This window comes from Ursus americanus, chromosome 8, assembly GCF_024610735.1.
Source record: "Ursus americanus isolate L20-20 chromosome 8, mUrsAme1.1.p, whole genome shotgun sequence".
Classification (NCBI taxonomy): Eukaryota; Metazoa; Chordata; class Mammalia; order Carnivora; family Ursidae; genus Ursus; species Ursus americanus.
The window spans coordinates 25,870,010-26,158,367 of NC_142134.1; the positions used below are offsets into that span (position 1 = coordinate 25,870,010).

At 42.3% G+C, this 288,358-nt stretch overlaps 1 protein-coding gene and 1 pseudogene across 1 annotated transcript; one reads left to right on the forward strand and one right to left on the reverse strand.

The window, feature by feature from the left end:
• Nucleotides 1-111,224: 111,224 nt before the first annotated feature.
• PARM1 (prostate androgen-regulated mucin-like protein 1) lies at nt 111,225-214,866 on the reverse strand. Its single transcript, XM_045789630.2, has 4 exons — nt 214,557-214,866; nt 147,814-148,530; nt 127,064-127,142; nt 111,225-115,135 (listed from the first exon to the last, which is right to left on the reverse strand). The coding sequence occupies exons 1-4, from the start codon at nt 214,597-214,599 to the stop codon at nt 115,051-115,053; spliced, it is 924 nt and encodes a 307-aa protein (XP_045645586.2). The 5' UTR covers nt 214,600-214,866; the 3' UTR covers nt 111,225-115,050.
• Nucleotides 214,867-260,484: 45,618 nt separating this feature from the next.
• LOC123789424 (NADH dehydrogenase [ubiquinone] flavoprotein 2, mitochondrial pseudogene) lies at nt 260,485-261,127 on the forward strand (annotated as a pseudogene).
• Nucleotides 261,128-288,358: the final 27,231 nt, after the last annotated feature.

Here is a 288,358-nt window from a genome sequence, read left to right on the forward strand (position 1 = left end):
AAAGATCTTTTAGAAATTCTTCCAGAAAATCAATCTCTCTCTCTTTTTTTTTTTTTCCTGTTCTATTTTGCCTGCAAATGAAGCTACAGTTCTCTTGGGCTGACATCACAGCCTTTTCCCCACCCTGGTTGTAAAGGTCTCCAAGAGGAAATTATATGAGTTTATGTGTATATCAGGCAGCAGGAACAGATCAACTATTTAGATTTAAAAAGGCTGTTTCCGTGCAAATGATAAAAGACAGACAAGGGGAACATTTCTGTGATCCAAAAGCATGTTGTAAAAGACAGTTTTCTTTTCACATTTCAACGGGGTTCTTCAGAGTTAGAACAAGAGTCCCTAGTGCCCACCACTCACCTCTTGAGGCACTTTGAACACTATCTGCCTGATGGCTGTTGTGCCTGTCTTTTATTCTGTAAGGGTTCTTAGGAAAAGTGACTGTTGGCTTTGTCCTACATGATATTTACTTTTACTTATATTGTCCTGGGTTTGACTTTTTGAATAAGGATTTCCCCATCTATCTCTTCCTAAAATATTCCCAGTTCACCCTTGCAATAAATAAATGATAAGAAACTCACCTTTTCTTCCAAACAGCTCTTTCAGTCTCTCTGTGTCCTTAAATCTTAGAGCCTCCTTTTCTTCAGAAGAATCAATCCCTCAAATTTCAGGTATAAGTGCAGGCTCTGGAGTCAGATTGGTAGGGATCAAACCCTGCTCAAACCTGTGAATCTGTGTGATCCCCTGAACTCTAAGCCACAGTTTCCTCATTTGTTTAAAAAGGATATTGTGAGGATCAAATAAAGGGACTCTTGGAAGTTCTTAATGCAGAGCTGGCACATGGTATGTGCTAAATATGGTAATTTTGTCATTATCTTTATTTTTATTTACCATACCGGTCTAAAACCATCCTCCTTAGAGGACTGGGATTCTGATCATGTAGCAGCTTGAGCTAGTGTTAACTGAGCTTTTTCTGAGCTCCCATAGCATCTTCTGGAGACCTCTGCCTCATGCGGTATTGTAGGCAGGCCTAGTCTCTAGCCAGCATGCCATGTGCACTGGCCAACATCCCTTCTGACTGGTTGGTATCCATAGTATGAGAGTAGTTATATGTTTTGAATATCTCCATGATTATAAATGTTACATTTCTGCCTTCCCTGTTGGATTGAGAATTCCCAAGGAAAAGGATTGTATTTTATTGATAACCAGTGCCTAAGACCATGTTTGGCAGATGGTAGACTCTCTATAAGTCTTTGATGAACCAAAATAAATTGTGGGCTCTTGAGGAGTTACACAAAAGCTGGTCACCTTTTGGCTGGAACTATCCAAGCAAGTGATACCGAGGAGCTTTGTCCAGGGAAGAAGGTGGGTGTAAGCCTCTGTCTCAAGTAAGACCCACATAAGCACCTCCAACTATATTGTACTCAAGCCTCTAGCAGTTTTCCCATCAGCATCTAGCCACAATTAGGACATTCACTCTCAGACTATGGAGGTTTGCTTTGGGAGGCATTTATTACTTAGCTCCTTTCAAGTGTTTCGCAATGCAGACAGGTCATCAGCTGCTGCTTAGTGACATATAAGCTGTCACATGTTCCCTTCTTCTATTCCCCACTTCCCCTGCCTCCCAGCCATCTCCAACATATGATTATTTAAGAGTGGCAGATAGCATGTGGGCTCTTTATCTTCCATAACTCCAGTATCACTGAGGGCTAGTAGAAATTCCAAGATGGTTTTCAAAACATAATTGAGGAAGGCATACAAAATCCCAACTTGTTCAACTTGTTGAAAATCCTATGTTTACACTAAGAAGGCTTCCATGTATAATAAAACATCATTTCAATTCTAGGGCTTGTGGTGAGGGTGGGGATAGGTATTTTCTAGGCCAGAAACTTCTCAGAGCTGTGGCTTTCATTTTGGGGCTGTGGAGGTAGGGCCTAAATCAAAACCCAGTAGATGTATGAGAAGCGTGATTGTAAGCAATACCAAAGGTATAGTAAAAGTGAATTCATGTCAGAAATGAAGGTGTAGAGGCTGCTGGATCGTAAAAATTAAAAATAGTGTGAGTGCCAGGGTGAGCTTCTTGAGATACCTCTGAATCTCAGCACCTACTTTAAAAACCATTATCACAATCATAAGGAGACCATTTAAGTTGACATGAATGGGGTTAAAACCAGCTAGGGGCAAGTTGTACCCTGGAACAAGTCCAGATTCTTGCAAACCAAGACAAATGCGCGTGTGTGCATGTGTGTAAAAGAAATAGTGAAATGGAGAGAGGTTAACAGAGAAAAACAGAAATATATTTCCTGAAGGCAGTTTTTTTTTCTTTCTGGAGAAGGAGACTGAATGAATGGAAAGAACTTTGGACCAGGAATTAAGAGACTTGGGTTTGGGCGTGGAGCTTGGTCTCCCTGAGCCCATGGCTCACAGAACAGAACCTTGGCTCCATTACCTGTGAATGACCTCATGTGTTATTGTGAGGTGATAACAGAGGTACAACCACCTTGAAAGTAGAGTTGATAAATACTGCAAGCTATTATTGCTATTATTACAGAAGTGAAATACTACAATTAATAACTAAAAGTTTAATATCAAGGACCTATGCACTCCATCTTAGCCAGGACTGTATATACAAAGCCGTATCTATCGTGACTGAAGCATATGCCAAGTCTTGGGGTTGCTGGATCATAACAAAAAGTATAATTATGTTGCTAAGATTATACACCAGCAATTATCCCTTGGAGGGAGATTGATAAGAGAATTAACTCAGCATGCCAAGAACAACCTGAGAATGTTTTAGAAAACAAACATTATAAGATGCCCTGTGATAAAAATTTAATGATGAAAGTTATATTTTCTACTTCCTGCCTGCCTTCTTTCCTTCCTTCTTTCCTCCCTGCCTGTCTGCCTGCTTGCCATTTCATTTCACACTCTTTAACTCACTTCTTCAAAGAATAATTGAGCACTATCTCCATAAAATATTGTGCTGGGCTCTGGGAAGCCTACCAAATAAGTAGGGCATGATCCCTGCCCTTGAGGAGTACCCTGTCTACTCTGGGAAGCATGGGGGTAGAGCAACGCGTCTTCATGAATCACTTGTTCCACTGCAGTGGATTGGTAAAATTGGCTCAGAGCCAACCACAATATATAATCGTGCCTTTGACTATGATTCTTTCTACCATAAATGCCATCCCTTTTCCTCATTAGATGGCGAATCCCTATAGATCAGGTTAAGCCATTGCTCTGCTGAAATGCCTTCATGGCTAGCCCAGACAGAGTTAGCAACCCCTTTTTCTTTATTTCCACAGTACTTGGCACAACACAGATCTGCGTTCAGATCTGGACTCTGCCCCTCACCAGCTATTTACTGTTGATGTAGGTTAGTTACTTGATCTCTCTGATCACGGGTTACGTTGTCTGTAGTATGAGGCTGATAATGCGCCCCTTGAAGTGGTGGTGTGGTGAAGATTAAACGAGATAATGTAGTTGCCTAGGACAGCTGGTGATCCTCAAAACATGGGTTCAATGAATGAATAATAATATTTATAATTCTCTATTAAAAGTATTTGTGAAACTTGACTCCTACCCTAGACAGTGCTCCTTAAGTGCAAGGACCATGCTTCCCACTTGCATCTTTGAGGCTTTGCCCACAGAAAGTGTTCCATAAATATTTGCTTTATGAAGAAATGAAAGAATGGATGAAAAGTGGTAGGAGTGGGCAAGTAAAAGAGATGGCAGAGCTAATTTACCAATATGTTTGTGATTAAATTATAATTTTGTGAACTCATTAACAAAGTGGGAGTGTAGTGGAAGCAAGTAATTGATTTTATTAGAAAAATTTTTAAAAAGGTTTATTTATTTATTTATATATTTAGAGTACACACAGTGGGGGAGGAGCAGAGGGAGAGGGAGAGAGAAACCCAAGCAGACTCCCCGCTGAGCGAGGAGCCTGATGCAGGGCTCAGTTACAACCCATGAGATCACCACCTCAGCCAAAACCAAGAGTTGGATGCCTAACCGACTGTGCCACACCGGTGCCCCTGATTTTGTTAGAAAACTTAAAGAAAAATCTACAACCCAGCGAGGCTGCTAGTAAAGCTGACATCTGGAGTGAATTAACTTCTCCTTGGATATCTCATGGGCCTTAGGAGCTGCCAGAATATTTGGGTGAAGAAGATAGTTTTTAAAAAACATGGCACACTGTCGTGTCACCAGGTTGTTTTCTTTCCTAATAACAGAATATTTTAATGTTTTGGGTAGAATACTCCTCTTGCTATAATGAATTTATAATAGATTAAGATGAGTTATGCAAATGTGATCATCATAATTACAGTGACTTTGGGTTTATGATCTCCTCTATTAATTATTCTTCAGTGGTTTAGCAGTACAAGAGTTCAAGATATCAAAAATCACTCTGGTTCACCCCCTCTTTTTACTTCCTAGGAATAAATGTTTATTAAATGGATATATATCAAGGTGAAAATGTCCTCATCTTAAAAACTAGCATCATAATTTCTCATAGGGAGAGAACAAATTTTGATTAGGAAAATATGTTCATAAATTACTTGGGGGCGAAGTGAGATCCTGTGAATACGGGATGGCAGGAACTAACAAAACAAAAGAGCCAGCAGAAATGGCCAGGAGTTTGAGGAAGGGGGGGTAGAGATAGAAACAACAGAGGGGTGGGAAGATAGAGACGGGAGGGCTGAGGAAGAAGGCAGAGGCTAGGGCCCAAGGTGTAGAAACTGCCTTGGAATTTGTGGAAACAATTATTTCAAACTAAATTTCAAGTTGTTTCCACTACTGGACTGTAAGCTCTATTTCTGGAAACCTTCAAAAAAATGTTTGATTGGAAGTTATGGGCAGACTGAACCCATTTCTGGGTTGATAGACCCCCAAACAGGAAAGTCATGAGTGGAAGAGGAGAGCCAGAGGGAAACTGGAGTAGAGAAGTGCCCTTCACACCCCATGCCCCATCCCACCCCAGGAGTTTGAACTTTTCCACAATCTCAAGAACAATTAAAGAAGTGGCTAAGAGTGTGAATTCAAATGTCTGTTACTACCCCATTATTATCTGGGGCAAGTTACTTAGCTTTTATAAGTCTCATCTGTAAAATGAGGTAAATCATACTTTTAGGGAGGATTAAATTAGATAAAGCTAGTGAAGTGCTTAGAACAGTGCCTGGCACATACCAAGCATTTCATAAATGTTAGGAAGTCATATTACTATTGTATATGTAAAAACAATCTATTTCTATTGTGTTTCTGGTCAAAATTATATTTTTGCATAGGAGATTCAGGCTGTGAATCCTGCCAGGACTTACACCTTCCAAAGCAATGATGAGGGCAAGTCTCAGTTCTTAGTGGAGACTTGTTACTTACTGTCTTCTCAGGTGGCAACACACATGCCTTACATGGAGAAATATCTTCCTTCCTTAGGTCGGTAGCTTTGCCTATGGCTTACCAACCTATAGTTCCAACTTTTTGACGGTGGTGATACAGTTTTGGAAATGTGCCTGGGTCATCATACTAATGGTGCCTTCTATTTATGTAACCTTTTGGAGTTTACAAAGGGCTATGCACACCAGCCTTGTAAATAAAGGTGCCCTTATACTCATTTTGCAAATGTGAAACTGTGGCTTGGAAAGCCTGGTTATCCACAGCAGCGGGTCCACGGTGGCTGTAAATTAGAACCCAGGCTTTTGGACTCCCTTTTCATTGAGAAGGGAATTTTGGGAATATGAAGGGATGTTCTTTATCATCCAAAGTAACTTAGAATCTGCAAGCCTCTGCCCAGAGAGAAAGAAGCAGAGATAGATAGTTTTGATCCGTTTTGCATATCAAAGGAATTAGTTCTCCCTCTTTAAGATCAGAAGTTTATCTGCACAAATCAAATGCAGATGTCTAGTGCTAATCTCATATATTTCCTTTTTTAAAAAAATCTTTCTTGGAATTTGTGTTTTGCTTTAGACAGTCAACTAATTTAATGAAAAGAAACCCATGGACTTTATCTTTGGAAGAATTCTAGCAGGGTCTCCTTTATGGACCCAAAGTCTCTCTTCCCCTGAACTTTCCATCTCCCCTCTTCTCATAGCTCAGATATTGCCCTGACTGTACCAGAGTGCATGATCTTTCTGATTAAAAGTGGAATGGAGTGGCTGCTTCAGTTACTTTAAATCTTTGGCCTCCTATTTATGTCTTGCTTATGTGATCGTGAGATAACAAAGCTATGATCCATAAAGCCTGAGAAGACAATATTTGGGGAGAAGGGCTGGTGTGTGCTGGAAAAGAAGAGTAGACAAGGGAGAAAAGAGACCACAGTGAGGAAGCCTGACAGGAGGAGAAGCCAGGAACTTGCTTTGTAAAATCTTACTGTACATATCTGTTAAGGAAGCTGGGCCTGAAGCTTAAAAGCTCAAATAGAGCTAAAAACCCTGGACTAGGATAAATATGCCCTGGAATTACTGTTCAACACTGGGAATGAAGAGTGAGGATGCCATACCAGGGAGAATGGCTGATTTGTAATTGTAACACCTTCACCCTGGTGATCTGCACAGGTTAGGACAACTCTGAACAGGTGCACACACTGGAGAGTCTTAAAGACCTAAAGGTTGTGGTGTATGTGTGAGTCTGTGTCCGGGGACTGGTTTACACTGAAAGAGAGAGTGGAGGTGGGAAAGAAGAGTCCAAGAGACCTTGTCAAGGGTGGAGTTCAGGAAACAAATCCCAGAGAACAGTTCACTTCTATAAAGGACAGGTTACTTTAAAAAAAATACATGTATAAATTCACTTTGTGTTCTTATTTAACACCTTCTCAGGGTTTCTCCCTTGAAGGATGTGTTAATATGTAGAGAATGAGAAACCGGACACTAACAGGTAGGGTTTTGTTTTGTTGCTCTTTGTTATGTAGCTACAAGAAGAGTATCTTCTAACTGGCATTGCAGACTGATTTGCATGACCCTGCTTTACTGTCCCCAGTGAGGGAGAGAGGAAAGGAGAATGACTCCAGAACAGAATGTTGTCCTGGCATCTCCTGGTTTCAGCAGTACAGAAATGGTTTAATACATTGGGATTCTCAGAGTAAATTGAATCTATTCCTACTGCTCTGATATGTAATTAATGACTGCAAAGTCTTTCGAACAAAGAAAGATGGCAGTACCTGGCAGTGTCAATTAACAAAGTCTAGGTTTGAAAGATGTTCTTGTGAGGCTTTGAAATCAAATGCCAAATGATGCTGAGGGTCTTCAAGAGCAATTAGGGTAAAGAAACATATGAAGTTGACCTTCATCATCTTCACTAATTAATATTTATTGGGTGCCTACACATCTTGCTTGGTGTGGAAAAAGGAAAAGAATTTGGAATTTTTTGATAGTTGATGAAATACTTGTAAGTTCAGTGACATGGTAGAAAAGGGAATAAATGAACCGTTTGAGCATAATATGAACTATTGGAAGAATTTTGAAATTTATTGAGGAGATCTCATTAGCAGGATCCTGAATATATCTTCTCAGAACTAATAGGTTATGCTTCTGAAGTAACCATTTATTCCTTTAAGAAGAAATATAGATAAACTATGGCAGAATCTTTGGCTAGTATTTGAATGTCAGCAACCACCCCTCTCTCTGCTCTCTATAATTCAATTCAGTTTAATTCACCTTTGTTATATGTATCATGTACCAAAGTCCAGTGCTAGACTTTTGTTGGGAAGATAGAAATTAATAAAATAAGGTCATTTGCTCAAAGAAAAGACCTAGTGGTTAAGAGACTCAGGTCTTGAGGAGCCTGGCTCTTGGCCAAAAAAAAAAAAAAGTGTGATTTTTCATGAGCCTAACCATGTGCAATTACAAAGTCTCTGAAGGGAAAGGCAGTCAAGGACTCAGGTTCCTCTGGCTGGTCATGCTCTTTGCATATTTTCCTTTCTGGGTCAGGCACTTCCATCCCTAGGTCTCTTTAACTGGGGACTGAGGTGTTCTTCAAATGCCTCTGTCAAGGCCTCCTTATGGGTGGAGGCAGGAGGTAAGGGAAACTTAGAAGACACTTTTCCCTACTCTGCCTCGGTATTCAGTATTTTCATATTCCTAGCTCTCCCCACTTCCCCCCAGGGTCCCTACGGTCCATAAAATGGCAGGAGTCTCTTGTATGGGATCTCTCAACAGTGAGGCAACCCCTACATTGCACTGATTCACCTGACTCCTGATGGGTGTGGCATTTCATGGGGGGGAAATGGAATGCGGGAAGTTGGTGCTTTTTCTGACTTTAGCCTTTTAAACTATCAAAGTAAGTGATTAAAGACTTCCCCATTTTTACTTTCATTTTGGCTCGTTGGTTTAATTGGCTACTTTGACACCTGATGGCTCAGCTGAGCTCCTGACAGGTACTAATAATCCAGGTTCCAACACTTCTTAGCTAAGTAAGATTGGGCGAGTTTATGAACTTCTTTCCCAACTTTCAGTTTTCCTACTGTAAAATAAATATAATACTGTAATAGTATCAATTCCAGAGGACTGTTGGGTAGATTACATAAGATGATGAATATGGCCTGCATACAGTGAAGGTTTTAATAAATATTATTATGATATGAACAATTAGGTAAGTATAATAGTATTGATGGAAATCTCAGAGCCTTCTGGGGAGATTGAGCCGTGAACAATCATTCATTCAATATGCCTTCTCTATCTACTCTGTATCAGGCCCTGGCTCTAGAGTGATAATATGCATGTGTCCTCTTGACTCTTAAAGAGGCTTGAAGCCTAGCGGGAAGACAGATGAGCAGCCAACCACAGCTGAAAAGGAGGCATGTAAAAGATGATACAAGAGCTTTTGGGGGTAAAGGCAGGTCATCGATGAGGGTTTTTGGCTGAAATAAATCAAAACCCAATTCAAGTTGTCTTAAATAATCTCAAAATTTATTATTGCACATTACTGGTGTTGAGAAGGTCTGCTGCCCAGTGATGGCATCAAGGACCCAGATTCCTTCCATCTCTCTGATTTAACAGTGTTGCCTTCATTCTAAGACTGTTAGTAAGGAGGCACATTCAAAATATCCAAGCACATTCAAAAATGATCATGTATAGAAGAAAACATTTCATTATTTATCTCTTTTTATGAGTGAAGAAACTTTTTTCCTGGAAGTCCGCTAGCCAACTTGTCTCATCTCGTTGTCTGGACATATGTGCCCATCCTGTACAAACTGCTGCCAAGAAGAATGAGATTGCCCTTAGAATCTGGAGTAGGGATGACATTAGCCTTTCTCAAAGTTCATGGATGTATGGGGAAGGGTGGAGACTTGAATCAAATGAAGGCTATGTTAGAAGTGAGGACAGGATGACTGTTTGGCAGGAGCCAGCCATGTTCACTGTAGGCACCCAGATGTGCATGAGAGAGTCAAGAAAGACTTACATATGAGTTAGTGCCCTGAATTGAGATATGACAGATGTACACTTTGACAGGTAGATAATAAGGAGAGGATTGTTTTGGGGAGTAAAGTGTATACTAAACAGGGAAGAACAAGTGCAAAGGCAAGGAAACATGAAGTAGTAACAGGAACTAGATTTACTTTCCCACCAAGAACAACCAATAAAACCAGAAAAAATATATAAAACAGCAGTTTTCAAGACACTGAACATCGGGCAACAAAGGATAGTGATTCCTGAGAAATGGGAAACTAACAAGGTCACTGACACGATTGTTCCAGTTCACTGTTTTGAGAGAGTTTACAAGTCATGGCACAGGGAGGACGTGGGATTTCAGAGACAGTATTTTCATGTTTCTGCACAGTTAGGGATTTCTGAACAGATTTTGTTGAACCTTGGAATCTGACCCTAGAGCAAGTCTTAGGGGTTAATTTGTAACTGTATAGAGAGCAAGAACTCCTGGGAGATTTACCTAATGCCAGAGACATGTATTTATGTTTCAAGAGACAATTAAACCTAGAATTTGGAATCATCTCTGAATTGTAAATCTGGAGACACTGGATTATTTTTTCTCTAAAGTGATTTATTTACATTCTAAAAGGTTAGAGCAAGACATTTCCAAGGAGACTCTCAGATGTGGAAGGGGAGACAGTTGACTTTCTCCTGTATAAAAACATCGGAAATTAACTTTTCACCCTCACCTATGCTGTGAGCTTGCCACTCATACAGGACAAATTTTCGTATCTGGTTCTCATCATGTTGCTCTGGAGAGATGGGGAAGTGATGCAATGTTACTCTGACTATTGATCTTGCTGTGAGTATAATAAGAAATACGTTTCTGACCCAAAAACCTCAGTGTGTATTAAGGACAACATTAATAAAGATGGATATTTCAAACATAACAGAGAAGGAACCCTAGCAGAATTTGGCAGGCTTCCTAAATTGAGGAGATGGAATTGAGAGTCTAGGGAGAACAAGGTGGCTAGAGTTTGCAAAAACAGTTACAAAGAGGAAATAGCTACACAGAGGGAGAACCCTGGAGATTCACAGAAGTTTCTCTTTGAATAGGCAGCAGATACTTATCAGTGCGTGGGTGAGAAAACTACTCAAGGAGGTTGGAGGGGGAAGCAATTCAAAAGGATTAGAAAACAGTGCCTGGCACACAGTTCTAGGAATGTTGTATATTCTCACAAACCAGACTGGAGAAATTCATAGTTTATGGGGACATTGTGTTGAACACTCATAGTGGGGAATAATTTGCCCTACCTGGGAGTACTACTTGGGACCTGCATAGCAAATCATAAAAGCAAGACCCAATAAGATCAAACGGATTTTGGTAACTAAACTGTATCCTAGACACAGTTCATGAATATTTATATGAGTACAAAAATACCCAGCTCCCAGCGAGTTAAAATTCACAATGTCTGTCACTAAAACAAAGATTACTAGGCATACAAAGAAGCAGGAAAACATGATCTATGATGCAGAAAATAATTAATCAAAACCAACCTGGAACTAGCAAAAAAATTTGAACAATTATAACTGTATTACATATGTTCAAAAAGTTAAGTAGAGAAATGGAAGATTCTTATTAAGAAAGATCCAAATTGAATTTCTAGAAATGAAAACTGTAAGACTTGAGATAAAACAACAACAACAACAGTGTATTTATTGGTAGATTATACATGAGAAAAAAAGATAAATAAACTTGAAGACTCAGAAATTAAAACTATCCAAAATGAAACCAGAGAGAAAAAATTGTTTTGTTTTAATTGAAAAGAGCATCAGTGAACCATGAGAGAACTTCAAGTGGCTAATATACATGGATTGGAGTCCCATAGGAAAGAAGAGGTTAGGGAACAAAAAATATTTGAAGAAATAATTGCTGAAACATTTTCAAAGTTAATAAAAAAACTATAAACAAAATCAAAGCACAAGAAATATGCAGAAAGCTCCATGAAGGTACATAATCAAATTGCTTGAAACCAATGATAAAATCAAAATCTTAAAAGCAGACAGAGAAAAAAGACATGTTAAATATAGAGAAACAAAGATAAGAGTGCGGCATATTGCTTATCAGAAACAATGAAAGAATACAATGTTATGTTTAAGGAATTATAAGCACTTGGTATGGGTAACACTTAAGGCACAGGGTAAGGCATGAAGAGATGGACAGGGGGCTGTGGCAGAAGATATGTCTGCATAGGTTGGTTGGCATCAGATAATAAAAAGTGTTTGGTGCCCTATCGCAGGTGCTAGAATTTATCCTGGAGGTTATAAGGAGCCATTAAAGAATTTTGGGCAGGAAAATGCCATCAGATTTGGATGTTAGAAAGATTGTTCCAATGACATTGATTACATGAATGTATTGATAAATGGATGAATGAACTAATGAGTGAATGAATGGAAGAAGATGGTTTGGAAAGTTGGGAAACTGGAGGAATGGAGCGCAACCACAGGGAAGCTATTGTATTCATTTCATTTCATTTTATTCATTCATTTGTTCAACATGTGTTTGTTATGTCCTCCCATATACCAGACTTTAAGCTAGCTCCTTGAGATACTATGTTGAGCAAAGTAACTATAAAAAAGGCATACAACTCTGTAAGTGTGTTGTAGACATCTTTCCATGTCAATATGAGTAGATATTTTATTCTTTATAATAGCTGCATAGTATTCATTCATTAATTCATTCACTCATTCATTCATCTATTCATTCATCTATTCATTCAGCAAACATTTATTGAATGTATTTTATGTGCTTGGCTTTGGCCTAGGCACCAAAGATACAGCAATGACTAGAAAGACTCCTGTATTCATGAAGCTTATACCCTAATTGAGGGTGAGAATAGACATTATTATAAGTACATAAATGCAAATATATATTTAGGGGTATACCTTGTGTACAGCCAAGATCTATTCTTCACCTTGGACTTCATCTTCAAGGCCAGATTGCCGGAGGTCTGCTTCAATGTCATTCGTGGCATCTTTGAACTTTGTGTGATCCATAACCTGATGCTCGTATATGTTACTATCAAGTAGTTAGGAAAACTAAGTTAGTAATTCAAGGAGATTTGAATTTCAGATTTATTGTTAACATATAACATCACTAGCAAATATCAGCAAGCATTTTTTTGAAGCGAAAATTTCACTATGTGTTTATATGCTAAAATTGTATCAGTTGATTGAAGTATAAATGCACATTTATTAAAAGAGTAAAATGATTAATGTTGGTCAAAGTTATTAATTTTATGTGAAAAATAAACATTAGGTATTTTCAAATGGTTTAATAAGGAAATAAATTGATAGTTAATACAAATGATGAGAGTATATTATCTACATAATTTTAGGAAGAATATTATATATATTTGTGCTAATGTTTGTAAAAATACAAATGGCAGTAATATTATTATTATACTACTCATAGCAGTAAGAGTAGTAGTAATAATGATGAGGATGATTAGGTTATATCATTATTCTAATCATTATAGATTGTATGCTAGTATTGATAATATCAAACAAAATAATTTTTAAGAACTGTATTCAAGTTTCAGTTATTTAATTCTGTTAGGCCGAGTGTTTTGTAAAAATGGCCTATTTGGGATTCTTCACATCTTGTGAGGATGGATTAAAAGCACAATGTTAACTTTGGCACCTCAGAATTTCACAGAGTTGAAAGGCTCTCTAATCATGCTTTACAACATCTATGACAAATCGTCTTCAATTAAGACATAATAAAGAATATGAAGAAAATAACATCTTAGAGAAAAATGAGGTACCTAAACATATTTTGTTTATATATCTAGTCTAGAAACATACTCTGTTACGATCCTTTCAGAAAATGATTATAGTTATGAGGCTGTGAAGGCTAAAGACTTAAATAAAAGAATTGTTAAAATGATTGTTATAGCCTGTTTATAATTTTCAATAGTTAAATGTGAAGAATTTTTGAGGTATGCACATAAATCTTAGATATAAGTTCCTTCTAGAAAGCATACTAATGAAAATCTCTTTTTCTGAATTATAGTATCTGCTTTGAACACAAAGGCGATAACACCATTGAATGTACTACTTTCGTAAATCATTTATCAGACATTTGGGCATTCAGAGACAACGAGATGTCTTTTAAAGTTTGACAGTCTGGTGAATTAATGATAAATTCAACTTCGTTTGTTTGTATTGGCTTGCCAAAAGATGTCAGGTCTCTCACAGCCCATAACGTAGTAAATAATGATTGAAGAAATATTTTTCTTTTGAGAAACAGAAGATTGCAAAGAAATACTTTGGATTGGGGGAAATGGTGGATGCAACAGTGGGTTCTGAACATGTTAAGTTTGGGACTTTTAACTGCCTTCTCAGCATCTCTGCTTGACCATCTTGACATCTCCAATCAACATGCCCCAAATGGAATCACTCATCTTCTCCTTAAACTTGCCTTACTGGATATCTTCCCATATCAGTTGATGGCAACTTCATCTTTTCAGTAGTTCAGACCACAAACCTTAGAGTCAACCCTGAGTTTTTCTCTCTCTCCCTCTATCTTCTAAGTCTCTCCCTTTATCCTTTTCTCTCTTCTCCCCCCTTCCTTCCTCCCTTCCTCTGTCCCCTGCCTCCCTCCCTCTCTCCCTTCCTCCCTCCCATTTTTCCTCCCTCCCTTCCTTCTTCCCTCCCAGCCTCCCTCCCTCTCTTCTTTCCTTCCTTCCTTCCTTCCTTCCTTCCTTCCTTCCTTCCTTCCTTCCTTCCTGATACACGTCTAATCTCTCAAGAAATCTTGTGGCCTCTACATTTAGAATTAAATCCATAATTTGGTCAATTTTCGTCACCTCAGTTGCCAAAACCCTGCTTCCTGGCCACCAGCATTCCTCTCCAGAATGTTACAGTGGACTCCTTACTTGTTTCCTTGCTTTACCTTCCTCCTCTGCAGCCTATTTTTAACATGGCTGGTAGAACTATATTATTAAACCATAAATCAACCAGATATATCATTCATGTGCTTAAAATCCTCTAAGGTCTTCCTAAGTTTCCTCAGAGTAAACTAGAAATCCTATGTCTACAAGGCCCTACATAATCTGGCTACTCTGTACCCACTGTCCCTACTTCTCTCACTTCATTTCCTACTTCTTTCCCACTCCTCTAATGTTCTGGGCTCCTCTATATATGACCAGGCTCACTCTTCCACCTCTCCTAAGTCTTTATTAAGATGTCACTTTCTCAGGGAGGTCTACCCTGACTGTCCTGTGCAAAAAGCAAACTTTCACGCATACTCTTGCCTGCCACACACCTCATCTTCCTTACTCTATTCTAGTCTTACAATTGTAGCACTTTTCTTCTTTTTAACATACTTTGTAATTTATTTTAACATATTTTGTGTCTCCTTCCATCCAGCTGTAGTGTAACTCCCAAGGACAAGGATTTTTGTCTGTTTCTTCACTGGTGTGTTCCAGGTACTTGGAACAGTAACTGGCATGCAGTAGATGTTCTATAAATACTTACTGGATATTGAACATTGAGCTTGCCTCTCTCCCTAAACACTAGTGTCTTTAATCAGGGTGATACCAAGACATGTGAGCAGTCCAGGCTGACTGTTAATTTGGTTCCCCTTCAAATGGATATTTAAAAACAATTTTATTCTGTGTTTAGAAGGGAAGCTGAGTTCTGTATGTGGGAAGGACAAAAAACAGGAGTGGGGCTCAAACTTTCCTTTCTTACTCCAGGCAATTCAGCTCTGGCTCTGAATGTATCCAGACAATTAAAAAACAAAGCTCTGGAGTTACATCCACCTTCCTTAGCACATATCTTCCACTCAGGCATACCCTTTGGTGTTCTTACTGAGCCCACTCCAAATAGGAGGATTTCCAGTACCCTTCCTAAGAGGCCATCTGGCAGGTAGAGATTTTTCCATTTTGGAATATTCTCAGGGGAGTTTTAATGCCCCTTGGAAATTCGTGGTCCAGGCAGCCAGCCGTGTTTCCGAACTTAATCACATACCTAATCTTTCAGGGTAGCCTGTCGGTTCAATCACTTGAAAAGCCCTCATTTGCTTTTCCCCAACATCCTGTTGTTCTGAGATCTCCTGCTTTGTTTCTCTATAGGTCTCAGCAGAAAATAATAACAGCTGGGAAAGGTGTCACTGTGCTTGAGAAGGAAAGACACTCCCTACACCCTAGGTTTTCCTCAGTGGCAGAATGTTCCTGTCAGTTTAACTCATCTTTTTGGAAATATATATTCTGATTTCTCCTCTCCCACAGGTGCTCAAGCTGGGAACTCCTTTTAAACTATTTTACTATTTATCAAATCTGCTTTACTTCTTCTACTTTACTTGTTGCTCCTAGAAAGGTGTGAGATAGAATCTAATGTTAACTGGAGTGGTTTCTGTATTAATTCTTTTTCCTTGTAAAAATGGAGCATTGTGAATAAAATGAACTTTTGAACAGTGAAACTGTTTTCATGATAGGCAGGTGACACATTTTCTCCGTGTGTAAAAGGAGGGTGAAACCTTATTCCCTACAGAATCATTCTGAAGCTCACATGAGATGAAATAGCAAATGGGTTTAATGATCATCTTTTCTATTTTGTAGTGGAGATTCTCTGCTGACCTGGAAGGAAATCAGTAAAGAGAATGGAAATATTTATTCTAAAAAGCACTTGAGGAGGGGAAGAGGTGTGGTTTTATCTCCTTTGTTCCTGGGGAAACTAACTGCCCACTTTTTTTCTTTTCATTGAAGGTGAAACAGGAGGGGGGTGTGGGATAGGGGATATGTGTGAGATAGGGGTGGGAGGGGGTCACTTGGATACCACGGGAAAAGGACCCCCATGGAGACCTGCCCTACCACCCCCTGTCACCTGCCCACTCCTGCCCCTCCTTCAGGCTCAGAAAGAGGGAAGCTGGTTGGGGAGACCAAGAAGGGAAACTCACAGGTTCTTTAGGACTGAAAATCATTGTTATCAGTAGGAGAAAAGAGATTCCTAACCCCTACTTCTTTCCTCTCACACCCCTCATAGATCTCCAACTTCCCTTATTTCTCATCAACATTATACCCCGTATAGCTCTTGCTAGCCCTTTTCTCCTCATGAATCTTGAGTCACACACAGTAAATTGAAAGTAGAAAAAGCTTGGGGCTACTTTAAATGTTTCCAGGTACTTGTCTCTCAGGAGGTGCCCTCCAGGGAAAATTCCAGTAAACTCCTATTACTATCACTATTTTCTATGAATAATCACCCCACCTCCAATCATTAGATTCTTTTTAGAATCCACATTTCACTGACTCTGGCTTCCAACTGTTAATGCAGGTTGTCAACCCCTGTGAATTATAAAAGGAGCATAATATGCCCTTTTGAACAAATTCTAATCAGCTACAGCCCATTGTCTGCTGTTTCTTTCTTTTTTTTCCTTTTTTTTTTTTTTTTTGGCACTGTAGAGTTTAAGAATCCTATCCTTAAGGGTTCACTTAGAGGACAGAGTCTAGAATACCCTGTTTGGACAGGAACCATAGTTCTCCTATGAAGAGAACCTGAGAGGAAGCCAGGACATGAGTCAGGGGAAAGAGAAAATTATTTTGTCTCTGGAGTCACTAGGAGTAAGGTTTAGGATATGGGGTAGGGTGTGTGTGTGTGTGTGTGTGTTTGAAATATATCTCATCCCACTGGACGTAAGAAGGTATAAGAGGACAAAAAAATAGAGTAGACCCAGTCCACCCTCTCTCCTACTCACTTAGGGTGGGTAGCCTGTGAAAAGGCAACAGTAGGAACAGGGAAACTTTCTCTAGAACTCCACCTGGGCCTGCTTTGGGAAAACAAAGACGATGTATCTTTCTTTTCCATGTTTTGGAGTTGCTGGGTAATAGGCAGTGGGCTTCTGTTTTCTCTACCCCCTACCCGCCCAAGTTAGGGGGTAAAGATAACAAAAGAGCTGAGGATGTTGTACTGAACCCAAGGTTTGGCTTTGAAAGTTTATTATCCATTTTCTTATTTTACTTTAAATTGAGATAATCAGCTTGTGTCTCCTTCTACCCAAAATGAATCACGAGGGTTTCTTTCTGAGTTCAGACCAATGGACAGAAAATTAAACTTCCTAATTCACCCCAAGTACAAAGCAATTAAGAGCTAAAAAAGGATTAGAATTTTGAAACTCACAGGAGCCCAATCTGACTCTTGCTCTTAGCTAAAAACTTTTGAAATAGCTCCTTTCATCCTGAAAGCAGTTTGTAGGAATGTTTTGCCTCAGGTTAATTGGATGTCTTACGGTCTTTTTTCTTTTAGGGATTCTCCTAAGAGCATGGTTTACAGTATTTTGCAAAGGGTTTTTGTCACCAGTTTTGGTATTTTTAAAGGTACTGTGGTTTAGACTTCTGTCTGCTCCCTGTTTCTCTTGTACTGAGGCTGTTAAGGGAGGAAGTGATTGCACTGAAGGGAGGAGACTAGATTTGCTGCGCCGGGACCTCTGTCTAAGCTGTACCTAGACCTGAAGTCAGGCCGTTGACACAGAGGGCTGAGATTTCTAAAGGAATGAAAGTATGAAAGTTCTTGAAATTGGACTTCTGGTTCTAGTCTAGCATCCAGCATGGAAGGAGCTTGGAATTGTCACTCCTATCTTTATAACACCAAAAAAGTGTGCAACAAACCGAAAAAGCAGAACAAAACAAAAACACCTCTTCTTAGATCCCTCAGAGAATTTTGGTGACAGGGCAAACTGCTGCCTCCAGATTGGAGAGTCAGACAGGTGGATATAGAGAATTATAGTTAACCAGAGCAGAACCCACAAGCAGAAACCTCTGCAAGAAGTAATTCCAGGGTAGAAAACTGAAAGTATAATTAGTGAATTTTTGGAGGCTCAGTGAGGACAATTTTGAGAGTTAAAACTCCAGATCTAGGCTTAGGGGTTTCCCACACTTTTGTGATTTTTTCTTCCAGGAGCTTAGACGCATTCTCACAGTCAAGATAGGAGAAATTCTCTCATACTTCAGTAGGGAGGAATAGCCATTTCGAAATATGCCTAGAGCATTATGTTCTTAAAAAGGCCTGCATCATGGGAAACTATTTCACCAGAGCCTAACGGACTGGGGCAAAAGAAATAGCAAATTCTAGCCCTTTGTAACCTTGCTGTCTCACCTTAAGGAGGAAGAAAACAAAACTTAGAAGCATTGTCCCTAGGGGGACAGGCTCACTGAATAAAAGGGTAAGACCTAATCATAGGACTATAGAATTCTAGCTTTCTCTCCCCCCATAATTTACCACCATTTCAATAGGACTCCTGTATAATAACAGGGAATTTCAATGCGGTGTCCTGCAATGTCAGACCTTATTTAAGAAGAAATATCTAAGGAAACCCAAAGACAACAGGGGCTTACAAAAACAAGGATACCAGAGAAAATTTTAGCTTCTGACACCTACAGCTCTAACAAACACTAATTCTTAGCCAGATAAACAAAACATCACATGGAAAGCCTATTTACTACAATTCCTTTTACCCTGCACATTGTGTCTAGCTTTCAACAAAAAATTACAAGGTATACTACCAGACAAGAAACCAAAACAACACAGAGTTTGAAGAGACACAGTAAGCATCAGAATAAGTCTCAGACATGGCAGAGATTTTGGAATGATCAAACCTAGAATTTAAAACAACTATGATTAATATGCTAAGGGCTCTAATGGAGAAAAGTGGACAACATGCAAGAACAGATGGCTAATAATAATATCCAGGACTTTTAGTGATATTAGAGGAAGGGACGGGAAAAAGTATATGTGTTCCATCTTTGAAGTGGAAGACTTAACTGTAACTTAAAAAAAAATTTTTTTTTTTGTTTCTCTTCATTGTTTATTTTCTCTGAGTTTCTGTGTATTTATTTCTATTTCTTTCTTTAATTTTAAAGACTTGTCTCAGAGGTATGGTGATCCCTGGCTGTCTATGCTTTTTAAGATGAGGTAGTATAAAATTTGAAGTTACGTCAGGGAGAGAGGTGGGACCGGCCACTCATTGCAAGATTATTGGGCAAGGATCTAGCCATTCTTGAGAGGTGGTGTAAATTTATTGAATGCCAATTTCTGAGGATCTTTTCTCTTAGGATTGTCTCCCCCCCCCCCCCGAGAGGCATACTCAGATATATTGCCTGGCACTAAACCTGGCATCGTAGTACCTGAAGGAGAAAGAGAACTGAACATTCTGTATTCAGACTTTACTTCCTCTCTCTGCTTTTAGTATAGCTACTCACCCTGCTTTCCTCTCTCCAGGGTTAAGCTATAGTTCCCATGTCCAGTGAAGGGCGAAGGTAGGGGACTCTTTTCTGGGCCTTGATCATCAGACCACGTAGGTCACAGCTGAGACACCCATTGTTCCTGGCTACACAGTGTTGGGAGACAATTCTCCACCAATCATGCTTTTTTTTTTTTTTTTTTTTTTTTTTTTTGGTATTGTATGTATTCTACTGACTTGTGAGCAGAGGCATTAACAACTTTTTTTGTGAATGATCTTTTCAAGGATGTACATATAGCAAGCAGCCTTGGAAGATAGAGATAGTATCTCTTCCTGGAGCAGAAAGATTTATTTGCCGCACAGTATAATAAAGGTAACATCATCTTCCAGGATAAAGGTTTGGGCAGGTTTTCTTGTAGTCTCTTTAACATATCGGTGTTTATTAAAATTCAGAATCCTCAGCTGTGATTCACACCCACTGCGTGTGCAGCATTCACTTGTGCTGTTTTGTGTAGTCCCTGTGGGACCCGAAGGGCAAGGTAAAAACAGTGTGAATGTGAAGGTCATGCTGTCTGCTATGCTGGGAACAGTGACATCATTTGCCTCTGACCCAGGAGGCTTCTGTTTTCTGCCGGCATGAGTGGAGCTGTGAACATTTAATTGTCAGCTTGCAAGGAGAGTAGAATCTCAGGTGCTCAATTCTGTGAGTTTCCAGTGCTCCAATACCACGTATGGAACTCGGGAATCTTTATGAGCCTGCCTCTGATTCTGTCTTCCTCAATACCTCATGCAGCTGTTCTAATTCTGGTCTTAGTGCCTTCTCAGTGTATAACTAGAAGACTGGGTTGGATGCTGCTACTCTGGGACCCACAATCTCTCTATTTTCCTTCCCCAGCTTGGGAATACTCTTTTAAATAGGAGAAAAAATCCTGCTCCCTTCATGTCTTCAAGCTGCTCCTTCTACTTCCATAAATATTCTAAAGATTAGGTCTTGCAAAACAAAAGCCAAAATGTCTTCTAGTACTTTTCTGCTCCCAACCCTACCACTCAGCTCTTCTTGAGAGAAGTATAAAACAAGAAGGGGGAAATACAGGGAGAAAAAGGCTCGCAGGAATTACCATCTGAAAATATTCAGTCTGTGTCATTTATTCTGTGTTGGACAAGTGTCTCTCGTTCTCACTGAACACTCTTTATCACATTGCCAGAATCCAAGGTACCCACCCACCCTCCTGCCAACTTTTCCATAGGGGTTTGGTAATTCTGTAATTACTTTCTAAAGCCTGTATAGGGAAAGAAACAGAAACAGTGCTTAGCACTTTGCCACCCTCCCGGATTTCCACAGCCACTCACTTTCTACTTTATTCCCATCAATGTTGGTGCCAAGGGATGGATGTGAATTCTCTAGAGGCCCACACAGGGCCCAAGCTTGATATATCCTGGAATGGTTAGAACCATCAAGTCTCTTCCAGGGAGAGTTGAGTCCTCCGAGAATAAGACCAAGTGAGGAGCAGGAAGCGGGCAAAGGGCACTGTTTTTCTGGGAAGACAAAGAATGGAATGAGGCATGGATGATAGACTGATGGTTAGGTTCCTTGGGCAAACTGAGGAGGGGGAAGGATGGCGATGGTATCCACTGGGTTTGAGCAGTGTGGGATGAGGAAAGTTAAGGAGAAGAATTACTAGTCTCTCATTTGCTTCTTGGGGAAGTGACCTTTGACCCCAATCCAGGAAGAAGATAGCAGTATGGAGGCCATACCTATAAGTCAGCTAAAGCTGGAAAAACAAATGTGTAAATAAGAGTTGGGAGGAGTATGTTAAAGGGCTTATAATTATGTCATTTTTATATCTCCCAACTGGTCCCGTGACTTCCTTGAAGGAATTATCCTGTTTGACATTAAGCTTCAAAAAATAAGCTAATGTTTTCCCTGTTATACTTCAAATGGAGACATTTAGTAAACTCACTAAATTTAGACATGTAGTGAATAATTTTTTTGGTCTACGTTTTGAGAAAAGTTATCATTTCAATATTTTGACAGTTAAAACAAACACTTAATTCATCCTGAGCTATTTAACCTGAGTCTCAGTTTCTAAATTGTCTTGTGGCTGTTGGAAGATCATTTTCCCTGCATGGGAATGCCTGCATATGGAGTGATCAGATTTCACTATCTTTAGATATATCCGCCTCTGACCTCCAACCCATGGGCGGAAAATTGGCCTCCTTAATTGACCTTGCCTATAGAGAAAGGAAAGGGCTAATACTGATTTATGATTAAGAAGGTAAAATAAAAATTCTTCATCACTCTAATCTAAATGCCTCCTTTTGACTAAAATATTTGATTGCTTCTCATCTTTTTGATAGATTATGGGAATATTTTCCAGATTTGATTGATCTCTAGTCTTTTCTCAATATGATCCATTGAGCAGAAAGAAGATATAATTAAAATCATAATTTGATTTTGGTTCTTTTCATTAACATAACTCTTCCTAGTGGTCCCAAGCTTCTTGCTTTCTACCCTTCTTCTCTGAGCGCTGAGTCTCCTGCTTTGTCCATATCTGGTTCCTATTTCTGTTGTAGCATAATTCTCATGCATTTTTATGGCAACAAAATATTTCCCTTCATGCTGTCTTAACAAATCCTGCTCCGCAGTAGGAATGCAGAAGGGAAGAAAGGAAGCAGGTAATTGGGGAAGAAAAATCCCGTTTTGCCTCTCTAGAATATCTGGATTTTGTATATTTCCTCTTGAGTCATATCCAGACAAACCTAATAGAAAACCAAGTGCTGGCAGGCAGGAGAGGCTGTGGCAGGGACAGAAACAAGAGGAAAGGGATTTGGTTCTTAGTGCCTGTATCAGTCCTCTAGGGCTGCCACAACAAAAATGCCACAGACTAGGAGGCTTAAACCGTGGAAATTTATTTTTTCACAGTTCTGGAGGCCGGAAGTCCAAGATCAAGGTGTCAGCAGGGTTGATTTCATTCTGGGGCCTCTCTCCTTGGCTAGTAGATGGCTATCTTCTTCCTCTGTCTTCATGTGTTCCTTTCTCAGTGCACCCACATTTTCTCTTTCTGTGCCCTAAATCTCTCCTCTTATAAGGATACCAGTTATGTCAGATTAGGTCCCACCATGTGACCTCATTTTGTCTCATTTACCTATTAAAAGGCTCTCTGTCCAAATATAGTCAATATTTAGAGGGTCTGAGAGTTAGGACTTCAATAGGTAATTTTGAGGAATACAATTCAATGCATAACAGAGGCCTGGGTTGGCAGAGGATGCAGAGCTGGGAAAATCATGCAGCTTCCTTGGTTGCTTGGTTGGAGACCTGTCTGGGGCCGGGGATGTTTTGTAATCCTAAATTTTATAGTCTCAACCCTTCTACCAGTACAGTTTAAGAGCTTCGGTTATACATATATTACATATACTTTAAAAAATATTTGTGAAAGAAAAGTGGGGAGAAGTAAGTATATATCCATCAGAATGGCACCTCCTTAGAAGGAAAAGGGCTGAGCTGATAGATCAGGTAGGATGATTTGGGGTGAATTTTTTTTCTTACAGTGCTAAAAAGATATTTATCTTTTTCTCTACTGTCCTTTAAAATAGAGATTACTGGAGAGCACAGTGACTTATATCTTGGAGGTGAAGAGAATTGATATTTCAATTTTTTTTAAAAAGATTTTCTTTCTTTTAGAGAGAGGGAAAGAGAGAGAGAGAACGTGAGTGGGGGGAGGGGCAAAGGGAGAGGGAAAGACTCAAGCAGACTCTGTCCTGTGCAGGGTTCGATCTCATGACCCTGAGATCATGACCTGAACCTAAATCAAAAGTCCAATGCTCAACTGACTGAGCCACCCAGCGACCTTGATATTTCAATTGTTTTAAAGTAGTTCTTCCTACCTATAGAGATTCTTGGTTAATTTCTCTGGGAACCCCTGGCATTGGTATTTAAAAAAATATCCCCTGGTGATTCTAATGTGTAACTAGAGTGGAGGACCAACAAATTATAGCACCTTTGATTCTCTCATCTCAGTTAGAAGCATGAAGACTTCTAGAATCTGGAATGGTAGAAAAATCCCTCCACTAGAACTCCTAGACCCATTTATATACCAAGAGAAATTCTATTCTTTCTTTTCTTTGTGATATACCCAAGACCCACCTTGGACTCCAGGGACAAAAATTTGGTCTTCCTCAGGTTGGGTGACCAAAAAATAAAGATGAGAATAATTGAGATTTATAAACATAAAGCATGTTTTCTGTAGTTCCTATTAAACATGTAAAATGGCCCCTTTCCCACTTAGTGCAGGTTTATAGACATATTTCTGAGGTTATTTTGCTCATCCTCTAGAAGTGGCCATTCTCTCCTATTTCATGTCTTCAGGCTGACCCTGCCCTGAAGGAGGGATGGGTGTGAGCACCACTCCAGTGGTGAAGGAAGATGAGAGGAAGCTCTTGCTCCGCAAGTATCATCTCTGTTTCTAGCTGGGGTGCATATTGTATACCTTCCTCCCAAGGTCCATACAGAAGCTGGAGATGTCCTGGGCCACCTCGTTGCACTGAAACATTGAAGAAACCAGATCCATGAGGGCAGTGAAGTTTGTGACAAGAGCAGAAAGGGGCTGGGAGAATTTTAATTGGGGAAGAACAGACTTGGTTTCAACAGAGGGCTCTACGATTTCTCTGCTGACAGCAGCACATGGACCTTTAGTTTTAAGAGCTAGCAGGGTTCAGGTGCCTTCCTTGGAGAAGTGAGCCAGGACCACAGCCCCAAATCTAAGACAAAGGACATGTTGCAATCAGATATCAATTCTGAAGGAATATAACATGTTCTGTTCTTATTATAAATAGGTAGAACAAGATACTCACTGATATTTGTGTTGGGTGAGATGGGATGAAAGACACCTGATGATGTTTTCCTTCACCCTTTCTTTAGAATAGGAACTAACTTAAATGCGGAGGGCCAAATAAGCTTCTTTTTGGATTTTTTTGTTTTTGTTTTTGTTTTGCTTTTCCTCCCATTTTCTTTCCTCCCTAGTGTGTTTCAAGACTGATATGTCCTTTAAAATTTGTTTAGTTTGGAAGGTAGTTGTTTATAATTCCAGGAATAAATTTGCACTTTGAAATTAAAAGGCCTGGTGTGTTGGTCATGACATATCCCTGATGATTTCCACCTGAGGTTCTGCAGAGCTTATCACAGCACAGCCTGGAGCAGGAGAAACCTCTCATTCAGCAAAGAAGGGAGTTTTGCACCAGGGGGCCCCTGTTCATGAGATGTCCCCTTTTGGAGGGACAGAGAATTAAAGAATTGGGATCCTTGAGAGAGTTTGAGTGTGAAATGGTGATTACATGTATGTAACTTTGAAATTTTAAAACATTCTGTAAGAATCCAACTCCCATTTAAAATGTTTGAAATGGTCCCTTTATCTCTGAATGTGGACGTTGGGATGTTTTCCAGGTAAATTTATTGCTTATTTTGGGTTTGCAGTTATCTCCTATTCCTGTTATCTCTGCCTGAAATGTTCTTGGAGGCTCAGGTTACCTGGTAGGGGCCTGGATAGTAATATTTCCCTCTTTCACGGACCAGCCCAGAGATTTTTCCTCCAGGCTTACGGGTAGGGAAAATGCACTGAAGTGTACTGATGCTGCCTGTCCTCTGAATCTATTTTTTATGTGGCCATTATGAAAAAGCTGTCATAACCCTTGGGACATTTTAATTTGGCCTAAGGCCAAACCATTTTTTTAAGACATCGTTCACCCTTTCCCTCTATCCTATCCAAACCCTAGGCCATTATCCTTTCCTTCCTGCTATTTTCTATCACCTCCATGGGTTATCATGAAGAAAAGTTTGTGTGTAGTACCGGTTAATTTAAAAAAAAGAAGTGTTTTGACATTTTGACTTGGCTAGTTGGGTAGTACCAAATTATCTGCATTAAATATTTTGTTTCCATACTTGCTACAAACTTCGGTCCCCAGGGTTTGTGCAGGGGTACCACCAAGCCTTCCCTAAGGACTGTCACCAGAGTTGGAGTCTGTGGGAGATGGTTGGCAACAGTTGGATCAACATAGCTGGGCCCAGAGCTCTTAGAGCAGAGAAATGTCAGGAGCAAGAAGTAGATGGGGGAAATCTCAATTTTGTAGAGACCAAGAATGGCATTTGTCAGTGATGGTGGTGGGAGGATGGGGTGATGATAAGAGGAGTTTGGACTATTTCTTTTCTTCCTCCTCATCATTCCTATGGATTTTGGTACAAATGATGCATCATACAGGAAAGAAAGCATCTCCTACTTCCTCCTTAGAGAATCACTTCTGATCTTGGACAGAAAAGAGTCCACAAGAAGTAGACCATTCATAGACTGCATTTGTGTTCTGGATCTGTTTTTGAAAGACATGCATAGTATTGTAAACCTTCTCTTGATGTTTCTGGGAAGAAGCCAGAAGGAAAAGTGGAAGGGGATCTCCCTTTGCTCTAATTGGTAGAAGGTCCTAAAAGAGTGGAGGGTAGGCTGCTGAGTAGTTTGACCTAAAAAATTTAGGGCTTTTTCCCCCCTTGTCTGTTTTTCAAGTTAGAACAGTATATGAGTAAAGACAGGTAAGCAAAAGTGCCTTGGGTTTTTACTAGGAAGAAATTTGTTACTTCAAATGTTCTGTAATGAAAAGCCCAAGTTAACTCTCCTTATACTATTTGTCCTGATTCTCCTCTTTCCAGACTTCCAGAATAAAGAGTATAGTTTTAAACCTTTCACCACTAGCTATGGAAGAGAATCCTCCCTCAGGGACATCATTCCTGTGGGAAGGAAAATGAGTGACAGACAAAAACTTCTGAGCCCAGATGTAAATCCCATCTGTGACATATCCAAGACTAACCTCTGACCTTTGGGTAGAAAAATGGGCTTTTAATAGAGCCCACACACAGAATAATGAAAAGACTAATGTAAGTTCAAGATTAATGAAAGAAAGTAAAAATCTAGCAGGAGCCAACCTAAGTTCTTCCCATTGCCCAGAACATTTGAAATGAGCTTTTCCTCGTCTTGAAGATTAGAAGGAATACAACACCTTGTCTTTATGGATCACAGACAAGAGCTCTCAGATTATAAAACAGTAATTTGCAGTCAGTATTTACCTTAATATATTTGTCTATGATGTATCTATCTTTTACCTTTCTCCTTCCTACCCATCCCAAAAATGAGAGCAGCAAGACTCCCCCCATCCTCGTAGGGATTCCAGCTTGGGTGTGGCTTAATCTTAGACCAGTGGTGTATGCACAAAGGGACATCAAGGCCAAGAATCAAGCGTGCTGTAGTCCCTTATTCTGAATTCTCATAGCGAGACATTATCTTTTCTTTAAAACACTTATGTCTTATAAAATTAAAGAACTAAAACATGCTCAACAACAATGATAACAACAACAACAAGACCATTTGAAAGATAGAGGGCTCAAAGAAAAACTCTGTCCAGGGAAATCTTCCTAAGAGCTCATCCTGGATCTAGGACTGTGTTACAACTCCAGGTGTCTACAGCAGATATAGAGGAAAGTGTGGAGGCAGAAGCAGCAGCGGAAGGGAGGCATACTGGGATGTGTAGGAGAGGCCCTAGGGTTTTTCTTGTGTTGGAGTAGAGAACATGGAATTTCATTTCCATGGTCTAGGAAGAGTTGTGGCTTAGGAAAGAAAAGGGAATATATTCTATGTCTCACTTTACTTCTGTCTTGGCAGAATAGCAAGGATTTTAGCCTGACCAAAGGTCAGCAGCACACCAGGTTCGTTCGCTCTTTCTTTCTTTCTTTCTTTCTTTCTTTCTTTCTTTCTTTCTTTCTTTCTTTCTTTCCTTTCTTTCTTTCTTTCTTTCTTTCTTTCTTTCTTTCTTTCTTTCTTTCTTTCTTTCAAGATTTATTTATTTATTTGAGAGAGAGGGGGTGGGGGAATGGCAGAAGGAGAGGGAGATTCCCAAGCAGATTTCCTGCTGAGCATGAAGCACAGTGTAAGCCTCAATCTCACGACTCCAAGATCATGACCTGAGCTGAAGTCAAGAGTCCAATGCCCAAATGATTGAGCCGTCCAGGCACCCCAGCAGCACACCAGGTTTCTGGAGGTGAAATTCATGTGGAATATTGGGCTGGACTCCGTTCTGGACAACCAATAAGTATATAAATCCCTTGAGGATATAGACTTATTTCTGAAATTATTATGTATATGAGTAATATTTAATATAAAAGATATTTTAACCTAAAAGTGCAATATATACATTTGTTTCTTTCCATTATCTTTCTAAAGTGAAAGGCTTTTGTGTGTGTGTATGTGTGTGTGTGTGTAAATCCATCCATAAATAGGAGAAAGGTTTTACCAATGAGATATTTAGTAATGTCCAAGTTAACTCTTCATGTACTTTTCCTTGTAACTTTCCTTTGGTTTCTCTATTCCAGATCTGTGGGATACCTCATGGTTACATAGAAGTTCTTTCACTATAATTCCTGCTTCCCATCCTCAGTTTGATTCCCTGAAGGCTTTCTCCATAATGGACCAAGCCTAACCTCTGACCCGTGAACAGAAAATTATACTCCTTGATGTAATCTCTGCATACATTATTCATTGGGCAACCCTAAACCTTAAATATTCTCTGTGTAAGAGCCCCACTTATATCCCTTCTTATGTCTAGTATATTTTAAATAGTTTCTTAACCTTCATTGTATTTTGTTTTCTATTGTATTGTCCATTTTACTTTGTTTTCTTTTGCAATTACACCATCCTAAGTGATCTGACTCTAATGGTCTCAAGCCTTAAGTCTTACAATCCTCAGGGTCTGATGAGTTGGTCTTTAATTTCCCAGTTCCCTGGGATATGCATAATGAATTTTAGGGATAGAGAAGAAGAGAAAGTGTTGATGTTAGTTCTTTTTTCTTTAGTCTCAAACTCCAGAATCTATAAAAAGAGCCCAAGAAGCAAGTTCTATGCAGAGTCACTTCTAAGAACACCAGGATTAAAAGGAAGGTGAAAGAAATTTGTATGAAGAAGGGGATGAATGAGAGGAGGAAGTATTAAGGAGAATTTCAAAGCAGGGAAGGAGCAATATATTCCAGTTTGGGGAGAGGGTGGGGAAATGGGAATCTTCTCCAATGTACCTTGCTTTTGGGGTGAGGATAAATGACTCATCCCAGGTGGGAATGGTCCTTAGGAAGCCCAGTGACTGAGAACAACCCTGGAATATTCCAGTTGGACAGGTTGATCTGAAGGAAACCCAGCTATAGCTGTGTGGGTGGAGCCAATTGGTATGAGACTGCTGGGTGATGAACTTGTAAACTACCCAAAGGCATCTGTCAGCTGAAATAGCTGTTGTTAGGAAAAGGTTTCCAAGAATACCTCCCTAGCAATGAGCACCTGCAGAACTCTGGTCTTGGCTTCTAAATATCATTCTTTCACAGGACTCCTTGGAGAAGTAGCTGTCCAGGTGCAGGGCAGGAAAAGTACAAGGTGAACTTGGAGCATTTCTTGTACTGGAAAAGAAAGGAAGTGCTCAAAGAAGCAGGGAGATTGTATAAAGAACACAGAAGCCAGCTTGAAGGGGTTTCCACTGACCGAATCTGGAACAATTTGGGTATCATATGGCCTTTCATAGTAATGGAGTATAGCCCAAAGAATAAAATAAAAATCCTTGAGTCTGTACTCATATAAGTAAATGAATAAGTAAATAAATCAGGGGGAGAAGAGAATGTTTTTATTTACAGTAGAATTCCAGTTAATAAAGACAGAAAGACTGGTGGAGCTGGAAAATCAGCTTTTGGCAGCCACTATAGTAATAATTATTTCAGGCAGAAATCACCAATGACTTCTAAAACCAGAGGGTGAAAGTATGATGAAAAATGATATACTTACATTATCTCAAAGTATCACCCCACAATACACTTATTAATTTCAAGGAAAAAAATAGTATTTTTACAGTGGAGAAAACTGCCAGAAATCATTTTTACCATGTGATAAAGTTAACATCATCAGTAATGGGACACATAAACGTTATGTGCCTCCCGAGAAGGACATAAGAGTATTTATATAACATTCCTGACAACAAAGCATTCCTGAATCTGATCATGAGGGAATATCAGACAAACCTAAATTAAGGGACAGTCTACAGAGTAACCAGTTTGAACTCTTCAAGCCATCAAAGTTACGAAAGACAAAAAAGAATAAAGAATGATTACAGATTAAAGAAGATTAGTACATCTGAAACCAATGATGTAACATTGTGTGTCAGCCATACTCCAATTAAAAAAAAAAAAAAGAAGACCAGAAAGATAAGACAACTAGCTGTAATCTGTCCTCTGTGACCGTGGGTTTACTTCCTGGACCATTTAAAGCAGAGTAGTGGACAGCTGGCAAACTTTGCATATGACCTGTCCATAAATTAGGTAATGGTATTGGAATTAGTAATGGTATTGCATCAGTGTTAATTTCCTGATTTTGGCAACTGCAGTGTGATAATGAATAAGAATGTTGTTATTTTAGGAAATACAGTGGAAGCATTTAAAGGTAAGGGGATATTCTGTCTAAAACTTCCAAATGTTTCAGCAAATAAATTATATGATAAATTATATGATAAAGCAAATGGGATAAAATGATATATTTGAGAAATCTTGGTGGTGTATGTGAGAATTCTTTGTGTTATTTTTAAAACTTTCCTGGAAGTCTGAAATTATTTCAAAATTAAGATACCCTATAAAGGCTGTGTGGGGAGGCAGTTTTAAATATGACTCAGCTCTGGAGCCAGAGTCCATGTAGCTTTGCATGAGGTTGGGCAGGAGATTCCATGGAGAGCAGATGATTTTAGGCTTTAAAGACAGGTTGCTCTGCCTACTGGGGAATAGTACATTGCTTTTATAATAAAAACCCAAATGATTTTTAAAAAATAGGATAACATTTACTCTGCAAGTTTAACAACAAAAATACCAGTTTTAACAATGTGAATTGTGGACGAAAATGATTTGAAAAATGTAAAAGCAGTTTGCAGGCATGTATTGTTATCAGTGGGCTCTAACTAATAATGTCCAGATGTACCTCTCTCCTTATTATCACTAGTACAATGTCTGGGGCCTGTCAAGTCAGACAGAAATGAGAAATATGAGGATTCAATCAGGTGTTATTTAAATATCTATAGATTTGTAGTGGGAGCCCATGGCAAAATATGAAAAATTATTCAGAATGGAACCCGGCAGTAAATGGATTAGCTAAATCTAATTAAGTGCTGAAACAATTTTGGTGGGGATTTATAGACTCAAATCAGATTGAAGAAATAGAAAATATGTAACGTAAATTCATGGGGCTGTAAAACTGACCTATTTGGAGGGCACAGGCTTGGATTCTCTCTTGGCAGTATGGCTGTATAAAAGGGTCACTCTTGTCCATTAGTGGCCTGTGGAAAGTCAATCCTGGCCAAAACCTTTGGAGAATGAGCAACCTCGCTATGCCAAGATCATCATTCCAATTCACTTGAGATGACAAATTCCAACTTGCTTCCTTTAGTATACAAAATTAATTTCACCCAAGGGAAACATGGATTAATCTTAGAGATAATGATTTAAGTCAAACCCATAATATTAATAATTTTCTGTTAATTTAACTAGAATAGGTACACACTTGGATTTGAAAAAAATGGAATATATTATAAACAGGAGCTTTGTGATTTCAATTTAAGATACGTAATTCAGCAACTGATTTAGACTTATGATTTTTAAGTTGAAATGCATAAAATATTTTACTAAGTTTGAAAATAGTATTCAGTATTTAGGAGAGCTTAGAATTCATTGTATTTTAAATATAATATATTGAATTCAGTTAATTTTTAAGTGCCTGGATGAGTTTTCCTGATAGTGGCATTTAAAAGATGATTTTATATATACGATTATATTAAATATGTGAATGTAGCAAAATAATGTTTAGGAGAGATCTTTTTTTTAAAGATTTTATTTATTTATTTGAGAGAGAGAGAGAGAGACCATGAGTGGGGTGGGTGGAGGGGCAGAGGGAGAAGGAGAAGCAGAGCCCCCACTGAGTAGGAAGCCCCATGTGGGGCTTGATCCCAGCATCCTGGGATCATGACCCGAGCAGAAGGTAGATGCTTAACAGACTGAGCCACCCAGGTGCCCCTAGGAGAGATCTTAAGTTTATAAAAGAACCAAACAAATTGCGTTGATCAAAGATTAATCAAATATTTGATTTGACTTTTTAAGAGTAATTCTTAAAATTAATCATTTTATTTTATTTTTTCCCAGTTTTATTAAGATTAATTGACATAAAACATTATATTAATTTAAGATGCACTATATAATGATTTGATATATACTTATAAATGATTACCACAACTAATAAATAGAATAAAGCTTGTAAATTGAAATTAAAAGCTTAGGAAAAACTTTTTGACTTGGTAATGTTAATAAACTGAATATTAATTAGGAAAAAAAACACCCTGAATTGAAGTAGCAACTCAAAAAACCACACTGATACCTACAATAAATTTCATATAGGTAAATTTGAGGAAGTTTATCTTTGAAATGAAAAGTGAAATTATAAATAAAGCATTAACAATAAAGAAATATTGAAATACCCACAAAGATATTTAAAGATGTATAGCATATGCCAAATGCTCAAATGAAATTTTTTTATTGGTGAAACAAGATATACAACACATGAAAAGTGTACATAAATTTATCTTTGCTTCACCAAACCTAAGTTTTATCCCTAAGTAGTCATATCATTGAAAATAATAAAGGAAAAAATGAGATTATAACACAGACATAATACGCATCATTATCATTCAGAAATGTGGAATTCTGACATAGATAAAGTATATGGAAATCAAGAAAATGGATGCTGGGTAAGTCTAAAGTCCTGCATCAAATTAATACAGAACATCTGGGGAGAAAACTATTTTTTGGCAGTGAAGTCACTACTTTTACATGAAATAACAAAACACAGACTTAAGATGAAATTTATATACTATTGAGCATGCACCTTAAAAGGGAAAACAGAAAGGATTAGAATCAAGGAAATATAGCAACTTTTACAGAAGGCTAAATCTAAAGTCAGGACAGAAGTAAATTCCTTTAAAAGGAATACAAAATGCATGAGTGTATTAGTTAGGAGGTAGATTAAACTGTGTATTAAAAAGACCCCAAATTACAGTGGTTGAGACTTATATTATGTCTAACTGATGTACACTCCCAAGGTAGGTGACCAGGGCTGGTACAGTAGTTCTCTTCTACTCTATTAGCTTCTCCAGGGACCCAGGCTCCTTCTATTTGTTGCTTCACTGTCTCTGGATATTGCTGTCATCCACATGGCCCACATTATCTTGCTACCAAATGCACATTCTAAGCAGTAAGTCAGAGGAGGGCAGAAAAGAGATGCCCCTCCCCCCTTTAAGAATACAATCTAGAAGTGGTGTGGAGATACATCACCTTGTACTCATATCCAATTGGCCAGAACTTAGCTGTATGGCTACACCAACCTGAACAAAAGGCTGGGAAATGTAATCTTTATTCCAGTGGCCATGAGCCCAGCAAAAATTCTATTGCGGTGGAAGAAGGGAAGAATGAATATAGGGAATCATTAGCAGTGTCTGTGTTAGTGAGCAATCTGAGGTTGAAAAAGGAAGATGCCATCAAGAGCAGTGGACTTGGAGGTCCATGTTGCCAGATTTCCCAGAATAGTGCCCCAAATTGGGGGTGTAGATGAAGAGAGGATTTCTGATGATTTTGGTCATATTCAGGCTCTTAGAGGCAGTATTGGCCTGTGATTCTGCTAAGAAGTGACATCTATTCTGAGGGTTATAAAATTAGAACCATTTCTGTGTATAGGGAAGCCTGACATTTTGAAAGAAAGACCAGTACATCCACAGCCTGCATATGGGACTAAGATCGGGTCTAACAGCTTTGAGTGCGGTTCTGAGGAAGGGAGGAGAGGAAGAAGTAGTAGATGATTGATTTTATTTGATTAGAACCTTCTAAATGAGACTGAGAGGAAATAAGAATGTGTCAGCATAAAAGAGTCATTTCTCTGAGACTGATGAAAGAAGGTTGTTTGAAATAGTAAAAACGCAAATATTTAGTATGTTTTAGAAATTGTTTAGAGACTAGCCGGAACTCATTTAATTTTCACAGTAATTATGAATTAGGTACCATTATTATTTTCATTTTGTAGATGGGGTAAACAGGGCACTGAGTTATTAATTAATTTGCTCAAGGTCACACACGGTTGAAGCTGGGATTTGAACATGGGCATTTTGACTGCAGTTATCAGTGCGTGTAAGTGCCACACTGTGCTATCTCAGCAGCCGTTTCTTAAGAAGGGAGGTTATCTCATGTGAATCCCAGACCAGTATGTGCATAATTCAATGTTGGGAAACGTGGTGGTTGCACATAGAGCATGCACTAGAGTAAGAACTTGATTATGGGTTCACTGGGGGAGTGCGAGAGTGAAGTTCCGGAGAAACAATTACACATTGAAGGCTGTAAACTGTCCGCCCTGTAGCAAGGAGTATCAAGTTCAGAGAGCCTGAGCAGCATGACCAGATGTTTCAGTCATTTCCTATTTCACTAACTCAAGCAGTGCACTTAGAACATTTCAGTTTTGTTATTTCTCTGTGCCTCAGTCTTTGCATCTCTAGAGATAAATACCTCTTTTCCCCACAGGTGTATTTTAAGAGGAATAAAAGCTTGAAAGTCTTTGGAGATTTTAATTATAGCATTTAAAGCAATTACTCTGAGAACCCTAATTCCTCCTTATCTGAGATTTTGCTTTGCTTTCCCCAGTTTATTATCTGTGGTCAACAGAGATCCAGAAGCAGATGATTGTCCTTCTGAAGAATCATCAGAAGATCAGTAGTAGCCTAACTATGTCACAAAGCCTCTATCATTCATCTCCACTTCATCACATCACATAGGCATTTTATCATCTCACATCATCACAAGAGGGGTGGTATAGTACACTAAGATACTTGAAGAGAGAGCACACATTCATGTAACTTATATTACAGCGTACTAATTGTTCTATTTTATTATTAGTTGTTGCTCATCTCTTACTGTTTATAGATTGAACTTTATCATGGGTTTGTATAGATAGGTAAAAATATAGTATATATGAAGTTCAGTACTCTCTGTGGTTTCAGGCATTTGCTGGGGGTCTTGGAATGTATTCCCTGCAAACAGGGAAGACTACTGTAGTTACATTAGCTAGTGGTAAGGAAGGGATTGCCCAAATAAACACATCTGCGTTTGATAAATTCCAGAAGACCAGGCAAAAGCATGCCACAATGAAGAGATGAGTAGATAATGTTGAAAGGTCTACTTCTTACTACTACAGGGCCTGCTAGTTGGTTAGTGCTTGGTTGATGAGGCTTGGAACATGAGCACAGCCTGGCTTCAAACTTTCTAAGCACATAATCAAGGTTGTTGATAACTTGTTGGTCTTCATACTTAAGATAACAAACAGGAAGTTACCATAACCCCTACCCAGGAGGGATCTGAGTGTGACAGTGCCAAACTCTCTGGTTTTTCTTGAAACCGTTGGCACTGAAACACTTGGGAGGTGGTTGGCTTGGGGTTGAGGCCGTTATGCATGATTTAGAGCAGTCTTCCTCTGTGCGTGGATATTTAGCTGTGTGGGAGGTGGCATTGCCAGGTGGTGAGCCTGGAGATCTGGGATCCTTCAGCTTGACCTTGATTTCTGGTCCCTCCCATCAGCCAGGTGACCTTGAATAAATGACTCTTCCTCTTTAAACTTTAGTTTCTCTGTCTGTGAAATGAAGATAAGAGGCCCTACTTCTTAATATGGTTGGGAGGATTAGAGGAGCATGTGAAGTGCTTAACTCATAATAAATGCTCAGATCATGCTAGCTATTATTTTTAACATTCATTTTTATTATTTACTATTTTAAATACTAATATTTAATTACTCTTAGGGGACCAAGGGCCAATTTCATTGGCATTAGATTCTAATGAACTGTATTATCACGTTGGAAATAAGACTAATCAACATGTTGAAGAGAATGGCCCAAGATTTTTGCCTGCCTCCTGTCCACTCAGTAAGGGGCTACAGTGAGCTTGTGGTAATAGTAGCTATGCATGTGTCTTCCATGAGCATTTGCAAAAGTATGATAAATTACCCAAACTGTGGCAAAGTCTCTGTACCTACTGCAAGATCTAAGGGTAGGAATGTGAGTTAGCTAAAGCAATCCATAACAATTTTGAAGTTACTGGCACATGTTGAGAAATAAGAGTATCTTGATCCTTCTGAGAAAAGTTTGCAAATGTTCTGCTCTAATTGTATGTAAATCTGGGACTTGGCACCAGCATATTTCCGTTTAGCAAATGTGTCTAAATAAATTGATCCGCCTTGTCTAAGACAGAAAGGGTATCTCCAACCATTAGTATTCTGCCTCTGGGTTGGTGTTTTTCCAGCCTGGTGTAATTCCAGGCAGCACGCCATTGTCCCAAATGCATTTCTGATTGATTTTCTGCCTAACAACTGACAACTTGAGTTTTCAGCAGGAGGTCTGAGCTCAGGCCTCCTTTTTAATGCTTCAGAGTGTAATATGATCCTGATGGATGGTTCTGAAGAACAACTGGCTTTTGTGATGGAAAAGAAAGTGTAGGACTTGGTTCCCAAACACACAGGGATTTCTTCCATATGGATTACATTACTGTAAATTAGAGAAGGGTAGGGGCGAGGAAGAGGGTGGTTGCTTTTATGGGAAAGGTCAGGATTTAGTTCTATTATTGTCTTCTTGCTTCTAATTTGAAGAATTCTGCTCCCATTTGACTTTGCTGATTTAAGAAAGTGCTTGGTGAAAGTGGTGGCATAATCTACCGGATTCCTTATATAAATGCCTTACAAAAGGCATTTAAAATCCCATTTTAAAACCTGATTCTAACCAGCTATCAAGAGTCATAATTTGCTAGTCTGTATTTTGTTTCAAATAGATCTGATTCTAGAGATTTGATTCTAATTAAGCAGGCTACTATGGGCTCCTGAGAGTTTCTCCAACAATCATTTGTGTTTGGTATTTGCATCCGAGTCATTTGTGAAGGAATGATGGAAACTTCTTGGACAAACCTCCAAGTCAATCAAAAGGATTACCAGGATATTAATCCCAAATATTAAATCCCCAGCTGTTAGTAAAAATGTATGAGCTATGGTTCTAAATGACCACAGTTGAGTGACACTTTGATTTTCACACAACCTCCTTTTAAGTGGCAGATGGTATTCCAGTTCGTTTGACTATTTATAAGTTCACCAGAGTCTGGGTTCTACTTGGCTGGCAAACCTAGGAGGATCTATATAATGGGAAACTCACATTAATTGGTATCAATAGATATGCATAGCGAAGTCTAATGTTCCATTTCTGTGGCCTTCTTTATGCTGCTTCCCAGTCGGGACAGGTTTTCCTCATTCTCTTTCCGTTTCGGAATCCTTCCAAGTCCACCTCATAATCTATGTGAGGTCTTCCTGGTTACTTTGGCCCCAATGACCTCTATTTCTTACCTCCCAATGCATTTGTGGTACGTACTATCCAACTCAGTTTATAATTATATTATGTTTCATGTATTTCTCTTATTATTAATATGTGTACATTGGCTCTTCCTTTTTTTTAAACTCCAGTTCCTTGAGAGTAGAGACATTATTTTATACCATCTTTATAATTTCCTTCTCTCCTTGATAGTGTCCAGCTCAGTGCCAAACATCCAGAAATCAACTAAACATTTACATATGACTTAAAACATAACTTTAGAAAGCTTTTGAACAATATCAAAAACTTGAGAGTTTACATTTTAAGCCATTACCAGCTGACATCTTACTTGGAAATGAACACTTTCACCGGATAACTTGTATATTCATGTGAGAGTACAGTGCAGATAGGGCTATGGAAAAGGACTGAGATTGGATTTCACTTACTTACTGTCCTGGTTTTCCAAATCTTTTGGAGCAGACATAGTGGATGAAATCAGAGAAAACAGACACCTCACTAGGTATTTCAACAGAGAGAATTTAGCATAAGAACTGGTTAAATGATTGTTGGAAAAGGGAAAGAACAGAAAAGGGACCCTAGATATTGCAGAGATAGTAACTGCAAGGAGCAATCCCACCCTAGCACTGGGTGAATCAAGGGAAGAACCAAGGGAAGAGATTGGGGTGATGAGAACCTGGAAGCCGAGAGGAGAGGTCCCACCGAACTGCACTCAGATCTTGGAGGAGGGCAAGGTGAGATGGTCTGAGGATGCCAAAAAAGACAATGGAGACTGGGGCCAGTTGTCATGCCAGGGCAAAAAGCCATTGCTGAGAGATGCTGACTGAAACAGCAAGCAAACGGGAAGACTAAAACCTTTCCTCTAGTCTCCCAGACTCCATCAAGTGCCCCCTGTTGGTAAGAACCTATCAGGAACAGCTGGCAAAAGAAGAACATAGTTTTCAGAATCCCAGCCACAGCACCAAAGTAGAGCAGAGCGACATGGATTTGGAAGTGAGAGTTAACAGCTTCATAACTACACACATGATGATAGTATATGTTGCCTTCCTACCTCATGAGACGGTGAGGAGGATGATAAGGATAATAGAAACACACCTGAAGCACAGGCTCTTCAGTGTTTGCCAGAACCCAAAGGCAAGGATGTGGGGGCAGCAGTTACATGGCCTTTTGCTGAAGGCCCAGCCTGGCCATACCAGTCATCATCAGAGGGACCTCTGAGCTCCTTTCTTTCTGTCTCCTTTTTCCCCTCTAATAAAAATGTCCTTCCATGGCTAGGAGCTTTCCTTAGGTTTAAAGCATGCATGCTCTGCCACTTCACTAGCCTCCAGTGTTTGTGGCGCCTCTGCTACTTTCCTTGGAGAGAATGTGGTGGAAATGCAGAGGTGACACTTTTGGCATGTTACACTAATCTGGACAAGCTCTGGCTGATTAAATCAAATGTTAGCATTCCCTGAAATTCAACTATTAGAGAGTCCTATTAATAGGTACTCAGGATTGGCTCCAACAGGGAAACACACTCTGAGAAGTGTGATTATTCCTTCATTATGATTTACCAACTTCATATAAAATGTGATACCTTTATTAGAGGAAGGAACTCATTTTACATTAAAATAAGTCCACATTAGAGAAAACATCTACTGTGAGTATATAAATAAATAAGTTCAAACACACCACATAAGTTTCTGGGTAGAACTCTCCAGACAGTGAGGAGTTGGGAGCTGTGATACTCTGGTAGGGTCTTGCACACAGTGGGCACAAAAATTAACGCATATTTGTGGATGATCTGTGCCTACGCCGAGCACACTGCTGCCGCTGCAGGCACTCTTCCAGTCAACAAACCATAAATTGCTTCAGTTTCTGAAGGAATCTTAGGGGGAATTCCTTAATAATGGAAGTGTACTCCTCCACTGTGAAAAGTCACGCTGTATTTATGTTTTCTAGGGTTGAAACTTTAGTATAATGGTCTTGTATTCAATCAAATGGTTGCCATGTATAAAGCACTGTTTTAAATTCCTTCATGGATTAGGTCATTTAATTCTCACAACTTTAAGAAAAAATTTTTTTTAAAATTAATCTCCATTTTGTAACTAAGAAAACTTAAGCAGAGAATAATTAAACAATATTTCCAAGGTGGCAGAGTCAGGATTCTAACCCAGGCCATGTGGCCTGAAAGCCCACAGCCTTATACACTGTGCCACACTGCCTCACAGGATTGCCAAGTTCATGTTGTTAGCAAGGAGACTGCTACACTAAAAGACAAAGTTGTACTGGAAAAAATTACCAGTTACTCCTGGAAGAATGTCCAGTGTGTTCAGGGTTCAGAACACACTGGTACTTTTTTCTTTTTTTAAGATTTATTTATTTATTTTAGAGAGAGAGTTGCGGGGAGAGGCAGAGGGAGAGGGAGAGAGAGACCTCTATATGGGACTTGATCTCAAGACCCTGAGATCATAACCTGAGCTGAAATCAAGAGTCGGACACTTAACTGACTGAGCCACCCAGGCACACCCATGCTGGTACTCTTGAAGGTTATTCTTCTATCTAGGAAGGAAGAGGAAGAAGGAGTAATGGAACAATTGAGCACCCACTGTATAAACAAGTCTGTGTTGAGCATTTCACATATCCTATAAGTTGGATATTATCAGACCCATTTTTCAGATAAGAGACGTGGAGGCTCAGAGACAGTAGTAACTTGGCCAAATTATTGAATTAATAAGTGACAGAGCTGATATTTGATACTATTGATCTTGAATACTTATGTTCTATCCACTGTTAGTTTCTTTTAGAAACTAAAAGAATTTTTGATCATTAAACCAGCCCTGCAAGAAATATTAAGGAGGGTCCTGTAAGTGAAGAGAGAGCCCAAAAGTAACATAGACCAGAAAGGAACAGAGACAGTCTACGGAAGCAGGGACTTTACAGGTAATACAATGGCACTAAAATCATATCTTTCAGTAGTTACTCAATGTAAATGGTCTAAATGCTCTAAGCAAAAGACATGGGGTATCAGATTAGATAAAAAAGCCATCCATATGCTGTCTATAAGAGACTCATTTTAGACCAAAAGACACCTCCAGATTGAAAAAGGGATGAAGAACAATTAATCATGCTAGTGGACATCAAAAGAAAGCTGGGGTAGCAATCCTCATATCAGACAAATTAGATTTTAAACCAAAGACTGTAGTAAGGAATGAAGAGGGACATTATATCATACTTAAAGTGTCTATCCAACAAGAAGATCTAACAATTATAAATATTTATGTTCCTAACTTGGGAGCAGCCAATTTTATCAACCAATTAATAACCAAATTAAAGAAACACATTGATAATAATACAATAATAGTAGGGGACTTCAACACCCCACTCACAGCAATGGAAAGATCATCTAAGCAGAAGATCAACAAGGAAACAAGGGCTTTGAATGACACACTGGACCAGATGGACTTCACAGATATGTACAGAGCATTCCATCCTAGAGCAACAGAATACACATTCTTCTCAAGTGCACATGGAACATTCTCCAGAATAGACCGCATACTGGGTCACAAATCAGGTTTCAACCAGTACCAAAAGATTGGAATTATTCCCTACATATTTTCAGACCAGAATGCTTTGAAACTTGAACTCAATCACAAGAGGAAATTTGGAAGGAACTCAAACACTTGGAGGTTAAAGAGCATCCTATTACAGAATGAATGGGTCATCAGGAAATTAAAGAAGAATTTAAAAAATTCATGGAAACAAATGAAAATGAAAACATAACTGTTCAAAACCTTTGAGATATAATAAAGGGGGTCCTAAGAGAGAAGTACATAGCAATACAAGCCTTTCTCAAAAAATTAGAAAAGTCTCAAATACACAAGCTAACCTGACATCTAAAGGAGCTGGAGAAAAAACAGCAAATAAAGCCGAAACCCAGCAGGAGAAGAGAAATAATAAAGATTAGAACAGAAATCAATGACATAGAAACCAAAAGAGCAACAGAACAGATCAATGAAACTAGAAGCTGTTTCTTTTAAAGAATTAATAAGATCGATAAACCCTTAGCCAGACTTATCAAAAAGAAGAGAGGACCCAAATTTTTAAGAAGATATTATGAGCAACTATATGCCAACAAATTAGGCAATCTGGAAGACATGGAAGCATTTCTGGAAACTTTTAAACTACCAAAACTGAAACAGGAAGACATAGAAAAACCTGAACAGACCCATATCAAGCAAGGAAATTGAAGCAGTAATCAAACATTTCCTAAAGAACAAGGGTCCAGAGCCAGATGGCTTCTCAGGGGAATTCTACCAAACATTTAAAGAATTAATACCTATTCTTCTGAAGCTGTTTCAAAAAATGGAAATGGAAGGAAAACTTCCAAACTCGTTCTGTGAGGCCAACATTACTTTGATTCCCAAAACCAGACAAACTCCCCACAAAAAAGAATTACAGACCAATATCCCTGATGAACATGGATGCCAAAATTCTCGCCAAGATACTAGTGGGATCTAACAGTACATTAAAAGGATTATTCACCACGACGAAGTGGAATTATTCCTGGGATGCAAGCGTGGTTCAACATTCACAAATCAATCAACATGATACATCACATTGATAAAAGAAAGGACAGTCCTCTCTATTGATGCAGAAAAAGCATTTGACAAAATGCAGCATCCATTCTTGATTAAAACTCTACACAGTGTAGGGATAGAGGGAATATACCTCAATATTTTAAATACCATTTACAAAAAGCCCACAGTGAATATCATTTTCAATGGGGAAAAACAGAGCTTTTTCCCTTAAGGTCAGGAACATGACAGGGATACCCACTTTCACCACTATTGTTCATGTAGTACTAGAATTTCGAGCTTCAGCAATCAGACAACAAAAAGAAATAAAAGGCATTCAAATCGGCAAAGAAGAAGTCAAACTCTCACTCTTTGTGGATAACATGATACTTGATGTGAAAAACCCAAAAGACTCCACCCCAAAATTGCTAGAACTCGTACAGGAATTCAGCAGTGTGGCAGGATATAAAATCAATGCACAGAAATGAGTTGCATTTCTATACACTAAAAATGAGACAGAAGAAAGAGAAATTAAGGAATTGATCCCATTTACAATTGCACCAAAAACCATAAGATACCTAGGAATAAACCTAACCAAAGAGGTAAAGGATCTGTATCTAAAAACTACAGAACACTTTTGAAAGAAACTGAGGAAGACACAAAGAAATGGAAAAACATTCCATGCTTATGGATTGGAAGAATGAACATTGTTAAGATGTCTGTGCTACCCAGAGCAATCTACACATTCGATGCAATCCCTATCAAAACACCATCGACATTTTTCACAGAGCTGGAACAAAGAATCCTAAAATGTGTATGAAACCAGAAAAGACCCTGAAGAGCCAGAGGGATGTGGAAAAAGAAAACCAAAGCTGGTGGCATCACAATTCTGGACTTCATGCTATATTACAAAGCCGTAATCATCAAGACAGTATGCTATTGGTACAAAAACAGACACATAGATCAATGGAACAGAATAGAAGGCCCAGAAATGGACCCTCAACTCTATGGTCAACTAATCTTCAACAAAGCAGGAAAGAATATCCAATGGAAAAAGGACAGTCTCTTCAATAAATGGTGCTGGGAAAACTGGACAGCCACATGCAGAAGAATGAAACTGGACCATTCTCTTATGCCATACACAAAGATAAACTCAAAATGGATGAAAGACCTCAATGTGAGACAAGGATCCATCCAAATCCTAGAGGAGAACACAAGCAGTAACCTCTTTAACCTTGTCTGCAGCAACTTCTTGCTCTAGACACATTTCCAAAGGCAAGGGAAACAAAAACAAAAGTGAACTATTGGGACTTCATCAAGATAAAAAGCATCTGCACAGCAAAGGAAAGGGTCAACAAAACTAAAAGGCAACCTGTGGAATGGGAGAAGGTATTTGCAAATGACAGATAAAGGGCTGGTATTCAAGATCGTTAAAGCACTTATCAAACTCAACTCCCAAAAAAACAAAGAACCCAATCAAGAAATGTGCCAAATATATGAACAGACATTTCTCCAAAGAAGACATGCAGATGGCCAGCAGACACATGAAAAAATGCTCAACATCACTTGGCATCAGGAAAATACAAATCAAAACCACAATGAAATACCACCTCACACCAGTCATAATGGCTGAAATTAACAAGACAGGAAACAATAAATGTTGGTGAGGATGTGGAGAAGGGGGAATCTTCTTATACTGATGGTGGGAATGCACGCTGGTACTGCCACTCTACAAAACGGTATGGTGGTTACTTGAGAAGTTAAAAATAGAACTACCCTATGACCCAGCAATCACACTACTAGGTATTTACCACAAAGATACAGATGTACTTGAAAAGAAGGGGCACCTGCACCCCGATGTTCATAGCAGCAATGTCCACAATAGCCAAACTGGAGAAAGAGCTGTGATGTCCATTCACAGATGAATGGATAAAGAAGATGTGGTATATATAGAAGGATAAAGAAGATGTGGTATATATATACAATGGAATATTACTCAGCCATCAGAAAGGATGAATACATCAATGTGGATGGAACTAGGTGGTATTATGCTGAGCGAAAAAAGTGAATCAGAGAAAGACAATTATACGGTTTCACTCAAATGTGAAATATAAGAAACAGTGTAGAGGACTGTAGGGGAAGGAAGGGAAGACTGAATGGGAAGTCATCAGAGAGGGAGAAAAACTATGAGAGACTCTTAACTGTAGGAAACAAACTGAGGGTTGCTGGAGGGGAGGTGGATGTGGAAATGGGGTAATTGGATGATGGGCATTAAGGAGGGCACGTGATGTGATTAGCACTGGGTGTTATATGCAACTGATGAATTATTGAATACTACATCTGAAACTAATGATGTACTATATGTTAACTAATTGGATCTAAACAAAAAAAAAATAAAATAAACCTTTGACAATACTTAAACTTCAGATAATAAAGATCTTAGAGAGTGAGAGAGGAATAGTTTGCTTCTCTGCAGCTTTTAATTTTGTTTCTTATTCATGACAAAAGCCTTAATGACCACTTATGACTATAGCCTGAGTCCCCATCTGTCCTCCTTGATATGTTTATTCTAATTGGAATCCACAGAGGTCATTCTTTTGCTGTACCTATTAACTGAGCTTTCATTTACAGCATTGCCCTATTAGAATTGCGGAGATTATTAAGTTGGATTTTTCAAATCAGATTTCCTGCAACTCTGCTCAAGGCAACCTTATTTTCCCAGTAGAACAATCATGTATTTTCAGTGAGTGGTCATAAATATTGAAGAGTTGGTTCCTAGCTAATTTAAAAGAATAAGGGATAGAACATCCTTCACATTTCATTCTGATCTAATTTTGGTTGAGTAAGCTGTTTGCAAAGGTCAATCTGAAAACAATGTCATAAAGAGCTCCAAGGGGAGTATTTACAGGTCTGGCTGTGTGTGTGCGCACGTGTATGTGTGCATGTGTGGGCGCATTTCTATGTTTGTAAAAGAAATGATACATTAAAGGATGAAGGCATTAAAACAACCAGAGAGAATCAAGTGCCCACTTCTTTTATCATAGTACTGTATGATGGTCTTTGATATTCCCGACAGTCATCCGAAGTTCTGCAAGCTTCGGAGGGTCTCTGAATTACTGAGAAAGGAATGCATTCCTCTCCATTTGGTTTTCTGGTCACCTGTGTTTTCTTATGGTCACAAGCTCTGCAAGTTAGAGATTATACAGATTTATAGATTCCGTAATGTTATTAATAAGGATATTTTAAAACCTAGATGACCCCATCTCACAACTTTTTTGAATTAAATGAAGTTTATTAAACCATGAATGACATAATGTCATCTATCTTATATTTTAATATTCTAATTTATATATCTTTACCATATTGCTGTGGGGTAGGTGTTATTAATGCCAATTTGAATGTTTTTCCCACTTAACTTTGCCCCATTCCACTGCTATTTACCTAGTACAAACACTTCTTTGTGTGTGTATATTTGTGTGTGTGTTTTAATTGAAAAGCGGCTTCTTGCTGGTACGTGCAATTCCTTTGCTGGAATTAGAAAAATGCGCCCCCTCTGGGTGGACAAATTAGGAAAAGTTCTCTTTCCTCCACTTCCTCTCTCAGTGGAGTCCTTTTCTATAAATCCTGTGCAATTGTATGCATTTGCTTATAAGTTGTAAAATATTTATAAGTCCTTAAAATATGTGTGAATTAGTCAGTGACCTCACAGGCCTCCTTGTTTTCAGCCTTTCACCATTATGATATGTTTCATATATGCTTCGTTGCCCTTCGTCTTCGAACAGCTTTTGCCATTTCATCTCCTTATATAATGCTGTCGGTGTCTCCTTATGGCTGGAGGTTGAAGTGCCAGCCCTCACCTGATGTTCAGAACCCTCTAGAAACCTCCTTTTTCACCTTTAACTACTCCTCCTCAGTGTGGACCCTACACTCTTGTCAGACTAGTTTAGTTAGCATTTACCAACCATTCCTCTCGTCATTCCTACCCCGAAGATACCATTCCTCTCATCTGGAACACTCCCCTCCATTTGCTGTGTCTAGCTAATTTAAAAGAATAAAGGATGGGGCATCCTTCAGACTTAAGCAGTGCCATGCATTTTGGCACCAGGTTTTTGTCAATGTAAAAAATTAATTTTTGTTACAACTAAACATATATGAGATTTTGACAATGTGAAAAATTTTGCTGAAGCACAGTACATCCATATTAAAGCACATATTATTAATAAATCCATATTAAGGAAAGGACAGATTTAGCAAATGTTCAAGAACTTTGCCTCATGAGAACATGGTCAGGACAGTAAACAAATCTCTTCTGGGAGGGATACCTGCTGAGGGGTGAATGAGGAGTAAGGTGGCAATTGCGGAAGGATTTTTTATTTACTAAAATGCGCTTTAAATAGAAAATGGTGTTTACTTTTAAAGACCTTCAGGTATGTTGGTGAAAAATTCTAGTATAGAAGGGAACTATGAACACACAAGAGGTTCTACTTCTAATCTGTCTCAGACCTTTGACCCCTGAAAGGACCAGGTGAAAGGTTGCCTTGTTTTCCTTTGCCCTTGACAATGTCTTCCTCCCCTAAGCACCAGTAGCACGGATCTTCTGCATCTGCATGCTGGAACAACACCTCTGCCCACATCCCTGCACCTAGCCCAGAAGTCACCTCTCTTACACGTGGATGGCTTCCTGCAGCTCCCTGCCTGATGGTGTTCTCTCATCCGAGTGCATCTTTGGTTTAGGCAGAGCATGGGTCAGAGGTGTCGGGGAATTAACATCCCGTGAGCTACCCTCAAATAGGAGAATAGAAGTTGACAAATACTGCATTTGCTCAGCTTGCATTGGGATAATCCTCAAGCATGTTCCACACAGTCAGAGGCTCTCCGGTAGAATTGAGCCCCAGTTAACCACAGTGATCAGCTCCTCAATCATATACCTCTACTGGTTTTCCTTCCCCATATTGCTACCCTATTCCCTCCCAGCACTTCCTGGAGCCATCTTCTAAGTAAGTTCTGTGTACCCAGATTCCTGGTCCTGATACCTTCCTTCATTAGTATTATGTCTCATTTTCTTCTTTCTTTCCTTCTTACATGTTTTGTCTTCTTGAGGATTAATCCACTCCCAACTCCACAACATATACCTTAATACACCAGGGTCATAGTAACCGGGGAAGATGTATTTGTTGTTCAAATCAACACTGTGGACAGTAAATCGAGTCCTGGTGGGCTTTTCTGGGAATTGATTCCAATGGGATTTTGAACATAAAGGAATTTGATTTCTAAAGTACAGGATTTTCTCTTATACTACTTTCTAAGAAAGGTTTTTAAATATCAAATGATTTGATAGATTCTTTTTTTCCATGGCTGAGTGCAACCTCTGCAGCTTGTTACCCATATCGTTTTGATTCAAGTGCTGTTATTAACTCTCTTACTGTATATATATGTCATCCTGCCTCCTGCCTCAGCCAGAAGTCGACAGTCAGAGTTAATGGGGCCAGGGCGTGTGGGGGACTCAAGGTGTCCTCGGTTCTAGTGGCGATGCACTAACAGCCTGGAGAGCCCTCGGACAGTGAATGGGCACTTCTTTCCTTGTAGAACAGCGTTACGCACATTATACCACCACAGTTTCCTGGCAGCAACTTGAAAATCTGATTAGAAACACATCCGAGGCAGGTATCTTTCCACTGCATTTCAAGTCCGTCCCTTTTGTCACGGCGGAGATTTGACCAGAAGAGGGGCAGAGAGGACAAGTTGGTCAATTGCCATTTAGAGTGCAGAAGAGCACAGTATTGAGGAAGATAAAAGACTGCCTTGGAGCTGTTTCTCAGTTTGTTCTCTTCTGACTATTAAGACTTCAGGGTGATTTTAAAGTTTGCTTTTGTTTACCTTGTGTTCCTGTCATGAGCCCTGTTAAGGGGTGAAATACAGAGGATTTGTTATTACTCCTTGGCTGGGGCCATGTCAATTAGTCCCAGTCTCTCTGAGGCAATCTAATGGCGAATGTTTAGTTTCAAATCTTGGATTTTAGTCTTGGGTACATTACAGTGCCATGTGGTCATTGGCCATTTTTAGTGGGCCAAGTGATCAGAATTCTCCAATGTGACATACACAGAATAGTGCTCACCTGAATGTGGATTTTCCTTTTTCCTCCTCTGTTCTCTCCTTCTTTGTCTTTCCTTCCCCTGCCATTTTTTAAAGCTTCCTTAAAGATCAGCTGCTTTTACATGAGGGTGGGTAAATGACTCCTAGGAGTAAAATTTGAACTGTTTCTCATCATTTTTGGTTAGATTCCTTCAACTAATTAGCACGATGGTATCTTGCACATAATAGGCTCTCAACAAATGCCTGATGAATAAATTGATCACATGAAGACGGGCACTTGGCAACCAAGTGTAAGATAAGTAAATACCTATGTTTACATAACTGTCCACTTACCTTTTGGAGCCTATAATGCTGCAATTGCATTTACTCACAAAGATTGAGATGGTTACCTTTGAATTTAGAAGTCTGAGACTTCATATCTGAGTTTTTGATCAGATAGGAAGAATCTAGAGCAACTATTTGCTTTCAGATATGCCCTAAGGAAAAAAAAATGTGCATTAGATAGAGTCAAGAAACTGTGTTCTAGTCCTGTTTCTGTTATTAAAAATCTATAACTGCTTTTGCTTCGGGGACCTCATTTATAAAATGAGATTAACATCAACCACCTGTACTGTCTTCTGTCAAAGAATCGATGACTTTATAACCTTCTGTAATGAGCAAGAAGAGACAGGCTTTTAAAATTCTTCTTCATGAAAAATATCCAGTCTGCTGTAAACAAAAAGGAAGTTCCTGACACACTGTAACCAGGACAGTCCTGAGTTGTTCCTCCACTTAACACGTGGGTCTCTCCAGTCACCTGCAGTAAAGGAATGTGATTTCTACCCTTGCACTGTTTGCAAAGTACATTGAAAAGCTGGGAGGGAGAGAAAAGCAGAAATGCCATGTCTTGCAACATTTCTTAAGGGGAAAGACAAAATGAACTTGTTGCGGTGTTTTATTGTCAGGAAAGCATTTACTCAGTCCCCTCACTACACACCCCGATTCCTCTTATTCTTTTTCGGCTCCATAGTTCTGCTCACTCAGGTGGAATTTCCAGATGGTTGCCCTAAGGTATAGATGCTTCTTTCCATAAGCAATCTTTTCCCTCCTTCCCTCCCACATACAATATGTTTCCTACGTACTTGGCCTTTACATTTTTTTCTTTTAAGTTTTAAAAATAGTCGCTGATGGTTTTGATTTGTTCTTTAACTGATACCTGGCACTTGTGAGGGGTGTTATTTCTTTACCCAAGTGTAGCCACCTTCTCAGGAGAAATCTGCTGTAGAGGTTGGTAGGGAATACTTCTGTCAGTCAATGCTAGGGCTGATAAACCCACCACACTTGTCCTTAATTTTGATTTGGTCAGGACTCCCCAGCATCCCTTAGTCCGTCCCTTCAATAGAACCTGGGTTAGAGAGAGAAGAGACTCCAAGCCACAAAACAGGCCCATGTCACTCCACTGACTGATGTTGCCCACACTTCTGAAGCCAGCATATTTCATCTTTTCTTAAAGGATTAAGAGAAGGGATTTGCTGAATATGGCAGCTGATATTTATTGCAGTCCTTCAAAGAACATCTGCCACTGACATGAAGGTAGGAAAATGAAGCTAAGCATAACTGGCCTTGCTCTGTGAGTCAGTTCCCCAGCAAGATTTATGGTCTCAGACCCTGATTTTCAGGCCCATTCACCCTTCTGTAGACCCGCAGTCCAACACAATCACAACCTCTGCCACTACCAGGACCAGAACTTACACCATTCCTAGCCTGACAACCATTACCTTTGGCCACGGCATCATTACCATCCTTTCTTCACCTTACAATCCGGATATCACTTTAAGTCAATTTTTTTCAGAGCATCATGACCAAAATGTTATGATGAACTGTCTGGAATAATAATAATATCTATTCAGTGCTTATCCATAGTGTTTTATAAATGTTAACTCATTTAAAGATTTTATTTATTTATTTGACACAGAGAGAGAGAGAGAGAGAGCACAAGCAGGGGAAACAGCAGAGGGAGAGGGAGAGCGGTCACCCCACTGAGCAGGGAGCTGGATGTGGGGCTTGATCCCAGGATCCTGAGATCATGACCCGAGCTGAAGGTAGATGCTTAACCAGCTGAGCCACCCAGGTGCCTCTAAATGTTAACTCATTTCATCTTCACAGCTATGAGCTAAGTAATATTATTAAGTACATTTTGTAGATGTAGAAATTGAGGCTTGTGGTGTTAAGTAAGCTGCCCAAAGTAGGTGGCTGGATTCTAACCCAGGCTCAGAATCAGAATTTTTAGCCATATACTAAACAAAGATTTTTTTTTTCACTGATAATACTTGGATTTGAAGTTTGAAAGAGTATGCCACACACAAACACATAAATCACTACCTTGGGCAGTAACTAGTAAACTTAGAAAATTTATTTCCGTTTGAATTTGTCAAATTAGGGTAAACCATGTATCAGGAAGAAATGAACCCTGAGCTATCAGTGGCCAAGATAAGTAAATACCTACGTTTTGTGGTGAAGGTTTGTTCCTTCTTCATGTAAAGTCCAGTGCGGATTGCCTGACTTTCCTGGGCACTGCACCTGGCTGCAGCAGCTGGGGAATCCCAGCTCTCTGCAGGGTTGCTGATGCAAGGGGAGGGAGTATGGAAAACTCACCTTCTTGTCAGTGGCTCATATGGAGAGTGACATACTTCATATCTGTTCACAGCCGTTACACAGAGCCAGACACAGGGTCCCAGGCTAGCCACAAGAAGGCTGGGAAGTGTAGGGAAGGAAAGCATGTGGAATATTTAAGAGCACTACCATCTCTGTGTATTGCTGGAAAAACATAATCTATTCAAGTAAAGAATTAGTATCTATAATTGGAAGGCCAGGAGACTTTGAACAATCCTGCATCAGGAATCCAAGTATCTTATTGACTTGTGACAATCTTTTTTTTTCATCTAAAATATGTATGGACTTAATAAGCCCTCATGGGATATTATAGTCCCCCAAGGCTTGGGCTTCTGCATTCCAAGTGATCTTTTATATAATTAACAATAAGGGGGAGGAAAGAAGGCATGAAATCTTTGAAATTTTTCTATCTCACTTCGTGTCATATCACTTGCTACTCCTTGATATTTCTAGTTATTAGAGGGTAGAGAAAGTCTCACTTCTCAGAGCTCCCTATGTGAAAAGAAGAACTATAGTTGGATCTCAATACTGTCATTTGTGTTTGGTATAAAAGAGGAAGACATGTCATTTAGCCTATAGGGAAGAAGAAACCAGGTTATATCTATAGAGCTTGCTGAAGGACAAGCCGCTCTTTGTCCAACATTCCTGATTTGATGGAATCAGATTCAAGCTTTGGAAGTAGCTCAGGGAAAGAAATTTTACCAGCAGAGGGCTGAAAAACTAGAATTGGAGATATTTGATCATTATTTAATATGATTTTGAGTAAAGGGTAAAAAGCACTGTGTTGTAAACTTCTCTATTACCTGTTTTCTAGAGTTCTTCTATTTACTGCCTCAAACTAGAGCCTGGCAAAAAAAGAAAGGATTTGATTCTAATTGTTGGTAAATAAAGGGCACTGAAATTTCTCAAGGCGTATTCCCATTCTTTGTGGACGGTATCATGGAGGGCAGAGCTACTGTGCTTAGACTCTAGCTGTCCCAGGGTCAGGCTGCATGGATTACTGGCCTGGCTCTCTAAGGAATCTTCCATGTTCTTATGTCCTCCACCTGGGTTGTGAGAACTCTGCTAGATGAAGAATAAAGAAGGCATGTGCCTCCGAGTTTTGCTAGGGTTATTGGTTCCAATGTAGCAACTTTAAATCCTGGCATCCCTCCAAAGAAGATATAGTATAATCTAGACTAAATGTGCCCCACCCCTGCCTCCTAAACTGAAAAGTTCCTGGTTTCGTGGCTTGTAGATTTTCAGCTATAATTGCCTAATGTTTCTTTCCTAGAGTTGGAGATTGTGCGGATGTGCAATTCCTCTTTAATACTGTCTCTGTGATCATTCCCATTTGGTTTGCTGGCTAGACCACAAAACTACGTTCTGTACTGTGAAAACATCTCACGATACAAACTATTTCCAGAAAGGTAAGTTACTTGTGCATGATAATGTACTTATACCAGCTTGCTATCTTTATCTTAAGGCTCTTCCCTCTAGCCATCACACTTACTTTGTAGTGCCTTTTCCAGTTATTCGATCATAGCTTTATTTTTTTCTTTCACCATCAGTCCCTTATTCCAAAATTACATAAGAGGATCTCCAGTCCTTGGTCTTGTGTATTCCTGGCCATTCAAGTCAGGTTTATTCTCAAGAGAAGTGCCCTGACCATGTCACATTCTTCTCACAGTACCTCTCTCTCTCTCTCTCTCTCTCTCTCTCTCTCTCTCTCACACACACACACACACACACACACACATTTACAATATAAATTGCTAAATAATAGACTTATTTCACCAGTCTTTGTTATGACTCAGTCTTAGGTTGTATCTGTACCACTTGAATGCTTTAAACACTGTTAAAGAAATCAAGAGACTAGAAACAGGCTATGTATCAAGGAAGGAGGAGACCCCTGCTAATAGGAAGCTGGATAAATATTATTACGTAGAGTTGAATGGCCTAAGCTGTAAAGTAAGGCCCAGGAACAAAAATAGGCAAGGAAACATCCTTCCTTAATGTCCAGTGAAGCTGGAAGAGAAATCTTTTTTTATCCCTACAGCTTTATTGAGGTATAATTCACAAATAAAATTGTGAGATAAAGTGTACAACATGATAATTTGATATTAAAGTCGTAAAAACAGAGAGTAGAAAAGTGGTTGCCAGGGGCTGGGGAGTGGGGGAAATAGGGAGAGGTTGGCAAGGATACAAACTTTCAGTTATAGGATGAATAAGGTCTCAGGATCTAGTGTATAACATTAGACTATAGTTGGGCATTGTATTATGTAATAGAAATAAATTTAATTCAGTTTCAGAATAGCGTGGGAAGGACTGGAGATGGAAATTTGGAATATCTAAGGATCTGAGCTAAAAAAATACAAGTTTAATTAAGACTGCAAAATAAAATAATAAATGAGTAGATGTTAATATAAATGTTTAGCTGTGCCCAGCTAGTTTAAGCAACAAGACTGGATACTCAACAGTAGTATTTTTTCTGAGTGAAGATTTTTATTCTGTCACTGTAGTTGCCATTTCTGTTATTCAGAATTTTCCTAATCTGAAGCCCAAGGATCAAATTAAAAACTTTATAGCGGTCATTATAAACCTGAAAGTGGTCATAAGGAGAAGCATTGAGCTCGTCTCTTACACATAGCGAGGGCCTACCAGGGCCAGACAAGAGTCACGGCACACTCAGCTTGTGAACCAGCCACTCTATGGTGTGACTGAGGCCACATCCATACTGGGTCTTAGCCAGTAACAAAGCCAAATAGTTATACAGTACTGGTCAGTTTGTGAGAAAGTCCCAGCTGGAGGAATTGTTTAGCGAGTGACCACTTTGCCACTGTGTATGGAAATACAGTGTAAGTCCTGTCAAATATGGTTATTTCCTTAACATCCCTCTTGTGTTTATGGTGGACCTTCTTACTGGATTTGGTTTTACATTCTTGTTGGTTAAGGGGTAGCTCTAAGCTTCAAAAATTATTCTTAAGAAGAAGAGATTTCACTCTTTCCCTTTGTCATTTCATTTCCCTAAAATTGAGATCTCTTAGTTTACCAACGATGGATTCTTTTTCTGCAACAGGAAGATTAGTTAACTGACTCAGTCATATTTTCCCATAAATGGCAACATGAGCTGTCCTGAGATATATTTTTAGATACTGGATTAGTCTTAGAATGTGAATTCTGCACTGTGGGAAAGAATGACATGACCCCACTAAGATTTGAACTCTGCTTTCTGTCACCATGGTTACCATTTGATCATCTTAACTTGCATTCTTGGAATCCAAAGAAACAAATCTAAATAATATCCTCTATAGAAGACAGGATTCAAAATATAAAATATGTTGTCCTTTATGTGGACAAATACAAACCGTTCATGGGCTGCAGGACAAAAGGGAGTAGGGATATGTTTTGCCAGAAGAGGCACAATTTTGATTGGTTTTTATAATTTACTATTTAGGAAACATAAGTTGCAGAACTGCTTAAAAGCAAAATATGATGATAAATGTTGCAGTCCAAGAGTTTCATTGAGTGGGCTACGTGGAGCATATTTTGCCTGTATCTTGTATTTTAAATCTTCTATAGCACCTAGCCCAGTATCTCCTTATCTGAGTGACTGCACTGGTTTCCTGTTTCCTTAGCATTCCTTATTAAAAACATCGGCCTGAAAAATAGAGTAAAAACAGACTTTATTAAAAGCTATAAACCTGATCTTAAAATATGCTAATTCTAAAACATCTGAAGTATGGCCACCATTTCCAAAACGTTCATCCATTCCTCACCTTTTGTGAGCTTGAATCTATGCCATCAAGAATTCTTAGTCTCTCAAAACTACTCTTCTGTGATTACATTTCAGGAAAAGGAAAAGAAGTCACTTAATACAACCCCCTGGCCCCCAGTAAATAACTACTTACAAAGAAGCAGTCAAATTCATACCAACAGAATTGTTAATGTTGAAGGCTCCCTGGCAATCATCACCTACCATTCTTATTTTATAGAGCAGACCTTACCTGTTAGGGGTAATCATAAAAAAGTTGCATGTTTGAATATATTTTACAGTTTAAGTTCTTTAAATCTAGTATTCACTAGGCAAGAAGACATGTTGAGGGTACAATTTCTGCTTTCCTGAAAAGTCAAACTTCTCAATTTTCCTACATTTCAGGAATTATGGAAGTTCTAGTCAGCAAATAGGTTGTGTAGACCGGCCCTATTCTGCGTCATTTGCTGACCATGGCATTAATATGTATTCATGCATATGAGGCTGTGGCTCACTCTGGAGTTTAGATGAATAAGGGCCTCGGTTTCTCTTGAAGGGAGGGGTTCAGTTCTAGAACACATGTTGGAGGCTGAGCCAAGATTTCCTTTCTCTGGGTTTAACAGCTTTCATTCAGGCAGCAGTGGTGCTGGACAGTTCCCTCCCACACAAGTAATGAGTGGCCAGGAGCAGGTCCAGGACTTGGGGGTCAGAATAATAAAAAAGGTGATATTATTGTAATCTTGTACAATAACTTGTTCCTTTGCTTCATTATCCATTTCAAGTTGATATTTTTTTTCCTTTTTATCTGACCCTTGTCTATTTTTACAACCTTCTTGAATAATAAAAAAATTTGAATTTTGGCACGAGGAGTTTTGGAACAATGCCAGTAACCTCTGGAGTGGTCAGGAAATGAGATTTCTCAATCTATGCTCAGGTTGCCCTAAGTACAGGACATTCAACACACATACCCTGCTGGCCTTCTCTAGGGCCTGTGATTCCACCATTCCTTTGGGTTTAGCATAGTTGCTCCAGGACGTGTGTGTGTATGTGTCTAGAAATCTGAATTTTAACAAGCATATCAGGTGTTTTCAATGTAGGCAGTAAGGCATCTAAAGAGAGAGTTTCTATCTTGCATTATTAGTCTGTTCTATCCAGGAGATTATTCCAGTTACTATTGCTGTGCAACAAACTGCTCCAAAATGTAGTGGCATAAAAGAGCCATTTGGTTATGATTATGGATTTTCTGTGTTCCGTGGTGTCTGGGACCTCAGGTAGTGAGATTTGAAGGCTGAAGGTGACTCTACTGCTTTGAGCTGGAATCATTTGGAGGTTTCTTCATTCACATGAAGTTGATGAAGTCTGGTGGCTATGACCTCAACTGAGCTTCTGGCTGTAATACCCTCATATGGCCTCTCCAAATGTCTGTTTGCATGGGCTAGTTTGGGCTTCCTCATACCAATGCCGCTGGATACCACGAGTGAATGTATCAAAAGAGCAGGGTGGGAGCATGTGTTATTTTTTCTAACCTACCTTGGAAGTCATATAATATCATTTCTATCATACACCATCAGGTTGAGAGAGTTACAAAGGTATGTCCAGGTTCATGGGCTGTCAAGGTGACATTGTGAGAAAAGCATGTGAGATGGGAGTACGGTGGCTATCTTTGGAAGATAAAATCTGCCATTGAGACCATTCATTTAATTGAAAACTATAAAAAAATTAGTAAGGACAATTAGAAGGCCAGTATAGTTGAAAACATTATAATAGAACATTTTTCTTGCTGTGAGTTAAAATCTCTTCACCCAGATGAATTACATCTCACAGTACTAAGAAAACCCACAAATCATATTACTGAGGCATTTCACCAATCTTAAATAAATGTGAAAAACAGGAGACATTGGTACATTGGAAAATTGGTATATATTATTCTGTCCACAGGAGGAAAAAGATGGACCTTATAAGTGGCAGGTCAGATATGATTCTAGAGTCTAGTAAATTAAGGGCTAGATTTTCATAGTCCAAGGATGAAATAAATATGTTACAAGTGTGCTACCACTTTCTTACCTTGTATATCCATGGATGATATTGCTAAATAATCGGATAATAGCATTCTTTTTTTTTTAAGATTTATTTATTTATTTGAGAGAGGGGTGGGGAGGGGCAGAGGAAGAGGGAGAGAGAGTCTCAAGCCGACTCTGCTGCTGAATATGGAGCTGGAGCAGGCTTGACCCCACGACCGTGAGATCACGACCCAAGCCAAAACCAAGAGTCAGATGCTTAACTGACTGTGCCACCCTGGTGCTCCACTCTTGATTAGTAATGTTTGGATAGGACCTAGAATCAATGTTAAAATTATGCTGTAGGCAGCCACTACTGATTAGTTGTTGTGGGCACTTAAGTTAAAACCTACTTCTTATTTAGGAACAAAAACCCCTAGAACATTTGTGACAGTGGTTCATAAAATTCTAGTGTGTATAGGTATCATATGAGGAACTTTGATAAAAATGCAGATTTTCAGGCCCAGATATCCCGAGTCAGCAGGTCTTGAGTAATTTTCTTTGAAATACTTCAGCATAGACTGTGTTACATGAACATGTGCGTCTGTGTTACTGTTAATTTATATCCCCGTCATGGTTAGTTGCCTTAATATACACTTTAAGCTAGCACCTAAGTTAGCTAGGATTTAATCAAAAGAGCACAAACCAGAGGAATTCAATTGTATTCATCTCTAATGAATACCAGAAATTTTGGTATTTGACTAATGAGTATCCAACTGGGTATTTCTTGATGAAATTATCAGTTTTCATAATATGTGGATTTTCTGGAAATGTCATAGAGACCCTCACTGCCCTTACCTATACAGGGTGTAAAAATACAGGGGACCCAGCAGTCTATATCCTCAGGAATGGCACCCAGATTCCTCAGTTGCCTGTTTTAACTGCTAATTTGGAGAGGTCTTGGTCTCCTAACTTTGACTAGGTAATCAGCTGAATCCTGCTGCAAAAATGTTGCTTCCTTTGCCTCCAGTGAACTGTTCAAGGAAGGTTCTGTTGGAGCGGTTGGAGGAATTGAGAGCTGAAACTCCGCTGGATTTTGCTGAAGTTGCGGCATGATTGTCGCGTGTTTGCTGAGAAATGCTGGTGTGTGTGCGCCACGATTCAGTATGAGACTTACTTTCAGGGGAGTTGCAGAGAGGAAACTCATAACCTTCACCTACGACTCCCTGTTGGAGGTGCCTGATGTTTACTGAAAATCCCCTGAAAATTGTACATAACCAAGTTGCAGTAGGTTGGAATCTGACTTATGAGAAGCGCCTTAGGTGATTCTGATTTGAGACACACTGAATTAACTTACATATCTCGTTTCCTGTTTCAGTGGAGGACTAATGGACATTTGGCAGTAGGATGTGGGTGTTTAAAGCATTGAATGAGTAGCCAGATCGTCCTTAAAAAAAAAAAAAGTCCTTTATGATCTTGGGATTTTATCAATTAAAAAAAGATTTAAAACTAATATAATGTCAATTATACCTCAATAAATGAAAAAACTGAAGAAGAGATTTAATTAAAAGTATTTGTTCTGGTTAATAAAACAGAAAAAAGCTTTGTGATTCTTAGCATCTGCCTAAAGCTCCACAGCCAGATAAAGTTTTCTGTAAGTGCTTCAAAATCAACCACTGCAGAGAGCCCCCATCTACGATCTAATGATCTTTGCAAATCATAGTAAGTTCACAAGCAAACACAATTTTTTTTTTTTGGTGAAAAATTACTTTCCTATCTTAAAGTGATATCAGGAAGCTAGAGATATCTGGTGGAAAATAATGGGTTTCATTAAAATGCTGTGCTTATAATTCTATTATTATTGTTTGTGCCTGAAATTATAAGTATGACTCTTCAAGGCTAGTATAGAAAAAACTCATGCCTAACATTATTTTTGCAAAATTTCTCATGATGAAAAAGCATTGGAATGCTTTTTGGAATAAATCTTATAGGAATAGATAAACATCAGTTCTTGAAATATTTAAGCCTATTCCTTCATACTCAGACAGTAATGCAGTGGAAATAATGTGCCTCACGCATTATGGGAACTATATAAATGTTTGTTGACCAACTTTTTGATTGATACAGAACAAGTAAAGGAAGTACTTATATGTGGCAAGAAGTTGAATATGTACATAGCAGTGACATTATAAAACTAGTGTGTGAAACTTCCAAATATAAAAGAATATAGAAGCTTCTGAATCTTGAGAAATTAATGACACTGAAGATTTTAGTGTAGAAGACAAAATCATTAAGGAAAATACACCTTCAGCCTCAGCTGGAAAAATGACAGTTGCTGAAAGACAAGGAAGCCATTTTCTGCCCAGGGAATTTGTATTGGAGAGAGAAATGGAATCATTAAATTGATAGCAGGGAGTTTTCAAAATTTTAAAGTGGCTTTGTTTTTCACAGGATCACAACAGGTTCCATAGAATCTATCAAAACCATTTGCATCCCAGCACTGTTCAATAGCAAATGAGGCTATGTCTATCCTTGTCTGAGACAGCACAAAATTTTATGGTGGTTACTAAGTCATCAAAAGGGGTAAATTAGATTGTGCATAGTTTCTTTTTTCCTGCTTAATAAACTTTTATTGAGGTGTTCCATATATGAAAAGGCTCCTTGAGGGGCGCCTGAGTGGCTTAGTTAGTTAAGTGTCTGCTTTCAGCTCAGGTCATGATCTCAGGGCCCTGGGATTGAGCCCCGCATCAGCCTCCCTGCTCAGCAAGGAGCAAGAAGCTCCCTGCTTCTCTCCCTCCTTCCCACTTTTGCTCTCTCACTATCTCTGTCTCTCTCAAATAAATAAATAAAATATTAAAAAAAAAAAGAAAAGAAAAAAAGAAAAGGCTCCTTGAGGGATATGTCCCAACAGAGTCCCAACTGCTGGTACCCTTTCTGAGAGTTGTCTCAATAAAGATGCAGTCTCCCCATGCACTTCCTAAAGTTCTCACTGTACTGAAGGGATGCTTCACACAGAGGTGTGGAGAAGGCCCTGCCTCCCAACTTTGTGCCATACTTTGTCACCCAAAACATCAGTGCCTTACTGAGCAGGTCACCATGTCTCATGGTGTTCTTTTGAAAGCATTTCCTTTGGCTTCTACCTGCAGCCCCCTCTTCACTGGGCTCAGAGAGAGGGTTGGGAGTAATATCTGAAATAGGCGCCATGATGTCTCTTCTACTTTGGTGTCCTACTTCTCTCCTCTCTAAAAATTTTCATAGAAGTGAAATTTTGGTTATGAGAGAGAAAAAGAATTACATATTTGGTACTTAGCAAATCCGTTTAGAATGTTTGAACAGTGGGCAAAATCAACTCAAAGCCTTAGGGGTGTGTTTTGCCTGAGAAATTATTATGCATGGTTTTAATAGATGTAATGATAATATATTTGAGTTATTTGGATATCACAATCCACAAGGAACTGATTTCTGTCATGATTAGTGAAGCTAAACACCCCCTCGACTTCTCAGATACTGCAGATGATGATGACTACATAGTATTTTGTTACTGTTCCCTCTTTTTTTTTTTAAAAAAGATTTTATTTATTTATTTGACAGAGAGAGACAGCTAGCGAGAGAGGGAACACAAGCAGGGGGAGTGGGAGAGGAAGAAGCAGGCTCCCAGCAGAGGAGCCTGACGTGGGGCTCGATCCCATAACTCCGGGATCACGCCCTGAGCCCAAGGCAGACGCTCAACGACTGTGCCACCCAGGCGCCCCTGTTCCCTCTTTATTTTTAAACCATTCCTTCTATGTCCCTTTCTTTCATAATATTTACTACTCCTAGAACAAATGTACATTGAGAAAGACCTCTTTTTTTCCCAGAAAATAGTAAAAGGCTGTTAATTTGATATAATGGACTATCCAGTTAGTTGATATCTTAACACCGATAATGCATCTATTGTTAAATAAACTATTTAATTTATCTGATGAATAAAAGCATGCTGGTAATTGGTGACATGAAAATCAAACAATAATTTGACCAAAATTTTCATTTCTTAATCAGTTGCTTGGGTTTTTCCCTTCTAAAATTGTAAGCTATGTTAGAGAACTTCCTGTTTTGCGTGTTAATGGGTCCCCAGAGAATAGAGCATTAAGAACAAGAATAGTTTAACAATGAAAAGAGACCAGGAAATGAGGGGTGATGTGGGTGTACTATGTCAAGAAAATGGCAGAAATGCTGGTTAGCTTTCTTGGTTTGTAGTAAACAAGATACAGTGCTTAATCACACTATTCTATAGAATATTACTTTTTTTAACCAGTAATGACTTTAATGATGAGAATAGTATTCACTTTTTTTTTCTTTTTCAAATTACTTCTTTGTTCTTGTCATTGCATGTTATGTTTAATAGAAGCTGGGTTTGTGTTTTTTGAAGTGGCATTTATAGAGACTATTTATGTAAACTCTGCACTCTGCCATGGTAGCCTGATTCTTCAGATGGCCCCTGCTGCTTTAAAGGCTGTTGTGGACCAAGAGAAGTTCTGGAATTACTCAGCTGTTGAACTCATAGGGACTTTGGAGATGATCTTGTCCAATGCCATTTCACAGATGATGAATCTGAGGGTGGAAGAGGTTGAGTGACTTGGCTTGTGCTTGCTATTGGCAGACCCTGAGCTGGAGTATGGTTTTGTCAGTCCCAATCCAATGATTTCTTTTTTTTTTTTAATTAAATTTTGATTTTGAGATCGTTGTATATTCACACACAGTTCTAAGAAATAATACAGAGGGGCACCTGAGTGGCTCGTTGGTTAAGCGTCCACCTTCAGCTCAGGTCATGATCCCAGGGTCCTGGGATCGAGTCTCGCATCCAGCTCCCTGCTCAGTGGGAAGCCTACATCTCCCCCTCCCTCTGCCTGCCACTCCCCCTGCTTGTGTTCTCTCTCTGTGTGTCAAGTTAAAAAAGAAAAAAAGAAAGAAAGAATACAGAGATCCTTTGTACCCTTTACCCAGTTTTCTGCCGTGGTAACGTCTTGCGAAACTATAGCACAGTATCACAACCAGGATATTGACCTTGACGCCATCAAGATACAGAAAAGTTCCCTCACCACAAGGATTCCTCATGCTGCTCTTTTACAGCTACACCCACTTTTCACCCAACACACTCTTAAATCATTGGCAACCACTGTGATCTCTTCTCCATTTTTATAATTTTGTCATTTCTTGAATGCTATATAAATGGAAACATGCAGTGTATAATCTTTTGAGATTCGTTTTTTTTTTTTTTTTTTCACTCAGTGTCATGTTCAGCAGATCCATCTGGATAGTGGTGTGTATCACTTTGTCTCTTCTTATTGCTCAGTAAGCAGGGATATATCAGTGCATTTTTTCACAGACTATTTCCGTTCCACTTTTGGGAAATCTCAGCCATTTTCCACTTTCAAGGTTAGTAAATGTACTTATGAAGAAATAGTTTGATTTTGACGATCTTCCTTTTATGTTTGGGGACTTAGGAAATGTAATCGTAAAGAGAGCAGAGACCCTTGTAGTATAAAGGGTGTTTTGGCGGTGGCCCAGCTTCCTTTCTTTTGTGATGAGAGTGAGCGGGACTTTGGGGAGGACCTCCGTAGTTCAGAAGACGATTCCTGAGAGGTATGGTTAGAAGGAGGGTTTACCAAACATCATGTCTACATGAGGCAGCCTCCGAACAGCGTCTCAGCTATTAAATGGGGCAAAACAATTGCCGATCTCATCTCTGTGTCACAAAAGGGATTTGCAGGTGCCAGTTGTCATTACTGAAAGTGGAGTGTGGCCAGAGACATGATTTAGCACCTGTCTACTCTCTAAAAATGTGCTGTGGGTTTTAATGACCTGAAATAGTTGAGATTTGGCTCTTGCCTTATACCATAAAGATAGATTCATTAGGAAGACAAAATGCTTGTAAGTGAGAACTGTGCTTTAATTCTTAGATTAAATTTTAGTTCAGATCACAATGGGCTGCATGGCATTTGTGCTGTGGACATTTGTAAGTATACTCAGGGATCAGAAAAAGTTCCAGAATTTCAGAACTGTCAATTAGGAGATAGGAGGTCACAAAGCCATTCCTGCCTCCCTCTGTGTACTTATGTGTTCTAACCGTTTGAAGATGACTTAAGAGACAGTGGTGGAGGGAGGAAAAAATGGCCTTGAGAATTAAAGAATGGGGTTGGGGGAGCACACTTATTTGAAGAACTATTAGATGAAGAGAAAGGAATTTTGGAAACATTAATCAAGAGAAAGGGGGAATATGATATGGCTTATTAAGTCTGATGGACAATCTTTAAGAAGTGTTCCTTAATGTAAAGTGAGGTTCAGATGCTGTGTGATCCCTAGGATGGAGTGAGAGTGTGAGGATGTGAGGGTATGGACAGGGGCTTGTGCAGGAGCACGAGGGGCTCTTTAGGCTATGTTGGCTAGATCTCAGGCACTAGAAAGTACTAGAAGGAACTAGAAGGAAAGTACTGATTCATTTGGATTTTTATTTTTGCATCAGCAGTTTTAATTTGAAGTTGCCTGTCAGAGACTCAGTGATTTAATGTCTTTTTAATGCCGATAGATTTTCCTGCCAGTGCTGTGAAATCCGTTGTGAAGCTGAACGGGGGTAATCAGCCTGGTATTAAAAATGAACAGTTTGCAGAGTCATTTCTGTAACTTCTGAGGTCAGAAATAATTTATCATTCTTCAGAAAGCCAGGCTGCTGGTATCTCTGCCTGTTCTGATTTTAGCCAGCCATCCCTGTGGTGAGGGTTGGCTTTGAATTTTGCCCAGAGACACTTAGACGTGATTTTTATGTAACGTGTTTTTATCTCTAGTGTCCCTCACTCCAAGAGGCCTGTTCTCATAAAGGTAACTCTGGTCTTTCTGGAGTACAAAGTTATAACATCAGAGAAGTCACCAAAACATAGGGGCCGCTAGTCGGTTGGGGCAGCCAGGTATGAAGTTTCAGGTGAGATTATTACCAACTCCCTAGCACTGCCCACACTGTACTGTAAGTGGGAAGGTTTGATCTGATTCCCTCTGGGGGTTGTACCCAAATGGCTCTATGCTGTACCCTCCCCGGCCACCCAAGTGCAGTGGGCCACTTCGGGGCCACCCAGCCAGCCAGGGTGGAATTGCTGCTGAGTATTTACACGATTCCTCTCTACAGGCTTCAGGCTTCAGATTTAACAACAGAACTTGCTGACTTTGTTAGAGCACCCCAGAGAGATTGGTGTTCTCCAGGTATGCTTCTGTGGTCAGGTAGGGTAGGTAAATCTTCCAGTGAAAGGAGATGAGGCAGAGAGCGGAGTGAAATGAACAACTTCTTGGGGGCCACCTCTAGCATAGTCTCTGCCATTGCAGGCGCAGAGAGGAGTCAGTGCTAGTTTCCCAAACACATCTGTACTTACCCAGGTAGGGAGAGAAGCTGACAGCTAAAGGAGGTTTTGAATCAATGGGTGCTATCTGTTGAGAGGATAGCCCCTCTCCCACCCCTTCTAGCACTGATTTTTCACTTTTTCTTGCCCTCAGTGTCTTTTCATAGGAAAGAAGGGGCTTAAAAGGAGCAGCATAGAATAGAGAGTAAGAACATGCACTCTAATAAACTAGATTGTTTGGTCTTAAAACCAAGCTTTGCAACTTAACTCCGGCACATTATTTAGGCATTCAGTGACCTGGTTTTTCCTCATCTGTAGAGTAGGGATAATAATACCTATTTTGCTGGGTTTTTATATAGACTAAATAAGTTTATAAATGTGTTTCCATGATCTATTACTGTATTACTTTAAACTTAGTGAGTTAAAACAACAATAATCATTTTACTATTATTGCTTATGGCTCTGGTGGTTGATTGGGTTCACTTGGGCCATTCCTATTTAGGGTCTCTTATGCAGTTGCAGTCAGATGGTGGCTGGGGCTAGAGTCATCTTGACCTCAGCTGGGGCTGTTGGTTGGAACACTTTCGTCTAGGCTCTCCATGTGGTTTGGGCTTCCTCAAAGCACGGAGACTGGATTTCAAGAGCAAATGTTCCAACAGAACTAGATGAAAGGTATATTACTTTTCATGAACTAGTCTCAAAAGTCACATGGCATCACTTCTTCCACATGCTGTTGGATAAAGGAGTCATAAACTTCCATTCTGGTTCAAGGGGAAAGGTCCCACATCCTACCAGTCAGTAGGAAGAGTAGCAACATTACTGTGTAAGAAGAGTATATGGGATGGGTAAATTTTGGTATCCATCTCTAGAAAAACTAATGTGCCACAGAGTGTAGTCCACTTAGAACAGTATCTGGTTCATGAATGCTCAGTAAGTATTAGTTATCATCATTTATTGGATTCCAAGCCTGCTCACCTCAAAATGGGGTATCCCATTACTTCTTTTTTTTAATAATATTTTTTTATTATATTATGTTAGTCACCATACAGTACATCCCTAGTTTTTGATGTAAAGTTCCATGATTCATTACTTGCGTATAACACCCAGTGCACCATGCAATACGTGCCCTCCTTAATACCCATCACCAGCCTATCCCCTTCCCCCACCCCCCTCCCTTCTGAAGCCCTCAGTTTGTTTCCCAGAGTCCATAGTCTCTCATGGTTCATTCCCCCTTCTGTTTACCCCCCCTTTCTTCTTCCCTTTCTTCTCCTACCGATCTTCCTACTTCTTATGTTCCATAAATGAGTGAAACCATATGATAATTGTCTTTCTCTGCTTGACTTATTTCGCTTAGCATTATCTCCTCCAGTCCTGTCCATGTTGCAGCAAATGTTGAGAACTCGTTCTTTCTGATAGCTGAGTAATATTCCATTGTATATATGGACCACATCTTCTTAATCCAGTTATCTGTTGAAGGGCATCTCGGCTTCTTCCACGATTTAGCTATTGTGGACAATGCTGCTATGAACACTGGGGTGCATATGGCCCTTCTCTTCACTACATCTGTATCTTTGGGGTAAATACCCAGTAGTGCAATTGCTGGATCATAGGGTAGCTCAATTTTTAACTTTTTAAGGGACCTCCACACTGTTTTCCAAAGCAGCTGTACCAACTTGCATTCCCACCAACAATGTAGGAGGGATCCCCTTTCTCCACATCCTCTCCAACATTTGTTGTTTCCTGCCTTGTCAATTTTTGCCATTCTAACTGGCGTAAGGTGGTATCTCAATGTAGTTTTGATTTGAATTTCCCTGATGGCTAATGATTTTGAACATTTTTTTCATGTGTCTGTTAGCCATTTGTATGTCATCATTGGAAAAGTGTCTCTTCATATCTTCTGCCCATTTTTTGATTTGTTTATTTGTTTCTCTTGTATTGAGTTTGAGAAGTTCTTTGTAGATCTTGGATACCAGTCTTTTATCTGTAGTGTCATTTGTAAATATTTTCTCCCATTCCGTGGGCTGCCTCTTAGTTTTTTTGACTGTTTCCTTGGTTGTGCAGAAGTTTTTTTTTCATGATACATCTCCAAAGGCAAGAGAAACAAAAGAAAAAATGAACTTGTGGGACTTCATCAAGATATCCCATTACTTCTTATTCCAGCCTCATTTCTGAAGAAAGTCTGGGGGAAAGTTACTCTTAGCCCTGTGGTTTTAATGATGTTACTACATACATGAGTCTAAGGCTCTGTAAGGAAGAATTCCTGGATCTGAGGCTGTTGCATCCTTTGGAAGTGAACATTGAGGGGAAAGATAGGAAGAAATTCAAGCCATCCTGGAAAATGTACATGGGTCATTTGGTCATAGCATGGCCACAACGATGTTGGAAACCAAGTACACTTCACTCCAGCACACTTCACCCATACACTCTTCAAGTGACCCAGCATAATTAATATCCAGAAGGAGCTGACTACACTGTCACCCTCATATTCATTGAGGCTTGTAAGCTGAGGATAAAATTGAATAAAATTTTTCTTGGCACTGGACAGGGTCCCTCTTAGGTTGAATGCCTCTGAAGCCAGTCACCTCATGGACATTCTGGGTAGTGTTTGTTTGATTTGGGGGTGACCCTCATTTGAACCTGAATCTCAGAGATGAATGGATTAGATAGCTTAGTCATGGGAACACCAGTCCAAAGCCAGAGCTTTAGGGCTTTTGTTGCAAGTAAATGAAACATAGGAAAAGGCTTTTTGCATGCCACCTGCTTCTTTTTTTTTTTTTTTTTAAAGATTTTATTTATTTATTCGACAGAGATAGAGATAGCCAGCGAGAGAGGGAGCACAAGCAGGGGGAGTGGGAGAGGAAGAAGCAGGCTCCCAGCAGAGGAGCCTGATGTGGGGCTCGATCCCATAACGCCAGGATCACGCCCTGAGCCGAAGGCAGACGCTTAACCGCTGTGCCACCCAGGCGCCCCTACCTGCTTCTTTATAGACCAAATAGCACCAAGAGCAAGCCTTGGGCCCCAGGCAGTATTGACAGACCAGCGCAGCTTTCTCCAGTTGTGTCTGGATCCTCCACGACTCCTTTTACCTTTACTTAATGTAATATCTTTCAACTTAAAAGAAAAAATTAAGCAGGGGTACCTGGGTAGCACAGTCGTTAAGCGTCTGCCTTCGGCGTGATCCCGGCGTTATGGGATCAAGCCCCACATCAGGCTCCTCCGCTATGAGCCTGCTTCTTCCTCTGCCACTCCCCCTGCTTGTGTTCCCTCTCTCGCTGGCTGTCTCTGTCAAATAAATAAATAAAATCTTTAAAAAAAAAAATTAAGCAGTAACCTTATCCCTCTTCTTTATAGAGGAAGGAATCTCTATGACTCAAACAGAAAAGCAAAGCAATCAAAAACTTTAGAAAGGCCTTAAAATATTCAAAAGTGAAAATCACTTTTGAATGGTGACAGGTGACAGGTGACAAGGTGGCTTGCACTGTCTCTGTGGATATCATTCAACTATGTAAATTTACTTAGGGTTTTTGGTGAGTTATGTATAGCTCTTCTAAAGATCCTAATGGAGATTTTGGCATTAGAGTGAGCCACCTGTCAAATTTGATAGTAACTCAGTAGTTCATTGCTATTAAATCCGTGTAGATGGGTTATATTGGTTTGGTACTGATATGTAGGGAAAGAGTAAAAACAAACAGCTCAGGCCTCTAGACCTCCAGATCAGTCAGTCTTTCTTTGGCTTGTTCTGCCTGCTGACAACACCAAAAGCCATCCTGTGAAGAATTGCCTCTCTGCTGACTGGCTGAGGGGTAAATGAGAGAATCAGAGCAAGTCATGGGTGGGTGAATGATACCAGTGAACTCATGTTCATAAAGCAGAGGCCAGGAAAGAATGAGGAGGAAATAAAGAACAGGAATTGAAAAATAGTAATAGAGTTTATCATACGGGATGGCATTGCCATGTGCAGACTGATAACATCTTTTTATTGTCCTAGGCTGAAATTTCAGGCTGAAATTCTTATCCCAAACCAAAACAAAGATAGATTATGTAATATTTTTACAGCATCTGTGTCTTGGTTTGGATTCACCCAAAAGCATATTGACATAGGACTTGGGTGCAAGTAGTTTATTTGAGGGGCAGTAAGCACAAGTGAGAAAGTAAGGGAAAATCAGTAGAGAGTATGTTAATGAGCTGTGGACATCTAGATCTCGGTCCTGCTGGGGACCCTTTGAGGAACCATGCATAGCACATCTCAGAATTGTCCTTCATAGGGATTGGGAATCTGGGCCATTTAATCTTTGGTTCCAGCCTCTGCTGGTTGAGGTTTGCCCTTGGGATGTAAATTTCTTTCTTTCCTTCCTTCCTTCCTTCCTTCCTTCCTTCCTTCCTTCCTTCCTTCCTTCCTTCCCTCCTTCCCTCCCTCCCTCCCTCCCTCCCTCCCTCCCTCCCTCCCTCCCTCCCACTCTCCCTCACCCCTCCCTTCCTTCTTCTTTCTTTCTTCCTCCCCCACCTTCCTCCTCTCTTCTTTCTTTCCTTCTTTCTTTCTCCCTCCCTCTCTCCCTCCTCTCCTCCCCTCCTTCCTTCCTCCCCTTCCCTTCCCTCCCCTCCCCTCCCCCCTCCTTTCCTCTCTCCTTCCTTCCTTCCTTCCTTCCTTCCTTCCTTCCTTCCTTCCTTCCTTCCCTTCCCTTCCCTTCCCTTCCCTTCCCTTCCCTTCCTTCCTTCCTTTTCTCCCTCCCTCTCTTCTTTCTTTCTTTTTCTTTCTTTCTTTCTTTCTTTCTTTCTTTCTTTCTTTCTTTCTTTCTTTCTTTCTTTCTTTTTCTTTTTCTCTCTTTCCATCTATCTATTCTAGGCTTTTGTGTATGTTTAGCTAGATGAATGAATGAATGAATGAATGTCAATGGAACTGTATTTAGAAAAGCACAGATGGTTTGTCTACTCTTTATCTTATGACACAATATTATCTCATCTATCTGATAAAAGGGGAGAAGATATTTTATCCTGCTACTGTCTGGTCTGGACAAAATCTTCAGAGCTTGTTCAAAAAGATAATTGGCTATTCGTTCCTCTACTCCACGGATTTTGCTTGTGAAAGAGCCACTGTATTGTGCCTTCCTAAACTCATCAGGCTCTTTCTGGATTCATTCAGAACCTGAAACTCCTAGAAAAGAACAAAGCAGGATGCATTAGGGGGCTAAGGGAGCACAATGAATCTTGAGAGATTTGGTCTCCTCAAATAAGACTAGGGAACTAGGAGAGGAGACATCATCATATCCTGGGCATTGTCATTGTCAACATACTCCAATAATTCAGGTTACAAGGATCAAGCAATGGGATTAGAGGGTAATTTTAATTCAGTATAATAAAGCTGCATATGATGAAGTCCTGCTCAATGCAAGAAATAAGAGAGGGAGTTTTGCTTATCATGTTGCTTTCCAGGTATAGATCTAAGAATCAGCACTCAGGAGAACAGGTATTCTGGCAAACACTGATGACTTGTTCCTTATTTGATATGAATACAGAAAGAGAAAAGCAAGAACAACAATATAGAATCCATAGAAAGGTTGGGGAAAGGAAATATTCTGAGGCCCCAGAGAAGGTATATAGCTCCAAGAATGGAGACAATATATACATAAAGATATATAAGGATATTTATGGAGAAAGAACAAGAAGAAGGCTTTTTAAAAAAAATAGGAATTCTCAGTATCATTCAAGAAGACTCAGATTCTGTGAAATAGAAATAGAAAATCATAAGAAAAGAACAGATTGAGATAGGAAGAAAACACATGTATGGAAAAAATGTAAGCCCCTCTTTACAGAAGAAAAACATGAAGCTAGCACTATGTGTCTTCTTTTAAAAAGAGAGTCAAATTTAAGGAAAACTAAAAGGCACATCTTTTGAACCAAACATGCTATGTTTATTTTAGGTGCTGTGCTGCAAACTCTCTGTTTAATAAGGACACTGACTTTAGGAATTAGTAAACTATAAACGAGCCTTTGTTAGCTAATTAGCTAGAGGAAGTGTTCTCACCACTTCAATTTGATTGTCTTCTCTTCTTTATCGTAAGTGACAAAGTCCTCTATTGTATTTTCCTGTCGTTCAAAGTAAAGCCAAGTGGATGCCCTTGTCAAATTATTTTATTAGAGCGCTTGAGTTTATCAGTCTGAAATTTAAGCATTACAGTTCTTTTGAATGTAAAAGTTCGTGGAACAAATTTTAGATGATTGTAAAAAGGTGTGGAACTTTGCTAGTGTAGGAGATAACAGTTCATTCATGGTAACTATCATTCATTTTGCATGTAACAAACTTATATCGGACTACTGGATTTTTCACCCTTTCTCCATTTCTGCTTCTTGCAGGGTTTTGTTCCTCAATATAGATACACAGCATAATTTCTGGAATTTGAGACAGCAGATCGCTCTTGTCCTTTCTCTGTAATGGTTTAAAAAGAAAAGTGCTTCCGGAAATGCCTAAACCAAAAGTATAATGGCGAGTCACTGGAAGTTAACAAAGAAACTGAGCACACAAAGGTAGTACAGAATTTATACTGCAAAAATCTGATTCAAACATGAGAGATGTTTCTCAGGTTCATGGGGGAAAAAGTAAATTAAAAAGAAACATTATGAAAGTGAAGATGACTGACATGGACATAGAGAATCAGTGATTTATCTTCAGGATCATAGGTCTTCTTTGGGGGTAAAACAAAGACAGCTAGAACAAAAACCATGATCAAAGAAAAACTATTGGGAACTTGAGAGAGAATGAGAAAGAGGGCTAGAGGGCTAGACATGTAGAATGGGGGGCAGTAGAGAACAGGATAGGAGGGAGAGAGAGGGAGAGGAGACAGATGCAGACTGATTGGACTCCCCAAATTCCAGGCTAAATCAGTGCTCACAGCCCAGCATAGGGCCATAGTCAGTAGTGTGCTGGGAAAACCTTATACTAGCTGTGGGAGCTAATTTTTAAATTTTCAGAAATTGTGTGAGCTGGTCATTAAACATAGCCATTGTTAAAAATGAAGTTATAACCTTCAGTTAAGTAAATCATATTAAAAATAAAGGGAGCAAATACTCAAAACTTATCACTCCATAATTATTTTACTATATTTTACTATTATCTGTGCTCTTAAGGTTCTTTACACCTCTTGTACAGGATAAATGCTATCTAATGGCTTGCTTCTGCAGATCCCTTCTCAACTCTGTGCTTGGTAATGGCACAGTGTGACTTGCAGTCAACCATACTGGGAATATTTCCACCATTAAACTCAATGCTACAAATCAGGGTTTGGTTTCTTGTTTTGTTGCTTGTCTGGACTGCAGAAAGTACATAGAGAAAACATTAATAATGGAGATTAAACTTAAAAGTATGCTGTGCCTGGGAGCACCTGCGTGGCTTAGTCGATTGAGTGTCTGACTCTTGATTTTGGCTTCATCTCAGGGTTGTGGGATTGAGCTCCTCATTGGGCTCCACTCTGGGCATGGAGCCTGCTCCCTCTCCCTCTGCCCCTTACCCTTCTCTAAGAAATAAAATTAGATTTAAAAAAAGTATGCTGTGTCTGTCGTCATTATATTGTGAATAGCACAAAAAATTAAAGGAACGTTCTTCCAGTATTCAGAAATTATCTAGGGGCACCTGGGTGGCTCAGTCGTTAAGCGTCTGCCTTTGGCTCGGGTCATGATCCCAGGGTTCTGGGATCGAGCCCTGCATCGGGCTCCCTGCTCAGTGGGAGACCAGCTTCTCCCTCTCCCACTCCCTCTGCTTGTGTTCCCTCTCTTGCTGACTCTCCCTCTGTCAAATAAATAAATAAAATCTTAAAAAAAAAAGAAATTATCTATTAAAAAAAGAATTTGCTCAGGTCATTGACAGATGAGTGAAGTTCTAATATAAGTTTTTCTCTTTCTTCTTGTTAGTGTAAAAGAAACTATCAACCAGCATTCATGTTGGAATCACACTACTTTCTTGATTGCAACCATAGTAACAAGAGTTCAGTAAAAATCAAGGAAACATTCAATGAGAATCAATTAGCTATATGGGATTTAGAATAAAGAGAATCATGTATTTTATTATTATTTATCATTCATGTGCTACACATCCTATTTATCAGCAAAATTTATAATAAACACACATAGGTACATATACATTCTTTTTAAGGAAATCTTGTTTTTATATAACTCTTAATTTCCATGATCTATAAAGGACAGGGGAAAAAATTCCTCAAGCAACAAAGTAGGCAAAACATGATACTAAAAAGGGAACAAAAATGATGCCTTTCTCAGGTGTTTTTCTTTGGAGACCCAAAACGCTAAGGGACAATGATGGCAACTGCAGAGTCTTGGGAGAAAATATTGTGATCAAAGAAGGAACATCTAGGCAGGATGCCTTTTGTATGTGAAGGCCACAGAATGACTTTCCGTGATATCCATGAACGCTCCAAAGCTATTTCTCCTGCATATCCTTCTTGAAAAACTTACTTGACTACTTTCTGTAACTGGCCAAGAAATAGATCAAAACGGGGAGGTCAAGAATAGGAAGACGAAGAGGAAGCACTGAAAGAAGCTAACCACAGAAGAGGAAATAATTGCTGTAAATTTGGTCACAAGCCAAATATAACTGAACTATTTGAAAACTTCTTGAATTTGAGGATATAATAAAAATAATAACAATGAAAAAGAAGGGAATAGAATAATAATTATAATTTGTTAGTGGTTGTACTGATTTCCTGCTTCAAGATGTCTAAGCTATAGAGAGGGCCAGACTTTATAAACTCCGTACTGTTATTTCTTGATTTTTTTTTTTAGAGAGAAAGAGAGAGATAGAGACTGAGAGAGGGAAAGGGGAGAGACAGAGGGGGAGGAAGAGGGAGAATCCTCAAGCAGACTCCCTGCTGAGTGCTGAGCCCAGCACGGGGCTCCACCTCACCACCTGGAGATCATGATCTGAGTCAAAACCAAGAGTCAGGTGCTCAATCGACCACCCAGTTATGTCTTGAATGTTTTAAAAAAGAATTTTTTAAACTATTAGCTCAGTTTCCTAAGAACCATCAGTTTTTCTTACCCTGTTCTGCTTGCCATTTGTTGTCTTGGATTATTTGTCAGTTAAGATAGTTTTTTTTTTTAAAGATTTTATTTATTTGAGAGAGAGAACACGGAAGAGAGAGCACAAGCCGGGGGTTGGAAGGGCAGAGGAAGAGGGAGAAGTAGGCTCCCTGCTGAGTAGGGAGCCCGACATGGGGCTCAATCCCAAGACCCTGGGATCATGACCTAAGCCGAAGGCACATGCTTAACCAGCTGAGCTACCCAGGCGTCCCTGTCGGTTGAGATATTTCTACCCATGGCACTTGTGTTAAATGACTTCATTCCCTTCGATTCAGAACCATATTGTGGCTCCTATACTCTTCCATTTTCAAATATATCTGTTTTTTTGTTCACCATATGATCATGTTTAACAGTTTTCAGTAACCTTGTTCAGTTATTCTTTTTAAAAAGATTTTATTGAGACAGTTTTTAGAGAAGTTTTAGGTTCCCAGCAGCATTGAGCAGAAGGTACAGAGATTTCCCATATACCTCCTGCTCCCCAACATGCAGAGCCTCCGCACATTATCAACATCCCCCACCAGATTTATTACAACTGATGAACGTACATTGATACATCCTTGTCACCCAAAGTCTACAGTTTATATTATGATTCACTTCTGGTGTTGTACATTGGGCAAATGTGTAGTGACATTGTATCCACCATTATAGTGTCCATTATAGTATCATACAGGGCATTTTCATTGCTCTAAAAAGCCTCAGTGCTCCACCTATTTGTCTCTCTCCACATTTCCAACCTCAGGCAACCACTGATCTTTTTACTATCTCCATAGTTTTTCTCCAGAATGTCATAAAGTTGGAATCCTACAGCACGTAGCCTTTTCAGATTGGCCTATTTCACTTAGCAATATGCATTTAAGCCTCCCCCGTGTCTTCTAATGGCTTAATAGCTCATTTATTTTTAATGCTGAATAATATTCCATTGTCTGGATGTACCACCGTTTGTTTAACCATTCACCTCCTGAAGGACATCTTAGTTTATTCCAAGTTGTGGCAATTATGAATGAAGCTGCTATAAACATCAGTGTGCAGGGGTTTGTGTGGACAGACATTTTTAACGCCTTTGGATAAATACCGAGGAGTACAGTCACTGGATTGTGCAGTAAAAGCATGTTTATTTTTGTTTTTTTAAAGATTTTATTTATTTGTCAGAGAGAGAGAGAGAGAGAGTGAGCAGTGGGAACAGCAGGCAGAGGGAGAAGCAGGCTCCCCACTGAGCAGGGACCCCCCCCCCCCCACAATGTGAGGCTCGATCCCAAGACCCTGGGATCATGACCTGAGCTAAAGGCAGACGCTTAACCAACTGAGCCATCCAGGTGCCCCAACATGTTTATTTTTGTAATAAACTGCCCAACTGTCTTCCAAAGTGGCTATAGCATTATGCATTCTCACCAGCAGTGAATGAAAGTCCCTGTGGCTCCACATCGTCACCAGCATTTGGTGCGTCAGGATTCCAGCGTGTGGCCATTTTAATAGACGTGTAGTGGTATCTCTTTGTTGTTTTAATTTACATTTCCTTCATGACACCTAAGGTAGAGCATCTTTTCCTATACTTATTTGCCGTCTCTATATCTTATTTGCTGAGGTGTCTGCTAAGATCTTTAACTCATTTTTTTTATTGGGTTGTTTATTTCCTACTGTTGAGTTTTAAGAGTTCTTTGTACAAAGGTATCTATATTTTTTCTATTGCTCCCTTTCCATCATGTTATCTGTAAAATTTAAGATATATTATTTTCCAGGATGGGCTGGATGGGTGATGGGTATTAAAGAGGGCACTCGATACAACGAGCCCTGGCTGTTGTACCTAAGTGATGAATCACTGAATTCTGCTCCTGAAACGAACATTGCACTGAATGTTAACTAACTAGAATTTAAATAAAAAATTGAAAAGAAAACAAAGATATATTATTTTCCAAACTTCATTTTTTTCCTCAATGCCTAAAACCCAGGCAACACCAAATAGCCTAGTATAACACCTCCCCCACCCGGTGTAATTATGCGATCTCTTCCCTATGAAGTGTCAGGTAGCATGTTATTCAGGGGATGAGGCAGAGAACCAAATATCACAACAAACTTCTAATATTCTTCATTTTGACAGTCGGTGCCTATTGATGCAAGAGGAGATCCTAGACCCCCAGGTATCCAGCTCTTACTTTAGAGATGAGGAGACAGAGAGAAAGAGCTTTCAAAGGGAACTGCTGGTTAATGACAGTTCAAAGGCCAGAACCTACGGTTCCTGACTCTCAACTCATTAAAAATTATGCCTTGGTTTTTTCTTAGAAATGAGAACTACAAATGATGAGGAGTTAGGTGGAGAGAAAGGAGATAGTAAGGGCTAGAAGGGACGAGCCCTCTGTGCCATCATCAAACCAGCGGTTAAAAATTACCTCATTTGTACCTCTCCACCTTGTTCATTATCCCTCCTCTAAGCCTACGGTGATCTGGTCCATATTTTACTATCGGAACCATCCTCTCACATAAGTAGACTTTCTTGGTGTGTTAGTTTTACATCCCTTGAAAGGGGTCCCTTTGTTTCTCCTGACAATTTCCTATCACTCCTTGCTCAGTCTGAGCTGCTTATGTTCCCCTCAATGGGCTTATCTCCAGGGGGCATTAGCTGGAGGCATCTTTAAATGTATACCTCATGCTTGCTTTATTTCCCTTTCTTCTTTTGCTTTTTCAGGGTTTATTTCAATCCACGATTATTGGAGGTTCTTCAGATTTTACATCCAACACTTCCTAGCTTTTGCCTGATCTTTAAAAATTAACATAACAATTTTTAAGTGTTCGATTCAGTAGTGTTGAGTGTATTTGTGTTGTTGTGCAACAGATTTCCAGAACATTTTCATCCTGGAAAACTGAAACTCTATACCCATTAAACAACAATTCTCTCTTCCTCCCTTTGGTTTCATTTTACATTATGGGATAACATCATATAACAGAACAGTTGTCTGGGCTGCCATTAAGGAAGGAAACAGCTCCCAATTCCTAGGACTTAGTTTTATGTAAAGATGAAGATGTTAGGAAGATTATTTTTAAATTAGGGGGGGAAATATCATCCAGAAGGAACTTTTGTCTTGTTGGGTGCAGATGTATGTATGTATGTGTGTATGTATGTGTGTATGTATGTATGTATGTATCTATAGGTGGGATGATACTTGGCCTCTGAATCATCATTTTAGATATAAAACAGCCACAGCCATAAATGATGTCCAGCTCATAGGACCGAGATCATTTTTGTGGCAATTCTTAAATGCATTTGTAGTTATAACACCCACTCCTCCTGTTGTTCTAACTTTATGAAATTTCTATCTATGAGACGGCCCTAAATCTTTCCATTCCCAGAGGAAGCCTGCCATCTGTTCATCAAACTTGGAGTAGATGGAGGGAGCAGCTGCAGTTTCTATCTGAATCTGAATGTGTATATGTTAGTCATTAAGAAAGAAATTTGTGCTCATTTATGTTTTGAGTCATAACTCTGCCATTGGTTGGTCCCAACAAAACTGTCAATGCCAGTCCCAAGGGAGCAAGATCTGGGTTCTGTTCCCAGAAATACTCTCCTGATGGGTTTTGGGCAACTCATATAAAATCCCTTATCTTTTGCTCCATCTAAAAATGGGAAATATATTTTTTAAAGGATTATTTATTTTAGAGAGAGAGAGAGTGCACAGGAGTGGGGGGAGGGGCAGAGGGAGAGAATCTCAAGCAGACTCCCCACTGAAGCAGGGCTCAATCCCAGGACCCTGAGATCAGGACCTGAGCCAAAATCAAGACTGGGACGTTCAACCAACTGAGCCCCTCAAGTGCCTCAGAAATTGTTTTTTGTTTTTTAATTCACTCTTTTTAATTTTCTTGTTGAGAATAAAAAGGCAGCTCTTTGATCTCCTTCTTTATTGTTTTGGGGAGAGTAGCTTATGTTCAGCTCGGGGAGCCAAGTTCTCCTGGAAGAAAGGGTCTAAGGAACTCTCATGGCCGATGGCTAGGATGAGCCATGAAGATCATTGGTGCCGTGCCCCTTGATCTTCAGATCTGTCTATGATCTTGTTAATTTTTGCAGTATCTTTACATCACCTATTATTTACTTAATATGTATTTAAAGATTTGGACTGACTTATTTTTAACACTTTTCTTTGTCCTGTGTAATAATATCTGTACGTTGTAGTTTAGATGTGCCATTAACCTTATATTACAAATTTTAAAATATAGAATTTATAAATATATATTTTTCCCAAATTACATTAAAATAAAATTCTTTTAAAATTCTTTTAAATTTTATATTGAGATATTATTGACATGTAACATTATATTAGTTTCAGGTGTACAACAGAATGACTTGATATGTATGTATTGTGAAACGATTACCAGAATATGTCTAGTTAATATCCATCATTTTTAAGATCTCTCTTAGCAACTTTCAAATATGCAATATTATTCACTATAGTCACCATGCTGTACATTACATCCCATGACTTATTTGTTTTATAACTGGAAGTTTGTACCTTTAGACCTCTTTTACCTTTTTCTCCCACCCTCCCCAACACCTCTGGCAACCACAATCTTCTCTCTGCAAACACACAATCGTGGGTCATCCAAAAGCAGTGGTTTGCATATCACCCTCTGGGAAACACAGATCTAAATCAGCTCCGTCAGTTTGTGCGTGTGGAAACTGAACTTCAGGAAGTGTGTGGTTTATAATGTCCCTCAGCTACTTGGAATCCAGGGCTTCTGATTTCAGTTTTCTAACACATGGAAATGTAAATGGGAAAGGCATTCTGGGTGATAAGTCTATCTGGAATTTTGTTAGGAGAATTCAGGGAAATGTGATGGCTTAGAAACATAATTTGAGGGGCGCCTGGGTAGCGCAGTCATTAAGTGTTTGCCTTCGGCTCAGGGCGTAATCCCGGCGTTCCGGGATCGAGTCCCACGTCGGGCTCCTGTGCTGGGAGCCTGCTTCTTCCTCTCCCACTCCCCTGCTGTGTTCCCTCTCTTGCTGGCTATCTCTCTGTCAAATAAATAAATAAAATCTTAAAAAAAAAAAAAAAGAAACATAGTTTGAGAAGATTGTGGAGGACCTTGGGTGTTCTGTGTAGGAGCAGAACCTTCTCCCTAGGCTCCCTAGGATCTTAATCCTGTGATCCAAGGAACATCTAAAATTGTATATGATGCTTAGTGGATTTATGAGCATGGATATTTGGGTGGGGTGAGAAGAGTCCTCCATCAAAAGTTAACAACCACTGCTCTTGGAAATGTGAGTTTCTCAAATAGAGGAATAAGTGCATTTTAGAAAGATCACTCTGGTGCAGTCTGGGACATGGAAACGAATGAGGGTAGCTGGGAAGAGGGAGAGCAGGAGATGACTGAAGCTGTCCCAGCAAAGCATGCCTGAATGGGCCTTTGGGAGTCATTCTTTTAGGGCCAACCTAGGAACACAGACATAGTGATCCAGAGAGAACTCATGCTGGTTTTCCACCCCTGGAACCAGATTGTTGAGTGAGAAAGTTATATAATATAAATACTATCCAAACCATGGCCGATTTTTGTGTGCGATTGGGGGGTGGAATAGGGCACAGAAGGGAGAGGAAAATGTGGTAAAAGAAGGGACTTCTCAGGGCGCCTGGGTGGCTCAGTCTTTAAGAGTCTGCCTTCATCTCAGGGCGTGACCTCAGCATTCTGGGATCGAGCCCCACATCGGGCTCCTCCGCTGGGAGCCTGCTTCTTCCTCTCCCACTCCCCCTGCTTGTGTTCCCTCTCTCGCTGGCTGTCTCTCTCTTCAAATAAATAAATAAAATCTTAAAAAAAAAAAAAAAGAAGGGACTTCTACAAGATCAGAGAGTTGCTATTTTTGCAGCTAATGGGAGCACATGGAAAAGGATGTTTTCTGTTACTTTTGCTTGAAGGTAACTGCCTTAAAGCAACATTGGCACTTCCCTCTCTGAGAGTGCTGTAATGCCCTGAGGTTGGCACTGGCCTTTTGCAGGTGTTTCATTTGGTAAGTATAACTAAAGAGAATTGCTCCTATAGAACAATGAGCCATGCAGAATGAAGATTTATTCATTCATTTACCAATGTTTGTTGAGCATCTATTATGTTCACGGTACTGATGGACACTAGGACCACAAGAGAGGGAGAAGTCATAGTCCTTATACTTTTTTTTTTTAAGATTTTATTTATTTATTTGAGGGAGAGAGAGCAAGAGAGAGAACACAAGGAGGGAAAGTGGCAGAGGAAGAGGGAGAAGCAGCCTCCCCTTTAAGCAGGGAGCCTAATGCGGGACTCAGTCCCAGTACCCTGGGATCATGACCTGAGCTGAAGGCAGACACTTAATGGCATAGTCCTTATCCTTAAGAATCTCACAACCTATTAGGAATAGCAAAACAAACAAATGAATTTATCTACACACACACATGGAAACATTGCATAGCAAGTTAAATTAAGAAACAAAAATGACCATACACCTGATGACTGATTATATACCATCTTACGGTAGTAGGTTTTCTAAGGAGGAACACCAGTGCTTTTCATCCCCCCAGAGATTATTATCATAATTTTTCACGGTACTTTTATTGAAAACCCAAAAAAGTAGACTATACAAAGGATGATAGAGAGGGGTGAGCATAGAAAAAGACAGTCGTTTGGGGACTTATTGATTAATGACATAGCCTTCACTTTGAATAAATAGCTTTGCATCTGGCTCAGATTGCTACTGATGGAAAGCTACCACAATTATTATTTAATACTTTGGAGGTGACATCTATGTTCAAGAGACTGCTCCATAAATAACAGGCTTCCATAAATAATGGAGACCTAGTCTGCTTCAGAAAATTGGAATTGAAAGTCATAAGGGGCTCAGAGTAAGAGAAAATAAAAGATGGAACTTTCTGGAGAGCGATTCGTGGGTGGGCTGATTGGTCTTGGGAAGTGCTGATGGAGTGGACAGTGAGCCATAGTGGGCAACAGAAAGCTAAGATTGAGACTGGAGAAACTAAGACAAAAACTCACTCCTATGAAAATCAGAAATAGATTTTTTCCTTTTTATATATAAGACATCAAATGAGCCTTTTTGACTTTTCAATATTACCTTGAATAACTTTTTCAAAGATGGCATTTGATCTTACGTTAACTATCCTTGTAACTACAGAGCAACTTTTTAGTGAGAGTGGCATGGCTAATGTCAAGCTCAGTCTATTGACAGCATTTACATTGGGTAGCTATTGCTGCAGAATGAACCACCCCCAAGTTTGGTGGCCAACAGTGACAATCATTTAATATTGTAGCTCTTTTGTCTACAAATCAGCTTTGGGTTGGGTGGTAGATTAGACTTGGCTGGGCTCTGCTCTATGTGTCTCTCTCCTCCTCCTCTTGGGACCAGTGAAGCTTGACATGCACTTTTCATGGATAGCAGAGGTCCAACAAGGCAAGAGGAAAAATAAGCAAGGCCACTGAGGACCTTGGCATGTAATTACTTTTCCCTTTTACTCTATTGGGCATAAGTCATATGGCTGTACCCAATGGGAAGGGGTGGGAAAATATGCCTCATCCACATAATGGGAGTAACTATGAAGTTACATGCAAAGGATGTGGATACAGGGTTGCTGAAGAATTGGGGGGGAATTAATTTAGTCTCCCTTATTGTGTAAAGATGAGAAAGACTTGGGTACAAATGTCAGCTCTATTGTTTATTAATTAAATGTTTTATAAAGGTTGCTTATCTTTCTGAGTCTTTGCTTACTCATCTCTAAAACTAAAGTAATAAAATGTTCAGTTCTGGTTTATAAAACTACTGGATTTAAAGTGAATTATCTTTTTTTTTCTTTTTCCTATTCTGTATATATGGCCATATATTTGCCATCATCAAATTCCTGTAATGATGTCCATATATACTCTTTTATGCTACTCAGGACTGCCTCTTTCACCATTCAAAGATATGTTACTGACAAAAAAAAAAAAAAAAAAGGAAAAGAATGGGGAGTAGCATTTTTCTCTAGTAATGTCATGTCCAATAATGTAAAGCTGGGTCAGGGAGGGCATTCTCTCTTGGCCTTCAGAGTGACCATTGACACCATGTTAATTTTTTTTCTGTTCATCCTCCTACCAAAGGAATCTGAAGGATTTACTTTACCTGAATAACTAGTGCTTTTCCAATATACTCTCCAGTTACTAATATCAGAACTCTATTTGATATCAGCTATGACAATACTGTTCGCCCTACTTTCTGGCCCAATCCAATGTGAGGTCTCCAAGGGAATATATAAATTTTGCACAGAAGATCATTTTATAACAGTACACTAGGAAGGCAGTAAAATGCAGTGTTTAGGAACATAAATTAAGTACCTGATTTAAGCCATGATTTTATCTCATTTAATCCACGAAACAGTTCTGTGAGGTACCATTTTACATACCCATTTTACAGATGCAGACGTTAGGTGAAGCTGGGTAACTGGTTCAAGGTCATCTAACTAGTAAGTTGTAGAAGCTAGTCTCAAATACAGATCTAATCCTAAAGTCTGTATTATTATTTTTTAAATTAATTTATTTTTTATAATAATTTTTTATTATGTTATGTTAGTCACCATACAGTATATCCTTAGTTTTTGATGTAATGTTCCATGATTCATTATTTGCATATAACACCCAGTGCACCACGCAATACGTGCCCTCCTTAATACCCATCACCGGCCTATCCCAATCCCCCACCCCCTCCCCTCTGAAGCCCTCAGTTTGTTTCCCAGAGTCCACAGTCTCTCATGGTTCATTCCCCCTTCTGTTTACCCCCCCTTCATTCTTCCCTTCCTTCTTCTACCAATCTTCCTATTTCTTATGTTCCATAAATGAGTGAAACCATATGATAATTGTCTTTCTCTGCTTGACTTATTTCACTTAGCATAATCTCCTCCAGTCCCGTCCGTGTTGCTGCAAATGTTGTGTAATCGTTCTTTCTTTTTAAAAAAGAGCAACAGTGATACAATCTGGAGTTGCATTCCTGATTTAAGATGTAGAATTAAATAAGCCATAGATATAATCGTTGATGTCAAAAAGAAAAAAATACAACAAAGACATCTAAAATAATTGAAATTACTTTCTTTAGTTCTATGAAATGTATGTGAATATTGTATATTTAGTCTCCAATGTATTATTAATATGCATATTTCACACAATAATTCAACTGTACAATATCTGTGACCTGTCATCAACACACCAACTACAATGAATGCCACTTACACATTGAAGTCACTCTAATTTTTCTTGCCTTTGGAAAAATTATAAGGCCTTTTTGGAAATGATTTGAATGGTCTAGTTCTCTTTTTAAAGTAAGGGGGATTCCTGAACAGTTAGTTTCCCTTTTTCTATCTAAATTTCCTTGCAGCAAGTGGAGGCTCTCTCAGTTACTTCACTGACCAAATTGAGATCACTGCCAAATTGAGATCATTCTTTTTTTTTTTTTTCAATTGAAGTGTAGTTGACACACGATGTTACATTAGTTTCAGTGGTACAGCATAGTGATTCGATTGAGATCATTATTTTCCAAATTAGCCGTGCTGCACCTAAGGATTTGAAAGCCTGGCTGAAGATTTTAATGATGAAAGTCTGGTAGAATAGATATCCCTCTAAAGCGATTCTCTCTCTCTCTCTTTTTCTTTTCTTTTATTCTTTGCTTTCCAGCATCTCTCTTTTAATCCTTCTCCTGCACCAACTCCTTAATCAAGGAGGTTACTAAGTTAAATTTAGGGATCTGGATATGGAGGCTATTTGAAGGCAGATTTTATGGCTATGAGGTTTCTCTTAGACCAACTGGCAGTCCCTTGGGTCTTGCCTTCATTTGTTCTCCTGAGCAAATGCCCAACCTAACTCATAGCCTGCAATGCAACCTAGGAATGAGCAGGCAACGTTAGTGCAACATGAATATTTATAGGGTGGCGGAGAGTGGAGAAAGATTAGTGCCCAGAATATTAGTGCCCAAACGTGACTTAGCTACCACAATTGAGAAAACAAGTAGGGAGCAAATTGTTTTCTTGTCGGATTTCATGACCCCACGGTCCTGTTTTTCATCTTTCTCTCAGTCACCACCACACAGTGTCTTTTGCACGTTCTCTCAACTCTGCTTCTAAATGTAGGAATTCAGACCTGGGCTTTCTTTTGGTTCACTTTACACTTACTTTGTTTGGAAATTGTATCCTCTCACAGGGTTTTATGTGTCAGTTATATCGTAGCCGTTTCAACTTGTTTTCTATCTCCAGCTCGGATCTTTGTTCTAAACTTCAGATCCTTCCATACAACTGCCAACTTGATTGCCCCACCCAGGTACCTCACAGGTGCCTCAAGCTCAACGTGTTCGAAACTTGCTTATCCCGTTTAATCAGCCCCCTGTGGTTGGTATTGTCACTAACTCCATCCTCCCATTTGCTCGTGCCAGATACCCAGGAGTCATTTTTTTCTCTTTTAAAACAGTAATTTGAGTTTATTCCAGCTATAACACAGGTTTCTCTGGCATGCCTCAGAGCCCATTACCCAGCATAGTGTGTTGTACTTGTCTGTCTGATTTATGGATCTGCGCAATTTCAGGCACTAGGGCATCATCTGAATTTGGCCCAGAGAGCAGTGATAGAATGGGCAGGATAACTTTAGAACTAGTTAAAGCAAGAGACCTCTGTGTTTCTAAGACAGATGCTCTCATTATTATTTAATGTTTGGGTGATTAATTAGAATCATTAGCATTTAAATTTTTAAATATTATTTAAAATTTAATATTATGTTAATATTTGGGTGATGAATTCTTGTTTTAAATGCAATTGTCAAAAAGAATGTATGTTGATAAGGGCTGTCATTAAGGGCCTGTAACTGTGGCTTGCCACCTTGTCACAGGCCGCATGGTTAAGTTCCTTACCCGTGGTTTTGGTTCCATGGTCTGTGCTATTCCTTTTGGTTTTCCTCTCTCTCGGTGTAGACGTCTGGCCAGACTCCAGGGCGGAGAGGAGAGGCCGTCCTTTTGTCTCACACCATTTTTGCTGAACATGAGTGCTAAGTGGATGGCAGCTTGGAGGGGAGGATGGGTTGAGAGGTGGATCAGGACTGAGGGCAGTGAAGGGGATGCAGAAACCTTTGTACACTGGGAGTCATCCTCACATCTCCTTCCTTCAGCTCACCTTCACATCCAACCCCCACTCGGCCTGGCCAACGAAAACTCAAACCCGCCAGTCTTCTCCACCCCCTCCCCCAGCCCCCATTATCTCCCTGGACCCTTGCACTAGCCACTCAGGGCTCTTCCCTCTCCTTCTGGCTCACCTTGAATCCTTCACCCATGCCACAACCAATGTGAGCATTTAAAACTCATACATACTCTGGGAAACAAACTGAGGGCTTAGGGGAGGGGGGGAGGGGATTGGGATAGGCCAGTGGTGGGTATTAAGGAGGGCACATATTGCATGGAGCACTGGGTGTTATACACAAATAATGAATCATGGAACACTACATCAAAAACTAGGGATGTACTGTATGGTGACTAACATAACATAATAAAAAATTATTAAAAAAAAAACATTTCGAGTGTCACCTCTCTGCACAAAAATAAAAATAAAAATCATACATAAAACTATGTCTTTTCCCTTATTGAAATCCTTTGATGATTTCTCACTGAACTAAGGATATGACGCAAAATTCCTAATGTGCCCTACAAAGCCCTGCATAATCTGACTATTTCCCCCGATTGCTTCCCCAGCACTTGCCTTTCACTGTACACACCAGCCACGTTTTCTTCAACCCGCCCAGGGCTCTCCCACCTCATGACAGGGCGTGCTGTTCTTTCTGCCAGGATGCTCTTCCCCTGCTCTCTCTAGAGCTAATCAGCTTCTCCTCTTCCTCTAGGTCTAGGCTTAAATGTCACTTCCTCAGAGGGACAGTTCCTAAACTTACTGATCTAAATTGACATCCTCTGTTATGTTCTCACATAATACTTTTCCTTACAATACTTATCCAAAAGTGTAGTTTTATATTTATTTACGTAGTAACTGTCTCCCATACCAGCCAGTGACTCCAGGGGGCAGGAGCAGTGTCTGCTTTTATCATTAGCACACATCCAGCATGTGGTATTCCAAATATCTGTTGGAAAAAAATGAAATCTAATTTTTATTATAAATTAAAATATGTATATATTTTCTGGGAAATCTAACTTTGGGGGACCAAATTATTCTTCGAAGAATTTATCATTTAAGTCTGCATATAAAAGACATTATTAGGTAGTATAACAGACAATGTATTTAATTAGGACCTGTAAGAGATATGAGAATATTCATTAAATTGATATTAAAAATGTAATAGTGGCTGATTTTTAATCACAAAAAGAATACTTGTGTAACTGGTACCTTGAATAGGCAGGACTCTTGGGATATCTTCAAAAAGCATATTTATTTTTTATTTCCCATGATCTACTTCAAATGTATTCAGTGGAGGATGTGTTTCCCTGCCCTGGTTTACTTTTCCATAATAACAATAAAAATAACTGTACAATTACAACCTGTGTTTCAATTCAGAAATTAAGATATCCATCCCAAGTAATGACCCCAACCCTGAACTTCATCTAAAGTTAAAATGTTTCTCCTTCCCTGGCTGGTAGTTTTCTTTAGGCAGGAAAGCAGGGAAGGGGATGGGTTACCCTCTCTTTCCTTTCCCAAGTTGGACTTCCATTCCTCTTTTTTTATTTGGCTGGTTGTGTTTTCTATCCTTGCCTGGATTGATGTGGTTGAGGGAGGGGTGATAGAGGAAGGGGAAGTAAGAGAGACAGAGAAGTTTTACAGGATGCAGGTAGGATGGAAATTCAGGCAAAATTATGATAGTCTTGAATCTGAAAGCTACAGAGTAGAAACTCAGGGAGGGTTTCTATGTTGCAGTCTTAAGGAGAATTTCTTCATTTGGGGGCAATCTCAGGCTTTGCTTTTTTGGCCTTCAGCTGATTGGATGAGGCCCACCCACGTTATGCTTCTATAGAATTAAATGTTAATCAGATCTAAAAAAAATACCTTCACAGCAACATCTAGACAAATGCTTGATGGAGTAACTGGGCACCATGGCCTAGCTAACTTGACACATAAACTTAACTATAACTAGCTATTTCTGGTAAGTCCCATTGCACCTACAAGATACTCTCTTGGGCAAGGTCTAAAAGGGCTTCAGCCTTGCTTTCTCTCAAGTGTCCTATCAAATCTAAAAGAAACAATTATACATCACTTTCCCAACGAATTTTATTTTATTTTTTTGCTTTTTTGGTAATTTCTTTTTTCCTCTAGCTTTATCAAGGTATAATTGACAAAATTGTAAGATATTTAAAGTGTGCGATGTGATGATGTGAAATTCATATGCATTATGAAAGGGTTCCTCCATCTTGTTAATTAACACTTCCGTGATGGACGTGTTAATGTATCACATGTTAATATATGTGTTAATGGATGTGTTAATGTATCACATGTTAACGCCCCTTTTTTGCTTAGAATACTATATTTTTCCTATACATATATACTTATGATAAAGTTTATAAATTAGGCACAGTAAGAGATTAATAACAATAGTAATAAAGTAGAACAATTGTAACAATATATTGTAATAAAAGTTATGTGAATGTCGCCTCACTCTTTCTCAAAATATCTTACTATACTGCACTCACTCTTCTTTTTGTGGTGATGTGAGATAATAAAATGCCTCTGTGTGATGAGATGAAATGAGGTGAATGGCGTGCATGGTGATTTAGCTTTAGGATACCATTGACCTTCTGAGGATAGGTCGGATGGAGGATCATCTGCATCTAGACCATGCGTGACCAAGGTAACTGAAACCACAGAAAGTGAAACTGTGGCTAAGGAGAGACCACTGTATATATATGTACTACATCTTCTTTCTCTGTTGAGCCATTGAGAGACACCTAGGTTGTTTCCGTATCTTGGCTACTGTGCATAATGCTGCAGTAAATTGGAAGTACAGATATCTCTTCAATACCCTGTTTTGATGTGTTTTGTTTTTTAGAGATTTTATTTATTAATTTGAGAGAGTGAGAGAGCATGGGGTGGGGGGAGGGAGGGACAGAGGGAGAGAGAGCAGCAGGCTTCCCACTGAGCAGGGAGCCTGATGCAGGGCTCCATCCCAGGACCCTGGGATCATGACCTGAGCCAAAAGCAGATACCCAACCAACTGAGCCACCTAGGCACTCCTTCAATGTCCTGTTTCTATTTTATTTTCTTGGATATATACCCAGAAGTGGGATTGCTGGATCATATGGTCTTTCTATGTTTAATTTTTTGAGGAACTTCCATACTATTTTCCGTAGTGGCTGCACCAATTTACATTTGTACCAACAGTGCGAAAGGATCCCCTTTTCCATACATCCTCACCAACATTTGTTATCTCTTGTCGTTTTGGTGATAGCCATTCTAAAAAGTGTGAGGTGATATCTCATTGTGGTTTTGACTTGTATTTCCCTGATGATGAGAGATATTGAGCATCATTTCATGTGTCTGTTGGCCATCTGGATGTCTTCTTTGAAAAAATGTTTATTCAGTTCCACTCTTCATTTTTTAATCAATTTTTTTTTTTTTTTTTTTGCTGTCGAGTTCTGGGAGCTCTTTATATATTTTGGATTTTAACTCTTGATCGCACATGTGATTTGCAAATATTTTCTCCTATTCCATAGGTTGCTTTCATTTTGTTGATAGTTTCCTTTGCTGTGCAGCAGCTTTTTAGTTTGATGTAATCCCACGTGTTTATATTTACTTTTGTTGATTTTGTTTTTGGTGTCAAATAATAAAAAAAGAAATCATTGAAAAGGCCACTATTAAGGAGCTGACCCCCTATGTTTTCTTCATGGAGTGTTATGGTTTCAGATCTTATATCAAGTCTTTAATCCATTTTTGAGTTGATTTTTGTGTATGATGTAAGAAAGTGGTCCAGTTTCATTCTTTTGCATGTGGCTATTCAGTTTCCTCAACACCATTTATTGAAGAGACTGTCTTTCCCTATTGTATGTTCTATGCTCCTTTGTCATAAATTGATTGACCATACATGCATGGGTTTGTTTGTGGGCTCTGTATTCTGTTCCATGGATCAGTGTCTGCTTTTATTCCAAAACTATACTGTTTTGATTACTACAACTTTGTAATATTGTTTGAAATCAGGAAGTGTAATGCCTCCAGCTTTATTCTTCTTTCTCAAGATTGCTTTGGCTATTGAGGGTCTTTCGTGGTTCCATATGAATTTCAGAATTATTCTATTTCTGTGAAAGATGCCATTGGGGTTTTCATAGAAATCACAATGAATCTGTAGATTACTTTGGGTAGTATGGACATCTTAATAATATTAATTCTTTCAATCTATGAGCATGGAATATCTTTCCATATATTTGTGTCTTCTTCAATATTTTTCATCAATGTCTTATAGTTCTTAGTGTACAGTTCTTTTACCTCTTTGATTAAATTTATTCCTAGGTATTTTATTCTTTTTGATGCAACTGTAAATGGGATTGTTTTCTTAATTTTTCTTTCTGATAGTTCATTATTACTTACATATTTCAGATTCCAATCACAGGTTTACATTAAGTGGACAGGAGTTATAGACTCTGAGCCATCTTGAAGATTAATAATGATATGAGTAAATCTAGGGGATGTAGGTAATGTGGCGTTCTCTTTTAAATTCTGGAACCATTTATACAGTGACTACAAACAGAACCCTTCCTATTAGTATAAGAGATAAGGATCTAGTCCTATGTAAGGCCAATGTCCCCTGGTGGTTAGGAAACTAAGAAGACAATGTCCCTCCCCCCCAGTTATTTGGACTGACACACTTGCTTCCTTACTGGGTATGCTGGATATTCTCTTATTCTCTGTTTACTCTTTCAGGCTCAGTCTTTTCTCTCCACCCTCCTCTGTGCCCCTGAAGGTTGACATGTATCTGCTGGATGAGCCAGGCTCCTATTCTTGCAGAAGTTTAGAGGGTGTCAGAGGAGACACAGGCAAAGTATTTATTTCCATGTCTTCCTCCCTGCCAGGCTTCGGGTTGGTAGTGGCTGAGTTCTGCTAAGGCCACAGCTCTTGTCAGGTGGCTGTCTAATAACTAAAGGTTTTACTGCATTCTGATAACTGCTCCATCTCTTCAGGCCTAGGTATGGTATTCCACGTCTTGTTACTAGCCCTGTGGTTCTTCACCATTCTTGTTGGTTTCCACCACACTTTTGTCAGTAGTCCCTTACCTTAACTCTTCTTCATTACCCTGCTTGGATATGCCATCTACATCCCGCCAGCAACCTAATGGATTATATAACTGGTACCAGGAGAGGCCTCAGAACTGAGCTTTTTAAAATGGACTCTGATTAAAATGGTCTCCTGACTTATTTGATGAATACATGAATAACCTTTTTTTGGAGAGGTAGGAAATGGGACATTGGTGATCGATAGTATGTAGTGTCATCATAAACCAGAGTATCCACAGGACTATCGTATGATGGAGAACAAATGGAGGGCAAAGTAACAGGAGCCCAAGTTATCCAATTCCTCTGGCACATGTATTGAATAACCCAATCTTTCTTTACTTATTGAAATAGTCTCCTTTACCATAAACAAAATTCTTTTATATATTGAGGTCTGTTCTGGGCTATTCTGTTCCATTTATTTGGATAAATTTCACATCACTTTATTTTACTGACCCTTTATGTGAGAAGAGGACATAACACTGATTCATAGTAATAATAGTCTCTGCTTCGGATAGAAGTTACTCTACCAGGCGCCGTTCTAAGTGCTTTATGTGTGTTACCTCATTTCATCTTCACAGCAACTCTGTGAAGAGAGCTGCTGTTATCTATGTTTTGTAGGTGGAAAATGAGGCGCAGAGAAGTTAAACCACTGGCACTGAGATTTGAACTTAGGATGTGTGGATTGAGAGTCTGCACCCCTAAGTACTATGCTATACCACCTCTAACCATGAGGGAGTGAAGGCCTTTCTTTTGGGAACTAAAAAAATATAGCCCAGGTTCATTGCTCCTGATGATCTAAATTAATCAAATAAAACTAGGAAAATCTAAAAAAATTGATAGCTGCGATCTCTCCTCGACTGTCTCTTTCAATTACATGTTTTTCAAGTAACCTTCTAGTTACTGTCGGACTTTATCTGTATCAGACTAGCAAATCAATCCAAAACATTTTATGCCTGCCCATCTTTCCTACTGTTCACATTATTGAGTTAGCCAAATAAATTCAACTTTTTCTACTGCTGGTTTCTTATAAATTGTAACTGGCATCTGTGTATTTGTGAAGGTCCCATTGCATTGCTAGATTCTCACTGTATTGTTATAACAGATCACAGATTGCAATGATAAATGCCACAATGAGACATGATAAACACAGTCCATTTAGACTGGTAAGATTCTCTTCAATTTCCTGGTATCCTAAAATGAGGATTAGAATAACTGAGTCATACTGTTGGGATGAATATTATAAAATCATGTATATGTGGGCAACTAGTAGTGCCTGGCATGTGGCAGATATGCAAGTAATGTTGGTAGAATCTGAATCATTCCAGGCTATGGTTACTACAGGGCTCAGACCAAAGGCAGAGAGGAGATGCAGAGTGGTATCTATTTTTGGGGTATTTTCTATAGCCCAGACACTATGCTTGGTGGTTTCCACACATAGCTTGGTATTGTGAAATTATTAAATGTTTTTATAAGATGAGTTCCCCTTGTGGTACATGCCTAAAATTAAAGTCCAATATTATTCGCTACCTTGACATCTGGGGGAATCAGGAGGGCAAAGGGGGTCCTTGAATATCCTAACCACGAGTTTCCCTCCCATCCTACTGCAGGTAAGGTCCCCAAGCCAAACCACCCTCCTTATCATCCAATAGACCAGGTACAGTTCCCATATATCCCTGGTAGCAGATTTCAGTTCCCTCCCAACCCACAGAGTTATTCAAACAAGCCAAGCACATCCTCCCACGGGAAACAGTGGGTGCCTCACTCTCTTGATACTACAAAGCTTATCTCCTATAGCCCCTGGTTGTTCACTCTGTTCCCTAGCACAAACTCTGTGTGGCCTGTGAGGAGTGTGGTATCCTCTCTGCCTCTGGGCTGTGAATACATGTGACTAATAAACTGCTGTAATCTCATCTGTCCAGTGTTGGGTGTTGAGTGTTGGGCATCCCCATAGCCCAAGGACAGGAATCCCTCTTTTATATACAGGGTGAATAGGAGGTGGTCAAATAACCTAGAAGAAACTGAACTGAATGGGTCCCACTGAATGCCCTAGATCACTGCTTCTCGAATTTTAATGTGAAAACCAGTTCCCTAGAGATCTTGTTTAAAATCCATTCTGACCGAGTAGGTCTGGAGTAGATCTCGAGTGGGGCGTGAGATATTGCATTCAAGACCCCAAGGAACACAGAGTCCAGGCCAAGGAGCCCTGGGGCATTTACTGTATCGCTCATCAATGAACTTCCAGTCATCTCGGGATCCAGCCCATGCAGGAATGCCTGATTGTACCTGCCACAAACTGGGACATTCAGCCTAAAGGATCAGAAACTGACGAGGGTGGGTCTGTGTAAGATGCTAAGGTGGAACAATCCTCTGGTACCAGAAGAAAGAAACGGCTTAGAGAGCACATGACCAGGAGACCCACATGTAGCTGGGAGAAGAGGTACTTACCCATCTGTGCTTGGTCCTAGCCACTTTGTGATCAAAAAATTTTAAAGAAGGAAATATTGGTTTTCATAAAGCTTGTCATTGGGCTTCTTAGGATGAAAGAACTTTGCTTGTTGGTATTAGATTTTTAGTAAGGATTGTTGGGAAAATGTGTGATCAGGGGAAGGGGGAGAAGAGACAGGACTTGTTGAGAGGTATGCTAATAACAAGCAAGCTAGCCTCTTCTCATAGGGGAGGACAGGAGGGAAAGGACAGAAGCAGGAGAAGGGCTGGATGAAATCAAATCATGTTTTCTCCAGGAAGCCTGACCTCAGTGAAATCTGAAAGCAGAGGCCCCAAAGGAGTCCTTCTGCTCCCAAGAGACAGTGCATATTAGATTGGCCTTCTGCTTAACAGACAGGCCTTGATGCTAATTTCTCTTGACCTTCTCATGTGATTCTTGTCAGCCTGGCCCTCGTTTGTTAAGCTTGCTTTAATTATGTGCATAATGGCTCATTATTTTTTATAAAGGAAGCAGCAAAGGAAATAACTATGCAAATGAATGAGTTTTGTTGTTCACTGAGGAGTTGTGGGCTAATTGGACACTGGTACAAAAACACCACTGCCAAACACAATGCCAGAAAGTATCTCCCTCATCTCCATCTCTGAGGTCTCTTTAAGCACATGAGTACTGACAAAATAAACTTAATGTCCAAGAACAAAGGTGAAGTGCCAGAAGAATTCACTTAAGGCCAGGGACTTTGACTGGAACAACTAATCTTCCTTCCTAAGGTTGAAGTCTTGTTTCAGTTATCCAAGATCAAGCTTCTCCAAGACACACCTCCCTTTTAGTTTGGTCTTCAGCTGTCAAACAGAAAGGATTTGTGTGTTTGGACCTAGTGTTCTTTCTTCTGGTCTCTTCTTTGGAATGTCTCTCATCCATCCGTCCATCCATCCATCCATCCATCCATTCATTTTGCCTGTGTTAATTCCCTTCCTGATTCAGCTCACTCATCACAGGTAGCCTTCTTTCAACCTTAAATATTTCAACCTTCTTTGATCTTTGATATTTTACCTACAATGGATTAATCCCCCTGCCTTATGTAAACTCTAATTCTGATTTATTAGATTGGATCAGAGTAGATGTCATATGCTTCCCTGTTACCCAGTATTTCTCCCTTAGGGCATTTGTAACATTTGAAATTAATTGCTGTTGTAAAATGACCTAAGCTAACTTGTTCATTTATAATTATTATATCTTCTTCAGAACTCACAACCAGCAGGGATGTTACACTGAAGGCAAGTCCCAAAAGGGATTCTGCACAACAAATATCATCAGGCAGGCACAAGAACTATCACACAGCCTGTTGTATAAGCTCAATGAAAGCCTAGCTCTCTTTTTATGCACCCAGACAAGCTTTTAATTAAGGGGTTCATTTGAGGCAAATGTGAAGATATTCTAGCAGCAAGATTCAGCTACATTTTTAAGTAGTATCCAATACCACCTAAATGGTAGGGTATGGGACCAGAAGAAATACCAAGGCCTAGGGCATCATTTCAAAAGATATAAAGCTATTAGGCTTAATAGATTTCTATATTTGTTTATGTAAGTCTCGTAGGGCTTATACAATATTTGTAGCCATTCCATACAACTGGAAGGTTATTTATTTCACCAAAGAAAAATTATTTCCAACATCCATTACACTAAGTAACAATCTGATGTTGATCAAGTGTTGAGGTGATTGTAGCCTTGTGGTCCCTGCAGTGTAGATTTTGATTAGAGTTTTTCACATGCTAACTAACTACCACTGGAGCGTTTATTTCTGATTAGGGTAGTTCAGATATTAACCAACCACCTCTAGATATAAATTAAAATGCCCACCTATATATTACACAGTCTGTGAAGTCATTTAAATTAAAGTGAAGACAATACAATATTGTTAAATATGCAGGTTAATGTCTGATTTACTTACTGGAATGTAAGCTCCATGGATGGGAGGGGACTTATTCATACCGTATACTTGGAGTCTGTATAGTTCTACACCCAGGGCAGGTGACCAAGAAATGTTGTTGGAATAAATGGAGATCATATGCCAGCCTCTCCCCGTTCCTTCCCAATTTTGCCTTTTTACTTCTCAATTTCTTCCATCACTTCTCTCTCTCCCTTTCTTTCTCTCATTCTTTTTCTCTCTCATTCTTTTTCTCTCTCTTTCTTTCTTCCTGTCTTTCTTTCTTTCTTTTCTTCTTTCTTTCTTTCTTTCTTTCTTTCTTTCTTTCTTTCTTTCTTTCTTTCTTTCTTTCTTTCTTTCTCTCTCTCTTCCCCCCCCTTTCTTTCTTCTTCCCTTTCTGTCAGTCTCTTGTCATCTTCCCCCCCTTCTCTTTTTATTTATGTGGGAAAGTCATGTGGCTTTTTCAGAATTCTGGCAGAATATTCTACCATTGAAGAACAAGAGGGTTTGAAGACTTGCTTTATCTTCATTAGGTTGCTTTGAGGCTTTATTCTTTCTGTTGCCTAATCTGTAAAAGGAGGATAGCAGTAGTGCCTGCCTTACAGGGTTTTTGTGAGAATTTGTGGCGTGTTCCCAGCCTGCTTAATTCTCCCCTGGCCCCACCTTTAAATTAGCCCTTGCTCCCATTTCACTAATTATTTAATTACTTTAATTCCCTCAGCCATGATGTCATTTATTTCTTTCTCCAGCTGGTCTTGAGAAGGTGAAAATGTAGCCTGTTCTCTGCTGGGTGTGTTGACATGTGTGTGAGCTGGGTGGGGCAGAAGATGGCAAGCCAAGGAGAGATGCTTTGCTCCCCTCATCTTTCTTTTCTAGTGGGGTTCTCTTAGACAAGCCAGTTAATCCCTCTCAGTTTTTGTTTTCCTATCTGTACGAGGGAATTATGATGCCAACCTCATATAGATGTCATGGGATAAAATGAGGTTAGTATATAAGAAAGGCACTTGACCCAGATAGATGCTCAACAAATGTTAATGGGATTGGATGATTCTTTCTAGCCAATTGTAACATCTCACCTACGGATTAAGGATTTATTACAGGAGTTAAACCCTATGCAATTGTGGGAGGCTGGGGAAGTGAAGGTCTGAAGGGTGAGTTGGAAGATCACAGGAGACAACAACCAGTCAATCTGAAAGCCAGGCACTTCCAGCCACCAAAGTGAGACTGAAAGAGGAGCCAATGGAGATGTCTTTGGGGAACTATTGCCTGTCTGGATCCACAGCCACCCGTCTGTTGATGAATCTGGGATCTCTGTTAGACAGCAGGGTGAGCAGTCAGGAAGAAGAGCTTGACCTTGAGTGGAGGAGAGTGACAACAATATGGAACATGCTGGCACCTGCATCGTCTGTCACCTACATCTAAGCTTGAAGACCCTAGAGAATAATGGCTGCTGCTTCATTTCCACCTTTCACATCTTATGCAAATTCCAATTTTAAGTCCATATGATAAACAGATAGAAGGATTCTGGGAAATGTAGTTTCAGCTTTACCAGGTTGACCCAGAAAAACCACCATACCAATCTTTTCCATTTTATGGCTAACTTCTTTTAGATCTGATTTAAATCACCCTCCCCCCCTTTTTTTTAAGGAAATGACAAAGGTTACTGGTTAATCATGATCTTAAGTTTATGGAATTATAGGAGTAATATTCTAGAGCAGTCAGGCCCTTTATTTTGAAATGCAATGTCACCTAAGAGAAGGATTTTTAATGTAATCACTTATTAGTTTCCTTACAAATGGGAACGGGAGATTTTATTGACTATAATTAGGTTTAAATTTCAAATATATGCTACAATGACCATAGCCAGGGTCCTTCCAGTTTATTCATTTGTTTGTTATTTGTCTCCTCCCACTAGAATTTAAGTTTCATTGTCTATCTTGCCATCTCTTTTCTGAGCCACTTGGGACTCAGGCGTGAGAAGCCTGGACCCTCAGATCTGCGCTTCTCTATTTCCAGTGGACCCAGAACAGTTGTAGGCAAAGACTAAAACAGTGAGTACCATCTCTGATTTGTTGAGGAAAAATAAGTGTTCAGGTTCTTGAGTATATAAGGTTAGGTCCTTAAAATTTTCTTAGTAAAATGTGCCCTCCCTTCCTCGAGGCTAAGAGCAGAACTGTGAGGCCACTTACTTCGGAGTGCAGTGTAGTTTAAAGCGTCCATCATCTTCCTTGTTGAACAACGGGGAATGGGAAGGCGAACAAGATGCTGGCTCCATCTCAAGGGATTTAAAATCTAGCGCGTCCAGCGGGGAGGGAAGTAAGATGGTGAAATAACTTCAGGAGTGAGGTTCTCTGCAGGAAAACACAGCCAGTTCTCGGGGAGAAAGGGACAGAAATTGGGGGAAGCAACTAGAGAAGCGCCTTCGGTTGTTGGCCCTTGTAGGAGTTCATGGCCCAGAGAGAGCAGCCAGGGTGTTTATTCCCAGTGGAGGAAACTCGAGGCAATCTGGACGGTTTATCTTTTAACAGCCCTGGTTGGGTGAACCTCTGGAGAAGTTTCATTTTTGTTTTAACAAATTGGTATCTGACAAGAATGGATAGGGAGGAAACAGAGAACAAGCCAAATGGAATGAGTTTGAGATTGTACAGGTAAATTGTTAAGGAGATGAAGTTTATTTTTAGCATCTCTGTTTACCCCCTGGGGGTCCCTCTAACCACTTGGCACTGGGGTCTCAGTCACCTTATGCTGTCTGTGGTTGCTCTCTCTACTGTAAGGTCATACCGTGGCTCACCAGGACTCTCTTTCCCCCATTAAACCGTGTGTGTCTTTGTCTTATTCTTTTGAGGCTCTGTTTAATAGACTGCTTATTTACGCACTCGCTATCATCATCCAAACACCTAACATTTGTAGGGTCCCTGAAAGTTTGCTAAGTGCTTGTAAACATACCACATCATTCGATCAACTTATTAGAGTAAATTAATATATCAATAAATTAGTTCCTCTAGGTAATACATTGATATATGAACAGGGGGCTGTTGGAAATAGTACTGAAGGCCCCCAGATACCTTAGGTTCACATAGTTTTTAATACCCTTGTACAGTGTTCTCACAATTGTTGCTGAAAAGGCTCTAGGAATTGGGCGCTGGGACAGACTGGAAGAGAAGATTCGAGGCAGAGGGGTCTTTGGGGCCAGAGCCACCACGGACAGCTCCAGGGGAGCTCTGTTGACACTGTTGATCCCTGCCATTGTGCAGGGCACTGCCTGGTCCCTCCGGCGGGCCTAAGAGGGTGGCTTCACTGCTAGGCAGTAGTGACTGGGGGGGGGGGCAGGATGGAAGGAATCCTAACTCTACACTCCCCAGGATGGAATCACTAAAGCCCGCGTAATACAGGGGCAGTTAGAAAATTATGTTTGGCAGAGAAATTTTTTTTTCTTAATTTTTCCCCTTCTTAGAGTTACAATGAGAGCAGAGGCCAGAGATTATAAAACCATATAAAGCCCAACAATATTTTTTTCCTTTTAATATACAATCCCATCTCCTAGGCAGCTGTCACTTCCGGCTCAGTTACTATGCTCGTGTTGCCAAGGACCTGCAGACAGGCTGCTGCAGTTTCAGGTTTCCTGATGAATTCAGAAGGTACCCTAGTTTTAGAAATAGTTTGAGTGCTGTGCACTGGCTTCTTAGAATCTTCTACACCAAAGTAGTATTTTTAGGGCATTTTGGTTCTTCTGCTGTTCACTTTCTCTCTCACTCTGACATTTCTGCTTTTGCTGTCCGGGATCTCTGAATGGGCTCCCAAAGCCACTGGTTAGCCCAGTGGTTTATCAGGAAGTCCTCACAAAGTGTGGCATTTTTATAGGAAAAAGAAATGACCATTTTGTTCATATTTATTTCCCATATTTGCAATGTAAGATTAATGATAGACTTCAAAGAAATTCCTACATTCCTAACAAACCAAACTATTCTAAAACTGTTGCTTCTGTCAAAAAGCCATGGAGGTCAGCTGTCCCTGCAAACATTAGGTTCGTCTCCATCACTGTGTTTGTGTTGGGTGGGAATTTCAAAAAGTTCCTAATCACTGCTCCACATGCAGAAGGATTTTGCTCCAGACTTCGTAGGGATCAAAAATAAATGGCAGAAGCAAGATGTTTTTAAACATTTAGGCTTTCCCTACTTCTCACACCTCTCTTTGCCTAGGTAGGGCAGGCAGAGACATGTGACCTTCTCTTATTCTTGGCTGGAAACGTGGAGATATACAGAGATAATGTGATACATTTGAGCAGCCACCAGGTCTTCTGGCAAATGAATGCCCAAGTAGCAGGTGCTCCCCACAGATACTTAAGTGAAAGCTGTCCGTAAAGCCACTTTATTTGAGGGTGGCTCTGAAAGGTTGAAGGAAGTAGGGTCTGTGGGTTGTAGGAGACTAACCTGTTTCCCAGGTGCCATAGCCTTGGCCAGAATGGAGATCCGGTCTTCCTCCCTCTGCCCACAACTGTCTTCTTTGATCTATACTCTAGGATTCAATTCCTGCCCACACCTAACAGATGGTTTTTACTTAATATTACAGATTAAAAAATAGGTAGATGTTATCTTAGCCATCAATTTAGGATCAACATCTTAATGAATGTTGCTATTTGTCATGCTAGGTAGTTTATGGAACTGAGCTAATATACACACATGTGCGTGTCTTGTGCTCACACACCAATAACTTTTTACTTTAAGGTGTCACACTCACAGTCTCTCTGTCCACCTCACACCCAAACTGGACGTGAGGCCATTACAAACTGTTAGGCATAGGGAAATCTGGCAAGTTAAGTATTTTTCCTCAACCCCTTTCTACCACTGCATTTTATTTGCTGTTAGTGTTAATGGTTATTACTTTTGATTTTGGCTGTTGCATGATATGTTGATTTTAGCACTATGAATCAAAGGCTTAAAAGAGTTTTATCAAAGTATAAATATAATGATAACAATAGTTACATCAATACTATAACTCAGGATATATGAACAGAACTTCTCAAAATAGAATGTGGATCAACTGGGACAAGAAAATCCTTGGGAATGATGATTCTGCACACGAAAAAAAACCTGAGTATTATTAGAAAGCATAACTGTAAATATTTGAAGTTTGAATGTTAATGGACTGACAACTTAAATTTCCCTAATACTTAGTGTATTATCTATTGAAAAATATAGTCAAATAGAGGCACAAAGACATTATAGCGTTTGCATATTTTAAAAACAGAACAGAGTAATATATCCACTAGGAATAATTTTAGCTGCATTTAAGAAATTAATTCCAAAATAACAATGTCTCAGAGAGAGATTAATTTTTCTTTGTCAAAGAAGTCTAAGGCAGGCAGTCTAGGTTTGGTATAGTGGGCCTGTGGTGTCCTCAGAGCTCCCCAGGTGGCTTCTGTTCTTACAGTTACTTCATGGCCAAAAATGGCTGCCAGAGTTCCAGATATCACCTCCTACTGTACCCAGCAAGAAAAAGTAAGGATAGATACACCTGTTCCCTTTCAAGGAGACTTCCCAGAAATCCTACACATCACCTTTATTTATATTTCACTGACCTGAACTTAGTCACATGACCATCCTAGCTGCAAGGGAGGTGGGCAGGTAGTCCTCCATCTGAGCAAGAGTGTCCACTTAAAATTTGAGGTTCTGATACTAAGGAGGAAGGGGAGAATGGACATCGTCTAGCACTTTCTTCCACAAATGACCTCCAAAGCAAGTTAATCAGTTTTCAAGAATAAGCAAAAAATGGTGCTTTCCAGTATAATACCAATATAAATTTTGTTGCTAAAGGCAGAGACCAAAATGGAAGAAGAATCACTTAAAGTAGGGCTATTTATGAAGAATGAGTATTTATCACACAAATCACAAGAATCTTATAAAATCATTCACCAAGTTCATGATAAATATCATGTATGAGGGTTATTGGTAAGTCTCTTTATGAAATGGCTCTGTTGTATATTGCTCAATGTCAATGAAATATAATGTGAAGGGGCGATTACTATCATGAGTGCCTAATAATAATAAACATTATGCTTTGTGGTTCTAAAAAAATCACCAATTTCAGAGCTTTAAATAGTTTCTGACATTGGTCAAGTTATATATGAGGGGAAATTGCTTGACAATTTTTTGTTCTATTTAATTCTGAAAATCCACGATATGGGAGATTTTAGTTCATTCAGTTAATTGTAACTTTGTAAGTCACAATGCAGATGGGAAGATATACATTGAGATTAGTTCCAAAGGAGGACCAGCTGTGTTCACAGCAAGTAAAAGAGATTCGATGGGAATGTGAAATCACTCACTGTTTCATTCACGTGGAATAGTTGGCATTGAAGTGGGCCACAGTTGTGAATACAAATAGTGGCTACCTAGTGCATTATGTTCAATGCATTATGCAAAAAATTGGGCAACAAGTGAAATCTACTGATGGCAGGTGGAACACAGCCTGGGGTAAGGGGTGGTGGGGCAATTGTTAAACCTTTTTTTAAAAATATTTATTTATTTTTATTTTAGAGAGAGTGGGGAGAGAGAGAGTCTTTCGAGAGAGAGAGAGAGTGAGCGGGGGGAGGGGAGAGGGAGAGGGAGAGACTCTCAAGCAGACTCCCTGCTGAGCATGGAGCCCTACATGGGGCTTGATCCCACCTGAGATCATGACTGGAGCTGAAATCAAGAGCTGGATGCTTAACCGACTGGGCCACCCAGGTTCCCCAATTGTTAAACTTTTTAATAGTGGTGAACTGGAATGGTATGTAGCCACCACCTTGACTTTGGCCTTGTGAGACCCTAAGGAGAGAATCCAGTTAAGTCTGCCTGGTCCTCTGACCTATGGAATTGTGAGGTCATATATGGGTGTTGTTTCAAGCGATTAAATGTGTGGTAATTTTTGCAAAGACAGAAAATAATACAAATTAATACGTGTTCCAGAGGTTGGGAGTTAAACTCTAAAAAGACTCCGGGGCCCATGGCATTAGTGCAATTTTTAGGTGAATGGTCTGAAACAAACTAGAACATTCTCCCAAGTTAGGAGCAGATTATTACATCTTGCACTTCCCACCACCAGGAAAGAAAAGGGTACCCAATTGGAGTCTTTGATTTCTGGGAGCAGTATACTGGGAATGTTGACTCAACCCATTTATGGGATGACCCATAAGATTGCCATCATTGAGTGGGTCTCAGAAGAGAAAAAGAATCTGCAGTAGGTCCAGGCTGATAGGCTTTTCCATACTGGGTTTGACACCTATTCCAAACATGCATTTACTTTTTCTACCTGCAGTGCCTCAGCCAGCACCACTAACCAAGGGCTTAGAAAGAGTCTGATCCATAAACATGGGATCCCACATAAAATTGTATTGGACCAAGAGACCCATTGTCATTATATGGCAAAGAAGGTGAGCAGTAGGCACGTGACCATGGTATCTATGGTCCCATCATATGTGCCACCATCCACAGGCTGCTGGACTGACAGAACACTGGAATGATCTGTTGAAGGTCTAACAATGTGCCATCTTGGAGAGAATGCACTGTGCAGATGAAACGCTATCCTTTAAGATGTAGTATATACCTCAAATCATTAAATACTATATGAATCTGTGTTTTCAAGATGTAGGATGCACGGATCTAGGAAGCAAGAGGTGAAAGCAGCAGTGACCCAGCTTACCATCAGCCCCAAGGGCCCCTTTAGAGAATTTGTGCTTCCCTTCCTCACAACAGTGAATCCTGACACTTCACAGTCTTCGTTCTTAGAGGGGTCATGGGTCCACTAAGGAACCCAGCAAGACCCTATTAAGGTAAGAATAGGATTAGGCTCTTACTTGGTTACTTCAAAGATCTTGTCTCAAGAGACCAGCAGGCAAGGAATGTCGTCACCATACTGGCAGGAATAATTCACCCTGACCATCCAGCAGAGGTAGAGCTGCTGTTCCACACTAGGGTCAGGGAAGTATATATTTGGCACTCAGGGGGTCCACTTGGGCTGCTCTTGGTAACTGCCCAATTCTGATGATAAGTGTGGCAGCAACCACAGCCCGGGAAGGTCATGGTGACCAGTGGCCCATTGCCTCTCTTATTCAGAAAATGAGTGTCTGTGTCATCTCAGCAGCCTAGCCACCTAGACCAGCAGAAGTACTAGTTGAGGGCAAGGAGACTATAGAATAGATGGTGGAGGAGAGGCAGGATGAGTTTGTTACTTCCTCAAGATCAGGTGCAATGGCAGGGATGGCTAGTTGTTCCCACTAAGCTTCCCCCTATAAGATTCTCCCAGGGAAATCAGAATGCTGGAAGAGCTTCTCTAAGACCTTACTATATGAAGCTAGTGGATCCAAGTGGAGCAAGGAGTTGTCTACAAAGAATGCCATGTGTGCCACCCAGATGCCCCTCCAGGTCGGTTCATTCATTCCTCCAGCTGATAGAAGTGTTGGTGGCAGATGGCTCATAGCTGAGTTCCTCTTCTGGGACTTTCTGTAGGCTGGAGAGAGCTGCCTTGCCTAAAGTTATACAGAGGGGGAACCTGCAATTACACCCTAATTTGAGACAACTCTGCAGGATCATTTCAACCCCAAGCTCCCTTTAGGATTGACTGAGACCTTTGCTGCAATGGTATTAGAGTCTCGGTTCACCCTCTGCCCACTCCTGCTTCCTGCTTTGCCTCTCAGGTGTTGGTCTCTATGTAAATCACCTCCAATAAACCTCTTGCACATGAATCTCTATCTTGGACCGTGATTTTGGGTTTATGATCTGTGACAGAATGTTTGTGCCAAATTATATCCCACTAGATTATATGAAATAATAGTTTCATCCCAGAATTTCTGCTATTAGATGCCTTGGGTTTTTAAAGTTGGGGATTCAGTTTTTGTGTTCTAAATGTATAATGCAAAATGGTGCACTCATTTTATTGGGAATTTTAAAAACTACTAACAAGGTTGAAAATAATCTTAAAATGTCTGAGGCACGAATGTTGTTGGACCCGGTCTTTACATGTCATCCAGACCAATGGCCATTTCTTTTTGCCTTTCCTACTTTTTTTCATGGCCCGCAGCAGCAGATTTTGAAGTATGCTCGTCTTGTTTACCATCAAATAAGACACTAGTCTGCCCTTCAATCTCCCAAATTCCTAGAAGGGCCAATTAATAAAACTGGGTTGGAATGAGGCTAAATATAAATAGGTTTTTTATTAGAGGGCTGTAAACATACTTCATGACTTCTCTTGGTTTGTTTAAGCTTTTCAAGCTTGTGACTTCAAATTTTCCAAGGCTGGGCTATTTTCTCTGGATGGAGGGATATATATTTTCAGGACAAAATGTGCAGACAGAGCACTCAGCAACCATGGCCGTGTACTGGGATCCACTTCAGACTGACAAAAAACTTCAGCTCTTATCTGACTTCATTAGGAAAGATTAAACACACTGGAGGATATTTGGAAATCTTTTCAGAAACCAGAAATACCTTAATAATGCTCCAAACTGCTACTGACATTTAAAAGCTTGATTATGCAAAGAACTTTGTCTCTGGGACATGGAATTACCTACTGCCAAAAATAACTCCTCTTTTTCCAGCTCAGAGAGAGGCAATGTTAGTAGGATTAGTTAACAGACCAGAATCCCCATTTTCAGCAAAGACATCACATGTACTTAATGGAATATTTGGAAACAGACACCACCTGACTTGGGATGGCTTAACTTGAGAACTGCAATCTTTATAGGCTTATCATAAGTAACACTTTAACCATACCGAATGGGCTTTGAGTTTATGAGTACCTAACAGCTGAAGCTGATGTGCTTTTAGAATAGACTTAAGTCAAGGCAAATAGTTGGTGTTGACAATGTGGTGTGGCGATTTGAAAAGTGAAAAAAAGCCCTGGGCAATGTGAATTCCTGATTGGCTAAAGTGCATGCTCCTCAGCTAAGCTATGAATTCCTAGCTTATTGATAGGTATTGGTTGTCACTTTTTAAAAACTCTTATGGACAGAGCTTGGGAAACCATCGAGAAAAAATCATAAGTGGTGTAAAGAATGGTTTAATCATTCAGGAAGATGAACTGGCTGGTAAATTTCAGATTTCAGGGGAAGCTGAAGAGACAGATCTAAAGACACGGAAGGCTCCTCTGGAGAAGTTGGCTGATGTCTTTGAAGATGAAGGCTACTGTCCAAGATCTGTGTTTCATGTTTTTGAAAAGGGAGCAGGAGATTACTGTAAGAGAAGTTACCTTTGAAACTCTTCCCTGAGAATTGGCCATTTATGCTCAATAACTCATCAGTGGAAAATTTTGCCTGAGGTGAACCAAATATTGAACATTTGCAGGGTCCCTAGAGCAATGACAGCTGTTGATTCTGATTATAAAGAAACTTACCAGGAAAGAAGGCATGTTCGGTCCACATGTTGCTTGACTCAGATTTTCAGGAACCGAAGAGTTCACTTATGCCCACACCCTGATATTTTCAAATATAGATTTATACTATGTGTTTCATTTTATATTTTAAATATATGTTTGTCAAAGTGTATCTAAAGCGATTTTATGATTAGTATTTGGCATTTTATTTTTTTATTTTATTTTTTATTTTTAGTTTTTAGAGAAAAAGAGAGTATGCAAGCAGTGGGGGAGGGGCAAAGGGAGAAGGAGAGAGAGAATCTTAAGCAGGCTCCCTGTTCAGTGTGCAGCCCGATGTGGGGCTCGATCTCACAACCCTGAAATCATGACCTGAGCGGAAACCAAGAGTCAGACACTTAACTGACGGAGCCACTCAGGCACCCCTCAGTGAACAGTCGTTTTTATTATGATTGATCAGACAGCTTGTACCACATTGTAGCTATGTGATTTTGAGTAAGCCTCAGTTTCCCCATCCGTAAAATCTGTAAAAATAAGTTACCTTATATGGTGATTCTATTTAGCAAGCATATGCTTTTATAGTCTTTGATCTGTGCTCTGTGCTTTTCAGATATTAATTCATCTAACTTTCATAATAAGCTAATGAGGTAGATACCATTCAGATCCCCATTTGGCAGATGAAGTAACTGAGGAAATAAGAGGTTAAATATTGTTTTCAAGGTAATACAACTAGTCAGTAGCTGAGGTGAGGTTCATACCCAACACTCGAGCTCCAGAGTGTGAGTCTGTAATGTCTATTCCACACCACAAAGCATCTGTCCAGGTCCTGGCACATAGCAGAGGCTTAGTAGATGTCAGCTTCTCTCCCACCTTCTCAAGAAATACCTTTTGAAATTGTCATGGAATGCAAAATATGAATTTATCAGCCGGCCAACATGCTTTCGTCAAATGTTCACGTTTGTGTCATAGCAGCATCCCTGTGCTCTTTGGGGGTGCCAAGAAATATGTGAACATACCTCTCTCTCTGATGAGGCTCCTCTTGGATCATCTTTTCTGCTGAAACGCTGGAGGCCCAGGAAGCAAGACGTCCACATGCGCTCATGTGTGTGCAGTGATATCCTGTAGAGCGGCTGTCAGTGATGACAGTTCGGAGCAGAGCAGCTGGAGGACAGCCAATGTTCCCAATGACGGAGAACAAGATAAGGCAGCCAAAGGGATCACTTCTAACAGTAGTGTGCCCCCACCCCCAGCTGCTGCTCAGGGTGCCTTGACGATGATGCTTTAAGAATTTTAGATGAGACGATCCATACCGTGTACAACTGTCCCAAGAAAATCAACCCTGGATTGTTTCCTACACTGAACTCCTTGACTACCAGATATGAAATGCTGGTAACTCCACCAGTCATAGCAATAACTAGGAACCAAAACCAGAGTGCGCTGCCACACCTTGCTGCCTTCGGGTAAGAGGTGGTGTTATCAGCCCTATTGAGAAGGGCTCGCTGGCAGACCCTTGCGGTTTACCTGGGAATAGGAGTAGAAAACTGCATTACTGCTCAAAATCGGGGGGCAGTGGGGAACCCCTGGCATCAGCACCACCTGGGAGCTTATTACACATGCAGACTCTCATCCCTCATCCCCTATCTGTGAATCAGAAGCAGTGTTTTAATGAGATTTCCCAATGATTTGCATGCACATTAGAGTTTGAGAAGCTTCATCATTCTAGATAGAAACATGGGCTTTGGAGTAAGAAGATCCAGGGTTGAGATCAAGACTCTGCCTCTTATTAGCTCTGTTAATGGGAAGGCCACCTAACTCTCCCGAGCCTCCATTTTCTGGTCTCTAGAAAGACCTAACAATCTTCCTCATTGTGTAGGCACATTGCAGGCATTCAGACAAATGTCATTTCCTTTCTCCCCTTCTCTCTTCAATCAGAGGATGCAGTCAGGAAAACCAGTTAAACTCCCTGGTGATCCTTAGGGAATTATGATCATAGAAAATGCAGCAAGATGAAGAGAGGATGATATTTCTCTCCCTACCCCCTCCTCCCTCTCCGGCTTGCTTTCTGTAGTGAGAGACCCAATACTTATCAAGTTGCAGCTGAGGCATCCCTGGGCCATGACAAACACTGGAAGCAAGGGCTGATCTGGGTGTGACCAGGGTGGGGAGAAGCCAGTACCCTTGGCTCAAATGTCAGTTAGGAGGAGCAAATTTAATTTCTAAGATAAAATCTGGAACTGATGGCAAAGGATGGATCTTCAAAGGAATAGCCCAGAGGGCAAGTTCAGATCCAGGAAATTGATTAGGCAGATGGTGGCAGAATGAGGATCAGAGAGACATCTGGGAATAAGGAAGATGAAACTAAACTTGTCAGAACACTTCCTGATCTTTTTACTATATCCTCTTCTGTGCTCCCAGTGTCCCCTGCACATTACCGAGGTGCCCATCACTCTGTACAGAGTGCCTGTTTTATTTTTAGACTGTTTTATTATTAGACTGAGAGCATTTTGAGGATGAATATTATCTTAGGGATCATGCATTGTTTCACTTGTGTATACATCTAGAATGTATAAATGGATAGTTTGTTGAATGGTGAATAAATGAATGAGTGAATGAAATTTTTGCTTCCAATGCTACCGTTCCACCAAGTCTACCCCTCAGTGGAATCCATGGGGCCTTTAATCGAGCAGTGAGGCTCTCCATGAACAAGTGCTTCCCAGTTGGCCCCTAGTTCCCTAATGCCTCCGTCAGGTAGCAGCCTGGGTTTCCCACTGCCGCCCTCCCTTCTTACAGCCAGTGTCCTAAGCATAGAGAAGACACGGAGAGCTGAAGGATACAAAGCGGGGCAGAATCTCTAGCCTACCACCTCTCCTTTGTCAATGGTTTTGACTATGGTTGGACTGAGAGCCTATTTACCTCCAGGGAGCTGGCTGCCTCAGTTTCCAGGAGATTATGGAGGCTAGAAAAGAATGATTTGCCTTTTTAAAAAGATTTTATTTGTTTATTTATGAGAGAGAGAGAACACAGGCTGGGGGAGAAGTAGGCTTCCTGCTGAGCAAGGAGCCCGATGTGGGACTCGATCCCAGAACCCTGGGATCATGACTGGAGCTGAAGACAGATGCTTAACTTACTGTGCTACCCAGGCATCCTGAATGCTTTTCCTTTTAACTGAAGAGCCACCTTTCAGCTCCCTGGATAGCTCAGGATGTCAGTCTCCAAGGAGTTAGTTCAGGGATTTACCCGAACTTATGGGGGCATTGAAACTGGCCTACGGGAGACAGATATAGAATCCAGCCTCTCCACTCTAGAGAGGAGTCCAGCAGCCAGGTATTGCTGGGAACCCTTGGGGGGGGGGCAGGCAAAGACTTCAAGGCTGTGCCCCCGTGATTAGGGCTGCTTAGTAAGTTTGACTGCTTTCCAGAAATGGCTGTTCTGAAGGAGAGAGCACAGTCCCTCAAGCAGCCCCCAGGCCTCAGGATTTGAGATTAATTGCCATTGGGGGTTACTCATCCTGTAAGTTAAATATATTTCAGTTCATTGCACATCAGCTCCAGAGCTTGTCATCACGGCTCAGCAAGACCATCTGCAGCCAGGCACTTCCTCACAGGAGGAGAGCAATGGGGGGGGTTGGGGGGATGTGGAGGGCGGAGTGGCCCGTGGAACGTCTATGTTGAAAGTGAACGAATGAAAGGAAACTTTTGCTCTTACTGTCCCCCACTCTTCCCAGCAGGTCTTTTATCAAGTTCTGGCTTTCTGAAGAATGCATCATTGTCCTCAGAAGACCCCAAGCAGAGATGAGGGGCTGGGGGGAGTTGGTGGGTGGATGGGGGTGTGGAATGACCCAGGGCTCTGCATGCAGCAAGCTAAGTGCTGAGAATGGTTTTGAACCTCTTCTCTGCCCTTTTTTTTTTTCTTCCATTGCGTGGGGGTGGATGATGTGGTTGGAGGGAGGGGGCGGAGAGAGGAAAAAGCAATGAAAGTAGGGAAGCGAGAGTATTTGGCACTTAGGTACCATCTGGGGCTCTCTCTCTCATGTTCCTTTGTTTGTAGGATCCGGTTCAGGAGCTGTCTTGCTTTTCCAGTCCCCAAGCTTTCCTCACATTTCAGCAGAAGGTTTGAGTCACCCTGACACATAAAGAGCCATGTCCAGATGAGATGTGGCCGAGGACAAGGGAACATGCAAGGGCTAGTAGAAGCAAGTTCTCAATACCAACGCTATCTCATAATCAGTTGCAGAAAGGAAATCTTTTTGTAACTATGTATATTCTCTTCCTTGATTTGATACACATAATGTGTGTGTGTATGTGTGTGTGTGTGTGTGTGTGTATGTATTTGTATTTATCAGTTCCTTTTCTTTCTTCACCCCCACCTTTGTCCAATCTAAGGTGGTTAACCCTATAATTGGGCATTTAATTTGTTGGATGTCAAAGGAAGATTGCATCTGGACTAGGAGTGAATGTTCCCAGAGCTCAAGCCACACGTGGCATATTCTGTGTCTTTCTCTTTCTTTTTAGGGGGCAGGTGAGTGCACCCTCAGTTGTGTAAGGGACAGTTGTGTCACCTTAGGGATAAAATGATGTTGTTATTTTCCTTTTGGGGATGTTCTAATCTTGGAGGAGAAGGGTGGACTGTGCTCACTTACTTGCTCCTCAGCATCCTTCCCATGTTGTCTAAGGTCTCCTTGGCAGGCCAGGGGGGAAGCCAGAAATCGCATTTCTTCCAATTCCCTTTCCTCCAGGGTTTGGCTCGCACTTGTCCATGAGATGTTCTCAGATGAGATAGGAAAGATGGAAGAAAGGGAAAGCCATTCTCTGGAAACCATTGCAGTCAGGTGTGGGGGCAGCTGTAGCTCCCCAGTGAGCTCTTGAGGACCCTGCATCTCCCCCTCACCCCCACCTCACTTCTGGGGCCTGAGGTGGTGGCAGCTTCCCAGACACCCAAGAATTTCAGTCATTACCTGCTATGGCTCCCCTACCCACTTCTCTTCCCACCCTCGAAAAGTCTGAGACTCTGATTTCTACGTGAAATCCTTTGCTTTGTATTACGATTTTAATACACCAGGAATACATGGAGAAGTGTTTTTTGTTTTCCCTGAAGAATGCCAGTTGCAGCCTCCGTGTCCTGGTGCGGGGGTATGCATTCGTCTCTCACACCACCTGACAAGCCCTGGCTTCTGACGGGCTTGAACTTTTCAGCACGTTGCCCAGCAGTGTTTGTTGCAGGGAATTCTGTCCCAGTGCCAAGGCAGGCATGGCTAGTGGGAGAACAAGTGTTCTGCACTGTCTCACCACAGCCACTGTGTGGGTCTGGTGACAAGGGAAGCATCAGCCTGGAGTCGCCTGCTGTCAAGCTGGGGGTTGTCGGGTGGGCGACCTTGTCCGGAAGTACCAGAATCTAGACAGAGGCAGCACAGTCTGCCAGGCCAGAGCCCTTCCTTCAGGCAGGGAGCTTGCTTCTGCAGTGGGTGTCCAGCCTGGGCCACAGTGGCTTCAGACACAGAGGAGCCTGTCTGATGGCGGCCTGAGCGCATGAGCAGGAAGCTTGGCACCGAGCGGGGGCTCGTGGAAGTGATGGAGAGCACGGACTCTGCAGTCTGAATTCTGCCCCAGCACTCTTGAGCTGCGTGACCTTGGGCAAGTCTCTACACCCTTGGCCCTTACTTTTCTCATCTGTACAGTGGGGATACCGCATTAAGAATATCTACCTCCTGGGGTTGTGAATCCAGGTAAAGGGCTTGAAACAGGATCTGACTCCTAATGAGCATTAGGTGAGAATAAGCTGGCATTATTGTTATGATATCAAGGAGAGACAAGTTCTTGAAATAATGGAAACTTAGGGCAAAAGGGGAAGAGATTCTGAGGACAGAATCCCTAGTCCAGGCTGCTGTGGACTCACCCGGGTCTCCTACAGGGAGTGGGGAGGCTGCAGGTGGAAGGTAGGAGAGGTTTTCACTCAACTCTGGGAGGCAGTGGGGCCTGTGCTCTAGCAGAGTGGGGGAGGTGGAGGCATCCTCTTCCTTGGCAGAGAACACAGCCCAGCAGGGCAGCGTGAACTGGCAGGAAGGTGACAGTGCCTGGCAGGGGACACGTGCCTGGGTGCTGACCGGGCTTGCTCTGGGCCTCATGCCAGACCCCCTTGAGATCACCTAAAATAGCTGAGGGGAGACTTTGCAAGAGGTGGAAGGTCCCATTTTAGTAGAAGGTGTGAGCGCTGGGTTATACTTAGATCAGAAACCAGTCCCTTGAGTGGAAAATAACCCAGGGCTTTGGTGACAGACAGACCTGGTTGGAATCCCACCTCTGTCACTGACTAAACTGTAAATATGTGGTGAGCAGGGGCCATCCTATTTGATGTGGAGTCCATAGAAGGATTCAGTACATGCAGGAGTGCATTTCATATCCTGGAACCTCAGTTTCCATATCTGTAACATGGAGAGGGTGTAGTGACCACAACGTTGACACAAGGATGGCATCAGACAATGCCCACAGGCACCCAAAGTTCCTACTGGATTCTATGTTCCTTCTGTTTTATAGTAAATATTCAGTATCTTGCTTAAGATAGAAACAGAATACATTTCTTGAGTCAAACTGATTAATGCTGCTTTAGTGCAGTAAATGGAGTCCATTCTATACTTGCCAAAGTTTAGATCCTTTCAGAGAAGAGATCATACCTCTTACAGGCTTTTCCCCCCAATCTGATCAGTACTTTTCAATCTCAATGCTTTCTGACAAAAATCAAAATATAGCCAGTGATTGGTGAGTACTGCTGAACTTTTGGAGAGTAAAAGATGGCAGACAGGTTACTAAATACTTGAAACATACTATGGTCTGACTTGGAAAAGCTACAATGTAGGAAAATATGTTGATTTGGACCCAATAATTCAGAATAGGTAAACACTACACATTATCATGAGACCTTTTCTTTCCATGCACATTTGAAGTGCTTTCTGACCGACTGTGTTCGGGCAAACTTGGAATAATGGAGTTGCTACTTGCGTTTGTGCCCATGGAGGGCCTCCAGAAACGACTGAATGAATCATCAACAGGAAAGGGTCTGTTTCATGTTTGGTCCGCTTTCTTCCTTTTGACTCTTTCCAGTCAATCCTCCATGCTGTGCCACTGGACACCAGGCACCTAAACTTACTAAATCTGACTTCAGGTTTTCAAATCATCAAATCACCTCGCTCTAGCTTGCAGGTGCTTCTGTTCCTCTCCTATGTTGCAAAATGCATGGGTTTTATTGTTACGCTTTTCTTCCGAATCAGAAATATATTTGGTTAGCTCCCGAGGGTTGATATTATATTCTGAATGATTGAAATTGCTTGCTATCTTAACTGTCAGGATGGGTATGATGAACTTAATTTTTTTGAAGGAGAATGAAACAAGCAGGTATCAAATGTACTGCTAATGCCAAATATGCCTTAATATGACTTGATTTTGTACCCCTCTCTACTTATTGAATCGAAGTGTTTATTTTCACATCTACTTTAGATGACATGGTGTATTGTTAAGAGCAAAATCACTGCTTGTAAAGTTTCTTCATTTCTGACACCCTTCAATTCTGTTTCGAGATCAGGGAGACCTTCCCGCTGTGCAGAAAATATTATTTATTGATGTGGGATAAATTTTCTTTAAGAACAAGTCAAAGCTACTTAATATGAGCGTATCAACTGAATGGCCTGAATAACAAAACATATCAAAATGTGAATCACCACTGTCAGATGCAAGCTTTTAACAACTTTAATTGATATAATTAATATGCAATATGTCTTACAACAAATGTAGATACAATGACATCAAATATCAAAGAAGTTGCACATCTTTCCATCTTTAAATGATGTTGGCTAACTCACCCCAAGAAAGCAATGCGGCATTGGTCTCTTGGTTAGCACTATTACCAGTACCAACTAGCACTTTTAAAATCAACGTTGAAATGGTACATTCATTTGCCAAAAAGAGGTTAAAGGCAAAGAGGGTGAATCAACGTGCAAATCAACACGGCCCAGTTGCAAAATTCACTTCCCGTACACGAGGGATTGAACCATGCACCTTGCAAGCAAGATGAAGGGCAAACGGATGACATCAAACCAAAATCAACTCCCTAAAGAACTCAGAAGACTTCAGGCTGGTGAAGGCCAGAGGCCTACTGCTGTTCGTGCTCAGGTATCCATCCTGTGTTACCCTAACCTCCTGGATCCTAACTCAATAATCTGTGAGACGTAGGTCCTGGGACATCTTTTCATTTGGAGATGGAAACCATTCTCCTGGTCCCAGGCACGGTTCACCCTGCAGTCACCTGCGCTGGGGGGGTAGCTCAGAGCTGGGACAGCTGCCTGATGCAGCCAAGATACAGCTGTCGTTTTATAGATTTAAGTCTAAACAACACACCAGTATAAAAACAAACAAGAAACTGAAACTGAGATCACTTATATATCTATGTAATACGTAAGATGTCTATAAATACTTTTCTCCAGAAACCGAAAACACTGTAGACATCGTTTCATGAATCCTCACAACACATTTGTGAGGTAGCATGGGGTGAGGTCAATATGAAAGCATCGCCCTCATTTAAGAAATGAAGACAGACATCCAGGGAGGGCAGGAGACTTCACTGGGGCCAAGAGAAAAGAAAACAAAGTTGAATCCCACTCTTCATCATTTGCAGTCTATGGTCTAGAAGAGGCTGCTTGCCTCCTTCCTGCTCTGACAGTCTGTCCCTTTATGACTAGTCCTATTCCTGGATGAAATGTGCTTGTTTTAGATCCACTGGAGCAATTTCCCTTGGACAGACCTGGGCAGAATCTCTCCCTGACATATAGGACATCAATTATGAGCATGTATTTTGGGTGTGTGTGTGTGTTTCAAGCAACATATATTGAATACAGTTATTCAAATTCTTTGGCCAACTCAGAAAAAAAGTACTTGGCAAAATAAGGTTCATCCTATAGCTATTTTATACTGACATAATAAGGAGGGTTAGGGTTTTTCATGGGAAGCCGTCGCTTTGCTGAATACACTGGCTTTAGGTCCAGAACCCTCTCTTTGCCATAAGGATTTGGAAGTTAACAGGAGCAAACCCAACAAGAGCTCTTGCACAACAAGGGCTCTGGTGAGGGCAGATGCTTACTGAGTCTGTAGTCATAGTCGGGCAGCGTACCCCGGGAGGACGCCAGTCCCTCTGACCCAGTACTTGGGACTGGAGCAGCATCCGGGAGAGCACCGCTCTAAAGGTGTTTCGTGGACATTTCGTCCAAATGTGTGTGGCCGAGGGAGAAAAAAAAGGATGTCCTGTTGTTACTGAATTGTCCTTTACTGAACTGAAAGCCTATAGGCTTTATGAAGGGGGGTGGGGTGGGGGGAGAGAGACAATTACTCAGGCCCGGCACGGCTGGAGGGAGCACCATGGGTCATCCCTCACCATTTTTCTGAGAATGCCCATTTTTTAAAATTTTTAATAATCAGAGATATCAGAATTCCTGGCAGCCTACTTCTCATTACCTAGTCCTGTTGTAAAATACGTCTGGGGCTTGCTCATTCTCCTCTGACACGTAAGGAGTTCAGGAATAATTTCAGAGCATGGGAAGGCAGGCTGGGGACAGTGGCACAGCTCCTAGCATCTCTGAATAGCATGGCAGCAGTGGTTTTCATGTCGGTACTTTGCTGGACCACAGCAAGTGATAGGTTGAGCTGAGGGTCAAATTTCTGGAAACAGCCATGGCAGCAGGTCCAAGTTTAGAAATAAAATTGATCCAGTTTCAAGTTCTTTATGACATTGTAGGACACTGTAGGACAATAGAACGCATTCCGAATCAGGACCCAATGGATATTTTCTAATCCATGAAGTTTCCTACTCCAATCAGGACATAAGATGCCGGTTACTAACTTCAGGCATTTCAGGAGGATAGCATTCTAGCTATGAAATAAAGCTATCTAGAGAACACACAGAAGGAAAAAGGCAACCACACATGCCAAAACAACCCATCAGCCAACAACACTGAATACTTTTTAGGTAACAATTTAACCAGTCATTTCATTTAGTTAAAACATGTTACTAATCTGGGAGTGTCTTATCTTGTCACAAGGGGCATTTCAATAAACCAGGGTTTCACAAACTCAGCACTACCGACATTTTGGTCCGGGTCATTCTTTGCTGTGGTGGCCTGTCTTGTGCATTGTAGGGGCTTTAGCGCATCCATGGTGTGTACCTACTAGTAGCACCCCCAAGTTGTGACACTCAAAAATGTCACGAGACATTTCTAAATGTTCCGGGGCGGGGGGGAGGGCAGGCAAAACTGTCTGCCAGTTGATAACCACCGCAGTAAATGGACATCTGCAAACATGATCAGTTCTTTTTCAAAATTCGAGATCTAGGAGCTTAAGACCATGTACCTAGGAGTGTTTATTAAGTAGAGGGCAGAATTAGCAAGGTAAGCATAGGGGAAGAATAAATGGCTTAATCGTGGTGTCTGTTTCCTATGGAAATGCCTCACTGAGCCACTGCAGACAGACTGATAACTTTACAATTTTTTACAAAACAGTCTACAGCCGTTATCCAGCAGACAGTAAGGCAGTGAGCCAGCTGTTTTGTGGGTATAAAGCAAGGATTCTCGAGGTTCCTCCGAGCAGTGGATGTCTCTGTTAGTTATTGGGGGCTGATTCCTAGTTTCCCCCAGGTGGTCCTCCGTGCAGGTCACTGCCGCCCTCCCATCCCGGCCTCCTCCACTGCCCCACCGCACCTCTCCCTTTCTCTTCTCTAACTAAACTCCTCTCCTAGCCTTGTCCTTGGGAGAGCCTGTGGGCCGGGATGCCGGGAGCAGCTGACTAGAATGGGCACCCCGAGCAGAGATGGACGGCCTGGAGGGGAGAACAGGTAGAGGGCACGCTGAGATCTGACAGCAACGTGCTACGCTGTCCCTCGGCCTGCTGGCCTCCTCCAGGGCACCGTCTAGTTTCTTCTTCCATTAATTAGGCAGTTAAGAAGCTGGGATCCAGCTCACGGAGCCAAGCAGGCATCCTGTCAGATACAACCAGGTAAAAACAGAGATTAAAAAGGAATCCAAGCAGCCCCTGCTTGCTCACCTGCAGGGTGAAATCCTCCCAGTACTCATCTCCTTTCCCTCATTTCATGGAGATGTAATGTATGTAATTTCCTAAATAAAAAGTTTAAGAAATACCACAAACAAAAAGTTCCCCTAAAAGTAACCCCCCCTGCCGACGGAAGAACTCAACCCTGGCCTCCAGTCCCTCTTACAGTGGATCCTGCGGTGGGTACAGAAGCTTCTACCACGGTGGGCGGCGTGCGGCTCCAGCTCCAGGTTGGCCCTTTTCAGCTGCAAAGAAGCCCCCACTCACCTTTAAACAATGATTCTTTTTGTACCAGAAAGGGGAAGTTATAGCAGCCAGAGGAGAGGGAGGAAAACAAAACAACCAAACCAACGAAACAGGACTTAAGAGATTGTCGCTCGATGTCTCAGGTGCTTGTATGAATCCTACGGGGAAAGCACTTATAAATAAACCACAGTCCTTCCTCGTCCCGGCCACGTTTCTTCGTTAGGAGTCGTCGTACAGAGGATTGTTGTAGTTTCCCCAGGATCCGTAGTCATGATCATCCAGAAGCCTTCCGTAGGAGGAGTGCCTGGTGGGGGGAGGAGAGCGCTGTGGTTATGTAGAGAAGTTGCCCGTCTGAGGAGAGCTGAATGCCTGGCAGCCTGCCCGGGGGAGGCTTCCAGGGCCCACAGGAGGGGAGACATGATTTTTCCACCCGCCAGCCCTGGAGGCCTCAGTCTACACACCCCTGGAAGTTAGGACTGCTCACGTGGGAGCCCCGCTGGCCCCTTCCATTGAGATCAGCTGGGTCCTTGTCTCTCTACTTGACCTCTAGTGCTGGAGAAGGAGGAGGGCCCATTCCTATGGCTACTTAATAAGAAGTAATAGCAAAGGGAAGGTTGCACTGCTGGCATTTGACTTCAGTCCTGGACTGAATTTTCCCAGGAATCATAATGACGCCACCACAACCACTGCTGCTGTCCCTTCCACCTCCTGACCTGCATATGGTGTTTTACAATCTACACGATGTTTCTGTGTTCCATTTTCACTTGACCCTCAAAATAAGGCCACAGAGAGAAATTGCTTATTTCTCTGACGGGGAAAAGTTCTCTCTCCAAGCTATTGATTGATGTGCACAAAGTTACTCAGCTGAGCTATCAGTCAGATTCTTACCTCCTGGGTCTAGATCCCGTGCTCTGAGCTTCCCAGTGTCTGATTAGCATCCTTAGTTCAATGGCAATTTGGGTTTAACAGGCTTCGATTGGTCATTCTGGGAACCTGTCTCACAATTAGTATTATTTCTGTAAGAAACTGAAATCAGATAGTTCTCACTCCTTTGTTTAAAACCTCGGAGTGGCTCCTTATGCTCCGGGTCTGGCCCCTGTTATTTTTCTGAACACATGAGCTGCTATTCGAGTCCTTCTTGTTCCCTCTGCTCCAACCATGCCTCCTTGCTCTGCCCCATCACATCTGGCACACTCTTGCCTCAGGGCCTTTGCACATACTGTTCCCTCAGCTTGGAACAGCTGGCTTCCAGATTGCCTTCCTTCACCTCTGTCAAGTCTTTGCACAAATGTCACCTTCTCAGTGAGGCCTTTCTTAAGAACCCTATTTAACTTGCAACTCCCACCCCGCACTCGCAGCATTCCTGGCTTAATTTTCTCAAAGTATTCATCACCTACTAACATACTATATAATTTACTTGTTTATTTTCTTATCACCACCTCCCCCAACTAAACTGTAAGTATGGATGATCTGCCTGCTTTGTTTGTTCTTGGCACTATCTCCAATGCCCAGCAGAATATCCAGCACATAGTAAGCCCTTAATAAATGTTTTTGGAAGAAACAGTGATTGGGGGGAAAAAAATCCCAAAAGCCTATCTGTTCACAAGATGGGAGCTTCCCAGAGAGGTTTATAGTCATTGTATGGCTAAAAGTACTGTCAGGATTAGGAGAACATCACAAAATGAGCATCGAGGGGCTCTGAGGTTCATGTTCGTGTGTGAATGATTACGCCTTGCCACTGGAAATCATGTCTGCTATATATAGTACCGGCAAACGGGCCCATTCCCTCTCATTTTTTTCTCAGCTCGATATGAAAACTGAACAAAATGAAAACAGAATCTGAAAGGCACAAAAAGTATTTGTTATACCTCTATCTGTTGCTGAAATAACTGCTGTTGCTCTTCTGAAGCTTATTTACATATGCAGGTATCTGAAAAGAGACGATCTGTGGCAAAGCACCAGGCCCTTGTTGAGTTGGTTTTAGATTCTTAGTCCTCAAAATTCTGAGGGCTGGCTCAGCTGAGCTAGCCTGTGCACCTGGAAATTTGAGGATGTTCCACAATGCTTTGTTTGCCCTAAAGGCCTGCTCACTTCCGTGGGTGTGAGAAGGACAGAGACCATTCGTAACACGCCACTGATCTTCTGATCAACGGGAAGAGGGGAGGCCAGTTTTGGTACACAAGATCACTGGCCATGCATTGCCAACACATCCCCCCCACATTTAACCCCTCCAGCCTCAATCAAATCCTCAAGAGGATGGTTGAGCAATGGAAGCTAGAGAATGAACAAGTAAAAACCTGGGGATTGTATGACTGGAGCTGAGCCTAAATTTTAGCATGACTTACGGTTGCAAGCCTGGCCAACATCTACCTAGTAAACCTGCTCCTTTATTGATAGGGTACCCCTGCCTCACCCTTGTATGGTAATATAACTTCTTGCAGCGTTTTCTATCTATCATATAATTTTATTCTCAAGAAGTATCAGTTGGGTCAATAGATGTATGTCCTCAAATATGTTTTTAATCCCCTGTTTCTTCATCTATAAAATGGAGAAACTTACAATGTGTTCAAGCTGGTGGGAGGATTAAATGAGGTAATGCATATAAAAGCCCTGGCACATAGTAAATGCACAGTAAATGTTGGCCAGTACTGCTTTTTCATTTTTATTATAATGAAACTTACACAAGCACATGGCAAATCTGCAAATAGTAGAAAAGGGCACAGAGGGAAAAGCAAGCCTCCCTCCCACCAGGAACTCCTGAAACCATACTCCAGGCACAGTTATAAAACCAGATTCTTATATTATTATTATTTGAATTTCTTTTTTGAAGCATTATGCTGGTGTGGGGTCAGAGGATTAAAAACTCTTGGTCATCAGGTTTTCCTGCTTATATTTAGTCCAGACAAGACTATTTGATCAGAACTGTACCCTAATCTGCTGTTTTATGAGAGATGTTCACTACACGAATACTAGAAAAATAAAAGCAAAGGATGGGTCTTTACTTTCATTTTTCTTTGCCTTCTTGTTGGAATGAACAGGGAGTTGAGCAAAATACCAATAACTGAGGAAAGTGAAGCAAGAGCTATAGATAAGCCCTATTTGGGAATGTAGTGAAGCTGGAGGGCTTGTTTTAATATATTAATGAGCCTAAGCAAGAAGAATTGGGTGTGCTGGGATGCAAGCCAGGTTTGAATCAATCCTCTAATACTGGAGAGAGAGGAAGACAAACACGCCTGTGTGTGTGTGTGTGTGTGTGTGTGTGTGTGTGTGTGTGATGAGAATAACTAATGATCCTTTTAAACTATCTCTCTAGGTCAGAGCTTCTTAAATCATGCATGTTTTAGATGGCAAAGGGGAGGTTTTCAGATTGGTACCTGTGGAGTCCACGAGGGGCAAACAACCTCACCCCTGAGATAAGGAAAGTGGGGCTCGAGGAATCTCGATCCCTTTGTCCGCATGATTTAATGGCAGAGCTGGTACTGAAATCTGGGTCTCCCAGCTGCCTTCTGCAACACGGCTTCATCTCACTTCACTCTCAAGAGCAGTCAGTACGAACGGCCTCATCACCAGGCCAGACCAGTTTTGTTTACTCAGTTTCTTCCGCAAGTCTGGCACCACCCAACATAGCTACGCCTCTTCATCGTGCCTCGGCTCCCTTAGATGGTAAACCTCTTGGGGGCAGACTGCCTCTTGCTTTTCTTTGAATTTTCTGAACATCTCACGCGCAGCTCTTGAGGCAGAGTGGCTCTTTCTTAAATATTTGATGATGAGGGCTGACGTCAGGTACACAGAAATAGTGCAGATGGAGTTTGCTTGGTCAATACCAGCAGGGATTTCTACGGCCTGGGGCAATTCATTGTGTAATATAACTGGGCAGAGTGAAGATATTGTTAAAGAATATAAAGGGTCAGAGCCACATTTTGACCTTAATTATAGGAAGAGGAAAGAGAATTCAAGCTAAATTTCTCTGAGGCAATGATGTGGCTTTAAAGCACTCAGCACAGAGCTCACAGTCCCTGTTAATCAATGGCCCTGTGCTGTGAGCACCGTGCTGCCGCTACTGTATGGGTTAGTGAGCTAAAAGCAGAACCCGGGGGGACAAAATAGGGAGTGATTTATGTCAAGCCCTGGCCTCATGGCTTCCTTCCCAAACGGCTTTGCTCTAACAGGAAGCAGTCCTCGTCCCTAATTGCTGATGCCCTGTGACAACTAGTACACGCAGCGATGACATCTGCCGTTGGAGGCCTTCTCCACAACTCCAAAATGGTACCTATTTTATGATAACTGTAGCATTGATATTTAATGGAACTCAACTGTCTTTGAAAATGAATGGAGTGTTTTACTTCCCTTGTGCCGACACACACTGATTTGAGAAAACGCCTTCTCCTTTACAAGGGTCAAGCCCAGGTCTCCCTCTAGGCTCCAGCTTTGCTTACTGTGGCACCTCCCCAAGTTCTCTCCTCTCGAGTCAAGTGAGTCCTGTCATTCAATTGTGAGCACTTATTATGTGCTAAGAAGGAGGGATATAAAGATGAAAAAGATATGGCTTAGTACTGGGAAAACACAGCCTAACTTACAGCTCATTAGTCGCTGGTAATTAAGCCTTCAGACTATGATCATCCATCTGCAAAGCCAGTTTGGTACAGCTGCCACTGTCTCCTTTGTTTCTGTTGGGGGCTTGCTTTCTCTGATTGTCATTTCCCTGCCTGGCTCCTTTCATTTAAAGATTCACTGAAACCTTACAATCTATTAGGCCCTATTCAGGGGCCAGGAGATACTTCAGTGAGCTAAACAGACCAAAACCCCTGTCCAAAGGGACCTTATGTTCCAGTGGGGGCAGGCACAACAAATAAGACATGAAAAATATCATGGTGGATGGTAATGTGTGCAGTGGAGGACAACAGAGCAACAAAGGGGAATGAGGAGTTCCAAATGTGAGGTGGGGATTGTCATTAGGATTATGGTGATCAGAAAAAAGTCTCACTAACATGACATTTGAACAGACAGGTGAATGAGATGCGGGATGAGCCATGTGGATGCCTGAGATAAACCATACAGAGAGAACAGAAGGTGCAGGGGCTCTGAGGAAGAAGCAAACAACATATCGGTGTGCTAGCTGCTGAACTGTAATTGTTTCAAAATAAATTATTTAATTATTGAAATGATTTTAGATTTATAGGAAAATTGCACAGATGGTACAAAGACTTCGCGTATGTCTTTCACCCCTCTTCCTTTGATATTGTCATCTTACATAGCCATGGCACATTTGTCCAAACTAGGAAAGGAACACAGTCAGTGAAGGTTTTGAGGCTAAGAAAGCTGTGACCATTAGGGGTGAATTTACAGTTACTGTAGCAAGTTAGTGGCAGAATCAGTATCATAATTTAGGAAACTTATCAGTCCTATCTTTCTACCCAAATCCCAGTGATGGAAACATTCCAATCATTCATTTCAAGGTGTTCTGTCCACAGTCTGGGTTTCTTTTAAAGAGCAGTTACTTTTGAATTTATCTTTAAATAATCACCTTTACTTTGAAGGAGTAGATGAAATTTGTTTGTTTCCTATTTTAAAATTATCTGCCTATATCATCCTGGCAGATACTCGTCACAGAAAAGGCCCGCATACTGAAACACCTGTTTATTTGTAAAGAAGTTCAGAGTCACGAGGTAACTAACGAAAGTGTATGGTTTTAACAGATTCCCACAAGCTTCCCCTTTTCTAAACCTCGTTTCCCCATATTTGGAGTAAATGACCACTGCCGCCGTACCCCAAATTTTGCTACCCAGAATCATTCACTTCTCCAGTAACTACATATAAAACAATTATCGTATGTCAGGTACTGCCAGGGGCTTTCTGTCCTTCTAGCGGAGCAGACTGACAAAGAAGGCGCGATTCCAGGATAGGGAACTGAGTCGTACAAAGGAGAAGCGTGCAGTAAGGGGTTCCCCATGGGGATGGTGGAGAGGAGGCTTCCCAGAGAGCATCTCTTTTAAGCTAGGCGATTTGGAATTAGCCAGATAAAAAAGAGGTGAACCAAACACCTCTGGCAGGGGGATCAGCATGTCCAAAGTAACCAAGACACGAAGCAGTGGGGCACCGTATCTAGCGTGTGTGTGTTTGGAGTGTTGGGAGATGGGGGTAGGTCAGGGCTACTCAAAGTATGGTTCTCACACCCAGCAGCATTGGCCTCACCTGTGAGCTGCCACACTGCATCAGAACCTATGGGACCAGACCCAGGAAACTGTGCTGGTGGTTTTTGTTTTTGTTTTGGGGGGGACTGTTTTGAAATGTATTTCTTCTAAAGACCCTTAATGACAGATATGTGAACAGGGACAATGGTCATGAGGAATGCACTAGACACTTGAAGGAGAAAAAGTGATAAATAGATTATATAAGTGAGTTCAGATATAAATACAGGTTTTTTCAATCATAAACATTTTTATAGACTGGTATTTGCTAATCCCACATGTTTTCACAGATTGATATTGGTCTATAAGTGGATAGAATTGATGTCTAAGCATAAATATGCTAAGTTGGAACATGACAATGAGGTGTCCAATATCCATCAAAGCTGTTTTTCCAATGTTTAGCAGAAAGGAGCACCCAACTTTGCTTAGATAAGCCATGGACACATTCTGCAGATAAAATACAGGATACTAAATTAAATTTCATTTTTGTTTTCATTTAAGTTCTTTTTTTATAATAATTGTTTATTATGTTAGTCCCCATCATTTAATTTCTTTTAAGACCTACTTCCTTCCTGAAGACTTTGCATGGTATCACCTGTAAGCATCTTCCCCTTTTTTGGATTACTGTCAAAATAAGGTAGGATGTGACTAATTGGGGTTTACGAGAACATTCAGGAGGAGCTGTTAACATCGCCGAGTCATCACCTGAAAGGAAACTGTGTTTTTAATAAGCTCCCCCATTGATTCTTATGCACATTAACGTTTCAGAACCGTTGAGCTAGAGAATCAAGTCAAGCGGACCTACAGAATGCCAAAAGCCTATCTAAAAACGTCAACCTATCAGTAACAAATTCTAGAAGATCTTAGACTTTATGGCTGGCTGGGCCTACTCTTTAAAACCTACCAACGACCAAAAGGCATCCCGTTGTATAAAATGTAATCACTGGAAGACTTAAAGCAAAACAGGTGACTTGTAACAAAATGCCTTACGAGCCAGGCCCTGTTGTGTCTATAAATCAAGATCACATTTATTTTTGTGAAGGGAACAGCCCGTGTTGTCCGTCTGGGTTACCCACACCTAATTATAGCACCATCCACATTGCTGGCGATAGCAGATACGGTCTCCCGCGCAGGGGATTATCTCGTGGCAGAACAGTTTTGAGCCAATTTAAACAAAAGCAAAACCGACTTACCTCATTCTTCAATCAGCACTAATTAAAGACACCCTTCTGCAAGAGGCAGGCAGGCCTTTTGCGTTCTTTTCCAGTTGCACACAAGCCTTGGAATCAAGACTGCCCAGAAGTAGTTCTGCTTATGAGCCTATAACACGGACGCAGCCTCACAGGCGCGTAGAGCACAACACGACTGAAACCAGCAAATGGGACATGGAAGTCTGCCCATCAGTGCCTCATTAGAAAATGGAGCTGCTGTGTCATCCTCCCCGTCCCCCTCCCCCCCAAATCCCCAGTGCCTACTGAATGGGACGCCTGCGACCATCTCTGAGCACCGCGGTAGTAAGCACTGCTGCACAAGAATTACGACAACAGGACTTAGCCCTTCCACTGCCCTCACCTCGCACCAGGGGCTGAATGTCTCTCTGTATTATAATTTAATCCTCGTAACAATCCCGAGTTGGGCATTAGGTATTAGTATTACCTAACCTGAGTAGAACTATAAAGCTGATCACAGAGTGATTGATAAATTTGCCCTACAGTACAGTTCTTAACCACCAGGTGCTCTGTATTTCTTCTTCAAAACAGCCTTGAGAGATAGGTGTTATCCACTCTATTTTTACAGATGAAGAAACTAAGGATCAGGGAGATTAGAACTTGCCCAAGGCCACTTCAACATAAGAAGAAGGGTCCGTGTCAAACCTGACGGCGAAGCCCACGTTCCTCTGTCCCCGGCACACCACCGCCAGCGAAGACACGGGGTCGGGGATGGAGAAGAGCCCCGCAGGCTCAGGCAGTTCATGTTTGTAAGTCACTTCCAACAGTGGCTTAGATGACAGAAGGAGGTGGTGCTCTAGGCAGGGGATATTGTGACAGAACGAGGGGTCATGCATCCCCGAGGAAAAGGAGTGTGGAAAGAAATGGCGGAGGTGGCCGATGTCTTCAGAGGGAGTCAGAATTTGGGAAAAGGTGAAAACTACTGAGCCAGTTGGCAGAGCTTACAAGACATGCCCTTCTCTTGGTTGTGGGGCTGCCCTTTGAAGCAGACTCTTCTTTTGCATTTGCAGGGACCCTGGCTGAACCAGGCTGATAGCCCAGGGCTGCAGGCCAGAAACGAGTGGTTTCCTCCTGGGCTGTGATTTCAGCCACTTGCTGCTCCAGCCAAGTGAGCTGAAGGACCACTGGAGACAGACCTCTTGTCATGTTACTGTTCTCAGAAATCTGGGATGATAGGAACGGAATAAATTTCCAGCCAAGGGAAAACCTAACCCTAGGTACACATGCACACAAGCATGTGTGTGTGTTCACATGCATCCACACACACACACACACACATTTGTCAATTGAGCCACATGTATTTTTGATGAATGGTAAGAATCTGACAAAATAACACTCGAAAGGGTTTTGGCACAGCCTTAAGATGCGTGAGGGCTCTTAACCTCCTTATGTTATCATTCTGCCAAAATAATTAACAGAGCAGCAGAAAGGGGCTTTCCTTAGGGGGTTTCTAAACAGGAGTCTGATCACTTTATCCATCCTTAAATTTATAGTCCTGAAGATAAATAATAATCTTAAACTTAATCCCACTGGGCCTTTCTACATTTAAGAAGAAGGACCTACATGGGGGAGAGAAACAATGACTACCTCGTTTTAATCATTCACTGAATTTATCTGGTGTTGAGAAAGCCTGGAGAAAACACTCTTTAAATTTTTAAAATAAAACGTTATGCAATTTTAATCAGCACTCATTAGAACCAATTTTAATGACCTGCTAACAAAATATTCCAAACACAGAATGTTCTGCAATGGCAGGATTGTGTCTCATCACTGATGGGGCCCCAGTGCTTAGAGGAGGGCCTGGCACATAGCTGATGCTTAGTAACTGTCAAGCAGCTGTTTTACTGGGGGCCCTTCCTTCCACTTGACCACTGTGATGACAATGATGGCAGTGGTATGTACTTGGGAAGCAGTTGTCCATTAATTTTCCCAACAATGCTACCAACTAGTTAATATTATGGCCCTCATGTTACAGAGGAAGGAGAAGTGAGGGTTAGTGAAGCTCCATGACATGCTCAGGTCACACCAGAACCTGCTAAAAACTGGTAGAGCTTGGATTCCAACTGAGGTCTCCTTGCTTCTGGAGTCTGAGTTCTTACTGTTCTAGACTGCCTGTCTATAGTCAGTAGTTTGAGTTCTTGCCTGGAGTCAAGACGAAGATCATTTTTGGCAAGTGTGTGGCAAGAGGAAAGCATTTCTCTTCCCCTCCACATTCCAGTGGAGGTCCTATTTTTTGGGACCCAGCTCTCCAGAAACTCACCACTGTGACTGCAAAATGATTCTGAAGTTTATCTGTAAGTTCCGTTTTTGCCTCCTCCCACCCCAACACAAAGAGACACTGCTATAAAGTGGGAATGAGGGTCCCTGACTAGTTCATCAAAGCCAAGTTGACTCCTAATGAAAACAGTGTATCTGCATTGATAAACTAGTAACGACATGGATAGAAAAGTGTACCATTTAGTAAGATATAATTCATAAAACTAAGTTTTCTGGTCAAGGAAATACAGACTTAGCGAAGAAAAGAGATTACTTTAAGCTATGAAGGAGTCAAGGATGCTTTTCATAAAGGCTTTTAGACACAGGTAACGCTGGCCCTTTAATTCCAATTTCTCTTTGAAACCTGGCTTTCCGGTTCTTTGTACCTTAGCTACAGGTGATATTATAAGGCACTCTCATACTAGACACCATCATTAGATTGATCTGCACAATTTAGAACAAAAGATGGAGGGAGATAAAAGGGGAAGAGGAGGGGAGAGGTTCCTGGTGGGTGTTGGTTTGGGCTGGGGGGAGCAGAGGAAATGAGAGAGGGCAGCAAAGGGAATGTGTGATAGAGACGATAAATGAAATACGTGGGCTCCATGCGGGCAAGCAGGGCAGGAGGGAGGCACCGGGCACGCAGCTCTGGAGGTAGCAGCCCAGCTGCGGGGAAGAGAGGTCGTCGGTCAGGAGCGCACGTGTGTGGGTGCACGGTAGTGCCTGCGTGACTGTATATTCTTACATCTCGTTGTTTACTTATTCAGTTTTTTTTTTTTTAAATTTTTGGTTGTTATTTATTTGACAGAGACAGCCAGTGAGAGAGGGAACACAGGCAGGGGGAGTGGGAGAGGAAGAAGCAGGCTCATAGCGGAGGAGCCTGATGTGGGGCTCGATCCCAGAACGCCGGGATCACACCCCGAGCCGAAGGCAGACGCTTAACGACTGCGCCACCCAGGCGCCCCTACTTATTCAGTTTTTTGAGCATCTTCTTTGCGCCTAATCCTGTGCTCACAGAGTCTGGGTCCTCATGGAGCTTAACATTTTTTTGTGTGGGGAAAAGAGACAATAAATAAGTAAACAAATATATAAAACAATGAATAAAATAATAAACAGTGGTAATAGCCAGGACAAAAGTCATGAGGCACCAAACTGGAAGTCTCCTGGAGCATGTGATGTGAAAACCTTGCATGAGAAAGAGCTAGAAGAAAAGCCTTCAGAGACAGGGTCCGGCAAGAGCCAAGGGCCTGGAGAGAAAAAGGGCCTGGTGCCTTCCAAGAATCAGACAGAAAGCCAGTGTGACTGCAGCTCGGTGGTTCAGAGGGAGAGAGAGAAGTGATGAGTGAGAAGAGCTAGGACAGGCTCCATGAACGACCTTGAGGGCCAAGCTGGGGGGTTAGAATTTAATTCGAAGTACAGGGGGAAGCCACCGGGGGCTTTTAAGGGACGGAGTGGCAGGGTCTCCTCGGAGCTACCATAAAGATGGCTCCAGCCGTTAACAAGAGTGGGTCGGAGGTCGGAGAGTGGCTGTGCTCGTCATAGTGGCACGTGCCCTTTCATCCCTTGTTAGAGGCACTGTGCAGACTGGCAAACAAGATTGTCACTTGCCATTAGGCATGTTCTAGCTGTAAGGACCCTCAGGGTAAGTCATGTGGTTTTTGAGCCTTTGGGATTTCACAAAGCAGTAGACAGCAAAATTGGGGGCTCACAGACTATTGCAACTTTCTATTTAGCTAAAGCAAGTAAAAAGTCAGCTGCCATCTGTGATCACCTTCATTTAATAAAAGATGAGATATCTTAAAAATATAAGGACATAATCTCAGGGACGGATATCTAATTTTATAGAAAACACCTTCCTTCCTTCCTTCCTTCCTTCCTTCCTTCCTTCCTTCCTTCCTTCCTTCCTTTCAGATTTTTTACTTAATTGAGAGACAGAGAGAGACAGCACAAGCAGGGGGGAGGAGCAGAAAGAGAGGGAGAGGCAGGGAGCCGATGTGGGACTCAATCCCAAGAGCCTGGGATCATGACCTAAGCTGAAGGCAGATGCGTAACCAACTGAGCCACCCAGGTGCCCCGAAAACACTACAATTTCCTTGTACTTTCAACATCTTGCTTTAGGATCAGTGAACACCTCCATACAGACTGGGCACACAACCACACAGCAGTATTCCGAACATCAATATTTATGAACCACTGAGCTCCCGCCTCTGCCCCATTTCACAGAGGAAGAACCTGAGGTTCAGGAGGCAGGTGGCTTTCTCAGGGGAGCAGAGTTACAGACAGAGGGCCAAGGCCTCCGTCTCCTGACTGCAAGTTCGTTCTCGTTCCATTACATCATTGTGCTGTAGATGTCAGCTTATTTCTTCTGCTTTGCAAGGCTCAAATACAGTACCATGGATTCCCGTCCAGAATACACTACGCCGCCCATTGTTCCATCCCTACCAGCATGTCCGAGAGCTAGGATACTTATCAGGACACAAGCACTCAGCAAACCAGCTCTCAGCCTGCAGCCTGATAAAATGGAATCCTTTCCTCCATAAGGAAGAATAGGGCGCGTCTCACCTGATCTTCAGATACGCTGCAACTCCAAACACCAACAACACCACGGCAATGACTGTCACCGTAATGGCGGCGATGCTGCCTGCGGAGGAGGAAAGGCACAGGGAGAAGATGAAGGAAGGGCATTCACTTCCAATCAGTCTGCACAGAAGTCAGAGCTGGAACAAAACCCAGCATCTTAATTCTGTTACCAATACACTTCTCAGGCTCCGAGAGATTGGGTCAGTGGCCAACATTACCGAGACCATTTGGCTGGCCTGGAGCTCCGGAAACAGTCTCCAGGAATATTTGTTGTTTTAAGAACGACACCCATCTGTTGCTGCTGCTGTCGTTGGTGGCAGGGGTAGGGGATTTCACATCTCCTGACATCCTACTTTCTTCTTTTATGGGTTCTGGCTCCTCTTCCTACCATTCGTGAGAGCTTGGGAGGCTTAGGGGGCTCTATGCAAGGGTCACTACAAAGTAACGTGGCTGGTTCTTAAAGAAACCAGAACCACGCAGCTGTATCAGTAGTGTCCACTTCAAAAGAATCATCTTGGTAGGAGATGCACTAATTTTAATGATGCCATCAAATCAAAGCGTTTTTGTTTTGTTTTTTTTTAAACTCCTTTTTGGGAAGTGTGTTGAGTTTTCATCCTTGAAAGGTCCATTTGATTTTGTAGAAATTAAAATCAAGTTAGGTGTAAAAATAAGGTCTGGTCTGATAGGTAACACTATTTTCTCTGTATGGAAATAACCAGGTGTAATTATAAAGTAACATGAATGTTTTATTGTGTAATTTGAAATCTGGCTCCAAAGGCAACTATTCATGGGCAGTTAAAAACCCTTTGAGCATGTAGCTTTGTAAGAATAACCATACTGCTTCCAAAGATTACTACCTGAAAGCACAACACTCCTTTTTGTCTGAGCTTTGGACTAATAATGTATATACTTCAGCTTTATTTCATCTGAGAAATGCAAAGAATCAATTGGGCTCTTGTCCCCTAATAGTGAAAGTGACTTTTTTGGCACTAAAGCTGGTATTAGGGACCCCACGTACTCTTTCAGGCCACTGGGAAACCGTCCACTACTTCAACAAATGAACGGGACTCTCAGCCGCACTGGAAAGAGCATCAGAGGTCTGGAGTCCGAATTTGTGGATTCAAGTATGGCTCCATCATTAGCTGTGTATGTAGCACGGGTTATTTACGAAACACTGACTCACCTGCCATTCACCTGCAGCAACTGAGGAAGAAGACTGCTCTCCCCTCCCCCATGGCTTTAGGAGGGATTAAATGAGGTGCCACGTACACCAAGTGCAAATCTTATCCACAATGTACCGTCCTGGACCAGTGCCCACCTGTCGTGTACTGGATCTCAAGTGTGGTGGACCTGCCCCCGCATTTTTGGAGATTTATCATTTGTGATTATTTAGTCATTTCTCCCTTTTTTTCTTTCCCTCTGTTATGAACGGCTTTTGTATATTGTTCTTCTCCTTAGCCTTTCCACCAAAGGAATTAGAGCAGAGCTAAGAAGTAAATCAGTCTAGTTATTAACTCTTTAGTAACTCCCCAAAAGTTTTGAGTGAAAGAAGTCTACATCAAACTTCCATGCTCTCTCTGCTGGTTAGAATTTCTAAAAGAGAGCCAAAGAGGTCCACTGCTAACTCACACTGAGGCTAAGAGCAGAGCTTGGTGTGTCCACACAGACTGACCACACTCCACCATTCCAGAGCTTCTGCACATGGGGAGGCTCATATGCCCACCTCCTTGCTCCTGGAATCCTTCAGAGCTAGATTCGTATAATTATCAGGTTAATTCTCTTCCCTTTTTTACTACAGTAAAGACAGAATTATGGCACCGAATACTCAGATGTGCAGACTGGATCAAGTAGAGAAAGTTCGAGGTCAGATCCCCTTATGGAAAACTTCCACCCCTGCTTTGAAAGGCTGCACTTAGCTTCACAGCCTCCAAACTGTGCTGAAATTAGAACAATTCAAAGTTCACTGAAGCCTCTTAAAAGCTCTTTTAAGAGCTTGTGAAATGAGGATTATGACTGCAAGGTAAATTGATGGGGGCCTTTCAAGATTCAAAGAGATACAGTGGTTGCAATTAGGAGCTGTTTAAAAACTGACCTTTAAATTTAATTTGCCCCTTTCAAAAAAACACAAAACAAACGAAACAAAAAACGACAGGGGAAGAGATAGACTATAGTTGATTTCTCTAAGATTCTTCTTTCTTGTGCCAGCAGTTACATACAGGAAACTGTAGGTTTGACCTTTTTCAAAGTTTCTTTCCTAACCCTAGGCAGTTGAATCGCCTCCAATTCTGCGATTTACTGGATATATTTATACAGTGCCTCTTTCTAAAGATAAGTCAGGCAGTTCCCCAGCTCAAGTGCTGTTCTTTTTCAAAACACGGCAAGTGGTAGAGTGACCCGCTGCCCCTGTAAGTGGCTGGTGGCTGTCTGTTTAGCTCTCGAAGTAGCCTCAGTCCTCACATGGGGCTCTCAAGGCCATCCTTCCTTGTTCACAAGGGGCAGCCTCCATGACCAGAGCTGGGATTAGCAGGTGCTTTTTCCCCTGATGGGCTCCTGAGGGCAGCTGAGCAAAGGGGCACTTCTGAAGGTTGGTACTGCTCAATATGAGGCCAAAAGGTGAGTGGTAGGATAGGCTGTACTGAAATATTCAGGACATCTTCTTAACTATTCTGCCAGCCGCCGGCTCTTCTCACGGGCTGCCAGCCAAGGGAGCCAGGCTCCCTTGGAAGTCAATCTCTATAAGGTCCTGAGCCTAGGAGGTCTCGTGGGCTGAGCCTGCTCAGATCCCCAGAGCAGCTGCTACCTTCAGCAGCAGCCAGGACCCTCATCCTGGGAAGTTCCACACCTCGGGGCATCACGGTTCGAGCATCTGAGGGGGTTGCTGAGCCCACATTAGCACAATTTTTATGGTAACTGAAAAGGCTTGATTTCCTCCTTGTGAAAACAAATGTCATTTCCCCTTCTAGGTCTGTTTAAACTAAACTGGAATTCCCCTTCTCCTCCTACTTAACTCTTTTTTCAAGGAGGGGCAGGGAGACAGAGAATGAGGAAGGTGTGGCTGGGGCAAGGAAGGCTCTGCCCTGTGTGGAAGGTATGGACACTCGGTGGGCAGGGGCTGAGAGCGGGGGATGGAAAGGCGGCTGGCATTTCAGGTCCTCGTCAGTGGGATTTACCCGTTACAGACTGGGTGTGACTCACGCTGAAAAGCCCTGGAGCCAGAAGGAATTAGAGAGAATTGGAGGAAACTTATCTGTATATTTTATAAGCTGAGATGCAAGAATATTCCACTGTGCTAGCACATTCCACTGTGCCAACATGTTCTGCCTGACCAGAGGGCTGCTGAAGATCCATGCAAAGCCTCCTGGGACACTGGGCCTCTCTGGAGGCTGGAAATTCTCAGGGGGCCACTTCACCACCTTCCCAACAATGGATAAAGAGCAACCACAGTTATCTCTACCTGTGGGTACTTTGGGCTAGTACTGTGCCAAGAGCCTTACGGGGATCTTGTCACTTAACTCTCTTTATGAGATGAGTGGACATAGTCCCACTTTATGGATGAAAAATTTAAGGCTCAGAGAAATAAAGAACTTGATTCAGGATTCACAGTCTGATAAATGGTTAAGCTAACATTCGAACCCAGGACTATTTCCCTCCAGGCTTTGCATTTGTAATCACTATCATACGCTTTACTTCTACTGGCCCTTCTTAGCTTGGCCAACTCTTCTTCTTTCTTTGTGACCTCACCAAATCCCAACCCTTCTGATCAGCTTTCCTGACACCCCCATGCAAATGACCTGTGTTATTGTGGGTTCTCAGCTCTCTGAGTCTGCTGCTTTCAAATGCTCTCTGTTGTGTTATGAGCTACCCCAGGCAGGTTCTAACCATATTCATCCTGCATCTCTGCTCCTACTTCCCACACTCTCAACCCCAGGTGCAGTCTCTAGCCCATCGTGGGTACTTGACTCATTTATTTAATGTCGAATGAATAAATGTAATATTGGCAAAAAAAAAAAAAAAAAGGAGAATTGGCAGTTTTTGAACCCAGTCGCTGTGCTGAGAAGGTTCCCAAGCAGCAGATTTCCCATCTGTCCGTCCTGGAATCCCCTGCTCCGGGTCTTCCCCGGGCATCTACTCCTATGACTTTACAGCTGGGGTCCAACCCCTGCAGCACGGGCTTGTGAGTTCCCATGGATGATGGAACTGGAGGAAAGTTATTTTGGGAATAACTGCCCGAATAGAGTCAGATAACATCCTTGAAGTAGCCACAGCTGACTCCCAGAAGGCCATGTTCCCGGTCAGACCTGGCACCCCAGGAGGCAGGCAGCTGCTCTGGAGGTCATCGCTTGCCCTTCTTTGAGTCTGTTCTGTGCCCTGTGCTGGCCTGGAATGAACTATGGCATCCTGTTAAGGGGTCTCTCTCCCCACACCTGCCTCTCACACAACAGACATGTCTTGTTCTTTTCTTTCCTCTTCCTGGTCCAGAGAGTAGGTAAGAAATGGGAGAAGAGGAGCAGGTGACCACTTCAGAGTGTGTGGCTGCTCCTTCAGTCAAGGTCACGGAGAGGGAAGGAACATCTGTCTCAAGGGAATTCTTCCTCTCTAATAGTGTGTGTTTGCACATGTGCTGGAGGAGGGGCGGTGTGGGGGGGTGGCGGCGGGGGGTGAGACCTCCTCCCCAGCCAGAATCCATCTATAACACTAGGAAGAGCCCCTCCCAGCCCTACAGTCACAGTCCCGCATCACATCTCTGTCCCCCAAACAACAACAATGTTAATAATAGTATTAACAACGACCACAAAAATTGCAACCCACAATTTCTCGTCACTTATTCTGGGCCTGGGACTGTTTGTTCTATGAGCTTCACTTATTCGAATTCATGTTCTTCTCAAGAGTACTTGTAAGGTAGGGACTCTCATCTCCATTTTATAGCTGAAGAAACCAAGGCACAGAGAAACGAAGGGCCAGGAGGCACAGAGTTGATCACTGGAATTGCTGGGACCCTGGCACAGGTTCCCAGGCCCATGCCGGGCCTCCCTAGGCTCTTCTGCCGCCCTGGGCTGGAGTGGTGAGTTTGAGTCCGCCCAGGGATGAACTCTGCGGCTCTGGGCACTTCTCCTATCTGCCTTCCGTTGGCTGTCCAGGAGGCACGACCTAACTCGGGGCTGTGTGGTGGTTTGGGTCTTGTAGGTCCTGGTGAAAGTTGGTTAAAACTCTATGAATTCAGAGTAATCGTTAGAAGCAGACAGCAGTCACAGAACAGTGACCTAATCAGGCCCATGACATTGGTTTCTAGCCTGTGTTGTGGTCCAAAAGAACCGCTGAGAGCATTGCCCATTGCTGTTCATTGCAGCATATGAAGTGACCCAGGGTAGACGCTAACTGCAGTTTGCTTTGAGGCATGTGTGTATCTGTCTGTGTGTGTAGGATGTGGTATGGGGGAGAGAAAGTGAAAAAGGAAATCTTAGTATTTGGGAGATTCCCCACCTAGGTGGATCCTAAGTTTACCATTACTTAAGTTCCCTTGGACTTCTGGCCTTGAATTCTGCTTGGATCTCACTCCTGTTTTCCCTCCCATTCTTCCCCACAACGAGGGAGGCTGAGCTTATCTCCCTCTGATCCCAAATTCCTCCCATGAGCTTCTCCTGAGTAAGCTGCATGGGTTCCTCTGAGCTAGGGCAGTGCAGGGCTTGGAGAAGCAACAGGCAGGGCTCCCAGGTTTCACTACCCAGTTGCAGAGACTGGTGTCAGGCTCCAGAACCATCCAATGGAGTGTAGGATTGGATGGACTGATAGGTAGGTAGTAAATGTGGGAGGTGGATGGTACCAAACTCTGTATTTCTGCCTCTAACTTGGGGGTGTCTATAAAAGTTGGAATCTTGGGGATGAGGCTGTTCTTTGAAGGATGGGCAGGACTTGAACAGAGAACAATGAAGATTGGAGGCTGGAGCCAGCTAGATGGAGAACAGATACCTAACATTTCCAGGACTGAATGTTCAGCGCTAAGCCTGGAGATGGAAGCACACTCAACTGGTGTCCTTATCTAAAAAATGGGACAACCCTTATCCTCTTCACTTCACAGGAATATTGGGAGGATCAAATGAGATGGAGTGCTTTGTAAATTAGCACAAACTGAGGGGACTGTTGAGATCTTTGCATAGCCCCGCCCCATCACTTTAGGATTCAGAGACCTCAATACTGAGGGATTCACTGAGCAATTTACCCAAGGTCACCCAATTTACAGAGCTGACAAAAACCAAGGTCACAGTCTCCATAAAAGGATGTAAAGGAAATTAGTAGGGACAGTGAAATGGTTGGGTATTCGGGCCCAAATCATGGGAGTATTCTCAAAGCCAGACATGGTGTTTGGGGATACCATGAGAGTGTGGGGAATGGGGACCGTGGAGGTGTTTCGGGCAGAGGGGTGATTTGCAAGAACCTTGTCAACTCCAATCTTCCTTTGGAACTCATCTGCAATGCTGTTGATCTTGAGCCCTCTTTTTCTAGATTTACTTAGCATGGCACAATGTATAAACATTCTAGTACATAGCTAACTCTGACACATGTAGCTGTGGGTAGTTATGCACGTACATACAAGATAAAGACAATATATGCTATGATACTAATAGTCTTACGTGAGCCCTCTCATGACTTTATGTCTGCTTTCTCTCGATTGAAAGTCCCTTAAATCCTGGGATACCAAATATACCTCTTCATTTCTCTAGGCCCAAAGTAAGAAATTCATAAAATATATGATTTCTTCCAAAAGTATAGCTATTTTAAAAATTGGACTTTATTAGTAGTTATGATGCAAATATGGAGCTCCTTTATAAGGCATACAGCTTGCATGCAAATATGCCACAGAAATGTTTTTAATTAGCAAAACCTAAATTTGCCTCAGTAAGTTAGGCGTTCTCCCCACTGTCCCATATCTCCAGATCTTTAAAGCATTAAATTATTGCTTACTCATCGCTTTGCACAGAGTGGCAGAGGCAAACTTTATCAAATTTAGTCAAATATTACCACAACTGGCACCTTTTATTTCATGTTTATTTGCTTATTTAGATGCTCATTTTGTGGCAGAATTGGTTAGTGGGCAGACTGGGGATCCAAACTTTGGGGCAGGATCCCCAATACCTATCCCTTTTGTCTTGTAATCAGAAGACCTGGTTTGGGGACTGGCTTCACTTTTAGCTAAGCATTTGACCTACTTAGGCAGCATACAGTTAAAGATGTATACTGAAAATATTAATCTCTTTGAAGATATGTCCTCGAAACATGAATATTAACTAATATTAATATTAAACAAATGCTCGTTTCCTCTTCCTGTGCGGGCACAGGAGCTATACTTTAGGGATGTAGGGTGCCCGGGTTTGCAGTGAACACAACCCAGGGCACACAAATGGACACCGTCCCTGGTTATCATGGTCTTAAGGTTTCTTCATTTCACTTACAATTACAGTCTCTCCCAACACTAATGAAGCCTCTTTCCCACCTGGAATTTGTTCGAACTACGTGTTCAGGTCCCCTGATCCCAGCTCTCCTTTGACACTTGTAATGTGAACTAGACTGGCTTTCTAGGAACTGCGCTCCCCATCCTCTTCACCCACAGCATTTCGAGGATCACACGGCAGCCTCCTGTCAATGTCAGGGAGCATTCCTCTCACTCAGCACTCCCCAGACCAAAGGAGCCCTTGGGGAATGAGAATTTCTCCTGAAACGTGGGTGAGCCTCCATCTGAATGCTATTCACAGAGTCTCCTTAAAGACTGCCCTGAGTTCATTCTTGGCTCAACAACTGCTCTCAGGGGACATGTGGAGTATTGTGCCAAGAACAGTAGTAAAATCATAAAGGAAAGTAACCCTGGTTATTGAAGTCAGAGCAGCCATCATTTCCTCGAGCTACTCTGTGCCAGGCACAGATGGGTCTTATCTCCATTTGGGCATTTAGGAAATAAAGGCTCCAAGAAGTTACCAAAAATTCAAGTTGTTACTCAAGTAACTTAGTAACTCAAGTTACCAGCTCAACTGGTTAGTGGGCAAAAACGGGATTCAACTTTTAAGGCTGGATCCCCCAAACCCATGCTTTTCTACTTCATGTGATCAGAAGACCTGGCATAGAGACTGGCCTTATAAAGACACAAGCTGAATGGTCTTTTTTTTTTTTTTTTTTAAAGATTTTATTTAATTATTTGAGAGAGAGAGAGAGTGGGTAGAGAGGAAGGAAAAGGGACAAGCAGACTCTGTGCTGAGCACAGAGCCCGAAGTGGGGCTCGATCTCACCACTCTGAGATCATGACCTGAGCTGAAACCAAGAGTCAGAGGCTCAACCAGCTGAGCCACCCAGGCGCCCTCACAAGCTGAACAGTCTTGGGCAAGTCGCTTTACCCACCCCCCTTCATAGCCTCAGTTGTGTCTCTATCTCTACTTGTAAAATGAGGATTCATTCAATCATTCACACAGCTGATGTTTATTGTTTACGAGATGCCAACCTTTGATGAAACACCCTCTTCCTTTCAGAGCATCTTTCCAAATTAAATAGTGTATTTAAAATGCTCTGTCCATCAGGAAGTGCAATAGAAGGGTCTCAAGGTTCTGGGCATCTCTTATCCATAAAAGTCTAAAGCCAGTAAGAAAGCTTGATGTGAGAAGATGTGAGCCAACCTGGGTATCTTAGAAATGACTGCAGATCTCAAATTCAGGTTTTGTTTCCAGTGAGATTGTGACCAATGGGATAATGTCATTTTCTGCTGAAAGGAAGTTCTAAGAAGGTTCACTGAATCTAACCTCTTCATTTTACAGATGATTAAATGGAAGGTTATAGAAATTAAGAGATTTGGTTGAGATCAGACTCCATCAACTGCAGAGCTGGGACTAGATTTGATTTCTGGTTTGCATTCTTTTAAATTCTCTATTTCTTGGACTCATCCCAAGTGAAGCTGGTAGCTGAGACAATAAACAAGGATAAGATCCTGGCCTCTACTTCACGGCAATGTTTCCAAAATTCAAACATCTCCATACCACTCTCGTGGTTTTTTTCTGCTATCTCCACCCCACCTACACTGTCATTTTCTTAATACATGTCTTTAAATCAAGTCATTATTTTTCTTTAGATATTTACTACATATAGCCTAAACAATAATAGCTTTGGAGTCATGAATTCAATGTGCTATTTTATTCTTTTTTCAAATTCACATGAAAACAAAAACAGGTTTTATTAAGATAAAAAATGTTCAGCACCTTGCATACTACCCATGTAGGGACCATACTTTGGGAACACTGCTCCCAGGAACACCAGTTTCTCAAAGGGGTCGGGGGAATGAGATGCTAGGCTGGGGGATACATCAGCTGTCCTTAGACCCCTGGAAGAGGCCAAAAAGAATGGAAGGCAGAAAGTTGGGGTCAGCAGATGCTGTGTCGACTCCTGCCACTGCTCTAGGGAATGTGGCAGTTTCATGAGTACTGCTGCTTGGTGGAGGCCAAAGTTGATGGAAATGTGACATAGGAGGGACAACTGTCCTGCCTCAGCCCCTCCCAGGAGCAGTGCAGACATGGAGGAAGACTGCATTTCTGGGTCCATGATGCTAACTAAGCCCTGATGTCTGTCCCCTGCCATGCCCCATGTCAGTTCTGCCCTTCTCCACTCTCTCCTATGGCACAGATTTGCAGTTCCTGGCATCATAGCCTATTGTCACTATTTTTAAATTACTTTATACAATGAATATAATTCAGCCTGGGCTGAGTTAGAACTTCTAATGAGCTAAGAGTACCACAACTTGCCATGGGTGGGAATTTCAGCTCAGATCCCTGGGGGATAGGGAAGGGGGCACGGGGTTGGGGTGATTTCTGGAGGAAAAAAACAAAAACAAAAACAGAGACTCCCCTCTATTGTTTGCCCTGGATGACAAAGAATTCTCTTTTTCCTTTTCTGAAAATTCTGATCTGTAAGTGTGAGTGGGTCAGCTGTGTCATGTTAGCTCATCTAATTCCTTGACTGGGGGACAAAGATATTTTTATTCAGGAGTCAATCAGAAAAGGGAAAAGAAATCCCTAAATCAGTCTGCTACCTGAGCATCCTTAATGCAATTAGCATTGAAATGACCCAAAACAATGTCCTGGGGTTCTTTCCTTTGGGTTGGGATGACTAGCTTCAGGGCAGGGGAGAGGAGGAGGAATGTGTAGGCTGGGAAGTCAGCCTTCTGTAGCCTCTGACTTTCAACCTGAAGGACCAGGTTGGGAATCTCAACTGGGAAGTCATCCCTTTGTGAACGACTCAGAAGGAAAAAATAATGGATTGTAGGAAGCACGCCACTGTCTTGTTTAAGGGCTGTCATTTATCTCTGTGGACACCGAAGGGGAGGTATTTTGTTGTTCTTTCTTTAGTATTTCAATGATGAAAATGAGGCATGACCATGGATAAAACAATCCCGAGGGTAAAATAAACCAGAAAAGGAGGCATATGCCCTTTTTGAGCCTCAGCCAGTGTGCAGGTAAAAGCTCTGATTCCTTCGGGGTTCACCAGCCTTAGCAAGTGAGACCTTCCACAGTGCTATTTCCTTGGTTCAGGGGACAGGAGCAAGAAGGAAGGAAAGGAACCTCTCAGAGCCCGAAAGAGAGTCCCAACCCTGTGTGCCAAGCAGTGTGCAAATCTGTGATTTTTATCATGGGATATGGGTGGGGAACAGAGGCCACCTGTCCCAACACCTTGGCCAATGGCAGTGACAGTAGTGTAATTACTGCAGCCCAAGGGTTCAGGGATCCCTGCAGAAGCCTTGCCTCCAGGTCCTGAGTCACCAAGGCCAGGTAGAAACCTGCTTCGGGATACTGTATTTTACCAAGTTTTAATTTCTCCCAGACGCAGGCCCCTAAGGTTAAAAACTTTAGAAAGAAAATAATTTCCAAACTTTGAGGCCAGTTAAGAGACAAATGCAACCCCTAGCTCCTACTTTTCTGCCCTCCGCTGCTGGTGGGCCCTTGGCGAAGTCCTGGCTCAGCTTTTGCATCCTACCCCCCAGCCCGGCTCCCCACAAGATTTCTTTTCTCCCTGCTAGGAATCTCTAGTCGTGTGTACTCTTTACCCCTTTCCTCTGCATTTTCCAAGTTCCATGAAAGCATTACTATTTCAAATGTGAACGTAGTTGTTTTTCCCTTTCACATTCTTGATTGTCCTTTTCTGTATTGGGTTATAGATAGGTACTTAAATGGATCCTTATTACCTAAGATTGACAGTAATAATCCTTTTGGGAGTCTTCAAGTGTTTTACAAGCATTCTGATTTTTCAAGTTAAGAATATCAAAGTCTAGAAGAGTCAAACCCTTGTTGGTACCACACGAAGAGCTGGCTGCCCCCTGTAATAATAATAATCCGCTAACCTGCACTTCCTGTGAACTCCGCAAGAGACACTTCATATGCTTCTTTCAGTTAATAAGCGGCCTATACGCCACGTACAGCAATGCTACAGCCCTCATTCTAGACGTGAGGAAAACGTGACACCCAGCGATGAACAAACTTGCTCACATCTCCCATCCAGCACGTGGTGCCAGTGAGATCTGAACCAGGCAGCCTGATGCCAAAGTTTGTGGTATTAGTAATATTCTTACCCTTCCAGAGCCTGGCTTTAAAATGACCCCACAATTTCTCCAAACAGAAATATGGCAAAGTATTTTTGATGGCCTGCTTCCATGGACTGACTGAGATTTTATGATCTTAACCTGAATTCATCTTCATTTTAAAATTTATTTTATTTTTCTTAAAGATTTTATTTATTTATTTATTTGAGAGAGAGAGAGAGAGAGCAAGCAAGGAGAAGAGGCAGAGGGAGAGAATCTCAAGCAGACCCCGTGCTGAGTTTGGAGCTGGATGGGGGGCTTGATCTCATGACTCTTAAGATCTCAACCCGCGCCAAAACCAAGAGTCCCACACTTAACCAACTGAGCCACCCAGGTGCCCCTCCCCTTCGTTTTTGAAACTATGGTTCCTACCTGAAGGCCATGAGTCTGATGATAAAAGCAAGGCACTGTTAAATGAAATGCTGTCTCTTATTGGCCACTATTTTTCTTTCATAAGACCAGAGACACAAGGCATGCTGAGGGCAGTATTAATTAAGTATCCATCATGTGTTCTTCTGGTGCAATGCTCCCCCGTCAATACTCTGGGGTGGGATATTTAGATTCTTATCTGATAAAGATGACGGATTGGTGCTGATCCATTTTCACTTTCCTGTTATTATTTGATAATGAAAAGACATGATCTTTTGAGTGAGAAGATTATGGTAAAGGGTCTGGATATAGAATCGAGTCTATTCCAGTCAGTTTCTCCAGTGAGACAGCAAGCCGTAGATTCATTAATGATATCAGCTATGCTTATAAGTGAACTCCCACTCTCTCAGTGAAGCATTTCCAGAATCACTTTAGTCATATATGACTGGTGAAAGTATTTGAAACAGAAAATAAGAAAGTGTTCCACCGAGACAGAAACTATCCAAATGTGATGAAAGGTGATACTGAGACAATTAAAATATGGGAGGGAGTTGAACTGCTACGAGGTAACAACAGAAATGGTAACGAGCTACTAGGTAACAACATAAATCATAACTAGCTGGTTTTATTACCTTGACATATATTTTTCAAAGGATATTTTGGAAATATTTCATCATCAGATTTCAGGTTAAGATTTAGGTAGTAAAAGTAAACCAAAGGAGAGAAAAAGTAGTAGAGACAAGAATTTAGAATAATTTTTACCTAAAATAAAATCTGATCATTGGAGCTCCTTATGGGAATTTACTCAGGATTCACAAGCTTTGAGGTTTAGCCTAAGTTTCAAAAAGTGGGCACAAAATTTTTTTTAAAATGTGAGTGAGGGTTTATAGCAATCCATAATCTCATCAGTTTTGAAGTCCATGGGAACCAAAGGCAGGAGGGAGTCAGCAGGGTAGGAAGAGAGGTGTGGTGGGAAGGGGGCTGGGCTGAAACCCACTGTGGCAGCAGAGAACCCTTTAGACGGTCTTTAATGATGGCAGTGTGTTGGGGGGGTGGTAATCTGTGTGCACAGGTATTATGAACTGAATGTCTGCACCCAATCCCCAACTAACATGTTGGATCCTACCCCTAATATGATAGTATTAGGTGGGGCTTTGGGGAGGTGACAGGCTGTGAGGGTGGAGCCGTCATGAATGGGATTAGTGCCCTTATAAAAGAGACCCCAGAGCATTCCTGTGCCCCCTTCTGCCATGTGAGGACATGGTAAGAAGGTGGCCGTGTGTGAACGAAGAAGCAGGGGGCCTCACCAAGCACTAAATCTGCAGGTGCCTTCATCTTGTGCTTTCTAGCCTCCAGAACTCTGAAAACTACATTGTAGTTCAGGCCACCCGGCCCATGGGATTTTGGTCCTCGTAGCTCAGAGAGATTAAGACAATAGGTCAAAGTGTTTTTCTTCATTCTCAATCCAAAGGTCAGAGTTTATGAGGCTAAGAAAATACGTGGATTTATTGTCTAAAGTTTGACACTTAGTCGTTAAACCAGACTGTTAGGTGCTAGGATATACGAGACACAGACAAGGCCCCACCCTCGTGTACCTGGAAACACAGGGTAACAGTGCACAAAGAGCCACAGGAGTAAATGTGAAGAAGAGATACAACTGAACTGTGACCGTTTGTAACCAGAAGACCAGAGCGGGACTGGGGGCCAGGAGATGCTTCCTGAACAGGTGATCTTTGAGTTGGAAGGAGTTGGAATTAACTGTTGAAGGGATGTGTTTTGGGTTTCCAGGAGAAGCATTCTAATGAGGAAAGGCCCTGTGTCAAGAGGGAGATCACCATGTTCATGGAACGGAGGGACCCCAGTGTGGGAGGTACAGAGAGTGAAGGGTGGGGGGTGGGATGAGGCAGGATGGCAGGCACAGCCCGGCCCTGCATGGCTCTTTGGGCTTGTGGGTTTCATCCCCAGGGTTGTGGGAGGTCCCACAGGGGCTGGGATGCAGGTGGTAGCTGGGTGATATGTGACCTGAGCAGATCTGTGTCTAATCATCCCTCTGGCTGCCATGTGGAGAATGGACAGGATGAGGAGACTGGGGCAGGTGAGCATGTGAAGGGACCATCACAGTGGGATTATGGGAGCCTGGACATGAGAGGGAGAATGAAGAGAAGTGGATGAATTTGGGAGCTACCAAGACTTCGAAATCAACAGTGTTTGGTGATGGAGAGGGCGTAGGGAGTAAAGAAGGAGTGACATGAAAAGATGGCAGCACCATTTAGTATAAGAGGCCAAGCCTGGGCACGCACAACAGTGGGATGTCTGTACCACTGAGCCTAGGAGGGATAGAATGCCGTTCAGGATTCTCACTTCCTGACACATTCTGGGCATTCCAAAAGAATCTGGTCAGTAAATGTTTAACATTCTTTTAGATGATCTTCCCACTTATGTGTTTTTAATAAATCATATATATTTTTAACATATTTAACATATTTTAATACATCATTTAAATATGATGGTCATTAACTTACCACAATATACATTTTTTTTATTCCTAAAATTTTTCCATGTGTACTTTAAAAAATAGACTTCCACCTTTCTTAGGACTTCATTCTTTTTCAAATCTATGGCTTGTCCTAAGTTAATCATGGAGTAAGGAAATGTCACGCGGAGCTGAAAGTCCCTTGCAGGTACGGATGCAGGGCTGTCTAGATGGCTGTGCCTGACAAATGCCCTTTATGGAAGGGTATTTATTAGCACAGTTCACCCCGAATAAAGACTGGGGTTCAGACTAGCAATTTAAAGTTCAAAGACCTTCATCAGTTTTCACAATTACATGGCCTTCGCTTTGTAATGGGAAGTATAAGCTGGCACAGTAAGGCCAGTGGACAGTTGGCTTTTACAGACAAAAGAGAATATCCACTCTGCAATAAGCAAAGTGACTATAATTTTAAGGTTTGCATTTGCAAGAATTGAAGATATCTCTAGTATAACTCGTGCAATGCCAGTCAATCCATCAAGCAGCTGCTGCACACTGAATTGCACACGGCACCCTTCAATTTGGGTCATGGGTCAAAACATATCGTAGTCATAGTGTCCACCCTTGAAGAGCCGATTTAATAACACAAGAGGACCCAAACTTAACAAATCATGTCTCTCTTCCTTAAAAGCAAAACAAAAACTGAAAAACTAAAACTAAAACTCGTTTCTTCTGCATGGCCGCTTTCGGATGGCTGTGACTACCACCTGCTTTCCTTCCCGACAGGCAGCCCCGCCCCCTAGATTCGGCTGGCCACACGCAGCCTTTGACAACATCCCACGTGGCTTATTTCCACAGTAGTGATGGAGGCCATCGGTCCTCCCCCAGCTTTTCACTTCTGTCACTTCAGGTAGGATCACTGTAGCACAACGAACGCTTGACTTAAGGTCAGTCAGGAGAACGGAACTGGAATCCTGGTCTGGTCACTCAAGTGAGAATTTGAGTAAGTTACTGAATCTCTTTGGTAGAACAGATACCATCGAGATCACCTAACTGGAATGTTCTGAAGATCACCCAGTGGCTTACCTCTGTCCATTGCTAGCTTGACTCTTAGAACATGTATATTCTCAGTAAGTCTCTATGAATACAGATCTCATTTCTTTAGCAGAGGATAATTGCGATACACAATTTCCTGGTATGATAAGCCAAAAGGACCTGAAAGACTGCCTTTCTTGTATTCAGTTTATATCTAAGAGCCCTTAAAGTCAGAGTAATGAAGCGACATGGTCTATCAGTGGCAATGGCAAACTGGAAACCAGGTAGAAACTGATCTATGTGTTTCCGGTACTGAATGCCCTGCAACTTACCGTACCTATTGCTGCCACAGGACTATCCTTAAAATATAATTCTCAGCACTTCCTTCCCCCAATCCAAAGCTGTCGATGACCATCAGTGGTCTGGCAAGTAAAGTAAATCCCCTCATCCTGCTACTCAGGTTCCTCTAACACTTGTCCTGAGACCTTGCTTCCTGCTTCTGCAAGTCCCCCCTCCATGCAGTCTGGGACCCACCAAACTATGCTACTTGCCATGCTGTGCACACGCTACACTGTAAGCTCCATGAGGACAGTGATGTCTTATTCATGGCCAAATCCCCAGTATCTAGCCAGATGCCTGCCTCATAGTCAAAGCTCCGTAAGAGTTTGTTGAAGATGGTGGGCATTCTTCATTATGATAAATATGACAACAACAAAAATAATAGTAACAAAAGCAAAATGGCAATAATCATGATGATGATAAATCATAGTGAAATAACAATCATAGACATTGACTGAGCCATTGGTCTACAGCCACTAACCTGTAAGTTTCTTAGTTAAACCTTACAATAATCTCATCATGGGGATACTATCCTTATCTCATCTTACCGATGGGATGACAAATGCTCACAGAGGTTAAACAACTTCTCTGGTATTGGTTGACTGACTCTTTCATTCACATATTGAACATGTGTCAGGCTCTGTTCTAGGGACTGGGGATGTAACCTACATCTTCTTTGTGAACCAATTCCTTGCTTTCATGGAGCTGACAGTCTAATGGTGGAAAACAGACACCCACTCGCTAAATAAATGAGATAAAGTCAGAAAGTGGTAAGTAATCAAAAGGAAAATAAGTCAGGGTAACGGGATTAACAGTGATGGGGTGACTATTTCACACAGGGGTAAGGGGAAAGGCTCACTGAGGGCATGGCAGCCAAACAAAGTCTGGACGGGTAAAAAAGAGTGAGACATTAAAGACCTAGAGGGAAAATATTTCAGGCAGAGGGAACAGCAAGTACAAAGGACTGAGGCGAGAGTGTCTTCAGTATGTTCTGGAAGCAGTAAGGCTGCCGGTGTGTTTGCAGGTGAAAGCAGAAGAAGAGAAGACAGCAGAGACACTGCACGGGTTAGATCGTGGGAGCACTGCAGGTGTGACACGGACTTGGCTTTGGCTGTGCTTCAGAGGGGAAGCAACAGAAGGGTCAGAGCCAAGGAGTGATAGGGTCTGTCCTAGGTTTTAAAAGGATCTCTCTGGCAAGGGAGAGCTAGTAGGGATCCATTATAGGAATATTAAAGCCATACCGGTGAGAGAAGCGAGGGGGCTGAGAGGAGCCTGGGCTCTGATGGGCTGCATGAGGAGTCTGTGAGGAAAGGAGGAGTCCAGGACTAGCCCAGGGTTTCTGGAGGGTGAGGGAGTTGCAGACGGAGGGCTGAGGAAATCAGGAACTCACCGTGTACATATGCAGTGTGAGACGCCCATGAGCCACGCATGTGGAGATATGAGTTAGTTGACAACTGGATATACATGTCTTTAGTTCACTGACACAAAACAGGGATAGAAATTTGTCTGAGTTATCAGCATACGGATGGCATGTCAAGTCCTGCAACAGGATGAGATCATCTCAGGACTGAGTGTGGAGAGGTCAGGACAGAGGAGGACAGGCCCTGGGGTGCTCCGGTGTAGGAGATGAGGGGCGAAGTCAGGCAGCAGAGACTGCGAAGGAGTGCTCAGCCAGGCAGGTGAAGACCTGAGAGATGTGTCCTGGAGGTCAGGGGGAGACAGGGATTCAAAGCCCAGGGCAGTGACCATCCCTGGCCAATGCTGCTGATAGGTCGGGTCAAGCCGGGCCTCACTTTAACCCCTAGACTTGGCAGATGTGGAGAGCGCTGGACTCCTCCGCAAGAGCAGTTCTGGTGACTGCCATGCTGGGCGGATTCTCAACCACCAGTTCCCAGCATTTGCACACGAGTGCCTGAACCTTCCTGGCCCTGTCTCTCTTTAGGTCCAAATTCCCTTCCTCTCCTCGGACTCAGCTCACGGGCTCCCTCCATCATGGAGGGAACCTTCCCTCAGCCCCTACTCACATGTCGCTGCCATGGCATTTACCTTGTTTTAGAATTATTCACTGGTGACCACATTCAGATATGTGTCGAGTGGACGAGTCCTTGGATGAATAAAAATATGCCACGTGAACTTCATACACAATAAGACGAAACGCTAAAAGCAGTGCGGTACAATTACTGCCATTATGAAGGCAGCTCAAGGAGCTCCAAACGAGAACACCCCCAAGTATTAATCTGCCAGCACAGTCTCTGGGTGCCGCGGGCCTGCGAGGCTGGGGAAAGAGCAGCGCAGCGATCCCCGCCTGCTGAAAGGCTTGATTGTGGTTTTCAGGGTCTGGGCTCCGGGCCCAGCTCTGCCACTGGGCGGTGTGACCTTGGGCGAGGCACTCCAAACTTCTGGGACATAATTTCTTCACCTTTGAAATGAAGAGATTGTATCCCATCTGCTCAAAGATCCTTCTACCCACTTCCGTTCCTTCTCAGATGAGAAACTAATGTGGTCATCGTAGTGGCATGAAGACTTATTTGTGCCATTTCTCTCTACTGAAGCTATGAAATCTCAAAGACGGGTCTTGTCCTTTGCCTCAAGCACAGTATACTGGGAGACACACAGAAAATATCTCTTGATTTACTAGATCACAAGGATAAATCCTTTTTGGTCTATGAAATGTACCCTGGCCCGCTCTCTCTCCACCCTGCCCCCCATGTGTCTTCTCAAGTCAGTCCCTCAGTCCTTCCTTAATTCGCCCTGGGGTTGCTCCTGGGTGCAGTATTCCCTAGAACTATAAAGTCTCATGATCCAGGTCTGTCACTAATTTTGTGCCTCTTGACCCTGCTGGCTTAGAGTTGAGGAAGTCACAGGTTGTACAACACAAGCCAGAATGCTGGGTCTGGACCATCTTAGCTAATCCAGTCCATGGAACGAGGGTGCTCGCGGAAAGTAGTAGGTTGTATCAGATTACGGAGATTTCTTGCATGCCAAGCTCAGAGTCTGAGCACAGAAATATGGATCTACCATGCCTGGGGTGTTCTGGAGGGGACAGAAAGTGGAGAAAGGGAGACCAGCTAGAAGACTGAAGAAGCAGTGTCACAGGGGGTGGCAGGGAGGGCCCGAACTGGGACAGAGAGAAGAGATCAGGAGCCCTGCGAGCCTGTACTTTGCTGGCCCCTTTGCTAGAGTCCGTACGATGCTGAGTCAAGTCAGCACGCACTCCATTCAGGGCCTGGGTCCATGCTAAGATGGTCCCTGCATGCTGGAAGCACGGTGAGCGTCAGGCAGCAAGTGGGGGCGTGGGCCTGGTGTGGAGACAAAGTGCACATCTAAATGCTGTGTGATGAGTGCCAGCCGGAGGGGGGGTGGGGGCTGCACAGAGAATCAACATTTGAACTTGGCTGTGCCCTCTCCAGCCTTCTCCGCTTCGCTCCCTGATGAGCCCTCCGGGAGGCTGACCTGGATGGAGGACGTGGTGGCTTCCCTGTTCTTCGCTTCTGGCTGCATCTCAGGGGGAAGGGAGACAGGGAGGGTGGAAGATTAATTTCCTTCGCTTCCAGGAGATGAACCTTGAGTCAGTGGTGTCTCTCAACCAAGAGTCACTGCTTCTATCAAGGCGGTCTGTTCTACAAGACTCTCTTTCTGGGCTCTGGTGACTATTCCCTCCTCCTAGGCCTGGTTCATAACGGCTCTGCTATTACGCTCCCCTGTAGTTCCCCCAGACCCCAGCCAAGACCTTTGTGATTAATTCCTTTGTCCCAGTGTGATTGTATCTCTCTCTCTCGTGGGGACTCTCGCGGATATACTGGGCCTCTGAAATAAGAACACACAATTCTTTGGGACTTCATCTCCTAGTAAACTGTGAACTCTTCCCTGAGGAATCATGTCTTGTTTATCTTAGCCCTGTCTCCCCACTTCTACTGTTCATGGGAGTTTCTGTTCATATGGGGTTGCTTATTGACTGTTTGTTAAAAGATGTTCATTTCTCGTCAGCACAGCCATGCCTTTGACCCCAGTGTGGCTGTGTTCTGAACATTCCCCAGGGAAGGGGCCGCAGCTCTGTTTGCCCCTTCACCTTCTGGCTGTTCTCACCTCACTGTTTCTCACTCGGGAGACCAGATGCTCCCACTAAAGCCTTTTCCTGCCCAATACCCTAAAGTTTACCATCTTTACGTCAATGCCAGATGCATGTGACCTCAGAAGAGACCCCTAAATCTCTCTTCACCGTAATTTCCAAGATTGCAAAATCGAGATAAGAATAATACTGACTTCAGAGGACTGCTGGGAGAATAAAAACGAATGTGATGTCCTGTAAAATTTATTGTCTTTCCCAAGAAATATATCCGTGACTATAAAGAATAAGCAAGTTCCCTCCCGCTCCCCCCATCCTACTTGGCCTGACTGGTTTCCATGAGGTAAGCACTTCGTTAATACACCACGCAAAATACCAAGAGCTGACATTTCCTGAGTGCTGACTGCGCGCTGGGAACTGTGCTGAGCACTTCATAGGTCATCTCATTTAATCCCCACAAGAATCCCGTCCAACAGAACCTATTTTGTCCCCATTTTACGGATGAGGAAAAATAACGGTACAAAAAGACGAAGTCACTTGCCCAAGGGCAGAAGCCAGAACTAAAACCCAGGAAGCTTGGCCAAGAGCTGCGCAGTTACCCCCTCTGTTCATACTGTCTCCCCCGTTGACGTTCTCTGTGACATATGTGAAGGCAAATCGTAAGGCCCGGCGGCCATTAGTGAGATAGCATGTGGAAGCTAATCAAGTGACTAAAAGCCAGTTTGTCCTTTTGTGGAAGTTCTGTGACCTGAGCGCAGGCTCTGCACCCCGAAATGCAAACTGAAATCAGTAGTGTGGCGTTAATGGCACTGCACTCTTACCATCTCCGCCTTCTGGGGCCCGAGACTCACCTGAGCTTAGCGCGTGCTCCACTTCCTGCATGATCACCCCGGGGGAGGCAGTGGTCTCGATGTCGATCATCACGCAGGTCACCTTGGCTGGCACCGTTGCTTGGGGCGTTGTCACTGTGGCCACCGGCTCGGCTGTGGCATGGGAAGTGGGCGTGTGGGCAGAGCCGTGCTCTTCTGTTGGGGACTCTGGGGTGGTTGGGGCTCCCGTGGGCTTGGTGCTGGTCTCAGCAGAGCTGTGACTGGTGCTGGCGGAGGAGGCGGAAGAAACCTCCGGGGGTGAGGTTGGTAGGGGTGGGGGTGATGAGGCTGGAGCCTGAGGGGAGCTGAGGGTGGGAGACTCGGCGGGGGCCTCAGAGGGGGGCTGGGACCCTGTCGGTGGCCCGCCTGCCTCCTCGGGAGTGCTTGCGCTGTGTTCTGACGGGGTGGCTGTTAAGGGCACGCCACCGCTGGTGGGTGAGGGCTCTGTGCCCGTGCCTTCCCAGTGAGACGCTGGGCTGCTCGTCTCCTCTTCTCTGGGCTCTGTGGAAATGTTCCTGGGGCCTGGAGGTGCTGGGGCCGAGGCCGTAACTGGGAAGACCGAGTTGCTGGGCGTGCCACTGGTCGGGGAGGCAGGAGGGCTTTGTGGAGAGCTCGTCCAGACGGCCGTGGAAGGGAGAGCGTTTGCCGGAAGAGAACCAGGCCGGGGGGCTGCCGTAGGCAGGCTCTGTACCCTCAGTCCTGCGGAAGAGCCAGCACAAACGTGGTTAGTGGATGGACGCCTCGCAGGCGGGGCTGCTTCACAGCATTTGCGCACGTCTTCCTCATTTTGCATTGTGCCCTCCCAACTGGGAAGGTGACTTGTGAATTTTTTCTTTTTTTAAAAGATTTTATTTATTTATTCGACAGAGATAGAGACAGCCAGCGAGAGAGGGAACACAGCAGGGGGAGTGGGAGAGGAAGAAGCAGGCTCCCAGTGGAAGAGCCCGATGTGGGGCTCGATCCCATAATGCCGGGATCACACCCTGAGCCGAAGGCAGACGCTTAACCGCTGTGCCACCCAGGCGCCCCCTGTGAATATTTTCTGCCCACTAACTGCTCCCTCCTCTCTTTGTGACTATCCGTGGGAACCAGCCTGAAGGCCCAGGAAGAACAATGAGTGGGTCAGTCAACACATGTCTGGCCAATCCATGGAACGAACTAATCTTGTCTCCTGCTTGCTTACAACTGTGCCCTTAAAAAGTGAGACTCCCTGGGGAACTGACCTTTCCTGGGAATTGTCTGGATTGCTATGGGGCCTGCACCCCAATACCTGCGGGGATGCCCAGGGCGTGTGCTGAGGGTGGGGAAGCCGTGGTTGGTGAGTGCGGAGCTGATGGATTGGCTGTTCCCTGCCCCAGAGGTTGTGAGCTCTGCTTTCGCATTCATGCACAGTGATACCAGGTCTATAGGCTTGCTGGTGCGATGAGTCAAGATGTGAACACATTCCCTGTGAAGGGAGAAAGGCAGGAAGTCCCAGAATAAAAGCTGAGAGGAGGAATCTGAGGTTTGGAAATGTTATCTGGGACTGGAACCGAGTTCTTTCAAATTCTAGCTTGGGGTCTGTACAGTCATATCATTTTGCAAAATGTTCTCCTTCACATTTTAGAACATTTAGAATTAGTTTCCTTTCTTCCTTCCTTCCTCCCTCCATTTACACATTCCATTTAATTAACTAATTAATTCTTTCATTCATTCAGGTACTTAATAAATGGCTTCTATGTGTATCACTCAGCTAGTCCTGGATTTTGATTTCACTTTTTATGTAAACCATCGTTTGATGGAGTCCTCATGCCCCTCACCATCCCCCAGCTAGCTTTTCCCCTAGTCATTTCCATTCAGTGGTTGGCACCCCCTTTCACTGAGTTGCTCAGTTAAAAACTGAGACATCACCCTTAAGGCACCTCTTTCCCTCACACCCCATATCAAATCCATTGGCGAATCAGGATGACTCTACCTTGAAAATATATCCCAACCCAACCACTTTTCCCCACCTCCCCCATCATCTTGACACCACCTGAGCCACCAGTCACTTGCCAAGACAACTGCCATCATCTCTTCATTGGTCTTCTGCCTCCCAGATTTTCTCCCTTTCAGTTATTTTTCACATAGCAGCCGGTATGAGCTTTTAAAGTGGTAAATCAGAGCATGTTCTTTAACTAGTCAAAACCCTCCAAAGCCATTCTGTTGCACTTAGAACAAAATTCCAAACTAATCCCCTATATCACCCCATGCTGTCTTCAGCATTCAGGTTGGTCTCTGCTCAAATGCCACCTCCTCCTCAGAGGAGCCTTCCCAGATGAGCCTAACTGAAATCATTCCTACTCCAGCTCCTTGCTTATTTTTTAAAAAATTAACTTTTTAATTGTTAAAATACATATAACATTTACCATTTTAACCATTTTTAAAAAGATTTATTTATTGGAGAGAGAGGGAGGGAGTGTGGGGTGTGGGGGAAGGGGCAGAGGGAGAGAGAGAGAGAGAGAGAATCTCAAGTAGACTCCATGCTGAGCATGGAGCCTGATGCTGGGCTCGATCGGAGCTCGATCTCACAACCCTGAAATCATGACCTGAGCTGAAACCAAGAGTTGGAGGCTTAATTGACTGTGCTACCCAGGCGCCCCATTTTAATCATTTCTAAGCGTATAGCTCAGTGGCATTAAGTACCTTCACATTACTGTTCAACCATCACCACTAACCCATCTCCGGAACTTTCTCATCTTCCCAAACTGAAACTCTGTACCGTTAAATAACAGTATCCCTTTTTCCCTCTCCCCAGCCCTGGAAACCACTATTCTACTTTCTGTCTCTATGAATTTGACTCCTCTAGGTAATGCATGTAAGTAAAGTCACATTATATTGTCCTTTTGTGACTGGCTTATTTCACTTAGCATAATGTCTTCAAGGTTCATCCATATTGTAACATGTGTCAGAATTTCCTTCCTTTTTAAGGCTGAATAATGTTCTGTTGTATATATAGACCACATTGTATTCATCCATTCATTCACTGATGGACTTTGATGAGTTGTTTCTACCTTCTGGTGACTGTGAATAATGCTATGAATCTGAGGTACAAATATCCGTTTGAGACCCTGGCCCCAATTCCTTCCGGTATATATCCAGAAACGGAAGTAGTGGATCATAAGGTAATTCTATGTTCGTTTTCTTGAAGAACCACCACACCCCTTGCTCATTTTTTTTTCATAAAATAGAAGTTTCTTCCTGAAATTATGTTATTATTTATTTATTATCTCTCTCTTCTATCAGAATGTAAGCTCCATGAGGTACAGGGACCTGGTCTTATTCATTGCTGTTTCTTCCAAGCCTAGAACAGTGCCTAGGTCATGGTAAGTGCTCCGTAAGTACTTGTGGAAGGGAAGGGAGGAAGGAAGGAAGGAAGGAAGGAAGGAAGGAAGGAAGGAAGGGAGGGAGGGAGGGAGGAAGGGAGGAAGGAAGGAAGGGGAAGGGAACTAACTTAAGAACATTATCCAAAAATACTCCAGAATCTCTCTATTCTCTTCTCCGTATCACTTAGTGTGGCCACATCCATCAGAACTACCTCAGGAATGGCTGCCTACATGGTGTTATGTGAGCACAGGAACCTTGCTTGCAAAGTCAGCCTCATGCTCTGTCATTCTACCATGACACATACCCATGCCTGATGTCATGTTAGGTCTTCAACTCTTTAACCCTCCATACTCTGAGGAGATTTCCTTGGAGGTAGCATACGGGTAATGGCCATCCATGATCAAACTTCATAAGGAATAAAACATGGGCTAGATTCCAGCACAGAGGAAGGGGAAGATGTACGTGGATGCATTCAGACACTTGGGGGAGAACTGCTTACTTCTTCATTCTGGGGCACGGTAGACTCCGCAGCTGATGAAAAGTTGTGCTACAGAATCTATCCTGAAAACAGTTTTCTCATATTTAACTGAATTTAACGTTTGAATTGTTATCAAAGTACTTGGTTTTATCTTCTTGAAAAGGAGTTGGTCAGGACCATAAACTATAAGACAGTTTCTCTCCTAGTAAATAGGAGGGCAGACCTAAATTAGGCCACATGATAGTCCATGGTGCCATAGTGGACTTTTGGCAGCTCTGAAGTGTCAACGATTTCAGAACGAATACAGAGCAAGAGATCTTTAAAATATGGATAAAAACAACAGTTGGGGGAAATACTATTAAAATGCTGGATCTTCATATGTGACCTTTGGAGCTGACTGGCTCTGCATCCTGGTAGCTCCCATGGCTCATTATTCTGTGGTGAAAACCCCAAAATGACTATGTTTAACTCCTGTTGATAGTATCATAAAATAGACGGGCAGAAGGAGGCAGAGACGGTCTCAGTCTGGTAGCCGATTCAGAGCCTTTGGAAGCTGGGATACATGAGGAATGAGTCATACACAAAGGAGCACTCATTCATTCATTCATTCATTCATTCTTTTACTGAGTAGTTCCTATGCCTGTGGCTTTGCCCTCTGAGAGTTCAGTATCCAGCGGGACAGAAAGGACACCCAGCTTCCTGTAATATGATGTGGTAAGTGCCTCACTGAAGTAAAAGCAGGTTACAGTGGGAGCCCTGAAGTAAGATGGGTACATCCTGTGTAGGGACCGTGGCATGCAGAAGTATACAAATGTCATTTTCAAATGACATTTAGACAAGTCACAGAAGAGAGGACATTTGAGTTGGTTTTGAAAGGATGAGAACACACAAGATGCCACTTAAAGTGTATACGTTCAGGGTGACACTGGCATTGTCATTTCCAGGGGAGCTGAAAAGCTGGCCCATGAACATCATTATAGTGCTGGAAAGAACATGCTCCAGTAATTGGTTTTCTTGCTAGAAATATCTCTTTCCTTGTTTAACTCTGACGAATACACTTTTATAACTCCTACCCTTTCTGCTTCCAAAGAGAACTGGAGGTGGTCATTCATCTCCCATGGCTACCTTCTGAGTACTTATTTAAAATACTTTACAGTCCAGTTCAAGCAATTCCTAATCCTAACAAAACAACAGTACAGGAGACTGTGACAGAGCTGGGCATCTTCACTCGAACAAGGCATCAGAAGCGTCTTATGTGATGGTGCATATTCCATGCACTCTGATCGCGTGACGGGCGGTCTTCCTTCAGCATGAAGACATCCAAGGCCTGCTAGGACTATCCCAGGGAACGCCTGCTGCCTTCCTCTGCTCAGGCTGCCAGAATAAAATCCCACGTAGACTGGGCGGCTGTAACAACAGAAGTCTGCTTCTCACAGTTTGGAGGCTGGGAAGTCCAAGCAAGGTGTGGGCCCATTCAGTTTCTGGTGTTTTCTGATGAGAGCTCTATTCAAGGCTTACAGGTGGCCACCTTTTCTCTGTGTCCTCACATGATCTTTCCTCACGTGCGCTCATGGGGAGAGAGAGAGAGAGAGAGAGAGAGAGAGACAGCAAGCTCTCTGCTGTCTCTTCTCCTGAAGGTACTAATCCCATCCGGAGGGCCCCACCCTCACGATCTCTTCTAATCCTAATCACTTCTCCAAAGCCCCAAGTCCAAATGCCATCACTTTGGGGGTTAGGACTTCAACGTTCAGAATCATGGAGATAGTCTGAGGAAGTATCATTCTGCTTTCTCACATGATGGATTTGTGTTTCCAAAGGAATATCAAACTGAGTAAGTCAAACACATAAGGATGTACACTTTCTCAGGATTAAAATTTTTTTTTAGAGCTAGAAAGGGGCTATGAGGTAAGTGAGTACAGCTCCTCATAGGATACATGGAGGAAGGACGCAGAACGTGGTGTAAGGGAACTCATACTTCTAAGAGTGGGAGCTGGGGCTGTGTGGCCCAGAAAGAAACCTGTAGGGAGAGATTCAGAACTAGAGCGTCCACCTCTGACACTGAACCTCCCCTCCCCCCACACTGTGTCCTTGACTCGAAAAGAGTGGTAGAATGTACTGCAGCAACCGCCATTACAGGGTAAGCAAGGGGGAGCCCATGGGAGGCTGGGCAGCTGAAATAATGCCCCATACACCTTCCCATTCCAAATAGAGCCACTTTCCCCTAAAGAAAAGAATTAGTTCTAATATTTCCTTGAGAAAATGGCAGAAAAATCAGAATGAAGAAATTGAACACATTACTCTCTATAAATTAGAGGTCAATGTGCATTGTTCCAAAACAGTGACATTGCCAGATGTGGTGCCCCGCCTGGGGAGTGACAGGCCTACGTGCCTGAAATGGGCTGACTCAAGGAAGGAAATCTCTTAGACTTGGCCCAGATGAGGGCTCTAGGGAATGAGGGCCAACTGCAGCTAATCTGAGATTCCTCCTTGGAAGCTTACAAATGGCAGCCTCTCCTGAAGTTTGGTCAGGTTGAAGCTTTTATGTTGCAAGAAGAGCTGGCAGATTGTTGCTCAGAAGAAAAGCAGATTCTTAGTTGGAAAGGAAATTATTCATTTCCCTGTACATTGTCCTTTATGGGAGTGACGAATACCAGAGTTGCTGTCTCTCTGATGTATGAAAGAAAGGTGTCTGGTTCGATCCCCAGTTTCTTGCTTTGCTAGGAGAAGGGATCAGGGGGCCTCCAGGTTTGGGTAGGTGAGTTCTCCCTGTACTGAGATATTCCAGGGTAGAGAGGCTGCATTCTGCACACGTGCTCCCGCCTCCTGGCCAGCCCGGGTGTCAGCGCCATTCGGCCGCGTTGGCAGCCAGTGGACAATGAACGCCCCCAACTGTCACCTTTTCCTGGGTTTCATGAGCAGCAACATGGGCCAGTGCCAGAGTCCCGGGTAGCCTGATTGCCGGTGCTGCTTACCCATCATCCACCCACCACCCCCAACCTGTCCTTTCCTGCCCTTGGCTTGTCAAGTACCTGAGGAAACATGTGACAAAGCTTTGGCAAATTCAATGAAACTCGATCAAAACGCAGCCAGGCCCTTTCCGTTGCTGCCAAGTCAGGCTGTGTGTTGCCTTTGCCTGTGGTCTCGCGGATCATGCCAGGCCTGCCTGGCAGAGGCCCCATGGCTGCTGAGGGCTGCACGCTAAATGATTGCTAAGGTTAGCCAGACGGCCACCACCATGAGCTTCCTGAGAGGCCAAGGGGGCCACAGCACACCCCTCTGAGGCTTGAGAGGAGGACGGGCAGCCTGCACTAGTTTCTCCCTGACCTGAGGCTAAAACTTCAAGTCCCCAGCAATGATGTGGTTTTGTAATATAGGTGAGGTTCGGTGGGGTGGAGTCCGGAGCCGTTGGCCAATAGAGAGTTCTTGAGACGTCTTTGGTGCCAGAAGGTGGTTTATGAAAGCACAGGGACAGGACCTGTGGGCAGAAAGAGCTGCTGCCCCGGGGTCTTGAGGGGTGGTGAGTGTATACTCGGGAGTTGGGGGAAATAAGGGAAAGAGAGGTTTCAAAAGAACTTTCATATGCTTTTTCTTTCTTTCTTTTTTTTTTTTAAGATCTTATTTATTTATTTATTTGACACAGAGAGCGAGAGAGTAAGAAAGAGCACTTGTGAACACAAGCGGGGGAGGGGGGCGGGAGGGGGACAGAGGGAGAAGCAGGATCCCCACTGAGCAAGGAGCCTGATGTGGGGGGCTCAATCCTAGGACCCTGGGATCATGACCTGATCCAAAGGCAGATGCTTAACCAACTGAGCCACCCAGGCGCCCTACAAGATACCAGAGGCCTTGCCATTGTCATGTTAAGGTTGTTTTCCCCTCTAGCAAGGTATTAACATTAAGATAGTTGGGAGATTTCTGGAAGAATGTCACGCCTGTCCCACCCAGGAGTGGGCGTGGGGTGGGGGGGAGGTTGCAGGGTGTCAGCTTATGCTTTGTCTTCAGCTAGCCTTCTGCTCCCTCATAAGCAAGGCCTGGAAGGCTCTCCATGATCCAGCCCCAGTCTGCCCCTCCAGCCTTGCTCCCCACCAGGCCCTCAAACACACCAGGCTTTTCCTTTAATTCTCTTCCTTCTGCCTAAACAGCGCTCTCTCTCCTCTCTGCCCCAGTTACTCCTATTCATCATGCCAGTGTTAGCTGAAGGGCCTTCGCTGATTCTCCTGCTAAATCCCTCCCTCCCCCACCCCCAAGCCCTCCTGGGCTCAGAGCACCCCTGACCTTAACCGGATAGCTCTGACACTGGCGTGCTAACTATGTGATTGCTTACAAGTAGCTTTGTTTAATGTACGCCTCCCTCTCCAGCCTCCACATTGCACACGGAGCACGGGCCATAGTGGATTTGCTCACCAAGCATCCTCCTTGCCTGGCTCTTAATAGGAATTCAGACAATTCCTAAAATAAACATATTTTGGCAATCTGAACTATTCCCTACCGTCTGCCTCCCTGCCTTTGCCTGTGCTGTTTTTCCCACCCCAAATCCCTCTCCCCATCCCGATTCTGAGAACTCGAGAGCCTTACCCCCTCTGTAACGTGCCTCCAACTTGATGGGGCCACAGCACTTCACACAGATTTTAATTGTAGCACACATTATACTGAGCCATGGTGTCTCTCCAGGCTGGTCTCCCATCCGTCTGGGAGCCCTAATGGTAGGGCCTGCAGCTTATTTTTTGTGTCTTAGTGCCTGGCACAGATAAGGGACTCCGTAAATATTCAGAGTGAAAACATGGATTCTCTACCCTTTGAAAAACGGAAGTGTTCTCTGGCTTATAGGCTGGGCCCTCATAGCACAAATGCGTCTTCCCTTTGATCCGTCTGTAAGTTCCATAAAAACCATCAGCTAATATGAAACTGTAGATGGGTCTCCAAACAGACGTTTGCTATTTTTGCTTGCTCGTTTCCACTTTGGAGACTGCAAGGATTTCCTCTCTCTGGGCATGATACAGACCCAAGTTACCAGCCCTGGAGACACTGGCCATCGATCAGTTGGCCCAAACCCAGGCTGGCCTTAGCATTTCTTCACTGAGCTACCCTTCTGTTCAAGAGACAGAAAAAGAGTAAAAATAATCTTACGATGATAGATATTTTTTAACATCAATACTAGGTCTTTGTGTTCTTTAGTTTGAGTGAAGCCATCGTAAGGGAATTTCACAAAAATTCCCAACTGAGGGCACCCACCACTCCAGAAGATTCATCTAACCTCTGCAGAACCACCACTAATCAGAGCCTGGTCCAACCATATGGTATTTGAAGGCTATCATATGTCTAGACAGAATGTGTATGCCCCACAGCCATCAAACTGTGTTTAAGAAGACACTTGTTTGAAGCAGAAAAGCCATATTCTCCCGAGTGTTTTGTTTATGGAAAGGAGATGCAATCCTAGTCCAAAAAGAGGAAAAGCGCTTCTGTTTTTGAGCCACCAAATGAGAACCTACAGACCTGGTGTATGACTCCATTTCTCTCTCCATAAAGTCAGGACTAATGATATCACCAGGCTCCCTGTGGGTGCTGGGAATGCTAATGACAGAATAACATTTGGGAAGAAGGTTGTGCTTCCTGGAGAAAAAAATATAACATGTTCTTTCTTTCCCCCAGAAGCAACAACTGTCTTTTGTCAGTCGGATGCCCCCCAAAACTCATTATCTTTGGTTGCGTGGGGACTGTGATGCCTGGTCTCAGGAAGCGGCTGTGCTGAGCAAGGATGCCAACAGGTACCCGAAATTCCGAAGGTACCTTATTGGGGATCCTCAGGGTGGAGCAGTGCAGAGAAAGAGACAATGTAGGGAGGGCGAGAACCTTCTCGTTGGCTGCTTTGTGGTTGAGGGCAATATGGGCGTGTACAGTGCGTGTAGTAGGCTGACAGAAGAAGACAGTCTAAGACCTCCATGGGGGGGGGATTTCTGAACAAGCGTCAGGTTCTCTCGTTCTTCCCTTCCATAGGTCCCATCCCAACATTTGTGCGGTCCAGCACAAGCGCACACACAAAGGTCCACACGGAGGTTGTCTAAATATGTACTGCTCTACGTTATTTCGTGTCTGTGGCCCAGGCTGCATTCCTTCCAGGGCCCTGCAGCCCACAGCAGAGGATCCCTCTGGTGACCTGGGAACGCGTGGGGCCAGGGATCTCCTGGGGAAGTGCAGGCCAAAGCTGGGCCTGGGCCCACCCAAACCCAGGATGGAGACCACCCCGGATATATTTCCCAGGCAGAGTTGGTGGGCAGGCTACCCATCCCCAGGCCTCACTTTCAGGGCAGGCTTTTCAGGCATTCCCAAGCACAGGGGACGGAGGGGGTGCAGGTGGCACTTTGGGTGACTTGCAGTGACCAAATTTAAGCAGAGACAGCCACTCCTCTCCTTATCCAGGGCTGAGGCTGAGATTCTCTCTTCCCTACATTCACGGGAGTGCTTGCTGGCCACACCTCTGGCCTGGAGGCACAATTCAGCATCCTGTCCCTCTCCTGTTTGCTCTATCAATTTCCGAAATTTAAAAAAAATATATCTTCATGGGATTGAACAGAAAAAAGGTCTTTGTGTTTGGGGTGTTTATAAACTGCAGTGGTCTCTTGCCTGGTTGAGGGGTGCCATACCCTTCCTTCCACCCTACCCCTGACAAGCCCAAATCACAAATAGATTATTTCCCATCCCCTGTAGCCCCTGCAAACTACAAAATGTAAGAAAGCCCCTCATATTATCCCGGTCTGACTCTGAACGTCTTCAGAGGATCTTCTTTCAGGCTTTGAACCGCCCAGATGGCTGAGGCAGCCCCGGGCCATGGGCACCACTGCCTTCTCAGCCTAAATGTACTTGCCCACCTCTTCCCCCCCCGCCCCCACATCGTCCCCAGGTCAGCGAGGGTACCATCCGTGACCCCTTGTTCCACACGAAGAGCTGGAGCTCTGTAGGTGGTCAGCTCCATGGCAGTCTGCCTTCGGAAGGACAGTTCCGGGGGCACCCCAGACTGATGCATCCTGGCATTTGTATGGGTCAGTTAGTAGGCGATCTGACTCATTACAGGATAATGCCCAAGAAATGCCATCAGATGTTGTGTTTCTGTTTGCCTCACCAGTAAAGCTCACCCGTGACCACCCACGGTCAGGCAAGAGGGCAAGGACGGCTCCAAGGCAAACATATCTCCATGACTGGGCACATGACTCAGAGGAAGTATCCTCTGAAAGAGGGAAGCAGAGGCTTTCTGAGAGAAGACCAGTAGCCCTCCTGACTCTTCCTGCCACCATTTTTTTCTAAGAGTGTCCTCCAGAAATGCCAGTCAGCGTAAACAGGTATGCATCATCGTTTCTGTTTTTCTCTTTTTATAATTGTTTACGTACTCTTAAAATAGAAGTATAACATACGTGCAGTATAATGCACAAATCTTCAGTGTACAAATCAATGAATTTTTACATGTGTAGATACCGGCATAACCAGCACTCAGATCAAGATACAGAACCTCTCCAGCAGCCCAGAAAGTTCTCTCATCCCCTCTCGCAGACGTCACTCTCCAAAAGTCACTCTTATTCTGACTTTCATCACCCTAGATTAGCTTTGCCCGTTTTTGGACTTCACATGCGTGGACACATACAGTGCATACTCTTTTATGTCTGGGTTCTTTCACCCACTGTGAGACTATCTTGTGTTGCCGTGTGTATTAATAACCTATCCTTTTTCACTGCTGCATGGTATTCAGCTGTGTGATTACACCACGATTTATTGATCCCTTCTGCCAGTGGGAGGCATTTGGGTTCTTTCCAGTTTAGGGCTATTAGAAATGAGCCGTCTTCATAGCTTCTTAGTTAACAGGTTGCTAGTGCTTATTCCAAGCCAAATTTTCTGGGCACTTTACAAGTATTAAGTCACTTAATCTTCACCATAAATGGAAAGTTATCCCCATTTTATAAGTGAGCAATCCAAGGTGAAAAGAGGTTAAATAACCCCTCAAGACATATAACTAAAAGGAAGCAGAGCTTGGATTCAGAGTCTAGAAGGCAATCTATCTCAGTGACTTGCCTACTTAACCATCTTGCTAGATGGCTGCCTGCTATGGTGAAAGCTATAAGCCAAACCATTTATTAGCTGCTTGATCTTGGGCAAGTCTCTTAATTTCTGTCTTTTCACCTGCAAACTGGGGGTAACTACAGTACTCCATTCATAGAGCTATTGTGAGGATGAAATCAATAATCCATATAAGGCAGACACTGTTGCTTAACTAGGCTAAGATCCACTCTCCATCCTCTCTTACCTGCCTCCCCATAGAGGCTAGGAAAGTTAGGAAAGTTAAATGCTCCCTTCCTGGCCTCCTTTGGAGCTAGAGGTATCTGTGAGTCCCTGTTTTGCACAGAGGGATTGCTGGGATGTAGGTTAAGGGACTTCTGGAAAAATTTTGTTTCCTTATAAAAGGAATATATAAGAAAGGGAAATTCCCATGGTACCTACTCCTTCCCCCTCTTTCCTGACTTTAATGCAGATGTGATGTCTGGCATAGGGGCAGCCATCTTGTGAAGCTAAGGATGAAAGTCAATCCATTAGGGATGAAAGTGAAAGGAAGAGCCTTTCTCCTTAACGATACTGTTGATCTTGCCAAGCCAAGACTGGTCTGCCTATCTCCAAACTTCCCGTTAAATAAAACATAAATCCCTTTGGGGATTAAGGCACTATTGGTCAGGTTTTGCATTACTTGTAATACAGATGACAAACCATGTAAAAAGGCCTATCATAACGCCTTGCACAGCATAAGGGCTCCATAAATATTAGGCTGTTGTGCTGACCTCTGTTTAACTGGAAACTGGGCCCAAATGCCTTTACCTCCTTCAATCTGCTAATAATTCGCAAAAGGCACTTTATGGACACAATAAGAGGGAGACTATCACTCTTCATGGCATCAGCTGTGAGCCTCAGGGACGGAGTGCTCCCCACATCCTTCAACAAAGCAACAGGCAGCAGGACCTGCCAGAGATCCTGGAGGCATTTACTAGGCTGACGCCTGTGAAAGCCAAGCTGCCTCCCACACCTACGGAATGCCTCAGAAAGGGAGAAAAAAAACCCAAAAAACCCAGCTAAAGGTGATTTGTATTTTTCCATTTTATTGAAAAAAACATTCAGAAACTTCTGGGGCAGTTTCACCATGAATCTTGATATGACATGAATGAGGCTGACCTGCTTCGATCGCTGAGAGCGTAGCACCGAGTAAGCACCAGGGACCCGCCTGTCCTTCCTCTGAGACCAGCTGGCCTGCCCTCATCAGCGCCGGGAGGAGAAGCAAGAACACACTCGCCAGAACGGCACCCTCCTATTGTTTTTAAATTTTAGGCTTCCCTTAGCAGTTTACTTTTTAAAAACTCAATTCAACTTTTGTTTGCTTAGGTCCAATGTAACAAATCCCTCTGGAGTACCTGCTCTGGAAGAAGGCATACTGGAAGCGATAGAAATGGGTTTTGTGTTTCATCCAGCCTTTCCACTGACCGCTGCAATGGGACTCCATTTTTCCCTCGTGCGTGTTGATGATTAATGCCTTCTGCACCTGAGCCTTCTGAATAAAGACCTCTGATATTAGCTCAGTTGTGGTTCCTCCTCTACCACTTTTTCTCCCCACAGATCATCTGTTTTGCCAAGTATGCTGAAAGCTTGGTGCTATGGTCTGCTGTCTGTGTCCCCACCAAATTCATACATGGGGGTCCTAACCCCCAACGGGACAGCATTAGGAGGTGGGGCCTTTGGGAGGTGCTTATGTCATGAGGGTGGGCCCTCATGAATGGATCAGTGCTTTTATAAAAGAGACCTCCACAGAGCTTCCAGTCCCTTCCACCCTGTGAGGATGCAGAGAAGACACAAGCTGTGAATCAGGAAGAGGGCTTTCAACAGAACGCGACAATGCTGGTACCTCGATCTTGGGCTTCCCAGCCTCAGGAATTGGGAGAAATGACTTTCTGTTGTTTCTAAGCTACCCAGTCTGTGGAATTTTGTTACAGCAGTCTGAAGAGACTAAGACAGAAGCAGATAAACAATGAGGTGAAAGGGATTGGTAGACTACTAATAACACACTAAATTAATTAATTATAATTTCTGTGCTTTAGCTCTCTTTCTGCCTTTTAAACTGTCTCCTAAACAACAGGTTTAAAAACTTAACAGTGTTGGCGTGAAAAGATGCTCAACATCCCTCATCATCAGGGAAATGCAAATCAAAACCACAATGAGATATCCCCTCACACCTGTCAGAATGGTTAATATCAACAACACAAGAAACAACAGGTGTTGGTGAGGATGCAGAGAAAGGGGAACCCTCTTGCACTGTTGGTGGGAATGCAAACTGGTGCAGCCACTCTGGAGAACAGTATGGAGGTTCCTCAAAGAGTTAGAAATAGAACTATCCCACTATGATCCAGCAATTGCACGACCAGATATTTACCCAAAGAATGCAAAACTACTCATTCAAATGGGTACGTGCACCCCAATGCTTATGGCAGCATTATCTACAATAGCCAAACTATGGCAGCAGCCCAAGTGTCCACTGACTGATGAACGGATAAAGAAGATGTGCTACACACACACACACACACACACACACACACACACTGGAATATTACTCAGCCATAGAAGAGAATGACATCTTGCCATTTGCAATGATATGGATGGAGCCAGAGTGTATTATGCTAAGCGAAATAAATCAGAGAAAGACAAATACCATATGATTTCACTCCTGTGGAATTTAAGAAACAAAACAAATGAGCAAAGGGGAAAAAAGAGAGGCATACTATCCTAGGGGAATAGAGAACCAAGTCGCCATTATTTCCCTGAGGAAAGAGAAGGGGCCTCGGTCATGAGGAGCTTGCAGTTACAGGTGCAAGCTCATAGCTCACATGAAGGTATGAAGAATGGAAGCTAAATAGGAACAAATCTTATTTCCCGTTTATGTGCTATTAGGGTACCCTGTTATTTTGTAGGAGTGAATCTTTTCTGCAGCAATATTCCTTATGATGAACTAAATCAGTTGAAATCAGTATGAGGAACCATGCATGATAGAAGAGGCTAATGAATGTTAATCAAATTCTTTAAGTGATGAGGGAAACTGGCTGTTTGAAGGAATTCCACGGTGAATCCTCATTTAATGTGATTAATTACCTTCTAATTTGTCGCTTGTGTAAAGAAAGCTTTCTGATTTTTAATTTGCCTAAAAATCCAGACTCTCTTAGGCTCTTGTTCCTGAACACATTCATTACTCCAGAAAGAATCAGCTGACTCTGCTTCATCACAGAGCGTACATCTCGGCTTCAAATACCGGAAATCACTAGTCGGGTACACACAGCCACACAGCCATCATCTTCAGGGCTTCGTCTGTTAACCGACTGGCAGCTGCTGCCCCCTCAGTCTCTCTGCAGCCAGGCCACCTCTGCTGGGAAGACGGTCGCAACGCCTCCGGGGCCGGCGCCCCTGGCACCCTTAGTGGCGTCCAGCATATTCCGATGAAAATTGTTGGGATCCATCAAAATGCTGCTCTGCAGCCACTGCTGACAGACGCTATTAAACGCATCGATCTGGAAGGACAGAAGCTGGCAACGTGAGCTAACTTGGGCGAACTGCAGAAGATGTATAAAAATTGGTAGCTCAACCCAAAGCGTCATTTTGCTTTCGGTATACTTACTTAGAAGAAATTTGTAAGTGTGGCTGCTTAGAAAAAAATTTATTCGAGAAGTAACTCTGCCACCTGACACCTTCTGAACCACTTCTTTAAGAGATTCCTAAGTCCCCTCTGGCAGTGTTGGGGTGGCCCAGCGACGCCCTGCACACACATGGGCCTCATCTGAGGTGGAGGCAGCTCTACCTCGTGCTGTATTTTGTTTGTTTGTTTATTTATTTATTTATTTATTTTTATAATTTTTATTTTGTTATATTAGTCACCATACAGTACATCCCCGGTTTTTGATGCAATGTTCCATGATTCATTATTTGCGTTTAACACCCAGTGCACCATGCAATATGTGCCCTCCTTCGTGCTGTATTTTAAAAGCAATTCCCAGGTCTACCGATCCAGCCTACTATTCTCGCCTGGGTTCCAGGGCTCTATCTCTAAATACCTTTTGGGTTTTGCATTCAAATTCAGTAAGTCCAGCAACTGGTTTACCTTTCCTCATCAAACTGGCTCCTCTGGGCTTCCCTTGTTCCTGTCATCACCCTTCCCCTTATGCAAATTCCTTTTATTTTATTTTTAATAAAAATGGTATATATTTAAGGAGTACAACATGATGATTTTATATATACATATATACATATATATGTAAAGTGATATGATTATTACAGTCAAGCTGATTTATATATCATGTCTCCATGTAAGTTACTATTTTTTGTGTGTAGGATGAGAGCACCTGAAATCTACTCTCTTAGCACATTTCCCATAGTCAGTATAGTATTCTTTTTAAAGACTTTTTATTTACTTATTTGACAGAGAAAGAGAGAGAAAGAGCAAGCACGAGCAGGGGGAGCAGCAGAGGGAGAGGGAAAAGCAGACTCCTCGCTGAGCAGGGAGCCCGACGTGGGGCTCCATCCCAGGACCCTGGGATACTGACCTGAGCCAAAGGCAGGCACTTGACCGACTGAGCCACCCAGGCGCCCCTCCGTACAGTATTATTAATTACACTCACAGTGCGGTACGTGAGATCTCCAGACTTATTCATCTTATGTATCTGCAACTTCGTATCATTTGACCAACATCTCCCCCCATTTCCCCACCTCCAGCCCCTTGGTAACCAGGGTTCTAGTACTCTCTGCTTCTATGTAATTGACTTTTTAGATTCCACATATAAGTGAGGTCACAAAGTTGTTTTTTTTTCTTTCTGTGTTGGCTTGTTTGATTTAGCATAATGTCCTCCAGGTTCATACATGTTGTTGCAAATGGCAGGATCTCTCTCTCTTTTTTTTTAGGCTGAATTATTATAAATATAAATATAAATATAAATATATAATTTCTTCATCCATTCATCCAGAGTCACACAGCCCACAAGAGGCAAAGCTGGGGTTTGAGTCCTCATATCTCTAACTCTCTCGAGTAATCCTTCCGTTCTTTTTGTCAGGAGGACCTTACTCCTGTAGATGTGAAGGCTGTAAGGGAGGCATTTTGTTTGCACTATGGTGAAATATTAAGCTACATGTGAACGCACACACACGCATGTGTGCGCATGCACATAACACACACAGAGTCCAGCCAAACATACAAATTCCTCATATATTTAACCAGAAGGAAATGGGTGGGTCATTCTTAGATTAGAAGACAGATGCCCACAAAGCCTTTGGCAGGGGTTATCTGCCAGCCAGACTCTCGACACACCATCTCTCCAGCTCAGAGGCTACTTTTAGCATGACAGATTGACATCGCACCCTAAAAGCACTTATCAACTGTTGGCTGGGTCTCTGCAGGCGGAAGCAGAAGCACTTTGGCTTGGTATGGCTATGGGGCTGGAATCGCATTCACAAGTCTTCATCCAGAAAATCTACCTTTTACTAAGTCCTTATCAAATACTGCTGCATAGAAAAGCCAAATCATTCCTTGCCTGATCAGGAATAGCATTCCTATTTGCTGTGTAATTGAATCAAGAGCATTTCAGCTTTGGCTTCTCTCTCCAAAATCCGTCCTTTCATTTACGACCTAAGCAAAGAACAGCAGAATAAAAAAGATACAAGCAAACTTTCTGAACCGTGTAGAGAAAATTAATTCTCCCTTCTGTGTATGGTTGTACACACAACCTAGAGAGGAATATGCCTGACAATAACCTCGATTTCTGTGTCACTGTAGTAAAGCCACCATCAGTCTAAGTAAACACTACCAAGCAAAGACAGGAAAGCAAGGTGCTCTTGTTAAAAAAGGCGGTGAAATCTTAAGAGGGTAACATTAGCAAGTTTGAATCTCCACCCTCACAAATGAGCCCGGTTCCATCATTCCAGCTGCACACAGATCAGTTCTTCTCGGATGACATTTTATCACGAGATTCAACAGGTCCCAGTCTAACCTAATTCCCAAATGATTTTCCTAAATACCCTCTTGCTGCCAGTGGCACTAGTTAGGTTGGGTGTACTAGACGAAAGTTTGATTTCTCTCTCACTTTTGTTTTCTATATCCTGTCAAACTCAATCCTTGTTTATCCTCCAATTAAAAAAGTTATTTAGAGCCCACTACGTACTAGGTACCATGCTAAGCGCTCGGGATACAATAACAAACAAGGTCACTGTCCTCACAGAGCTTAATATTCAGGGGAGTGAGCCAATTACGAAGGGTGTGGTTAGACTGCTGTATAATTAGTGACGGTACAGGGCACCGGGCACGCACATCAGAGGGAGGGCCTCAGGCACACGCGGTTCAGGGTGTCACTATAGACTTTCTGAGGGAAGTGACCTCTCAGATTGGATGTGAGGGATGCATAGCAGTTAGACCATGAGGAACGGGGGGTGGGGGGTGGGAAGAGGGGGAGCAGCGTTTTAAATGGAAAGAGCATCATGTACCAAATCCCAGAAATGAGAGAGCATGAAGTCTCATGTCATGTCTGGAACCTAGAATGCCAAAGGATCTGGGACCAGACTGTGTAGGGCCTTAGAACGCACAGATGAGCTCTGGACTTCATCCCAGTGATTCTGAATGGGGGTGGAGGAGTGGGGGGGGGGTGATGTGATCAGCATTTAGTTTCTGGAAGATCGATCTGGGGAGAACAGAGAACTGACTGGAGGCTGACAAGTCTGGAGCTGGGGAAGGCGCTGGAGGCTGTTTCAGAGAAGAGAAGCCCCTGTCCTGGACAAAGGCGGGGGCCATGGACATGGAGAGCAGTGAGTACACTCAGGGTCTTGTGGGCTGGGCTCCTTCCATGTCATTCTCTGTACTATCATGGGGCCCATACAGCCTGAACACCTGAGGGTCTGCAGAGCCAACATGGCGCTCCGGGGCCAGACAACCTTCTTCAAACCCCAGCTCTGCTCCTTAGTGGCTCTCTGACCATGGGGGAGTTACTTCATCTCTTGGTGCCTTGGTTTTCTCAAATGTAAAATCGGGACAGTAACAGTATACACCCCATAGTAAATACACAGTCATTGCAGAGCCCATACATATAAGCACTTAGAAGAGTGCCAGGCACATAAGAAGCAATCAATATTAATTACTATTATGACATGTCTTTGATATTACGCTGCCACCTGCTTTATTCAAGCTCATCATCTACCCCATGGCGACATCTCAGCCCTCCCACCTCGCTCCTTCCTTGCCTGATTCTACTCTGCTCATGCCTTCTTCGTGATCATCAGTACACCTGTCATCATGTCGTTCCCCTTTTCCAGACAGCAGAGGCCTCCCAAGTAAGTCCCAAATCCTTAATCTAACAATAAAAGCCTTTCTTAACCTGGTCTTATTTGCTCTTCCTTAAGCTTATTTCCCATTATAGTTATATGCCGGAGTATGCCCTTCTGGCTTACAAGAATTTAAATTTGCAAGGAGTTTCATGCAATATCTGCTTTGGCTTATGATGATGCTTTCATTCACATTTATGAGAACTGCTTTGGATGGCGTGTACTTCCAAGTAGCCGAGTGCCAGGAAACGAGCCCCTATGAGGTCATTGTCTCAGTGGTGAAAGAGTCCCAGTATTTTTGGTTTGTAAGTCTATAGTAGTGACAAACTGATGCACCATTTACATTGCTTTTATTGATTTATCTTGTCTTTTGTTGGCTAAAATAGAATAATAAATGTTTAAATGTATGGGATGCAATAGCCTTACCGAGGGGAAATTGCCTTGGAAGGCCAGGCCATGATAACGAATGTCATTTACTTAAGTGACAGTGTCCATTTTAAGGGGGATTTGATATTGTTTTAGTATAAGCAGCTTAATTTCCGGGCTCAGGAAGTATCAACATCTCTTGGAATGAATAGTATCTATGTCTTAGACTTATAGGAATTTGTCCTATGGAGATTTTCTGGAAGAAATTACCCTTGGAAGATTGAGGAAGGTGGTTTTCTGGCTAATTCTCCCCATCCCCACACCAATAGTACTTCCTGCTTCTCGGTCTTGGGGACCGTACTCTCTGCCTTAGTGCCTCCCTGCCTTCCTTCGACCTCTTTACCAAAGCCCGACCCTGTTGCTAGGTCTTCTGTCCTTTGTGAAGTTTTTTGTAATAATTACAACCTACATGGACTTTTCCCTTCTCCAAACTTCTATTATTTATTTTTTATTCTTTTACTCGTATCTTTTTTGAGTATATAAATAATGCACAATGAACAGCACATACTTGAAGTATACAACACTGATGAGATTTAGCATATGTGTACTGTTATGAAACCATCACCACGGTCGAGAGAGTGAACATATCCGTCGCCTCCAAGTTTCCCTGTGCCCCCTTGAAGTCCCATCCTTCTTCATACCTCGCCCTGTTTCTAAACAACCACTGATCTGTTTTCTGTCACAAAAATTAAAAAAAAATTGCCATGCATTTCATTTCTTCATTTGTTACAAAATTATTTTTGCCTTAAACACTCAATTATCTTATAAAGATATGTAAAAAATAGGGCAAAAGTATTTTACATTTATCCTCATATATATCCCATTTCCCTTCTCCTGGCGTATCAGTTATATATTGCCGCCTAACAAATTACCCCAAAACTGAGTATTAAAACATCATGTATTGTTTTACAGTTTCTGTGGGTCAGGAATTCGTATGGGACTTGGTTGGGTCCCCTCCAGGTATCTCACAAAGCTGTAAACAAAGCATCTAGAGCTTCAGTCAGCCCCAGATTCAACTGGGAAGGAGCTGCTTCTAAATTCATTCATTTGGCAGGATTCAGGTCCTGAGGAGTGTTTAGACTGAACACTTCAGTTCCGTCATGACCGTTGGCGAGAGGTCACCCTCCGTTCTCCGTCACATGGGTTTCTCTACAGTGCAGCACACAACGTGGTGGGTTGCTTCAGAGAGTGTGAGCAAGAAGGAAATAACAGTCTTTTATAACCCAATCTTGGAAGTGAGATCCCAGCACTCTTGCTATACTCCATTCACCAGAAGCAAGTTTCCAGGACTCTTACACACCCAGGGTAAGGGATTACACCAGAAAGTGGGGATCGCTGGGAGCCATTTTAGAATTGGACTACTACTGGTTTTGTTGTTGTTGTTTTTTGTTTTTTTCAGTACCTGTGTTACAAAGTGCACAACACACTGTTATCATTTTTATTTTAGAAAGACAATTCCTGGGGCTCATCATTCCTTTGTTTAGATCCAGATTCCCACCTGACATCATGTTCCTTCTGGATTTCCTTTAACATTTCTTACATTGCTTGTCTGCTGCTGCACACACAGTCTTTCAGCTTTTATACGTCTGAAGGAATCTTTACCTCACCTTTGTTTCTTAAAGTTAGTTAGCTAGTTTGTGTTTGCTGGGTACAGAATTCTAGATTGGCAGTATTTTTTTTTTCAAGTACTTTACTGTTGTTATTTCACTTTCTTCTGACTTGCAGCGTTTCCAATGAGGAATCTGCTATGATTTTTACCTTTGTTCTTTATTGTATTTTTTTTTTTTCTGGCTGCTTTAAAGGCTTTCTCTTTTTCATTGGTTTTAAACAATTTGATTATGATGTGGCCTGATGTAGTTTTCTTCATGTTTCTTTTGCTTGGAGTTTGTTGGAATTTCTTGGATTTCTTTCCATCAAGTTTGGACAAATTTCAGCCATAGGTCCTCAAATATTTTTTCTGAACTCCCCATTTCCCTTGAGGACATGTAGAGGAGGCCACACAGTGAGGTCCGTCCACTTACTGCTGCCTTTTTCAATTATTTTTTAAATCTTTTTTTCTCACTATCTTATTTTGGAAAATTTCTATCACTCTGTCTTTAAATTTACTAATTTATCTTATGCCAGGTCTAGGTTCTGTTAGTCCCATTCAGTACAATTTTACTTTGTTTTTTTTTGTTGTTGTTGTTGTTTGTTGGTTTGGTTTGGTTTTTCAACATTGTAATTTTCTTCTCTGTAAGTTTGATATGTCTCTTTAAAAAATCTTCCACATCTCTCCTTGAAATGCTATCCATTAATTTTCTCTTCATTAGGAGTTGTATTTTATTGCCTCTTTATGTGCCTGGTAATTTTTGAATAGGTGACAGGCAGTGTGTCTTATGTTGGGTATTTATTTATTTATTTATTTTTGCAGTATTTAAACCGTTTTTGAACTTTGTTCTGTAACATGGTTATTTGGAATCATTCTGATCTTTTCACAGCTTACATTTAAGCTTTGTTAGGTGGGACCATAGCTGGCTTTAGGCTAAGGTTAATTTGGCCCCTCTACTTAGGCAATATCCTTTTGAGTACTAAATCTGATGCCCGTGTATTATGGAGTTTCTCTCCTCTGGCTGCTGGGAATTTGAATTATTTCCAGTCTTGAATGAATGCCAGGAAATTTTCTGTCAAATCATGTTCATGTCTGGTGATTCTTTCCTCAACTTGAAGCACTTTCCACACAAGCATGCAGTACTTAATACTCAGCTCAGGACTGGAAAAAAACCTTCTTCAGGTTCTGGAGCTCCCTCCATGTGAATTTCTGGTACACTGCTTAGGAATTTTAGCTGCTTTGTCCTCCTCTAAAATTCTCAATTCTATCTCTTCAACTCAGGGAGATTGCCTGGCTCTCCCTAAGTTCCTTTTCTCTGTTCCCCAGCCTGGCACTCTGTCTAGGTTCAAACTGAGGCACTTGCGGGGCTCATTCTGTTTGCTTCCCTTCTCTTAAGAGATTACTGCCTGTTGTCCAATATGGGGAAAGCATTAATTCATATAGTTTGTCTGGTTTTATGTTTTTGGTTTTTAGCTGTTTAAGGCAGAAAGTTAAATCTGGTCTCTGTCACTCCATTATGTTCAGAAGTGGAAATCTGTTCCATATGCTTTAGTAATCTATAACACAGTTTACCCTCCTCCCCTCAATTTTCATATATCCCGTATGCTCATGAAAAAGTGCTCCCAGAGGGCAGAACATGTATCATTTGACTTTTTTTGCACCTAACACAGTGCTATACATATGTTGAAAGATATGTTTCTTCTTACATGGTTTCTTGGAAGGGCTGGCTGTGCAGTTATCTCCTGTTTGCTCCATAATAGTGCATCCTTGCGATCCTTCTCTTATCTCTGTTTTCTCCATATTTGGTTTTTCTTACCACTTCACAGATACAGGAGCTCCTCTGCACAATGTCACCAAATCTGATGGCTTCAGCTGTTATCTTTGTTAAATCCTAAGTGGCAACTTTACAACACCAAAAGGCCTCAAATTGGAATTTACATGCCAAATATTTTAAAAAGGAACACAGGCAAAAAACCCCCGCCATTTGGAAAAATTAGTCTGATTATCTTAATTACTACATTTGGTTGACTCTCATTATTTTGGCCATCTCCCTGCCTTCTGATCCTGAGCTCCAGCTCTCTGCTATGATTTTCAATGTCTTCCCAACTCAGATGGTAGCAACCTGTGACTTTCGAAGACCTTCCCTGGATGATCCTAAGTCCCTGTCTCTTGGATCATAGGCAGAGCCTGGGGTCCATTTCCTATTTCTGGTACTATTCTAAATTTCATCTCTAGCTAGATCTGTGTTGTGCTGAGGCCAGCAATAATCTGAAGGAGCTCAATAATCCCTATTTCTACTGCAGTTGCAAAATTCTTCTTCCTTCCAGCTGGAAAAACTGGTTTTGTTGATGAAGGTATCAATTAAATTATTATCTCATAGGCAAAAGTCATTCCCTTAAGGACCTTCTGCAGTGGCTCCTAGGCCTTGCTTGCTTGAATTTGAAACGCTGTCAACCACGTGGCTACTCTGCTCTCACCTCAAGCCCAGTCTATCCACAATTCACCTTCTCATCTCTCTTGCCTTTCTGATCCTCCCCCTGTGGTGCCCATTTTCATTAATGGTGCCTCCAGTCTCCTAATTAGGGACACTTGAAGCTCAGGACTCATCTAGGACACCTCAGTCTCTTACTATTTTCCCCTGATCTGGTTTCCAGTTCTAACAGTTTTTTTACATTTATGGTGTCTCCTGTATGTTACAGGTTCTCACCCTCCAATGTTTCTCGTATTGGTCTTTCCAGGTAAATCTCCCACAAGGACAGCCTGCTTATATGACTTCTCTCCTCAAAAGTTTCAACAGCTGTCCACTGTCTATGACATGAAGTCCAAAAGAATCTTCCAGCACCAGAGGCTCTTTCCTCAGTCACTCTGGCTTATACCATTGTAATCTTAGCCGTCATGACTCACCCCAGAGCTCCAGGCAAACTGCACTTGTCTCTTCTCTTGGAATTCTCTCAGGCCCAGCAACCCCTCTTTAAACCTATGAGTCTGAACTTGAAGGTCCAGCACATATGCCAACTCCTTCGTGTCATTTTCTCAAAGGTTCTAGCCAGAAGTAATAGCCGTGTGGTTATGCTTAGAACAGTGCCTAGCACACAGAAGGCACAAATGAAGTATTTATTTGATGAATGAATGACTCTTTCTCTTCTATGCTTTCATAACATTTTGTACTTGTCTAACAGCACTTTTATCATCCTGCCTTGATGCACCAATTAGTCTATTCATTCAACAAGAAATGACTGAGCACCCATGATGTGCAAGGTTCCATGCTAGAGAGATAGCCAAATAATTCTCCATCTCTCCCACAGCAGTGTGATGTGTCCACTGCATACACACCTCTCTCTCCCACAGCAGTGTGAATGTGTTCACTGTATACACACCTACCTCTCCCACAGCAGTGTGAATGTGTCCACTGTATACATGCCTATCTCTCCCACAGCAGTGTGAATGTGTCCACTGTATACACAGCTGTCTCTCCCATAGCAGTGTGAATGTGTCCAGTGTACACACATCCATTTCTCCCACGGCAGTGTGAATATATCTGCTGTATACATGGCCGTCTCTCCCACAACAGTGTGAATGTGTCCAGTGCATACCCGGCTCTCTTTCCCACAGCAGTATGGAATGTCAGAGTATATACGGCTGTCTCTCTCATAGCAGTGTGAAAATGTCCGCCGCATACATGGCCATCTCATTCCAAAGGCACTGCGAATGTGTCCACTCCATACATGGCCACTTTTCCCCCCAGCGAGGTTCCGAAAGGAACAGATGGCATCTTATTCCTTCTGGCTTCCTCCATGGAACCTAGTGCAAAGCCTTGAATGACTTGAATGACTTCTGAATGAAATAAATGCAGCTCAATTAAGAGGATACTGACAATCCGTTTATGTCTCAAACAATTGAAAGGAGGGCCAAGGTCATTTAATACCCCTGGAGGAGGTAGGTGCTGACTTACTTCTTCTTCTTTCTTTTTTAAAGATTTGTTTATTTCAGAGAGAGAGAGAGAGCACAGGCAGGAGGGGCAGAGGGAGAGGGAGAGAGAATCTCAAGCAAACTCCCCGCTGAGCATGGAGCCTGACACAGGGCTCGATCCCAGGACCCTGAGGTCATGACCTGAGCTGACACCAAGCATCAGCCGCTCAACTGACTGAGCCACCCAGGAGCCCCTGACTCACTTCTTTTTATTTGACTTTAATCCCTTTCAAAACAGAAAGGATTCAGTCCTTAGTGATCAACCATAAGGGAATACCACAAACAACACAAAATCTGTCAAGTTTAGTTTCTTCAAAAGGTAATCAAGCTAATTGAGTGGCAGACTTTAAACTTCAATTTCATCTGCTGACCTTGACAAAATCTGGCTTAAATAACACTTCAAATATTTTATTTTTTAATACACAAAATGGATATTCAGCAAAGCTATTATTTCAAATTTAAAAGGAGTCTTTACATACAAATAATTTTACTTCATGGTCCTCTTGTATACCATTTAAAATAGGATTTGCTTTACACACACCTTTCCTTACTATAATTATTATTTACAGATAGGGCTACTAGAATACTCACTGCATCTGACTTTTAACTGTGAATATTTACAGTGAATACAAAAGTGTTATGAAAATGTTATGTGTCTTCTCTTCTAAGAACAAACAATGGAATGGGCCCCTGTGGTTGCACTGAAACACTGATCCTGTCCTCCAACCACAGCTGACCAGAACGGGGGTAAACTCTTGATCCATGCTGGACCTATCAAGCCCTTTCCTCTGGAAAATTAATTGTATTTGGGACTAAGACATTAGGTAGTTTGTTAGAATTAATGTTTATGTTGAGATGGCATCATCCCATATGCATAAAGAAGGGGAAACCGATTTTCAGATGGAAAAGAATGAAGCAAACATAAAAAAGAAACACAGATAGTAGCATTTAATAGGTGTCCAGGTACTATCTCTTTAATTCTCAGGGAACTCAATTAAACTCAAGCATTTGCAGTCAAGGAAACTGAGGCAAAGAGAGGTTAATGGGAATGGCAGGGTTGCGATGTGAATCCAGCAGTCTAACTGCAGAACCAGATTTGTTAGCGTGACCTTAGACTGCCCGGAGCAGCGGAGCTAGGTGAAGGGCCCCGAGACCCCAGGGAGCAGAGCTGGCTGGCTCCTTTATCAGATTTCCTCATCTTGCCTGTGACTCATCTGAACTTTCTGCCTTTGAATATTATAAGGAAGACCAATTTCATTTTTTTCTTTTTTTTTAAAAAGATTTTATTTATTGGGAGAGAGAGCGCACAAGAGGGGGAGGGGCAGAGGGAGAGGGAAAGGAAGGTTCCTGCTGAGCGGGGAGCACACTGTGGGGCTCATCCAAGGATCCTGGGATCATGACCTGAGCTGAAGCCTTAGCTGACTGAGCCATCCAGGCACCCAAGACCAATTTCTTTTATTAAATTCTCCCCCCTTTGCTTAAACAATTGTAGAGGTTTGTTACCTGCAATGCAAAAGTCACATACAACAGCCCTGCCCCCCTCATGTACACCCCACGTCAGACCTAGCTTTGTCACTGAAGTTCACGTGCATGTGCTCGCATTCCCATCGCCAGCAGCCTCATTTCTGCACGTAGGCCACACGCACACACCACAGCTTTGCACCTGCTTTGACGCTCCACATACAAATTGGTTACTTGTTTGTGGAAATGTAGAGAGAATAATGCAAAAGCGTTTTGGAAGAAGATGCCTGGGACTTTGCTTAATTGATGGGCCTGGATAAATTAGGAGAAAACATTTTATTGTGAGTTGCTGTCCGTAATATCTGCAATTAATGTTTTTAGTGTAATTGGGCAGTTCCAACATTAGCTAGAGAAGGGTAATTAAATCCGTGTTTTGCTTTTCATACTGCAAAGGAAACCTTTCAAAACAACCGAGAAAGGTAAAACCTCGCCAAATCCATTTTTTTTTTTACCGGGAAAGTTTGCGGCAAACTTTTGCTGGCATCTAAACACGTGTAAATCTTCGAACGGGTTGGGCATAGGAGGCCCTACGCATTGTAAAAGTGCCATCTCTCAGCATTACCGTTGTGAAAGCAAGAAGGCAAAACAATGAGTTACTTTATCAGGTATAGAATGTACGTCGAGCCCTTGTGGTTCTTGGCTTCCTGTTGAATCAAATGAAGCAACTATATTCAGGGCTCCGCATTCAGACAGATCAGGGCTAACTCACTGCTCCCGGCCTCTGAGCTATGCAACCTGGGGCAAGTGACTTTTGACGTTGGGCGGGTTACTTTGTTGCTCTCCTTCCTCTGAGTCTCCGTGTCTCCATCTGTAAAATGGGGGACCGGTAGTATTTATTTACTTTGCAGGATTGTGGTGAGGACAAAACAGACTATCCGCTACTGGGAGAGACGGTGTGCCCCAGGCCCAAGCGTCTGTAGACTTCCTTGCTAAGAGTGCCCGACGGCAAGGCCCAACCATCCTCCCACGTGGAGCCATTTCTGCAGCCAGTCATGCAGCCAGTTAAGTAAGCCAAGGTGGCACCGAGGGACGGCCATCTGATGGCGTGTTCCCCCGGGGGAACCCGGCGTGTTCACTGCTGGCTCTAAGAGCTGCTGAGCCCTTGGCCCCGGCTTCCCCAGGGGGAGCACAGCTGGCCGCACGGGCACCCTCTGGGTCCATCCTGTCGTGTGGGCCCCCTCATGGGACGCCCCTGCCGTGCGCTGTGCTGTGAGGAAGAATTGTCTTGCCGGAGTCCCCCGAGGCTCATTGTCCACTTTGGACAACTATGGAGTCTCGGCAAGCCAGGCTTCCTGCTCGCTCGTGTCCTTTGGCTCTTTCTGGGGGCTCTTCTTACCCCTGGCCATCCTCTGTGGCAGGAGTTGACACTTTTTTTTGGTAGGGGCCAGACACTGAATATTTTGAGCTCTGGGGCCACATATGATTGACACTGCATAGTCTTCTTTGTGAATTTCTCTTCTTTAACAACTTTTCAAAATGTGAAAACCATTTTTAATCCACACATTGAAAAAAAATAAGCTGAGGGCTGGATATGACCCCCACTTTTATGAGGCTGGGTTCTTCCCTGATAGCCACCTAAAGCACTTAAAACAACACACACTAGATTCGTGAAAATTCAGAACGCATTAGCTGTCCTTACACTTCATGCTTTTAGCCTGTGCATCTCTAAACCTAAGGCAACCCCGTCAGTGCTCCAAATAACGGAGAACTTTCTGGAGCACGTATGATGCACAGGGACTAGTTTTTTCCACTCCTGCAAGTGAGTTCTGCCTCTTTGGTTACAGGACAATTCTTTATTATCAGGCTTCCCAATGCGGTGCCAGGAATAGATTACAGGTTTAAAAAAAAAAAAGAGTAGATTACAAGTGTGGGTGTAGACATTGAACCCCTCAGCTTTCAGGGCAGCTGGGCAACGGGGCTTGGACCCTCTCCTCTGTTTACCCCTGTGCGCTGGGCAAACATGATCATTTTTAACATGATAAAGGTTGTTAAGCTCTGCTTCAAGCCAGTAAGTTATTGTTTGATTAACAGCTCTGGTCTATGCGGGGGTTTTACATTTTCAAATCACTATTTGCGACTAGAGCAGGGAGTCTGGAACTCAGAGGGGCTCACAGGTCTCTTTAGTGACCCCAGGTGACTGTGGGATGGTTTCTACAACAGGACAGGAGATGAGGTAAGTCTCACTAGCTGATTAACTCTTAATGGTGCAGACAGCCTCTGAGGGGAAGGATGAACTCAAGCAGCCAGGAAGACATCAGGGACACAAAGACTAGAGACAAGGTAGGTCTGGGAAGCCAGCTAGACTGGAAGGTGAAGGGTCAGGGGGGAAAGGGAAGCCGGAGGGAAGCAATAATGCAGTGCCCACGAATTCCCAGGCACTGGTTCTAGTTCAAAAGGCAAACTCTCTGGGGCCTAACATAAATAAAGAAGAGAGGGAAAGTCGTGGGAGAGAGGAGTAAGTGGGAGCAAGAGGGAGGAGGGGGGGTGACGTGTTGTGGGCCCCGGAAGCTGCGCACGGGGGCAGGAGCAGATGCGTGACAAGGGGCCCTCAGCTGCGGCACGGCTACCCGCACACGGGAGGACACACGGCCACCGGGGTCCCACGGCATCGCTGCAACACACGCTTCTGGAACAATGACCTCGTATCACCCGAGATGCGAGAATGATGTACACAGAGCCTGCTTTGTTTTCTGAGTCAGGAAACCATGCATTTCAGAAGGATTTCCCTCGTAAAAGAGTTAAAGGTTAAGATTTCAAGAACACCCTCCATAAAAGGCTAGAGATGTTCGTTTTCTGAATGACCTCCTTCCCGGACCACCCTCAGTCAGTCACGCAAGCCACAGTCTGCCGTGAACCTCCCAGCACGTGCGTGGCGCTGCAGGTCCCCCTCGATGAACCTCTCCTGCTTCCCACCTGTCCTTGGCTCCTCTGGTTTCCTTCCCGCTGAGTATAAGATTCTGAGCTGTCGTCGTAGAAACATGACAGTATCTGGTCCCCGGAACAACTTTTTAAAAATGATGTTAGGGGTGAGGTAGGGCACGGGAGACCTGACTTTCTTCTCCTGGTAAAGTGTTAGTGGAAGAGCAGGAAAATCTGCACGAGACCAGCAAGCATACTTTATGGGGTCAGGACCCAGAATCCTCTGAATAGGGAGCTGATTGACTCCAGAGGTGATAATGATTTTCTGTATAAAAAGAATTAGAACTAAACTCTACATGTCTTGGAATAATGGCAACATAATTCAGGCATATCATTGGGGAAATTGCTTTAGAATTTTTTTCTTTTAAAGCTCGACTGAACTTCTCAGAAAATGTTCCTGAAGGAAGTGTTTCTGAAAGTCACCCTGGAAATGGAGGGCCATTGCCTCTGGACTAAAGTTCACGTGCACCATTGGTGGCCAGGTTTGAAACCTTAATCCCAGGTCACAGCGACTTTATTTGAAAAATACACTCATGCACTAAGACTGAACAGGGGTGATCTATGGGTGGGTGGAAGAGGAAGTTGTTAGTTTCTTTCAAGTTTGTACTACAACAAAAACTAATGAAGTACTGTATGGTGACTAAGATAACATAATAAAAAAATTTAAAAATAAACTAAAAAATAAAGTTTGCTTGTTTGCATTTTCTAATTTCTCTTTTTTTAAAAGAGACTTTAGTTATTTATTTGAGGGAGAGAGAGAGGACGTGAACTGTGGGGAGGGGCAGAGGGAGAGGGAGAAGCGGACTCCCTGCAAGCAACCCCTGAATTTTCTAATTTTCTATAAAACATATATATTGCAACTGTAATAATGCAAAGCTTGTTTAAAAAAAAAAAAAAGCAAAAAAAAGGTATACCCAAGCCACTGTGGGAGGGTTGATTATACAGGGGTTGGTAAACTACCAATTCACTTGTCTTTCCTAACTATATTAATCTAATCAGGGACGCCTGGGTGGCTCAGTTGGTTAAGCGTCTGCCTTCGGCTCAGGTCATGATCCCAGGACCCTGGGATCCAGTGCACATCGGCTCCTTGCTCAGCGGGGAGCCTGCTTCTCCCTCTGCCTGCTGCCCCCCTGCTTGTGCTCTCTCTCTGACAAATAAATAAATTTTTTATAATAATTTTTTATTATGTTATGTTAGTCACCATACAGTATATCCTTAGTTTTTGATGTAATATTCCATGATTCATTATTTGCGTATAACACCCAGTGCACCACGCAATACGTGCCCTCCTTAATACCCATACATCTTTTTAAAAAATCTAATCAATATAATGAATGGAGTCAAAGGTGACTTGATACCAGTGTTTCCCAAACTTCTTTGGTACATGGATGCCTGTAAAATGTCTGGCAAGGGTCAAAACCTAGTAAGGGACATGCCTTCCTTGTATTCACAGTAGGCTTATGTCTTTGAACTTCCTCAAAGCTCACAAAGTGGGTCAAGGAAATTGAGATCAGTGAACTACTGCTTTTGGAGCTTTGCACCCCATATTTTTGTTTTATTTTGTTTTGCCTTCCAGAAACAAAAACAAAATCATAATCTAGCTTCACTTGGATGTGCCAAACTCTCATTAACTACATTGTCTGGTTATGTCTAGTTACAGCTCACTGAACTCTAAGGCTAGGCTAAAGATACTTTTAAGAAAAATGATACATCCAAATTTAATGCACCTGATAGAGACTGTAATCTTTCAAAAACTGGATGCTATGGTCCACCTGTCCTAGCTTTTCAGAGGCTGTACTGACAATCAAAGGTGGGGGTGGGGGCTGGGAAAATGTGCGAATTGTTTCCTGAGGAACATGAGCTGGTAGCGTCAGCTTTCAGGGTAGCGCTGGACGGAGTCTTGCTGACACACGCAGTGGGGTGGCTGGGTCATCGCTGTGTCCGGCGCTGCCCCTGAAACGCATCCCCTTCGGGTGACCAAATCGGGAGACTCTACTGTGGATGCAACCACCTCCACATTCTCTGCTGATAAACCAAAACGGGGAGCGAAAAACTTCTGACAGGCTGGTACGGCCAATAAAAGTCTAGGTCTCCATATCTCCTGAAATGGAATGAACAGAGCCACACTGGCATAGATACGGAGGTCTAGAAAGCCGGCCAAATCCGCTCTTGGCTGCTATTCCACACTTCCCAGTGGTCTTTCTGCCAGCACGTCTTTGCTAGGTCAGGAGTGAGCTGGGGGTCCCCGGGTCCTGAAACCTGAGGGAGGTGGCCTGGGCTCCCTTGTGCCAGGAGACAGGAGAGAGCCAGAATCCGCAGCAGGTGGACAGTATGGGTTTCCTACACCTGAAAAATGTATGTTCAACTCAATGTCCAGCTTGAGGCTTATGCCACCGTAAGAGGGTCTGGGGGAGGATCTGAGGTGATCCAGACCCCACAGCAGGACTTTGTCCTCAACTCGTACTCCCATCCAGGACTCAGATGCAGATGAGGAGACCTGACCCTCCTCCTGTGGCCTCCAGAAGAGACAATGTCCCCAGCTCTACCCTGCACTGTGATTTGACGCTGGGAAATGCCTTGACCACTTTCAAGATGCTGAGAATTTTATGCGGGAAACGCAAGCATTTTATATGCTGAGATTATTTACTCTTTTATACTGTTTAAAAGTCTGTTCACATTTATTGGAAAATATGTTACTTTCTTCCACATATATTCTCCAGCATCGCCTAAATCGCAGGTTTTGCTAATTATTCTCTTTCAAGTTTATGTTGCATACATGTGTACCGCTGCGAGAACATCCAGAATTTATACTCTGCTGACTGAAATATAAAAGCAAAACCAAAACCAAAATTCAAACCAACAAAAATATTGCATAAATCTTCTAAAAGCACTGTGGAAATGGGAAAGAAGGAGTAAATGTAAATACCTACTGTATGACGGGATTATAGTAGGTACATTTGTATACTATTTGTTTAATCTTAAGAATAACACTCTGAGGGGGTGCCTGGGTGGCTCAGGTCATAATCCCGGGGCAGGGGGAGGGGGCTGCTCTGCGGGGAGCCTGCTTCTCCCTCTCCCTCTGCCTGCCACGGCCCCCCACTTGTGCGCTCTCTCTGTCAAATAAATAAATAAAATCTTAAAAAAAAAATAACGCTCCGAGGTATTGTCTCATTATTTACAAATGAGGAAAATGAGGCTCAGAGAAACAAAGACCGTTTAGCAGATAAGGGGCAGAGCCAACATTTTCAACTGTCACCTGCCTGAAAGCAAAGCCCATGCCTTCTCTGGACCAGCTCCCAGAGGCCCCTCAATTCTCCTAAGCCCAAACTGTAAACTTTCATTTCATCTCTCTGCCTGCAAACCCAGCGCGTCGTCCACATTACATCATCAAGGGCTGTATGTTTAAAGTGAAGTAACGCAGAGGACACAGAGGGCCCTGTTGTGTTCCTAGGCTCAGACGGAGTGTGCGTTCCGTTCTTAGAGCCTCCGCCGATCAGAATAAGAAATCGTGGGGCAGAACTTTGAGTGTTTACCAGAAGAGTTTTCACAAGGGTGTTAAAGTAAAAGATAAGTCCCTCGAATACAACTCTTGATTCTAAGAAGCTATTTACGGCGGAACGTCAGAGCTCAAGTTAACACTGCTAGTGTCTTCACTACTCCGCGCGACGAAGACGGGATTCTGAGAACATTCAGATCCCACTGTGATGGTGAAATAGGCAAGGATTTCAAAAAAGGTTTTAACTTATTTGTGCTTTTGATTGTAATGAGACATATAAACACACAACTCAATGATAAACAGAGGAGTTCTGAAGGCAACGGAGCGCTTTCAAAACCGAGGGGACAAATATGGTTGAAAAGGAAATATTGTCACAGGCATTTTTGTTAACATTGTAAACAAAGCAAACCACACAAATCTAATGTTTAAGGGGAGGGATCCCTCACAGGGGCCCAAGGTGTGGATGGTCGGGAGATTGCAGAGCCGAGCCGCACGGTCTTAGCTTATCTTTCCTCGGCTCTATGGTTCCTCAGGAAGGTGGTGCAGACAAGCCTTGCTCTTCCAGGCAGCCAGACGGGACTCAGGAATTTCAACATTTCCATCCCCTGACCTGCTTAGAGACAGGGATATGCATGGCGTCAAAACCCCCGCTCACCCTCGCACACCCTTGCACACCCCAGCCCAGCCCCTACCACCTGTGACCTCAAGGAGCTATAGGTGAGTAAAGAAGGATCTGTGACAAGAAATCATTATGCTGGTGGCCGTCCACTGGTCCTGGTGGGGAGTGGCACCACCCAGCTAATCCGTGCTGTGGGAAGAATGTGTTCTGATAACTCAGGCTTCTCGAAAACCTTGAGGACTTTCTCCTGGAAAGAAGAGGGCAGCCCCAGCTGGGAGAAAGTTAGGATCAGGTGTAAGGTTTTTTTTTTTTTTTTTTAAAGATTTTTTATTTATTTATTCGACAGAGATAGAGACAGCCAGTGAGAGAGGGAACACAAGCAGGAGGAGTGGGAGAGGAAGAAGCAGGCTCCCAGCAGAGGAGCCTGAAGGGGGGCTCGATCCCATAACGCCGGGATCACGCCCTGAGCCAAAGGCAGACGCCTAACCGCTGTGCCACCCAGGCACCCCAGGTGTAAGGTTTTTAAAAGGTGACGGCCCTCATTCGCCCCACCAGTGGAGGAAAGCGATGGAATGAACGATTCAGCAAAGCGGCACTCAGAACCTCAGAGCTGGCCTCCCCCACCTCTTCATCTTCAGGTAAGCAACCCCAGCCGCGAAAACGACTGTGTTTTTAGCAAGCCTAACAAGTCGTGGTTATCAGTGCACCGGTACTTCGTGTGCCGGCAAGAGAGAGGCAAGGTGCTGCTCACAAACCACCACAGGCCACTGACTGTGGCATGCATCCAGGTCCAGAGGTGGTAAATGTGAAGAACAAAAAGTGAGTGTCTTAGGGCTGATGAGGTGTGAGGCAGCTTGCCTCCCAACGCCCCCTACTCGGCCCTCGGGTGTCTTTTCGGTCCTCTGCTGCGCGGTGTCGCTTCTGCTTTGCAGATGACGAAGCAGGAGTCCAGTCGCTGGGTGACTCTCTCGGTCACTGAGCTGATGGGGAGCAGAGGTGGGGCCCTGGTTATGCCCTGACCCCTACAGGCGGCCCCCACAAGTCTGTGCGGCCTCTGCCTCAAGGTATTGATGTCTGGCGCTGGAAAACAGAATTGCATTTGTCTCCTGATGAGGCTTTGCTGATGATAAGATCAAAATTCACCTGCTGTCCTGAACCCGTGCAGCGGGCTGGAGGCAGTCAGGGCAGACATTTGCCAATGAGGAAGATAGTGCTTCTGGACTTGAAATGCACTCGGGGAAGTCTCCGCAGAAGATAACCACATGCCTGGTAGCTGAGAAGCTACTTACGGCAGTTAGATTAGATGTTTCTCTCGATCTGGACTTCACTGCAATGTGGAAGGGGCTGAGAAGGACTTGATTTCCTGCAGGCCTAGCCCTTCCCTCCCCCAAGCTGGCCGAGATTCCTCTACCGTGTAGATGGTGGAAGCTTGCCCTGCTCGTCACTAAATGCTCTGGTGGCTGGCATGCGAACTCGGCAGCCCCACATGGCCCAGAGCCCCCCGCAGCCTGGAGGAGGGGGCCAGGGCCACACAGGAAGACGGCCCCCTCTTCAGTGCCTCCTCTGGGCAGGCTGGCATCAAGGCATAAATTAGGCTTGGAAGAGAATGATTGGGAATGTCCCATCTGGCTGGTGCCCCAGGAACCTCAGATACTGTGTACCTCTTGTCTACATACTGTCACTTCTAAGTTTAGCTCAGGGAGGCATGGCCTCTAATTCCTCACATGGGGACCAGCTTCCTTTAACTCAGAGCATTCCAATACCTGGATTGCAGGTGACTGAGCATAATGTCCCTCTCACCCCCTCTCCCCTGCCCCCCCCTCCCGCGACTCCCCCTTGGGGCCCGGGCTAGTCATCTGGCTGTGAACTGCTTTGCTTTCCTAAGTATGCCAATGCCTTAGACGGGAAAGAAGAAAAGGTTGCACCCAGATTCTCTGGTTAGGAGCTCAGCCCACAGATCTTCTCAAGATGTGAGCGCGGTGCACTGTGATCTCAAAAGCAGCGGGAAACCAAACCCTGCTGGGCCCTGGCCACTCTCCAGTTGCCCAGCCTGATAGCAAGGTGTCGAAGAGCACCCAAAAGAGAAGGCGCGGCCAGGCTGCCCGTGCTGGGACAGGGACAAAGGCACTGGCTCCCCACGAGGTAGCCACTCCCATCGTGCCAACACCAGGGCTTTGGGCCTTTGTCTCCTTGGCGCTCCCTGCCTTGTGAAGAAAGGAAACGCTCTCGGAGCCGTGCCTTCCGTCCCGCTGCTTGGGCAAATGTATCGTTCCTCTGGAGGCACTGTTTTCACAAGCAACACAGGCCCTCCAGCTCTTGGGATGAAACGTGAGGCCATCTGCCCCCGTCTTCCTCTGGAGGACAGCTGCGTGACTCGGGAAGGCAAGCCCCACAGGCCGCCCTGGAGACGGTGGGGTGGCAAGGGCATTCGGATTTGGTGTCGGCATGGCAGCGACTTGGCTGACACAACATTCCGGAGGCTCTGCATTCAAGTGCCCTCTCGTATGTTCCCGTAGGAGGTTAGGTTCGTGCTTTCCTTCCTAACGCCGACAGACCCTCTTGAAGCTAAGAAGGGGCCTGGGTCCCCCAACGTGACACAGGGGGTCTGTGAGCTGGCTTCTGGGTAGTCCTGACCCTGAGCCGAAGCAGCTGGAGGCTATGGGCCACTCCTCCCTACCCTTCGTCTTGTCACCAGCACAAGCCCTCTGTGCACCCCCTGTGGCCACCCTGACCACAGCCACCTGCCCCAAGAGCCAGCAGCCACACGTGGTTGACCTCCGGCCTGAATTCAATCTAGTCCGGTTCTCTGTCTGGAAGGTTATTTCTGTTTTTGAACGTGAACAGCTCTGGCAAACTAGTTCATAATCTATCGTCTTTCGCAGCATTTCCTTCCTCTTCTTCTGCAAAGAAATATTTTTACAATTGTGGTTTTTCACTTGAGTTATACATTAGAAGCACGTGGTGATGTTGCAAAATTACCAATACCTAAGCTCTGTCCCCAGAGTTTCAGGTGTAAGTGTTCTGGCCTTGAGTGACAGCGGGACGACATGAATGTCACACGTCCAGACATTAATCATGTAGTTGGAGACATTCTCACCTCATCACAGCACTGCTTAAATATGGGACCGCGCTGCTACTCTCAGAATGAAGGGAAACCCCAATCCTGCTGATCTGTGCGTATTTCTAGGATATGATTTTGACACCCTCCCAAACTTCAGCTTTGGTTTCACATCCACTCTACTGAAATCACATCACATATTTCGCTGCCTTTGAGTAATGGGGAGACAGAAGTAAATGATCAAAAGAAAAAGTTCCTTTTTTTTTTTTTTTGGTTCTGGAAAAAAAAAGAAGAAACTGGATGCAAAATTGGCCAAAGAAAGCACAATGGACAACTGATCCTGAACGGCCTTTTCTCTGTGCAGTCGGCAGGACCACGTCAGGTGGAAGGAGGCTGATTTCACAATTAATTACTGTCTCAGTTCATTTAAGTGCCAGTATTATTTTCCCCTCCTTTTCTCTGCACGCTGACAAATAATCAGAGTGTGACATGTGCAAATTTCAAATCTCTTTTGAGGTTGAGGTGGTAGAGAATTCAGGAAGCACAAAAGTCTTATTACAGAATATAATACCCACATAAAGGGTGAGGCATAAAACCAGAATAAATCGACTTTCTTATTTCCTGACCTGTACAAACTTAATTATCTAGACCTGATGTTTCAGTAATCTGATTTCCAAATGATGCAATGTTCTTTTCCTTAATTTTTCTTGAGACAAATGCTCTAATTTTATTTGTAGCATTTGGGGGAAAGGAAAGTTCAATGTCTAATTTTTCTGATATATTTAGAGCTATTTTCCTCTGCTTTCTAGGAGACAAAATAGAGAAACAGAAATGGGATCACATTCTATAAATAAATTATGGTTGGCTTGTCTTTAAATATCATAAACTGCTGAAAAGAAATGAAGTCATAGACATAGATTAGTTTTATTCTGAAAGCTGACGAAGAGATGACGTTAAAAGTAAAGAGTTCTGCAAGAAGGAGAATAAAAAGCGGGAAAAAATTCTGGGAAGACTTCAGAAATAATAAAACACCTAGATATCCTCTCCGCCTCTTCCAAGACATCAGAATCGCATGACTGCTGCTTTACCCACTGTGCTGGTTTGGATACTTAAATAACCCACAAAATGCTGGGGTTATTAGCTGACAATCTGTCACTGTGTTGCTTAATAATGGCTACAGTTTGCCCAGTATTCTAGCCACTGTTTCACCTTCTTGGTATATTAAAATATGCCCCAAGGAAAAACCACAAGTTAAATAACAACAGAAAAGGAGGACTTTACAGGTAGACAAGGATTTGGTTGGATTTTATGACCTTCTTTCATGTCCTTTCAGAATTTATTTAAGGAGTTGGGAGAGTCAGAATGTGTTAGCTTATGAAATTTTTTTTTCTTTTGAACTGAAGCCAAAAAAAAAGAAAAGAAAAGAAAACAACTTTGAACTTAAGTTTTCACCAGCTTGGCCCATGTGCCAAGGTCAACCTCTGTTGGCTCCCCCGACAAGCTCTCCCGCCTTGTGCTCCCCATGACACAGTCTGTCTCTCTGCAGGCTGGGCTCTAAGGTGTGCCCATAGCCAGAGCTAGCTGGAGAAATGGGACTATTGTGAAGATAATTTTAGATCGGAATACAGGCCAAAACCAAAAACTGGTTCTGCTCAAAACTGCCTGGCTGTCCTCATTTCATCACTTGGCTTCACATGGAGAGACACTGCTCTAGGACTTAGCAATGACAAACAACCATGACATTCTCCACCAAGAGCAATGCAAACTAGAGACTGAGCTTATCAATTTTTGCGAAGCCTTGCACACCTGGATTCGTTCATGTGAACGAACGTGCTGAACTGGCACAGAGGGAAAGAAAGCCTCCTACCGTAGTTCATCTTCTCGACCTAACCTGGCAGATTCACGGAATTTGTGTTTGCACTACATCCAAAGTTCTTACAACTGCATAAGGATTTTTGCCTGGAAAAAGGACTTCTGCCCTGGGAAAGGACCGCCGGGTGGAGTCTGGGTACCAAACCATCTGCAAAATTGCATGCCAAATCCTCAAGGCCTGCTGTTTCCAGACCCCAAAGCTAATCAATTTGGGAGGAAATTGGTTCCTATAATATCAACCCAGTAATGCCAGTGGCCACGATCCAGCTGCTGGATGTGAAGTCACAGGTGGAATGTGCTCCCAGTCTGTAACATGCCAAGATTACGGATGTAACCAAATCATCCGGATAGGAGTCAAGCGGGGCAAATGCTGACAGCATAGACGCCACTCAAATTGGAATCAGATGGTATGAGCGTGACTGAGGATGATAAAGCCTCCCTGACCAAACTTCCGTCAGGCTCCTCTGGGTCCTCCTCTCAACTAGGCCTTGACCTCGGGGTCCTTCCTTCCCCTCCTCATCCTGTCTGTGGCCTGCCTAGCCCAGTCTCAGCGAGAATCCTGCTAAGTCACTTTAGTGAGAATCCCTCCCACCTTTGGTAGCTGACCAAGTTCCTCATTCCTCACTTTCGATGTTTTCTACATGTGCTCATTCATGTCTTTGGCTTACCTTCAACAAGCTTCCGGTGAGGTCAGGTTAGCAACAATCCCCCACCCTTGCCGTGTCCTCTTAGTGATTTTCCACCTCCTGCCCCCTCACCCTCGGCTGTCAAACCCCACTTGCCCTTGCTGTGTTTGGAGTTGAGCCTGCTCTCTCTCGCCCAACTCGACAAGTCTTGGCACCTCCTGCAACAGTCTTGAATAAAGTCTTCCTTACCATTTGAACGCATATCGGAATAACGTTTTCATTAACAGTAATGACTGTGCTGCCATAGGAGCCAAAGGTCAAGCATTTTGGTGACAACAAATGTCACTGCCTGCTTAGCAGGGAGCTTAAGCTTTCCTTTTTGTAATTATTTAGCTTAAATAAACTTTAAAAATTTTTATTTTATTTGCTTCCCCTACTAGTTTAATGAAGAACCAACACTGAGTATTTTAGTTTTGAGGCTTTCTCTTTAAATAAAAGGTTTATTTTGGAATAATTTTAGATTTATAGAAAACACTGGCTATTTTAGTTATGAGTCTTTATCTTTAAATAAACTGCTTATTTTGGAATAATTTTAGATTTACAGAAAAATTGCAGCAATAGTACCGAGAGTCGCCATATACCCCACCATATACCTACCCAGTTTCCCCCATTATTAATATCGTAGTTTTGTCAAAACTAAGAAATTGTCATTGGTACATTACTATTCATCACAATTTTAAATTTAATTACAATTGTTATTAATTAGACTTTATTCAGATTTCATCAGGTGTTCCATTAATGTCCACTTTCTGTTCCAGGATTCCATCCAGGTATACACCACATTCGATGTTCATGTCTTCCTAGCCTCTTGGGGTCTGTGACAGCTTCTCGGCCTCTGCTTGTTTCCATCACCTTGACGGCCTTCAGGAGTACTGGTCAGGTGTCCCGTAGAATGTCCCCCAATCTGAGTCTGTCTGATGGTTTTCTCATGAGACGGGGGTAATGGGGTTTCAGAAAGAATATCGCAGAGGTGAAGTGTCCTTTTCGTGACGTGGTCATGTTTTTGTGATTATTTTGATTGTTCTATTACAAATAGGGCAGGTTTTGCTCATTAATTTTAGAGCAGGACTCTTTACGATTCAAAGCGATCCAAGGGGAAACCCCCTACCCAAGGCATTAGTGAGACATTTGACCAGAGGTTTCCTGGTGGAAGGTGGGGAAGGGTAAGGAGAAGAAAGTTGCACGGCCTATGACAGAGCACAGGTTAATGGAAATCCTCACCGAGGGGCGCCTGGGTGGCTCAGTCAGTTAAGCATCTGCCTTCGGCTCAGGTCATGATCTCAGAGTCCTGGGATGGAGCCCCACATCAGGCTCCCTGCTCTGCGGGGAGTCTGCTTCTCCCTCTCCCTCTGTGATCTCTCTCTTGCTTTCTTTCAAGTAAATAAATAAAATCTTAGAAAGAAAGAAATAAAGAAAGAAAGAAAGAAAGAAAGAAAGAAAGAAAGAAAGAAAGAAAGAAAAAGAAATCAATCCTCACTGCTATCAGCGTTCCCTCTTATGCAGGAAGGTCAGCTCCTGAGGCCTCTATGTGCCCAGGTGGCCTCTGGAGCCTGCCAACTCCAATCTGCACCCCAGATCCCCCCAAATCTCTTCTTATGCATCTGTACCCCCATCATCTGGCTCAGCAGAGGCCATTCTGAAGACTTATTTGCACAAAAGTCACCTATGGATACTAAATCAATCATTTTTTCCAATCACAATTTTTTCTATTACATAAAGTTTATGAAAATCTTTTCTTTTCTTTTCTTTTTTTTTAAAGATTTTATTTATTTATTTGACAGAGATAGAGACAGCCAGCAAGAGCGGGAACACAAGCAGGGGGAGTGGGAGAGGAAGAAGCAGGCTCATAGCAGAGGAGCCTGACATGGGGCTCGATCCCATAACGCCGGGATCACGCCCTGAGCCGAAGGCAGACGCTTAACCACTGTGCCACCCAGGCGCCCCTATGAAAATCTTTTCTACTCACCATCTAGTAGGCAAAAAACGATGTCAAAAAAAAAAAAAAAAGTTCACCCATGCCAGATGAACTGGTAAGTGGAGGCAAATTGTCTTGGTCTTCGTATCTGGGGGTCAGGAGGGGGGAGCAGGAACTTATTCTGCCTAAAGTTTCAATATTGCCTTTCTTCACAGTCACATTCACAAGGCAATCCCAAATCCACTCATTTACTCTGCTGTAGTTCGCCACTCACCCCCCTCTCCATGTCCCAGACAGTCTTCAGGCAGGACTACCCCTAAATTCCCAGGGAAGTGGAAACGAATCTAGACATCAGGGGCGCAGGCCATCCAGTCATTCGTTCCATTACTCAACAAAAATCATTCCTGTGTTTAGCTGGGAAACCAGGTAGTCCCCGCCCTTAATGCAGCTTTTAGTTCTTTATGTTTTAAGTCAACAGATGTTTTCTAAGCTCCTACGAAATGTCTGGGACTGGACCAGGACCTAGAAATAGATAGTAAATAAAACAGATACAATCCCTACCTTCTCAGAATCTATAGTCTAAGGAGATACCAGATAATCATAAAACTAAGCTCATTTCAAGCTATGACAAGAATCATAATGACAGCATCAAGGAAGGATGCAATGAGACCTGCTGTGTATGAGAGAGAGAGAGAGAGAGAGAGATGTGCAGGGTGTGGGGAGCAGCAAATTTACTTTTTGACGGCCGAGGTCAGGGAATGCCTCTCTAGAGGAGTAACATTTTCAGGGGACCTGAAGGATGAGTAAGTTAGTTAAGCTGATTATGAGAAGTGCAGTTCGGGCTGAAAGGAATGTTCTAGGAACTGCAGAGGACAGTATGTTTGGAGCACAGAGACCCTTATGACCTCAGCTATCATGCAGGGCCAGGTTAAGACCATGTTCAAGGTTGTGAACGCCATCCTCCCCATAGGTGCACGGGAAGCGCTCAGGAGGGCAGGAGTGAAATATGCCTTCAGTTCTTAAGAGCCCCGTGTGAGCTGTGGGTACGTGCCAGCCGACCTGGCCACACCTCCCTTCCCAGCCACCCTGCTCCTTCTCCACCCACACCCACATCTCAGGAAGGACAGCAAGACAGCAAACCCGAGGGTCAGCTCCCTGACCCCACGCGCCACTTCTCATCGGGGACACAGACAAAGGCTGAAGTCCCGCTCTCAGAAGGAAAGAACTACCTCGGCCGACTGGGCACCATACCAGTCCTCTGAGCATACCTCCTCGGAATTCAAGGACAACAAGCGACACTGATTCTTGCCAAGACTTGTGTCTACGCCCCATCACCCCTCCTGAAGCCATGACTCTGCTAAAACAGCCTCAGTTTTCCGATGATAATCTGGGCTCATGTTTTGTAAATAGTATTATAATAAGGTCCATATTTTTGTTGACAATTTGGTTAACAACCAGGCAAAGCCATAAAAAATAGTAATAGTATTAACAACAACAACAAAAGCACTGGTTATGAAGACAGTGGTGCTCAGCATTTTGTACCGAATGAGCTGCTGCTGATACATGATGCCCGCATTAGCATTCGTCAAAACCAGGGACTAAAATATCTGTCAATGAGCTGTGGATTACTGGAGATCTACTGGGTGCAGCATGTGTGTACGAAACAAAAGGGGCAGAAACGTTTATGGTGGGGGAGGAGAGGTGGCCCTAGGCTCAGATCCCACAAGGCTAATGCAACAGGAACTTTCTAGAGTGGAAAAGATAATCCAACCCAACTTTAGGATAATAAGAGCCTTGCTCAGGGAGCAAGAAGACCTGCTGGGTTCTAGTATAAGTTTGTCATTAACTCTCTGTGTGACCCTGGGCAAGTCAATTTCCTTCTCGGAGCCTCCATCTCCACATTAATATAATGGCGTGGGGAGGGCAGAGTCTGAAGAATGTGTATATCAATCTCTAAGATCCCTTACGATTTGAATCTTCTCTGATTCCATGATGCTAGACCTCCACTGTCTAATATTTAGCCACTAGGCACATGTGGCCGTTTGAATGAAATGCAATTAAATGAAAATTCTGGTTTCTCAGCTGCAGAAGACACGTTTCAAATGTTCAAAAGCCGGATGCAGGTGATGGCTAGTGCAGAAAGAGAACACTGCCGTCACTTCAGAACGCTTTATCGGTTGGCGCTCTTCTAGACCTTTTTCTTTAAAAGACACTCTTGAGGAGTCTAATGTGAACACTATTCATGTTCCTAGTGATTGATTTTACTGTAAAATTAACTATTGCTACCACAAATACTGCTAAGAGTTGACATTTATTGAGTGCTCCTATTGCTAGAATTGTGCTATGGGCTATTTTGATTTGATCCTCAAAACACCCCTTAGAGGTAGGAACTGTTATTTTTCCCATTTATAAATGAGGAAAACAAGATTCAGAGTGACTGTGTCAGCTGTGCAGAGCCACATCCTAGAAGAGGCAGGGGGAGGACTTGGGTCCACTGTCATAATCTAGAGCCCCTGATGTTTTCACCCTGGCCTAAGCTTGTTCTCTGGTCTCACTGTCTTCTGGCCAAGCCTCTTGGACCCCTCACCCCCCTGGTGGACACTGGGCCTTTGCACATGCTGTGTGTAGGGCCCCCTTCCTCTCCTTTTCTCCTTTGCTTGGCAACTTCTTATTATCCTTTAAAAACCAACTCAGATATCACTTGTCCAACAGGCAAAATAGTTGCCCTATCTGCTTTGGGTTTCCAGTACACTCCATTCACGCCTCAAACACAGAGCCCCCGAGGTTCTGTTAGGACATCTGTTTGCAAGTCTGTTTTCCTGCTAGACTGTCAGTGCATTTGAGATTAAGTCTGTGCCTTAATCATTTTGTACATCCTCAGTTCAAAAAAAGGTGCTGAGTTAATGTTTTCTGAACAAAATATCAAATATCTTTCTAAGATGAAGAGTCACCACCTTTTCCAAATACCCCAGCTTATCTAGACGTTTCCATTTTGGATGCATTCATTTAGACGCAAGCAGAGCGTTCTGGGGCTTTCGGGCAGAGAGCTAAGTTAAATGCATATACACGTACATAAATGATCATTATTTTGGAGACAAATCTCTCTGCAAGCAGGCTGTCATTTATAGACAAGGAAATGTTGCCACTTCCCACCAACGCCGGTGAGGTTCTATCCACATTGTCCACCAGGCACCAGGCCTGGGCAGTGTTCTGGGCTAGCGGCCTACAGTGACACAGGCTGCCCGGAAAGCCTGTAGGCCTAGCAGGGTGCGGCCTGGCTGCTGTCTTGCTTCAACCGCTCCCCAGAGCGGCAGGACGGCAGCTGCTTTATGAAGGATGGTCAAGGTATTCACAAGGGCCCTGGTGCACAGTGACAAAGATACCCGGTAACCCCACACAGTCTCGGCAGGAACAGAACAGCACTACCCCACTCCCTGCCCTGGGCCTCCCCGCCCCGTGGCTCTTCGCACCGACAGAAAGCAGGAGAACAAAAAGTTATTCCTGCCCGCCTGCCCGCCCTGCCTCTAAAGTCACATAGGCACCTGCATTTAGAGTTCCCTTTTTGCTTCTGCATTTTAAAAAGACCTGAGCTAGGTCCAAATCTTCAAAAACAAAACAAAACCCCAAATCGATTAACGGAACAAATGAACACAAAATCAGGGCTATCGACAGAAGAACACGTAGGAAGAGAAATTTTGTTTATTGAAGACTTCCTGTGCAGCAGCAGTGTTTGGGGTGAATTAATCTCTTGCACTCCAACAATGACACGAGGTATGTCGAATGATCACATTTTACAGATGGAGATACTGAAGCCTAGAATACAAGTGGGGAATGAAAGGGCAAGGGCTTCCTGGCAGAGAGAGCTGGGTTCAAACTGGGGTGCCACTGACTCCTTGCTTTTGAACAAATGATTGGATCTCCTTGAGTCTCTGTTTTCCTATTTGGAAATGGAGACCAGTAGTACCAACCTTCCACGGCTGCTGTGGAGCCGGGCAAGAAACTGTCAAGTGCAGGGGCGCCTGGGTGGCACAGCGGTTAAGCGTCTGCCTTCGGCTCAGGGTGTGATCCCGGCGTTGTGGGATCGAGCCCCACATCAGGCTCCTCTGCTATGAGCCTGCTTCTTCCTCTCCCACTCCCCCTGCTTGTGTTCCCTCTCTCACTGGCTGTCTCTATCTCTGTCGAATAAATAAATAAAATCTTTAAAAAAAAAAAAAAAAAAGAAACTGTCAAGTGCGTAACACGGTACCTGCCACCTTATTAGACTTAACGTTAGTTCCCCCTTCCCTTGTCTCCTCCGTGGCTGAGCTGGAGTCTAAAAGCAGGGTCATGGGCTCCAAACCCCAAGTTCTCTGCAGACCTGGAACGAGAACTTGACTGAGGTACTGCTCTACGGCTAGCTGAACTTGAGTGGTTCTGGCAAACGCTCTTCCCATTATTTTATATATCTACGCCAAGTTGTAAGTCTTTTAGAAATCAAAATCAAACTATATAAGTCATGCATCTCCCAGTGCATTTTCATGTACCTTCAGCACAGCCTGCTCAGAAAAATGTCTCTGCCAGCTACTTATTGTCATAAAACTACTTAGGAAAAAGGTTTAATGTTGGCAAAAGATAATAGAATAATCATTGGGTTTTGGTTCCTATGAAGTTTGCAAAAAGCCAGTAAGACACAGGGAGCAACAATAACTTTTCTTGTCCTAAATCTCTCTTGTAGTCCCCCTGCTTTGAAGTAGGCTATGTATTCTTCTGGAAAGAAAAAAAATCTTTGTAAAAGGCTGTAGGCTGCATTTAGGACTAGGGAGGGTTTCAGTGTCAGTAGTTTTCTTGCTGGCTGGAGATGTATTTGTTCTTTGCTTGGTATGGTGGAAAATTCTGCACTTTTAGGAAAATTCTTCAAGTCTAGACTCCAGGGAAGCACTGTTGATCCCCTCCATGGAATTTCTTCTGCAGACAGCTTCTTCTCCAATGCATGAGTCTCTGCAAATGTGGTCTCACGTTTTCACATACATTGTCATGTGACAACGTATTTCCCAGCCTGTGCACCCCTGCCCTATGCTGGATGCCCTCAGGGCACTGTAAAGACCGCTGTGATACAATGAGAAGGTGCGAAGTTGGAGTCGTGAGATCGGCACTGAGTTCCGGCTCTGTGCCTTTCACTGGGACTTTGGACACGTTGCCTCACTTCTTTGAGTCTCAATTTTTCTCATCTGTATAACGGGGATATGAGCCAACTGGCGAGAGCTTGTGAGGATTGAGTGTCATTTTGCACCAGAAAGCTCTGTGGAAACCGTAGGGGCTATTCAAATGTGTTTATCAGAAGTTAAGAAGCAAGAGCCTGAAAATCTATACACTTAGGGTAGTATTTTCCATTTTTAAGCTGAAATTTGTACTCGCCACTAGTCTGATTAATTTTAGACCAGGTATCTGGGAAGCTTAGAGTTTAAAGACTTTAGCTAACATAAGTGGTTTCCAAAGTACTAAGCTGTGCATTGAAGTATGGCTTTTATGGCATTCTACCAAACAGACTGCAATGGAAAGAACACAAAGCCAGGAAGTCCGGATACCCATGACTTACTCCCAGGGCTCTCAGACCCACCGCTTCAGTGACACGTCTCCGAACCATTCTGCCCCCGACCCACCACGATTTCCTTATCTGTAACTAGAAGGGACAATCCCTGCCTTTGTGGGTGACCAGAGCGTGATGTGGATGCATATGAGAGCAGCCTGGACGTTGGAAGCCGTAGGTCCTGTAAACTTGAGGCAGCACTACTGGTAGGCTAAGGACGTGCTCTAGCACCAGACCATCCTGAGGAGTCCTAAGAATCTTCAAAGAACGGTAAATCATTTAAGTGTAAAATGAATCACAGAATGAACGTCAGATACTCTTAATCTTATTAGGGAGCCAGAGTTCAAGTAGTGGATGCAAACTACGGATCTTCTCCCAAGGGAAAAAGACACATAAATATATACATGCAATGTTAGGTACAATTTTGGGTGTTTCATGGACTTCCTGGTGCTCATTTATGGATCATCTAGGCTTTGGTGGACCTCAGGTTAAGAGTCCTTTGCAGATCATAAAGGGCAGATACCAAAGGTCATCGCATTTAAGACTTGTTTAAACAGATGATGCATGGACACATGGACCTTATCAGGGACCTGGCCACAGATGTTACATATAGTTTTAAAAATATTATTCTTCCATTTTTAAAAACCAACAACCTATATTATATAGAGAAAGCTCAGTTATTTGGCATATTTTATTTACCCATTTAATTTGTCATCCCTGTTAAATCAACACAAGCTTATGCATATCTTATTCATTTCCCATACCATGAATTGAGTTTATACCTTGAAAGGATGCTGTGCCACAAGGAAGGATAAATTGAATTAATCCAATGTCCCATTTAAAGCCAAACTGCTAATGCTTTTAGGATACTTGATCTACCATGGCTTAGACCTAAATTCTTAGATGAATTATGATCTCACTATTAATCAGGCTTCCTGAATTTACATAGCATCTAGCTAATTGCCTATGTTCTGCCTGATTCCTCACCAAAAAGAAAAATCAAGTGTTGCTTAAGTTTGAAGCTAAAAAAGCATATTCTTATAAAAATAAAATCAAGAAAATTTGTGGACAATATAATTTGCACATTAAAGAGTCCAGGTGATGAGGGCTAATACTTCCCTTGCAGATGGCCATTTGGTGCCTGTCACTTGTTCACTGTCATCACAACCAATAGAAATTTCTCTCTTGTGGTGCAGTGAGGTTGGTTCATATTTTTTGAACACGATGCTAGAATATACCATCAGTGTCTCACGTGAAAAGCAAATGAGCTGGTTTAGAACACTGAGTTTACAGCAAAGTCTGATCTACACATTGTTCACTGGGTAGTTTCAAAATAGCATTTTTTTTTTTTTTGGTCAGGCATTATGAGTCAAACACAGGTCCAATTTGGGTTGTTAAAAACCTTGTAGTGTGTAAAAGAGAACCTACTGAATGGGAGAAGGTATTTGCAAATGACATATCTGATAAAGGGTTAGTATCCAAAATACAGAAAGAACATATACAACTTAACACCAAAAAAAAAAAAAACCCAAATAGTTTTTAATAAAAAATGGGCAGAAGACATGAACGACGTTTCTCACAAGAAGATATACAGGTGGCCAACAGACACATGAAAACGTGCTCAACAGCACTCACCCTCAGGAAGGGGCAAATCAAAACCACACTGAGATAGCACACCTGTCGGAATGGCTAAAATCAAAACCACAAGAAACAAGTGTTGACAGGACATGGAGGAAAAGGAACCCTGGTGCACTGCTGATGGGAATGCAAATTCGTTCAGCCACTGTGGGAAACACTGTTTTCAAAAAGTTACAAAAACTTCAAAAAGTTACACATAGAACCAGCCTAGGATCCAGTGGGTTATACCCAAACTACACCATGTAGGTTACTCGCCCACAGAAAATGGAAACACGAAGTCAGTCCCGTGCACCCTATGTTTATTGCAGCAGGACTTGCCATAGCCCAGCGCGTCCAGCAACAGACGAATGGACACAGAAGGCGTGGTGGGTATATCCCCAGGAATATTACTCGGCCATAAAAAGAATGAAAGCCTGACATTTGCAACCACATGGATGGATCTAGAGAGTATTATGCTAAGTGAAATAAACCAGTCAGAGAAAGACAAATACCATATGGTTTCACTCAAATGTGCAATTTAAGAAACAAAACAAACAGAAAGAGACAAACCAAGAAATAGACTCTTAACTAGAGAACAGATGGTCACCAGAGAGGAGGTGGGGGGGGGGATGGGTGAAATAGGTGAAGGGGATGAAGAGTACATTTATCGTGACGGGCACGGAGTACTGTACAGAATGGCTGAATCACTGTATTGTACACCTGAAACGGATATAACACTGTATGCTAACTATACCGGAATTTTTAAAAATTGGAAGGACAAAAAAAACCTTTGCAGTAAGCAAAAAACATAAGTGCCCTTCCAAAGCCAAGCTGCCACTGTTGATATTCTGACCAGACTCGGCCCAGCTGAGGAGAGGAGAGAAATGAGGTCACTCTGGCCAGCACAGACCTGGTGAAGTCCGACCTGGCACATGTCAGTAAGCCTGTGTCTCCAGTTCAGGTTTTCTGTGCCTTCCTAGAAACCCAGCAACAATGAAGTCAAAGAGAAACTGGGTCTTTTCCCTAGAACTCCTGTCTCTTCACACACCATCTCAGAAGGCTTTTAATTTTTCTGGGGTAGTTCCTGCAAAAAGAGTGAAAGATCTCTTCCCACCAATTCTGAGAAGAATCTGTTGTGGGGATTGAGGCTTGATGCTTCCGAGGTTCTAGTCCAGATCTGCTCCGAGTTTCTGCCTCGAGTGCCGTCATCTCAAGCAGCTCCCACGCCAGGTTTGGAGAGGAGGTCGTGAGGTGGCCAGGCCAGTCATGATAGAATTGGTAGCCTCCAAAGTGGCCAGCTTGACTTGCCAAGGGAGACATGCTGTTTGACCAGGCCTGACCCACTTTCCTTCTTCTTCCTGTCAGGCCCTTGGGGGTTTGAGCCCCAGCTGGCTCGTCTGCTTTCCTCGGTCAGATGTCTCTGGAGAGGCCAGGATGTTCTCAGATGTCGGTGGTGGGGATCGTTTTTCAGACTTTAATGTTTCTTGTCACTCCTTTCATTCTGGAAGAATTATCATAAAGAACAGTCTTCCATGGAAAAGTGTGGTCATCCCAAGCATGTGCCCCAAACCAGATATATGAGCTGTTTGACTTGCTCAACCCTTACATAACCTCAGATTTCCTGATTAACTCGTTTCATCTTAATTGTTTTAGAAAAAAATTCAAAGCTTCTAAAGCTCTTTACTCCTAGTCTCCTGGGCACCGATGTTGGGTCCCAGGCTGTTTTACCACATTGCTTTGGCAAAACAATGGCTCTCCCTGGGATTTTAAAAATATAATGAGGCTGTTCTCTTGCTCTGTAACTTTTTATCTCGGCATGAACTCAGTTCTCATCAAGGAGCTTTGTTCATAGCTTTAAATTTTTTTATTCCTTTGAGAATAACCCAAATCAATAACGACTTTAGACACTACACCTCTCACTTCTCTTAGAATATTTCTCTTGCCCATATAAGCAAAACTATCTGAGTAATTAAATCTCCTATAAGAGAAATTGTATATTTTCCAGGGAAAAGAATTTCAAATGTTGATCTTCACTCTGACTTGGAAGGGAAGCTATAATTCCACAACAAATGACTAGGTAGCTATAGAACCAAATAAATGTCCATGTTCTATCTAATTAACATCCTAGTTACTAATCAGAAGATGTGGACGAGTATGGTTATGGCTAATTAAATATATCGAATATCCAGCTATTTATGGGGAGGAAGAGTTGAATTTCAGATATTGTGGAAAATGTATGAATCCCTTGAACATTAATTTTCCCTGAAAAAAAATTTTTCCTCTTGTTACCTGGTCTCCTCCTTTTAATATTCTTCTAATTACTTTGGTAATTTGGCATTTGGTAAGGAAGGACGCAGGTAAAGAAAGGAGGGAAACACACATCCTACCCATAAATATACATATACATACGTTACACACACACGCACACACTTCACACTGGCGGACAGTAATCCACTGTTTAAGAATGTCACAATTTCTAAAGTTTCCCATGAAAGATTCCCGTGACCTCCTATGTCCTACATCCAATAACACATTACAGAGAAAGGGGGAAAGAGGCTTTTTTTAGGGAGCAGATCATGTTTTCCCTGCACATAAGGAAAGGCATCATATCTACAATCATCGAGCTACACCAAAAAAGAGGAGAGGTTATTTTTATCCCATGTAACTTTTTGCTCTCACTATTCTCTTCCTGACCCTACCTCAGGCAAAAGGTTGAAAACAATACAGTATTAACCACAGCAGAGAAGAAGTGAAATGATGCCCTCAAATTTACCCCATGGCTCACAAAAGCACACATGCTACAAATCATGCCAGTATCAGAATGTTCTGGAAGCATCCAGAGGACTCTTGAAGTTATTCTGGCTACATAAGCAGAACTGCTATTGTTTAGTGCAACCCATTCTTTGTTCTAAGGAGAGCCATTAAAAATCTCATTAATTTACACCATTGGTTTTCAATGAGGCTAATAAGTTTAGCAATATGTGAAGGCATTTCCTTCCCTCCTCCCCCCCCCTCATTTTTCTTCTATGTTGCTTGTCACAGTGTCTGGGTACTTAGTGGTCAGGGACTAGAGATGCTGTCTCTGCAAGCTATGTCCCCTCCAAATGCCCACAGCACTCTGGTTGAGAAATGCCTGATTTAAACGGTCTCAACCAGCCTTCTATCATCGAGAGCAATAAATGCATTAAAAAATAAACAAGTAAAACAAAAAATACTTGAAGTGATTGCAGCTGCTATCTTGAATAAAAGTAATTTATAATTGATTAAATTACTAACTGCTTCTTTTATGAGTGGGGTGGGTCTTTCATGAACATGGCTTAGATGTGAGAATGATATAGCGGGCCCGGGTTGAATTGTGTCCTCGCAAAAAGACAGAATGAAGCCCCAACCCTTAGGTACCCGTGAATGTGACCTTCGTTGGAAATCTGGTCTTGGCAGATACAATCAAATTAAGATGAGGCCATACTGAATAGGGAGCGCCCTAATCCAGTATGACTGGATGGCTGGTGTCCTCGTAGGAAGGGGATCTGGACACAGACTGACTCAAAGGGAAGAAGGTCCTATGAAGATGGAGGCAGAGATTGATCTTCATGCTTTCACAAGCCTAGGAACGCCTGGGGCTACCAGGAACTGGAAGAAGCAAGGAAGGGTCCTCCCCTCCAGGCATCGGACGGAGCATGGCCCTGCTGAAAGCTTGACTTCAAACTTCCAGCTTCCAGAACAGTGAGGGAATAAATTTCTGTTGTTTTAAGCCATCCAAGTTTGTGGTAATTTGTTATGACAGCCCTAGGAAACTAAGACAATAGCTAATCTATATTTATCCCAAGCTTGGCAGTGTGGCATCGTCCAAGGGAGCGAGCGCCTGCAGCAGCATGGGGGACCGGTGTTTGGGGAGAGGACACTGGCTGGTGGCCTCTGCTGCTGGGTAACCGAGAACACAGGAGCCAGTGGCCTCTCCTACCCAGGAGGGCGCACTTTCTTTTGAATTCCTCTACCTATGTATCCTTTAAAGCATAATCTTTACTGGATTTCCTTGTCTAGAGTGGAATTTTATTCCGCAAATACGTGCAGCTAAGGATGCTTGCCCAAAGACAGCAGGCTTGTTTGGAAAGCCATTACAATTGCTTTCCAAATTTCTCGAGCTGCTGTGTGATCGTGTGACGCAGGCTAACCGGGTCTCCTCTCCTTTCTGTGCTTCCCCCGGGGCCTTTGATGTCCAGTGCCTCCACGGAGTCTCTCCCCGTGCAGCTCCTTAGCCACGTGGTGTCCCAGCTCCCAGGCCACTTCGCACTCGCAGCATGTTTTTATTCGCTAGGCCACCCCCTCGAGGCTCTACGCCCTTCTACCTGCCAATCCATAAATCACTTTCAGCTACTCTGAGTTAATGCGTTACTTCTCTCAGCGATCAGGGAGCCTTCCAGCCTTACCCTCAAGTGTTGGCTTGCTGGGAAACAATGTGGAAGGAGCGTTGGAGTCGTTTAAGTCAGGGGACTCCTACTCCTTTATATGTGAGATCTGTAATCTAAGTTCAGCCACAAATGAGCTGTGAGACCTTGCGGTCTACACGTTTGAGCTTCAGCTTCCTCGGGTCAATTCAGTAAGTACTGAGCACCTACTGTGTACACACTCATACGTGGGCAGGAGGGATACAAAACTAAGACCAAGATCCCTGCTCTCCAAAGACCAGAAGTCTACGGGGGTAACATAGGCAAACCAGTGTAGGGAAAATTTGAACTTGCGGGACAAAGAGAATTTTGGTTGGCAGGCAGTGGAGTACGGCATTCTAGAATGAGGAACTGGCAGGGGCAAAGGCCTGAAGGTATATGGCACATGATTCTGTCCTGGGGAAGACTTCCCAGACAAGAATGATCTAGTTGCTTCTCTAGCCTCTCACACTGTGACCACCTGCAACACCTTTCTTTTGTTCTGCCTCTAACTCAGATCTTAAGCCACTTGCTAAGGAGTTTGGACTTGTTTCTGTAAGAAATGGGGGTTTCTGGAAGATTCTCCTTAAAAACTTAAAATAATGGAAAAATTTAATCATCTACCAAATGGGAGAGAAGAGTGTAATGGACCCTTACGTACCCTTTGCTCAGTTTCAAGAATTATTAACTCAAGATCTTTTTTTTTTCCTACAAATACCCCCACCTATATCTCACTCCCATATTATTTTGAAGCAAATCCCAGGCACAGTGGCACTTCTTATGTAAATATAATGGTGTATAATTCTAAAAGACAAGGGCTGTCGTTGAAAACATACAGGCTATGTCGTTATCGTACTGAAAATGATAATACATTAATATCACGAAATGTCTAGTCAATGATTAAATTCACAGTCGTCTCATAAAGGTCATAATTTATTTCTACAGTTTTGGTTTGATCCAAATAAGGTCCACAATTGTGACTGGTTGCTATGTCTCTTAAAGTTTCTTTTTCACCAATAAATCCTGCCTTCCCATCTTTCTCTTAATCTCTCTTTTCTCCTTGCAATCTGTTTGTTGAAGTAACTGGTCTGTTTGTCGGGTAGAGCTTTCTGTGGTCTGGCTTTTGCTGATTTCATTCCTGTGGTGTTATTTAACACTTTCTTTGGTCCTCTGTATTTCCTGTGACTTGATAGTTGGACGTGGAGGCTTGATCAGATGTGGGTTCCTTTCAATGTGGCAAGGCTATTTCACGGGGGATGGTGTACGCTCCCGTCAGGAGACACAGTATCTGGTTGTGTTACACTTCATGGTGCTGGCAGCCGCTGACGGTCAGTGCCAAGACCACTGGCTCATTCGGCCATGCAGTACGGTGCTGTTCTCTTTCTACCGGGCCATCGTCATTTACTAGCTGAAAACCTGTTTAAGGACAGTCAGCCCACTATCTAATATTTGGTCACCCAGCAATACACCTCATAAAATAAAGGCAAAATAAGATCAATCAATCAAGAATTTTAGTTCTTCCTATTGATCTATTATTTTTCAAAATAATGTGTTGGTTTGTTAGCGTCCTGCAATGAAGACAAATGAAGTTTTGTATTATTGCTTTGGTTTTGGTATCGTAATTAACTCCTGAGTTTGAACAGTGTGACTCAGTCCATTGCAGTTATCCTCACTGATGCTCACCTTTGGCCAGTGGGAGCCTCACTGAAGGGTTCCGAGTCCTCTTCACAGGAGCCATGGCTGTCTTTGACAGCATCCTCGCTATCTGGTATGACAAGATAGTCCAGGCTCATCTTATGTATTTTCGAACCCATACCAGGAATGACCCACTTCTCCCAGGAGCCTGCCTTCTTTCTGGTGGAAAGGGGATTTACAGCTACAAGCTGAGCACCTGGAAGACTCTCGGGCAGATTTAGGTCTGCTCTGCTCCTTTGGAGGGGAGCAGGCAGTCTGGCCTGGCCTGAATGACTTCCAAAAGAGTGGCGAGAGACTGTGAGTAGGCAAAGGGTGGCCAGGGACCATTTAGGAGTTACTGTGACAGGCTAGGAAGAGATGACAAGGTTCTCTATACAGCGTGTAGGTGTATGGGGCGCCTGGGTGGCTCAGTTGGTCAAGCGTCTGCCTTCGGCTCAGGTCATGATCCCAGAGTCCTGGGATCAAGCCCTGTCCGGCTCCCTGCTTAGTGGGGAGACTGCTTCTCCCTCTCCTACTACCCCTGCTTGTGTTTCCTCTCTCGCCGTGTTTCTCTCTGTCCAATAAATAAGTAAAATCTTAAAAAAAAAAAAAAGTGTGTAGGTGTGGGGATGGGAAAGAGGGTCAGGGTCTAGAGAAACTTTAGAGACTAAATTTACATAGTCTGATTTGGCCATTCAAGACAGTACAGACTGAGGTGGGTAAAAGATGACAGACCTGGGTTCAAAGCTAGCTCTGTCAGTTACCAACTGTGTGATCTACATCTCATTACTTAACTTCTGAGACGTGGTGACCTGAACTGCGCCGTGGGATTGGTACGGTCTATCTCATGGGGTTGTTAGGAGGATTAGATGAAGTTGCAAATGAAATGAACATCATATAATGTGTGATGCCTACTACAACTAAAAATCACAAATGTGCAATCTCCACCCCACACCAGCATGTTGAGCTTGACTTAGAATATGAAGGGGCTGGCCTGTCTGCTCATGCACTGCTAGTAAGGGATGAACCAGCATTTCCCTAAACCACATTTTATCGATCAATTTATTGAAAAGATGGTATAACAAATTTAATGTTCCAAAGGAAACCAAATTGTATATTCTTCTGAGGGCTATTTTTTCTTCTTTGATATCTAAGATGACAGATTTCATTTTAGAAAAGCTTAGAATAATGTTCTAATTTAAAAATTGCTCCATAAGTGACAACCAAGGTAGAGAAACAAAGTATCTCAAATTCTGATCAGTTAAGTCAGAGTTTCTTAAAATACTATCCAAGACGGTTGTTCTGATCCATGATTTATGTAGCACTCTGGTTTTATGAAATATAATATTACTTTAAGTCAATTCCTTCCCAGAACCGTCCCGGCCCATTACGTCAGTGATATCCTGTAAACCTTTCTGAGGTTATTTGCTTTTCTAAGACGTATTTTTTGAGGGATCCATCAGAAGGATTTCTGAATCAAGATTTTGAGGACAGAAGTAGCTATCCAGCAATTACAAGAGCTGCATTAAATATTGATAAAGAGGGATTAAAATCTTGACAATATCTTTACTTTTTTAATGGCAAAGGCAATACAAACTAACAATTTCAGACAAAAGAAAAGAGCATAAAAAGTGAAACTAACCCAAAGCTCACTTGCCAGAAATAGCCACCATATTCTTCTAAATGATTTTCTCTACAGGCACACACACAAAAATGTTTTAAATATTGCATCACAATGTACATTTATTCTGTAGCTTGCTTTTCAGATATAATTGTGAAATATAAAGTTACACTTATTAGTTCAACATACTGTAACCACCTAATGTGTTCGTACATTAACGAGCCAAGCACCTCCCCCTTCTTAGCAGTTGCTCGGTGTGGCCCAGTTGAATGAACACTGAATGTTTGCTAATCCATCCGACCAGTACGTTATGGTTAGACATTTATATGATTTCCAACGTATTAAAATTTTAAAAGTTCTTAACCAAAACAGACTCTGACTCAGGTCTGGGAGGGTGATAGATACATTCTTGGCAATTTCTGTGCCTGTTTATAGTTTCCATAATAACAAAAAAAGAAAACAGTGCTTGAGGGCAGCTTTTAAGAACTGTTACAAAATAAGACATGACTGTCACTTACTGACATTTAATTTTTTTAACAAAAATTTGGCTGTAAATTTCCTCATCTCAGAAACCACGTCGCCCTCTTTCCCGATAACCCACCTAACTCAAACGGTTCTCGGTGAGGTAATCGTTTTCCCTTCCTCAGCAGCTGCACTTGCCTTTGAGATCTGGGGAGGCTTCTCTTGTCTTTTTTCTTCCTTTTCTTAAAAAAATGTCCTTGAGTGACTTTATTGAGAAAGGATACACAAATATAAAATGGTGCCGCGACTTTGGAAAACCGTCTGACAGTTCCTCAAAAATGAAACCTCGAATTGCCACAGGCCCTGCTTTCCAGTTCCTGCGGGAACACGGTCCGTCCCACAGAGGAGAGGTGGCGAATGGTCCCCTGCCCTCCGGTGTCACGCTCACGCCACCCAGCACCGGGACAGCCTTACTGCCCCGTTGGCCACTGCCCAGTCTACAGCCCATGCCGCTCTCCTTCCAGCTCTCCGAGCGTCTGCCCCCCTCAAAAATGGGCAAGTGGACCTCGCTGAACGAGCAAAGCAGATGTTTGTAACATAAAGTGTCATCTTTGCTGTTCCTTGGTTTGCTTATAGGTTGCTCTTCAAGTCCAGTCTTCAATTGTACCATTGTCCCCGAGGCTTCAAGACACGTATGTTGTTATTTCTTAAGCTCGTGTTCTTCTTGGCAGCTGCTAAATACTTAAATGTTTCTATTTGAGCCAGAAAGTACCATGAGTATTTGTTGGACGATGAAGCTGAGGGCTCTGCCAGCCCGGGTGACTGCAACGCCAGTCCCGTCGGGGGTCCGCCCTGCGGCGTTGGTAACAAGCGTTCACGGGACCGCACGGCTGATTCCAGTCGGGACCTCGACCCCTTCAGACTATCGCTTGGACCACAACACAATTCAGAGTCACCAGTGGAGGCAGACGCGGAGTCTTTAAGGCCAAGAAAACTCCCATTCTGTTCTTCGGTTCATTAGCGACTAACTTATGCTCTCAACACTCAGCGGTAGAGTTTAGTTAACTTTCTCAAACATCACTGGGTGACTGCCACTCGTGCTTCCTTTAGACTCAAAGCACTTTTCATCAGCAGCTTATTTTTACTTATTCCGAAAATTCTCAAAAATGTTCAAATGGCGGACTTTTCTAGCTGAGCTCAAAGGTGACATTTTCTTAATTGGCCAGAGAACTTAAAACGTTTCAGCTATTTCTTTTTTTTTTTTCTTTTTTTAAACTGTATTTTACTTTTTTACATTTCAGCTATTTCAAAGTGATATCCATGGGGGTGAGGAAAGGCTTACATTTTTAAAAGAAACGTCTTGTATGTGCATAGCTCAAAAAAAAAAAGCTGATTTTAAAGTTTATCTTTTGTAACCCTCAATGAAAACTAAAGGCTGACTCATATATTTTTTTTAAAAGCTATTTGGAAACACTAGATGTAAGCACCTGATAGTAAGCAAGTTTGCCAATGTCTCGTTTTGGGGTGATCTAAGGCAAAATTTGAATTAAGTCTTCATTTTGCCAACCCTCAAAAATGTGTTTTTTAAAAGACTTTATTTATTTGAGAGAGAGCAAGAGAAATAGCAGGAGCCTGGAGAGGGGCAGAGGAGGAGGGAGAAGCAGACTCCCTGCTGCCTATTAGATAGTCAACCACTGATTTTCTTCTGACCAAGTCAAAATTCATCATCCGCAAAGAAGAAAATTCTCTGAGGGTAGAGTTTCGTGTCTTTTGTTCATTGTTGTTTCTCCAGAGTCTTGGACAGTGTTTTAGTACATGCAGGTTCTCAATTAAAAATTAACAAATATTTGCTAAGCACTCGTTAGGTGTCTTGCTCTGTTCTACATGCTGGGGACACAGTGGGGACAAAGCAGCTAAAATTCCTGCTCTCCCCGCACCTTACAATCTAGTAGTGGGACGCAGGCGAGCAAATGAAGTAAAATAAATTAAACCTTCTATTTGTTGAATGCTTACTCACATCGTAATCAATGTATACATCACAACCCAAAAAGGCAGGAAATTGAGATCTTGGAGTTGGCATTCCATGCCAGCCTGACTTAGCCAAAGCCTGTTCCACCACACCTTGTTGCTTCTCGCAAATCTCATCCTTGGGACGCTTGGGTGGCTCAGTTGGTCAAATGACTGCCTTTGGCTCAGGTCATGATCCTGAAGTCCCAGGATCGAGTCCAGCATCAGGCTCCCTGCTCAGCGGGGAGTGTGCTTCTCCCTCTGACCCTCCCCTCTCTCGTGCTCCCTCTCACTCGCTCTCTCAAATAAATACATAAAATCTTAAAAAAAAATCTCATCCTCACCTGATAAATATCAGGGCTGTGCGCCTCTTTCTATAAGACTAGAAAGGGGAGTCTGCTCAAAGTAAGACTCTTTGAAGTGCGGGTGCGTCTAGGATGGCTGCCTTGAAGTGAGCACCCCAGGCCACTCAGCCCTCCTTAATGGATTCGAACTAAGCAGCACATTCCTTCTGGCATCTCAAAGCATTTTCTCATTCTTTGTCCCCTTTTACTTTGCTGAGGATGCCTTACTTACCTGCCATTAAGGGCCACCACATTGTTGCATCAGAAAGGCTCGATTTGCAACCTTTCACAAACCTAAAGAGGCTACTAAAGTAGGTTTATATTCATACAAATTTGAGGAGGAATCTTTTATCCCATCCTCCACCCCCTTTCCCCTACCCTCTCCACCCAAAATGAAACTTAATGCATTCCCCATTCCCAGCAGCAGCAAGGGGGTGGTTTGGTCTGGAGTAGCCCCCAATAATTTTAATTATTACCCCCATTACTCTTCAACCGCCACCACATTCAGCCATCTGATATTCTCTTCGTCTCATGTAACAGACCACCCCCCCCAGCCTCTCCCCCATGTATCCTAGGCAGAATTTCTGGAACAGCCATGACTCCTTCCTACTGTCCATTTCTTACCCAGTTTCCACATGTAATTTGATATCACACTTACTTCCCCACTGACATTTCCTACAATGTAAATGATGAATGATCTTCTATTCTTGAAAACTGATCATTCTTTCTCTTGCTCAGACCTGTGTGAATAGCTCTTCAAAAAGGAGAATTCCAGGGCTCTTCCTCTTGGATGTTGTCCGTATCAAATTGTAATTTTTAAGACAAAACACCCAGGCTTCCTCATCGGTTGGGTGATGGCCATATTCCTCTTGATGTTGCTTCTCATGCCGCTAATCCACCGAGAGCAAGAATTCCCCACTGGCAGAGCGTGCGGTCCACCAACGACTTGCCTCTTTTCCCAGGCCAACAGAGAGGTGTTCAGTCCACCAGATTTCTTTAGGACCCTCTCATGAACAAATGGGCATCAAGACCCCTCCGTATTGTAATTCTGCGATGTACTGAAATCCTCCCATAATTTGACGTAATCTGACACACTACATGAACTCAATAGAATGGTGGCGTCTTAAACATTTCCCTCAACACACAGAGACAAGGCATTGTAGCTTCTGCAGGGTGAAGAAAGAGAGCATCCTTTTAGCCTTACGATAATTGCTCTCGTTCTTCCTAAAGAATCCAAATTACAGCACAAAGCAAGAACCCTATGGCATGGAGTGCTTAACAATCAAATACTCAACGCCAGTATAATGCTATCTGTCTGCTGTCCGTCCGTAGGATCACAGAAGCTTTTCTAGGTCCTAAGAAGCAGAAGCACTACTAGTAATCCATCACGGGACACAACAGTACGTGAACAAACGGTCAGTAACGAGTACGCTTCTGGGTAACACAAAACTGGCAAGAATACCATCATTTAACATGTTTTCATCACCCCATTCAATCACGGCCAAAAAACACAAAAAATCAAACAAACAAAATTTTCTCTCTTCCAATTCTTTTCGTGTTCAACACCTGCACCGAAGGTCCTCTGTCTTTATCTCCCCCGTGATAGAAAACAAAATCAGGTGTCAGATTTTGGACTATAAGTGGAAGATACTATCATCAAAGTTGTATTCTACCATTCATCTTATTTTGTATCGAATAGACGTGTTTTCCAAATACCACACTGGTAACCTGACACAATTTTTCCCCCCACTTAACAGTTACCTGTTCACAGATCTCACAGATTCTGCCATAGGTATAAAAGATGCTAATTTCCACCACAGTTCAATTGCTTAAGGTTTTTTTTTTTTTTTTCCAATTTGCCTTGAAATTCTAATATGTTGCTTCAGGCTTTATACCTACAGATTTCAAGTGTACCAATAGTCCTATCCTGCAGGAATTATGTAACCTTATATAATTAATATTTGTGAGATGTATTAAGATCCTGGCACAGAAAAGAGCATTGAAATCCAAAGCTATTCTATAACTTTCTTTTTTAATCAGTTGCCAGCTGGATTCTAGAAGGCTTCTAGTTCCAGCTCCCAGGCAAGAATATTGCTACCAAGTAAAATACGGATACCGTTTTTGTTTTTTTTTTTTTAAAGGAAAAGTCACAAGAGGCTAAGGTAATGTAGCTTCAGGAAGGCCACAGAAATTCCAGCTGTTCAGAAACACGTAACAGTGCACAGTTAATGGAAATGCAATCAGAGGGGCGCCTGGGTGGCTCAGTTGGGTAGGTGTCTGACTCTTGATTTGGGGTCAGGTCATGATCTCAGGGTCCCAGTTCCACACTCAGCAGGGAGTCTGCTTCAAGATTCTCTCCCTCTCCCTCTGCCCCTCCCCCCAACTCCAGCGTGCACGCATGCTCTCTAAAATAAAGAAATAAATCTTAAAAAAAAAAAAGGAAATGCAATCAGATTAAAAATGTTTCATTGGAGAGTTGCCTCTGAACCCTATTCCTTGGAGCTATTATCCTAGAGAGAGCTGCCCTGAAATCTCCCTGTCTTCCCATGAACAGACTGAAATGGAGCAGGGCAACTAAAGCTAGGTGAGGGGGATTCAAGGGAAAGTGAGTCCTATATCAAACCCATTGTATAGACGAATTGCAGATGAAAGGCCAAACGTCGGGTTTCTAGATAAAATATGGGATGCCCAGTTAAATTTGGATTCAAGAGAAATCACGAAAAATTACTTAGTTTAAGTGTGTCCCAACTATTGTGTGGGGCATGCATAGAATTCACTGTTTATTTGAAATTCAAATTGGACTGGGCAATCTGTATTTTTATTTGCTAAATCTGGCAACACTAGCCAAAGGAAAATTAAAACAGATTATTTTCAATTGACACCATACTGCCCTGTACCAACGGAAAACACTGATGAAAAGAATTATGTAATTGTCTATTTTGTTGTAATGATTTCTATTATTTAAAAGTGGCAAAGGTCTCAATGATTAGAAATGACATTAAAACAGGTATAAAACAGGTAAAAGAAACGGGCTATGCTGGTGTAAGGATAATGATGAACGTTTAAAGATCCACACATCAGAAAATCTGTTATGTGAATTCTGTCATTTAAATAATTTATGCTGTGACTAAAAGTAAAGTCATGCCGCACACAAATCAGTCTTATTTTATAGTCACCTTAACTGGACAATCACCCATTAGCCCTGCATTTCCGAGTAAAAAGCCAGCTTTGCCTAAGGCACACATTACTACTTGCCTACCTCTTTCTAGAATTGCTGCTGTCTTCTAAATGAAACATTAATTTTTCCAAACAACTGTTTCAGTCAGTATCTTATTAGCAAAGCAAATATTTGATTCCCAAACTAACACACCCAGTTTAAGTGACAGATACTTCCAGAAGGAAGCAAACCATTATAAACGCTATGGCAGAATTCCGTTCATTTGGGATGTGAAGACAGCCAATCCCTTTTGAAAACATTTCTAAAATGTCCCTCTCCATTGTTTCCAGTGGATGCTGTGGCCACTTCCCCACCTCCCTACTCCCACAGGGAAAATTATTGCTTAAGAAAGTCTGATCAAACAGTATACAAAACTTGGCCAATATTTTCTTTAGAAACACACACACACAATTAGACCTGGCCCAAACACTCAAGGTAAATTAGAGGTCTGGTCATTACTAACGCTTCTGGGTTTTTAAGAGAGCCATTCTGGATCCTTCAGGTACCATGAACTGCCTTTTCCTAAGTTCTTTCATCGGAATCATCTAAAATTTGTGGCTCTGGGAACCTGACTTAAAAGATTTAGCGGAGTTGGGCTTCTGAAACACACCAGGTTGCAAAAGACTTTGTGGAAGAAACAAAGTCCATGTGAGCCTTTGCTTCTATTCGTTACAGAGCATTCTTTCGGACGGTTGTGCTACATCGGAGCTGGCACATTATTAACCTTTTCAAATTAGGCATTTAGTAGGCTCAGCTGAATATTTTCTTCATTTGCACATTAAGGTTTGCCAGAACAGCTGGCTCTACGCTGGACTATTAGCTGAGATCTTTGGTTTACGTAGTCTAAGCGCAAACGTAGACGCTCTGCTTCTGAGAGGACGACCTAATGGGTACCAAACACTGGCAAACGTTATCAATAAGATCAATAGAAACAACGGGGGCTAGCACTTACTGAGTGCTTCCTACGTCCCAGGCGCTGTAAGTTCAGTCATTTAAAACTTTCAACAACCTTATGAGGTTTTATTTGCCCAATTTTGGGGATGAGAAAACTGAGAATGGTTAAGTTACTTGCCCGAAATTACACACTTAGTAAGGAGTAAAACTCAGCTTTCTACCTAGGCAATCTCGCTGCAGAATCCCCGGGCTTACCACTTTGCAACACTGCCCCAGTAAATGTATCAGATAACAACGAAGAGCTTCCACCTTCTCAGGTCGGGTTTCATGGGAAGGAGGTGTCACTTCTTGGACTGTGATACAGACTTCAGAAGAATGGGAGGTGACCAGGCTAAAGGAATGGGAGTAACCCTTCACCCCTCCCCCCCCCCAATAACCACAGGCAACCTTGCTTTTCTCATAAATGTGTGTGCATTTTTGGTTTATTTTTAATATGTTTAAGATATGATTCATGAAAAGGCTTTAATAGGCTTATGATAAGGTGTTGGCCTACATCATGATTCGTAGTGACAACAGAGCTCTAAATGTGTAGGGTGGGGTCTCCCTTCAATGATCAGGACATTCTAGATATTAGTCACCCAGAGAAGAGTGATCTGACAGGCCCACAACACAGACGGGATCTCTAGCTGGGTGGCAGACTGGAGTCTAGCTCTGTTGGGTTTGGTCACCAACGGCCAGTATATCGGCCTAGGTAATGGAGTGGGATGTGATGGTCTCTCTGTGGGAAGAGCAGGGACAGACAGGGCAGAATCCAAGGCAGGAAAGTAGGATCATGGGGTTTGTGCCTCCTTTTACCTATGCTTCTTTCCCTTTTGTCCTCCTTGACTGTTGGAAAAGGCCTTTTGAAAGTTCCAGTATGTCTCGGTGAGGGAGATTTTAAATCAATGCAAAACACCGGAGGGGGGTAATGATGGTGGTGGGAAAAAAGAAGAGAATCCGGAGGGAAGAGGGAGAGGGATGAAGAGGGAAGCTTCCTTCCCTCATCAGTTCTGAAGCCAAAACAAGGGTGCGGCCTTGTATTTTAATTTGGGGGCAGTATTCCTATACACCTCGAGCATAGAGATATTTGAGAATGGTCTGTAAAAGAGCCAACTATAGTTTATACCACGATCAACTTTGAAAGAACTGAAGACAGTCCAAGCTTTCCCTCTTCTTTCTTTTTAAAATACAAGTGAATAAATGTTGAGATTATTGTTGTTGACAATACCCACATATTTGCAAGTCCATTATACAGGCAGGAGAAAATGCTATGTATATATTGAGTGGATTTATTAACCTAAAATATAGTCCCCTGCCAAACCCCATTCCTGACTCAAGAAAGTATCACCTTAAGAGTTTTACTGGAGGGGTAAAAAAGAAGAAGGAAGAGAAGGTGGAAGAGGAGGAGTCAGGGGTGGGTGGAGGAGGAGGAGGAGGAGGAGGAGGAAGGGGAAGAGGAGAAGAACAGAAAAGCAGCAACTGCTGGGTGAAACTGACCAGAGCTTTACAAGGGAGCTGGGGGATGCCACAGAAACACCCACGCCACTTTCATTTCCGGAACCCTCACCCCCCCTCCTTTCCCAACACAGCAATTTCTTTTCCTAGAAAAATGATATTTTGGTTTCTTAAAACAACCTACTTTGGGATGCAAAGAGTCTCATGAGGTATTTATGCCAATTTTTATATTATTTTCCTTACCACTAATTGCAAGTAGCTCTAACAACACAGGGATCCCTAAAGAGGGAAGGTTGAAGCTTCATCACTCTGTTTGTAAGATGTACACAGAAACATAACTATGTCTTCTGGGGTCAGAAGAGCCCCAGAACTGGGAGGGTGTGATTGTCTTGGTTCTGACACCTCCACCCCCTACATGGATGAGGCTGCGCAGTGGCCCCCCAAGCCCCCTCACTCCGGCGATGGACAAGGGCAATATTCTCACCCCCAGAACAGCTGGACTACACTCTAAAATTGACCAAGAAAAAAAGAATGTTGAGTTCCTAAGAAAAAAAAATGCTACATACACTGCCCAGTAGGGTTAGTCCGGGTATTGCCAGCTGCCAGAGCTGTCGATAAAAATTAAAAAGACAAGCCACAAGATAAAATTAGCAAACAAACCTACGCACTGGCTCTACTGGCTCTCTCAAGTTTTTCTGAGCCTTGGGCTTCATGAAAAGATTTCCAGTGAGGAGGAAAGTAAAGGCACCTTTCATGTCGTTTCGTAAACATCTCTTGCGTGGAGGGTTCCTGGAACTGCCTCACATGGCAATCCCGTGGTTTGGGATGCGGCTGTTACACCTGCTGGGATCCTGGCGCTCGCAGCCCCGCGGAGGCTGCGTAGCCAAAGCCGCCAGAGTGTTCGGGAACGTCTGCGGACGCGACTGCAAACAGTGCGGATACCAAAACGAGAAGGGGGTTTTCCCCAGGCTTCCAGCAAGTAAAGGAAGAAAACAGAAACGAAACAAAACACGCTATAATCTTGAGTTGGGAAACTTTTCCTCGAAATTGCATTATCCTTTGCGAGCGGCCAGGAAACCCCTAGCTTCTTTTCAAGGAATTGTAACAACCTGTGTCCACGAGAACAGGAACCCAAGCAATTCAGGAGGATAAAAACCACGGACTAGAAGTATGAGTCAAATCAGCTTGTGCTGTGTGGCTTTGGAACAAGTGTCCGCGCACTCGGGCCGCTGGTTCCATTGGTGCCTTATCCATAGTCGATTGTCCCTTGTGGGGCTGCGTTTTCTGGAAAAACTGGGTACCCAACACCAGACTGAAAACGTTGTTCGAACGTCTCCCGGCCCCCACTAAGCCGAGCTCAGTCCCCCTGCTCCTCTCTCCGCAGCCCCTGCCAGAGGCCGCAGCGGTTGGTCCCGAGACCAGCGAGGCGCGCGGAGCGAAGCGGTCCAGAATTGGTGTCGGGGGCGGCGGGTGGTTTTAAGCCAACTAGACAGTTTCTGCCACTGCACTCATTTTGGGGGGAGGCTCCGGGCCACAGGGTAGAACTGCAAACCCAGGTGGTGATCGCGAGCTCGAGCCGGGTTAAGGCAGCTGCCGGCGGGGCTGTGAGTGCCGCATCATCCCCAGCGCGCAACCACGGAGGGACGCCGGAGACCCGAGACCAGACCAAGTCCCCGCCGCGCGCGCAGCCACTGCTTAGAGCCTTCCAGATGCGATTCCCCGCGCCTCTCCCGTCCCTCCCGGGGCCCAACCGCCTCAAGAAGTCTGCTTCCCGACTCTGGCAGGGTGTGCTCGGAGACGCCAGAAGCCTCGAGTCGCACGCAGTCAGTGTCGCCCACCCGGGGTTCGAACGCGTCGCGCAGCCACCTGTTCCACAAAGCCCAGAGTTTGTGTGGGCGCGGGCTGCGGCAGGAAGGACCCTGTCATCCCCTCCGTCCCGTAGGGCTCAGGATCTCGACAGGCTTACACCACCCCAAATCCAAGTGCGCACATACCTTCACGCAACTCCGGAGGCTCGTCCCACTCCGGCCACCCGCGCGTGGTGACTTACTTCCCCGTGTCCCCGCTTCAGCCCCAGCCCCAGCCCCAGCGCTGGCCACCGGGGCCCGTACGGCGCCCGGCCCCTCCGGGAGGACGGCGCCCCCAAATACCTGCCGTGAAGATGCAGAGAGCGAATAGAGTCTTGCAGACCATGGTACCCTGGTGTGCGGTGCCGAGCTCCGGGACTGACCGAGCGCTGGGAGCGCGTACGGCTCTTGCTCCGCCGGGCAGGCGGCCGTGGGAGGCGGGAGGCGAGGGCGGCTCTGCGCGCTCGGCCCGCGCGGCTCGGGCTGCTCCGGCGGCGGGCGGAGAAGCGAGGCAAACGCGGCGCGGCTCCGTCAGCTGCGTGTCCTCCGGCGCCCGGCGCGCTTCTGCTCCATCCCCGCCGCCCGAGCCCGGGCCGCCTCTGCCGCCGCGCCGGCCCCCGCCAAACCCCTCCCACCCGGGCCCCGCGGCGCTGACAAGGCCACCCCCGGCCTCCCCTCTCCCGGCGCTCGGGTCCCGGGAGCCTCGGCCCAGGGCGGCCTCTGCTGGACAGTCAGGGCGCGAGACCCGAGTTCTGACGGGGTTCGGCGAAGGTCCTGGCGTCTAGCCCCGGGCTGGGAACTGAGGGGGCGCAAAGAAGTGTGAGTGCATCTCTGCCCTCAGGAATGACTCTCAACTTCTCTTACGCGAGCTTACAACAGGTGAGCATAGGCCATGCTAGGCGTCACTTCCAAGAGCCAAGACCCCACTATTGCAAAAGAGCATACACGTTACTTGACAAGTATGAGAACCTTTTCCTACATTTCTTCAGATGTTCCTGCGTGTACTTTAAACCTTCCCACACATTCAACGCCACTGCACTTCCTGGTGCCTAAGCCAGGCTGTCCTTTATCATTTTCAGCTTCTTACCAGAAGAAATAATACTAAAGTCAGGTAATAGTGATCATGGGATAACTGAGCCAGGCAGCCTCCTAGGTGTGGTATCATGACTGCTTCTAACAATCTTGTGACATAAGAATTATTATTATTCCATTTTACAGATAAGAAGACTGAGGCACAGAGAAGATAAGTAATGCACTCAAGGTCACATGGCTGGTAAGGACTGGACCTCATAATTGAATAGTTTGTGCACCAGGGCATAAAAAAACAAAGGCTGACATTTCGTTAAGTGATCCTTGTGTGCTGGGCCACGGTGCTGCACAGATATTAACTAAGTGAGGGTCTGACAGCAATTCTTTGAGGTTGGCACTATTCTATCGTCGTTTTCAGGGGAGGAATGGAAGCACAGGGAGGTTTAAGTACATGTCCAAGGTCACACAACGAGCCAATGGCACGGATGGGACGCCTGCCCAGGCACCCCGGTCATTCCCTGTACTGTACTGGCTCTCCAAAGCCCAGGGTTTCTGTATGTTCACACGGATCAACGCTGACCTTGCACTTAGACTTGCTTATTTCTCACACCTCTATCAGACCAGATGCCAGATCATCTCCAATATCTCTGTTAGCAGCTGCCCGCTGGTCCCCTAGTCACTAGAGCTGGACAGTGGCTGGGATTAATGAGCCTTCCTAAGGAATTAATTCACTCAGGACCATTCGCAGACCTGGGGAATAGCTTTCTTTGCCTGTGACTTCTTTCTCCTGTACCAGAACCTCAGGTTTCATTTTGTCACTTGTTTGGGTCTTATCACTGCACCATTCCTCTGCCTGACCCCACCCTTACCACTTGTGCAGTGTGTCTTGCTTCCACAACCAGATAAAACTGGGCTCTAGTTTTGATGGTTTGTTTTGTTGTTGTTGTTTGTTTTGTTTTGTTATTGGTTTTGGTGATTTTCTTTCTTTCTTTCTTTCTTTCTTTCTTTCTTTCTTTCTTTCTTTCTTTCTTTCTTTCTTTCGGTTTTGGTTCATTTGTTGATCAGTGTTGGAATGAGAAGTAAAAGATATCACGACCAGGGGCGCCTGGGTGGTACAGCGGTTAAGCGTCTGCCTTCAGCTCAGGGCGTGATCCCAGCGTTCTGGAGTCGAGCCCCACATCAGGCTCCTCCGCTGGGAGCCTGCTTCTTCCTCTCCCACTCCCCCTGCTTGTGTTCCCTCTCTTGCTGGCTGTCTCTATCTCTGTCGAATAAATAAATAAAATCTTAAAAAAAAAAGATATCACGACCAAGTGACTATCCCCCTTTCCTCCTCCCTGGCCAGAGAAACTGCAAATTTAATTTCTGAACATGTTTTCTGAGTGCTTTTGGCCTTGAGGTTTTTCCAGTTTCTAGTGTAATCTATATGATTATGAGGAATTTCTGTATCTGAGTTGTGGTTGTCATGGGGCAAGGGCCACACACTGATGAATTTTATATATAAACTAAAATTTGTATATTTATATATAAAATTTATATAAGGCAATGGTGCCTTTAAATAAGAGCCATTGAAGTAAGTAACTCTATGGCAGAAATAAAGGTTTTTCAAAACCCCTACAAAGAAAAAATATTCAATTGAAATTCAGCAAAACTTTAATGGAACCCATCTGGAGTGCAAAGCATGTGTGATTCTGACTTTGATACCTAAATTGATGGTTTGGTACCCAAAGGATGGTAATCCCCACATCCGAATCAGTTAAAATTTCCAAAACTTCCCACTGTACACAGAATGGAGTTGAAAACAATTGCGTTCTTTAGCTGAAATCATTCATTTTTATTAATGATTAAAACGTTCAATTTATTAATTTAGTGAAAACATATTTGATCTGCTACTAGATGCCAGACCTTATGCTAGGCTGTGGGGATGTCACAGGTTGCAACAGTCAGGGTAGGCTAGGTTATGCTGCTGTCATAAACCATCCCAAAGTCTCATAAATCATAATGACTTATTCCTTGCTCATCAACATCTGCTGTGGATCCAGGTCATTTCCCACAGTAGCTATCCTCTATGTCGAGGGCCTCAGTGTTGTACCTCCCTAACCATACCTGCTTCCACACTCACTGAGACAGGGAAAGAGAAGTGGAGAATTCCGTGCAGCCTTTACCGGCTCCTACTCGGAAGTGGCACTTCTGCTCCTAGTTCATTGGTTACAGCGAGTCAGTGGCCACGTGCAACTCCCAAGAAAGCAAGGAAGCACAATCTTCTCCTTTGCCCAGATGGAGAGGAGAGCTAGAGAACAGGGAGCGGCTGTGATGTACGCCACGGTGTTTCATTGTCTCTGCCATCAGGGGCTTATATTCTAGTAGTGGAAAGTCAAGCATTGAACGAACAATCAGAAAAATATATGCAATAATTTATGATGTTAAAGATGGAGGGATGGGAGAAATGGGTGAACTGTTTTTGCATTTCCAACAAACTGAATTTTTAAAGAGTTTTAAAATATATGCAATAAGTTATTACATTAAATACTATAAATAATAATACTCACTAACATTTCTTGAGCTTCTGCTATGTATTAGGAATCATTCCAAGCATTTTATGTAATCTGTTTAAACTTTATACCCCATAAGGTTATACTGATTTTACAAATAAAGGGCTGAGAGATACTTAAAGAGACTGTAAGTATGAAGGAAACCAGAAGATGCTATGAGATATTGCACCAGGGGGACTTGCACTCCTCAGTGGGGCCAGGGATGGAATTTGCACGCAACTCTTGCACGCCTTGTAACAAAAACCAGTTTCTTCATAGAATTCTCTTAGTTCCTTTATAATACTCCACTGGGATAAAATCTGAGATAAATCTGCCTTTTGCTGACTTCCACTCTTTTTTTTGTCACTGTTAAAATGAATTTCTAAGGTTGTAGACTTTCAACATCTTATAAAAAATCGCCCTTGGTTGACTTAGTTTTCGACATTCTGAATTTATGATAATTTACAGATAATGTCAAAGAATATATGTTAGAGAATACAGTAGTGTTAGCTTTGGGCTCTTGGCTTCTTCCTAGGCTGGGAGAGACAGAATAACTGAGTTGAGAGAGCTGGGTGAAGCAGGATTGTGAAGTGGTTAGAGGCTGGGTTCTGATGTCTCGCCCATGGCCCCGGAAGGCTGGATTCGAATCTGCTTTCTATCTTCTACGCACCGAGTGACTCTAATTACTTGGCACTGCTATGTCTCCTTTTCCTCCTGGCATTATTGGGAAGATTAAGTGGATTATATATGTAAAAGGTGGGCGTGTTCTCGGTGCCGATCAATGTTATCTGTTATTAGAGGGGAAACTTTGGGGGTGCATTAAAAAAACATCTTTGGATCTGAGGTACAGAGCAACACATTCCTCCTGCTCCCGCTGTCTCTTCACACGGGCAGTTATGTGACTTGGGCTCTGCCTTCAGGAACTCCACCCCTGCTGTAGCTGAGGTGCAGGGGAAAGCTCTAAACCCGCTCTGTCAGCTCCTCCCCCACCTCACGCTCCTCCCCAAAGTCAGGAACGCAGCAGCCTGAGGACACTGATATATTTTGTCTTCGTTTTCTTTCTTTTCTCACATTGCACTGCAAAAACGTCTCCGTGGGTGCTGCTACATGTCCTCTCATCACTTTGCTTTTCTCTTCTTTTTTTTTTTTTTTAAAGATTTTATTTATTTATTCGACAGAGATAGAGACAGCCAGCGAGAGAGGGAACACAAGCAGGGGGAGTGGGAGAGGAAGAAGCAGGCTCATAGCAGAGGAGCCTGATGTGGGGCTCGATCCCAGAACGCTGGGATCACGCCCTGAGCCGAAGGCAGACGCTTAACTGCTGTGCCACCCAGGCGCCCCTGCTTTTCTCTTCTTAACTCCGATTCCCTCTTTTTAAATATTAATGGCAAAAAAAAGATTAAAAGCGGTTATGCGATATGTGTAAAAGCATAAATTTGGCGCTTGGCCAAAGAATATTTGCCTGAACAAGAGCAATTTTAAAAGGGCATGATGAAACGTGATTACTTCCCTGATTTAAATAAAATTGTTAGAAGCTGCATGGGCTGTTCGAGGACCCAAAACCACATGTCACTAATTTTTATTTTAATTAAGGAGGAAGCCCTTCAAGTATTTCAGAAAGGAAGAAACTGACTTCTTGGAGGTGACGCACATAATGAAACCTCTTATTTGAACAAGTCTCAAATGTCATTCCGTCGATGCTGCAGACCTGTGCTGTTCAATAGAAGTAAAATACAAGTCACATACGTAATTTAAAAATTTCTGGAAATCACATTTTAAAAGAGGAGAAAGAGGTGAAATCAATTAATTAATTAGTGTATTTAATAATATGCTTTATTTAACCCAATATCTCTAAAATATTTATCATTTCACGCGTAATGAATATAAACATGTTAACAAGATATTTTACATTCTATTTCTTGTTCTAAGTCTTCAGAAACCCAAGTATATTTTACACTTACGTAACATCTCAATTCAGACTAGGTGCATTTTGAAAACTCGATAACCTAACATGGCTAGCAGCTGTCATAATGGGCAGTGTGGCTATAGAACATTGATTGGTCCTGTCTTTGCATTGTCTCATGATACATCCTGTAAAAGGACGGAGCAGTACTAGTGGGACTTTCCTAACTGACAGTGAAGTAGTTAGAAGTCTAGGATTTGCTGATTGCATGGCCTCTGACCCTCATTAACCTCTCGACTCTCAGTTTCCCCTTCTATGAAATGGAGATGATGATAAATAATGATATCTTCCTTCAGAGGATGACTGTAAGGATTAAATGCACGGAAAGCATTTAGAACAGACACTAGACAGAGCGGAGCCTCAATAAATGGTTATTGTTATGTTTGGTAGCAACGGTTATGATGATGATGAAAAATGATTATTAATAGTAAAATCTTTCCAATTGGCATTGTAGTATTGGATGTTCCTTACTAGTTAGAGGCATCAACACTATTCCTTGTCCCTAGGCGTCTATGTATGTAAGTAGAGTTTAGAGCAGTATTTCTCAAAACATTTTGGTCTCAGGACCCCCTTACATTCTTAAAATGGATTAAAAACTCCAAAAACCATTTGTTTATGTGGGAGGGCCATTTTAAGAACCCTTTCAGATAATTATGGCTTTTCTGCTTTTATATTGCACCAAAACCCAACAAGCAATATTTTCTTATAAGTTAGCGGCAATGTGGAATCTGAAAGTGTCTCAATGAAATTTTTATATTCTATCACATTAAAATTCATTGGTCTATCTTGCACTTTGTATCTTTTACCCATATATGATTTTGTAACATCATGCATTGGTCATAATAGAAAATATTTGTTCACTGAATTATGAAGACCTTCCATATTTTAACACACTATTACATACAACATCAAAAAGTTACGTTTGTTAGTATCTCCACCTATATCATCAGAAAAGTCTTTAAATATTAGGAAGCTGTTAAATTAATTGTGGAGGATACAAGTTAGACCAAATTCTAATTTTCTTTTTTCTTTCTTTCTTTCTTTCTTTCTTTCTTTCTTTCTTTCTTTCTTTCTTTCTTTCAGAGAGAAAGAGAGAGCAGGGGCGGGGCAGAGGGAGAGAGAGAGAGAGAATCTTCAGCAGGCTCCACACCCAGTGTGGAGCTTCACCCAAGGCTTGCTTGATCTTATGACCCTGAGATCATGATCGGAGCCAAAATCAAGAGTCAGATACTGAACTGACCGGGCTACCCAAGTGCCCCCAAATTCTAATTTTAACTTAGCTTGAATCTTACCATTGGCACCAAATACTGTCAACAGTTTTCTTTGAAGTGACGGAGAAAATGTCATGTAAATATCCAAATCTGAATAACCATAGTATGTCTTAGTCATTTTTTCAAATAAAATTTGTGTTCCACAAAAAAAGTGGTTAGTTCAGCTTGCAATTTGAGTCATCGCATAAGTGCATTTCCTTGCGACAATCATCTCATTTTGGTAGCAGCAAGCATGCTTTATGCATACATCCATTTATTTACATAGGAGATGAAAAAGATGTGTACTTAAGATGGAAATTTGATCAAATTAATGATTTTTACTGTTTCCTTGAGGACATTCCTAAATGAAACTTGTTTTTCCCCCGTTTAAACTCAACAGGTGTGGTGGTGAAGAACATAATGGCTCGCAGTATAATGCGGTGTCATTGCCTTCAGTTATGCTAAGACACCAAAATTTTTTTTCTTTTTTTTGAAGATTTTTTTTTTTTTAAAGATTTTATTTATTTATGTGACAGAGAGACAGCCAGCGAGAGAGGGAACACAGCAGGGGGAGTGGGAGAGGAAGAAGCAGGCTCATAGCAGAGGAGCCCAATGTGGGACTCGATCCCGGTACGCCGGGATCACGCCCTGAGCCGAAGGCAGACGCTTTAACGACTGCGCTACCCAGGCGCCCCTTTTTTTTGAAGATTTTATTTATTTATTTGTCAGAGAGAGAGAGAGAGAGAGCACAAGCAGGGTGAGTGGCAGGCAGAGGGAAAAGCAGGCTTTGTGGTGAGCAAGGAGCCTGATGTGGGGCTCAATCTCAGGACCCTGGGATCATGACCTAAGCCAAAGGCAGACACTTAACCGACTGAGACACCAGGTGTCCCAAGACACCAAAGTTTTACCTACAATTGCTTTTGCATCACTAATGCTTAAGTCAACATTCACAAAAAAAATAAATAAAATTTTAAAAAAGGTAAATAGCATCTTAGTGTTACTATGAGATTAGTTTTGATTTTGCAGACCTGACAGGATCTTGGGACCCTGAGGAGTTAGTGGACCACACTTTGAGAACTGCTGGTGTAGGGAGACATCTTTGACGTTTGTTAAGGACGTGAACTGTTTTACCTGTCCAGAGAAGACTTTTTTTTTTTTTTTTTTAAGGGAGATGCGTATTCCCCTTTTGGAAGCAAGTGGCTCCAGTGATGACTATATCTTGCTGTGTAGCCTGCTTCCTTAGTCACAGTGACTGGGATGGCGTGGATCAGACTCTGTTTGCTTTACTGAGTGCACTTCCCAGGATTTTAAAACTTGGGACCAGGAAATGCCACTAAGAGTTGCTCTCTGAAGATGAAATGATGGGGTTCTGGTATTCTGGTGGACCACTCTAACGTGTGAAAAAAAGCCAGCAGAGGTAGGATCCAGAAACTTGACTCTCAGAGAAAAGGAGAAATGGGAGAGAAGAGGTCTGGTGGCTTTCCGGTCCCTAGCCACCCTTGTCTCTGAGATGCCACCACATCTTCTCGTCACTCTAGGAGCATTTCGATCAATTTCCCCTTTGGGTCATGCTAGTTCGAATTGGGTTCCTGTCACCTGAAACCAAAAGAAATGAGCTCATGCAGAGGGCAGCAAAAGCGAACTTCCAAAGTCATTCAGTGTTTAGTAATAGAGATTGAGAGGAGTCTTCTCATTCAAGAAAATTCCATTCTCAGCTCTGAGCTAAAAAATAAAATCACAGCAAAACCACACCCTGCTAACTTATTGAACCAATGTATGGTGGAGCAAGTCAGGATGTTCAGTTTCTATTGAAAAAATACTCTGGAACTGAAAGAGGCGAAGTTCATAAAAGCAAATGAGGTCCCCCAATGACTCTGCAGACTTAATAATACATGATAAATTCCAAAGATGTCCACAAATAGTTGTAATGAAAAATACAAGGAATAGCCTTGGCTGTAAACACCTTACATTTTCATTAAATTGGCAAATTTATCCAACTAAACTTTTTTTCTGGTCTACATATGTTTTTGCCACCATCAGTTGTAATACATCTTAGTAGATTCTACCTCAGGTTGTACTGAGTTCGGGTTTTTTCATCTTCTTCTAAAATATTCTCAACTTTAGTTTTATTCAGAACATTCATAGAGGCTAATTTTCCAGTCATTTCAAACTCGGTCAAAGTGAATTCAGGGAGGGGAGCCTTTGCTTTCTTATGAGCCCAGTGATAGATTTATGAAAAGTTTACAGTACTCTATACAGCATCTTACACATTTTTTGCCTCAGGAAGTGTTTTTTTCAGAATAACTAGACCTACCTATTTCTAGATAAGAACATCTCTTGTATTTTCTTAGCTTTTCCTCCCATTTTCTCGTTTTAATTCCCTTTACTTTGTCTAACTCGATTTCTGTTATAAGCCTCACATCCCATTAAACTGGTGGAAAACTTGACCCCTCGTCATTGTGATTTACTCCCAACTTTCTGGATTGTTCCAGAATCTTATGCAATTCTGATGTTTGGAGTGGGGATGACAGCACTTGGTTATTGGGTCATTTATTTTGAAATCCACCTTGGTACTGAGAATCAGTCATTCCCTTCAGCTTGGCTGTTCAAATCCAGGGGCTCCCTGTCAGGGTGGGGGTGTAGGAGTTTTTGCAAGGCTGTTCAGACTCTTAAAAGGGTAGTCTTTTCATTACTGAGGGCTTCCCACTCCTCCAGTGGCTTTGCCTAGGACCTTCCCTCTGAATTTAGACCCTCAGACCTCTCTGTTCTCATTATGCAGCCTCTGCCCTAAAGTCCTGGGAATTTCTTTTCTGTTTTAGGAAAATCATTTTTCTTTGATGATTCCAGCCTAGACGCTTTGTCTGCAGTCTCTTTAATTTTCTCCCAGTTTTAGGAATTTTGTCTTTGGAAACAAAGGCCTGGGAGATTAGCAAACTACTTCTAATTTTTTTCCACTACACTCCTTTTCTTGCCGCCTCCTCCCTACCTGGCTGGCAATAAAAACTGGATTGACTATTTGAATTGGGGTAAAGGGAGAAAAGCAGTACAGCAATAATTTAAGAAGTAGATGAATAGCTTAAAATATTTTCCGGCGACATGTTTTAAAGGTGATGGTAGATGAAAGTAGTTCTGATAAAAGCTGATGACACTTGGAATAGAACAGTGGCAGTGAGGATGGAGGGATAAAAACAGACTTGACATACATTTTGGAGGCAAAGGCAAGAGGACTATTAACTGATAACACGATGAGGTTGAGGAGGAAGCTGGAATCAAGTGTGACCTCCAGATTTCTGCCAGACCCTCACTCTGTGGATAGTGACCGGTTTGGCCAATTTTGCGTCCATGTGTCAATCTGCTTCAACATTCCCTATCTGCTCAAACTGTATGGTATTTTGAGGTCCTCAAGTCAGTTGTAACATCTTACTGGTTCCCTCATTTCCTAAGGAGCAAAGTAAAACCTTTGATATTCATTCCTTTTAGGAGTCATGGGTTTTCCTTTTAAAATTATTTTTTAAAAGATTAATCACAATTTATGATATTATTTAATGTCTTTAGTCTAAATTCTTGTTAGAATAATTACAATTAGTGTAATGGATTACTACAATTAATAATATATCGAGGGTGGCAAAAATCTTGGTGGTTTTATTGTCTTCTCTTTTCATTTCACGGAGGAGGAAACTATAGAACAGAGAGGTTCAGTGATAATGACCAACACTGTAATCGGTTTCAGAGAGAAACCCAGCTCAAACAACTTCTGGTTTAGGGCTTTGTTCATTTTACCCTTTAATTGAGTGTCATGTCTTCATCTTCTTGTCTTTGTGAATGTAGGCAATCCAGGGAGCTTGACACCGGTTGCTTCAGGAGAATAAATTTAAGCTCTAATCACTTTCTGGGTGTCTTCAGAAAAAAAAAAAACATGTATTCAGAAAGCACAGGAGATACCTAACTCAGAGGCTGAGGGGGAAAAAAAAGGTGATTACATAATACATTTACATGTAATGTCACACCTACTGTTAACACAGCTAACCCAACTGGCTTGGAAACTTATGTCTCTCCCCCTATCATCTCTCCTTCTGGATTCTACCAATGTGGTGTTTTTGGTTGTTTTGAGCATAAAAATATTCTATTTATTAAAATTACAAATGCTGAAACTTTTGTATTCAATTTATGGTTTCATTCTGTTTATTAGTCAAATTCTAGATATCATTTTTAAAGTTTTTGGGTAATAGCCTCTTACACAAAGCAAGTTAAATCTCTTAAGATATTTTAAACTTCAATTATGAATTTATTATTTGTATTTCCCTTTTAGGTATTTCTGGTGTCAGGCTCCATGAACAAAACCTCTCTGAATTCTTGAATAATTCTTTTAAGTCTAACAAATTAAATTTGCAAATAGTGACTCTAGTTCCTTTAAATATTCAAATAATATATAAACTAAGAAATTTTCTATTTAAAATCACCAATCTGAATGACATATTTGTGTATTTTAAAAGAATTACAAAATGACTCTATTAATAGGCCAAATTTTTTAGAATAGTAGTACATAAAATACAAAATATGTGGAGATTCCTAAACCATGAATATTATTATTATTATTATTATTATTGGTTTATTTTAAGTATAATTCTCTGAAATGTTTTTATACTTAATTTTAAATCTTCCTGGTTAAAATATGTTTATCCACTACAGAAACATTTACCAAATTCTAAGGCATTTTAGGGATACCTTCTCACATGTATAATAACTAAAGATATTAGCTGAGGTGATGACTGGATTCTGGTTTCGACACCAAATATTAGAAGGACTTTATAATGCAAAGTGTTTAGTCTCCCAGTCCATGTTATCCACCTCTCTGCTGTGCTCATGGAAGTCTTTATTACCATCTAGGTGACTTGACTGAAGCTGGCATTTCTTTGGCTCTTAACATAGTTGTAAAGTCTTCTGACTTGACAGACTTTCCTTCCTACGCTTCTGTTTGGTGGAACTGTTCAACTCTTAAAGCTGTAAAAATGACATCCAGTCGAATCTTGGAAATCTGGTGCCTTGGGGTGACTATTTGATCATGAATTTGAAAGTCTTAATCAAGAAGTGAGTTTATTTGAAGGATATGGGCAACAAAATTGAAGGAATATTTAAGCATCAGGCTTCAGGAACCAGGGATCCTCCCGAACAGCAGGAACTAAAGAACGATTTCTTTGGCGAGCACCCTCACGAGGTTCAAGAAGACTTTTCTTCATCCATTTGTAGCTAAGACTATCTGAACAGGATTAAAAATCTTAGGGGATGAGTTCATTGGTCTAATTTGGGTCAAGTGCCGCCCTTGGCCAGGGAGGTCCCCAAAGAAAAACAGACCCTACGACCTCAGAAGTGAACATCTGAAACTTAGAAGACTAACGAAGATGGCCCTACCATCTTCTGGGGATAGCTACTGCTTGGATAGCTCTGCTTTATTTCAAGACAATGAAATAGACTCTTTTGGGTAATCGCTGGAATGCCAGCACTATTGTAAACCTAACCTCAATATTTAACCAAGTTTGATGTTATTACCATTCTAAGCAGAACTCACGTTCGTAAGCAAACTTGGAGCAGTATAACTTTTCCACCAAAATTGACTCCCATTTCACTTAATCCTTAAAGTCATAAAAAGTCATCTGTCTGGAAGGAAAATAAGGCCACCTAAATAATAAGGTCAATTCAACTGCCTTTGGCTAAAGAGCATAATACATCTACTCCTTGCAGTAGGGAGGATGTGACAACTTACCAGTGGTGACCTGAGTAACCGCTTCTTCATGACATCAGCAACCACTGGTTGGGAGCATGTTGAGAACTCAGGGGAGCAGAAATAGTCATCTTGGGAGCCACCGTCATAGAATCAGCATCCCCTATTTTTGATGGTAAGCATCACACGTTTAACTTTTTAAATCAATGTGACCTCACAAGAATATTCTCCTTTGAAAGTATGGCTCTATTGGGATTTGTGTGAAAATAGGAATCCATTTCCCCATAGTAAATCCAAGGAAAGACTACGACCCTCAACAAATTCATTTGACTATGACTTGCAATATTATTTTCTGTTTATTCCACCTGGCACTGGGTCTACGCTTGCTATTAGTTAACTGACATCACGTGCCTGTAAAACATCCGAAGACATTAACCAGTAATTCTTTTTTTTTTTAAGATTTTATTTATTTATTCATTTGACAGAGATAGAGACAGCCAGCGAGAGAGGGAACACAAGCAGGGGGAGTGGGAGAGGAAGAAGCAGGCTCCCAGCAGAGAAGCCTGATGTGGGGCTCGATCCCATAACGCCAGGATCACACCCTGAGCCGAAGGCAGACGCTTAACCGCTATGCCACCCAGGTGCCCCTTAACTAGTAATTCTTGTCCTCAGATGTGGCAAGAGTTCACTAAAATCAATTAGAGATTCTTGTATTAGTTCTTCTCCTCGATACTAATAGAAAAATATTCTGAGCTATAGTTTAAAGCCCAGTGTCATCCTATTTTAAATTATTTACACTTTTATATCTTATTGCAAAGCTGTTGCTGGGCATAGAGTCATGCTACCTTACGTTATACTACCGACAATTAAAAAGGGGCAGGCTTGGCGATTAGAAGAGAACGTTGGCAGCCGAGGCAATGTTGAAAACACTTAGGTCATTTTTGCTGTATGTAGAATTTTGACACACTATTAAATAAAGCTATAACAGTAACGTGATAAAGCTGCAATGGCGTCAAGAAGGCTGAAGAGAACTTTGGGGACTTTACTCTTAATAATGCAAAAATCAGTATGAAAAAGGTCTTAATAGGGCCACGATTTCACATGCAAAATGGAGCAGAAGGTTATGTAATCAACCAGCAATGTGAGGACCAGAGAATCTGGGCTTCTGTGCTTTGGGTAGGGAGGGTTGTTTCGGCTTGAATTGTCTGGATTGGCCTAATTGTATGTTCATGCTAGTTAAATGTTAGCTGTCCACTGAGCATTTGGACTCTCTTTGTCATATGTGGTATTGTCACTGGGAGGAGGAGGCCCAGACAAGGACTCCATTTCTCAGCACCTGTGCCTCCAAATGGCAGATGATCAGTCCCTTTGAATGGAGTGTGACCAGAAGTGATCTGCGTCCCTTCCAGGCTGAGACTTTTAAGATGTAGATGAGGCCCCCCTAATAACCCCTCTCCTCCCTTCCCAGGACAGAGGGAGCTTCTGACTCACCATGAAGGAGATCCCCTCTCCCCAACTAGGAACACCTGCATTCAAGTATTATGTGAGCAAGCAAAGAACTTCTGTTGTATTAAACCATTATAATTTTGATGTTTTTGTTATCAAAGCTAGTATTATTTTGACTAACATAGTATATTTATCAGGGTACTTGTGTGATTCTCTCCTTTAATCTGTCCTATCTATCCATTCATTCAACAAATATTTATTGAGTATCTATTATGTGCCAGGCAATACGCTGGGCATATGGTAATGAAAACATAGGCAGGATCTTCTGTTGTTTATAGTGTAAGGGCTGGATTTTTTGGAATGGAGTGGGGGAAGAAACAGGAGAAGACATGTATTTAAAAGAAGTCGGAGGGTCCCTGGGTGGCTCAGTCAGTTAAGCGTTAAGCATTTCCCTTCTGCTCAGATCATGATCTCAGGGTCCTGGAATTGAGCCCCACATGGGGCTCCCTGCTCAGCGGGGAGTCTGCTTCTCTCTCTCCCTCTGCCTGATGCTCCCCCTGCTTGTGCTCTCTTTCTTTCTCGCTCTCTCTGCCAAGTGAATAAATTTTAAAAATCTTAAAAAGAAAAAGAAGTCAGTTGTATGATGAGTGAAAGGAGGAGCACAGGCTGCTGTGAGAGCGTGTATGCGGGAGAACGTCATCCAATATAGGGAGTCAGGACGGCCTTTCGCTGAAAGTGACTCTGAAACTTAAGTTAGAAATATGGGTAGGAATGGACCAGACAAAGGCTGGGAAGTAAGGGATGGAAGTCGAGGTGGGATGCTGAGAGAGCATTCTAAGCAAAGACAACACCAGGTGTGAGAGCCTTTAGAGTATGGAAAAGGGTGTGGCATTTAACAACCAAAAGAAAATAACGGCTCATAAATTCTTGCATGTATAGAATTTTTTAATAGACAAATTAAAGCACAAAAGTTTTCCAAGGTGTTTGATGTGATGGCTCGTTCTCATCGAACATTGGTTTCAGTGCTATCTGAAATGGGAGCTAATGAGAGTAGTTAGTATGGCCTGATTGGCTGTCTCTTTCTTTTGTAAGCTGTCCTGTTGCTGTGTCAGACTAGGAACAAGCCTGCTCGTTAGGAGCGGACTTTTAGCAGCTGTGCTTTATTGGAATGGCAGTGGTGCATCTCTGATTCCCCAGGAGTATCTGTTTTAAATGTTTTTTTAAAAAAGATTTTATTTATCCATTTGACAACAGCGAGAGAGGGAACACAAGCAGGGGGGATGGGAGAGAGAAGCAGGCTCCCGCTAAGCAGGGAGCCCGTTGCGGGGCTCGATCCCAGGACCCTGAGATCATGACCTGAGCCGAAGGCAGATGCTTAACAACTGAGCCACCCAGGCGCCCCTGTTTTAAATATTTTGTCTTATTATTTTTTCATAGAAATGCACCTTTAAGTTAGATCCCAAATCGGTAAGGCCATGTTGATTCCACTTTATTATTTTTCTTCTTCCCCTTTTCTCCTCTTCCTGCTTCTCTTCCTTCCTTCCTCACTTCCATTATTACATTTCTTTGGGTAAAAACTACTATAGGCAAATATATTGAGTTATTGCGTCGTACCTCTATAGGAACTCATGAAGAACAAAAGGCAGTTAATAACGAACCACGGAAGCCCCTGTATCATCTCGTGGCTCGTATCTAGAAGCCTTGGATAACTGTGTACTAGAAATATTTATCATATCAAAAATACTTCTTGAGCTGTCTCCTGCTACCTCCCCCCAGGCATTGATTTCCTCGTGTATAACGCAGGCACAGAACCCAAGGGGGAAGCAAATCAATTTGGCAACCATCTGTACTGAATCATACTGTAGTCTAAACACCTCTAAAAGCACAGCGCAGCTGAAAGATTTGTCTCTTAAAAGAGAGTCAAGATGAATTTTATTGGACCAGGATTAGGTTTTAGTTAATAGAGAGAAACCAGTTGAATACCTGTCAGCCCAAGAGAATTACTCCCTAGAGAAGTCTCCCCTAGCTCCCCTTGTCCTTTGGGTATAAAAAACCCAACACTTACAACAGCTACCGGTAATTACATTCCTATTATGTTCCAGGTTCTGTTAAATTTATTTTCTCCGACAACACAGGTTGTTTAGATAGTGCTGTATGGATGCGGCCCTGGTCAGGAAGGGGCTGAGGGTCAGTGACAGGATGAGGATGTCTGTTGCTCTAATTTCTATTTTCAGACAATGCGATTATTTGAGGTTGGAGAGCAAATGGCTTGTTCGGTTGTTATTATTTCAGTGTTATGGATGAAGAAATTAAGGCTCGGAAAGTTTAAATGGCTTTCCTCGAAGTCATACATCCAATGAGTGACAGAGCCCAGAAAGTTCCTAAGCACTTACTCTTTCCTTCAATCACTGCTGCTTCCTAAAGCTGCCATTTCCCAAGGGCCCCGAGTCCCCGTCCCTCTGCGGAGTGCTTTCTCCATCGGCAGTCTGATTGAGTTCCTCCCCACCTGGCACTGCAAGAACTGATATGAACTGAGGCAGCCGGTCACCTGACAGCTATGGGGTTACCTCCCTCGCCAGCAGGCCCCTTTGCTGCACTCCGTGACCACGGTGATCCTGGTTTTTAGGTGAATAACTTTTTTTCAGGTCGGCTACTTTAGGTTTCTTTTGCTAATAGATTTGGCAAGTCAGCTTTTGCTTGACTTCTTGGTTCTTGAACCCATGGTGTGATTGATTTGGTTTTGGTTTTGGATTCCCCACTTGTTGATTGGGCCACCTGACCTTACGCCATAACTTGGAGACAAGACCCCCAGTTCTGGCTTTCCAGCCCCAGAACATTGCCTCATCTGGTCTCCTGCTCACCATCCCCAATCCTGCAGTTCCACTGGCTCCCTTCCCTGCAAGGGAGCAACAGCAGGCTGGCAAAATAGGGAATGAGCTTGGAGTCCAGGCGCCTGATCTTTCCAGGGTTCCACTTGTTATTTGTAAAATAATAATAATAATAATGATAATATTTTTTTTAACCAAATCATTAGAGGGTTAAAGAGGTAATAATTTTAAATGGATCCAGCACACAGCAAGCACTCAATAAATATTATTAGAATCACATTAAAAAAGCTTACTTTTTCAAAGTGCTTAGAATATATTAAGCTTTACACAAAGGTGAGCTATTAAGCAAACTTTGGGGGCTAAAAGAGACCTTTGAGGTTACCAAGTTCAATACTTTATACTGGAAAATATTATTGAAATCTAACTACACCTTGTATTTCCGTGTTTTATTTAGTAATATAGTGAGAAAATGCCAATATTGTTGAATAGTGTACATTTTATAGGAAAATATTCCTACCAACTTGTGAAACTTGCATTTATATTAAGTGCACTAGGAATCGGCCACCTTATTGGAAACTACCCCTTTGCTCACATCTTTAGTTATGAAAATCACATGGAATTTCACACTGTCATGTTGTTTTACTTTAAGCACAACATGTCATATTTTAGTAACTCCTCTTTTATTTAGACTAGTGGGGTTGGGGGAACTGATTAATATTAGTAAAAATTCTGACTAATGACTCAGAAAAGTGGTTTTTTTGGCAATGATGCTATCAAGATGGCAGCATATGTTGTTCCTGACTTCTGTCCTTCTCAAAGAAAGACCAGCTAGCACCTATCCATCGAAAAGACACCATTGTGAAAATCTCAGAACATGGCTTGAGGCTGAAGCACCCCCCCGGACCACAGAGACCAGAGACAGCATTAGGACGGTAAGAGGAATGGTGCACTCTGACCACATCGTCCCCCCCCAGGATGGCACATCTCCACACTGAGAGGGCTTCCTGGGCCTATGGTTTCTCTGGTGGAAAAAGAGAGCCGAAGGTGGACATCCAGCTCCCTTAGCATTGTGGCTTGCTTCCCCGGAGGCCCACTCAGGTCTTGCTTCATGGGGATTAGACGGAATAAGGCTTGACCACCAGAGATTAGGTTGGTTACAGAGGAGGGGGATGGGGTTTACAGCAATAAAGGCCATATATGACAAGCCAGAGCTAACATCATATTCAGTGATGAAAGCCTGAAAGCTTTTCACCTAAGATCAGGAATAAGACAAGAGTACTCACTCTCAACATTCCTCTTTAGGTATGGAAGTCTTAGGGCAGTAAGAGAAGACCAAAAAAAAAAAAAAAAAAAAAAAGACATCAGAGTCAGAAAAGATGTAAAATTGTCTCTATTTTTTTAAAAAATTTTTTATTGTTATGCTAGTCACCATACAGTACATCCTTAGTTTTTGATGTAGTGTTCCATGATTCATTATTTGCGTATAACACCCAGTGCTCCATGCAATATGTGCCCTCCTTGATACCCATCACCGGCCTAGTAATATTGTCTCTATTTAAAGATGACATGGGTGGGGGAAGGGTAAAATGGTGGAGAAGTAGGGCAATCCTAAGCTTGCCTCCTCCCTCGAACACAGCTAGATAAATGTAAAATCATCCTGAACACTCAAGAAATTGATCAGAAGTCTTGTAGAATGAAGCTGCATGTCTACAAACCAGAAAAATGACCTGTGGAGGTAGGAACTATGAAGAGTTGATTCATGAGAGAAAAGATTTGTGGGCGCTCCCCAAGGGAGGGAGCCCTCATCAAAGAGGGAATAGTGAGAGAGGAAAAGAGAGAGGGAAAAGTGTGGAAAAAAAGAAAAAAGAGTGAAAACACACACAGGAGACTGCACAAGAAAACTATTACTCAAAACCATTGACAGGGGAAAGGAGAGAGTTACAATTCTGCCAGTTTTCCTTACACAGCGGAGTGCAGATTCTGAGGTATGGGGCGTTTGTGACACAGCCAGATTTGCACCCGGGAACTGAGTGGTGCTCTGGTGGGGGAGAAGAGCCAAGCCCCGGCAGGGGCAGCATGAGGAGCCCCAGGGTCACGTAAAAAGATGAGGTTGCCCTGCTTGGAGTGCATTTGGGAGAGGTGATATGACCTCTCCATAGGCGAGAGACCCTGTGGGCACCACCCGGCTGCCGGCCCACCAGTATAGGAACAAAGACGCCAGCAGAGAGCTGCAAACCCTGGCGCCGGCTCTGTGATGCGATTCACCATAAACTCTGAACCACTGCACAGTCATACCACTGTCTTCTGTCTTCTGCTATGAGCCAGTACCAGTCACAATGCCGGGAAACCCTCCCCCAAAGGATCAGCGTGGGTCCACAACTCAGGGGTCTCTGAAGTGTGGGGTTTTGAAACACAGCCCAGCCTGAGATACAACACAGGAGTGTGCACCATTTGACAGGCAGAGTGCTGGGACACAGCAGGGTGAAGGCGGGGATTGGACGGCAGCCAGGGACACAGGAGGGATTACTGTTTGTGCCACTGTGAGGGCTCACTAACAAGGTGGTGCACATTCCCTGCTCCACGGGGGAGAGAAAAGGTGAAGCCATTTCCTCCCCACACCCATGAGTTTGATCCGCCTCAGTGAGCTATGCAGTGCCAAGTGGAGCACACAGCTTCTGCACGAAGCCCCGTCCCTGCCCCGTGCCCTGCAGGCACATGCCCACTGAGACAATTCCACCTGAGAATCCAAACAGCAGGCCCCTCTCCCGGAAGACCAGCAAACCCTCAACCACAGCAATTCTATTGATCATAGAGTGCTACAGAGCTTCAGCTCTAAGGGAAATAAGATCTAGCATCCTTTGGGGTTTTGTTTGTTTATTTGTTTGTTTGTTTCTTTTTTTCTGTTTTTTTTTCTTGTTGTTTTGGGGTTTTATTTAGATATAGAAAGAGCATTTTAAAAATTATTTTATTTTATATATTTAATTTTTTCTCTTTTCTTTTTCTTTTCTGTCTTTCTGCCTTTTTTCTAACAAGCTTCTCGTAACATGTAGACCAAAACATGGCTAGAATCTAGCCTCCTATATGTATTTTATTTTATCTTATGTATTTTTAAATTTTTCTTTCATTTTTTTCCATTTTTATTTTTTTATTTTTATTTATTTATTTTATTTATTTTTCTTTCTTTCTTTTTTCCCTCCAAAATGACAACACAGAAGAATTGACCCCAAAAGAAAGAACAGGAAGAAATGATGACTAGAGATTTAATCAATGCAGATATAGGTAAAATGTCTGAACTAGAATTTAAAACAACAATTATAAGGATACTAGCTGGGCTTGAAAAAAGAATAGAAGACACTAGAAAATCTCTTACTGCAGAGGTAAAAGAACTAAAATCTAGTCAAGCCAAAATTTAAAATGCTATAACCAAAATGCAAACACAAATGGAGGCCATAAAAATGAGGATGGACAAAGTAGAGGAATGAATCAGTGAAATAGAAGATAAAATTATGGAAAATAATAAAGTTGAAAAGAAGAGGGAAACAAAGATAATGGATCACAGGTAGACTTAGGGAGCTCAGCAACTTATTAAAACAGAATAACATTTATATAATAAGAGTCCTGGAAGATGAAGAGAGAGAAAAAGGGGCAGAAGGTTTATTCAAGCAAATTATAGCTGAAAACTTCCCTAATCTGGGGAAGGATAGAAGCATCAAAATCCAAAAAGTACAGAGAACTCCCATTGAATTCAACAAAAGCTGACCATTGCCAAGGCTTATCATAACCAAATTCACAAAATACATAGACAAGGAAAGAATTCTGAAAGCAGCAAGGGAAAAAAAGTCCTTCACCTACAAGGGAAGACAGATCAGATTCACAGCAGATTTGTCCACAGAGACTTAGCAGGCCAGAAGAGAGTGGCAGGATATATTCAATGTGCTGAATGGGAAAATATGCAACCAAGAATGCTTTATACAGCAAGGCTGTCATTCAGAATGGAAGGAGAGATGAAAAATTTCCCAGACAAATAAAAACTAAAGGAGTTTGTGGCCACTAAACCAGCCCTGTGAGAAATATTAAGGGTGACTCTGTGAGTGGGGAAAAAGACCTAAAGCAACAAAGACTAGAAAGGACCAGAGAACATCATCAGAAACACCAGCTCTACAGATAATACAATGACACTAAAGTTGTATCTTTCAATAATCACTCTGAATGTAAATGGACTAAATGTGCCAATCAAAAGACATAGGGTATCAGAATGGATAAAAAAACAAAAATAAACAAGACAACAGCAACAACAACAACAAGATCCATCTCCCTGATGCTTACAAGAGACTCATTTTAGGTGTAAAGACACCTGCAGATTGAAAGTGAGGGGATGGAGCACGATCCATCATGCAAATGGATGATAAAAGAAATCTGGAGTAGCCTTACTTATATCAGATAAACTAGATTTTAAAACAAAGACTATAACAAGAAATGAAGAAAGACATCATGTCATAATTGAAAGGTCTATCCATCCAGAAGATCTAACAATTATAAATATTTATGCCTCCAACTTGGGAGCACCCAAACATATACATCAATTAATAATAAACATAAAGAAACACATCGATAAGAATACAATATTAGTAGGGGACTTTAACATCCTACTTATAGCAATGGACAGGTCATCTAAGCAGATCAACAAGGACACAAGGGCTTTGAATGACACACTGGACCAGATGGACTTAACAGATATATTCAGAACATTTCATACTAAAGCAGCAGAGTACACATTCTTTTCAAGTGCACATGGAACATTCTCCAGAATAGATCACATACTGGGTCACAACTCAGGCCTCAAAAAGTACCAAAAGACTGAGATCATACCATGCATATTTTCAGACCACAATGCTATGAAACTTGAAGTCAACCACAAGGAAAGACCTCAAATACATGGGGGTTAAAGAACATCCTACTAAAGAATGAATGGGTTAACCAGGAAATTAAAGAAGAAAAAAAAAAAATACATGGGAGCAAATGAAAATGAAAACATGATAGTCCAAAAACTTCAGAATGCAGCAAAGGCTGTCCTAAGAAGGAAGTATATTGCAACACAGGGTTACCTCAAGAAGCAAGAAAAGTCTCAAATATACAACCTAACCTTATACTTAAAGGAGCTGGAAAAGAACAGCAAATAAAGCCTAAATCCAGCAGAATGGAAATAATAAAGATGAGAGCAGAAATCAATGATATAGAAATCAACAGAACAGTAGAACAGATCAACAAAACAAGGAGCTGGTTCTTTGAAAGAATTAACAAAATTGATAAACCCTTAGTGTGACTTATCAAAAAGAAAAGAGAAAGGACCCAAATAAGTAAAATCATGAATGAAAGAGGAGAGATCAAAACCAACACTGAAGAAATACAATTATAAGAGAATATTATGAGCAATGATATGCCAACAAATTAGGCAATCTGGAAGAAATGGATAAATTCCTAGAAACATATAAACTATCAAAACTGAAACAGGAAGAAATAGAAAATCTGAACAGACCCATAACTAGCAAAGAAATTGAATCAGTAATCAGAAATCTCCTAACAAAAAAGAGCCCAGGGCCGGATGGCTTCCCAGGGGAATTCTACCAAACATTTAAAGAAGAATTAATACCTATTCTTCTGAAACTGTCAAAAAATAGAAATGGAAGGAAAACTTCCAAACTCATTCTATAAGGACAGCATTACCTTGATCCTAAAACCATACAAAGACTACACTAAAAAAGAGAATTACAGACCAATATCCTGATGAACATGGATGCAAAAATTCTCAACAAGATACTAGCTAATCAGATTCAACAATACATTAAAAGGATTATTCACCACGACGAAATGGGATTTATTCCTTGGCTGCAGGGGTGGTTCAACATCCACAAATCGATCGATGTGATACACCATATTAATAAAAGAAAGTCTAAGAACCATATGATCCTCTCAATAGACGCAGAAAAAGCATTTGACAAAATACAGCATCCATTTTGATAAAAACCCTCAACAGAGTAGGGATAGATGGAACAGACCTCAACATCATGAAGGCCATATATGAAAAACCCACAACTAATATCATCCCCTATGGTCAGGAGCAAGACAGGGATGTCCACTCTCACCATTACTATTTAACATAGTACTGGAAGTCTTAGCCCTCAGAAATCAGACAACAAAAAGAAACAAAAGCCATCCAAATTGGCAAGGAAGAGGTCAAACTTACACTATTTGCAGACGATGGGATAGTTGGGTGAAGGGAATTAAGAAGGGCACTTTTTGTGATGAGCACTGGGTGTTGTATGTAAGTGATGAATCACTGAATTATACTCCAGAAACCAATATTGCACTGTATGTTAACTAAGTAAAATTTAAATTAAAAAAAATAAATGGATGAATAAATAAATAAATATGACATGACTTTATATATGGAAAGTTCTAAAGACTCCACCAAAAAAACTGTTAGATCTAATTAATTAATTTAGTAGCTGCATTATACAAATATCACCATACAAAAATCTGTAGCATTTCTATATACTTACAACAAATCACCTGAAAAAGAAATCTAAAAAGTCCCATTTACAATAGCTTCATAAACAATGAATTATTTGGCAATAAATTTAATCAAGGAGGTGAAAGATTTCCATACTGAAAACTATAAGACATTGAAAAAGAATTTGAAAAAGGCACAGTAAATAAAACAATATTCTGTGTTCATAGACTGGAAGAATTAATATTGTTAAAATGTCCATACTATCTAAAGCTATCTATAGATTCAATGCAATCTCTATTAAGATTCCAATGGAACTTTTTACAGAAATAGAAAAAGATATCCAAAAATTTGTTTGGAACCACAAAAGACCCCAAAATCTAAAGTAATATTGACAAAGGAAAACAAAGTTGGGAGCATAACACTTCTTGATTTCAAACTGTATTACAAATCCATAGCAATGAAAACAGTATAGTATTGGCATTAAAACGGACTCATAGACCGATGGAACAGAACTGAGATCCTGGTAATAAAACCATGCATATGTGGCCAGCTACTGTTTGACAAGGGAGCCAAGAATACTCATGGAGAAAAGACAAGTCTTTTCCTTAAATGGTGCTGGGAAAGTTGAATATTCAAAAACAAAACAAAACAAAACAAAAAAGAAACAAAAAAACCAAAAAGAAACTAGAAGGAAATCCTGCCATTTGTAACAACATGGATGGACTTTGAGGGCATTATGCTAGGTGAAATAAGTAAGACAGAGAAAGACGAATACTTTATGATCTCACTTAAATGTGATATTTAAAGAACGTGAACTCAGAGAAATAGAGAACAGATTGGTGGTTCCTAGAAATGGTGGGGTAAAGGGTGGGAGATCTGAATGAAGGGGGTCAAAAGGTATAAACTTCTGGTTATAAGGTGAATAAGTTCTGGGGAGTGACACAGCACGGTGACTATAGTTAATAACACCGTACAGGAGAGCTGAAAGTCGCTAAGAGAGGAGGTCTTAAAAATTCTCATCATAAGAACAATAATTACAACTATGAAAGGTGATGGATGTTAGCTAAACTTATTGTGCTGATCATTATGCTGTACACCTTAACTTATACGATATTCCATATCTGTTATATTTCGATAAAACTTGAAAAAGTATAAAAAAGAAAAGCAGATTTTTAAACTTTGAGGTGTATATAATTTATTTCACAAAAGACTTCAGTATTTTCCTTATCTGAATTATCAAGTATTCTGAATTTAAGAAACCGGTTAATGAAGTTTTATTATATATTTTCAATTTCTTTTTGCTGCGACTCCCGCAAGGCAAGCGTAACAAGAGATTTAAGAACCAAGAGTTTGATTTGATGAATGTCATGTTGGATGAACATAATTACTTATAGCCTTAAGGGCCAACCAGTCTGGTTTTTAACGTGGTAACTAGAAAAGAACATCTCAGAGATGAAGATCTTCCTTTTTTTTTTTTTTTAAAAAAAGCTCATCTTCTTTCTGCTTTAACAAACGCTTTCTACAAAATGTCTTCTCTGCTTCAATGTTATGTCTTTGTGCCATAGACAGAATGTCTGTGTTCCTCCAAAACGCCTATGTTAAATCCTAATGCCCGATGTGATGGTGTTAGAAGGTAGGGCCTTTGGGAAGTGGTTAGGTCGTGGGGATTAATAGCCTTATAAAAAAGACCCCAAGAGCTCTCTCTTTCCCTCTGCCATGGCAGGACGCAGAGAGAAGCCAGCCATCTATGAATCAGGAAGCGGTCCTCACCAGGAGTCAAATCTGCTGTCATTTTGATCTAGGACTTCCCAGCCTCCAGACCTGCGAGGAAGAAATTCTGTTGTTTGTAAGCCATCAGTCTATGGCATTCTGTTACAGCAGCTTGAAGGGCAAGGACGCTGTGCCACAATACAATACTTTTTATGAAGGAAAAATAGATCCTTAGGCTTTGAGAGACTATACAAATGAACAACGACCAGACCATATATGACAACAGAACTCTGGCCCACAACCTTTGCCTCAACCAGTCCAGAATCATCAGGATTTGGTCAACTACTGACAACTTCTCTATTTTTTTGCCCCTGCTTCCAACTCAGGACCAACTAAGAAAAGCCAATATGTTCCCCAAACCAATCACATAAAATGCCTTCCCTCTACTTGGCCTCTCTCCAGTTTCCCCGTACAGACACCTTCCAAATATATCATACTTGAAGCCAGGCCTTTTAATCTTCACTATAAAATTTTCATATTCCCTTTTCTGTCTTTAAGGCTTTCCAAAACACAAGCGATGACTCCTTTGCTATATAACAAACTTTGAATAAATAGCCTATGGTTGCTCCCATTGGATGGGCTTTGTTTATTTGTGTTTTCTTTGAGTTCCCACCAAGATGTAGTGTGCATTGCTCAGTGCTGTGGATCCCTGCCGTCTGCCTGGTGCAGTAACCACAGAGTCCCCCTGTGCCTTGCTGCTCATGGCTGGTCAAGTCCATGCAGCATGTTAAGTTGGCACCAGGTCTGAAATCTGCTTTCTTTGCCTCGGTTATTTATTTACAGATTGGTGCACGGGTTTTGCTATTGGTTTCCATTTGTTTGGCATCCTTGGTAGAATCAAGGCATTTCTTTTCATCCGTTTTTGCTCCCTCTGTGCTTCTGTTTTGTGTTGTACTATCTAGTAGTGTTATTTGCCACAAGAAGGAGAATGAAACGATGGAACAGAGGCACGGCCCACAGACCTATAGTTCCAGTTAGCCTCATGGCTGGGTGAAACTTGAAATTCTCACTGGTGTGGTGTCCATTTGCACAGACTCTGGTGTTGGTCACCAGTGAAACTTGGTAAGTTTCTCCTTTTGTCTTGACTTTTGTCCAGAAAACTTGGTTTTGATTCAGAGAGGGCATTCTGTCTAGTTTTCCACCTGCTAGTGGCAGGTGGGGGAAACACAGATTCCGGGGTCTGCATTAAAGGTAGACAGTCACAGTCGTTTAGAGACCCAAGACACAAAGAGGATCTCATTGGATCCTCTATGTCTAAATCCTCTGCTCTTCCAGGGAAAAGTCCTGTTTCTTACACGCACTCTCCTTATCTTCATTATTCAGGCCACTATATCTCTAAATGGCATTACTTCGCCAGGATGATTGGAGCTTTCAGTGACCCCTCTGGGGAGCATCTGACTTAGACAAAGCTGTTCACTGAGGGGCTCATAAAATAATGGAAATAAGATTTCTCAGTGCTGATGGACAGTATTTTTTTTTATTTTTATGCAGAAGCTTCCAAATCAAATGATCTCTTTTTTCTTTTTTAAGATTTTATTTATTTATTCGACAGAGATAGAGACAGCCAGCGAGAGAGGGAACACAAGCAGGGGGAGTGGGAGAGGAAGAAGCAGGCTCATAGCAGAGGAGCCTGATGTGGGGCTCGATCCCAGAACGCCGGGATCACGCCCTGAGCCGAAGGCAGACGCCCAACCGCTGTGCCACCCAGGCGCCCCCCAAATCAAATGATCTCTTAAACAAAATAAAATATTTAATAAATTGTCCCAGAGGGAAATCATGCAAGTATAACCTTAAAATCCACACATTAGACAGAGCACTGAATCCTCTGAGGACTCCGTTTATGTTCCCTCTCACATGTTCGCTTACAAGTCACAAAGGCAATCTTTAAAATCCTTGCTGAAGACTGATAAAGGCTCCACATGCTTCGTTCTCACTGTGAACATTCTTCATTCCTTGAACATAAACTTTAGAGCAAAAAACTAGATTCTGATGTTGTAGAAAAAAATACTGTCGTGATATAGAGCGACATTGATAATCCAACACGTTGAGAAGAAAGGTCAAGTTCTAGGGATTCATATTTAAACAAAATACATTCCATTCACTACCAAAAGTACTATTTGTATGATGTTGAATATTTCCTGAGTAAATCCCAAACTCCATTATCAGAAATGGTCATTGTCCTGACAGTGTATTTAAATTTAATTATAATTTTATTTTATTGTATTATAGTAAGAAAACATAATGAGATCTACCCTCTTAAGTTTTTTTTAAAAGATTTATGTATTTGTGAGAGAAAGCACTCCCGCTATTAATCCACAGACAGTCCCTTTGTCTATTTGTGCCCGGACAATATGGACAAGCCCTTGTAGTTTAACTCCGCATCCTGGGAACCATCAGAATCATTACTTATAACCTCCATATTGGCCTGGTTGCAAGGGCCCTTTTGTCTTAAGGGAGTAGCTGCTACTGCAAAATCTGTTAATACTTCTGCTGAACTACTCCTAGGTTCCTTGCTTGGATCCTCATGCATTAGACATTAGACATTACTACTACTTTTTAGCCAGCCAATTCGCCTCTTACGAGATTTCATTACTTTCATCCCCTCATAGGACTATTCACTGCTGCAACATCCTGAATCCTGCCTCCACCAGAAGGGGAATCTCGCGATTGCTTGACCTCCTTTTTCTATCTCATTACATTTATTAGCGACTCCCACTGAGAATCATAACCGAATATTTTGTATGTCGATGGATCTTACCTTAAAACTGAAACTGGAGTTTCTCAGGCAGGATATGCTACTATTAATTCAAACTCTCCTTTAGAATATAGTCCTCTCTATGAGGTAAAATTAGATCAGATGACAGAACTTACTGTAATTCCCAGAGCTTGTCAACTATCCAAAGATTAGAGAGTAAACATGTATCCAAATGACAGATAACTTTTTGGAACAGCACATGCCTTTGGGATTTTTTGGAAGCAAAGGGAATTTCTCACTTCTGCTGGAATCCTAATAAAAAATGAATAGCAATTAAGGAACTTCGAATGCACCCCTACGTCCTGGAGCGGCAGCTATTATGCAGGTGGAGGCCCAGGTGAAAAGCGATAATAAAAGCAGAAGGAAATGCTCCTACAGATTATTATGCCAAACTAGCAGTCTTAACCAAGGTTATGATCTTAACTAAACCCCCTAAGGAAGAATATTTGGAGGAATTTAAAAAGACGTTATAAAATGTCAACATTGAACTCCTGATTTGGGAAAGAAAGAAAGAAGATAATATGCTTGGCATCCTTCACTCAGATCATCTCCAACACTCTCAAGTGAGCTATTTGGTAACATCAGATGATTTCAAATGGATATTAGTTAAATCTCTGTGAAATTCCTTACCATGATACAGACACGTTGGCCATGTGCTACCAATTAATAACAAAATATTGGAAAACTGTAAAAATGGGACATGGCCAGGAATCGAGACTTAAGGACCCACTTTGAACACCTTCAGAGGGATTTTAACCAGCTTCTTTCCTCTTTAGGATTTGCATATGTTATCGTTTTTATATGTTTATTTTCAGGGTGGATTGAAGCATTTCCTTGATAAAAAGTTACAGCCCTTATAGTTGCTAAAAATCTGCTGGTTGTGTTTTTAACCTGGGGTATACCAACTTTTATATTAAGTGACTAATATATCCACTTCATGGGAATTTTTATAAATTACCTCAGTAAGGCATTACCTCTTACTCAGGAACTAAGGTGCTTTACCACCCACAATCTTCTGGAAATATTGAAAGAGCCAGTGTCATTTGCAGATTAAAATTAACAAAGTTTTCAGAAATCCTTGAACTCCCATGGCCAGCGGTACTCCCAACAGCACTTATGGCCATATGGTCCACTCCCTTGGGGACACATTGGTAATTCTTCTATGAATTGGTAACTGGAAGGCCCATACATTTAGGAATTTCACCTCTGATACTAGACTTCATCCTGCGGTAAACACACATAGCAAAATATTACAAGGCTCTCAAATACTATACTCAGTCCCATCACCAACAGGTTAAGGCTACCTTCCTACAGCTTCTTCCCAAAGAGCCCCTTCATGATTTTCAACCAGAATTTGTTTATTGGAAGATACATCAGAGAAAAACTGCTCTTGAACTTTATTAGACAGAACCTTACCAGGTATTATTAACAACAAATGTAGCAGTGAAATAGGAGCAAACCAATCCTTGGGTTCCATGTTTCACAAGTAAAGAAGCAATCAGTTGATGGCAGAAAAAAAAAAAAGAAGCATTCCACATTCTACACAATTAAAAGGCTACTCCAATAAGAAACCTCAATCTGAAGATTTTCAGAGATACTTTAGAAACAGCTGATCTTCTTCAGGAGTAGACCACTGACCCAAGACATTTGGAATGAGCTGATGAGCTCGGATGGTTGATAGATTCACCTAAGTTGTCAGACTGAAGCACCTGAATAATTCCTGTTTTGCTTTCCACTACTTCCTTATAATCATTTCATTTTGTATAGATCCCTGGCGGTCACCCACCCATAATGGTCTCTTTTCTCTTTTTCCTTTATGATAATTGTTAGATCAAAACACAGCCACTCTAATGCCATTATTAGATTATCTCCAAAAGTAGTCACTGCTTCCCCTCTTATTTTTTTTTAAGATCTTATTTATTTATTTGACAGAGAGAGAGAGACAGCCAGCAAGAGAGGGAACACAAGAAGAGGGAGTGGGAGGGGGAAGAAGCAGGCTCCCAGCAGAGCAGGGAGCCTGATGTGAGGCTTGACAGGGATCAGGCCCCAAGCCGAAGGCAGACACTTAACGACTGAGCTACCCAGGCGTTCCATGCTTCCCTTCTTACTGACTGCTGGAAGTTTCATCTATCACTCTATCCCCATAACTACTGGTAAATTCTGGTTTCATCAAATGGGGTCATAGGAAATTATAACCAATGACATTTCCACTGGCACCTTAAACATGGGCAAATGACCTTAAACAACTTTACCTATGACCTTGCTATGTCACTCTCTTCAAGAAAAAAATAACTATTGCAGTCTACTGATAAAAACCAAGGTTATGTTAAATTTGAACTTAACAAAATTCAAATGGTGGTGTACCAAATACTTGCCATTGCAAGAGACTCACTGAGATCCAAATATGTAACACAACTAATGTAAGACCTTGGTTCTGACCTTCTGTCATGAACCATTCCTTTTTTCTCCCAGCTCTCTATGTGCCCTTACTGGATACTACTTTCTTTGTGTGCAGGATGCCTAGTCCTGTTTGCCTCAGCGAGCACCTCGTACACTTTAGGACTAGTACTCTGAGACTTGTCTGTACATAGAGACCTTAATTCTATAAATCAAGGCTGGAAATTCTGATTCAGATACAAGCTCCAAAACACTGCCACACTGAATTATTCAGGTCTTCTACCTGGGGAATTACTGACTCATCGTTTATGCAAACAATCAAATCAGTGTTCCCACCTGTGGGAATCATAAAAATGGAAAAGACTATGAGAAACTTATCATTAACTTGGGCAGAAGTTATTAATGATACCATCTCTGATTTAGATGGAATACAGGTCAGTCTCAACTCATTGGTGAACACCATTGCTCTAGATTTCTTGTGGGCTAGTCATGGTGGCATCTGTGCCATTGCTTATTCTTGCTCTACTTGTATCAATGATTGGACGTGGCAGAACAGGTTATACATCACCATAATGAAAAACTACTTGTCTCTCTAAGGTTGGTCCTCATGGTCTATGAAATTTGTTCTTGGCCTGAGTTGGACAATTGGAATTCCTGTTTCCATGCCTTTTGTAGGAGCTATTAATTGTTCTTGTTCTTGTCACAATAGTCATTATGTTGCCCCATCGCATCCTTGCCCAGAGCAACCAATCTCTCATCAGATGATTGCCCTGATAACAAAAGATCAAGACCATCCTGCTGTACAGTTGAAAAGGAAGGTGACTTAAGAATTGTGAGCAGTGAAGATTGGGCCTCTAACCTTCCACGAATTGGTTAACCTCTCACAGGAAGATGCCAACCAAAAAGGGAGAAGAGAGACTGAATGTACAGACAGTGGCCAGACCATACCATATATGACGATAGAACTCTGGCCCACATTCTGCAGCTTATAGCCTAGGAAGCCAAACCACAACTTCTGTAACAACCATTTCGGGAAGTCAACTTACAACTGCTCCAATGGGCAGGGCATTCTCAATGGCTGCTTGCTTACTTATTTTTTGCTTCTGCTTCTAACTCAGGACCAGAGACAGCCAAATATGGTCCCCTCCAAAATTGTGTTTGATGCCTGGCTTTTAGTTTTCCCTCTCTAGCTTCCCAGCGTCAACCACCTCCAATCAGATCATACCTGAAATCTTCCCTTTTGTTTTTTACTATCAAGCGTATTCACGTCTCTGTTCACCTTTGAGTTTCTGCTAAATGCAAGTGATGGCTGACTACCGTAACGTTGCCAACTCTGAACAAGTACCCTTGTTTTTTCTGGTCTCAGCAGCCTTCACTTATTTTTACAGTTTTCAGTCAATAGCAGCTTTGTTTTAGGATACCTATGTAACAATGGGCATAAAAGTAGTAAGATTATAAAGTCAGTCTCAGACGTGCAGTGCAAGGCAACTGTGAGGATAGGAAGGAAGGTTCTTTTGTTAAAATGAAGGAAAAGTGGTTTCTGAAAAATAGCCTAGAAATCTTCTGGAAAATATGAAGGGGAAGAAAATAGGTGATTTGTTTGGCTTTGTAAAATGACTTGATGGGCTGGATGGAGTCCTTATTTTTTACAATAAGAAAAGAAAGGGAAAAAATGTTCAGTGCTTTATATTTGAGAGCAATCTCTTTACCCAGGTTCTAAAAGCACTTTGCAAAAATCATCTGGTGCTAAGTATTATAAATCCTTTTTCAAAAATGAGAAGTGCAAGCACTGTTGATTTTTCCAGGAGAGTAGAATAAAGATTTTGTACTTTTCTATTGAATATTCTAATAATTATTCCAGTAACATTTTATCCCATAAAGCAGTCTGTATGGCTTTTATATATTGTGTATGCTGCGTAAACTTCTAACAATTAAAAAAAATAAAGTTTTTTACTTTTAAATTTAGTCTGTTTCTCCCTACTTTGTTCAGCTAGCTGGCACTGAAATTACATATTTAAATAGAGCGATTTCATGGCTTGAAGTAATCCTCACACTTCACATCTACTCTGTCGACAGCACTTTCTATCATCTTAAATTTGCTCTCCTTGCCTTGATTCTATAAATAAAGAAAAAACCACTTGCTTTAATCTCCATTTTTCTGCTTTAGTCTGGAAGAGTGCTTTAATATTATAAATGTGGCCTATAAATCTAAGTCTTTGAAGCAAGGTTTATTGCTTGCAATTCCATCAGAATGGTATGGGAAAAATGATTTAGGTATATAAAATGCAAGTTTCTATCTATTATTTTTAAATTACAATTTACTACTAATTGTAGTGATTCTTAATTTTCTGGAGGGCCTTCAGTGTTACCTGAAAATTTCCAAAAGGTTAATGTTAAAAGCAACAGCAAGCATATGACAGTGATGGTTTCTTTTAGCCCGGAAATGGGTATCGAAATAAAATACCCACAAGGCTTTGTAATTCCAGTGGGATTGGCAGAGAATCTTCCGAGTTTTGAAAGTGCTCTTCCTTTGCAGTCTTGGTTTCCTCACTGCCAATGTTAAAAAAGGAAACTGAACTTTGGACACCACTACTGATTTGCTGAATATTACACACCGGTTTGATCTGATAGATAGATAGATATATATATATATTGGCCTCTGGTTTCCTGTTTGTTATACATGTTGCTGCTCTCTGCCTTACAGAGATGATGTAAGAATTAATTACCTAAGTAGCACTGTACTGTCAAGGCTAAGCTTGTCAACTTGGTCATTATTTCTTTCCTATTCCTACAATCGCTGCATACTCCTATATTCTTCCGTAAGGATTTCATTTCCCTTTACACTTTAACTTCTCTCAATAATTGCACTGTTACCTTCCCAGTTTTGTTAGTCATACTTTTCTTTGTATTCATACTTTTCAAAAGTAAAACATGACATGTAGATATATGAGACCCTTTTCTATTGTAGGTCTTTGAACGTGAAATGTAAGACACAATCTCCTGCTTTTTGGTAATTCCTCACAACAGCAAGAAACTATCTAATCTCCTAGCCCTAATAAAATAGAAATGTTTTTAATCCATGTGTTTTAATTTATTTATTTAACAAATACTTATGGACCACTCACTGTATGTTATACATATGTCAGTGTATGACATATGGCAAGTGGGATGTTTATATAGTCATACATATATCTGGGACGGCAGCTGGGAACCCCTTTCCTTAGATATTTAAGGAAAATCGTCCACATACTTATGGCACATCACAGGAGAAACACATCACCCTTGGCAAGATTTCATTGTTCTTTTAAATTCCATGGGCTTACATTCTCCTGGTCTCTTCACTCCAATTTCCTGATGACGTCAATGACTTAACTTTCCTTGCACCTCCCCTTCTATGGCTGTTCTGTTTTCTATGCCCTGAACAGATCCAGATGTGGAGTTCAGCACCCTTTCCTTGATTTCTTGCAAAACACACGCATTCATGCATTAGTGCACCTTATTAAAGATTTGGGGTCATATAGTGACAAAGAACCACATAGAAAGTAATGAAATGTGAATGTTACCCTACTCTCTTTTTAGAATCTCTTAGGCCACCTTCATTACTGGCAGCTGGCCTATTTCACTCCACTGGCCCCTGTGTATGTTGGTCCTTTGTTCTCTTAATAGTCTCCTTGCATTTCCCCCATTGATCTTTTTCCAATCCCCCCAACTCCTGCCCATTTTAAATGCAAAATGATTTTATTTTTAATTTCATTGGACCATTCCAAATCACACTCTAGAGGTCACAGCCATGGTGGACTGTGAATCTCTTTTGTTAAATAGAAGACTCTACAAAGAAATTTTGCCACTCCCTCAGGGACAGAAGTGTCTGCAATCAGTTTTGGTTTTAAAAAGCAATGTAGTTTTCGGTTCCCTTGCACATGTGAACAATATACTTATGTATTGTGATGGGATTCGCTATGGAGGTCTGGACAGAGTGTGGTGAGATTCTTCAGGGGAGATACCTGGGAAAGGCAGAATAGCTTCACAGAGATGAGATTTGAACTAGTTTTAAAGCCCAAGAATGAATTTACCAATCAGAAAATTGGTGAAAAGGACAAGAGAATCATTTATCCTAGGTTACTCTATAAATATTGGTATAATTAAGGGAACCTATTACCTGTAATTAGTAACAGTGTTAGAAATCATGTTTTCACCCTTCATATTTCTTTCTTTCTTTATTTTTATTTTATTTATTTTTAAAGATTTATTTATTTATTTGAGAGAGAAAGAGAGAGAGCACACGTGTGCACGCAAGTGGGGAGAGGGGAGTTAGGAGAAGGAGAGAGAATTTCAAGTAGACTCCATGCAGTGCAGAGCCTGATGCAGGGCTTGATCCCAGGACCCTGAGATTATGACCTGAGCTGAAACCAAGAGTTGACCTCTTAACCAACTAAGCCACCCAGGCACTCCCACCCCTCATATTTAAAAATATGTTGTTATCCTTTCTCAACTCACCCTGCTATCATGGGAGCTTTTCAAATTCTTACTTTCATTGACTCTAATATTTGTTACTTCAACCTCTGCTCTTTTCTTTCTACTAGACTTTGGACTCTTCCTGGTCTTGACCTATCTTCCTACTCAATGCTCTGCTATTTCAGCTGTGTTCTCTTTAATAGGTTTACATTACTTGTAAACCAACTTGTCAGTTCTTAATTCTGAGTAATCACACGTTTTCCCTTTTACTCCTGCTCCTTTCTTGCTGTCTCCAGAGAAAATGATACAATGAGAACTGAAACCAAAACCATTTCCTGTTCCTCTGCTAAAAAATAACTTGGTATACTTTCCTGTCCCTATGGTTAATGATTCCGAGATCAAGTACAGAATCTCTTAGCTCCTTGTTCCAGGAAATATTTGCTCCTGAGAAATAAGACTGACAGATTGACCATAAAAATTTGCTTCAAGACCCTTGCCTCACTGGGTACGTCATTCCCAATCTATTATGTCATAACTCTGTATAATCCCAACCTGACTAAAAACCACCCAGCCAGGTTCTAAATCCTCTCAATATCGTCCTCTCACTTCCCCCTGCCAACGTGCCGCTCGGATTCTATCAAGGTGCTCTTCTTTCTTCCTGGAGGCTAATACACTTCGCTCTCCTAAAAAAAGACACTTTCCTGGTGGCTTGTAGGGGAGTCAACAGGAATCAGTCCCATTTGATATGTTAGAGCTTCACGCTATGATCTCAGCTGCATCTTCTCAGTGTCCAGCAATACTTTGCTTCGTTTATGATTCCTTTTTAAGCTTTCCCCCACAAGAGCGGCCCTTCGTCCCTCAATCTTAGCAGGCGGTCTAATTCCATCTTCTCTGTCCCTGTGAAGATAGGAAGTGAACTATGAGAACAGTTTCAGTGTGGTCTTCTTAGAGCTCTTTGCCATTGGTGTCCATGACTCCTGTGGGCTTCACCTTGCCGCTGCTCATCTTTTGCCATTTGCCCCTGAAATAAAAGTGCCTCACAAGGTTAGTTTTTTCTTTTTATCCTCTCTTTGAGGCCAATTTCATTCAGTTTCATAGCTTCAACAATGATCTCTACGCAGATGGTTTTACTAATCTGCTTTTCTAGCTCAGACTTCTTATATGAACTTCAGACATAAAAACACGACAAGAATGAACCTCTGTTTCCACACAACTCACAATCCTTCCCTCTCCCACCTCTGCTATTTCTCCTATATGTCCCATCTCAGTTAATGACCATCCCAATGTCCATTCTCTGACAAGGAAAACAAATAAAAATTTTTAAAAAAGGACTATCTAGTTGTGGCAAGATTTTTGGTTAAGTGGAGCCCAGTTTATTTTTCCTGGCAAACATAAAAAGAAGTCACAGATTTTCTTGCTCTACCATTCAGGTGTCCAAAGAAGATTGAGTTTCTTTATTTTCTATTTTGGATCAGAAGGAATGAGAGCTAACACTTAGACCTATGTGCCTAAAGTTTATCAGGAGAATTAAAAGCTGATGTGCTCCTGTTCACAAAATCACAGATGTCTGCCGATCTTCCTACACAGTTCCTTCCGCAGTCGCCTTTCTGATGAGGTACAGAAAAAGAGCCTCAATGGATTAATATCGTGATAACCCCAGCCAGGAAGACCAACTGTCTTTTCTCCTGTTGGAAGGATTAAGTAAGGAGTTAGTCTTACGTGGCTTATCAGTCTTCTACTACACATGGCCATTTTGGTGGATGGATAAATTAGACGTGGAGGGAAGCCACATTAGAAAACTCCTGTGATTGCTTTCTTGGGTGAGGGGCTGACGGTGGGGAAGAACCATTCTTCAGTTCAACAACAGCTTTGAGGCTTTATGGTGCTGCTGGGCTGCTGAGTTTTTTCTCAGTCCCCTCTGCTACATGAGACCCTAAGACTCTGGTGTGCTGGCTTAGACCCTTTCTGTATCTCTTTAAGTACTCTGTACTATCATTTTTACTCTGCTCTGTTGGTATCGTGTTACTGTTTCCACAGGGTCACGCTAGAGTTTGTTCTTCTCCAGAATTCCCAAAGGAACAGGGTACAGAATCCACTAGCCCTCAGATTCCCTATTAAAGTATATACTCTAACTACCAGGTTTTCTGCCTGAGATGTTCTAGGGCCACCACGAGGCACACAAGACTGACTCCCACTTCCATTCTGTCCATTCTTCTCCCATATCCCCGGGCTGGGGCTGTTTGGGCTTTTTTGTACTTCCCTTCCATCCCTGTGCCTATTTCTATTCATTTTCAAAGTGGAATATGCTCTTCCTACCCTTTCCCAAAGATACGATGATAGAATGGTTACTAGAAAACATGGTCTATGGGAGAAACAAAATCCACAGCAGTTTAAAGCATTCAGAGTATTAACACTCCTGCCACAGAAGTTGTTGATATTATTAAAGAAAAAAATTCAATGACATTTGTTAAAGATGGTAAGGCGGACTTTATTCAGGACCATTGCAATAGGTGTAGAAACTACTGTAATGGGTTTTTACAGTGGAAGAGAGAGATCATGTTAAGCCTGACCACAGCATGGGCCAGTGGGAATTTATAGCTGAGGAGCAGCGTGGTGGATGTCAGTTCATGCAAAATCACTAAGTGGAAACATCAAGGGCAAAGGGGGATTGCTGGCTAAACAGACATGGTGGGACTCTTGCTAAACTCAGGCCAGAGGGATCAGACATCACCCGAGGATGCTGGAGGATGAGGAACCTGATCAGATATCCAGGGTGGGGAGTTCTGGTAGAACTGAATTAGCAGGGTTCTTGCTGAAACTAGTTTTACAAGGAAGTGTACATATGGGCTTAGGAAGATTCTAGAGCCTGATTAAAGTTTAATTAGGCAAAGAAATTTTGTCAACATATAGAAGTTTTCTGGGCAGGGGATGTCAATTTTGCAAAAGGAGGCCAGAGGTATTGTGGCAGAAAAAGGACTAAAACCCAATCCTTTCAGCCCGAATCATAAGTTACAGATATTTGTAAGGGTGGAAGGGATGTTTCTCACCCTCAATGGGTGAGACGTAATGGCAGAGGAGAGCAGTCCAGTCAGAGGTGTGCAGGTGGAAAGAAAGAAGCTGGTTCTTTGTCAACATATGTGACTGAAGAAAAGTGTGGTCTGGGACTGAGAGGCAACAAACACTGGACACGTCCTAGCCCAGACTTTCCGCGACATGTGGGTGCTCAGGGACGTGATGGTGCTGGGGAGTCTGGAGGCCATTTTGTTATGGTAGGAGAAAGGGCGACACCATCTTCCCTCACACAGAAGCTTCCCTGTGGCCTGTGGCCATGCCTGAGGCAAGGCAGAACAGGATTCCTTGACTGCCTAACTACCAGCTCCAAACCTGTTCTCCAGTTTGAAGGCTCAGTAGTTCATCCCCAAATAACTGTGTCTTGGAGACGTTTGTGACATTTTCCAACTTTAAAGGGGCATTTCTGACTTTTGGTTCTGGTATCAACTGGGAGTAAGCGGGATTAGTCCCTTGGACCTCTACTGGCCTCTCTCTCCTGGTTTTCAGAGAATCGATTGCACAACCTTGACCTACAGCTCATCGGTTTCTCACAGATTCTCCATCCAGGAGGGAAGAGAAAGAGAGAGTGCTCAGTCTGAGGGTGGGGACAGAACTTAGTTAAGAGGAGATAAAACAGCTTACTTTGCCATCACTGTCTTCCTCCCCCAGAAAGAGAGTTTCCTCGAGTCTAAATAGCTGTGAAATAAAATCTAACCATTTGACGTTTTCAGCATCTGATAAAACTGATTTGTTCCGTTCAGGTAGCTTTCTGGCCATCTGTCACTGTCACTCCAGTCTCTGGCATGAAAAAAATCTCTAGTGCCCAGGCAATCTCTACTGTCCTGTCCTGCCCTGTTCCCTGAGCCTGGAGACACCAGGCTGGGGCTGACATTTGAGTTCTCTGGGGGTAATGCTGCTCAAGTCAGTGATGGAGCCTAGGGAAGTGCCAGGCTCTCTAGCCCTTTCTGTTGGACAGCTTGGCTGATCACAACTTTGTCACCTCTTCTGATGATGGGTGCCTGGTAATGCAGTTCTTGGGATTTCAGAAATGTGGTTGTTGCCCAAATAGGAGTTGAAAGGCCACTGATCCTTACTCAGGCTGTCAGATTTCATTATAAAAATATGATCTATGCAGTTCCTGATGTGGTGGTGGGTACAGAGTGCTAATGGGCATCAGTGTTTTTGCTGTATTACCATCTTTCTCCCATTCTAAAGCTCACTAGCAGCCTAACAGCATATTTTTAGATTAAAAAAAGGTTATACTTTTCCATAACATTAAACATACATGTTGATTGCAGGGTACGTTCTGATCTCAGAAATGTTTAACTGAGAGGGGAAACCTTCACGTAATAATCAAGGCAATGTAAAGATATCATAGATATGTAAGGGTTACATTAGCTAAGCAGGACTTGTGGACTGTAATGAGAAAACAGCCTAATTTACCTTCTGTGCAAGTCATTCAAGCCTAATTTAAGGGTTTTTTTTTTAAATAACTCTTTCCCATCCACTGAAATGAAACTTAAACCAAGGCCTATGAATTTTCTGGTTACCATTTTGTCCCAAAATGCAGTCTCGGTTCAGGACTTAATATGTCCAAACCAAGTGAAGAACTGAAGACTAACTATGGTTTCTTGCCTGAATCTATTTGGCACAAGGCAGGGCAACTCTTTCATTTAATTGCTATGACTCCTTCCTTTACCACTAGGGACCTAGTGATACCCTTCTAGATTCTTTCTGCTGAGGTCCCCTTGGACCTTCAGATAGTCTTCTTAGATAAGATCTAAGAAAACTTCTAAGAAACCAGCTTTCTTGTGCATGACCCACATCTCATCTACAGAAAATATTCATGCTTTTTTTGCCCCAACAAACTCTGGGAACACCTGCCAACCCCAATGCAGCCACTACACTTTTACTTCTCTATCAGAGCAGTAACTAGGTACTGTCTCAAGCTCCATATATTCTCAGCTGTATTCAGATAGCTGCCCACATTCCTCACTCTCTGAGTGGTTCCTGACTTGAGGTCTGGAGAAGGCAGATTTTCCTTATGCCCATGAAATGGGAGCTCAAAGCACAGTGACAGTATCCCACACGGCACAGTCTGCCAATATCCCATACTTTTCTCTGCCTCTCCAACCTCTTTTTTAATAAGCTAAAGCCTATGATCAGTTAAGGGTCACAAAATTGGCTTTCAGAATTGCCTTTTTAGCCTTCATGGTGGCACACTATGGAGGTGGCACATAGGTGGTATTTATTGTTTTGGGGACCTCAGCTAAAATTAAAACTAAAAATTTCTATTTTAACGTGTAATCCTATATTTCTCGGATCTCACCAGGCTGTATATTCAAATTGGTATCGAACTACATTTTTTCTGCATGTAGAGCTCACCAGTATTTATCACCACTATTATGGATACTGTGATATTGTGGTTTCCAGCAAGAAGTATATATTTGGTCTTCATCCTCATTCCCAAGTGATGACAGCCAAAAGGTATCTTTGTTATGTTAACAAGGTGATTTTTGGGAAGGACTTGATGATGGGGGCTGGTTGCCAGTAGAATCAACCCAGAGATTAGAAGTTTGGAACTTTCAGCACACCACCCCACCTCCAGGGAGGGGAGAGGGGCAACAGGTTGAAACAATCGCCAGTGGGCAGTGAGTTATATCAATTATACCTATGTAATGAAGCTTCCATAAACCCCAAAAGAACAGGATTCAGAGCGCTTTTGGGTTGGTGAACACAAAGAGATTTGGGGAGAGCATCACTTGGAGAGGGCGTGGGAGCCCAGCACCCCCTTCCCTATACCTTGCCTGTGCATCTCTTCCAGGGGACTGTTCCTGAGTTATATCCTTTTATAATAAACCAGGAATGTCGTAAAAATAAAATGTTTTCTGGTTTCTGTGAACCAACCTTACAAAGTAATCAAACGCAAAGAGGGGGACACTGGAACCTAAAGGGTGCATCAGACGCACAGGTGAACAACCCAGGCTTGGGACTAGCATCTGGGGAGGGGGCAGTCTTGTGGGACTGAATCCTTCAACCATTGAATCTGATGCTATCTCCGGGTAGGTAGTGTCAGAATTGAGTTGAATCGCTGGTCACGCAGCTGGTGTTGGAGGATTGCTTGGTGGGGTGGGGAAAAACAGTGGAACTGAGTGTCAGAACCTTAGGATACAAAAGACAGAAACCCAGCTCACACTGGCTTGCCAAAATACAGACTCTATCACCTCAAAGGATGGTGTAGTCCACAAGTAAGAAAGAGCAGGATCTGGGTACTGACAGGAAGTAGATAGGACTTGTTCTGCATTTCCCTTTTTTTTTCTTCATCTCTTATGTTGAAGTATAAGTTTTTTGAAAAGTACCCTTTAAAAATGACTCTTAGGCAAATACAAACTAAACCATGTGTCAAGGACTTTATTTAACTTGTTAATTAGTGAGAGAACCATAAAGATATTAAAACCGGTCCCAACATCATTTGAGAAGCTAGGCCTTTATAGGCAACTCAGTGGAGGCACGCTAAAATATGCCTGCCGGGGGGACACATAAACTGGGTAATATCCAGCAGGCAATGAACGGAAATGCTTAGGACGATCCGTTCCACTGGACAGACATCATTTGCATCTCCACCAGACAAATATCTATAGGTTACCATGGGACTCACTACTTCTGGATCTTTCATCAGTTAAAAAGAGTGAGTCAAACTACATCCATTTCCCTAGGTCGTCTTTGGGAGGCCTTCATCCCTGAAAGGACATGTTCTCTCACGTTTTGCCTTATCTCCAAGTTTTGCATTAATTCCTCACAACCCTTGCCTCTATGTGGCTTTCTTTCTCAGGCAGGATTTTTATCATGTTATCAATCTCTGGAAGTTCTAGGCTTCCGTTTTCCTCATCATTTGCAATCCCAGAATGTCTCTTTCCCAAAAAATTCTGTAGAAGTGCTGTGCTTTCATTTCATGGCCTGACTTTGGGGTTATGTGCCCGTCCCTCATATAATCACCACAGCCAAAAGGATGGACTCTATCAATTAGCCTTTTCTGGGACCCATGCCTACCCCCTGGAGCTTGGAAATGGATCAATTGTATTCAAACTACTAAGATTTAGAGGGAAGGGAAGTAGGGGTGGTTTCCTGAAGAAAAATTTGATTCCGTTACTGGAAGAAGGGCACATAAATGTTGTGCAGTCGAAAGCCATATTTGTGCTCACGCAGGCCCTGTGGCCTCTGCAAGGTCTTTCAGAGGTTAATGGAAATCCTCTGGAACGACTGTGCTCATGCCAGGAACTGCCATGTGCTGGGGACCAGCCATTGCCAGGATGTCCCATGTGGTGCACCTGTTGCTCCGTGGACATCCCGTCCTCTCTGCGGCCGCTGTGCTTCCTCTAAGCACCAGTGCAACGACACTGGAGGCCTCGAGGGGCCAGGGTTCTGCTTCGGCTCTGACATGTTGAAAATGCCCATTTTCCTTTGGTGACAGTTTGTTAGAAGGTCACAACACAGTATGTTTTGACTCCATATTTTTTGGAGCTTTTTTTTAAGTGAACCCCCGTCTTTCAGTTTTCCTTAATTTATTAGTAATTAATGAGTTAGTCCTTCATTGAACTTAAGACAGGGACAAGAATGATAAATACTGTTACACATTCAAAATAATCACTTTTCTGTCAACTGAGGCTTTGCTGTCCATCAGGTCCCTGGAGCCTCGCTTCGTCTTCCTTCGGAATGAGTTCTTCCAAGAAGCATCTGGGTCTTCCTGCGATGGCCGGTGGGCTGGCTGCCACAATAGTCTGCTGAACACGCACGGACGTGTCCATGTGTTCTTGGCCTCCAGCTGGGAGCTCAGCCTCCAGTAACAGAGTCATCAAGTATCAGAACAAAAAAGCAGCTTACATATTCAGATCTCTATCACGTGGCAGATGCAGTAACCAAGGGTGAGAGAGGCACAATAGTTTGCCGAAGATCACGCGGCTTGTTAGTGACAGAGCTAAGACAGATCCCAGACCCCCGGACATCTTGACAAGTACTCCTTCTACTTCTGATTTCTGCCTGTGCTTGCAGACAGGGATATACTGAAATTGTACAGACAGAATAGTGGGCGGAGAAAATTATTTCCTGGTTTAGAATCAAGTAACATTATACTCCACACATTTAAAAAAATGTCAGCAGAATTTAATTCAGAACTCTCCTTTATATGTGGGATGTCTGTTAATCCTAGATGGTAATTTGCCAATTGAAAAACATTCCATAAAGGAAGAAGTCTTTGCTCTCATTTTCCCATTTTTTTCATCTCTCAATTCCAGTTACGTTAGGGGCTTTTCCAGCTCTCTTGAAATCCGAGGTAAAGCTTGTCAGGTTTGGAACAATTCCTTCCTTCCTCATTAGTCCACACTAGTAGAACCCCTTGGTAAACAATGGGGGTTTTTAGAATGAAAGGGACAACTCCTGGCTTTTCAAAAAGTAGCCAAAGAGAATGGAAGTCTTGAAGAGAAGCCGCCAAACTTTTCCAGGTTAGAGGAACAACAGCTTATGGGGGATGCCTGTGTGGACAGCACCGAAGGCATCCGCAGAATCCCGAGCACCCCAATATCGTGTAGGAATGCAGATTAGTTTCCGAGTCCCTGGACATGCAGACAGACTACGGCAGTGGGCTTGGAAAGAATGAATGGACCGAGGAACAGAGCGCCGTGGGCTGAGGGCCTGCACAGCAGATGCGAGGAGGGCCGTGACCGAGGCCCAAGCCCAGCAGGGTGAGCCGTGGAGGCTGGCGAGGACTGACAAAGGCTCTCGTTGACCCAACTTTGGTCGGGCTCCTCTGAATCCTCTTTCCAACCTCCCCTCTGCCGTGGTCCTGCCCAGCTCGGTGTTGACAAAGAATCCTGCCGAGTCACTCCCCACCCATGACATCTGATGAAGCTCCTTATTCCCCCACTTCGGTGTACGCTTGGCCTCCTTTCAGCAAGAACCCTGTTGGGTCAGTGTAGTAAGAATCCCCCTCATCCTGCTCCTGTCCTTAGTGTAGTAGGACTGGAGCCCCATGTCTCTTCCCCATTGTAAGCCCCTATTTCATAGTCAAATAAAATCTCCCTTAACATTCTTTTCTTAAAATTATTTTTATTTATTTATTTAATTTTTAATAATAATATTTTTATTATATTATGTTAGTCACCATACAGTACATCCCTGGTTTCCGATGTAAGGCTCGATGATTCATTAGTTCTGTATAACACCCAGTGCACCATGCAATACGTGCCCTCCTTAATACCCATCACCGGTCTATCCCAGTCCCCCACCCCCCTCCCGTCTGAGGCCCTCAGTTTGTTTCTCATAGTCCATAGTCTCTCATGCTTCATTCCCTTAACATTGTACTAGTGTCAGAGTAAGTTTTTCTTTAATGTTAGGCGAGAGCACACTCAAGGCCCCTACTGGCCCACTTGTCTGGGAGGCTACGCGAGCTTCTCCCAAATCCAGTCGCTGCCTGGGAGTAAGGGAGGGAGGAATCCCAGACTGAAGAGAAATGAGCCCAAACAACCCGAAGAGTAAACCACAAGAATCGGGTTTCCTTGAAATGATACCATTAAGTATTTCTGTTTGCAATGAAAATCGGGGCTGGTAAGCCACGTTCAGGTACAGAAAAGTGAAGAAAATTGTATGATTTTGTATATTGCGGCTACTTTACTTCATTGGAGAAGCATATATTTCTGCAAAATATCACTTCCGGGATAATTTTTTTGATCCTGGAAACATAAAATGTACCTTTTGCAGAGACTAAGTACTATCTATTAACAGAGCTTTTCGTCTTATCACATTAACCCTCGATACTTCGAGAGTCAAGAAGAGTCAAGGGGGGTGCCTCAAACTTGGTTATTTCTGGGAGACCTTCGTGGCGTGCCTGTCCTGTTCAATCGGAAGTGAGGCCTTTGTGGCCTCCGGTACGCTTCCTCCCCACAGCCTCTGCACGTGCTTAATCGGTACCTTATTTTTCATTCTTCGAAAAAACCCAATCCAGATGAACACCTATGCTTCTGAGCTCTCCAGCTAATAGTTAGAGACCCGTCACACTTAGCCCAGCTCCGCAAAACCGAGCAAGGTGCTGTTCATCAGGCAGTTAGTGTCACCGTGACAAATTGCCAAATCCAGAGCGGCTTTTCCTCCCAGCAGTGAGCGCTTTCAGATCATTTTGCTTTTACATTTTGTTTGTTGCTGTTGTTTCTTTTTTTTTTTTAAAAGATTTGATTGATTTATTTATTTACTTATGGGACAGGGGAGAGAGAGAGCGCGTGAGCATGAGCGAGCAGGGGGAGGAGTAGAGGGGGAGGAAGAGGGACAAGCAGACTCCAGGCTGAGCGGGAGCCTAAGCAGAGCTCAATCTCACCACCCTGAGATCAGGACCTGAGCCAAAACCAAGAGTCTGGAAGCGTAACTGACTGAGCCACCCAGGCACCCCTGGCTGGCTGGCTGGCTTTCTTTCTTTCTTTCTTTCTTTCTTTCTTTCTTTCTTTCTTTCTTTCTTTCTTTCTTTCTTTCTTTTCTTGGTTCTAATAGAAGAGGGAGAAGGGGAAAATAGTACTGGACTTTGTTCAGTCAGATTTAGTTATGAATCAATAGCTGTCCCCAATGCAAAGAGAATATTCATCCTGTTATAGCTCAGACCTGAAAGACCAGGGAGCAGAATATATCCTTGGAAGTATAACCTTTTTCATCCTTTTCCTTCTGAAGGACTATGGTAGTATTCCAAAAAATTAAGGAGTGAAATGATGTATAATAAACATGTATTTACTACTACCCTTTGCAAATAGTGGCGTGCTAGCTCTCTGATAGTCCACCCCATTGCCTGAGACATTCTGTATGCAATTTGTCAGTGTGTATTTATAGTCACAAGAGCTTTTTCTTTGAAAAGAGGCCCCTTTGTCCTGGAATCTGAAGGAAAAAATGAGAGTTTAAATTGGGTGTATTCTAAAATAATCTGCTGAATCAACACATTCAGAACAATTTGTCAGCCACCATTCCTTTCCTCACTCTATTCTCTCACATACAGTCACATAACCAAGGGAAACGTTAAGGCTGGGGTTATGCCTTCCTCTAAAGATGAAAACTTTAAGACAAGCACCCTTACTTGGTGTGAGATTGAACTAAATACCTATAAAATCCCTTCCATATCTGAGACTGACTTCCTCAGATAATTTAGGCTCCTAAATTTTATTGGGCATTAATTATTTGAATAATTCACATGAAAACATTTTAAGGCGTATGTAACATCCATCATCCAAGTTCAAAGTCACTGTTTCACTTGTAGCTTTCTTGAGCTGAATGAACTTGATTTCCCATCATTCATCTACCATGAAGCTTGGAGATGATGTTAGAATTCTATCAATTATCAGACTATCATTATCTTTCCAGACTGTTATGTTTCACCCTTCAAGCAAAACCCTTCCCTTTCTGGAATCTCCTGCCCTCAGATTTTATCACCTTCTCTGGTGTCATTCAAGTCACTCAGGTGTCACTCCTGGTTTTTCTCTGTGGCCTCAGTCCTTCCCTGTTATGTCCTCAAATCCTCATCATGGGTCACTTAAGGATCCATTTGATTTCACACCAGAAATACCTAAAAGGATAGAAGCAGCTGTAAAACAAAGCGAAAAACAAAAAACCAAACTATCCAGATGGGCGCAAAGCAGCAGCTGTGCTTCCAGAGCTGGATTTCGCCCAAAGACAGAGTGGATGGCTACCTATCTCTGCCATGTACAAGGTTGAAGTTCTCCAAGGACCTCTGGTGAGAGTATATGAAGCAGCAACTTTTTATAAAATGGGCAAAGGAAAGCCAGTTGGAAAGTATCAAATTCAGTTCTCCTACTACACCTTGCATGCTTCAAAGCTCTGACACCATACCGGAGGCCATTCAGGAAAAGCTTGGAGAAAAGGTTGGGGGTACTATATCTGACAAACTTTTCACTCTTATAGAGGTAGAATGTTTAGGGGTCTGTGTAACTGCGCCCATGGCTCAAAGAAATAACAACTACCCTGAAGATCTGACACCTCAGGGTATTGAAGAAATTGATGAGCTCAAGGCTGGCAGAATTCTAAAACCTGAGCCAAGGAGTAGATGCTTCTCTTTGAGCCAGCTGGGCTTAGCTCTTTGACTGAACTACCCAAAGGACCTGGCTTTGGTGTGCAAGCAGGTCTTTAGTTCATAGTCAACTACAAATATGTCACTGGAGAAATAAAATATGAATCTCCTATTTAAAAAAGGAGGTCTTGGCCTCTTTGAAATTCATGACGCAACCATCTCATCCCAGTCGTTACCCCTCTCCCCTTAATGACTTAATTTTCTTCCCTTTCTGAATCTCTTAATTAAGGTTGCGTTCTACTGTAAGAAAGAGAAAATTCAACCAGTGGTTTAGTTTAAATAAACAGGTGCTTAGTTTTCTCATGGAACAGTAGTGTAGAGGTACAGGATTTTAGATCTTTTATATGGCTTTTCTAGGGCTGCCATAAGAAAGTACCACAAACTGAGTGTCTTAAAAGAAATTTATTGTCTCACCGTTCTGGAGGCTAGGAGTCCAAGATCAAGGCGTCAGCAGGGTTGGTTCCTTCTGAGGTTAGTGAGGAGGAATCCGCTCCATGTCTGTCCCCTAACTTCCGGTAACCCTGACTTCGTCTTCAAATCTGTCCCCCCATGACTTCCACTCCTCGATGCTGGCACCGTAAACATGAGCGATGGGATAAATTGCATGACCTTTCTTATAGAACAATCAATTGTTCAGTATTTGGAAAAACCTATCACATTGTTACCCATGTCTTCTCTTCAGGGAAATTTTCATTCTTTTCAGAAAGGACAAGGTTTTGAGGCTCTGTGATTCTGTTCTCTCCGCTGTAGATGGAGTCCCGTTTGTCTTCTCTCCTCTGACTGAGCAAAACACTCCACATGTGTTCTGGTTAGTGAGGTGGAAGTTTCCTCTAACAGGACACTCAGTGCATTTCTATGAATGTAGGCTAAGACAAGATTCATTTACCTCTTTTGTCAGCTGCCATTACCAGTTTGTCATCTAAAATACTCAGGCTTAACACATCCCATTTTGTACAATTTAATTAGTTGAATATGGATTCAGAACTTTCCTTTATCCCCATTATTTTTTTCACACCTCTTTTTGCTCGTGTGAAGGGTTTATTACTCAACAGATGTCACTATCCTTATCCTCACGTTTTTAATATTTTTGTGAGGAAAGCACCAGTATCAAAAATGAATCCTTTTCATTTCCTTAGCATATTTTAGATTCAAGCCTCGTTTAATTTTTCATAATTTTGGCACCGGGTGAGGCACCTGTATGTTTTTTCCTTTTCAGGTATCCTTTGCTCAGGTAGCTGCACTAGTACGTTAACTAGACTCTTCAACTGCGTTTGGCTGGTGTCCGTAGTGGCCTCACTGTGTTAGTTACAGCAAAGCTTTCTGCGCGGACCAAGCATCTGGAAGACAACTCTACCACATCCTTGGAAATTCCAAACACGTTAGGGTGCGAAGCATCCTTTCTTCAGAAACAGGAAGAGGAAGCAAGGAGACATTCACTAAAGTCAGGAGCCATAATGAGGACTGTCCAAAGTTAGTATGGAGAGGCGTCTCATAGCGGACGCTCTTCCTTGTTTGGTGACACTCCTCGTTTAGCTACTAGATAGAAAAACTCAAAGACATCTCATTAAACATTTCATTTTGCCCCGGGAGACTCTGTCTCATTGTGAGCTAGTTGACAAGTACATGTGTTGCCATGAAATGCTTGCTTGCTCCTCAGGAAACCAAGGTCTACTTCTGAAAAGATTCCGCTGTGAGGCGATTTTAGGGATATATAAAGCAAAACAGAATATCAGCCCCTAACCTGAGGGTCATTGAAAGGCAGCTGGTCCTCTGATGTCCTTGTGCTTCATCTAGTAGACAATATCCATTTGTTTGTTTGTTCATTTATTTGATAGAGCTCAATCTCCCTAGCAGCCTGAGGACAACGGAGGGTAGTCAGGATATCTGAGACTAAAGAGTGGATTCCCCTTTTCCCCATCTAGGTCTAGTTCAATTTGCTCTGTTTTAGACTGACATCTGGTGGTCATGAAAGATCAACCAATGGCCCTTTCAGGGAAGAAGTCTGTCAAAGCAAGGGTGTGGCCATGCTGTGTTCAGCTCTTGCCCATATTCACAAGATTATTTATTTTCATTTTCTGTTGTACATAAATCAGAGTGGCTGTCTGAATTTGACCACATGTATCAAAGTCTTTAAAAGTACTTAAAATATTTTGACTGAGCACTACCACTTTTAAAAATGTATCTCAAAGAAACATATGCAGACAGATTTATGTATAAGCATGTTCCTCAAAGTGTAATTTATAATAGTAAATTTGGAACTAACCCAAAAGTTCAAAAATAAAGATTACTAAAATTAGAGCATTCCATTACTCATACTTTAGAGGAAGATTTACCGACATGGGAAAATGTTTATGATACATTATGAAGTGAACAAAACCAATTAAAAAATAAGTAAAACTTGATAATCCTGCTTTTAGTTTTCTGTGTATTTCTTCCTCCCAATAGCCTGAACATGTAATATTTTTGGAGGCAGAAAGAAAAAAACAACATCATAGATATTTCACACATGGTCACCTACAAGGTAGAGTATTAGAGTATTAGTACCAACTTTTTTCAAAATAACACGCCTTGAAGATCTCTCTCGTGAAAATTTGGCAAGTAAACATGGTCCTATAGAATACTGGTGCAAAAAGTCATGAACAATTACTTCGCTGTGCCTGGGATCTGGAATAATCCAGGAAGCTTGAGTGTGCAGCTGCCACTTCATTTGCTAACAGGTCTTGTGGCTGAGACAAAAAACATGTTATTTCTTGCATGACCCTGAAGACTCATTAATCCGTTCTAAGGTTTATACTTTGCTTCCAAGGGTTGTTGGTGGGGGTTTGGAAGAAGATGCAATTTAAATTATTGTGCAGTATGTGCAGTAACCAGAGCTCTGTTTTATAATTGGACACAGTCCATTTCATAAAGTGTGTTTAAGACAGAGCTTTGAGATTTTTCTTTGTACTCTGACCAGGTATAAATAGATTGATTTGCTTGCTCAGTCCATACAGGGAAGGTTAAAGGGGTCTCATGGTTTTTCTTTTTTTTTCTTTTTTTTTTAAAGATTTTATTTATTTATTCAACAGAGACAGAGACAGCCAGCGAGAGAGGGAACACAAGCAGCGGGAGTGGGAGAGGAAGAAGCAGGCTCAGCAGAGGAGCCTGATGTGGGGCTCGATCCTGTAACGCCGGGATCACGCCCTGAGCCGAAGTCAGACGCTTAACCGCTGTGCCACCCAGGCACCCCTGTTTTCATGGTTTTCTTAAATGGAGCTCGGAGCAGCTGCCTGTGGGTCTAGGAAGCAGCTGTGTAGCTAACCAAACCTACCCTGGTCTTCCTCTTGTGGGCTTGTACGTTTCACACTTGTTTGTTTAATAAGTTTGGACACGATTTCCACATACATGGTGAACGTGTCACTTTTGTCTGCCCTGAGGGTACCAGGTGGCAAGTTCAAGAAGAGGAAAATCATTTTCAGAGCTCCCTGCTGGCTCAATCAACACTTCTCAGTTCTCCTAATGAGATGGTTAACCTCTTTTTCCAATTAGCCATTTGGTCAACAAAACTCTGATGGCTATTATAGGAGTAGTTTATGATTTTCACACTTACAGGTATTAACACCATGGCCATTAGATTGACAAACAGGAATAACAGAAATGCAATTAATCCTCCAGCTCTCGCTGGAAATATACCTCCTTATGGGTCTTTCATTGCATAAATTCTGCTGAATTCCTGGTTGGGGCAGAGCCAATGATGCAGCCTAGTCATTTTCAAAGAAACAGAAATGAAGTCTACTGGTGTACATTACCCTGTGTGTGCATCGTAAATAAGTGTGCAAAGATAAGTGGACTTAATCATTCATCTCACTATTATCTTACCAGACTTTCAAAATGACTGTGCACAGTAGACTACGGTTAAATGTATAGTAGAAAATTTTAGAGTCGGGGAATGCGGTGGTCAAGGACAAGTAAAAATTTTTAGTTATTGAGTAGTTCTGCCTCTTGTCTGGTCATGTTTTAGGAATTCAATAAATACTCATTGGCTGTTTTATGTATTGGTGCTATTTTCTTTTACCTAAGTAAAACATTCTCAAAATAGCATTTGCTGGGAGATACAATTTAATACATAAATATTCACTTTACACATAGCCTTTTGGGAATGTAACACAAAGTTCTGTTGTCATAAAGGTCTTTAAGATGTGGATGGAGTTTATCAGTGCCAGAGTTACAGAGAATCAAGGACAGAAGAATATGCTTTTCAAAGTTAGATCTTGAAATCCCATGTGTTCTGACTTCCAATAGACTTAACCTTTAAGAAATTGCTCCAACTATCCTTTCTGCTTAAAGTACTTGGCTACTTCCGAAGTTTATAATTCATCAAAATTTTGGGGAACTTGTTTCCTTCTCTTTTTTGATCAAGAAAACTATGCAGAAAAAAATGATTGTTCACTTAAGTGTGTTGAGCCTAAATTGTTGGCCTAGAATTTCAGATACTAGAAGCCCACAATTTAGAAGTAAGAAGCAAAATACATTTAAGTGGGTCTATTCCCAGGCTTTATAAATTGAGGAATAAAGTGAGAAAAAAATATAGACTCAGAAGATATGTTAATATAATAGATCCTATTTATCGAGTCCCTACTAAGTTTGTTTTTCTCATCGCACAGTTGGCTATGCATATAAATACCATCTAAAGCAGTCCTTTACCCTAAGTTCTTATCACTCTAATTAACAATGCCACCAATGGAACTGTCTGTGATGATGGAGAAGTGGCATATCTGAGCTGTCCAACATGGTGGCCCCATGCGACTATGAAGGACTTGAAAGGTGGCCACTGCAACTGAGGAATTGAATTTTTAGTTTTATTTAATTTTAATCAATTTCGACTTAGCCACGTGCAGCTAGTGGTTATTGTAACTGATAGCACAGCCCTAGTCCATTAACTGGTTTTTATTATTTTCATAGTACTTAGCACGAACTGCAATTATCTTTCTAACTTATTTGTTTCCTTATTGTCTATCTTCTCTTCGCTAGATTGTAAGATAGAGAGTCTCTATCTTCTTCTCAGCCGTATCTTTATTACCTAGAACAGAGCTTGGTATGTAGTAAGAGCTCCAATTATTTATTGAAAGTATACACAACGTTATTGTTATGCGTGCTCTACAGCGATCAGGGGCAAAGAGGGAACACACTTGCGGAAGTTGGCAGGGCTTTGAACCCTAGACTATCCGATTCCAGCTCAGAATCCTTCCTCTCTACCAATTGGCCACAACTGCGTTCATGGCCTTGCTTCAGACCCCTGACAGCTGAGCCCCAAGGATGGAAACTGTTTGGGTTGGATTAACACCAAAAGCTAAGTAGTCCCTGATCCGCTTTGGTTGCTGGCATTCAGTCTAGGAATCTTTCAGGCCTTTGGGTTAAGGTGCTGTCCCAGAAATTCAAATGGACATATATTACCATTGAGGGATAATATTCCAGCCTAGGATTTCCCAGACTGTTCGTACTAGTTAAAGATTCTGTTGCTCTTTGAGATGCTATGAATCGCTCCGCTCGGGGAGGAAATGGTTCTGGAAATGTATTCTTCCTAAAATGCATTTATAATATATATGTAAGACATAAATAAAATACATTTTCTGGCCGTTCTTATTATTTTGAGATAAGCTGCTTAGGAAAAAAAATGAGTCAAAGGTCCTAAGAAGCTACATGGAGGAACCCCTGAGTTTGGCCGGCACACTGATGCACACTAAGGCCTTACTAATAACCCTCCACGGTACCGTAGACTATCAGACATTTGTAATATTACTGTGTTTATTTTTTGTTAAACACTCATACTATACAAATGTATTTTTTGGTATGTATCTGCGAGAGAAACTTTAAACAAAGAACATTCAAACCGATTCAAATAAGCTAAATCTTTCAAAGAGAAAGCAAACAATTGGAACCTCTGCTTTCTTTTAAAAATATTTCACATATATATTTATTATTGCAGTATAGTTGAGATACAATGTTACATTAGTTTTGGGTGTGCAACTTAGTGATTCAACAATTCCCTACATCACTTAGCGCTCAGCACGATAAGTATAGTCACCCTCTGTCACCATACGTAATTGCAATATCATTGACCACATTCTCTATGCTGTACTTTCCATCTCCACGACTTACTTATTTTATAACTGGAGGTCTCTTAATCACCTTTACCTATTTCACCCATCCTCCCACACACCTCCCCTCTGGCAACTACCAGTTTGTTCTCTGCCTTTAAAAGTCTGTTTGGGGGCATCTGGGTGGCTCGGTTGAACGTTTGCTTTAGGCTTGGGTCATGATCTAGGGGTCCTGGGATTGAGTCTGGCATTGGGCTCCCTGCTCACAGGGAAACTGCTTCTCCCTCTCCTCCCTGCTTGTGCTCTCTCTTGCCATCTCTCTCAAATAAATAAATAAAATATTTTAAAAAAAGAGTCTGTTTTTTTCTTTGTTTGTTTCTCAGGTTCCACATACATGTGAAATCATATGACACTTGTCTTTCTCTCTCTGGCTTATTTTACTTGGCATTATACTCTCTAGCTCCATCCATGCTGTTGTAAATGGCAAGATTTCATTCTTTTTTATGGCTGAGTAATATTCCATCACACATGTATACCTCTGCTTTCTTTAAAAAAATGAGGAGTGTGATTTACAAGATGAAATGAAGACTTTTTTCAATGGCCAAATGCAAGACTACCTGAACCCCGAGAAGCCTCAGTTTTATGTTCTTATTTTTGCTACAGTGTTTTGATTTCCGTAGGATGTTCTCATGAAAACACAATAGAGTTAGGGCTAGGTCTGGTACATGCTCAGACGGGGCAACAGCACTTCTAATATTACATAATATGTAACTGCCACAAAACACTTTTTGGATTAAAAAATAACAAAACTATAAAATTAATGTTTTATCTTGATATATATTGTCGTTTTTGTGAAAAGCATCTACATTATTTAATATATTTATTATATTTAATATGTTAAGTAGTTGATATAAGTTTAATATAAATATAAAGTAAACAATTTTATATATTTTATTGGGTGTTTTTGTTCTGTTATAAATAAATGCATATGAACTAATTTTACTCATTTCTTAAGGTTTCAAATAAAGCATATCTTTGACCATTTTGCCATCCTTTTAATCCTAGTGTGCATTCCATCTTACAAGCCCCTTTTGGTGTTTTGTCAGTACATTAACAGTTTTAAAGTGTTTGGTAAGAAACTTTGCTTTAGCCCTGTGATGTCCAGTAATTCAACAGCCCGTATCAGGATTGCTGCTAGCTTTCTCTTATCAGGAAGCATGACTCCCCAACCAGGATGAGTCTGTTTGGCTGAGAATGAGAGGAAATTAACTAGCAAGCCCTGATTATGGGGGACAGGCCTTGGTGGCATTTCCCGGGGGGGGCCTAGGATGCTAAGTGGGCACATGTGGACACCTGAGGGAGAGCTACAGAGAGAAGTCTGATCTGGCCTAGGTCCTTACCCCCTTGTGAAGTGGCAAGGAACACATCCAGGCTCGGGGTCATGGGGTGCTAGAGTGGAATATATTACATGAGGTCCTCAGGAGTGTTTTTACAGCTGGGGGCTGGTCGTCAGTCAAAATTCTTAGAGTGTGTGATGGGTGAAGCAAGAAAAACCAAATTCAATAAGGTCAAAGCTTGGGGTGATTGGGTGGCTCAGTCAGTTAAGTGTCTAACTCTTGGTTTCGGCTCAGGTCATGATCTCAGGATCCTGGAATCCAGCCCCATGTCGGGCGTTGCACTCAGGGAGGAGACTCTTTGAGATTCTCTCCCTCTCCTTCTCCCTCCCCCTCTGCTCCTCTCCCTGCTCTCTCTCTCTCTGTGTCTCTCAAATAAAAAAAAAATATTTAAAACAAAGGTCAAAGGTAAGACCCCCAAATTAGAGAGAGCCAAAAGTGAGGCAATTCAATGTAAGGAGAGCAAGGTTAGAAATAAAATAGCTTGAAGCTAGTTGGATAAGTGCACGGGCTTGGGGTGTAATATTTTAACTTGAAATAAAGATGTAGAAAATGGCAGTATTGGAATTTGAACCAACCCCAGGATTTCAGTTCTTTCTCCTCTTCTCATTGTAGAGTTCAAATTCTTTCTCTTTTTCCCGCTAAAGGAACCTCATTGAGCCTTACTTACCTTTTGTATATAATGCTGATAACAGTAGTCTCTATCTTGTAGGACAAGTGAGGATTAAATGATTATAAAGCCATAAATCAGGGGCTCTTGGGTGGCTCAGTTGGTTAAGTGGTTGCCTTTGGCTCAGGTCAAGATCCCAGGGTCCTGGGATTAAGACCTGCATTGGGCTCCTTGTTCAGAGGGGAGTCTGCTTCTCCCTCTCCCTCTGCCTGCTTATGCTCTCTCTCTCTCTGTCAAAGAAATAAATAAAATCTTAAAAAAAAATTTTTTTTAAAGCCACAAATCATTTGGACCCACATCTGTACAGGTGGTTCTCCATGAATATGGGCTGTTGTTACTAAAACAAGGGAAGTCCTGGGTTGCGACCATGAACAGAGCTGGAAGAAGGCAGGATACTGCTGTAGCGCCCATGTGTTTTGGAATCAGTTTTGGAAAGTTCCTCAAGCCCGGTCTTCATTACTAACACAGAGATAATACCTCTTCCGTTCGTTTGCCGTATAAGTGAAGGTCAGTGGTGCCTGTAAAGGCTCAGCAGGCTGCTGCCTGTTCAGGGTCGAATATCCCTACGTGAGGCCCGTGGCCTGATGGCATCGGCTATTAGCTCTAGCGTGGGTGGGCTTAAATATAAAGGATGAAGTCAACACTTCACAACTGTGGCACAGAGCCACACTTGTCAACACAAGTGTTGTGTTGGAAGTCTGTGGCTTGGAAAACTTGATTTTCAAAGTGCTTCCTGACAATAAGCCCGTGCCCTACAAATGTATCAGATACTTAAGATTGCTAAGGGTACGATAGCCTCTCATTATTGGACCTGTATTCCTACCGCCCCACCTTGATGCAGTCTTCACATTCATTCGGGCCGCATAAAAATAACAATAACACATATTATCAAGGTCACACCTAGGGAGGCCTTCCAGCAGTGTTATAGTTTATTTCAAGTTCCACAAAAAGGCTGATTTTTATAAAAAATGAGTGGGGGAGACATATGGTCTCTTCCTTTTGATGAGTGCTATTTTTCATTTCTATTTATTTTTGGAAGTTCATGACTTAAAAGGACTGAATTAGTTGGAAAGAAATCATATGCAAAAGTGATGAACAGTTTGCTGGAGACAAAAGTCTTTGTGGTGAATTAAGGGGAAAGAGATGTCAGACATCAAACTTTAGAACTTTTGCGTCTGTGGAAGACACACAGAGCTCTACTTTCATGTACGTAAGAAAATAGAAAATTACAAAGGGTGTGCCATTAGTATACCAGTCCTGGTTGAGGAAATTCACTTGATCCTTTGGCTGTTTTCAAATATCCAGCTTGCTTATCTTTTCTGGTTTTTGATTGTGCATCTAAATCACTGGCTTGAATATTGTCAGTGTCATGACAGCCTTAGAAATAAATTATTGATTTCTTGTCCATGTGCCATAGTTTAATGGTTTAGAATTGATTTCTTTAAGGACTTAAAAAATCATTTTTAAAAAATACCCTTTTCCAAAAAAACCTCATAAACAATGTAAATTAAAGTCCTTTCGGGGGCTTTGCAATGTGTCCACCCAACTCGGCAGAACTACATTTCCCAGAACTTGCTTTCATTTATGTCTCTGTTAAGGGGGCGCGAGGCAGAGTCCTGTGCGTGCGTGCGGAGAACCGAAGAAAGCGGCAGCCGTCTCGTAGCTCACAGCACTGAGGCTGATCCCAGGATTCATCCTTGGTGGGGGCATAGGTGGGCTTGAACTGTCTCACTGCCCCCCACATACCTCAGATGGCTTCCCAGGCTCCTGGGCTAGTATATGTGTTTCAACCTGTGACGAAGGGCTCTGATTTCTGTAGGACACCTTTGCACAAAAATCAGATGCAAAAAGGTGTCAGTCAGTCCAAGATTCTAGTCTGTTCTTGCTCTTCTCCACCTTACATTCATCTTCCATTCCGACGGCCAGGTTAAAGTCTCATAACAAATCCGTGGTGTGTGTGTGTGTGTGTGTGTGTGTGTGTGTGTGTGCAGCATTTACATATATATGGAGAATATACATTTTATATAATTATATATGGAGAATATATATATATATTTTCCTAGTAAATCTGTTACTCTGTTTGAACCCTCACTGAGTCAGCCCTCCTTGATCCACCCGGGTCCTTCTCCAGAGATACCCACCCTTTCTAATGTGCCATGATCTAGATTTTTTCTGTGCACATAACAAAACATCACAGAGCACACACGTGTGCCAGGTGCTTCCATTTAATTTAGAAAAAAAAAAGGAGGCTCAGCCGCCTCTCTTCAAGTGTCCTTTCATTGACATCAAGCTGTGCTTATAATTTCTCACTTTTGTTTGCTGAGCTGACAGCGATATTTCTCTTTTTGTTAGCAGTTAGTCTAACTAAGGTTTTCTGTTAGTAACTTAGTTAAAGTTTCTCTTCCATTGTTTATTCAGTGACTTTTGCAACCATGGAAAACCAGAGGTCATCTGGATTCCTAGTGAGCATTCCAAACTCTCATGCATCTGTCAGCATTCTCTTTTCGCCTAGTGATTTATAGGACTCCTCTTCACCTTCGAGTCTTGCATTTCCCAGTCCACCTTGTTAGGTCGAGGGTGAACGTTCCTAATTTTAGACCAGGAAAAAGCAGTCATTCTTATGTTTCTCTCTTTGATTTATATTGCTTCCCATTCGGTCAGCCTCAATGGAGGTCCATGGTTTGGGGGCAAAATAAAATTACATTATTGAAAAATCTAAATTATGTAAGCCATGGTAGTATTGTGGGGAAACATAAGAAATTATAAGAAATAATCTCTCTTTTCTAGTTTATGATATAGTTAGGAAGATAGGCATACATATATAAAAACCTAACTCCTAACAAAAGACTTACATGGCAGCTCAAAATGTTGATGAGATGTCACAAGAGAGTATATAATGAATTGTTATATTAGAGCAGAAGATCTGGAGAAGTTGTCTTCAACTGGTGTTGGGTTCGGGGCTGGCAAAGGGGGGTGAGACAGAATAAGGGGAGAAGCTTCTTCCAAGTTCTTCAACTGCTGTTCCTCTTTCCCAGCCTAACCAAGAGGCACTGGTTGAAAGAGAAGTACATCAAATATTTTGTCCCTTTTTCTATTATTACTATTTTTTTAGCAAACCAAATTTCTCCCTTTGAATTATTTCCTACCACTGCTCCGTATCCCTCCATAGCCTCCTCCTGCCTTCTGGGTCTTTTCTCATTTGCTGAAACCCCAAAGAGCACGAGTTTTGAAACCACTTTATTCGGCAATAGGACATCAATCTGCTTGCTTTCTTCTAATTGTATTTTCTTCGTCATGATTATTTTTAAGCTTACTATTGATGCCAAAAATATGTAATGTATGAACTATGTATTTTTATGCAAAAATACGTATACAGAAATTTTGATTTAATTATTTCTGGAGGGTTGCCATGACAATATTTTTATAGGTCCCTAGGTGACTTTTATGTGCAGGCAGGACTGAGAACCAGTGTCCTAAGCACTCCTTGAGAAAGTTGGACCTGACTATTATTGGCTGTTTACATACCTCTTACCTTATTTCCCCCACTAGATTGTAACCTTGTCAAGGGAGGGACCCAAGTCTTGTTCATCTTGGTGATTAGTGTCTGTACTTAGGGAAAAGGGAGCTACTTGATTAATTCAGGTCTATCATCTATTACCCATGATTCCAAAATCTCAAAGCTCTGAAAATGGAAAAATGTTTCTTAACTCATTTGGGAACAAAATCTGATCTCAACTAAGATATGAACTATTTACCCCACTTTGTATGGTTATTTGTTTATCTCGCTGTAGGGTGTTAATGTATTTGATTATGGGGTGCTGCCCCAGACTTTTCTGGGAGTGTTGCATATTTTAATACACACATGCACGCACACACACACACACACACACACTGAGCCTCCAAAAAAATTCTGAATTCTGAAATATATCTGACCCCAGGGTTTCCGAGAAGATATCGTAGAGCAGTATTTATTACTGTTCTACCTGGGGATTTAAGAAAGCTGAGATCTCACGTATTGCACGGTGCGCTGGGTGTTATACGCAACTAATGAATCATCGAACTTTACATCGGAAACCGGGGATGTACTGTATGGTGACTAACATAATATAATAAAAAATCATTAAAAAAAAAAAAAGAAAGCTGAGATCTTGGGAGATAGGGTAAAATTTAGAATTTAGGACAGTGCTTCTCAGAACTGAGAGACTAACCTGTGCAGCTTTTAAAACCTAGCAGTGCCCTGGTTCCACTGCCAGAGATTCTGGTGCAACGGATCTGGCGTCAGATCTTTTGTAAACTTTCCAGGTTCTTCTGTTGTGTAGCCAGAGTTGAGCACCAGTGATAGATTATAATGCTCAGTTGGGTGCTTGCACACCCTTCCCTTAATCTGCGGTACTTTTCTTTTTTTTTTTTAAGATTTATTTATTTATTTGACAGAGAGAGACAGCCAGCAAGAGAGGGAACACAAGCAGGGGGAGCGGAAGAGCCTTATTTGGGGCTCGATCCCAGAACGCCGGGATCACGCCCTGAGCCAAAGGCAGACGCTTAACGACTGCGCTACCCAGGCGCCCCCTGAGGTACTTTTCGAATGGCATACAGGTCTTCGGAGATATGCCTCCACCCCTCCACACGGTTAACATGAGCCACTCTCATCCGCAGGAGAGTGTTGAAGTCCTCGGTGGCATCTGTCTGGAAAACATGGGAGAACCACTGATCGAGATATCAAAATAGGGGTACGGAAGTTCTAGATGCTGAGGCTGGCGTGGGTAAAGGGACAAGGACAGGAAAACAGAAAGGACAGAATAGAAAATAGTTTGGATTGACTCAAGGATAAAGCTGGAGGATTATTTAGGTCTTCAATATTAGGACTTTGTACGCTTATTACATGGTCACTAGAATACTTAGATACCTTAAACTGGCCTTTGCCATAGTCACTATTTAAATTTTGTTCATTCCTCTGCTTTCTGGCAGTAAACGGGGTCCCATTTTCAGAGTTCCTGTAGCAATGCTTTCTGTTTCCATGGTGGTCCCAGTGCAAGCGTCTCCGTTACCAGGTGCGGGATCATGATGAAATGCTGTGAGAATTCAGCACGGACAAGGGGGAATTATGCTCTGGAGAGGGTGGGGGAGGTGTCTGTGTTGGGTTATAAGTGTGCGGCATGCCAAGGAACACAAGAAGCTATCACACATAAAGCTCTCCTTGGCATGCTGGCCGCTTTCCCCCTTTGCGACCTTGCCCTTCGTGGGTGCAACGTCATTCCTGTGAGCTGTATTGGACACCCACCCTCTGTTAATTCACAGTGGCATGTCAGAGCCATAAATCATAAGCTTTAAAACCCAGCCTCAATCATGACAAATGAATTGGGTTATGTAATGTACATTAGGAACACAGTCAAGCTGTACGTATCTCCTGATGTGCAGAAAAAAGAAAACCTGCAAGGAAGATGTTACCTCCCTTTTTGGAATCTTCAAGCAGAGAATGAATGCTGATCAAAGCAAACAAAGTGCTTGGCTCAGAGTAAACGTTCAAACACGTTGGTTGTTGCCATTGTTCCCGGTCTTGCTGTTGCCGTTCGTGGAGGAGTTGGGGAGGCGGGTGGTCTGGGCTGCAGCACTTGATGTCTTGGAGAGCTGACAAAGTGCTCTTCTCAAGTGGGACCAGACCTCCCCACAGCTGTCACGTTTCTTCGCTCCAGTTTGCCATGGCATCCCCATCAGTTCTCAACTTGGGACTGACTACATCACCAGGCCTCGCTTAGGCAGGGATGCCTGTGTATTTAAACTTGAGTAGGTTGGTGTTGGTGATTTGAGATGAATGCATCTATAAGACGCACCTTGGTTTGGAGGAAAAGGTCCAGAATCAGGTGTTAAAAGAACCACATTCTTGTTTGGGTTTTGCTGCAGACTAGAGTTGCAGGCATGGGCAGGTGGCTTCAGAGGCTGGGGTCATTCCTTATGGCAAATGGAAAAATCACCTAGAAAACTGCTATCATCCTAACCATCTCTAAAGCTATTCGACTATGAGTTCAAAGAAAGCCAAGATGGAACTTAAATGGGAGACTTTGAGGGTTTGCTACCCGAAAGCCTACCCCAGGGGTTGGCAAGTTGTGACCTGAAGTACAAATTCAGATTGCCATCTTTGTTTGTATGAACTGAGAGCTAAGAAAGTTTTTTGTTTTGTTTTGTGTTTTCTTATGACTTTAAATGATTACATTTTACATGGTTACGTAAATACCTACATTATATCCTCAATTTTTGCCTCTTGGTTGCAAGGCCTAAAATATTAGTATCTGGCCCAGTACATTTTTCTAACTCCTGCATTATTCACACCCTACATAAGAAGTTAAAATAAAAATCCTTGTGATGACCTTGTGAGGTCCAAAGAGAAGTTCTATTCCACCCCTCTCTACAGGATGGACGACTATCTTATATTCTCCAATAAGTTAAATTAATTGTTCTCTTTGGTTTTTTTAAAATTAGTGCTTTAAAAAGCATTACACTGTTATTTTTTCAGAGAATAGCAACCATTTTTATATGTAGTTATCAACCATTCCAAGTCATACGCTTTCTGTTTGACTCTTTAAATTGGCCTGGTCTCAATCTTTTTGTTTCTTTTTTGGCCATCTAAGAAGGACATATTTTTTTCTTTTTTCATGATTTATGTAGCACAGCTCTCTTCTTCTGGAAAAAGCCAACACAATCCGTTCTGCCGTGGGAACTTCCATGTGGAGATGGACACCACACCACTTCCAATTCTGATGAAGGTGAAGGTAAGAGTGTGGTGCTGTCCGTGGCCATGTCTCCAGCCTGGGGGTGAGGCCACCCTAGCGGTGTAGAGGATGACGGGGACACAGAGAAGACCCAGGATGAATGAGCCACAAAGAAGGAGAGACAAGCTGGCAGTGCTGGGCTCCTGTTTCATACACTGTCCTGTTCGTGTATAGGAGCCCCAATTTCCCCCTTTCGTTCAGCTTGGCTCACCATGAGTCTGTCACTTGTGGCCAGAGTTGTTCTTGCCTGGGAAGACAACACATTTGTCTCAGAATGGGAACCTTAGAGCCTCAGAATGTGACCTTATTTGGAAATAGGGTCTTTGCAAATGTGATTACTTATGGATCTTGAGAAGAAATTATCATGGACTTAGGGTGGGCCCTAAACCCAATGACAAATGTCCTTATGAGATGTCCTCTCCTTAGAGGACAGACAGACGCAGGAGAGAAGGAGATCATGTGAAGATGGAGGCAGAGGTTAGACTGATGCTGCCACAAGCCACTGGACCCTAGAAGCCACCAGAAGCTGGAAGGAGCAAGGAGGGATCTGCTGTTAGAGCCTCTGGAGGCTCTGTTGACACCCTGATTTCAGACTTCTGGCGTCCTGAACTGAGAGAAAAAATTTCTGTTGTTCCAAGCCCCCCAGTTTGTAGTCCTTAGAAATTGACGCACTCTTCTCGTATGTCGTCAGAGAGAGCAGAAGCATCTCTTGCTTTCCTTAGTAGGTAATGCCTCATCCGTGTTACAGCGGCCGTCACGCTGTCCTGCCAGGGCAAGCTCCCATCCCCCCCTTTCGGCCAGAGTGTGTCTTCCCAACGATGGAGAGCCTGCCCTGTTCTGTGGATCCCCCCGCTCTGCTAGCACAGAGCCCGGTCCCTCCCTGGTGGCCAATAAAGCTGTGTTGCCTGAGTGAACGAACGAACCAGTGAAGATGGCCGTCACCGCGCTGAGCATCAAGGGAGCGACGTCCGGACGCGAGACTTCTCTGGCAGTTTAAAAGCCAGGATAGAGGAAAGACAGCCTGAAGGCAGGTATCCTGTAGCTGAGTCCATGAAAGCCACGCTAAGGGTGACTGCAGGACAGGCCAAGGGTGTGTTCAGTTCCTAAGGCTCTCTACGCCCGCCGCTCCCTCTGGCCCCGACGACAGCCCAGTATCCGCCCTGGGATCAGGCTGGTTCCTCCATCAGCCTGGCTCTGCCGCTCGTGAAGCTGTATGACTCTCTCAGCCAGTTGCCTCAGTGGGACCTGGTTTTTAGGGGTCTTATGTGGGTCAAATGAGATAATACGTGTAAAGTGCGTAGACAGTGCCACGCACCAAGTAGGTGCTCAGAAACTGTTAGCTGGAGATTACTGTTATCATTCCAGGCCTTTCTCTCCAGGCACCAGTGCTCCTTTCCGCAGAATATTCGGCTGTCACCTTGAACATAACACTTCTAAAAGCCAACATTACCTCCCTCCCCCAACTGGCCTCGCTCACTCTTTATCTTAGAGTGCGTCTTTGCCCAGCCAGCCTTGCTTAAAACCTTAAAGCTGTGCCTGACTTCTTGTCATGTGAAAAAAACAGCAAATTCTGTGTGAAGTCTTTCCACTTGTCCTTTCCTGCTGGTTCCTCAACAACTTAATTCAAAGTAGAGAGTCACCAGCAACTCACATAGGACTCAGAGTGTCTGTACTCCCTAAGATGGCTATAAGTCATGGTTAAAATTGTGTGTGTGTGTGTGTGTGTGTGTGTGTGTGAGTGTGTGTGTGAGAATATAGGTACAAATCTGTGAATGTAGTATATATATGAATAGTGCTGTTTCTTATGTAACATGTTCCTGGAAATCTTCAATATTTAAGATTTTAATTTGCTTCTGTTCTAAAGCAAAGACCATTATAATTTAGAATTCAGGTGTTATTTTTATAAGGTATCAATATGTGAGAACCATGTCTTCTATTTCTCTTGCCTCCCATTGAGTAAATAGTAGTGCTGGGAATATTCTAGGGGGTTATTCAGTTATTCTAGGGCCCAAACTCTAGGGAATCCCCCTCCACGTCTCTTGACCTGCAGTCCCACCTCCAACACACCAGCTGGTCTTGCCAGTTCAACCTACAAATGCGTTAGGTGAAGTCACATGTCTCCTCCCCATAGCTACCCTCTGGTCCCATCACTGTCACTCATGCCTTGCCTAGACTACTGGAAACATCTCTTGACGGTAGCCTTCGGCACCCATGCCTCTCATTCTGTTCTTCACACAGCATCCAGCAGAATCTTTTTTTATGATTTTTAAATTTTTAAAATTTATTTTATTTTATGTTTTCATTATTATGTTCGGTTAGCCAACATATAGTACATCATTAGTGTTGGATGTAGTGTTCAACGACTCATTAGTTGTGAGCAGGATCTTTTAAAAGCACAAAACTTACAATCCTCCCTATCCCACTTAGAAGATGTTTCACACTTGAACTCCCCATGGGGTCTAACGTAATTTCTCTCTGACCTTGGGTGTAAGGATTCTTCCCACCGTGTGTTCTGCTCTAGCTTTCATTCAATGTTTTTTTATTCCACAAATATTTGAGCTAGGCTCTGTTGTATCAGTCACGTTTCTGCCGCAGGAATACTGTGTCACCCCTCAACCTCCCAAAATCTTAGTGGCTTAAAATGAAAACTTTTTTTCTTGCCTTTGGTCTCATGGATTGGTTGGGCAGCCCTGTTTTCAGGCTTCAGGTCAGGTTCGGGTATGTTCCATGAGCCTCTCGTTCTGAGAGCAGTGGCTACCCGAAGCTGCCACCTTCTGATGACAGATGGCAGGAACACTAAAGACCAAGCCAAACCATACAGGACATGCAAAATTTCTGGACAGATGTGATTTTATTACAACCACTCCCATACCCTTGTGCCAAAAGCAAAATGCACACCCAAGCCTACCGTTGGTTGAGGGGTGTAAACGGCCCAGAGTGGAACCCTAGCGAGGGTGGGGAAGGAAGAAAAATAGTAACAGCTACCACTCTCTCTAGCTGTCGACCTCGGGGACTTTGCTGCTGCTACTCTCCTGTCTGGGCTGCTTTTTGACCAGATTTCTGTTATCTAGGTCTTTGTTCAAATATTATCGCACCAGAGAAACCTTCCTTGACCTCCCCTGAGATAGAGTCCCAGAAACCCAGTCATTCTCTAATACTTATCCTGCTTTATTTTCTTCTTAGCACTCATCTCCCCCTGAAAAGCTGTCCTGTATTTCTGTATCTATTCTTCTCTTCGGTGCACATGCCCGTCTCCGTGAGGGCAGGGGCTGGTCGATCCCTGTATCTGCATCCCCAGCAGGTGCAATCTTGCGTAATAAGTATTGGTGAGATTAAGCAAATTAAACACTACAATGATTGCTTTTCTTTTCATGGAAGGAAGATTAATTGAATGGGTAAAATTACCAACAGAACTTATCATGCCAGGAATATTATATAATTTTTTCTTTTATGTTGAAATCTGTGTTTGTGTGTGTGTGTGTGTGTGTGTGTGTTTCTGCTTTTATTGGAAGTTTACTTTACTGCATTTAAATTTCCATATGGACTTAGATGTCCTAGTTTTAGATATGGCTAATTAATAGAAAATTTGCAATTCTGCAAGTCCTAAAGATATTTTACAATATTTGTCCTCCCAATCAGAAGATCGCCCTTCTGATCTCCTCATTTTCCTCAAGTGAGACTTATATTCTCCTAGACTAAAACTCGAGAATTACACTTGACATTTAATTTTCTTTTTCCTCCTCATTTAATGAATGCCTGGGCACGTAGACTTGCTACCTTAACGTCTCTCACACACTCTTCCTTTCTTTCCTATTTGTAGGAATATCTCTGAGTTTCAGACTTCTCTCTTATCCTGAACAGCAAGATCTCAACTGATTTGGCTTATCTCTCTCTCTCTCTTTTTTTTAAGATTTTATTTTTTTATCTGACAGAGAGAGACAGCCAGCGAGAGAGGGAACACAAGCAGGGGGAGTGGGAGAGGAAGAGGCAGGCTCCCAGCGGAGGAGCCCGATGTGGGGCTCGATCCCAGGTCCCTGGAATCACGCTCTGAGCCGAAGGCAGACACTTAACGACTGAGCCACCCAGGCGCCCCTGATTTGGCTTATCTCTATCTGTTGTGTATGGTATGTGCTAGAACTCTTATCCTAAGGGGAAGCTCTGATTATATGACTCCTATATTTAAAAACACTCGGTTCCTTCTAGTTGCAGACCATATTCAGAAAAAAAACCCTATGTAGAGAATGTAGGTTTGCTGCTAGTTTAATACATGGCATTCTTCTCTGCCCCTCCAAAAAAAAAAAAAAAAAAAAAAAAAAACTAGAGAATTGTTTGTTTTAGATTAAAACAAAAATCAGTGATCAACTCTTCACAGAAAGCTTTAAAAATTATTTGTCATTTATCTGAAATTCAAATTTAACTGTGTGGCCTGTATTTTAGTTGTCAAATCTGGCAACTCTACTTTGAAGGCAAGAGCAAGACACCCTTCAAGAATTCTTTAGGGGCGTCTGGGTGGCTTAGTTGCCTAAGCGTCTGCCTTCGGCTCAGGTCATGATCTCAGGGTCCTGGAATCAAACCCCACATCGTGCTCCCTGCTCAGTGGGGAGCCTGCTTCTCCCCCTGCCTCTGCCACTCCCCCTGCTTGTGCTCTCACTCTCTGTCAAATAAATAAATAAAATATTTTTTAAAAAGAATTCTTTAAAAAAATAAAACACAGACAGACAAACAAAAAGCATGCAGATCTATCATAAAATTCTCATCATAATTATTTGATTTCCTAATTATTCATCACAGCCTTAATATTTATCCCACTGAATTATACACATGACAAGTGTTTGTTAACGGACATCTGAGTAACACACTGTGGAAATGCTGGTGGTAGCACTGTCAGCTTGGTCTTTTGCATTGTACAATCAATTCAGAGTTAGTAATGCCTCCTGGGAATTCAAAGTTGCTCCTAGAATAAGTGAAATAAGATAAGTAAAATTAGTAAAAATGGTCTTATGCCACCACACAGTGTCTTTCTTATCAAATCCTTCCAGAACCACGGAAATGGAACATTCACGTATACCGTTCCCATTTTGCACATGGCAGATGCCCAAGGAGTCAGAAGGAAGCATGGATGTCTGGCTTAATCTAGCCTTCAGAGGCTTCCAAGCACATTGCTTCACAGACCATGCAATGGGTACTCAAAGCATAACGTGTGTTCACTGAAGGGAATGGACAGCAGTGACAAAACAACAAAGCCTGCCATTTATATGCTGCTGACAAACATGAGCTCATTTGATCCTCATAAAACGCGTGTGAGGTAGGTATTTTTTTGCAGAGGAGGGAATTGAATTCAAAATGGGAGAAATATCGTTAAAAAGTCGTTGGAATAAAAGCCTATATTATTTTGTAAGGCAAAGCAATTAAGTGACGAACACTAATTTCCTTGAAGCTGACGTAACCTGCCCCCTATATAATAATGCCAGTGACGCAGCTTCAGGGCCTAGATGGAAGATGTCCAACTTTTTAATTTGCCAATGAGGAGTAACAGAAAATTACACTGACCTAATTTTTTTTTTTGCAGTATGGACATTGAGATACAACTAGTGTGTTTTGGGGGTGCTTTACTCCTGTCTAATAATAATACTAGTACCCAGTTTTGGGGCACCTCCCTGTCCAGACACTGGCAGGAGCTTTATAACAAGTTATCAGAGTAAGTCTAGAAGGTAGGTAATACTCGTCACTCCTACATTAAATGCTCACTACTTTAGCCAGTATGCTCCATTTCATCAGCTTCATAGAAATAATGGGTCAAATCTCTTTTGTTTTCCAAAGTAGTCACTGTAGCAGTCAAGTATCAGGAAACTCCCTTGTGATCATTTGACCCTCCATCCCCATGGCCCTGCTCTCTTTTCCCACTAGCCTTACTTGGTTTAAAGGTCAATCCAATATTCATAGACCAGGCAGAAGGAGAAAGTTGCCAAGCCTTGTCGATGCACAAGCAGCAATGTTTCTGTTCCAGTGGGGCCGACATTGTTGAACTCTGGTCCTGACCGGTCCCATGTGCAGACATCCATTCGGTGGCCAAGCTCTTGTTGACCCAGATGTATGTTCAGCCTGTGGTTTTGCCTGTGCTTGGTTTACAGAGCTCTATTCACACTTAAATCTTTGGCCGGTGTTCCTCATGTTACAGTACCATGTCAGGATGGCTAGATAGCTGATTTGTAGAGGTTTCCAAACCCAACTATGTACTGTGCTGGAATCAGTCTCTTCTATAAAGCCTATGGCCTTATGTTCATCCTGGATCACCAGGCTGGACTCACCTCTCCTTCCTGGGGAGTTGTCCTCACCTCTCCTTGGGGTCTCCACCTGCCAGTAGACCTCTTGGTCAGAGACACACTGTGCTATCTGACGGATTTTCCTAACTCAAATTCTTGGGGAGTGGGGTTGTTCATTCATTCATGTACTCATTTACCCAGGGAACAAATATTCATCACACACTTACTATGTGCCGGGCACTGTTCTTATCAATGAACCAAATGAAGTCTGTCTTCATTGACATATTTTGAGCAAAAGTGGAAAATAAATAAAAATTGAATATATAGAATGTCAGATTGTCATATATGCTATGGAGAATAATAAAGCAGGTGCTGGAGGACGAGATGGGGGCTAGGGGTGATTGCTATTTTAAATAGAATGACCAGTGCAGGACTCATGGAGGAGATGTTTTATGAAATGTTTAAAGGGGTGGGGGGAGTTAGGAATATAGTTATTCTGGGCAGAGGGAACAGAAGGAACAGAAGCCCTGTGCTGTGAATGTGCTCTGTGTGTTCTGGGAAGCGCAAGGAGGCCAGGTGGCTGGAGCAGAGATGGTTGGAGAGAGGTAGAGGTGAGAATAAAGGTGCAATGGGGAGGGAGGAGGGAGTCAGACAGCAGGAGGGCACAAGAGTTTTAAGGATTTTGGATATTACTCAGGGTGAATTGGGAAGCCACTGGAGGGATCTGAGCCAGAAAGACTGATCTGACTTACGTTTCAACAGGGTCACATTGGATTCTGGCGGGAAAGAGACTGCAAGAGAATATAAACAAAGAAAAACACTAGACTTCTCGTTAAACCCTGTAGATGAAATTTGTGCAAATATCTTGGATCTCTCCTGAAATATCACTAAAATGAAAGCATATAGGTAAAGCAATTATAAACTCATAGGGGAAAGAGAGTGAGAGACAAAAAAGAGAGAAACTATCTGTATCATCTATCTATCTATCTATCTATCTATCTATCTATTATCTATCTATCATCTATCATCTATCTATCTATCATCTATCTATCATCTATCTATCAATCATCTATCTATCTATTATCTATCTATCTATCTATCTATCTATCAGTTATCTATCTATCTATCTATCTATCTATCTATCTATCTATCTATCTATCATCTATTTAGTCATCTATCTATAAAGCAGGTAGAGCAGTGCTACCAGGCACTCTTCTTTGCAGGGAATGAAACAGTCTTTCTGCTTTCATCAACTTTTATTTGAGAAAGGGTGGGAAATAAATTTTTTTTAAAAAGCAAATATAGATCAGATCTTGCAGCTTAGCATCTTGCTGAGGAGGCTGGAGACCAGGAAGCCTGTTCACTCCAGAGAACCGCAGAGGGGCTCACGAGGTGAAGGAACTAGTTACTGCAGAAGATTGTGGCAAGGAGAAGGTTGCAAAGTGGGGGCGTTGATTGCAGGACTCTCTATGGTGCGGGTGGATCCCGGCACTTCTCTCTTCACCGCTAAAGAAAGTATGGGTTTACTCTTCAGAAAAATTGGGAGACCAGGGACAAGGGTACATGAGAAGGCGGAGTGAAAACTGGAAATTGACTGTCTACACGCTACTCCCACAGCCCCTTTCCCCAAAAGCTGCAGCCAGAGGCGTATCCACAGCCGGAAGTGTTAAGGAATAGTGTCTGGAAGAAACTTCACTGCAAGCCCAATGGGCCACCCGAAGAATTTATACTGATGTGATTTAGAGTTCGACAAACATTTCTTGAGCAGCCGGTGTTCCCGTATGGATGTTGGAGAGAAAAAATGGAGTCATGTGTGTTCCCTGCCCTAGGCTCAATTCTCATGAGGGAGAAAGGCCCAAAACAGCTGAAGAAGGTTCTGGGCAATGTAAGTATGGTGAGAGGTACCATGGGGACTCAGAGCAGGGCCTCCCCAAAGGCTAGGAGGTTAGAGAGGGCATCCTGGCCGTGGGAGATAGAGCCTGTGCTCACCTCTGCAGGCTGTTGCAGTGGAAGGTTGGGGTACAGAGAATTCCCGGCAGAGGGAGCAATGTGAGCCAAGTCCCGGAAAGAGAAAGGAGTTTGAGGACCTCTTACATGTTCAATATTGGTGTCTTGCCTAGTGTGTGTGTCGCTGAAGGGTACGGGGTTGGGGGGCGGGGCAGAGGGACGGTGGGGGGTGGGGGACCAGGCATGGGATGAGGCTCCAGAGGCTGTGTGGGTCAAATCAAGGGGAGGCAGGCACGCCATTTCAGGAGTGAATGGAAAGCCCTGGAAGGGTTTTCAGAAGAATGACATGGTCAGATTTTAGGAAGTTGGCTCTAGTCTATGCAAATTCTGGGGAGTGGGTTTCAACAGGGCAAGATGAGGAGCCAGGATGGATTGGGAGAAATTGCAATTATCTAGCTGAGAGCCTGAACCAGGGAAAGGTCATGGCACCAGGCGGACTTGCTGAGTGAGCAGCATAAACAGCAGTGTGGCGACCGGGCAGGGTGGACCTAGCTTCAAACCCGGGCTATGCTGCTTACTACCTGTGTCTATGTGGCCTCGGGCGAGTAACTGAAGCTTTCTATCACTCTGTAGACCACCCTTTCTTATTCACTGTCTTGATCTCTGCCAGTCTCAGCCTGTCTGCTCTGTCGGCACAAGTTCTGCTGATGTTTCATGTTTCCCCGAGAGCCTGAACACCCCGCACACCTGTTCGCTCTTTAAATCCAGGCTCGCTGACAGGCTGTGCGAGTCACATGGCTTTCTGACCAAGCCTGCCTTTTCTTTCTCCTTAAAGATCCTTTGTAATGAAACCCTTAGAACTTCATTTTTTAGAGTGGTTTTTTTTTTTTTTGATGCTACCCTTTAGAATATCTAGTCTCTGTTCTTTAAGTTTTTTTGAACTTGTTGGTATGTACTTTTGAGAGCCTCAGCAGGCTGCAATCCTGGGCGCACGTACATGGACTCACTCTCTAAATGACTCCTGGATCCCTAGACACCAGCAGCTTGTATACTTCCTCTTCACCACAGGCCAGAAGACTGGACCAGGGTGGGAGAGCGTGGGTAGGAACTGAGGACTCTGAGTGTAGTGGGAAAGAGGGGCAAGAGATGTGATTTCAGGGGACACCCAGCATAAAGTCATGATGGGGCATACTGTGCACATATGTGTGTGCTAATGAGTATGTATGTACATGCATGTTCTTCCAAGTATGTCCATGACCATCTGTGCCAGTGTGGGTTAATGTAGAGGTCAGTCTTGCCTGCTGATCCAGGACTTGACTTATAGGCTGAAACTCTACATTGGTCCACATGCTCTCAAATATTAGTACGTGTACGTGATGTAAATGGTACCTCCTTAGATGTGTCATACTTGCACAGTGCACAACCTGAACATATGCACTGGAAGGGGTGGCTAGTTTTTCAACATATTCGGGTAAGAGTCTTAACAAGTAAGCTTTTGGGTATGCTAAGTTTGGTACTTAGGAGATTATACCTTAGAAATGAAAACTTACCTAATATGTCTCTTCAGTGATGGCAGATTAGATCTGGCAGCCTGTAAAAAGCACATAGGGCTCTTTTTCTCTCCTTGTATATCTTTGTAGTGTGTCTTTTTCCAATTGTGTTTAGAAATTTTCAGAACTGGACAATCCCAGAGGCACTTACCCAGGAATAGCCCACATTTTTTTTAAATAATAATTTTTTATTATATTATGTTAGTCACCATACAATACATCCTTTCAGAACTGGACAATCCCAGAGGCCCTTACCCAGGAATAGCCCACATTTCTGACTTTAAGTGACAGCAATCAAAAAGGGCCTATCACTCCTAACAAAAAGTATGGATGATACCCTGGCACCACGGCACTTTGCCCAGCCTCCTTGGCTGAGATAACTCAGTCTTGGACATTATTGCTCAGTGCATTTCCCTCTGGGCCATTCACAAGGTCCACATCTCTCAGGTGTAGTCGGTTGCCTTCTGAAATGACTGTCACCCTGGAACCATAAAATAGTTAATAACATACACTATCCCATACGCTATTCAAGTCAGTCTGACTTTAATTATTTCTCCTGGGATGAGCTCAAGGGTTCAGAGATTCTCAGAAATTGTGGAATAAGACTGTGACTTAATACGCAGCCAGACAGGGTGTGATGGATCCCCAGTAGGGCTTAGCAGCTGTGGCCCATCCACGTCGAAGCAGGGGTGTACACAGATGTCGCCATGGTGACCTCCACAACTCAGAGGGTGTGGGAATTCAGGGATTCCCAGGAGAACTCTGCAGTTTCTCTCATTAGGCCCCTGTAACCTGGCACTCACAGGCTTTCAAATATAAGTTGCACCAATTAAGACTTCTGAAATCTGGTTCTCTCGTACTCGCACGCTGCAACTATGTGAACATTAGTGGAGGAGCTTTTGTGCATGAGTGCACATATGTGTACGTGTCATGAAAATGTGATGGCAATTGTATAGTGTTTGTGTTGATGTCTCACAAGACATAACATGACCCGTGTGTTCCATCTTATCTACATTTCCTAGGATGGTACCAGTTTCTGTGGTACCCAGTTCATTTCCAAAAGTTCAAAAATTTTTTTCTCTTTATGCTCTATTACTTCCTTGTAATAATAATCTTGACGTTAGTGTCTAAATTTTAATAATAAATTAACTGATTTATTTAACAAGAATTATGGAATACCCACTCTGTGTGTAGAATTATGCTTTATGGTTAGACCTCATTTATGAAAAAATGATATGGAAAGAGAATTAATTTCTATTGAAGCTATGATATTTAGTGTTCCTTGTGCAGTTTCATCATTTAAGATCTCTATCTTGAAAAATCAAAGGGTCTGATTTAGTAATGCAGATATACAGAAACAATGTAAGTTAATTGGTAAAGTTTGCAAATGAAGAATATTCTTTATCTGGTTGACAATAAATTGGTCCTCAGACCCAGATCATCAATTAAACAAAAAACTCATTCATTCATTCAACACATATTTATTGAATATGTAGTCTGGGCAAGTTGGCTCCTGGGCATACAATGATAAATGAAACAATTGGAGACCCTGTTTTCATGATCCTATGGTCTAGTGGAGAAGGGAGACAACAAATGCATAAAATAACATGAATATATAATTGCAACTTGAAAAATACATGCAAGAATTAAATAAGACAGCGTGATAAAGAATAGCTGGAAGGTTACTGAAATGTACATGAAATATTGAATGCAATCGCATGTATGATTAAGAATATAGCACACACAGAGACTTCTCTCTGGGGTGGAGAAAAAGGAGAATTTTACATTTGTATGTCAGTGACACGTGCCTGGCTAAGATGATGGTCAACTATATTCAGGACCTGAGGATTTAGTATTTCAATGACATAGAAAGATAAAGGAGGAGGGGACTCCAAGACCAAAATGAATTTTATTTTCTCATCCTGGAAGTGAGAGAAAACTATGGGGGAGGTGGGGACACTGTTGAAAATGAGTCTAGCTTTATCAAAGATGCTGGAGAATCACAGAGTTAGTGTTTTTGTGGGACTGATTCCTAGGTCAAAACAAAAAAAGAGATGTTGACATTTATCGAATACCCACCATGTACCAGGCACTTTTCACATTTATCACTTTTCACATTTATCTCATTTATGCATGGCTATTGTTTCTAGTTGGGAGATTAGGAATCGAGGCACAGGAGATTAAGTAATTTGCTCGAATTCTTACAGCCAGTGAGTAAAGAATCTGGAATCCAACTCTTGGTCTGCCTGACTTCACAACTTTCTAGTCTACATTGTATTTTTTCTTTTTTTTACTACCTTTGTGCTCTCTAAGCCACAAACAAGCACAATCCCATTTATAATTTATAAAACCAATTTATGTTTATGTCTCTTACATGAAACATTTTATTTACATTTGTATATTTCTCTGTAGTGTAACAGTAGGTACTGTAACAGTCCAATATAACTATTTTAGAGTATCCTTAGAAAACTTAGGATATAAAATGTAGAAAAAGACTGTGTTCAGGGATTAGTCAATCTATATTGTAAATATATCAATTTGCCCAAAATGAATCTATAAATTCAATGTAATTCCAATCATAATACCAGTAGCATCTATTTTAAAGGAAGTTGAGTAATTCTAA

What these genes read in the sequence shown, in the direction of transcription:
- PARM1 (XM_045789630.2), bottom strand. Translation starts at nt 214,599, where the DNA reads ATGGTCTGCAAGACTCTATTCGCTCTCTGCATCTTCACGGCAG. An exon ending in GGAGCACGCGCTAAGCTCAG is followed by an intron (nt 127,143 to 147,813) that starts GTGAGTCTCGGG and finishes CCTCCTCCGCAG; the next exon opens with GCAGCATCGCCGCCATTACG. An exon ending in GCAGCGTATCTGAAGATCAG is followed by an intron (nt 115,136 to 127,063) that starts GTGAGACGCGCC and finishes TCCCCCCACCAG; the next exon opens with GCACTCCTCCTACGGAAGGC.